Source organism: Xenopus laevis, chromosome 6L, assembly GCF_017654675.1.
Source record: "Xenopus laevis strain J_2021 chromosome 6L, Xenopus_laevis_v10.1, whole genome shotgun sequence".
In the NCBI taxonomy this organism is placed as follows: Eukaryota; Metazoa; Chordata; class Amphibia; order Anura; family Pipidae; genus Xenopus; species Xenopus laevis.
This window is the reverse complement of record NC_054381.1, coordinates 135,390,708-135,679,065: the sequence shown is the minus strand read 5'-3', so window position 1 is coordinate 135,679,065 and position 288,358 is coordinate 135,390,708. Positions and strand designations below refer to the sequence as shown.

The following is a 288,358-nucleotide window of genomic DNA, read 5'->3' as shown; positions in this document are numbered from 1 at the left end:
ATTCACGGTGCACACAAACAAACCATCAAGTTAGGTCGCATGAGCCAATTACAAAATGGTGGTTCAAGGCAAGATAGGTAAAAGGTCAATATTTACTTACTATATATTCCAGTTGTTTCCAGATTCTTTAATATGCCACTTAATTTGATATAAACTATCTGTTGCTTAAGTGTTCATTTTGGGGGTATAGTTTTCCTTTAAGAGAGTTATTTATATACAGGTATGGGATCTGTTATCTGGAAAAGTGTTATGCAGAAAGCTCCAAATTACAGAATGGCCATCTCCCCTAGACTCCATTTGATCAAAATAATCCAATTTTTTTTTAAAAAAACGAATTTTTCTCTGTAATAATAAAACAATATCTTGTACTTGATCCAAACTAAGATATAATTAATCCTTATTTAAAGCAAAACCAGCCTATTGGGTTTATTTAATGTTTAAAGGATTTTATAGTAGACTTAAGGTATGAAGATCCAAATTATGGAAAGATCCATTATCCGAAAGAACCCGGGGCCCAAGCATTCTGGATAACAGGTCCCATACCTGTACAGAGTTATAGCAACAAACTATAGACTGGATTGAATAGAAACATGTAATTGTAGACAATGGTGCAAGATGCCAAAATAAATTATATACGTACTGCCAAAGTATAGTAATGCAGTAAACACAAAAAGGATTCATAAGGAGAAGAACTCATAATTCACCCCAGTCCAGATGCACATAAATATACTACACAAATCAGATGTGAGGATCCTCAAAAATTACATGTTGAATTAGTAAAAATAAAACAACATTTATTAGGACAAAAAGGACAAGGCATAATGCGTTTCATGCCTACTGGGACATTGCTCATATGAGTAAGTGCCCCAGTAGGCACAAAACTCGTTAATAAATGTTCTTTTATTTTTACTTATTCAACATGTGTAATTCTTATTTCTGGATCTGGATTCTGGATATCCAATATGCCCAAAATAACCTCAAATCAGTTCATGGTTTACCAAAGTGGTAAAATTGAATATACTGTAGCTTAGCAGTTGCAAAACCATATTGAACAACGATCAGCACGAAGAGTGAATGACATTTGAAGAAAAACTGCAAGACATTTGGATGAATTTTATTCTGAAGCCAATGCACATATATCTGCTAACAGCCTGAGATCTGATTGCATCTGGCATCAGTCTTGGATGTGTTATTCATCTAAAGCTTTTCCACTTCACAATCAATTATATCACAAAGCTGCTTCCAGCTTGGTGGCCCGACCTTCAGTTCAGCCAATCCGATAATACCGACCTTCATTGTTAATTTTCTTTTCCTTTAAATGATACAAGGGACATACATAGAAAACAAAACGCTTTTGTTTCTCTGTCTTTAAGTAAGTTAATTTTACGCTTTATACAGATTGTCATTTCATTTCCAAGAGTTCTTTCATGCCTTAGAGATAAATATTTTCTACTTGATCAGATTCCTTTGGATGAGGCTGCACGGTAGTGATGTGCGGTTCAGGGTTTCCCTGACCCGCACCCGACCCTAACCCGCCCTGCTACCGCCCACCCGCACCTGTGCTTACGGGGTCCTTTTATAGACCCGCGCCGCCGATGATGTCACAATGACGTCACAAAAGGGGTGGGGCGAGCAGATGCAAGACTATAAAACCGGAACCCGGAAGTCGGATGCCGGAATTTGAAGGTGCGAGGAGCAGTGCGAGGTCGACCCGAACCCACCCGACCCGCGGCGGGTCGGCCCGCACACCACTACTGCACGGGCTATTTTGATATTTTATTATGAATAGTATGAGCATCGCTCCAGTGTATGGCCAGAAATGAATGTTAATGGAAATGAAGTATGTAAAATGTATTTTCTGTGGGAGGAAGAACACAATATAATGGCGCGGGTGATGATGTATACAGATAAGTACATGGTTGGGTGGCCTTCAGTGCCAGGAACTAACAGTATATAGTGAATAAAGTACCCCCTCTTGTAAAATATAAGGATATTATAAGTTACCGAGGAGTTTCATGACCATATAAAAACACGAGGCCGAAGGCCGAGTGTTTTTATACAGGTCATGGAACTCCGAGGTAACTTATAATATCCTCATATTTTACAACTGGGGGTACTTTATTAATTATAATACACAAATTTTAATGAGTCATGTGACAGAAATTACATCACTACTCACCGTTTATAACTGATGACATCACTACTCACCGTTTATAAGGATATAATTTACAAGATATTCATGGCTTTTGTGTATTATAAGACTATACCATACTCAGAAAATACAGTATAGCATAACAAAAGCTAATCTAAAGGTGAATTTACCCTTAAAGGGTAAATATTCTTACACTGTTTCTTGTATAGCTATAAGTTCTGTTATCTGGAATACTGGGGACCTGAGGTTTTCCTGTTAAGGAATCTTTCTGTAATTTGGATTACCATAACTTAAATCTGCTAAAATTCATTTAATCATGAAATAAATCTAATCGGATTGTAATACCACCAATATGCGAACATGTATTCATGCAGCTTAGTTACGATCAAGTTTTTAAAAAGTAGAATTATTTGTTTAAAATGGACTCTATGGGAGACAGTCTTCCCGTAATTTGGAAATTTCTGGAGAACAGGTTTCCACATAACGGAAATGAATTTGTAGCAAATTTTGCACCTTTTATTACATAGGTCTCATTTGTGATCCAACATTTTTTTCACCCCACTCAGAGTAACAGTTTTATTAACCTGCCTAACTGCCAGTTGATCCAGAGGAAGGCAAAAAAAACCCTGAAGCCTCTCCAATTTGCCTCAGAGGGGGAAAAATTCCTTTCTGACTCCAAAATGGCAATCGGACCAGTCCCTGGATCAACTTGTACTATGAGCTATCTCCCATAACCCTGTATTCTCTCACTTGCTAAACACCATCCAACCCCTTCTTAAAGCTATCTACATCACTCCCATACTTTATTAATTCATAATACAGTATGGGAGTGCTGTAGGCCTGAACAGGTATTTAGAAAAGAAAACAATCATTGAACCTCATTACTACTATTACTAATGGAGGAGGCTTCACAATTGTAAGTTATAATTTATTATGGGTGACTTCAATTATCGAGGCATTGAATAGGGTTTCCAAGTCATAAAAAGCTAGTAGGTTTGAAAATATGCTAAATGACAACGTTTTATTTCAGGTAGTTCAAGAACCTACTAGGAATGATTCTCTTTTGGACCTGGTAATAACTAATACACGTATGGGATCCGTTATCCAGAAACCCGTTATCCAGAAAGCTCCGAATTATGGATAGGCTGTCTCCCATAGACTCTGTTTTATCCAAATACAAATTTGTAAAAAGGATTTCCTTTTTCTCTGTAAAAATAAAACAGTAGCTTGTACTTGATCCCAACTAAGATATAATTAATCCTTATTGGAAGCAAAACCAGCCTATTGGGGTTATTTAATGTTTATATGATTTTCTAGTAGACTTAAAGGGGAACTCCAGCTTCCAAACCAAAATTTGATAAAGAGGCCCACATAACACAGAAACCCCTAATATATCAATCACAGTTTCCCGTTTCTTCAAAAAGTATGAATAAATGCCATTTTCTATGCTGAAATCCAGCTGTCAGTTTTCTCTTTCTGCATCATTTGAAATCCTGGCAGGGAAGGAGGGACTAAAACACTGATGTTACAAAAAACAAAACTACTCCACATCTTACAGACAGCATGCAGGAACTACATAGCCCACAATGCATTGCACTGTGATGTTCTGTTCCTTATTGAAATCACGTGTGCATGGAATTGTGGGGTTTGGAGGATTCAGGCTAAGGATATATGGCTCTTGATACAAAGTAACAGTAGTCAGCCAGCTCAGCAAAGTAGTCAGACAAATCAGCAGGACATAAGGGGCTAGGCTTAGGGAACTGTTCCAAACCATTAAAAATAATGAAAAGTCTGCATATTTTTTAATTGATGTATATTGCAAAGTTGCTTGAAATTATGTTTACGTTTCAAAAAGCTTATGTTATGTTGGTGTGGAGTTCTCCTTTAAAGTATGAATATCTAAATTATGGAAAGATCCCTTATCCGGGAAAACCCCAGGTCCCGAGCATTCTGGATAACAGGTCCCATACCTTTAATACCAAATTTCTCTCTAGCATTTGCATGGATGAGCTTCCTTGATAACGGGTTTCTGAATACGGGATATCATACTTATATGACTGAGAGGGACCTTCAGCTATGTGTTGATGTTTATTAGTGTATATTGGACATAAATTTAGTGATGGGCGAATAAATTTGGCAGACACAAATTCGCAGCAAATTTCCACGTTTCCACGTGACAACTGCGGTGACAATCCGCCAACGAAAAATCTGCTGCATCAAAAAAAAAAATTGTCGTGCGTATAACAATTGTCACGCGTCAAAATTATTTGAACCCCCATTTGTATACAAATAATCGTGCGTATAAAAATTGTCACGTGCGTCAAAATTATTTTGACAGCCATTGACTTCAAGGTGTTTCACAATTTTTCGCAGCACAGATTCACCGATCACTACATACACGTGTGAATTTTTATTTTTTTCTACAACATACAATATTGGCATTTTATATTTTGATATCAAAGCTTTCTGTTCCTTGAAATTCATTCCATGTATCCACGTAGTTGTAGGATGAGATTGAAATGTGATTATATGCATTAATATCAGAGTGTGACTGGATGTGCTTGTGGTTTATAATAGTTTCTCTGCCTTCTGCCAGCTTGTTTCATAATGCATGGTCTCTATACAGGTTAAACATCACATCCATATCCATTAGTGATGTGCGGGCCGACCCGATACCCGCGGGTCGGGCTGGTTCGGGTCGACCTTGCAGTGCTCCTTGCGGGCGGCGGGCAGGCGTCACCTTCAAATCCCGGCATCCGACTTCCGGGTTCCGGTTTTATAGTCTCGCGTCTGATCACCCCGCCCCTTTTGTGATGTCATTGTGACGTCATCGGAGGGGCGGGTATAGAAAAGGATACCGGGAAGCGGGTGTGGGTGGTCGTGGGTCATAGTAGGGCGGGTTAGGGTCGGGTGTGGGTCAGGGAAACCCTGACCCGCACATCACTAATATCCATCTCTCTGTCAGTGTTTAATTAGCATGCTCATTTCTAGACTGACAGAACCCGAGTGAATTCTCATACAAACTGTACCAGATACACTGATGAAATCTCCAGTGCCTTCTTTGCAGAATTTATTTTCGGTTATGTAATATTCATTTGAAAGTGATAATGTACAAAATGGGGCTTGAGAAAATGTGGAAATTGTGAAAATGTGGATGTTTCATAAACTAAACTATTTTGTCCATTTGAGATTTACTTTATTTCATACTCCATGGGCTTGTGTATTGTCCCTCCCTGTTGAAAAGTGGGACAGATCTACAGTATATATTGTAAGTTCATGGAAAGGTGCTAAGTATAAAAAAAGTGTGAAATTCACCAATTTTTGTCATTTTTGCACTTTGTGCCCTGTAACTTGTAAAATGTAGCAAAGCAACCTGCATCCCTCCATGAATACAGTGCTGCCTGGGTGCGGCCCCCGACCTGTCCCCTATTATCATTTGTCCAGGAGTCATTTTCAGTGATAGGCGAATAAATTCGCCTGGCGCGAATTTGCTACGAATTTCTGCAGTTCGCACTAATAGAAGAGGGCTGCTCTTTCTTTTTCCTGACAACTTCCTTGACTACTCCGTGGTCAGACTGGTCAGAAAATGACCAGCAGGTGGAGATGTTGTAACAAAATTAATTTATGTTAACAGCACCCTTTATCCTTTAATAATTTGGAATTGAAAAAAAATAAATAACGAATATGCATTGCAAAATTGCTTAGAATAGCACCCTCATTCATTTTACATTCACTTATTTTTAAGGTTTACTTTAAGCCAAGGCAACCTATAATGTGATAATATTAAAAGGTGGTTCACCTTTCAGTTAACTTTTAGTATGTTATAGAATGGCTAATTCTAAACAACGTTTTAATTTTTTAATTTTTATAGTTTTTTTATTATTCAAAATGGGGGTCACTGACCCCATCTAAAAAACAAATGCTCTTTAAGACTTCAAATGTATTGTTTTTGTTACTTTTTGTTACTCTTCTTTCTAGTCAGACCCTCTCCTGTTCATATTCCAATATCTTATTCAAACCAGTGCATGGTTGCTAGGGTTATTTGGACCTTAGCAACCGGAGTGCGAAAATTGTAAACTGAAGAGCTGCTGAATAAAAAGCTAAATATCTCAAAAACCACAAATAATAAAAAATGAATACCAATTGCAAATTGTCTAAGAATAGCACCCTCTACATCATACCCAAAGTGCATTTAAATGGGAACAACCCCTTTAAAATAAAAGTTTGGTTCACAATTAACTCTTTCAACGCTCTTGTCCATTGCTTTGACCCCAACAAACATAAGAACATCTGACCATATGGTGATGATGGTTTAATACCTGTTTGCCATAAAAAGGACCAGAATATATCAGTGTTATTGCTTTCATTCTGTTCTTGTACACTGGCACTTTCTATTTTCTCCTTGTGAGTCCAAAATAAAGATTATTTGCAGGCTATCTCCCGAGCTAAGTGATGTATGAGCTCAAGCATATCATTAATTGCAGAAGAGACAATAAAAACAAAATAAATCAGCAAAGTTAAAGAATCCTGACTAATCAACGTAAATGATCTGAAAACAAATTGCTCTTCAAGGGGCAATAACCGGCAGATGGCCAGTCTAAAAAAAAAAAAACTTATATAGATCTAAAAATATTAAAACTAACAAAGCAAGGACGATTTCTGAAAGTGCAGCCATGCACTGCATTCATTTTCCTGGCGTTATTGAACCTTAAATAATCTTGTAACGGTTTACTGGATTTATATTGTGACTTAGCAGCACATTACTCATAATCAGGAGGAGGTTGTCAGCTTTTGCTCCGGGTAAGACTGCCCACCTGCCATGGTGACTATAGTCGAATTCAAATTCGACTATTCGCCATCTAAAACCTGCCAAATTGGTGTTTTAGCCTATGTGGGACCGCCTACAATCAATTTAGACTTTTGAAAAAAAAAATTGGGGGGTGAAAAGGCTCAAATCGAATTTGATTACAATATGATTCGAATTTGACTCGAATTTGCAGCTTGATCCTATTCACCCGTTTTTAAAAAATTTGATTTCGATTAGAATTTAAATCATTTTTTTTTTCTAATTTCAAGTTTATGGGAGTTAATGGGAGTTTTTAGAAACTCCCATATACTTGAAATTCGACCCTTGATAAATCTGCGCCTTAATGTTCAGATGCTTTTCTAGTAGACAAGGTATGAAGAGCCAAATTATGGAAAGATCCGTTATCTGGAAAACCCCAGGTCCCGAGCATTCTGTATAACAGGTCCCATTCCTGGAGTTGTCTGGATGTGAGTAGCACTGGCCTTATTAAACTATAGTTATTTATTGAAAGTATTCAATACTCATCATGTTTTGATCAGCAGTGTGCAGATTATTATTGGCTGTCTAGAGACTTGATAATGAACTGTATAACTTATAACTGGCTGTACAATGAGCACCCTCGAGCAACTTCAATCTACCGCCATAACTTTTTCAGTTCAGTTTCAGTGAATGTTAACTGTTCACCTGTCATATTGGTGGTTTTTGTGGTCCTTTTGTGTAGAGTGATGATGAACGTTTGCATAGAATGACTGTAGCCTGTTAGTAAGATGTTTTTTCTAAGGCAGGACTAGTGTGACATGCATGCTAGGGTTTGAATCAAGACAGATCCTGACAGTGTCTTATTCATAGTGGGGTTTTCCACTATGATAATTATTAAAAAAATAATGGAAAATTATGAGTTCCCAGAGTGAAGGAAACAAGATTCAAATAATTTATATAGTGTAATTAAAGTTCATTTTGCTTGACTTATGTGATAAAATAGGATTTTGAATAATTTTTTTGGGTGACGGGTCCCCTTTAAATCTCTTATTTATGCAATTTCAATGAAAACATGTATCATCCATATCTCAATCTTATAGTAATAGTTTCTGAGTTTAAGATGACCACTTGCGTAACAACATTAACAGCAGTGAGACAAAGTCAGATTTGGGGAGATTAGTCGTCCGGCGACAAATTTCCGCTTCGGCGGGATAGCATTTGGGGCGATATGTCGTCCGAAGTTTCCTCGTGAGGCAACTTCGGGCGACTTCGGAAAATGAAGTGCTCCGGGTGCCATTCCGCCTGCGATTTTCATTGTAGCCTGTGGGAAGGCAGTTCGGGGAGATTAGTTGCGCCAAAGAAGAGGAGATTTGTCACTGGGCAACTAATCTCCCCGAATCTGACAGTGTGTCTCTGCCCTATAAATTGGGGGAAGGGGAACATTAGTATAGGGGGAACAATGTAAAGAAGAAACACTACCGGTACATATTTCTTATTTTATGGAGCCTTCAACATTTATGATTTGGATTTGCAATAACTGTGCCATGCGGACCATAGTTACATATGTTTATCCATTTGTTCCGTAAATAAAGCATTTAAATACAATAGGTTTTGTGTTGTGTTTATTTACTCTTCTAGCTTGTGGGTCAAAATGCTGTTTTGCAACCATTGTTTTGCTGAATTGATCCTAGCTGCTGCCAAGATTTGAGACAGAAGTTTATTCTGTGATTTATTTAGATAATTCTGTTGTTTTTTTTAAACCAGAACAGACTGGTCCATTCATAAACTTTCTATATAGTAAACCTGCTCTTGGACACAGCCAATATTAAACGAGCTGCTCACTTTTTAATTAACTTTTAGTGTGATGTAGAGAGTGATAATCTGAGACAATTTGCAATTAGTTTTCATTTTTTATTATTTGTGGTTTTTGAGTTATTTAGCTTTTTTTAAGCAGCTCTCCAGTTTGCAATGTCAGCTATCTGGTTGCTAGGATCCAAATTACCAACCATGAATTGATTTGAATAAGAGAATGTAATATGACTAGGAGAGGACCTGCATAGAAAGATGAGTAATAATAACAATACAGGTTTAGCCATACAGAGCATTTGTATTTTAAAAGGGGTCACGGACAGTAATTCACATTCTTTTATCTTTTGTCCTCAGTTCTCTGCTGCACACCCTCAATTCCTGGTTCCTGCCACCTGGACAGAGAATTAACACACAGCCCCTCCATTTTCCCACAGGCGATGATTCATCTATCCCAAGACCTGGCTTTTCAATAGGGATGTAGCGAACGTCGGAAAAAATGTTCGCGAACATATTCGCGAACTTGCGTCAAAAATGCGAACGGTTCGCGAACGTCGCGAACCCCATAGACTTCAATGGGAAGGCGAATTTTAAAAGCTAGAAAAGACATTTCTGGCCAGAAAAATGATTTTAAAGTTGTTTAAAGGGTGCAACGACCTGGACAGTGCCATGCCAGAGGGGGATCAAGGGCAAAAATGTATCTGAAAAATACATTGTTGACACAGCGCTGCGTTTTGTGCTGTAAAGGGCAGAAATCACACTACATTTCTAAACTTGTGTAATAAACTGCTTTAAAACGTCCGGCGTCTACATGCCAATCAAGTCGTGTAAAGGTTACAGCCTGTTCACACGCAAAGACAAAACGCGGCGCTTACTGCAACGCAAAAAAACGCAAAGAGCTTTCATGAATGATACCGTCAAGTGAGCAAATAATAGTTTTTAATTACTAGTTGCTTGTCACCTCCAGGATGTTCGTCCTGTTGGTGGCAATATTTCTGTAGTGGTGTGTTTAGCAGTCACCGTGCTTGTGCGCACGTGCACGGTCAGGCAGAGGTAATTCAATGTACAGTGAAGTGAACCAAAAAACACTGATTCTGCAGTTTTGGTCTACTTTATTGATCACCTGCGGTGACCATAAAAGATGCGATTTTGCCACTGTTGCAGAACCCTGAAAAATTAGGCATGTGTACTTTCCTGAAAAATTATGTTTTTTTTGTCGCAGCCACTGAAGCACAGAGGCCAGAAAAAATATGACATATGAATGCTAAAAATATTAAAAAAATTTGTCGCAGCCACTGAAGCACAGAGGCCAGAAAAAATATGCCATATAAATGCTGAAAATATGAATTTTTTTTGTCGCAGCCACTGAAGCACAGAGGCCAGAAAAAATATGCCATATAAATGCTGAAAATATGAATTTTTTTGGTTGCAGCCACTGAAGCACAGAGGCCAGAAAAACTCAGGATTTACCTGTCCAAAAAGTTTTGATTAAAATGAAACCAGTAGGGTTTGCACCCTAGTTTGTAACGGTGGCGGAGGGAGGAGGACGCTAAAGGACAGCTGTGTGTGGAGTCATGCGGCGTGCAGAGAAGGACAGCTGCATGGGGAGTCAGAACAAGTCTTCCGGCGTGCAGTAACCCTCCGAGATCCATGCCTCGTTCATTTTAATAAAGGTCAGGTAATCCACACTTTTGTGACCTAGGCGAGTTCTCTTCTCAGTTACAATCCCTCCTGCTGCACTGAAGGTCCTTTCTGAGAGGACACTTGAGGCGGGGCAAAACAAGAGGTTCATGGCAAATTGTGGCTCTGGCCACAGATCAAGCCTGCGCACCCAGTAGTCCAGGGGTTCATCGCTCCTCAGAGTGTCGATATCTGCAGTTTATGCCAGGCAGTCCGCTACCTGCCGGTCGAGGCGTTCTTTGAGGGTGGATCCCGAAGGGTTCTGGCGCTGCCTTGGACTGAAAAACCTTTGCATGTCTGACGTTACAGAGTGGCCAAAGTGCATTGTCCTTGCAAGTGTGCTCATGGCAGGATTACTGGCACCTCTGCCCCTGGAATGTTGATGAGTTCCTGAAGTGACATCACCCTTAAAAGCATTGTACAACATGTTTTGCAGGCTGGTTTGTAAATGCAGCATCCTTTCGGACTTGTGGTACGTTGGTAACATTTCTGCCACTTTATGCTTGTACCGAGGGTCTAGTAGCGTTGCGACCCAGTACAGGTCCTTCTCCTTAAGCCTCTTGATACGGGGGTCCTTCAACAGGCATGACAGCATGAAAGACCCCATTCTCACAAGGTTGGATGCAGAGGTATCCATCTCTGCTTCCTCGTTATCAAGGACTATATCATCCACGGTCTCCTCCCCCCAGCCACGTACAAGACCAGGGGTCCCCAAAAGGTCACCACAAGCCCCCTGGGAAGCCTGCTCCTGTTGGTCCTCCTCCTCCACAAAGCCACCTTCCTCCTCTGACTCCACTTCTGACACCTCTCCCTGCGTTGCAGCAGGTGCCTGGGCTCGTTCTGGTGATTCCGACCAGAAATCGTGCGCTTCCTGCTCCTCGTCACGCTGGTCTACAGCCTCATCTGTCACTCGTCGCATGGCACGCTCCAGGAAGAAAGCAAAGGGTATTAGGTCGCTGATGGTGCCTTCGGTGCGACTGACCATGTTTGTAACCTCTTCAAAAGGGCGCATGAGCCTGCAGGCATCGCGCATAAGCACCCAGTAACGGGGGAAAAAAATCCCCAGCTCTGCAGATCCAGTCCTACCACCCAGTTCAAACAGGTATTCATTGACGGCTCTTTGTTGTTGCAGCAGACGTTCCAACATGAGGAGCGTTGAATTCCAGCGAGTCTGGCTGTCGCAAATTAAACGCCTGACTGGCATGTTGTACCGCTGCTGAATGTCAGCAAGGCGTGCCATGGCTGTGTAGGAACGTCTGAAATGGGCCGACACCTTCCTGGACTGCCTGAGAATGTCCTGGAATCCTGGGTACTTCGAGACAAAACGTTGGACTATTAAATTCAGAACGTGCCATGCAGGAACATGTGTTAAATTGCCCAGTCTCAGTGCTGCCAACAGATTGCTTCCGTTGTCACACACCACTTTTCCGATCTTCAGTTGGTGTGGGTTCAGCCACCGATCGGCCTGTGACTGCAGAGATTACAGGAGTACAGATCCGGTATGGTTTCTGCTTTCCAGGCACGTCATCCCCAAGACAGCATGACAATGGCGTACCTGGCACGTCGAATAGCCTAGGGGGAGCTGGGGGTGCACAGGTGTGGAGGAGGAGGACCCAGCAGCAGAGGAGGAGGAAGCAGAGGAAGAAGACGAGGTAGAGAGCGAAGGAGGAGTAGAGGTGGTGGCAGAACCGCGTGCAATCCGTGGCGGTGACACCAACTCCACTGTTGTTGTTGAGCCACGCATTCCCTGCTTCCCAGCCATAAGCAAGTTCACCCAGTGGGCAGTGTAGGTGACATACCTGCCCTGACCATGCTTGGAGGACCATGCGTCAGTAGTCATATGGACCTTTGCCCCAACACTAAGTGACAGAGATGCGGTGACTTGGCTATGCACATGGTGGTACAGGTGTGGTATTCCCTTCTTGGAGAAAAAATTGCGGCTGGGTACCTTCCACTGCGGTGTCCCAATTGCTACAAATTTGCGGAAGGCCTCAGAGTCCACCAGCTGCTATGGTAAAAGCTGGCGGGCTAAGAGTGCAGACAAGCCAGCTGTCAGACGCCGGGCAAGGGGGTGACTCGCAGACATTAGCTTCTTACGCTCAAACATGGCCCTCACAGAAACTTGGCTGGGGCAGATGACTGGGAACTGGTGGTCAAGGTGGAAGGCGGAGTGGAGGGTGGTTCAGACGGGTCAAGGACAGCAGAGGTAGAGCAGTAAGATGCTGGACCAGAAGGAGGGTGGCTTTTAGTTTGTCTGCTGCCTTTGAGGTGTTGCTCCCATAGTGCTTTGTGCTTGCCGTTCATGTGCCTTCGCATAGAAGTTGTACCTATGTGGGTGTTGGGCTTCCCAAGACTCAGTTTCTGACTGCACTCATTGCAAATTACAACGCTTTTGTCAGAGGCACACACATTAAAAAAATCCCACACTGCTGAGCTTTTTGAAGCTGGCAATCTGGCGGTAACAGTAGAAGTTGGCGGCAATGGCGGGTGCGTTGGCCGGCTGACCACAGGTGCCGATACATGTTGTTGCCCTACTGTTCCCTGCGAGCTGTCCTCCCTGCTTCTTCTAAGTCTTATTCTCCTCCTGCCTCTCTGACTCTCCGACTCTCCATCTGAACTATCCTCCTCTTGCTCTCTTCTACTGGGCACCCACAAAACATCAATCTCCTCATCATCATTCTCCTCAGATGCATCAATTTCTTCTAACAGCTCACAGAAGGAAGCAGCAGCGGGGACCTCCTCATCACTCATTATGTCCATGTCTGTTGTGTTGTCTGCCAGAATTATATCTGGTGTAACGTCCTCATCTCCTTCATCTTCTTCTGCCAATAATGGTTGCGCATCACTCAGTTCAAGAAACTCATGTGTAAATAACTCCTCTGACTCCAGTGAAGAAGGGGCGCCAGTGGTGGAGGAAGTGTTACGTGGGGTGCCCATAGCAGAGGAGGATGAGGATGTTGTGGCAAAGTTAGAAACGGTAGAGGATGGGGTGTGCTGTGTAAGCCAGTCAACTACCTCTTCAGCATTTTGGGAGTTCAGGGTAATTGCCTTTGTAAAACTGGGCAATTTCCTAGGGCCACAGGATAGCATAGCAGCACGGTCCCTAGTGCCTCTGCGTGGCGGCCTGCCTTTGCCTGGCATTTTTTTTAAAACAACAACAACAACAACTCAGGTGGTGTTTCTGGAGACGGTATTATTATTGATATTTAGACAGAATGTGAACAAGCTCACACAGCTAGGTGGCAGTTGTTTGAAGAACACACTGGGCAAACAATGTCTGCAAGGTCAACGTATACACTACAGCAGTGGATACGGAATATATTATTGCTGCTTGGAAAACGTCACTCAGGTGGTGTTTCTGGAGACGGTATTATTATTGATATTTAGACAGAATGTGAACAAGCTCACACAGCTAGGTGGCAGTTGTTTGAAGAACACCCTGGGCAAACAATGTCTGCAAGGTCAACGTATACACTACAGCAGTGGATACGGAATATATTATTGCTGCTTGGAAAACGTCACTCAGGTGGTGTTTCTGGAGACGGTATTATTATTGATATTTCGACAGAATGTGAAAAAGCTCACACAGCTAGGTGGCAGTTGTTTGAAGAACACACTGGGCAAACAATGTCTGCAAGGTCAACGTATACACTACAGCAGTGGATACGGAATATATTATTGCTGCTTGGAAAACGTCACTCAGGTGGTGTTTCTGGAGACGGTATTATTATTGATATTTAGACAGAATGTGAACAAGCTCACACAGCTAGGTGGAAGTTGTTTGAAGAACACACTGGGCAAACAATGCCTGCAAGTGCACTACTATTGGTGCACTACTATGAAGAACAGCAAACAGCACTGGACACGTTAAAGAACAGTAAGATAAGTAAAATAAAAAAATATATATATGTATATTAAAAAAAAAAAAAAATTACTCTGGTTGGTGCTGAACTACTAGGAGCAGCACACCAGTCCCACTCCCCAACACAGCTAGACTAATAGCACTGGGCTCTTATAGTAGCAAAGTAAAAAAACAAAAAGAAAATAAAAGCAGTCCTTACAAGGACTATTGGGTTATTACAGCAGTCAGCAGATGAGATCAGAAGCAGTGCCCACAGCAGCTACATACAGAGCACTGCAGTAGAAGGTAGATTACTAGCCAGCAAAGCTACCTAACCTAAAATGTCCCTCAAATCCCTGCAGAGTACTGTCCCTACAATACAGAGCAGTATCAAGTAGATTACTAGCCAGCAAAGTTACTATCAACTGTCCCTCAAATCACTCAACAGCTCTCTCCCTACACTAGCTCTTCCAAGCACACACAGGCAGAATGAAAAAACGCTGCAGGGCTTCAGTTTATGTATGGAAGGGGAGTGGTCCAGGGGGTGTGGGGGTGGTCCAGGAGGGAGAGCTTCCTGATTGGCTGCCATGTATCTGCTGGTCTGGGGTGAGAGGTCAAAAATAAGCGCCAGCTATGGCGAACCCAAATTGGCGAACGTCGCGCGACGTTCGCGAACATTCGGCGGACGCGAACAGTCGATGTTTGCGCGAATTAGTTCGCGGGCGAACAGTCGGCGACATCCCTACTTTTGAAGCCTCAGTGAACCCAGCCCTCTCAACATTTGTGTTGTTGTATGAATAGTGATGGGCAAATTTATTCGCCAGGCGCGAATTCGCAGTGAATTCCCGTGATTCGCCGCCAGTGAATAAATTGGCGAAACCGGCATCAAAAAAATGGACACTGGCGTAAAAGAAACGGATGCCGGTGTCAAAAAACGGACGCCGGTATCAAAAACGGATGCCAGCGTCAAAAACAAGGCTTTTTCGACATTTTGTCGGCAATTCATGAATTTTTCAGCAAAGCGAAACGCCCCAAATGCCACTTCTGCCTACCCCTAGTTCTAGCCCTGATTGTATATTTTTGCTATTATATAACACTAGAGTAAATGATGGATGCTAATTATAGTAAAAGTAAATGCTTCCCATAATTGTGGTTCATTTACCAATTATCATCACCTAATGCTTAGAGTTATGTGTACATGAGAATTATAGATGGAAAAATCCCTATAATTGTCTTGTATAATGGACTTTCTGGACTCTGTGTGGCAAGGGAACTAAATAGGGATGGGCGAATTTGACCCGTTTTGGTTCGCAAAAAATTCGCCGCCGGCGAAATGTCGCCGACGCCCATTAAAGTCTATGGGCGTCAAAAAAATGTTGTTGCGCGGCGAAATTTTTTTGACGCGCGTCTTTTTATTTTGACGCACGACACCATAAAAGTCTATGGGCTACATTTTTTCGGCAAAACAAGGCGAAAATTTCGCCCATCCCTAGAACTAAACCCTAAATATGAATATGGCTAAAAATGCCATGTTTTATATACTGAACTTATAGCACCAGCCTAAAGTTTCAGCTTGTCAATAGCAGCAATGATCCAGGACTTCAAACTTGTCACAGGGGGTCACCATCTTGGAAAGTGTCTGTGACACTCACATGCTCACTGGGCTCTGAGCAGCTGTTGAGAAGCTAAGGGGTTATTGCAAATTATCAAAAAAGAAAATGAGGTTCGCCTTTAATACAAGCTGATGCGACAGGGCTGATTATTAAATTCTGATGCTAGTTGCACTGGTTTCTGTGCTGCCATGTAGTAATTATCTGTATTAATTACTAATCAGCCTTTTATTGTGACATTATATTCTATGGGTACTGTATATTGTGAGTGGGTCCCTAAGCTCAGTAAGTGACAGCAGCACAGAGCATGTGCAGTGAATCAACAGAAAAGAAGATTGGGAGCTACTGGGGCATCTTTGGAGACACAGATCTGTACTGCTAAAGGGTTGTGGTTGCCTTGGGCTGGTACAGAAGTACAAAACATAAAACATTTCTAGCTACTTCTTTTTTAGGCTTTAGTTCTCCTTTAAGCAGGGTGCATAGAGTCAGTTTAGGCAAGGGATCATTCAGTACACCTATCTTTGCAGTTCATTAGGGTTAATGCTTAATTTAATCCTCAAAAGGACAATGGTGATCAGCCCTTACCAACAGCCAAACCTATTTTGTACCCCATTACACGCAACTGCATTTTCCTTTCTTATTCCTTCTCATAGAACCAGAACTTCTATTTTGCAGCCAGAGAATGTATATATTATTCATCTATCTAATGCAGAATTACACTGTGTGCCTATGGGGAATTCTAGATGTTCAGTTTGAAACTGCTGAAATTAGATCCCATTTACATTACATTATAATATAAAGTGGCAATTCACTTTACTGCAGAAACTCTTAGGGGGGTATCAAAGGTCGAATTGTTTTTTCCACCAAAAAAAATGGAGTTTTCTCAGGTATTTTTCAGTCTAAATTAGATTTTTCGGGTTAAAAAATAAAAGGAAAAATTTGAGTATAATATTTATTATACCCCGTAGCGGGAAATAAGTTGTATCCGAAAATACACATCTAAAACCTGTCAAGGTCATGTAGAAGTCAATGGCAGAGGTCCCTTGAACCATTTGAAGATGTTAATAGCCTTTATGATGTTCGAGTTGTCGAGCAAAACCCACTGAAAAAAACTCAATCAATTCAAACAATTCAAGGTTTTTTTCACCGAAAACTCAATCAATTTGAGTTTTCAAGTTTTTCACCCTGACTACACCGATTCGAGTTTTTTACATTCAAGTTTTTTCTTAAATTAGGAACCAGTAGAGTTGTGAGTTCATTCAAAGTCTAAAAAAAGTTCACAAAGCTATAAAATCCAACCTTTGATAAATAGCCCCATTAGTATCTGTGGTGGTTGTGCTTCTTCATCTTCAAGTGATGTAAAGTTACAGTGGGCAATGCGAAGGGATAAATTATCACATTAAAATGTAGACGGTATGACAAGGACCCACTGAGCTTCACAAATACAGTAAAATCCAAGACATTCATGGTTCATTAACAGGGAAAGCCAGAATGAAAGCTAGTATCCTGGCAAGGCCATACATTTCAAACTCTTGTAATTGCCACCATGAGGAAGACCACATACCCTAGGGCGAGGCATCTGGTAGTAGTTATAAAATATCCAGTAGTTTGCACTCTGCCTGAAGCATATGGTGAAAACATGTCTGTAGTCTGGAAAACAGCAGATAGCTGAAGGTATTTATATTATACGCAAACAGTTAACATAAAACTCTGCTTACATTCTTATAAGCTTGTATACATGTATCAGCAAACTGGATTATTGATTAATAGCTACACATGTGTTGCTTTTGTGCTCAAAGTAACAGACATTACTAAACGTGATGGAGTTATGTCATTCTTTCAACCACTTGGGGTTGTTTTCTCTGGAAAAAAAGACGCTTGTGAGGAGACATGATTACACTTTACAAGTACATTAGAGGACATTATAGACAAATAGCAGGGGACATTTTTACCCATAAAGTGGATCACCGTACCAGAGGCCACCCCTTTAGACTAGAAGAAAAGAACTTTTATTTGAAGTAACGTAGGGGGTTCTTCACAGTCAGGACAGTGAGGTTGTGGAATGCACTGCCGGGTGATGTTGTGATGGCTGATTTAATGCCTTTAAGAATGACTTGGATGATTTATTGGACAGACATAATATCAAAGGCTATTGTGATACTAAACTCTATAGTTAGTATAGGTTTGGATATATAGAATTTAATTAAAAGTAGGGAGGGGTGTGTGTATGGATGCTGGGTTTTCATTTGGAGGGGTTGACCTTGATGGACTTTGTCTTTTTTTCAACCCAATTTAACTATGTAACTATGTAACTTAAACCAAGTACAGGAATGGAACTTGTTATCCAGAATGCTCAGGACCTGGGGTTTTATGAATAAGGGATCATTTCATAATCTGGATCTCTATACTTTAAGCCTACTTAAGTATAATGAAAACAGGGACGAGGATTGGTTCAAAAGAGGAGTCAAAGAAGCCATATACGTGAAAATGGAAAGACAAAGGGGAATATTCATCAAAGAGGGAAGTTAGAGATCGTCACATTCCGCCACTCTCCATTCATTTCTGTGGGATTTTTAAAGAGTATTTCTCAATGGGTGAAAGTGAAAGCTCAACCTTTGATAAATACGCCTTTCAAAATCCCATAGAAGTGTCGATCTCTAACTTCACTCTTTGATAAAAAATACCCCTAATTTTGAACAGAGGTGGGGGGGGGGGGTGAGGTGCAACACCTAGGGGCACATTCACTAAGCTCAAGTGAAGGATTAGAATGAAAAATACTTCTAATTTCGAAGTGTTTTTTTGGCTACTTCGACCATTGAATTGGCTACTTCGACCTTCGGCTACGACTTTGATTCAAACGATTCGAACTAAAAATCATTCGACTATTCGACCATTCGATAGTCGAAGTACTGTCTCGTTAAAAAAAACTTTGACTACCTACTTTGCCACCTAAAACCTTCTGAGCACCAATGTTAGCCTATGGGGACCTTCCCCATACGCTTTCTAAGCTTTTTTTGATCGATGGAAAATCGTTCGAATGATGGATTAAAATCCTTCGACTTCGATATTCGAAGTCGGAGGATTTTACTTCGACCAATAGTAAATGTGCCCCCTATTGTTTGCCACATACAATGCTGTTTTAGCGCCTCTACCTGGACGGTTTAATAACCTCATAGCTCTAATCATTGACAGAAACCAGTGCAATTAGCATCAGAATTTAATCAGCCCTGTAGCATCAGCTTATATTACAGACCAACCTCATTTTCTGCTTGATAATTAGTGACGACCCCTAAGCTTAGCTTCTCAACAGCTGCTCAGAGCCCACTGAGCATGTGAGTGTCACAGACACTTTCCAAGATGGTGACTCCCTGTGACAAGTTTGAATTCCTGGATCATTGCTGCTATTGACAAGCTGAAACTTTAGGCTTGTGAAATACGTGCAGTATATAAAATATATCATTTTTAGCCATATTAATTTTTAGGGTTTAATTCTCCTTTAAAACCCAATAGGATTTTTGTTACAATACCTGGTGGTCCAGCAGTGCAGCAGGGACCCCAACCCAATGTAGGTTATGTTTTCCAAGTTCCTGTGTGTGATTTCTGTGTTGATTCCTGTGTCTGACCTCTGCTTGATCTTGGCCGCTGCTTGTCCTGACCCTGTCGTCTGTTATTGACTACATTTTTGGATTCCAATTTGGTACTTCGCTGCTTTCCTGTTTATTGACCTTGGCTCGTCCTCTGACAATTCTCTGCTTCTTCCCCGTTTCTTCTGTATAAGCTCTGGTTTCCTTGCCTGCCCAAAACCTGTGCCCTGGTTCTCTCACTTTAAGACCTGGTCGGCATCCGAGTAGCAGACAGCTCCTCCTGAAGCGAAAGGCGACTGTTATAGGCTGAAGCGTGAGCTGTGACCAGAACCTTGGCCCTTGTTCTGGGTTTTGGGAGACTGTGCGTGATAATTGCCTTTAAAGGGATCCTGTCATCGTAAAACATGTTTTTTCAAAACGCATCAGTTAATAGTGCTACTCCAGCAGAATTCTGCACTGAAATCCATTTCTCAAAAGAGCAAACAGATTTTTTATATTAAATTTTGAAATCTTACATGGGGCTAGACATTTTGTCAATTTCCCAGCTGCCCCTGGTCATGTGACTTGTGCCTGCAATTTAGGAGAGAAATGCTTTCTGGCAGGCTGCTGTTTTTCCTTCTCAATGTAACTGAATGTGTCTCAGTGGGACATGGGTTTTTACTATTGAGTGTTGTTCTTAGATCTACCAGGCAGCTGTTATCTTGTGTTAGGGAACTGCTATCTGGTTACCTTCCCATTGTTCTTTTGTTTGGCTGCTGGGGGGGAAAAGGGAGGGGGTGATATCACTCCAACTTGCAGTACAGCAGTAAAGAGTGATTGAAGTTTATCAGAGCACAAGTCACATGACTTGGGGCAGCTGGGAAATTGACAATATGTCTAGCCCCATATCAGATTTCAAAATTCAATATAAAAAAATCTGTTTGCTCTTTTGAGAAATGGATTTCAGTGCAGAATTCTGCTGGAGCAGCACTATTAACTGATTCATTTTGAAAAATGTATTTTCCCATGACAGTATCCCTTTAATAATGACTAATTATATCTGAGTTGGGGTCAAGTATAAGGTACTGTTTTATTATTGTAGCGCACCCGTAGGTGTAGCTGTGTTAGATGGGTCCTGCTCTCGTCCACCTCTGGTGACACCCACAACCCCCAGTGATACACATAAACCAGCAGTGTAATAACAAGCACTTTTATCAGATCCGAAGACCCAGTAATAAGGATAAATTGAACAATCTCTCTCTTAGCAATATGTTTCAACAAATAAGTCAAAGCATCTGAACACACAGTTATAGCACTAATGCAATATCAAACGTTAGAAAATGACAATGAATAATAAACAGACTGATCTAGTCAACTCAGATAATGTTTAAGTCAAATTCCCTGAACACTGGCCAGTGTTAATAATAGCAGTAAGGCCGGCAGTTGGAGCTCATATATAAACCAGTATTTGTAATCCACAAGGCAAATAAACGGTAGTTGTGATCCACCAGGCTGTAGTGGGAGGCTTCACTCAGGAGAGCACACGCAGAAAATGACACAAGCTGAATTATTGGTGATATATGAATAATCCTCTCCAAATAGGCCTTTGCCCTTCAGAATGGATTGCAGGCAGGCAGATATAAAAGTCCTGTCTCTAGTCCTAACTGTTATTGGGTTGTATAAAGCTCTGCAATGCCTGATTAAGTGAGAGTCAAAATCAACATGTAGCACTGACTGAAAACTGCTTACAGTTTCTCCAGATATTGAGCAGACTAAGCAGTCACCATGTGGTGTGATCTGTAACACTCCTCTTCAGATAGCAGACAGTCACTGGTCTCTGTGAAGAGAGGATTCCTTCTCACATGCAGCACAGCTCTGGGTATAACTCTATCTCCCCCAGATCTCTCTGCCTTCCTGGAAGTTCTCCCTCTTCCTTTTCCTTCTTTCAGAAGTCAGTCTTTCTCTCATTGGCTGCAACTCCTCAGTCTGAAAGCTGCTCTCCTATTGGTGGCAGGAATCTTTCTTCTTCCTGTGGGAGGTAAACTGCAAGCCCAGCAAGGACTTCAGCAATTAACTGTTTCAGTGCTGAAGATTAATAGAACTACAAGTCCAGCAATATGATTTTACACAGAATATACTTTGCACAATTTAAATAATAGCCATGTTAGCAGGATGGCTACACTCTCCCCCCACTGAAAATACTTGGGTCCTCCCAAGTCAAAAAGTAATTTAACATCAAATACAATTATAACATTAATGTACCATTAACTCAACCGCTGTTTTATAATATGGTATCACAACTGTAGAAATCAGCTGAGGTGTAGTGTCACCAACTGAGTAGAAAGTGGAGGGAACATGGGCGTAGATTCTACGATGAGCAGTGACCACAGGCTCTTGAGTATTATTCCCCAAAGTATCATATGTGAGTCTCTGTGGGGGTTTCACCAATCTCTGAGGCCTTGGTTCAAAGATATTGACAGGAGAACTTAGTTCTGGGGGTTGATCCATGTCTAAGCTTTCAGCTGTTATGTTGTCTTCTTCTAAAATTTCTTCTTGAACATCCTCACTCTGTTTCTCCAACACTGTACAGTTGCCATCAGGATTACTGTCAAGACTTCCAGTGACATTGAGTCCTGCCTGAGGCATGGAAACATTTGTCAGTCTATTGCTAGAAACTGGTTGTTCAGTTTGACATGGGATGAATTCTGATGCATCTGCATTGAGATTACTGTTAATGGAATCTTGAATGTTACCATCAAAAAGTCCATCCAAGCCCCATTCATCCTCACTGTCTTCTTCCTCTTCTGGGGAAGTACCTGAGTGTTGAATAGCAGGAAGAGTATCTTGTCTCCGTCTTAATCTTCTAGATCGTCTCAAGATAGGTTTGCACTGAGGCATTGTAGGTTCAGAATTTATAAATCTCACTGACTCTGCCAAAGGCATTAAATTATTGCGGTGCCAGGTTTTTATAGGCCCTTCTTTACCTTCGGGGCGGACTTGATAGACTGGAATGTTAGGTAGCTGAGAGCAAATAATGTAGATCTCAGAGCCCCATCGATTAGCTAGTTTGTGCTTACCAGGCAAGCCCAAATTTCTCAACAGAACTCTATCACCAGGCTGCAAATCATGACATTTCACCTTCTTGTCATAGTGAGCTTTGTTCCGCTGATGTCTCTGTCCACTTGCATGTTCAGCTAGATCATAAGCTTCTTTAAGGTTCTTCTTGAGTCTTTCTACATAACTGGCATGAGATCGTAAAGGAGTATCATCAGCTGTAACTCCAAAAGTCAAATCAACAGGAAGACGAGCTTCCCTTCCAAACATTAGGAAGTAGGGTGAAAATCCCGTAGCATCATTCTTAGTGCTATTATAAGCATGCACTACTGTAGCCACATGTCTACTCCATTGGCTCTTCTTCTCAGCAGACAATGTTCCTAACATATCTAGCAAAGTTCTATTGAAACGCTCTGGCTGAGGATCACCTTGAGGGTGATAAGGAGATGTACGACTCTTTTGAACTCCCAGAAGCGTAAGTAGTTCGTAAATGAGTTTGCTTTCAAAGTCACGCCCTTGATCAGAGTGTATTCTTTTTGGCAGGCCATAATGTACAAAGAACTTTTCAACCAGTAGCTTGGCCACTGTAACAGCTTTTTGGTCACGAGCTGGGAATGCCTGAGCATATCTGGTGTAGTGATCCGTCACTACCAGCACATTGCTGATTCCACCTTCATCGGGTTCAATGCACAGAAAGTCTATACAGACAAGTTCCATAGGTCCACTACTCTCCATTTTACCTAATGGGGCAGCTCTAGTGGGCAGAGTCTTTCTCTGGATGCAGCGAAGACATGAACGACAATAATCCTCAACATCCTGTTTCATACATGGCCAGTAGAATCTGTCTCTTACAAGTCCAGAGTTTTGTCATAGCCAAGATGGCCATGTTCATCATGTAATGACTGAAGTACCACTTCTTGATACTTTCGAGGAAGCCAGCAATTGCCACTTTTCATTGTCAAGAACACTAGGGGACCTTCTATACACTAGTCCATTTCGTATCTGTAGTCTGTGCCATTCTTTTGCTAGGAGTCTTGCTAGTGGATGAGAATCTGTATGAAGTATCTCAACCCTTTTATTCTCCAAAGCAGCAACAACTAACTGTCCGAGGGGGTCTTCTCTCTGGTCTCTCCTGAGATTATTGTTGCTCAAAGCTGGTAAAGAGTAACATTGCAATGTAACAAGATTACAGTAGGCTTGGGGTATGCTTGGACCTGGCAAACCCAGCTTCTGGGCCCAACATTCAGTTTGCTGACAGTAAGCTACCATCTGGCACATAGCTCTCACTCCTGGTGCTGGAATTTCCACCCATTCATCCTCAGGGTGTGAGTCTGCATGTGGCCTTCTTGACAAACCATCAGCATCCCCATTCTGATGTCCTGGACGATATTTTAAACTGAAGTTGTAGTTGGATAAAGCAGCCATCCATCTATGTCCAGTAGCATCTAACTTTGCAGTGGTCTGGATATATGTTAAAGGGTTGTTATCAGTCTGAACTTCGAAATCAGCTCCATAAAGGTAGTCATGTAGCTTGTCAACCACAGCCCACTTCAGAGCTAGGAATTCCAATTTGTGTGCAGGGTAGTTTCTCTCTGTTGGAGATAAACTTCGGCTGATAAAGGCTACAGGTCTCAGTTTCTTGTCATGCTCCTGGTAAAGGACTCCTCCCAAACCTTCTCTGCTAGCATCAACATGTAAAGTATATGGCTTTCTTGAATCAGCATAAGCCAGTACTGGGGCATGTGTGAGACAATACTTAAGCTGTTCAAATGCCTCTTCACACTCAGGAGTCCAACGGTTCTCTATGAACTCTTTAGAATTCCTTGGTCCCTTTGGCTTCTTCAACAGAAAGTCTTCATCAGTTTCATCAACTATATCATTTTGCAGCAGTTGGTTGAGTGGTCTAGCTGCTTTTGAGAACCCTTCCACAAACCTCCTATAATAACCACAAAACCCAAGAAAAGACCGCAGTTCTGTGATGGTTCTGGGTCTGGGCCAAGATGTCACAGCTTCAATTTTGCTGGGATCAGTTGATATTCCCTCTGCAGATACCACATGTCCCACATAGGTCACTGAAGATTGGAAAAACTTACATTTATCCAGGGACAACTTCAGCCCTTCCTTCTCAAGTCTGTCTAGTACTTTCATCAGCCTCTGTTCATGCTCCTCTAGTGTCTTCCCAAAGACAATAAGGTCATCGAGGTAGACTAGGACTTCCAGGAGGTGCATATCTATAACACACTCAAATCCATGTAGTAGGTACCTTTGTGCTTTTTTGTTGTTGTGGCAAAACCGGAGGAAATGGCGCCTGTATTTCTTGATCTGGTCTCTGATTTTGTCATCAAAAAGAACTTCAGATAAAACCAAAGTTCCCATTGCTTTAACATCAAGCCTTTCAGCTTCAGCCAAAATGTCCTTGTCACAGAAGTCAATTACACCCTCTTCCTTTTTTTTCTTAACAAAGTCAAATAATAGGTTTACTCTGTATTCAACAGGTTTTTCCAAGTCTTCACTAAGAGTAAGATTTTTTGCATGATCGCTTATTTCTTCCATTCTGCGTCTCTGAGCCTCTGCTGTGGTGTCTTCCCCCCAATCTTCATCATCATCTTCCTTACCTGCATTCACATGTGGAGGATTAAGCTCTGTTAGAACTGGGGACTCATTTGCTGCAGAACCATTTTCTTTCTCTTTGCCCTTTCGGTTTTTCTTGTCCTTTTCCTTTTTTCCTGCATCGCACTTGCCAATAGCAGTTCATTTACTTTTCGCAAGTTTTCAGCATTAGGACATTGTCGCTTTATATGCCCTGTTTCTCCACAGCGGAAACAAAATCCAGAAATAGCTATGGATCTGGGCTTTGCAGATTCTCCCTTAGGTCTCATTGTAAGTGCTTTTGCAGGGGTATCCTTCCCTTCCGCTAAAACTACCACAATCTTCTGCAACTCTGCAACGGATCTGGTAACTTGGGTTATTGCTTCTGTTAGTGTAGACACTTGTGCTTGGAGCTGTGACACCTCGGTACTCACAACACTTGGGACCATGCCTCCTGTTTGGGTGGTATGTACTGTTGCAAGCTCCGGCTTACTTCTGCTTGCGGCTTGAGTTGAAGTCTGAGATTTGGCTTCCAGCAGTGCTTCCTCTTCCCTCACTTCTTTGACCAACTGTGAATAGGTGAGAGTTTCTCTTCTGTCTTTCATCCTCAGTTTCCACATGATGGGATCCAGAGCTTGAGCTCCTTGCAAAATCTGACCAATCCGCACCTGATCTGCTACTTTTGGGTCCACTCCCTTCTTTAGGATGATCTGGTGGAGTATTTTGTCTAAGCGATTAATATAATCAGATAGCTTTTCACCAACCTCTTGGTATGTATGCTCAAACTGGTACAGAAGGTCAGAAGCCTTCTCTGTTCTCCCAAACACATCATGCAGCACTTCTAAATAGTCTTTAGCTGTACAATCATACTTGCTCATCTTTAAGTTTCGTATGGTGTCAGCAGCTAATCCTTTTAAACTTTCAGCAATTCTTTGTTTTTTTTGAGGTTCTGGAATGTCCCATTCTTCTATGGCCTGTGAAGCCTGATCCATCCAGGATTCAAAATCTTCCTCTCCCTGAGGGGTGGGTTGCTTGCCGGAAAAGAAACGTAATTTGCGGTACCCAAATCCAGTAAATGGCTGTGTGGGCTTCAGGCATTTTTCTACAAGACTCCCCAAAGCATTCAGAACTTCTGGTCCTATGGCATTACTGGGTAGTAAAAATTCAACCTCTGTTGTAGAAGGCGGTACTGTTTCCACTGGTATTCCTTCTACTAGTGAAGTAGTGCCCCTTTTAGGGAATATCACATGGACTACATTCTCTCCTGGACCTGACACACTCGGAGGTATTTGTTCATGCACCAAGGGATTTCTCCATTCTAATAAAGCTAGAGTCTTGTGTTCAGCAGTATCCATGATGCTGTCTAATATGAATCCACGGCCAACCACTGGTAAGGACTCAGCTACTTGACGTATTTGTATTTCAGTCCATTCAGTGTCTGGCAACATGAAAACTAAGCAGTGTTCTGGCTGAGCATTGTGCTGTTTACACCACTTTGCAGCGGTTTCTGGGTTCATTTTGCCTTCCATATCACTTTAACACTTGGTCTAGGGAAATAGGGGCGGAGTTCTGGGCGGAGCAAGGATCCCGGACGAGCCCCCAAATGTAGCGCACCCGTAGGTGTAGCTGTGTTAGATGGGTCCTGCTCTCGTCCACCTCTGGTGACACCCACAACCCCCAGTGATACACATAAACCAGCAGTGTAATAACAAGCACTTTTATCAGATCCGAAGACCCAGTAATAAGGATAAATTGAACAATCTCTCTCTTAGCAATATGTTTCAACAAATAAGTCAAAGCATCTGAACACACAGTTATAGCACTAATGCAATATCAAACGTTAGAAAATGACAATGAATAATAAACAGACTGATCTAGTCAACTCAGATAATGTTTAAGTCAAATTCCCTGAACACTGGCCAGTGTTAATAATAGCAGTAAGGCCGGCAGTTGGAGCTCATATATAAACCAGTATTTGTAATCCACAAGGCAAATAAACGGTAGTTGTGATCCACCAGGCTGTAGTGGGAGGCTTCACTCAGGAGAGCACACGCAGAAAATGACACAAGCTGAATTATTGGTGATATATGAATAATCCTCTCCAAATAGGCCTTTGCCCTTCAGAATGGATTGCAGGCAGGCAGATATAAAAGTCCTGTCTCTAGTCCTAACTGTTATTGGGTTGTATAAAGCTCTGCAATGCCTGATTAAGTGAGAGTCAAAATCAACATGTAGCACTGACTGAAAACTGCTTACAGTTTCTCCAGATATTGAGCAGACTAAGCAGTCACCATGTGGTGTGATCTGTAACACTCCTCTTCAGATAGCAGATAGTCACTGGTCTCTGTGAAGAGAGGATTCCTTCTCACATGCAGCACAGCTCTGGGTATAACTCTATCTCCCCCAGATCTCTCTGCCTTCCTGGAAGTTCTCCCTCTTCCTTTTCCTTCTTTCAGAAGTCAGTCTTTCTCTCATTGGCTGCAACTCCTCAGTCTGAAAGCTGCTCTCCTATTGGTGGCAGGAATCTTTCTTCTTCCTGTGGGAGGTAAACTGCAAGCCCAGCAAGGACTTCAGCAATTAACTGTTTCAGTGCTGAAGATTAATAGAACTACAAGTCCAGCAATATGATTTTACACAGAATATACTTTGCACAATTTAAATAATAGCCATGTTAGCAGGATGGCTACACTATTACAGAGAAATAATGACTATACCAACCAATGTTCTACAATGGTAAATATTATAACAGGAAAATACTGTAGCTATGCCAGAATGCTGATAATGCAAAGCATGAACACCTTTGAAACTTCTTACTTTGTAGATTAAATACATTCTTGTAGGGCATCTCTGCAGTTTGAGCTTTAAGTATGAGAGTGAAGGGCAGACCTTGAAGTGATGAGCAATGTGCGTCCCAAGTACATCTGCTTTCAGGTGAAAAGACGATTTTAAGCTGCTTAAAAAACGGTTTCAGTCACCGAGGCAATTAGTGAGAATATCACTTCCCTAGATAATTTCCTAAATGATGAATCCCAAAGGAAATATATTTTCCTGTGAAAGTTAAGAAAATAGCCGGACCTTAAGTATGATTTCACACATCACAAGATTATATACATCTAATGAGAAATGTACATTTACATGAAACGCTTGCTCTTTATTCCAAGAAAAAATGGTATGCTATAATGCAGCTGGCAAGAAAAATAAAAATAGTTGTCTAAAGAACTACAAGTTTAAAGGGGAACTATCGCGAAAATGAAAATTTTATATAAGCTTCATCATACTGAAATAGGAAACTTTCTAAATACAATCAATTAAAAATTCTGTGATGTTTCTGAAACAATCAAGTTTATGTTCACTATCCCTCTCTCAGCGTCTGTTTGTCTTCATTCTCTCTTCTTGCACTAGTTGGGTGTCAGATATTCATTGACAGTTAGATACAATAGATCTTATAGGGGGGAGGGGTTCCCTTTCCTAACAGACGAATTAGAGCTCACTCAAATAACTGATTCCAGTATAAACAAAATATAACAAATTCTAGAGAGACAGGATAACTGGAGATTTTAATAGAATGAGCTCTAATACATCTTCTAGGAAATGTATGCTTCATCATAAAGGGTTTATATATTTTTGCAATGAGAAAATTTCTGGAATGATGTAATATTATGAATACACACTTGGCTATGCAGATCTATGGACTGGTCGGACTGATACAGTAGAAATTAGAGGGTTATTTTAAACCTTCTGAGTCAAACTGAAGAACTTTGGGCAGGTTTTTCCCCTGTTTTTAAGTAAATGCTTAAAAGTTCAAAGTGTTGCTTGCACTTGTAGTTATTTTCATCCTCAATTGCTATCTTGCTATGGTTTATGTCTGTGCATTTTTCTTTTTTGCTATGTTATTTTATAGGCTGTAATTAAAGAACCAAATCCTAAAATGTATATTCTAAAGCAGAACGTTACTTCTGGTAATAAAGCAGAATGTTTTAGCTACGTTTCAATGTAGGCTGCCAGTTCTGTATTCCCGAAAGAATTTTATTGAATTTTCAGTACAATATTACGATATGACAGTAAAGATGGATGCTGGTTTGAAGTCATGACTCAAAAGCAGTACGTCTGTCCTCAACAAACCAAGAGGACAGCGAAAGGCAACTAAAGAATTAAACCACACCCAGTGAAATAATTAAAAAAAGAATAAAAATGATCCAAAAGAATACCATGTTAATATTAGAACAAGAATGATTCTAGAATGAGATCCTTTTATCACAAATAGATAGACCATGCCTCTTTAAATAAAAGCCTGAATTTGGCATCTTTTGTTTTGACTCTGATGGCTTTCATGCTAGCTCGGTTATTTAGGGTAAGATAAAGGGGGTTATTTCTTAAGGTTTGAGTTGCGCTTTCCATGAAAATTTTAGTTTTCGAGGTTTTTTTGGTCAAAACTTGGGTTAAAAAAAAGAAACTTGACCCTGAAAATAGCTCAAATCCGAAAACCTGTCAAGGTCATGTAGATGTCAATGGCAGAGGTCCCTTGAACCATTTGAAGATGTTAATAGCCTGTATGATGTTCGAGTTTTTTTGTGGAGGGTTTTGCCTGAAAACTCGATCAATTTGAGAGATTCAAGTTCTTTTTTCACTGAAAACTTGATTCATTCACAGAATCAATTTTTTTCCATTTGAGTTTTTTCCTAAATAAGATACCATTCACGTTGTGAGTTCATTTGAGTTCATTTGAGGTATATAAAAACATTCGACCTTTGATAAATAACCCCCACAATTTCCATTAAATATAGAGAAAACTTTTTTGGTGGCAACCATAAATAAAATTTCTTCCATAATTTGGATCCCCATACCACAAGTCTACTAAAAAGTAACTAAAATATTAAAGGGGTTGGTTCACTTTTAAGTTAACTTTTAAGTATGTTCTAGAATGGCCAATTCTAGGCACCTTTTCAATTGACACTCATTTGTTCTTTTTTTATGGTTTTGAATTATTTACCTTCTTCTTCTTCTGTTTCCAACTTTCGAATGGGGGTCACTGACCCCATGATCTCTAAGCTACAAATGGATTGTAATTTCTACTTTTTATTACTCATCTTGCTATTCATGGCCACTCCTATTTACTGTATATTCCAGACCTTTATTGATATCAATTCATGGTTGTCAGGATAATGTGGACCCTAATAACCAGATTGCTGAAATTGCAGACTGGAAAGTTGCTTAATAAGAAGTTAAATAACATAAAAAACACACAAAATAAAAAAACCAACTGCAAATTGTCTCAGAATATTACTCTCTACATCAGTGATCCCCAACCAGTAGCACGTGAGCAACATGTTGCTCTCCAACCCCTTGGATGTTGCTCCCAGTGGCCTCAAAGCAGGTGCTTATTTTTGAATTCCAGGCTTGGAGGCAAGTTTTGGTTGTATAAAAACCATGTACACTGCCAAATAGAGCCTCAATGTAGGTTGACAATCCACATAGGGGCTACCAAATGGCCAATCACAGCACTTATTTGGCACCCCAAGAAAAATTTTCATGCTTGTGTTGCTCCCAAACTCTTTTTTCTTCTGAATTTTGTTCTGGGGTTCAGAAGGTTGGGGATCCCTGCTCTACATAATCCTAAGAGATAATTTAAAGTGAACAACCCCTTTAAATTTAACCAAATAGATTCTTCTGCCTCCAGTAGGATTCATTATATCTTAGTTGGGATCAAGTAAAAGGTATTGTGTTATTATTACAGAGAAAAGGGAAATCATTTTAAAACATTTGAATTACTTGATTATAATGGAGTCTATGGGAGACGGTCTTCCCTTAATTCAGACCTGGATAACAGGTTTCTGGATCCCATATTACCTTATTTTTATTACAATGTAAAAAAGGCAAAACTAGGGGAAAGATTAACCAACATCTCAGCTTGTGATACAAAAATCTCCCCACTTTATACCAAACATTTCTTGGCCATAAATCCTAGATTATCCAGATTACTATATAGGATGGGATTTATAGTATACTACTAGCACTCACTGGCTAAATGGGCCCTTTATATCACAGTGTTACACTGCCGAAACAGCTGCTCCCTATGCTGACTTGCCCCTGTTACTTAATGCCTTATGACTTGGTAACAGGTATGTCATTTGTATGGTGTTTGTTTTATGTATAATTTATTTGTATTATATGCAGGCCAAACAGTCTTATATCTGAACAGTTTGTTCCCGCACACAATTGAGTGTTGGCCTTTGCAGTTCTGGGGAGCATGATGTTCTTGTACATTTTGATTCAAGTTACAGTATTTGTCAGGCCAGCTTTACATTTGGTACTTTTGTGCATATTCTAAATAGTCAATCTTTATATAAATGAGTGTGTATAAGGAAAGCACAGAATATTTACTGGCAAAAAGAAAGAACATGGAAATGTGACTCGGTTAATGATAAAAACTGCCAATCTGTTTCATCATGGGTCATTTCTAGTCTGTTACATCAGTTCTTCATTACCAGATTTCAGTGAGCTTTAACATGGTTTTATTTATTTTTAATAGCATCTTGCATTAGTTCTGCATCAAACAACAAATGCCCCATTATGAGGAGATGTGGGAAATTATCCAAACACACGCTATGACTTGTTGGAACCAGGCTCATGCCATGACTCAGTGTGTGCATGTAGGAAGGGAAACAGATCATCAGAGCCGGAAGCATCTCAGGCAGCTCGCTCTTCCCTCAGCATTTTATCTCATTCAGTGGAATTATTCCAGCTTGTCTATCAAAAATGGAAATAATGTCAGCATTGTTTCCGGAAAGATGTGACTCTTCCAACCCAATCAACTTTTCTGCTGTTTCCTACATTCAACTAGGAGACATATTGCACTCTTTAAAGGCACGTCTATCTAAATCCGATCCTGCACATCCATATAGTTGTGCCCAATGGTGCTTATTTCATCCTGAAATCTTTGCAAATTGTGCGCAGTAGGCTGCCTCATAGTGGTTATAATTATAGTGGCTAATGCTTAGTGCCTGCACACTTTGGGCCCTGCAGAGCAACAGTTAAATGTAGAAAAAATGGGTGATATTGGGTATAGTAGGGAAAGCTGGGTACAGTATAGAATATAGCACCAGTAACAGTCCTGGGGAATCACTGCTGTCCAACTAGTTAATTACAAATTCTATCAGCTAAGCCAAAGGCTGTCAGTGGATGCTGGGAGTTGTATCTGAGGCTACAGTTGAGGTATGCTTCCATTAGTGACCAAGGGTGTTCCCTGAAAATTAAGCGGGGGTTGCCTGCTAAGGTTCAAATTAACTGGGTGGGGAACAAAGGATGAAGTTAATCTGGTTTTAAAATTGGAGAAAAGTGGGAGTCAAACACTAAGAAGGGGAAACAAGGTCCATTAAAAAGTTAGATGAACTGGACAAGGGTTTATGAAATGATCTTTTCAGTAACTGGTATAAATTTGAGTAAGATACCAGACTAAGCCTTACTAGGTAACATAGTTCTGAATATAAAAAAATACGTGAGAATCCTTCTTACCCAAATATTCATTGCAGCTAAGTTGACTATCACCAAGGCTTGGAAATCACCACTATTGACGATACAGCAACTCGAAGAAAAAATTAGACTGGATCCTAGTAAACAAAAAACAGACTAGCATCTTAAACAATAGACAAGCACGATTTCAAAAGGATTGGGCCCCATGGGTACACTGCATCATCCCATCTGGTATGAGCCATGCTCTCCTCCCCAATTGAATAATTGAGCAAGGACGGATCCTATCCGTATACAGGGACAAAAGGAACTCAACGAAAAAACTATTTCCAGTCCTAAATCAAAACATTTAGTCTATATGTATTTTATCTTAATGATACTGTAGGTGATTTAATGGGTGTAAGTACAACAATGATAATGTAACTGAAACTGTATTTGCTATGATCCCTGAGACCTGGAGAGGAGCTTAAGGAGGCAACACCCTGACCTTTCCGTTAGTGTCGATCACTTAGATCGATTTTATCTGTAAATGTTACGTTGAATTATTTTGGACTTCTACTACATTACAATTACTTGACTCTGTTGTATTGAATGTTATTAAATACCATGTTTAAAAGGGAAAAAAAGTTGAATGAACCAATGAGGAGGGACAACAAATAGCTGAAGGTTTTAGAGGAGAAAAATTACATGGGATAAATAAGAAAATAGAAAATACAACATAAGGGAGATAGAAGAAAAGGAAGTGGGTCAGAATAAGAATTTTGAGGAGACAAATGGGTGATACGGCCCCCAAAAACTAAGACTAGGCAGGCAATGCTGAGGGTAATGCAAGGTTACCCTATAGGGATAGTGAGCATAATTTATGGCAAATCAATTAAATAAATAGGAGATGGGTTAGTTAAAGTGGGGGTGGGTGCCAAAATTGAACAGTACTTCACCAGTCCAGTCCTTTTTTCATTATAAAATCCAGCTGTTGCCTTTAACGTTCCAGCTAAAACCATGGCTGGATAAGTATCAGGGAGTTATTAACTAGGAAGGCACAGCACATTTATGTTTTAGCCTTGAATTAATGTATTGTTATTTATCATCTTAATGATTTGGCACCAACACATTATAAAGCACATTGAAGAGATTGTTATTATTCATATTACACCCTGCCTCAGTGGAACAGTCCTCATATTCTGTCACATACACACAACATACTAGGGTCAATTTTCATCAGGAACCAATTAACTTGAATGTTCTTGTTCTATAGCAGAAGACTATACCAATAGTAAACCTACACCGACAAAGGGCAGAATTGAACTAGAACCCAGGGTAGAATCAAACTTTATTGTAAATGAAGATCAGTGATGGCCGAATCTGTCCCATTTCGCTTTGCCAAAAAATTCGCTAAACTAATTTTGACGCACAACAATTTTTATGTGCTCGACAATTTTTACACGAGCGTAATTTTTTGTCCAAATGCATTAAAGTCAATGGGCTTCAAAATTATTTTGACTCGCGACAATTTTTACATGTTTTTTCGCCAGCGAATTTTCGCAGCAGTTTCACAAAACAATTCGCAGGTGGTGAAATGTGGAAATTCGCCGCAAATCCAGGCCTGGCGAATAAATTTGCCCATCATTAATGATGATATAATTGTAAGGCAAACTGTTTTAAATATGAAACGATAGAAATAGTACATATTGTAGTCAACTGGATTCCACCCTCTACCATTCATTTTATTCAAATACATCTTAATTTAACAAAGAGAGAATGTGTTATAAAGACAGTTGTGCACATCTAACTCAGCTGAGATTTCTCTCCATTAAGTTATAGTTCAAGGAGACATCAGCTTTAGCTTTTCTCCTCTGTTTCATTTCTTACTGATTGTACATTCCCATCAATGTATACAGATCTTTCTCTTACTCAAATTGACTCTCTCTTTTCTTATCTCATTTGGCAGAATTCCTCAGCTCTTTCTGTACAAGATGTTTGTTTCTGCAAAAGAACATAGCATCATTTATTACATTTTCTTTGCTTGCTGAACAAGGACATTTATATCCAGTGGCAAATGGCTTTGGCACTTTAGACCAATTAGTTGCAAGGTTTTCATGCAAGAATATATGTATTCAGTGTATTTGGTACAGCTAATCCAGCAAAGGACACATATAGGCGATCATTTATAAGCGCAAGTGCATTTTTGGATACAAATCATCATGTTTTTACCCATAATGGGTGCATATTTTTGTGGATTTGTGTCACACCCAGAGTCTACATTAAAAACAATGTTTGCATCCAATTCAATAGGCACAGGTCTGGTGAATCAACTCACCGTGGGAACACTGGAGCTACCCCTGGGTCTAGGGTGGAGGTAGCTCCAAGGTTCCCCAACATCAGTAGGAACAGTTGTGCACTATTCATCCATCAGTATGCACTCTCCTTTGTATCAATTTCAGAAATAAAATATTGAGGGTGCAGTCGTAAACTAACCCTTTTGGACTTTATGGGGCCGATTCATCAAGGGTCGAATATCGAGGGTTAATTAACCCTCGATATTCGACTAGGAATTGAAATCCTTCGACTTCGAATATCGAAGTCGAAGGATTTAGCGCAAATTCTGCGATCGTACGATCGAAGGATTATTCCTTCGATCGAACGATTAAATCCTACGATCGAAGGAATATCCTTCGATCAAAAAAACTTAGGCAAGCCTATCGGGACCTTCCCCATAGGCTAACATTGACTTCGGTAGCTTTTATCTGCCGAACTAGGGGGTCGAAGTTTTTTTTAAAAAGACAGTACTTCGAATGGTCGAATAGTCGAGCGATTTTTTAATCGAATAGTTCGATTCGAAGTCGTAGTCGAAGGTCGAAGTAGCCCATTCGATGGTCGAAGTAGCCCAAAAAATACTTCGAAATTCGAAGTTTTTTTACTCAAAAAATTGTGCCCCCAAAAAACTTTGGAAACTATCAATTTTGCATTGCAGGATGCCAGCGAAACCCCATCTGGTCAGTAGGTAGTCAGGACCTGATAGTAAACCGCAGTGAATATTTTTCAGAGTGAAAAATAGTTGTGATTGTCAACACACAGGTATGGGATCCATTATCTGGAAACCCATTATCCAGAAAGCTCTAATAAGGGGTTTCCTTTTTCTCTGTAATAATAAAACATCCCAACTAGGATATAATTAATCCTTATTGGAGCCAAAATAAGTCTATTGTTTTTTTTTTAATATTTACATGATTTTCTAGTAAACTTAAGGTATGAAGATCCAAATTATGGAAAGATCCGCTACCCAGAAAACCCCAGGTCCCGAGCAATATGGATAACAGGTCCCATACCTGTTATCCATATTGATAAATACTACAACTTCTTGGTATGCACTACTATTGACCTGTGTATTCAACCTTTGAAAGGTGAAAATGGCCTTTACAGGCGTTGCCAAGACAGGAGTATAAGGACTACCCAGACTGCACTCTGCAGTTACATCTAGTAAACCCTGCACTCAGTATTTCATAATAAGCAACTACAGGTAAAGTATCCTATAAAGTTCTTGTGAAACTAATACATATAGTAATATAGTGCCACCCTAACCTTTGTGTTTGGGGTGGATGAGCGTATCATGGTTGGTCTTTTTTTTTTGGAAACTAAAATACACTAAGAGGCACAGTTATGAAGGGTCAATTTTCGAATTCATTCTCCAAAAAAAACTTGAATGTCAGGGAGGCTGAAAACATCTTCAAATTGATCCCTGGACGTCTCCCATTGACTTAAACAGTAATTCGGCAGGTTTTAGGTGGTGGTGGTGGTAGTATGAAATCTCAAAAATCTAATTCAAATTTTTTTAAAAAAAAAACTCGGATCAAGTTTGGATAATTTCCTAGTTTATTTCGAGAGTTTTCACCATTAGAAGATATTATAAAATTCTCATTTTCAATTCAACCCTTAATAGTAGATCAATTTATGGACCCTGAGACTAGGGCATAGTAAGGTCTCCGTACCTCTTAAGCTATTAGAAGCCACATGGGCTCTATAGAAAAGTGTAACTAGAACAATTAAAATACAATATTTGATCTTATACTCCCAATTCTTGCTAATCATCTTGAGTCATATGCCTTTTTATTTCAGTAGGCTAGAAAGATGCCATTTATGTAAAGAAGTCCTCAGTAGCCTCATAGCTATGGGGTTATGTGATAGAAGCAGTTTGCCCCAGGTTGTGTAACCTAAATCAGAAAAACAGTTGGCTACCTGCTAAATGGTTGCTTTGGCTTATTAGAGGTGGAGTTAACTTTCCATATATTACTACACATACTCATTAATCATGTAAAGTGCAACTGATGTGTTCCTTGTCAGTATCACTCGTAGAGAAGGCATTCAATTTTCCTTCTTTAACCACCTCCAGCTGTACTTACAGGTCAATAAATGGCTTTTCTTGCATGGAGAGTCGGTTCTGTACTGTAAGTCATTCTGGTTGGCATATGCTTCTAAAGGCTGGAGAAATGTTTATTTTTGGACTTTTGGTCTATAGTCTATAGGATCAACAGTAATTCTCTGTTTTCAATGCCTCGGGCTGTGTTATACTGTTATTATTCAACCAATACTTCAAGTTATTCATTAAAGTTCCATTCCTCCAATTTCAAGCAGCTATCTGTCTCAGTAGACTTGGAAGTTGACTGTTGTAATTTATTCTTACAATGGGACCACAATCTCGTTATTTTCTCTTGCAATGGGAGCCCCAAATGGTATCAGATGTCCTTGCACCATACATACATTTTCTTAACTGGATTTGTTGTTCCTTTCTTTAAAATCTTCTTCATTTTTAGTTGTATATACACAGTATTTACTGAGCTCAGTGTTATGTTTCAGCTATTTTTTTTTATGATTTGTTTAAAGAGCTTTGTACTTTATTCTTTGAGGATAATATACCTTATACCTTATATGTATACCATATTTTACTAATGCAAGTACTAGTGCAAAGGATGAAATTAAATCTAAATTGCACTTACAAAAATACAATTCATCAAGGTACTTGCATCTAGTACTATACGGCTTGTTAGCCTGGTTAAATTGCATGCAAAGTACAGTGGGCACCAATAAAAGGGAGTCCTGTAACTAATAAATGAATTGTTGCTTCCAGTGTCCCCGTTGTGTGTGTCAAATGCTAAAGGTATTTTTGCCAACATGAATATCAGCATTGTCATTTGCACATGCTTTTCCTTAGAAAAAATTACTTGTGCGGGATATTTCAAAAAAGACACTGTGGAGCAAAAAAAAAGAGTAAAACTGGGCAATGTTACTGGGCAAATCAATTTAGGGCACCAAAATATTGATGTCTGCCTATTCTACAAAGATATTTTAAAATTGCTTATTAATTAGGGCCTCATTGAGACCCCAACACTTCTGTACCCCCCTGCAACCACAGTTTCTGCTTCATCTGTAGTTACACCCTTGATTATACTTTTTTATTCATTTTGATGGGATTTTTAAAGATGTATTTATCAAGGGTCAACCTATCACTTTCCCCATAGATACATATGCTCCCAAAAGGGAGCAGTGAAAGTTCACTTATGAACTAAGGGAAGCTCTAGTTTCATTCATGGATAATTATATCCTTTTGTGCCTAAGGCCTGCAAAAGTGGTATTTTGTGGTGTTCCTTGTGGCTTTTATTGTACATGACTTAACCAGCATGAATGGCATAGTTTCAGGTTTCAGATAATGTCATTGTCACATTTGTCATGCAGAATTTCATTGTCATGTGCCAACATTTTTAGTTGACACATAACAATGAAGCCAAAGCAGAATGGAATAATGGGTGTGTCATATAATTCATATAAAACATGGGGATCTTAACAATTCCAATTAGACAAAAGGACATGGTGGGATCACTGAAATGGGCTGCTAAACTGTGAGGTAGATTTATCAAGTTTCAAATGGGGGAGATTTAAGTTAACTAATTTAGACAATCTATAGCCACACTAAAGGTCGGCATTGCTGAATACACAACAAAGTGGTAACAATCTATAATTAGACAGAGAAACTTCAAGGTGGGTCCCTGTAGGATTCCCAAAAAAACGGTGCAATATATACATGTAGCATACATGGCTGAATGTTCAACCTCTGTCCTTACCAACATTCAAGAGAACTTTATATCTGTGTTTAATTAAAATTATATAAAACAACATGTAAAGTCTATTCTAATGTGGGGTGCCAAACGTTAGGTACCCCCTAGTAAAATAGATTGCTATGTTTTTTCCAGGCTGGTGCTCCTGCTAGGAGAGAACCCCACAGACCTGTGGAAAAAACTGACAAAGAGTTGCGTTGGCATTTTACTTACCTTTAGGGATGTCGCGGACTGTTCGCCCGCGAACTAATTCGCGCGAACATCGACCGTTCGCGTCCGCCGAATGTTCGCGAACGTTGAGCAACGTTCGCCAATTTGGGTTCGCCTTAGCTGGCGCTTTTTTTTGCCATTTCTCCCCCAGACCAGCAGATACATGGCAGCCAATCAGGAAGCTCTCCCTCCTGGACCACCCCCACACCCCCTGGACCACTCCCCTTCCATATATAAACTGAAGCCCTGCAGAGTTTTTTCATTCTGCCTGTGTGTGCTTGGAAGAGCTAGTGTAGGGAGAGAGCTGTTAGTGATTTGAGGGACAGTTGATAGTAACTTTGCTGGCTAGTAATCTACTTGATACTGCTCTGTATTGTAGGGACAGAAGTCTGCAGGGATTTGAGGGACATTTTAGGTTAGGTAGCTTTGCTGGCTAGTAATGCCACCTAGCTGTGTGAGCTTGTTCACATTCTGTCTAAATAATAACAATAATAATTCCGTGTCCGTAAACACCACCTGAGTGACGTTTTTCAAGCAGCAATAATATATTCCGTATCCACTACTGTATACGTTGACCTTGCAGGCATTGTTTGCCCAGTCTTTAACCAAGTGCCACCTAGCTGTGTGAGCTTTTTCACATTCCATGTCCAGAAACACCACCTGAGTGACGTAGTGTGATTTCTGCCCTTTACAGCACAAAACGCAGCGCTGTGTCAACAATGGATTTTTCAGATACATTTTTGCCCTTGATCCCCCTCTGGCATGCCACTGTCCAGGTCGTTGCACCCTTTAAACAACTTTAAAATCATTTTTCTGGCCAGAAATGTCTTTTCTAGCTTTTAAAATTCGCCTTCCCATTGAAGTCTATGGGGTTCGCGACGTTCGCGAACCGTTCGCATTTTTGTCCGGACGTTCGCGAACATGTTCGCGAACATTTTTTCCGACGTTCGCTACATCCCTACTTACCTTTATACTGGTGTCCCAGGCATCCATTGCACCATTAAATACCATGCAGTTAAAAGGCATGTAAATTCATCTTTATATCACACCCACATGATGCCGCTTATATCAGAGCCACAAGTAGCACCTTTTAGTGCACAATTTACTACAATTCAAATAGGTAGGTGGCATTAAGGGAAGGAGCTGGTCTAAAGCTATTAGAAATCTTCTGATCTGAATCACAAGATAGAGACCCTGCACCAAATGCCTGTAGCAACTATCTGTGACCTTGGCTAAACCACGCAAAAATTATCCAAAGGCACACAGGCTGCTGCAAGCCAGGAACACCTTGCACGTTTATTGCAGAAGTGAGCAACGTTTCGGGGTCATGTTCAATACCTGTCCCTGTCATATATTGAGGAATATTATAAAAGAGATAAAAGGTTTCTTCTCTTTTTTTCTCCTTTATCTCACCTTCCCTCTTAAAGGAGAAAAAAGAGAAGCAAGAAATGCTTTTAAGAAGACACTTCTTTGCCCACGGCCACCGGGTGGCACAATTGCGCTGGCAGATACTAGAGAGGGTGGTTACCAGACAGGGGCAAGACATTAAAAAGCTATTGCACCACAGAGAATGTAATTTGATTTGGCTCTTGCAGTCCAGGCAGCCTAAGGGTTTGAATGAGGAGTACAACTTGGTTTGTTTCTTATAATTAAACCTTTTATCTCTTTTTTACAGATAATATTCCTCAATATATGACAGGGACAGGTATTGAATACCCTTTTCCCATCATCTTGTAGGGTAAGATTTGCTAACCGCAGAATTTTTTCTTTTTTTTCTTTTACACTCTTTGTATTTTTTGGTTTATTATGTATTATTTTGGTGAATATATGGACTTTGGTTAGTATGGTATCACTTTAACAAAGGACTTAGATTTTTTTGGACTGAACAATGAACATTGTTAAATTGCACCAATCATTGTAAATGTATGACTTTATATTTGCACCAATCATTGCAAGTGTATGGCTTTATATGCTTGTTCTCACTAATTACCGTAGGCTTGACAAAGAGCGTGACCCCGAAACGTTGCTCCCTTCCACAATAAACGTGCAAGTTGTTCCTGGCTTGCAGCAGTCTGTGTGCCTTTGGATAATTTTTGTGTGATTTAGCCAAGGTCACAGATAGTTGCTACAGGCATTTGGTGCAGGGTCTCTATCTTGTGATTCAGATCAGAAGATTTTTATTGATGTGAGGTGGCCCAGCCTCTACCATAGAGCACCAGACATCGCTTATGATATTTAGGGTGTGCGAGAGCCAGCTGTATTATCTTGGCTAAATCACCTAATCTCCTGGTGTCCCAGCACATTTCGGGCTCCTATCGTAACTGTGTTAATTGTTGTAAACCATGTACTGGAATCTTATAGAAGAAAACCACTGTAAAAATGATTTTCTGGGTCTTTAGTTTATAGATTAGGATTATATAATTTCATTATTTTAATATTAAAATAGCAGATGTGACTTGAAAGCTGGTCCAGTCTCAGTAGAAACTTCTACATTAACCTTGTGCATTATATAAAAAAAAACAAGCTGAATGAATGTCTTTTGATGTGTTGCCAGCATCTTTTCTACATTACCTTGGGGTACCCTTGCTTTATGAAGAACGCTCCGGAAATTGATTGTCTGAAGGACACTGGTCCATTCATATCAAATCTTTCATTAATATAACAAGGCAATATTTCAAGACAAATATAAGGATAAAGACTTATAAAAATGGCACATAGGGGTAGATTCACTAACATGCAAATTTTCGCCAGCGTCAGCTTCACACAGCTCGCACCAGTTCGCCATTCACTAATGCGCTACAATTATGCAAATTCAAGGAGTTTTGTCCTGGACTGCGAACACTGGCGACTTTTCGTTTTCATTTGTGCCAAGCGAAAAATCACTAGTGATCTTGCACTTAGGTCAATTTGCATACGGCGAGTAATTTAAAGTTGTATGGACGTCTTTATTATACATGTTGGTGCAAATGCTTGAAGTTACCACTTTTTATCACACATGTCCAGGGAACCTTAATAAAGACAAGAGAGTTAATATAATGCCCTGCACATGAGCCCACTGTAAAATGAATGTTCCATATGTTATTAAATGTCTGGAGAAAACCAAAAAAAGTTCAAGTTAGGACTTTTGCAATCAATTCCGCTTCAAAAAAGGAACAGTCGCCAGCACGCAGGATATGATGTAAGTAAGGAAGATCTTGCTTCTTTTTAAGACTTCACCTGGTCTGAGGAGGCAAAGTCAACTCTGGCGAAAGAGGTAATGCTCAGTAAAATCCGCACTTTATTGAATTTGCGGAGTAACGACCTTTCACCAGAGCAAAAAGTTGCCTGGCGATATCGACGATCTCTTTCGCTAGCGAATTGGCGCCTGCGCCTGTTAGTGAATTGGTGATATCCCTCCAGGTGGCAACGCTGGCGAATTATCGCTAGCGTTAGCCTCATTGTCCTTTACTGAATCTACCCCATAGACTTTTTTTTATATGCCAGACCTCTGTAATCAGCAACAAAGAGAAGGGTCTACCAAAATCCCATAGGAATTCTGATGGTGGAGACAGTAGGAAGATTATGATCATGGTGTCATCTAGATATATCCTTTCTAAAATATTCCCCAAAGGGCAGATTTAATATTTACTAGCTATTGAATTAAAAGGAACAGAACACATTTATCAAGCAGATCATCGTGTCAGTATGTCAAATTTGAATTGAGTGATTTAACAGTCACATTTATTTATTTCCAGAAGCACTGAACTCTAACACCCTTCATAATTTTCTGGATCAATTTATTATCATCAATAAGGATTACTTTCAGAAATCTGACGGAATATGAATCTAGTCCCTTGTTTACTTTCAAACATATATTTTGCACCTGAGAAAGGGAAACCCAACTCTCCGGATGCTTCCCAGTAACATAAGTAGAACAAATAATCTTTGCATTCAGAACACGTCTTTGAGTGGTCCCATGTGTGGGGTCATTTAACAGAACGGGAAGATTAAAGAAGAAAATATCAGAAACATGACCTGATAACTTTCTACACCATATACTTTTTTTTCCAGCAGAAGTTTTAAGTTCCATTCCAAGGACTCATCTAGCTTTTAAAAATTATAATTAGTTTTAAATTATACATTGAGTGTGCCTACTTTCAACATATTTGACAAGGCTAAATAAGCATTTTTTGTCTTTCTCTGTGTTCGCAGGCTATAATTTTGGTTGCAAGCTGATTTAAGGAACAACAGGATGTCAGATCAGTGTATTGTAGAGTTATATTTCAGCTGCAGTGCAGAGTACAATGCGGAGCTAAATGGTCTCTAGATATTTCCAGTGGGTAAAGTAAGGAACTATCACCGCCTAGAACTTCTTACAGTTGTTATTCTTAGAATAGAATAATCAAAATGTATATATGTGAATATAACTATTTATATAGAGAGATTAGTTTATGGTTTGGGATGTGCTCTAGATTTATTAAGAAGTACAGACAGATTTATACCTCCAACTCCCTACTTTTTTCCACCCTCATTGTGCTCCTATTTAAAGGGCCAAATTACCACACTGGCAATAGAGCTGCTGCATTGGGCCTCTGGCTTAAATAAAAACCATAAACATGCAACAATAAATGTAATTTATTAAGTTGGCACCAGACCTTGAAGCCTATAGCAAACAATCAGATATTATGATATTACTCCATTAGTGAGCATGATTAAAATGGTCAGCCCAGAGCGTGAGATCACATTCCATCCTAACATGGCTACTTACTCACATCCGGAGAAGTAGAGTCACTCTTTAACTGGCAGATGTGGAGATTGCCAGAGAAGAAAGAGATCCATTTAACTCAGATGTTATGAGCTTGTGCCATTGGCAGTCATAAAGAACTCAATGCAGCAGACATCATTGTTCAGTGGAGGCAGACATAAGCAATCAACTAGCTCCTGATTCCAACAGAAGAGAGGACATGCACAATGATCTGCTCACAAAGGCAAAAGGAAAGATGATGTTGGTGGTGAGGCACATTGTGACGCTAAAGAGGAGAACATGCTTCTTTATCAACAATGCATGATGAGTCAATCAGCCATTCCTTACATCTTGCAAATTCCATACCTGTTCCCTTGGTTGCATATAATTTATGTACAATGACTTGTTTGTGCATGCATGTTATTCTATATCCGCCCTATCATTTACAGTGATATGTTTTTACCATTGTTGTCCTGGAGAATAGGTCCAAAGTGTTTCAGCTCCTGTCCCAAAACAATCTTAATCCAACCCTGCTTGTTTCATCCAATTAAAAAATAAATGAAACCTATAGTAAATAATGCACAAGGAAAACAGTTTTAAAAGGTGACAAATCCCCACCCTGATTACTCTGGTAATTTTTAAGCTTATTTTGGAAATAGTAACTCATAATAAGCTGCATGTTTGCAAATCTCCAAATGAATCACAAAAGTGAAACCTTATCGCTAATCTGAAATCTCTGTATCTTACATTAGTTAGCTCTGCATTTACACTGAATATGGACCAAAATGAATATGAATGGTAAAATGCCTACTCTGTGCAGCTCTTAAAATGCAAACTTTCTTATACTCATTGTTTATTAATCTTGTAAACAAACAGAAACCGATACAAACTTTACCATAATATTTCTATGATTGATAAACTCCCCAATACAGTATGTATAAAATCAACTCTATATCCCTTTTCAGATACATATGGCCAAAAGTTGACAATGTCATTCTTGACAATTCTATGCTTCCTACTTGGTGGCAACAGGTTCAGGAATGACCATTCTTGTTTTGGCAGGAAAATATTCCTGTGCACAAAGTAAGGTCCATACAAACTTGACTGGTCTGTACAGAGCCCCAACATTGAGCCAACTGAACACCTATAAGCTTAATTGGAACAAATTAGGCCTACATTCAACACCCTATGCCCAACATTGATGCTCAACATGAATGGAAGTAAATCCCATTAACAATATTCCAACATCCAGAAGAAATAATTCCCAGAAGAGCATAGGGTAAAAGTAAAGGCAAAGAGAGGAACTTTGATACCCTTTGTTTTGGAATGAGATGTTGGACAGGCAGGTGTCCACATACTGTTTAAGGGAGAAACAAACCCTTGCTACTGAAATCCCCTACCCCCCTACCCTACATAGACCAACCTCCCTGCCCCCAGCCTAAGTGGTACCTTTGCTAAATGCCTCTAACTCTTTGCTTACCCCTCGGTGCAGATTCTGTCCAGAGTTCACGGGCGCCATCTTCAGCCGATTCGGTAATCTTCGGGTCTTCTTCCAACACTTCAGCTATTTCTGTGACTTTTGGTGCATGCACAGTTGTCGCGAGACAAAAAATTGCTCCAACTGCGCATGCGCCAATACGCCACTTACATTACAAAGATTACCGAAGAGAAGAAGATGGATGCTGTGAACTCCGATGCCCTGAATCTGCACCGAGGGGTAAGTAAAGAGTTAGGGGCATTTAGCAAAGGTAGCACCTAGGCTGGGGAGGGAGCAGGGAGGGGGTCTATGTAGGGTAGGGGATTTTAGTAGCAAGGGTTTACTTCTCCTCTAACTGTAACACATCTTTGACAGCTTTATTCAGCTTATTTGCCTGAAGAAAATCTAGAAAAATTACAACTGAAAATACTCAAATGTTACCTGTGCAGAGAACCAATGTGTGCACAGGTATGGGCCCTGTTATCCAGAATGCTTGGGACCTTGGGTTTTCCAGATAATGGATCTTTCCATAATTTGGCTCTTCATAACTTAATCATTAATTAACCCCTATAGGCTGGCTTTGCTCCAATAAGGATTCATTTCATCTTAGTTTGGATCACGCATTAGGTTTTGTTTTATTATTACAGAGAAAAGGAACTCATTTTTAAAAATTTGGATTATTTGGATAAAATGGAGTCTATGGGTGATGGCCTGTCCATAAATCCAAACTTTCTGAATAACAGATTTCCAGAAAATGGATCCCATACCTGCACTATGAAATAAAGCTTTCTCGACATATATCTGACAAAATAAGGAGACTAAAATCCCTCTAAAGGGCTACTGAAATTCAATGCATGCTAGAAAGTTTGAACACTCCTAATGTTTTCTATTTTAGCATCACAGAATATATTGTATACAATTAAATCTTAGGGCTACAAGACATTATACAGGTAGGTACAGTTACTCCATTCTATCAAATGATACATCTACTTAATCTAATGATCTATTTAATCGTTAACAAACAAGGTTGAAATGTATTTCTAAATTCATTAACCATAATTCAGTATTTAAGAATCCAAAACTAACCTAAAGTAATGCTGTAAATCCTAATTGTAGTGTATACACAACGCTCTGCCATCAAGCATCCATATTACCTTTTTTATAAGCCATCGTACTGTTGTTTAGTAAGGTGTAGATCTTAGAGGCACAAAGAGATGACCTTCACAGTGCACACTTTGTATTTTTTTTACCTACATCCATAAAGTTATCTACTCTCTTAACCCTAAAACATCCCATATTTTTTCTGTTCTTTTATGTCAAAACAATCTGACAGTTTTCTAAATTCTAGGAATTATTTATGTATTCATCTTATCGTGACTGTCCAGCAGAAGAATGCCTTACTCAAACATTCCCAAAAATGAACATATTTGCAAGTGACATCACATAAACAGTTGATGATTTAAAGCTTCCATGCGAGGAAGTGTCTGTGCTGCTTGTTAAATGCCGGCCTTGGCAGATAGAACAAAGAAGGTGTTTTGATTCAACTATTGGTGAAAAAAAATTGTTTGATGATGACTTTTCGGTATGAAAAAAAAAAACATGTAGTTAAAAGTAGGTACAGGTATGGGATCCATTATCTGGAAACCTATTATCCAGAAAGCTTAAAAATTATTTCCTTTTTCTCTGTAATAATAAAACAGTACCTTGTTATTGATCCCAACTAAGATATAATTAATCCTTATTGGACACAAAACCAGCCTATTGGGTTTATTCAATGTTCACTTGATAGAGCACACAACTCCTTGGGCCCCAAACTGCCAGTCTCTAAACTCCCATATGGTATTATAGTGTGGTTTCACTACTATAAAGGCAAAGAGGCTAGAACATCTGCTATACGCAAATCCACTACGGTGGAATTCCACAACCAGAAAATACAAATCTTCACAGATCTCTCCCCTGTAACTTTAGCAAAATTACATGACCTCAGGCCCATTACACAACAACTGCAGGAACATAATATCCAGTATCACTGGGGATTTCCTTTCAACAAACACATATCCTACAAAATACAGACAGCAGCGGTAAATTTTTGCCTGCCCTAGGTATAAAACCAAAAGGAGTGACATTGCCATCACAGTTATCTCAGCCCAGACCGGCACATAGCCCAAACTTGACCAAAGTTCCCAGCCCATCCAAAGGAACCTGGCTATTTTTGATTCCATCACCGGCAAGGACCTCCTGAGAACTATTACACATGATCTCTGTCCTATAGGCATATTACTTTCTCCTGTCCATTGGCAATAAGATGAAGGCTGATCTCTCAAATGAAGTGGACCCTCCATCGCCTTCCCCCACCTCAAGAGTCTGTTTACTCCATAAGGCTCCCACGCTGAGCCTACAATAGCCTTATATAGTTTTTTTCTCAGTTTTAACTTTCCATTCTACAGCACCCCCCACTTTATTATATCCAGTTAAGGACCCAAACTCTACCATAGACTTTTTTATGGGTCCTGTCATCTCAGTTTTTATGGCAAGCCACATCAAAAATATTCTGCACATACCTTACTGTAGGATGTAGTCCTGTGAAACTAGCCAAATTAAGGCAGAAGCCAACAAACTCCACAACCGTACATCAGCATTTCTCTCTTAAACCAACCAAATGTAAGTGTAACCAAGTGTAACCAAATGCTATCTAGCTCTAAAAGTGATCGAAACCCCCCAAGGGGAAATCACCTCCGTACAGGAAATGCACTTTGAACAAACATACTACCTCAAAACTCTGCCTCAAAACTCTCCACTCTGTACCTGATAGGTTACTACGCCTCCTACACTAAAAAGAAAGCTGGAGTCGCAACAATAATACATAAGGATTGCCCTCTCATGGTAGAAGTAGTCCACTGAGATCCATCAGACCACTATTTGGTATTATAAGGAAAATATTTGGACATCCCTAAATATAATCAATATTTATGCTACTAACAACATGAATCAAGTTAAATTCCTATCAAAGGTTGTGGATAAATTCCATTTACAACCCATTGTCTATACTATCGTTGGAGGAGATTTCAACCTCACTTTTTCTTAACGGATGGACAAATCACAGTCAGCAGACCAAAATTCCAACTCTCTCTTTCCCGAGAATTTCCGACTACTCAGGAACTCATTACTGTTTGGTTCATGGTGAATTAATTATCCTAATGCACATCAATATACCTTTGAGTACACACTTGCATTGACTACATCCCTGCTTAAATGTGGACTTCTCAACAATCTATTGCATCTCTTGGTCAGACCATTCTCCAATAAGCCTCTAATTAACACTGAGCACACCTCCTCCACGAGAAATTCAATGGAAGCTGAAATGTTATTACATGATAGAGAAGCATGAAAACATATGGAATTTTAAGAAATATTTTCAATAATGATGGGTGAATTTGTGGTGTTTAGTTTCGCCGAAAAATTGTCTGAATTTCCAGCGAAATTCGCGAAACATCGAAAAATTCACAAAACGGCACTGGCGACTCGTTTTTGACACTGGCGTCCATTTTTTTCACGCCGTCTAATTTTTGCTGCGGTTTCGCAAATTTTTCCGCCACCGGCGATTCGCGGGAATTCAACGCAAATTCTCACCTGCCGAATAAATTCGGCCATCACTAATTTTCAACTCAATGAACCTTCAACTACCTCCCCTCTCTGTGGGAAGCTCACAAAGCTACTTTTAGTGATCACATTATCTCCTTAACCTCATTCCCCAAAAAACAATACAACCTAGCCCAGCATAAGATCCAAACTCAACTAAAGGTGGCCATACACGGGCCGATAAAAGCTGCAGACAGACCGAGTCGGCAGCTTATTGGCCCGTGTATGGGGCCCCCCAACGGGCTTCCCAGATGGAGATCTGGCCGAAAGTCGGCCAGATCTTGATCGGAAGGGACTAAAAATCCAGTCGGATCGCGGCCCTAGGGCCCACGATCGGATCAGCCTGATATTGCCCACCTCAAGATGGGCATATCGGGGGGAGATCCGCTAGTTTGGCGACATCGTAACAATAACAATACATTTGTAGCCTTACAGAGCATTTGTTTTAGAAGGGAGTCAGCGACGCCCATTTGAAAGCTGCAAAGAGTAAGAAAAAAAAGCCAAATAGCTATAAAACTATAAAAAAATAAATAATGAAAACCAATTGAAAAGCTGCTTAGAATTGGATGTTCTATAACAAAATAAAAGTTACCTTAAAGGTGAACCACCCCTTTAAATATCACCCACATATACTCGAAATGCTCCAAACCAAATTCAAGTATAAAAGGAAAACAAACTCTGTGACCTATCTCAGCATCCCTCTCACTCCTCTGTACAAGTCCCTGTATTCCACTAACGTCTCCCCCCTGGTCCCCTATTTTCTTTTACCCTCTTTCTTCTCTGTCCTTCCCCGCTGTTGCCCCTCCTGTCTTCCCACCTTGTTCCTCTCTTCTTATGCTTCCTTTTCATTTCCTCCCTATCCTTTTTCTGGATTATCTTCCTCTCACGATACATCATAACCTTGCAGTCAAAGTGTAAACATTGTATTATTGTGATTTTATGTCATCCTTAACATTTTGGATACTTTGAATACTTTAAAGGGCATGAAAAGGCAAAAAAATCTCATTTTTACTTTCTTTAATGAAAAAGAAACCTATCTCCAATATACTTTAATTAAAAAATGTGTACCGTTTTTATAAGAAACCTGACTGTATGCAGTGAAATTCTCACTTCATTTATTGCTGTGGATAGGAATTGTCAGACGGTCCCTAACTGCTGAGCAGGGAAACAATCATACTTATGAACAGCAGGGGGAGCCCCCGCCTTACTTCCCAGCCATGCAGAACTCAAGCAGCATTGCTTATGACAATCCCTAAGCAGCCCAGACCACACTGAGCATGTGCACAGTCTTGGTCTTGCAAAGATGTTTAACAAAGTTACAAGATGGTGACTCCCTGTAGCCAACTTTGAAAGCATAAATAATTTGTTTGATTAGGCTTGTGGTGCAGAAAGTTCATGTTTATATTTAGTATACAAAATACAGCATTTCTAGCCTTATTCTATTTTAGACTTTACATGCCCTTTAATATCATATTCTTTTTGTCAATTCTATAATAAAATATAAGCTACAACAAAAAAAAATCTACAATTCAATTTGGCAGTGCCTGCACAAATCTTATTTTCTAATTGTGTTTCCACTCAGGATTCAGCCCGTGCATACTAGTCTTGAGAGCCATTGCTTTTAATGTCAGTCTGTGCCTCGGGCAGCATCGGCTTCTTCTTGCACGGCTGCATTGGCACGGGACAGCGTAAATGGATTTCGTAGAAACAAATCATGCCCCTAGTATTTTACCATAGTTGTAAATTTAAAAGTGAAAAGGTAAAGAAAAAAAAAATCCTTCCAGCAAATTAGGATCTGATAAATTAGTAATTATAAGACACAGAGATAAGGCTTGCATGTGAATTTGCCCACATATCAAATATTGGGTTGTTCTATTGAATTACTAGTGATATACAAGTCAGCAATCCAATCTAATCCAGTAGTTCAATAATTGTATTAATTTTGTAATGAATCATGCCAGACAAGCAAGAGTTCACATGACCTGCACTACACTTTATATGCATGAAATAGTTCATGTTACACTTTACCTTAACAATTGTAAATTAGTGATGTGCGGGTCGACAGGGAGTCAACCTTCTCCCAACTCTAACTTGTCTGCTCCTGACCCGCTTCCAACCTGAGCCGGCAATCCTCCTCTATTTATAGATGGGTCGACCCGCACATCACTATTATAAGCATTGCAGTGGAAAAGCTTCTGCACATGGAGATGAACTAGCCTGCAAGAAATAAAGAGGAGATCAAAACGGTACAGGACCTGTTATCCAGAAACCTGTTATCCAGAAAGCTCTTAATTACAGGAAGGCCATCTCTCATTTTAATCAAAAAGTAAACATTTTTAAAAGTGATTTGCTTTTTCTCTGTAATAATACAATTTTTTAATTCAAGGAATGAAAACGTTTGCCTTTTTATAGGTCCCTGGTAAGGTCATACCTGGAGTATGCAGTGCAGGGGCTTTGGTACTTAAAAAGGATATTACTGAGCTGGAGAGAGTGCAGAGACATGCAAATAAACTGGTTAACTGGGTGAAAGATTTAAACTGTGAGGGTAGATTGTCAAGGTTGGGGTTGTTTTCTCTGGAGTAAAGACGCTTGAGAGGGGACATGATTACTCTTTATAAGTACATTAGAGGGCCACATAGACTGCTAGCTGGAGATCTATTTTTCCACCCCTGTAGACTATAGGAAAATAACTTTTGAAGCAGTGTAGGTGGTTCTTTACAGTGGGGACAGTGAGGTTGTGGAATGCACTGCTGGGTGATGTTGTGATGCTGATTCTGCTAATGCCTTTAAAGGGGTGGTTCATCTTTAAGGTAACTTTTTTATTATAACAAAGGGAAAGTTGTACTCACCACTAATTTTTAAAACCATTAGGTGGGGCCGCAATGAGGCTGTGACCACAAAATTCACATAGACAAATACAAGAGGTCCTCTGCACTCAACCCATTATCAATATATTAAAAATGCCTTACCCTTTAAACAAAACAGGGATTGTTTGTCCATATATTGCAATATATTTAAGCTGGCCAACTACGTCAAAGTCATCCCATATCTGGCCAGTCCTGCGCTCAGTTTTCATCTGATTCATTAAGAATTCTATTACTTCATTATACATTTTACAAAGGGACTAAGTTTTACTCACTGCTTTCAAAGTAAAACTCCCAAAATCGGTTGCCCTTTTATTAGCCACCTGTGGGATCAGAACGGCCAATTCTAAGCAACTTTTCAATTGGTTTTCATTATTTATTTTTTATAGTTTTATAGTTATTTGCCTTATTCTTCAGCTTTCAAATGGGCGTCGCTGACTCTCTAAAAAACAAATGCTCTGTAAGGCTATTGTTATTGTTACTTTTTATTATTTTTGAATTGCTGTTTTAGCCTAAGGGGGACATATTTGGAGTAATTTGGTGGACTTAAAAAGTTTTTTGGGGCAAATCCTTTGATTCGAATTCAATTGAATACGATAAAACTTTGATTTGAACGATTCGAATAGAGCCTATTCATTAATAAATTTAGATTTTTTTATTAGAATTTCGAAGTTATGGGAGTTCAAAAAAACTCAAAATACTTTGAAATTCGACCCTTGATAAATCTGCCCCTAAATAAACCCAATAGGCTGGTTTTGCTTCCAATAAGGATTAATTATATTTTAGTTTGGATCAAGTACATGGTACTGTTTTATTATTATGGACAATTTAAATTTTTGGATTATTTGGATAAAATGGAGTCTATGGCAGACTGAATTTCTGTAATTTTCTGGATAACGGGTTTCCGGATAACGGATCCCATACCGGTACTAAAAGCTACAATTACTAGATATTGGCATATATATAGTTTCAGTGGGTCTGTGAAGGTATGTGCACGGGGATTCATTTGGAGGGGTTGAACTTGATGGACAAATACGTTAACAAACAAAATACATTCAGTAATGCCACCTTGTACAGCGCCTTGTGTAATTCTGAGATATTTCATTGCACTTGAATCACCTTTTTCTAATTTTTTTCTTTGTATTTGTTTCACCTTTTATTTCCCTTTGTTTTTCCCTTTTGTTATGATTATTATTTGTGACAAAACCAACGAAATAAAGAGTTTAAAAAAAAAAAAGAAAGAAGGATAATAAATAAATAGCAACAATAACCATAAAATTGTAGCCTCGCAGCAACCGTTTTTTGGCTGCTGGGGTCAGCGACCCACATTTGAAAGCTGTAAAGTATAAGAAGAAGAAGAAGGGGAATCATTCAAAAACTGAAGATGAAGAGCAATGGAAATGTTGTTAAGAAATGGCCATTCTACAACATACTAGAAGTTAACTTAAAGGTGAACCTTTAAAAGGAGAAGAGGGCAACTTGTCTGCTATGTTTTACTTATTTTATATTATCATATTTTGCAAATTTTTCATAAACCATTATCCAAATCTGTTTATTTTTGAAGTAAGAAATAGCTAGTATTATTTGCCTGTGTATTTAAAGCATTTAGTCCTTTTCTTTGACCTCGCCTGTTGCATATAGGCTCTCCCTCTAAATACATATACTGTATTTTTAGCTGTGTTACCCATCAATACTGGAAAGTCCTTTAGCAAAGAAAACATTCCTTGCAGGTGCATAAAAACTTGCATTTACGATGAAGTGCTCAAAAGGTTCCTTAGTCAGAAATCCCCATTAAAACATAAGCTGCACTCCGCAATTTGTTTTACTAATGTCTGGTTGGAAAGGCTCATTTTGTTTACACTCTCAGCTGTTTCCTATTAACTGCCCCTCCCTTTCTATAAGAGCAGAAACAATGTTTTTTCCTTGACTCTATGGCTAATACAACAGCCATTTATTGCCTCTTACATTTTGCGCTACTATTTCTGCCAAAATGAACAGTGGCTGTTTGTTCATGAGATCACAGTTGGAAAACGAAAGCACATAAAACCCAGTCAGAAACTGCCCTTTAAATTTAAATGTTCCATTTTCTAATGAACTTTCTTTTTTTGAGTTTAGGTAAAAAAAATGGCATATTTAAATTATTAATTCGTAAAACTTTTACTATAGCTTGGCAGTATGAATGGGCACTTTGATATGTTATGGAACACACCATTAACGGTACTTATATTGAAAGGGCCACTGGTACAATTAAGGCACAAACTTTACTGATGTAACCGGTGTATGTATTTTATCTAATATCTACACTTGGGGGCAGATTTATCAAGAGTCAAAGTGAAAATTAGAATTTTCTAACCCAAACTTCGAATTTTTGAGTTTTTTCAAGTGGAATTCGACTAGGGAATAGTTAAAATTCGATTCAAGTTTTTAAAAAAACTTTTGAAATGTACTGTAATGTACTGGCCCTTTAAGAATTCAAATTCAACTATTTGCCACTTTAAACCTGCTAATTGCTGTTTTAGCCAATGGCGGACATCCTGGGATCAATTTGGAGTTGTTTGCAGCCTTCCTGAAAATCTAGTTTTTTTCAGAGAAAAAGCTTGAATCTAATTCGAATTCAAATTTGATTCGAGTTTGTGGGTTGATCCCATTCACCAGAGTTTGAAAAATTTGAATTTTTTGATACATTTTGATTGGTTGTTTTTACAAACTCCCATGAATTCTAAATTCAATTCTTGAGAAATCTGCCTCTTGATCTTTAAAAATTAGACTCGGAAGGGCCTATTTATCCAAATTTAAATGTGTGCAATGTTAGATGCTTTTTCCAATAATAAGCTCTATTTTTTTTAAAGAAAATTCAAATATTTGCTTATTTACGAAAAAAAATCAGAATATAAAAAATTTGATTGAATAAAATCATGAAAAATTACTCAAATACCTTAAATGTGTACTTGCATTGGGGAAAAAAGACTTTAAGTGGGTTATTTACTAAAACGCTAATTTATGTCATATTTTTATTAAACCCAGCTCGACCCAAATCCCATCCCATGTCCGAAAACCCCGGATTTCACAGGTTATCGGACAAAAGACAGCGCAGATCACGAAATCTTCAAATAGTAAAAGTGACACCTGCTATTGACTTCTACATGACCTCAGCAGGTTTGAGATGGCAGATTTTAGAATTTTTAGCAGCTTTGGGGTATGATAAATCTATAAAATTTTACGTTTTTTTTCCACGAAAATTTAAGTTTTCCCCTAAAAACCTTGACCAGAAAAAAATAAGGTTTAATAAATAACCCCGTAAATTTGCCATAGACCGTTCCCATAGACTTTTACATAAACTCAGCAGCTTTAGATGCCAAAGTTTTACATTAAAATGTTTTAATTTTTTGCCCTTAAAAAATAATGTACATTCAACTTTTTGAAAGTATAATTTGAATCATTTTGCAAAAATGACCACTGCTACATTTCAAAGGCACATTAACAGTATTTTTTTTCTTATTTGGGGTGCAGTGACATAACAAGAGTGCCCCCCGGCCCCCCTGCAAAAAAACCTTCAGAGGGGCCCTGCGCACTCCGATTCCCATCCTCCCACACACTTCCTGCCTCGTCCACACCCCGCCTCCACCCTGACCACGTCCCGTCCTGACTTGAGTTCCCCCTCGGTAAGAGAGCGGCTGGGGAGGAGGTGGTTTTCATATTAGCTATTCAGGAAGCAGAACCCACATTTCTAATCATATTCCTTTATAGTTTGCCAGGGACGACTCCTGAAGACACATTGCAGAACAAATGCAGGACCAGTTCAATAAATAATGCCCTCAGGACACATGGGACAATTTAATTAATAACAACCCCAGAACACATATTGGATAAATGTTAAGCTAAAGCTCTGCACAATGATCAGAAACGTTTTTCTATCAACAAAAGGCGAAACAATATTGGTTCTTTAAAATTTTAATATGGCATTTAGGCTGATGTTCAGTATTCAGCAGTTTGCTATTTCGATGAATAAAAAATAATGGATTTGTCCCTAGTACTTGCACAGATACAGTGTACACAGTGATCCACGATGAACTGTACTGCTCACACAGAACTACTGTTCCCATTCTGCCATGCAATTCGTTCTTTCACTATTAATATCATTACAGCTTTAAGACTGTGCCTGAGCAGTCTGCTTACATGTTCAAAAGGGTTAGTTGTATGACTTTGCTTCCTGGTAGCTTAAACCCATTTTGTATGATTTATGGGTTTTCCATGTGCACATTTACAGTTGCAGACTGCCAGTGATTTGCAGAAAGTCAGCAGGCAGCGTGGTGTTAACAACTTGACCTCTTTAACCATGGTATATATAAATATGCTATTAAATCTGTGGATAACAGGGGGGGAAATATGTCACATGTTTCAATAAGACAATCAGCAATACATTGTAATAAGTTAGTATTTTATGGCTGTATTATATATGATGTTAATATTTGTCAGTCACCTGTGCCATATTATGTGAAAATCCCTAGTAAATGTGCTCAGGACCTTTATAAGACGATTCAACCCAATTGCTTTATTGTACTTTATGAGGATTGAATGGATCCACTGTGCCACAATGTGCTAATCTGGCATTCTTTGTTAAAGTACTTTCACAAATATTCCAAATGAAATTGTATTTCTGTCTAGGTGCTGTGAGACAGGAGTGCAGAGAATGTTGCCGCTGCTGCACTTGATGAGAATAGGATATGAATTGCCTGGTACACATCATACACATCACACCTTTTCCTATTTCTGCCTATGGATGTATTGATTCTCCAGCAGACACTTCCTCATTAGATTGGCGGAAATGTTTTTGCTTAAAATTTGGCTTTAGGTAACACATTTTTATGACTATGAATATTTATTTGGCAATGAACATTTGTAAAATAAGACAACACGTTTAGGGCCCCTGACGAAACATAGTATACTAGCTTTGGAGGCTTACTTGTACTTGGGAGTATATTTGTCCTAAAAGGACAAAGAAGACTAGCCTTGAATCGACAGAAGAGACCAACCCTGGAGGACTGATTCAGACTCCCCCCCCCCCCCCCCGGTGAAGCACAATACCCTAGTTTAGAGGGACAATTTACACTTGTCTTAAAAGGACAAAGAAGACTAGCCATGGACAACAGAAGAAACTAATCCTGAAGCAATGGTGCACACTACCTCTTTGTGGAACACAGTAAACCATCTTTGGAGGGATTAAGTCTACTCGTCTTAAAAGGGCAAAGAAGACTAGCCTTGGAGAGAAGAAACTAACCCTAAAGGAATGGTGCACACTACCCCTTTGTGGAACACAGTAAACCAGCTTTGGAGGGAATAAGTCTTCTCCTCTTAAAAGGGCAAAGAAGGCTAGCCTTGGATGGACAGAAGAAACTAATCGTAAAAGGAATGGTGCACACAACCCTTTGTAGAACACAGTAAACCAGTTTTAGAGAGAATAAGTCTACTCGTCTTAAAAGGGCAAAGAAGACTAGCCTTGGATGGAGAGAAGAAACTAATCCTAAAGGTATGGTGTAAACTACCCCTTTGTGGAACATAGTAAACCAGGTTTGGAGGGAATAAGTCTACTTGTCTTAAAAGGACAAAGAAGACTGGCCATGGATAGCCAGAAGAAACTAATCCTAAAGCAATGGTGCACACAACCCCTTGTAGAAAACAGTAAACCAGTTATGGAGGGAAAAAGTCTACTCGTCTTAAAAGGGCAAAGAAGACTATACTTCTATGGACAGAAGAAACTAACCCTAAAGGAATGGTGCACACAACACCTTGTGGAACACAGAACAAAGAAGGCTGGCCTTGGATGGACAGAAGAGACCAACCTTGGAGGACTGATTCAGTCCACCCCCCAGTGAAGCACACTACCCTAGTTTGAAGGGACAAAATACACTTGCCAAGGAAGAACGAGAAAGACTAATCGTGCAGGATAGAAGAAACAAATCCTGCAGGAATGATGCACACAACCCCTTGGTGGAACACAGTAAACCAGCTTTGGAGGGAATAAGTCTACTCATCTTAAAAGGGCAAAGAAGACTATCCTTCTTACGGACAGAAGAAACTAACCCTAAAGAAATGGTGCACACAACCCTTGTGGAACATAGGACAAAGAAGACTGGTTTTGGATGGACAGAAGAGACCAACCCTGGAGGACTGATTCAGATTTCCCCCCCCCCCCAGTGAAGCACAATACCCTAGTTTGGAGGGACGAAATACAATTGACAAGGAAGACTAATCTTGGAGGACAGAATAAACAAATCCTGCAGGAATGGTGCACACAACCCCTTGGTGGAACACAGTAAGCCAGCTTTGGAGGGATAAAGTTTACTTGTCTTTGTAAAAAAGACTAGCCTTGGATGGACAGAGGAGACTAACTCTAGAGGAAAGATGCTCAACACCCCTGCTAGAGCACATTATACTAGCACTAGATGGATGGTATAGACTAGGCCTAAAGTAAAAGAAGAGACTGACTTTGGATGAGTAGAAGGGACTTACCCTTGACGAGCATAAAGACAAGTGTCCAGTCCCTAAGGTATACAGAAGACTTACTGTTCAGTAATAGAGGATACTGGTAGTGGTCTCACACATATAACTGTCCGCCAAGACATTTGTCGAAGTATTTGTTCGTTCCTATTTCTCAGGGTAATATACGTACATGTTTATCTCCCCATTTCACACAATTTTGTGTAATAAATGTATTTAAACTATAGCTTCGATCCATCTGGTCTTACTTCTCTCAGCATGTGTAAGTACATTTACATTATTTCCATTTACCATGCAATAGTTTATGTATCTAGCTATTCGTTTCCATCTAACAGTATATTTTGTGTCTAGATTAAACCATGTCTCCATGCTTGTACCCAGCGTGTCTAGAGTGCACGACTTTTGCTTTCCATATTTCTGTGACCATTATGTCCTTCACATTCCTCTGAATGCTCAGTGCATAAAATATATTACTCAGTTGGTTGCACCATTATCCTAATGCATTATGCAGTTTCACTTTATGATATATGAGCGACAGAGGTTATTTCTTACTCATCCCTGACCCAAATACTTATGCAGTTTAATCAGTACTTTATAATTCAGACCTAACTGTAAAATATTGTTTTCAGATTAGGAAAATTATAGTTAGTATATATATACTTATGTATATATATATGCAGTATATTGTGAATGGGTCCCTACGCTCAGTAAGTGACAGCAGCACAGAGCATGTGCAGTGAATAAGCAGAAAAGAAGATGGGGAGCTACTGGGGCTTCTTTGGAGACACAGATCTTTACTGCTTAAGGGCAATGGTTGCCTTGGGTTGTACAGAATCCCAAAACAACAACATGTACAACATTTCTAGCCCACTTCTTAGGTTTTAGGGCTAGTCCACACGGGGAGATAGCGACGCGTTTGCGGTCGCTGCGACAAAGCGCCGCGACAGTCGTCGCGACCGGCGCAGGCGACAGTTTTGTATGGGCGCCTATGTAAAAACGCCTGTGCTAACCACACGAGGCGATGCGCTTTTCAACAGTCGCCTGAAAATGCCTCGCCAGGCTTTTTCAGGCGACTGTTGAAAAGCGCATCGCCTCGTGTGGTTAGCACAGGCATTTTTACATAGGCGCCCATACAAAACTGTCGCCTGCGCCGGTCGCGGCGACTGTCGCGGCGCTTTGTCGCCGCGACCACAAACGCGTCGCTATCTCCCCGTGTGGACTAGCCCTTAGCTCTCCTTTAAATGTGTTTATTGCCAGAGATAAGTATTGTCTGATAAGAGAAAGGAATGTTATTTCCATCATACAGCATTAGATTGTGGGGCCGGGGCCCAACTGGGCTGCAATCTCAGGCCCCCAGCACACACCAGCCAGGTTCCCTGCTAGTGATATGCAGGTTGGCCCGATACCTGTGGGACCCAACCTCGCTCCTTTCCAGGTTGGCGCAGGTCTATATGAAACCCGGAAGTGACGCGGGTGGTGGGATGGTGGGTGTCGGCGGTTGCGGTCGGTAAAAGCCTGACTCGCACATCAGTACACCCTGCCCCACTCAGATACTCATCACGCCAACACCCAAACCTCCCTGCCCTCCTTTACTTTTCCTTTGCTTTCATGATTGAGGGAGGCAAGGGGAGTGCCTTTATTCTCAGGCTGGTGAGGTTTGGGTCTGGGCCTGCGGGGTCCATGAGGGCCAGGGCCCACTGAGTTTTTTTCTGGTATCCAGCTGGCCCAATACGACCCTGTACTTTGTATATTTAACATTTAATACTGTCAAAGTGCCATTTGCTTTAGTGTGACTGCAATGGCAATTTTAGACTACAGCTGCATGCATGTTTAGATTACTTCCTAAAAGAGCACTGTCTGCATTATTATTATTTTTTTTTTATATTTCGATTTCCTCCAAAGAATGCACACTGCTAATTTCAGCATCCCTTTATAGCAGCTGGAGCCTTATCAGAAAGGAAAAGGAACAGTACAAGAGCAGGGTAATGGGAACAATCATTTAAGATTGTACTTGTGATTCGTGATTGATTTTATCTTTTGCAGTATTGTTCTTGTTTGTTTGGCTCAGAGCTGCTCTCCGGGCTATGACCAAGCTTCCAACCACCATTAAGCGCCTCGCTTATTCTCAGAACATACCCTGCGCATTTTGATGAACTGTGCTGATGGTACAATTCAAAAACAAATAGATCTAAGAGCAGAATATTTGTATTAGGGCACAGTCATTAGTCCCAACAAAAAATACTGTCCATTAAGTTAAACTATTGACTGCCAATTCATTTTATGCTGATCTAGAATAAAAGGGGAAACAATCCTCATTAAAGACATTTGAATATGACAGTGCTGATGAGAAAATATTCTTCCAGACTCAACTCGGGGGAAACTTTCTTTCAAAACATCTAATTAGGAAATGACTTTTAACTTTGTCCAGCATTCTAAAGAATGATATGAATTCATCTGGATAATATGATTACATTTATTCACGTTTAGATGCATATGATTATTTATTACTTGACTGGTTAATCCATTATTATAACCATTATAATACACAAGAGCCATGAATATCCTGTAAATTATATCCTTATAAACTGTGCTTAGTGATGTAATCGGTTATAAGCGGAGCTTAGTGATGTCATTTCTGTTACATGACTCACTGAAACATGTGTATTATAATAAAGTACCCCCTGTTGCAAAATATGAGGATATTAGAAGTCATCTTGGAGTTCCATGACCTATATAAAAACACTCGGCCTTCGGCCTCATGCTTTTATATGGTCATGGGACTCCTCGGTGACTTATAATATCCTTATATTTTACAACAGGGGGTACTTTACTCATTATACTGTATAGACAAGGCTTAGTGATGTCATCAGTTATAATTGGTGCTTAGTAAATTAATTTCTTTCATGTGACTTACTTACTTGTGTATTATAAAAAATAAAGTACCCACTGTTGTAAAATGAGGGTATTAGATGCTACCCCTGAGTTCCATGACTTCCGTCTTGTGCTTTTATATGGTTGTAGAACTCCTCAGTGACTTATATTTTACAATATGGGTACTTTATTCACTACATTGTTGCCATATCAGCTCTTTAAACTTTCTAAACATTCGCTGCAACCTCCTTTAGAGATGATTCTATGATATGCAAGTGCAGTTGCGGTTGGGCACCCATCACAATAAATAGATAATCAATAAAAGTACATAAAAACAATTGTCACGTTATTTCAGGTGGGTGATCACTCATTTAAATCTAAATAATACAATATAAGCTCCTTGGTTGTGATAGGTGCTTGCCACAATTATGAAAGAGCAAGGAAGACTGTGAGTTAAAGTTCTTCAACTTAGAAAAGTTATTTTGTGTGAGTTATAGTTCTCCAATATGGTAAATCGGTATGGGGTACAAGGTACTTCTCTCAGTGGATTATCAAGCTAATTTGTATAAGGCTGTAGATGAAAAAATGGTTTCCAAAAGGGATTTGTTGGGGCGTCCCCCACTGCCTCTTTTTTCAGCTGTGAATGCCCCCCAAAATAATTGGATTGATCTCACCAGATCCTGTGTGCTGGTCTTTCCTCGAAGGTACAGCCAGGCATAGACTTTTAGTGATAACCAGCCTGTTCATGATTTCTCCACTTTGCAGGTACAGTACCTTTTTCCCGAAGATCCAAGATGGCACCTGGTTCACTTCAGCGCATGCGTTCCACTGCGGAGCGCAATTCTCAGAATCTCTTCACGATTTCCACTGTTTTACGAAGTGCCGTCAAACTGCCGATTTTCACGATTTTTTTGGGATATTGGGGTAAAAACACACAAATTGTTAGTCCAACCTAGGGAGTGACCCCACCTGGGTATTGCAACGTGTTTCGCCTCTATAGGGCTTTATCAAGCACTTAGAAACCGGAAGTGGTGTCTTACCTCACTTTAAATACCCTAATCCTAAAGGGACCACATCCATAATAAACTTCAAAAGTATATTACATCAAAAAAATGTCCCATTCAGCTTAGAACAAACACATTATCCTACAGAAAGGTGCTAACTCAAACCTACTATTCAACCCCTTTGAATGAAGAGTATTAAAGTTAAATATCCATTTCTGTTCTTTACATCTCAAAGCTTTATCCCTATCTCCTCCTCTTTTCAAAGTGGGGACTCCATCTATAGCCATAAACTTAAGATCTTTTAGGTTCCCCCCATGGACAGAAATACAATGTTCATAAAAGTAGGCGGACTCTCCTTTTTCCCCAACCCAACCTTCGGGGAGATTAGGTGCCTGAAGAAGAGGAGATTTGTCACTAGGCGACTAATCTCCCCAAAATGCTACGTGTGCCACTACCCTAAAGCTAGGCATACACATACTGATAAAAAAACATAATTTTGTCAGGTACTTTGGGTATTGTTTGCAGGGGCAAGTATCCCAATCAATATCTCTGTTCCATGGATAGGCTTTGGGCTGTAGACACATGGCTGTATCTGCGAGCACCCACTTGTAGTATAGATAGCAAATTGTATTACAAGGGCATGGTCAGTAACTCTGGGAGAGACAAAGAAAATGATTTTCCAGCAGCTCTATTTTGCAAAATAAAAAATCTCCAGCTGAGCAAGAAAGAGCATTTTAAAAGGAGTAGAAAACTACCCAAAAAGAATATCAATATAAAGCATATCCATTGTTTAATATTTCACTTACACAAATCTAAAGCTTAGTGGCCCTTAAAAGCAGGCAGGCCATTACTATTACGGTCCTTTCTAAAGTACCCAATCATTGTTCCGTTGCTACAATTCCCTTAAGCAGGTGAAAGAACTTAATGCATTTCCTATTAGGAGTGCCTTTATCCCTCTAAACATATTGTGCTGTATTAAAGCAATTGGTAAGGACAGGTTGGTGTGTTACCTTCACTTACCATATTACTTTTACTTGGAAAAGATCCAGTGCTGGAATCTATGGAAGAGCTTTCTGAAATGTAATTACGGAAACAAAAAAAAAGCTGTGATTTGAGAATGATGATACAAAAGGTAGAGGTTTAAGTGTATCAGGTTCACAGAGCAAGTGATATCTATGTTTTGTCTCTACACTTTCTATTAGTCTTCAACCCCCATTGGTGCCAAAAAGCTTTTCTTGTACCTGTACATGTATGCTCAATATGATAGTTATTAGTAAAATCCTTATCCAGAAGGCTCTGAATTATGGAAAGATCATCTCCCATATACTGTGTAACATACTCGTCAACCTTTCAGAAGACGGTGGGTACACCCAGACGCACTAGGGTTTCTGGTGTTCACCGACGCTCTTTTGGGGCCCCAGGCTTTCTGCTGCGGAACCACAGAGGAAACATACGTTTTATGCAACACAAGTCCGAAGTGAGGTACGGGCAAGGATACAGCAAAAAACATAGTCGAAGTTCAGACAAAGGGATCAAGGCAGGTGGCAGGAATCAAAGTCAAAAAGTCAGGCAGGATCAAAAACCAGGAATTCAAACAGACTAATAATGCTTTGGCAGGATCAGTAAACTGAAGCCAGCTTGGGCACAGTTAAAATTGCATTTTGCCTTTTACAAGGAATCTTTGGCACCAAAAATGCAACTTGTGCCGAATAATGATGTCATGATGCTCAGCGTCATAAGGCATGCATCCCAATACTGGCGAAGTGACGCCAGCGTCACTTCAAGGACTCAGCGCCGGATCCGCTCCCTCAGACAGGAAGAGACGCGCCAAGAGGTAAGAACTTTATAAAATCTCCCAGCACATCTTACAGATTCCATTTTAATCAAATGCCATTTGTGGACCTTGGGGGATTCCCTCACGGATGAAAGCCTGCTAGCAGTATAAAACTGTTTAAATTGCTCATATCACAGAAACCACTAAAAATATAAAATAAATGTAAATTTCAGTTTGGATCTCCTTTAAGCGAAAAGCCTGCCTTCTAATATCTCAAAAACCACAAAAAATAGCAACAATTGTAAACGTGATCAGAGGAACACTGAGTAGGTTTACACCAATTCATTTTTAAAGGTTAGATCCCCTGTAAGACTATAAGTTGTAGCCAACTGTAACCAGGGCCATTTTTAAATATAGGCACCTGAGGGCCTGTGCCTAGGGCAGCAGCTTTAAATGAGAACTAAACCTTCCAAAGTATAAAAGTCCCTGTCAACTTCCCTCCATCGGACCCCTCATCAGATCTCATCAGTGTCATGGACCCTGATGTGGATTCCTGACTAGCTCCAATTGCACCTGCACCTGCACCTTAGTGAGACACTAAGGGGTTATTTACTGAACCTCAATTTTTTCTGGTCGAGGTTTTTTTGGGCAAAAACTTGAATTTTTAGAGCTAAAAAATCCTAAAACTTTTGTGGGAAAAAAATGAAATTTTTAGAGATTTATTATACTTTTTTGCTAAAAGTCCGAATCCAAAAATCTGCCGTCTCAAACCTGCAGTGGTCTTGTAGAAGTCAATGGCAGATATCCCTTTTACAATTTGAAGATATCATCATCTGCGCTGGGTTTCATTCAAAACATCCAAATCCATCAAATCTGAAAAAATATGTACGATTCAAGTTTCTGCTCGATTTTATGCTTGGGTCTTATCCCGACCCAAATTTTTCAAGTTATTTTATTGATAAATAAGCTTGGAGGCAGGTTTTGGTTTAATAAAATCCAGATGTACTGTCAAACAGAGCCTCCTGTAGGCTGCCAGTCCACATAGGGGCTAACAATAGCCAATCACAGGCCTTATTTGGCACCACCCAGGAACATTTTCCATGTTTGTATTTCTCCCCAACTCTTTTTATTTTTACATCTGAATGTGGCTCACAGGTGAAAAAGGTTGGGGACCTCTGTAATAGACTGTGCGGGAAGGGAGAGATGAGGGGGGCCGATGGAGGGCAGTTGAGGGGGCTATTGTACCTAAGGGGGTTTAGGCTTGGGTGCCTGGATAAAAAAAATAAAAAACTTTAATGATAAAATAAAATATGTAAAAAAACCTTGCTATCTAAATCCGATGGACGAGCTGGGGGTGGTGAGGGATACCTGGATTTTCGGGAGGCATCCCATGGCCAAAGTTACGTCATGCCCAAATCACAGCCTTGAATATAACCTTTTCTTACCAGAATGATGTGTTTTCAGCAATACGTAAATCCCTAATGTGTATAGAAATGTTATCTGTGCAGCTCATGTTAAATGTACATAGTTAATGAGCGAAAGTGACTATATGCAGAGTAGGAGAGAGGGGGTTGAAGGTCACTGGTTATACTCATTCAGCAGCCCAGCTGCATCTGTACATAAACTTATATGAATGTTCCTATGGCTCCACATTCCTACCTGTGTAAGCAGAAACAGATTAAATGCCTATTTTGCTTAGAAATGTATCGATATTAAATTATCAACATCATACGGAAAACAAATATAAGCAATGAAATGACGTCCGATAAAAATGTCGCTTTCTCATGAAATGGTAGCATTAGCGAGCGTGCATTGCTTTCCGACAACTATTACCCAAATGTCGCAGGTTTATAGTTCGAATTAAGCATCTCCCAATCTGTCATTCATCTGAGCATTCATTTGCACACTTACAACCCTAATGCTTGCCTGAAAGGCTGAGCAGCTGCCAATCGGGTCTGCTTATCTTTGCCTCCAAATGCAGACGATAAATCAAAGACGGATGCAGGAAATTGTATTTGCTTCAGGAATTCTGTATGAATTATCCTTCAATCCTACTTGGGGTTTTAAAAGAGAGGTGTGAGTGTCAGTTCTGTGCATATGTGTAAGTGTGATCTGTAATATGCGACCTGTTATCCAAAATACTTGGGACCTGGGGTTTTCCAGATAATGGATCTTTCTGTAATTTGGATCTTACCTTAAGTCTACTAGAAAATCATTTAAACATTAAATAAACCCGATAGGCTGGTTTTGCTTCCAATAAGCATTAATTATATCTTAGTTTGGATCAAGTACAAGCTACTGTTTTATTATTACAGAGAAAAAAGAAACAATATTAAAAAATTTGGATTATTTGAATAAAATGGAGTCTATGGAGATGGCCTTTCTGTAATTTGGAACTTTCTGGATAACAGATTCCAGATAATGGATCTCATACCTGTACAGTCATTCTTTTCTCCAAAATGTATTTCTTCCACCCATCATCAGGCAAACAGACTGTCATCAGTTACTGCTAATTATCTATGTCATTAAACCTTTCTATTTTGATTCCTGGATTCCGAGAGCTCTTTTTATGCACCAATAATAGTAAGACATTATTCTCTCATTTATCGCTCCTGTCATTCTCTTTAGATGCCATATGAGGCTTCACTCCTTACATGTTGTTTTCCAATCAATACAGAGGCTTAGAGATCTCATAGATAATGCATTGTGTGTCAGGAGAAAAAAGAGATTTTTCCCCTTAGTAACCAAACAATTCAGTTTTGCACGTAAAACAGACAATGATAGAGTAGAATTTCCCTGCAATTTACTTAATAAAAATACAGGTATGGGACCTGTTATTTAAAATGCGCAGGACCTGAGGTCTTTCAGATAACGGATCTTTCCATAATTTGGATCTTCATACCTTAAGTCTGCTAGAAAGTCATGGAAATATTAATAAACCCAAAAAAACTGGTTTTGCTTCCAATAAGGATTTATTATATCCTAGTTTGGATCAAGTACAAACTACTGTTTTAAGTACTGTTTCATTATCACAGAGAAAAAGAAAATAATTTTTAAAAATTAGGATTATTTGAATAAAATGGAGTCTATGGGAGACGGCCTTTCCATTCGGGGCTTTCTGGATAATAGGTTTCTGGATAATGGATTCTAAAATAATTAGAATGATGACATAATTGGAAATATTACTGCTCTCAAAACATAGGAGCAAATTCACTAAATGCCAAAGCGCTTAACGCTAGCGTGAATGCACCAGCATAGCGCATTTTCGTTAATTCGCCGATTCACTAATGGACGCTGGCGTAAATTGGCTAGTGTTACTTCACACCCTTACGCCTGCCGAATTTGCGCAACGGACTTAATTACGCAAATTCACTGAGGCGCCAATTATTCTGAACGCTACCTTTTACACCAGACTTCCTTCGCCACCTCAGACCAGTCAAAGTGCAATAGAGTAGATAGGGATTGCTTCAAAAAAAGTTAAAAAAATTTCTAAGTCCCAAAAAATGCTGGCGTTTTTTCATTTTTTATGGGTGATAGGCTGAAAAAGATCAAAAAATTTTTTGGGGCTCCCCTCCTTCCTCCCTACATTTCCTAACTCATGGCACCTTAACTATACAGTGGGCACATGTGTAGGGCAAAATAAAAATTTTATTTGCTGTTTTGAAGGTTTCCCAGGCTTGTGTAGTGCTGCTACATATACCTCCATTGTAACTTGAATTTGGTGCTGTGTGCAAATTAACCGTAGCGCAACTTCGCGACCTTACGCTTCCCCTGAGCGCAACTTCAGATTTTAGTGAATTTGTGTAGAGCTGGCAAAAATACGCCTGGCGAAGCACGGAGAAGCACGGCGAAGCGCAGAGAGACGTACGCTGGCGCAACAACGATTCTTAGTAAATGTCCTACATAGTGTCCAGAAATGTATTGTGTAAATGGGAATGCACTTTAATTGCAAAATGTTTTTTGTGTAGTTGGACTGACATCTTTTTTTCATTACTGAAAAGAATACGCAGATTGGATTAAAGGGTAGGTATTTGTCTTTGGCACAGGTGGAACTGACACAAGGGTTCGGTGCTGCAGTAAATCTCTGTGGCAAATAGAAGCTTTACAAGACCCTTGAGAATCAGTGGAAGACTTTCATGGAGAACCAGGCTTTAAATACAGTTCCTGCTGAGTCGCTTAATAGGGGAAACATCCATCACCCTGAATCTCAGAAGGCAAGAACTGCTGGAAGTCAGGCTTTATCTTGGAACATCATATCACATAAATCCAAAACTATTCCTTAAATCTGTGATAAATGTATTGGTCAAACAACAGGCTTGTTTAATGTTAAAATTAATAAAAATAATTTTAAAAAGAAAATAATAAATCCAAAGCTATCCTGGAATCCTCCCTCCCTTTCCTTACCATCCATAATTATTAGTTTATTTTGGGTTGATGTTATTTCTTCTTCTATAATAATATCATACCCAGTGCCAAAATTTTAGCCTGTGCTTTTTAGTACTTCCAAGTGATCAGATTTGCAGTTTGAGTCGTTTTACCAAGTATTATTGAATCGCCCACAAAGGTGGAGTGTTTGGATATTATGGGAAGCAGCACTGGCAATGCCAATGAATCCATCATCCGGAAACCTGTTATCCGGAAAGTTTAGAATTACAGAAAGGAACCCATTAGTGCATATATGTAATGGGGAGAAAACTAATCTCACAATGGTATTCACTTCTCAATGAAAAAAACTTCACCATTGCCCCCCCACACATATATGAACAAGTGGGAAGAAGCTCTGGGCCATCCTATAGATTTAGAAGTATGGTACAACATTTGGGAAAATACAACTAAAAAACAATTTGCATTACTCTAAAAGAGAACATATACAAGATTCTGGTGGGATGGTACCATACCCCCTTCTTGCTACATAAGGGGGCACATTTACCTAGGGTCGAATATCGAGGGTTAATTAACCCTCGATATTCGACCGTCGAAGTAAAATCCTTCGACTTTGAATACCGCTTCGACTTTCGACTTCGAATACCGCTATTCCTACGAATCGAACGATTCAAAGGATTTTAATCCATCGATCGAATAATATTCCTTCGATCAGGAAATTGTTAGGAAGCCTATGGTTACCTTTCCCCATAGGCTAACATTGGCCTGGGTAGGTTTTAGGTGGCGAAGTATGGGGTCGAATACATTTTTAAAGAGACAGTACTTCAACTATCTAATGGTCGAATAGTCGAACGATTTTTAGTTTGAATCATTCGATTCGAAGGTCGAAGTAGCCCATTCGATGGTCGAAGTAGCCATATTCGACCATTCGAAATTCAAACTTTTTTTCCTCTATTCCTTCACTCGAACTAATAAATGGGCCCCAAGGTGTGCACACAGACAACCTCCTCAAATTGTTGGAGGGGACATTGATACACGTGTTTTGGACTTGTCCAGGCATCCAAATATATTGGACAATGGTGAGACACTGGTTACAAAGGGTTTTGTTCCTTGAAGTGCAGCCTGATCCTATGATTTTTATACAATGCAAAATAATCCCCAATCTTAAAAACCCAATACAAAAACTGGTGAAGACTTTATTTACTGCAGCCAGATGTGCAATAGCGAGGAAATGGAAAAGCATCCACCCTCCATCAGAAACAGACTTTTTGGAAAGAGTCCACTTCATAAGGAGAATGGAATATTTAACAGCACTCAGAAATGTAACCGTGGACAGAGTATGGACCAATTGGGACTCTATTCAGGAACTTTAAGGGCTTCACTGGAACGATCTTGATCTAGATCAACCTCTTTGGCATCCTGAAATACAAATCAAACGGAGCAAGACTTAAGCCTGAAAGGGATAACTAAGGGTGGAGCCACAGCCACCAATACTTAAATCCCCATACCAAAGCAATGCAGCAGTGCTTGGAACTTGCCCAAAGAAAAACCTTTGTCTTCTTTTCCTTGTTTTATCTATTGGTTTCTTTTATGTATTTTTTATAATTAGTTATCTTCTTTTATTTGGTTATGGAAGGTTCACGCACAGTTTCCCTTTTCCTTCATAAGTGGTTGTTTTGGTTGTGACATAAACTCCATGAACATGTAACCCATGTGAATATATAAGCTCACTGGAAGTAAAAAATAAATAAAAAACAATAAAGAATTACAGAAAGGCTATCTCCCATATACTCCATTTTATCCAAATAATCCAAATTTTTTAAAATGATTTCCTTTTTCTCTGTAATTATAAAACAGTACTTGTACTTGATCCCAACTAAGATATCATTAATCCTTATTGGAAGCAAAACCAGCCTATTGGGTGGTTTACATGATTTTTTAGTAGACTTAAGGTATGAAGAGCCAAATTACAGAAAGATCCATTATCCGGAAAACACCAGGTCCCGAGAATTTTGGATCCCATACCTGTAGCATCACATGGGCAGGACGCATATGGTTCCTGGCATACCCTTTCCTTGTCTGTCATCCATGATATACAAAGAAGAAGCACCAAGGGATGCAAGGTTCTCCCAAACCTATCCCTGAGCTCTGCACCTTGCATCAGATAAGTCAATAAAGGTGTAGGTGAACAAGGACGCAGAATGCACTAACTATGTGGTAATGGGTGCATTTTGTAACATTTATAACCAAAGTGCTGAAATCCTGAAGGAAAGCTGCTGTTTATAGTCAACATTTGGGCTAAACAAACTTACATTTTGTTTGAGACCTATTAAAAAGTAAAAACAAAACAAAACAAAAAACTTTATAAAATGATGAATAATTCATTTAAAATATTAAAAAAGAAATTTTATTGCAGGAAAAGTATTGGCATATGCATCTATCTATCCAAGGTCTATCCAAGTATTTTGAAACAATTAGGTGATACTGTATGGTTAGTACATTATAGAAGGGTCATTGACAGTACATATTGGAATAAAGTCAATTTGTGTTAAAGTCTATGTAATATGTGATATATAAATACGTACTGTACATATTAAAATGCAAAATAATAGTGGAATATACGTAAAAAAATGTTTTCCTCTGATGAAGCACTCATTGCACTCATATGCATTCCCATGGCACATGGCTACCTATATGGTTTTTACACCTTAGCAGTAGAGATAATGGATTTTCTAATTCCATCCTGAAGCCTGAAGAGAGGGCAGTTATCACGCTGACAATGAATGACTCATTGGTAACAGGTTCCACTAACAAGGTATATCCTCCTCTTACTTAAGCAGCGGAACTATTAAGACTAGTGCTGAAGAAACTAATTAAGCAGTGAGTTTTGACAAAACTCGATTAATTTGAGTTTTTGTGTTTTTGACCCCAAAGTCACCGTTCAAGTTGTGAGTTTATTCAAGGTATAAAAAAAAGCACACAAACCTCTAAAACTCAACCCTAGATAAATAACCCCCTAAGTGTAAGCTATCATATCAATAATTTCTTCAGAATTTTGAGCAGTCTCTAGACAACATCATGGATTCTAGCCCTTTGCCGAATGCTGTGATAAGTCGGCACAACACATATTTTCTTTCAGTTATATCAACGGCTGTTCTACCATCATCCCTCATTATGATGACTAATACGGGGAACCATGCAACACCCGCCAACTGAATTTGGCTGAACACTCTATAAAGGCACAGTTACTTTAAAGTCATACATGTCTCAGAATTGTTCTTTTATGGGGTCCATAATGGGCCCCCTGATGCTAATTAGTATATAAAATTGCTTTCAGGTAAACACAAATATCATAAAGTATTTAATCAATTTACACTAACGTACTGTAAACCAAAATGCGCCCAAAATAAATGCATATATACGCAATACAATTCTTTTTCTGTGCCAGTAATTTTCCCATTGATTATACAGGTATGGAACCTGTTAAAGGAGAATTGAACCCTAAAGCTAAAATATGAATAGGAGGTTGGCGGAATAGAAAGGAATACATAGTAATAGTAACAATAGAATTTGAACCTCACAAAGCAATAGTTTTTTGGCTGCTGGGGTCAGTGACCCCCATTTAAAAGCTAGAAAGATGTAGAAGAGGAAGGCAAATATTTAAAAAAAAAACTATAAAAAGGATCAGGACATTATATTGCATACTAAAAGTAAATTTAAAAGTGAACCACCCCTTTAAACCTTGCAATGAAATAAACGGTTTGATTAATTATTTTGGAGTGCAAATTTTTATTTTTAAGTATTGTATTAAATCCCACTCTTACTAAACTTATGCAACCGCAGGTGAAAATCCTTCTTTTACATAATTCTATTTCTGTAATTCATAGCTTTGTACTAATTTGAGAGCTACATGATTAGCTGGACTTCCAGGTGACAAGAATCAAGGCAATGCTATAAATGAAGGGGAATTTGCTAATAGATAGGCAGCGTATGGTTGGCTCAAGTGTTAGAAAATGCACTTAAGCTGTTTTTTTTACTGCTGCAATGAATTATGAGCAGTGATTTTTCCAGGTTTTACATTAATTTGGAGAGATAAAAGCTTAAAGCTGATTGCTGAACATTTGAGTAGATTGGAAAATTTTTAGTCTCCATAGTAACAAAACACCGAAGTGAGGACGCAAAGCCCTATGCAAAAGGAAAAATGAAACTGGAAACAGACTTTTAGGATTAGGTTACATATAACATCCTATCCCTTGTAAGCAGAGCCATTTCAAAATATGAAACACAGATGCGGGAACGATTCTGCAGTTGAATTAAATATGAATTTCGAAAACATGCATAATAGAAAAGAAGAAGAAGACGAGCTATTTGGAAATAATTACTTGCAATCACTGGTAACAACCAGATTTAAAATAGCAGCAATGGAAAAGGGTTGGATAATTCATTTTAAGCACAAGTTCACTTTCCATTAGCTCTGCTTTACAATCCCATGCCAGTCGCTTTTTCATATTAGAGATAAGATTGTTCTGTTAGAATCCACTTACAATGGTTAGCAGCAATATCTCACAACACTGAAGTCTTGAGTTTGATTCTGACAAGTGCACATTAAAGGAGAAGGAAATCTCCAATCCAAGGGGGGTGCCAAATGTAAGGGCACCCCAAGGATTGTAATGACCTGATAACTGCACTGGCGCGGAGCACTTGCAAGTTAACGATCCTCTTTCTTTAAAAACCAGCGGCCAACACATGTGCAGTTAAAGTCTGGCTTTTAACTGGTAAGGTTACCTGGTGGTCTAGCAGTGATTAGGTCATGGAGGGGAAGCCCGCAGCCCTAGTCCTTCTCTCTCCATCTCTGGGTACTCCTATGGCGTGCGCAGCGTGCACTTCCTGGTTTTACATCAGGTGCATGTGACCTTATCACGTTTCAGCGAGAAAATTCAAATATTTAAAGTGGCCTTGGGCCAAAACTCATTGCCTGTTGTTAGGTCTATTTAATTAGTTCCTGGGTGCGATTTGTCTGTGTATTCTCTGGTTTTTGATCCTTGCCTGTCTGACTCTGCTGAACTCTGCCAATCCCAACCTTTGCCTGTCTATCTTTCTTTGACCTTTCTTTGAACCAAACCTTTAATTAAAAAAAAACCTACCCCTCAACCATACATAGACCCCCACCCTGTTCCCCCCCCAGCCAGGCCCGGACTGGCAATCTGTGGGTTCTGGCAAATGCCAGAGGGGCTGCTGTAAGTTGCCATAGACACTCACTATTAATTGGGCTGGTGGATGACTATTTGGGCCTCTGAGTACTTGGAATGACAGGGCCTATTGTGAATGCCAGTCCGGACCTGCCCCCAGCCTAGGTGTTACCCTGGGTAAATGCCCCTAACTCTTTACTTACCCCTCGGTGCAGATTCAGCGAATCAGAGTTTACAGGCGCCATATTCTTCTCTTCTGTAATCTTCGGAATGAGATCAGTGTATCAGCACATGCTCAGTCGGAGCAATTTTCTGTGTTGCGACAACTGCACATGCGCCGAAAGTCACGTAAAGTGAAGGAAGAAGACCTAAACATTACCAAAGTGACGGAAGATGGTGCCCGTGAACTCTGATGCCCTCAATCTGCGCAAAGGGGTAAGTAAAGAGTTAGCGCAATTTACTAGGGGTAGCAGCTAGGCTGGGGGGAACAGGGAGGGGGTTCTATGTAGGGTGGGGGTAGGGTTTTTTTCATTAAGGGTTAAGTTCTCCTTTAAGAAGCTAGTGTTGCCTTGCATCCTAAAATTGGTAACGAACGTGCCCCTTTGCTTGTTCAGAATGCTTGCTTGGCTCCTCTCAAGTTTAAGACCTGGCGGCATCTGAGTAGCTGAGGGCTCCTCCCGAAACCAAAGGAGGCTGCTACAGGCAGAAGATTGAGTCGTGACCAGGGAGCCTAGCACATGTTCTGAATTTAGGGAGCCGTACGTGACATAACTCTACTGCACATGTGCCGCAGCACACTTTCATAACTACCATACAGCAGACCCTGAGGCCACAGGGGACCTGGAAAAAAAGGGGTGCCTGGTCCTCAGGGTCTAATGTATGTAGTTTCCTACTTCTGGCTAGTTCTGGCTCCTAATTTTGACTGCAGCCGCCGCAAACAAGCAAGTGGTGCAAGTGGAGGCAGCCAACAGCAGGGGTGGGAGGGTGGTGCTGACACAAAATCGCCAGGCTGGGGCCCTCCGAAGCTTTTTTGTCATGGAGGCACCTGGTCCCGGGTAGTTATGTCACTGCCCCGGCTTAAAGAAGAAGAAAGAAAGAGAAGCTCTTGCCCAAAATGCCCCCAGTCAGTGATGTTTTCTGCTAACAGAAGCACCCGTCCGGGTATCCGGTAAGTCAGTACAATCCTTGGGGGGGGGGGGGTTGCTCTATCATTTGACAACCCCTTGGATTGGAGCTTCCCTACTCCTTTAAGTTTGTATGTTATCCCATTGTCTCCTACACTCCAAAAACACTGGTAGGCACTGAAGAATATAAAAGGTAAACATTTACAATAAATACATATTCTTTAAAGTGATCCTGACACTAAAAAAAGTATTATTCAAAATATTAATGGAAATCAAAAGTTACCTATAGGTCATGTTGATAATTTTTCACTGATAGTTCTGCTTTTGTAAGTAATTGTTACTTGAAGTTCCTAAACCTGACTTGACTGTCCCTTCTCAACATGTCAGTTAGCGTATCTGCTGACTGCTGACGCTCAGCACCTTCACAGAGGGACATGGGGGATCAGATGGGTAATGTAAAATTGTCTGTAAATACTTTTATGACAAAATTATAAATAGCATGCAAAGACAATACTACGATAGCTGTAAAAAAAAATGTTAAATTCCTGGTGTGAGTATCTCTCTAAGTTAATATATAAGTATGAAACAGGTGGTCTCATTTACTGATGCAATGTGCAAAATCTGACACAAATGCCCATGTTTTTGGTACTGCTCCAGGGAGTGCAAAGACTTGTACTTCCCCAATGAATACAGGCTGTGGGAATGCTGGGGTTGTTATGTGGACACCCCATAGCTTATTCATTAATGAAGCATGTAGGTGCCCCTAGACTTGTGGTCATGGCATTATTAAATGATGCCTAGGGTGCCCTAACCTTCAGCATATTTATAAAACTGTTTAAATGTACAAATTGCTTTACTGCCAGTGGTGTAACTAAAGGGGCAGCAGACCCCGTGGCTGGGGGAGGACCCAGCGGGAACCTGTGCCATTCCCCTGCAATAGAATTCCTATTTGGCTGAGTATTGAAGTGGCCTAGATATGTGAAATTATGCCCCGGTGCAGCCATAAGAACCTGTAAGTGAAGCATTGGCAATATTGCTATTTTTTCAAAACTTTGTCTATTTTTTGGCTGCAAATTGCCATGCGTTGCTGCTGCATTTATGTACAGTGTGTCAAAATGAACACAATTGTGCATGTGTGTGAGATTTGAGGTTTCATAATTTCAACCCCTCAGTGTCAAAGCTCTGTTAGCTTGTGATTCCGTTTCCGCAATTCTGGGGTGTCTATTGACCCAGACATCTTTGAGTACGCTGAAATTACCAGCATATTTGGGGTGGCGAGAGGTGCACTGCCATGATTCATCAGAGCTGCTGAATAGACAGGGAGCTTGTTTTGACACAAGCAGTGGCGTAACTACCTCTAGTTATGTCACTGGACACAAGTACCTTTAATGGAACAGGTATGGGATCCCTTATCCAGAAAGCTCCAAATTACGGAATGGCCGTCTCCCATAGACTCCATTTTATCTAAATAATCCAAATTTTAAAAAATGATTTCCTTTCTCTCTGTAATAATAAAACAGTAGCTTGTACCCGATCCAGACTAAGATTTATTTAAACCTCATTGGAAGCAAAACCAGCTTATTGAGTTTAATGTTTCAATGATTTTCTAGTAGACTTAAGGTATAAAGATCTGTTATCTGGAAAACCCCAGGTCCTGAACATTCTGGATAAAGGGTCCCATACCTGTACTTTAACTGTAAAGTAATGCAGAATATGTTGGTGCTTTATAAATATGTGTTAATAATAATGCATGGTGTCAATATGCATGACATTTGCTTCCATTTAGGATGACCACAGTCATAATTGACCCTGCTGGGTGTCCTGGCTACTTTTGACACTTGCAGGTGATTTTTAATACCAGCCGCCTTCATTTCAATAAACTTTACCAAGTGTAGGGTAAAATAATGGTGTAAAAAAAAGTGCTTGAAGTTTTGAACCTTTACAAACAGTAAAGAGGCTACTAGTCACAACCTTGAGTTATTTCCACACGTCTGCTCCAGCAATAGGGCAACTTATTTTATTATTCTGTTTTTTTAGGTGTTAACTATTTGTACAATTTTGTATATGGGCACCATTGTATATATGGGAAATGAGACCGGTAATCAGATCAGTGAGAGCAAGAGCAGTCAGGTTATGGAATTCCAAATAAACGGGATGGCTCATTAGCAAGAGTTTATACGCACATACACTCATTTTAACTCATTTAGCGCTCAATCCACAGATTCGCTTTGCTAATTTAAGGATGAGAATGGGAACTATTTTGCCCATGTTGAAGCTGAACTCACAGCTGGATTTTGGAGGAGTTTTTTTTTGCCTTCATTTGTACAACTTGATGGACATGTATTTTTTCAACCTCTTTTATGTGACCTCCTTAGTCTCAGTGGTGACAGTTTAAAGGTATTTATTCTACTGAGTCCAGTGAGAAGTCCCTAAAACATTGTGTTTCCCCACAGATATACTGCCAATAAGCAACAGTGCATGCCTCCCTAAATCTATAAATCTGGCACATAATTTACTATCCAGAAGCTCAAAATCCATTTTGGTGGCAAAACAAATCCTTTTGGTTGTTTTAGTCTTTAAAGGAGAAGTAAAGTAAGCTTTATCAGAAATGTCTATATAAATATACCAGTAAACCCTCAAAGTAAAGCTGCTCTGAGTCCTCTGTCAAAAGAAACACTGCATTTCTTTCCTTCTATTGTGTACACATGGGCTTCTGTATCAGACTTCCTGTTTTCAGCATAAACCTCCAGGGCAGGGCTTGAGCATGCTCAGTTTGCTCCTCCCCCCCGTCCCTCCTCCCCCCCTGCTGTAATCTGAGCTCAGAGCTGTATGTGAGCAGGGAGAAACTCAGGCAGGAAGTGATGTCACACCAAGCTTAAATGGCAGCTTCTATCCTAAACAAACAGAGACAGTGTCTAGAGCTGTTTACTCGGGTATGGTAAAGCATTCTGCAGAATAAAAATAGTGTTCTAACTTGCACTATTGTAGCTAATGTTGGCAATAAACTGGCTTGGACCTTTCCTTCTCCTTTAAATGTTTTTAGCACAGTGCTCCATATTAAAGAAAGATCATTATTCTGGAAATTCCCAGGCATTACAGATAACAAATCCAATTCCTCTACAATATATTATTGTCATCCATTATCCAAAATTCCATAATTTTCATCTATGTATCTTAATTCTACTAAAAACACATTTAAACCCAATAGGATTGTTTTGCCACCAGTATGGATCTTTTGCAGATTATTTACCATCATATACTATTACAGAGAAAAGGGAATGTTTGAATATTTTTACAACATAGTGCTACGCAATATGTTGGCGCTATATAAATACATGTTAATAATAATAATAATTTTTAATTATTTGCTTAAAATGGCCCTCCCCTAATTCAGAGCTATCTGGGTAACAGGTTTGCTGATAAGGGCTCCCATAAAATGTTCCCTCTAATTTCTTCTTGTATATGTTCACAATAAAATGTATTTTTGTACATTTTCACACAAAATTATTTGAACGCAGGAGAGCTATTGAATAAAGAGCTAAATAACAGAAAAACCACAAATAATAAAAAATAAAAACCAATTGCAAATTGGTACTAAATGTTAAATTTGCATAAAGAAACAGTTGTTTTTTTGGGGTTGCAAATGTTTTTCCTGTTACTCACTTTTATTGCATTCCCCAACTATTCTACAATCACCCTTCACCTGTTGCTGATGTGTGTGCAATTCAAGGTTCAATTTCCAGACTTTATTTCAATGTTGCTTACTGGAGGAAAGTCCATCCAATAAGATTGTCAGTGTCAGTATTACACTGGCCTCCCTTACTAATAGGCAAAAGGGGCATATGCCCAGGCACACGTAGAAACAGTAATGTTTTCCAATCAATGCCCGTGGGCATAGAGGAAGCCTTAGAGCACATTGCTAACTGTGGGTACACTATGGTAAGGGGTTAAAGGAAAATAATTTTAGGATAAGACAAATAAGGCATAATTACAGCTACCTAGACTTTCATGCTTTCATATATGAGTGCAGCCAAGATGTGATCTTTCTATGCAAAGCCACTATAAGTTCAGATGAACTAAACTGCAATCATTAGGCATAAACTGGCTTCAAAGTGAGAGAAAGAGATCTGAGTGTTTTCTAATTATCCACTCGTTATGGGAAACAAAGACTAAGGGTGGGATCCAGCTACTTAGCGGTGATACTCCGGCAGCCAGGATAAAACCTGTAAGCACATCCAGCATTGCACTGCTAAGCTCTTCTGATTCAGATAAAGTCCTACATTTTCAACATTTTGATTCTGATTTATGAAGCTCTGCTTTCCAGGGACTTACACAGATTACAGTAAGAAAAGGCAATATTATATTCTATTGCAGGCAATGCGATTTCATGTGTAACGGCAGTAAAGCAGGTTTCTAAAGCTCTCGGCAATTACACCGTCAGTATCAGGGGCGACTTATTGAAAGTCAGTTGGCAACAGATATCAGAGGAACCCTTTACTGTAACAATCACCCTGCTAAAGCCCCTGGAGCATCCCAGAGCATCATCTAAGCATTCACCTTTAAATCACACCCTAAATGCCCTATACTCTGCTCCCTGCTTACAACTGTATTGGGCGCATATAAGGAGGCAGACCCACTTTTAGAACCACAGATAATACACAACCTATGATTCATTTTCTCTGATTCCTTGATACCAATTTCATCTCCATAGTACAGAGTACTATAAAAAAAAAAATTAGAGGAAGCCTTCTCCACTGGGCCTTTTGTAGTCTTCCCACTAGTCTGGACCTGGCCTTGTGAACCTGTAAATTCTATGAGTTGATGATCTTTACCCTGGTTTAAATGTGACCGTGTCAGAGGTCTAAGGAATTTTGTGTGGTGAGGTGTATTCCCTTTCTACAGCTCATGTAAAGGGAGACACACCTGTATAATTCCACCTCCCTCTGCAATGTCAGTAGATGGGTCGGCCAGGTTACATAACATTTAGAAGTACAACATCAAGCTAATTTATAGGACATCATTTGGAGTGGGGTTTCTTTAGAGCCCTTTTCCTTTATACTTTATAATATTTCTTTTAATTTTACTGGTACCTTTTGTTCTTCTTCAATGAAAAATAAAATCCCAAACCATTCCACTTTCCTGCACTGCCAGCCTGTACTTCGTATTGTATGATGACAGCCAATGTCCATCTTGTGGGAGGGCAGCTGGCAGACCTGACAGGGAACTGCAGTATAGTCTTCCCTGTGATTGGTTATTTACATGCCACTTTGTCTCTGGGGAGCACCATTAGAACATGCCCACAGCTCATTTCTAACACATATGGGGACAGGGGGGTGTATAGGAAGCTCCAGTAGAGGTGGTATTTGTAAAGATAATGCTTGGTTTTCATTGCCAATATCATGAGGGCTTGATAGGGGTGATATAGGATTGCTGTTTTCACCAAGGAGCTAGTGGGTTTCATGAATAGGCAGCTACCTTTTAGCCATACGAAACGAAAAACTCACCAATATCACCGAAACAATCCTGCAAAAAAAAATTAAAATTATTCAATTTTGCAACAATGCAAAAGCAAATTTTCTACAGAAAAACCCAGAAACCCTTCATCCAGAAACCTCCAATTACAGGAAGGCCATCTGCCATAGACTCCATTTTAAAGGAAAACTTTACCCCCAAAATTAATATTTAAGCAACAGATAGTTTATATCATATTAAATGGCATATTAAAGAATCTTATCAAACTGCAATATATATTTAAGTAAATCTTGCCCTTTTACATCTCTTGCCTTGAACCACCATTTCGTGATGGTCTCTGTGCTGCCTCAGAGATCAGCTGACCAGAAATACTACAACTCTAACTGTAACAGGAAGAAGTGAGGAAGCAAAAGACAGAATTCTGTCTGTTAATTGGCTCATGTGACCTAACAAGTATGGTATGTTTGTGTGCACCGTGAGTCATAAGATCCCAGGGGGCGGCCCTTGTTTTTTAAAATGGCAATTATATATTTAGGATTAACCAATGGCACATACTACTAAAAAATTATATTATTATGAAAATAGTTTATTTACATGAAGCAGGGTTTTACATATGAGCTGTTTTGTGCAATAACTTTTTATAGAGACCTACATTGTTAGGGGGTATAGTTTTCCTTTAATCAAATAATTAGAAACATTTAAAATGATTTACTTTTTCTCTGTAATGAGAAAACAAAACCTTGTACTGGGTCCCAACTAAGATATGATTAAAGGGGTTATTCACCATTAAATTAACTTTTAGTATGATGTAGAGAGTGATATTCAGAGATAATTTGCAATTGTTTTTCATTTTTTATTGTTTGTAGCTTTTCATTTATTTAGCTTTTTATTCAGCAGCTCTCCAGTTTGCAATTTCAGCTATCTGGTTGCTAGGTTCCAAATAATCCTAGCAACCATGCACTGATTTAAATGAGAGACTGACATATGAATAGGAGAGGCCTGAATAGAAAGATGAGTAATAAAAAGTAGCAGTAACAATACATGTGTAGCATTTGTTGTTTAAATTGGGTCAGTGACCCCATTTGAAAGCTAGAGAGTGTTAGAAGAAAAAGGCAATTCATTCAGAAACTATAAAAAACAAATAATGAAGGCCAAATGAAAAGATGCTTAGAATTACTCATACTAACATACTACAATTTAACTTATAGGTTTTCCACCCCTTCAATTTTTTATTGGAGGAAAAAAAAATATGGAGATCCAAATTCCGGAAAAACACAACTTTTCTTGCACTTCAAAGAGTTTGCGGAGTTTCTTTGTTTGCCCTTTGTTCAATTCCTTGCCCTCTGTATCATTCTGGATAACATGTCCATTCCTATACTGTAAATGAGAAAAAGTGTCCAAAGTTTAGCATGCACAGCTTCTAACCAGAAACGAACTAACTAACTTCTGCCACATGTTTATAGCTGTGCAAGAGTCAGACACATCAGTGCACAGGGGAAAGTGGATATACAGCAGCATGAGCAAAGGCATTTGTGCAGACAGTATATGGTCACTAGCAGCCCGTAAGCTCTGGCAGAGCAGAGAGCAGTGAGTTACACTATTCCTGTCACACACATCTGTGAAACCAAAGCAAGGAGAAGTGAAACCTGAGCGAGCAGCTAAATAAAAGACACAAGGCACGTCAGGACAGCACACAATGGGAATCCTACAGAGCTATTTTCCTCCAACCATTTATTAAGGCTCTGGCAAGTAGATGATATTTTAGCGCTGTGTGGGAGTGATGTATATCCCCTCCATAGTCTAGACTCTGACTGAATCAGTTCAGCTCCTCTCATGTGGGAAAGAGCTAATATGGCTGGCTCATTCTATTCTCATGATCTTTTAAGGTAGCCATACATAGGATACACAGGCAGATTTAAAGGAAAACTATACCTCCAAAATGAACACTTAAGCAACAGATAGTTTATATTATATTAAGTGGCATTTTAAAGAATCTTACCAAACTGGAATATATATTTAAGTAAATATTGCCTTTTACATCTCTTGCCTTGAGCCACCATTTTGTGATGGTCTGTGTGCCGCCTCAGAGATCACCTGACCAGAAATACTACAACTCTAACTGTAACAGGAAGTGTGGAAGCAAAAGACAGAACTTTGTCTGTTAATTGGCTCATGTGACCTAAGATGTATGGTTTGTTTGGTTTGTGTGCACAGTGAATTGTACAATCCCAGGGGGCGGCCCTTATTTTTTAAAATGGCAATTTTCTATTTATGATTACCCAATGGCACATACTACTAGAAAAGTACGGTATTATGAAAATGGTTTGTTTACATGAAGCAAGATTTTACATATGTTTTATGCAATATCTTGCATTGTTTACATTGTTTGGGGGTATAGTTTTCCTTTAAGCTGCTGATTTGAGTCCTTTAAACAGAGTTGGCAGTTTATCTGTATGGGACCCTCTGATGGGGCTGCAAGAACAATATTTGGCCAAAAATCTGGTTTAATTTTCACATCAGATGGAGGACTGCATCAGCTCATTGATACGGTGCTCACTCTCACAGCCCCTATTCCAGTTGTTAGTAATAAGCCCGATATCCCCAACTTTGTGGGCATATGGGGAGGAAAGATGCGCTCATTTGGCAATGCCACCAAATGAGCACATCTGTATAATGTATGGTCTTATCTTATAATGTATGGCTGATCTTATAATTTATGGCCACCTTTACTTACACAAAGCAAACATGGTTCTCCCAAAGAATGGCACCCTAAAAGCACTGATGGGTGATATGGGTGCAAGCAAGATACTAGTGCACTTCATGTGTTTGTGAGTATGTTGGTGTGATCATCGGCATTTGTCTGTGTGCGGCTGCATAGTCATAGTGTAAAGGCAATACTGGAGCCTAAAGATATTCTAACACTGTGCAATACATTTGCAATTTTAGAGGCTCTCACAGGGTCGATTTGAGGGTAGGGTAGAAAGAGCATTTGCTTTGGGATCGTTTGGTTTAAAAGAGACTTATTAAATCTTTCGAGCTTGGTTTGCCCTCCCCTCTCCCAATCTTTCAAAGTAACTGGCGGGATTTACAAACCAGGCACCCTTAGACCCGCTGCCATTTACTGCACCCGCGTGCCAGCCACGCCACCACATCCAATAGTCATCCTGTCACCACAGCACTGTGGCAGAAAAATTTAAATATACAGGTGTGGGACCTTTTAACCAGAATGCTCAGGAGAATAACGGATGTTCATACCTTAAGTCTACTAGAAAATCATGTGAACGTTAAATAAACCCAATAAGGATATATTATATCTTAGTTTGGATCAAGTATAAGGTACTGTTTTATTATTATAGACAAAAAGGGAAATAATTCTGAAAAAATGGGATTTGGATAAAATGGAGTCTATTGTAGATGGCCTTTCCGTAATTCAGAGCTTTCTGGATAACAGGTTTCTGGATAATGGATGCCATACCTGTACACATGTCAAGGTCCTGGGTTCAATGCCTAATTCTAGGTCTTACTTTTTTCCTGTGTGCACTTTTATATTGCTATTCTGCATCCTGTCTTTATTTTCACATACTGTAAATACCAATTTATATTGCTTTTGGGTCAGATTTAATGTCACCCAAACATGAGGGAAAATAGTGTTTTTCAGCCGGCAGGATAGCATACTTGCCACCTCTGATCAACTTCATTGGAAACTGACTTACATTGCTAATACTTACCTGCTAATGTCAACCTTAAAAAAACTCTCCAGCGACTGCAATATGCTCTGTGCTACTCTGAGACAATTTGAAACTGCTTTTAATTTTTTTATTTGTGGTTTTTATTTAGCTTTTTATTCAGCAGCTCTGCAGATTGCAATTTCAGCAATGGGTCCAAATTATCATAGATATCATCAGGGTCAGACTGGGCCGGTTGGATACCGGTAGAAAACCCGGTGGGCCCGGCCCTCGGGCCCCGGCTGACCCAGACTTGCTTCCTAATCAGCTGGCCTGTCTATGTCTGACCCTGGATATCATAGATCCCACACATATTCAATATGACTAAACCGCATTTCCCTTCCATATAATGAAAGTGTCTGTATGAACAAAAAAGATAATGGTTGGGTGAGTTAGTAAAAAGGGGGTGCCTATAAATTCAGGAAGTCTGTCTCCCCAGTTGGGGGATGAATCACTTTTGCCTATGGGGGGAGGGTGCTCGCTGGGAAGTGTAGTCAGCAGCAACAGCTTTAGAAACACCCCTGAAATATATAGTGAGAATATCTAGCACAGTATAGTTCCTTATAGTTCTGCCCTAGTCTACAAGTGCCTGGGGTTAAAGTGGCAGTGAGATTGCTGATCAGAAGGGAAGGGCCACACGTTATCCCGGGCTCTCAGCAGCAATTGAATTCCTCCCTAGGCTGCTGCTGCTGCTGCTCCACCTCCCGCACTGAGCTTTCTAGGGTGAGAGCTGTGCTGATGAAGGCAAGAGTGGGCGGAGTTATCCAAGCAGAAGAAGGATGGACATTCCCTTAGAGAAGGCAGGGGAGGGAGGCAGACTGGGCACACACGGCCTGTGTAAGGGCAGGGAACAAGGCACAGAGACCTGGGGAACGTGTTTCACTTGGCCGCTGGTTATGAATGAGATCTCCCCCGTGTGTGTGCCACCGGAGCTCTCCATCGCTCACCTTGTATCGCAGCAGCGCAGCATCTCCTATGCTCAGATAATCCCGCACGGCTGCTCTCCTCCAGCACCGGGGACTTTGTGAAGGAAGCAGCCGCCAGTCTCCCGGAGCAGATAGATCAGCTCACCATGGTCTGGCTCCCCTCAGGCACTGGCAGCCCGTTACATTTGTGCCGCTCCGTGGGGCTTGTTGTGCTCACCTTGCTGGGGATCATTGTATGTTGCGTGTGCGCAGGGGAGCAGCGATTCAGCGCAGAGGTAAGATGAGCACATCTCCCGTTATCCTACTGCGAGCGGCCCCCCATCATCTCTGGGGCCCCATTGTGTCATGCTTGTAACATTATATGTGCCCTATATAAATACCCTGCAGCCTTCCAACTATTGCTGCACTGCAACTTCCACAAGCGGCTGTCACAGGGTGCTGGGAGTTGTAGTGTAACAACTGGAAGTTCTGCAGGTTGGACAGCCTTGCTCACTCCTGTGCGGGGGCTCCTGCCTCTTGCATTGTTAGGGGCTTCTCAAACTCTTGGTCCTTTTACATTGTTATGGGGCCCCTCAAACTCTGGGTCCTTATGCATTGTTAGGGGCCCCTCAAACTCTGGGTCCTTATGCATTGTTAGGGGCCCCTCAAACTCTGGGTAATTTTGCATTGGCAGGCCCCCCTCAAACTCTGGGGCATTTTGCATTGTTAGGGGCCCCTCAAACTCTGGGTCATTTTTCATTGTTAGGGACCCCTCAAACTCTGGGTCCTTTTGCATTGATTGTTAGGGACCCCTCAAACTCTGGCTCCTTTTTATTAAAGGGCTGTTTAGTGATACACAGATTTACTGCCCCTACATTCTGTCTACTGTACCCATTCATTGTGCCTATTCCGCCTGCCATACACGTGAGTGGGGGTGTCGCAGCCCATGTGTACTGTACCCAGAAAAATGAAATGCTCAGTTCTTGTCGTGTATCTAAATGCACACCTGGGCACAGATAGGCAATGCACATTAATGAGGGTAAAAACATAGGATTTATCCTTGAGATATGTGTATCGTATCCTACAGCAAGTGAGTAAATGAGCCCAATTTTTGCCAATGTCATGTCAGTATCATATACACGCCAAAAGTAACTTCATTTAGACAACGGCTGCATCTATATAATAATTTTCAATATGCAAGTACGGATATGGGATCTGTTATCCAGAAGCCCGTTATCCAGGAAGCTCTGAATTTCGAGAAGGCCGTCTCCCATAGACTCCATTATAAACAAATACTTGAAATGTTTAAAAATGATTTCCTTTTTTCTTTGTAATTCTAAAACAGTCATTTGTGTACCCAACTAAAATATAATTAATCCTTATTGGTTGCACAACAATCATATTTCATGTTTAAATTATTTTTTAGTAGAGTTAAGGTATGGAGATGCAAATTACAGAACAATCCCTTAGCCGGAAAACCCCAGCTCCCGAGAATTTTGGATAACAGGTCCCATACCTGTATATTGTATTGTTTTTACTCTGCTATAAACAGCCTACGGAAATGGCCTATTGAATATAGCAGGTGAATATAACAGCGCTGTCTGCTGGTTCAGCGTGGTATTACAACATGCAATGTTTTTTCTATGCGTGCACAGCCCGAACTTTGTTTCTGTATTTTCTGGATAGGAGAGTTTCCATGAATGTGTGGGCATGGAGAGGCAGCCGGTGTTATTGGGGTGCTGGAGAGAAGGCATAGTGCCCAGCATGGCAGTGAACCCAGTTACCTGTTCCCAGTGACTTGTTCTGGGAGGATGGGATGGACTGGAGCAGTGGAACAGACAAGGTTAATCAAGATATTTAAAGGGGCTGTTCACCTTTAAATTAACTTTAAGTATAATGTAGAGAGTGATATTCTGAGACAATTTGCAATTGGTTTTCATTTTTTATTATTTGGGGTTTTTGAGTTATTTAGCCTTTTATTCAGCAGCTCTCCAGTTTTCAGTTTCATGGGCCCCGGCTGACCCAGACTTGCTTCCTTATCAGCTGGCCTCTCTATGTCCGACCCTGGATTTCATCGATTCCACACCTGTAATTCAATATGACTAAACCGCATTTCCCTTCCATATAATGAAAGTGTCTGTAGGAATTAAAGAGGATAATGGTTGGGTGAGTTAGAAAAAAGGGGGTTCCTGGCAATTCAGGAAGTCAGAGTCCCCAGTTGGGGGATGGACCACTTTCGCCTATGGAGGGGGGTGCTCGCTGGGAAGTGTACTCAGCAGCAGCAGCTGGAGAAACTCCCCTGAAATATATAGTGAGAATATCTAGAACAGTATAATTCCTTATAGTTCTGCCCTACCCTACAAGTGCCTGACAATATGCAACTGGTTTTTGTTTTTTTTGTTATTTGTGGTTTTTATTTAGCTTTTTATTCAGCAGCTCTCCAGATTGCAATTTCAGCAATGGAGTTGCTAGGGAACAAATTACCCTAGCAACCGTATCATAAATCCCATATCTGTGATACAATATGACTAAACCGCATTTTCCTTCCATATAATGAAAGTGTCTGTGTAAATGAAAGAGGATAATGGTTGGGTGAGTTAGTAAAAAGGGGGTGCCTATAAATTCAGGAAGTCAGAGTCCCCAGTTGGGGATGGAGCACTTTTGCGCATGAGGGGGATGCTCGCTGGGAAGTGTAGTCATTAGCAACAGCTGGAGAAACACCCCTGAAATATATAGTGAGAATATCTAGCACAGTATAGTTCCTTATAGTTCTGCCCTAGTCAGGGGCGTAACTATAGAGGAAGCAGACCCTGCGGTTGCAGGGGGGCCCAGGAGTGTAGGGGGCCCAGTGAGACCCTAATTAATTAGCAATTTTAATATATCTTGGTAAAATAGGCCAACTTATAAATATTTTGGGGCCCTAAATTGAATTTGCTATGGGGCCCAGTAACAACTAGTTACACACTGGCCCTAGTCTACAGGTGCCTGAGGTTGAAGTGGCAGTGATATTGCTGATCAGAAGGGAAGGGCCACACGTTATCCCGGGCTCTCAGCAGCAATTGAATTCCTCCCTAGGCTGCTGCTGCTGCTGCTCCACCTCCCGCACTGAGCTTTCTAGGGTGAGAGCTGTGCTGATGAAGGCAAGAGTGGGCGGAGTTATCCAAGCTGAAGAAGGATGGACATTCCCTTAGAGAAGGCAGGGGAGGGAGGAAGACTGGGCACACACGGCCTGTGTAAGGGCAGGGAACAAGGCACAGAGACCTGGGGAACGTGTTTTCACTTGGCCGCTGGTTATGAATGAGATCTCCCCCGTGTGCGTGCCACCGGAGCTCTCCATCGCTCACCTCGTATCGCAGCAGCGCAGCATCTCCTATGCTCAGATAATCCCGCACGGCTGCTCTCCTCCAGCACCGGGGACTTTGTGAAGGAAGCAGCCGCCAGTCTCCCGGAGCAGATAGATCAGCTCACCATGGTCTGGCTCCCCTCAGGCACTGGCAGCCCGTTACATTTGTGCCGCTCTGTGGGGCTTGTTGTGCTCACCTTGCTGGGGATCATTGTATGTTGCGTGTGCGCAGGGGAGCAGCAATTCAGCGCAGAGGTAAGACAAGCGCATCTCCCGTTATCCTACTGCGAGCGGCCCCCCATCATCTCTGGGGCCCCATTGTGTCATGCTTGTAACATTATATGTGCCCTATATAAATACCCTGCAGCCTTCCAACTATTGCTGCACTGCAACTTCCACAAGCGGCTGTCAGAGGGTGCTGGGAGTTGTAGTGTAAGAACTGGAAGTGCTGCAGTTTGGACAGCCTTGCTCACTCCTGGGGGGGGGGGGGCTCAGCCTCCTGCATTGTTAGGGGCCCCTCAAACTCTGGCTCCTTTTATTAAAGGGCATTTTGGTGATACACAGATTTACTGCCCCTACATTTCTGTCTACTTTACCCATTCAATGTGACTATTCCGCCTGCCATACACGTGAGTGGGGGTGTTGCAATCCATGTGTACTGTACCCAGAAAAATGAAATGCTCAGTTCTTGTCATGTATCTGAATGCACACCTGGGCACAGATAGACAACTTTGGCAAAATGCACATTAATGAGGGTAAAAACATAGGATTTATCCTTGAGATATTTGTTTTGTTATGCTACAGCCCATAAGTAAATGAGCCCTTCTTTGCCAATGTCATTTCAGTATCATATACGCGCCAAAAGTAACTTGATTTAGACAACGGCTGCATCTATATAATCATTTTCAATATGCAATTACTGGTATGGGATCCATTATCTAGAAATCCGTTATCCAGAAAGCTCTGAATTACGGGGAGGCTATCTCCCATAGACTCCATTATAAGCTAATACTTGAAATGTTTAAACATTTACATTTTACATTGTTTTCCCTGTAATAATAAAACAGTACCTTGTACTTGATCCCAGCTCAGATATAATTAATCAGTATGGGTGGCACAACAATCCTATTTCATGTTTAAATGATTTTTTAGTAGATATAAGGTATGGAGATCTAAATTATGGAAAGATCCCTTAGCCGGAAAACCACAGCTCCAGAGAATTTTGGATATCAGGTTCCATACCTGTATATTGTGTTGTTCTGCCATAAAGAGCCTACAGAAATGGCCTATTGAATATACCATATGGTTTTGCATGTCTGGGCTTTGAGAGGCAGCCGGTGTTATTGGGGTGCTGGAGAGAAGGTATAGTGCCCAGCATGGCAGTGAACCCAGTTACCTGAACCCAGTGACTTGTTCTGGGAGGATGGGATGGTTAATCAAGTATTTAAAGGGGTTGTTCATATTTAAATTAATCTTTAGTATTATGAAGAGAGTGATATTCTGCAATTGGTTTTCATTTTGAATTATTTGTGGTTTTTGAGGTTTTTAGCTTTTTAATCAGCAGCTCTCCAGTTTTCAGTTTCAGAAATCTGGTTGCTAGGGGCCAAATTACCCTAGCAACTATGCACTGATTTGAATGAGAATATGGGATATTAATAGGGCAGGGTCTGAATAGAAAGATAAGTAATAAAAAGTAGCAATAACAATTAATGTGTAGCCTTACAGAGCTTTTGTTTTTAGATGGGGTCAGTGACCCCCATTTGAAAGCTGAAAAGAGTCTGTAGAAGAAGTCAAATAATGAAAAAATAGAAAAAAGAAAAAATGAAGACCAATGCAAAAGTTGCTTAGAATTAGCATCTCTAGAACATACTAAACGTGAAGGTGAACCACCAGTTTAAGCGGTTTTGGTGCCTGCTGGTCTTCCCCGAGTCTCTCCAAGATGTAGTGCCCAGACTGTGCCATGCTTCACCCGTGTGTCTCCCTTGAAGTTCTGGTTAGAGGCTTAAGGCACACGGGCAGTGCGAAGCAAGGGATCTGAAATCGGGTTCTGTCAACCTCTTATGACCTTAGGCAGCTTTGTTAACCTTTTGTGACCCGGACATTAGATAGGGCAGATGCCCAGTGTGGCTACTGAGATCTCTTTGATACTGACTTAAAAAAAAAGTAAACTACAAGATTAAATATAATATAAACACTGCATTTATAAAAGGGGACTATGATGTCTCCTGTGCTCCAGCCATTTCCCAGTGCCACATAAACAGCGACTTGAATGTTGGAATGATTAATGTGAAGGCACACGGCTGTGTGTGCGGTGCCATGCAGAATCACATTCTCAAAGAGGAGCTGGGTGGGCTAGCAGTTTCAAAATCCAAATGCTACAATCTGTGCATCATCGAGTCCACTGATTTGTGTTTGCCACAGAGCCAAATAAAATCATCGTATTGGTTTAAATGTTTATTTATGGAATATGCTTTTTTAAATGTTGTTATTGATCTAACCGGTTGGCCTTTTATCTTTGCCGGCAATCACATTGGTACTGTTTCATTCATGTTCTTTGTAGTAGTCAAAACAGCTGTTCCACTCTTTAGATTCCGACAGGAGGCGTATGTATTAATACACAGTCCTTAAATTCTGACAGGGCAAATATGCAATGTATATCCTGAGAGGAGGTGTATGTACTGATCCAGGTTCTGTATATTCCCCAGGGCAAGTATGTATTGATACTGGGTCTATATATATATTCCCATAGGAGACATACGTATTGATACAGGGTTTGTATATTCTGATAGGAGACATACATATTGATACAGGTTCTGTATATTTGCACAGGAGGTATACATATTGATGCTGGGTCTGTATATTCTGATAGGAGACATATATGTTGATGCAGGGTCTGTATATTCCACCAGGACAAGTATGTATTGATACTTTGTCTGTATATTCCACAGGAGATATATGTATTGATACTGGGTCTGTATATTCTGATAGGATATATAAATCTTGATACTGGGTCTGTATATTCCACCAGGAGAAATATGTATTGATACAGGGTCTGTTTATTCTGAAAGGAGACATACATATTAAAACAATGTCTATATATTCTGATAAGAGACATGTATGCATTGATAATGGGTCTGTATATTCCACCAGGAGATATATGTATTGATACAGGGTCTGTATATTCTGATAGGAGACATATAAATTGATGCACAATCTGTATATTCTACCAGGATAAGTATGTATTGATACTGGGTCTGTATATTCCACCAAGAGATATGTGTATTGATACTGGGTCTGTTTATTCTGATAGGATTCATACACATTGATACAGAGTCTGTATATTTGCACAGGAGGTATATGTATTGATACTGGGTGTGTATATTCTGATAGGAGACATACGTATTGATGCAGGGTCTGTATATACGGGTTCAGACTGGGCCCCTGGGACACCGGGAAAAAACCCAGTGGGTCACCCTCCGACCCAAGCCCACTCCCTGCCCAGATTTTGAGAACCCCACTCCTACTGCAAGTACATTTGGATGCAGCTCAACACAATGTCATGTGATGTAACGCAACATAATGGGGGATACACACCTCAAATGTAGGCTAGCAGACTTATTAGCAGACTTGATGATTGGGGTGCAGGCCCGGACTGGCAATCTGGGGGTTCTGGCAAATGCCAGAGGGGCTGCTATAAGGTGCCATAGAAAGTCAGTATTTAGTGGGCTGGTGGGAGCTGATTGGGCCTCTGTGTATCTGAAATGCCTGGGCCTATTTTATTCTCAGTCTGGACCTGTTGAGGTGTGGGGGGGCTAATGTGGCAGCCCTAGTGGGCCCTGTACACCCCAGTCTGACACTATGTATATTGCAATAGGAGAGGTATATATTCATATAGGAACTGTAATTAATACAAGGTCTGTATATGCTGCCATAAGGCATATGTGGGTGTGTATAAGACATGAGGAGGTGTAAGTACTCTTAGTGGATCTGTAGATACACTGTCTATATATTTCAGCAGGAACCGTATTTATATTGAGTCTATGTACTCCTAATAGAGGCTTATCTATTCATTGATATTGTGTTCGTCCTTGCGGTATATGGGTAAGCTGCACATACCTTTTGTACCAATACGGATGCCTCCCTTTAATACGCAATTTTTAGGGAACAAATGAGCCATATTCATGTTTAACAGTGATTTCATGCTCTGGTTCAACACTTAAGGGTCCGTTTACTAAAGTGCGGTAAATCTGACTTTAAGTTTCCGCATGTTATCGCTGAGAATATTTTTACGCCAGAATATTCGCAGCGACTAAGTTTACTAAACAGCGATGCGCTCAGAAGTCATTGCGATCACTTGCGGTAACTACGTTAAGGAACCAGCTTACGTTAGCGGTAATTTTAGCGAGTTGCGAATTTTCTGGCGAAAAATTACGTTTTTGCGAATATTTATGCTATAAAATAGTCTTGTTTTATGGCGGTTATTATGGCAATTTTTACTGTGACATTTATGGCCAGAAATGCATCTTCAAAACTTATAAACTTTATTGACTGATGATTATACCATCCAACAACATTACCAGAGTGACACCAATCAAACATTTATGCATCATATAAACCCTTCTGCCAATAGAATCATAGGAAATGATACCAGTCAATCTCTTTGCTTCATAGAAATGCACAGTTTAATGTAGCCAATCCCAATGAAACCAAAAAGTGTAGAGGCTGACGAATCCTTGGACTGTGATGCCACTGCCAATAATACGCCTCTGAGCTGAAACTGCTGCTGTTGCACCAGATAGAAGCAGAAGCCAAAACATCCTGTCAGCAATAGCTACAGATCTCTCTCCTGTCAGCAAAGAATGATGGGTAAAAAAAAAACATTATTATGGGATATTTCCTGCCCCTTGAGAATTTTCTGGCGGAAAAAATACTTTTACGCCACTTCATATGTGGCGGTAAAAGTTTGCGAATATTCTGGCGTTAATTTTGTCTTTAGCACATTTCGCTGTTTAGTAAACCATGCGTTAATGTGTACGTAGCGTTATTTTCAGCAAATGCGATAACTGGCGAACAATTATTCTTGCGCAAGAAAATTCGCAAATTTATATTTACCGCAGGTTAGTAAACTGGCGATAACATATTTGGCGAAAATTCTGTCTATATATTGTGCGAATATTTTTAACGCACTTTAGTAAACGGACCCCAGAGGTTGATATGGAATTGCTATGTATGGATGTGCACTGATTTCACACTACAAATACAGTAGATGCATACAATGAAGAATGGAGGTTCCCCTGGGGGTTTTGGCATGTTTGTCTCTGTTGTGAGTAAAATATGGAGTTACCAAATGTAGTGACTAGAGTCTTTAACACACATTAGACTATTGTGTTTTTTCATCTGGCAGAGGTACAGATGCAGTAATGGAAGATGGAGAGAGATCCTAAATACAGGTATGGCACTTGCTTTACAGAATGTTCAGGACTTGGGGTTTTCCGCATGAGTAACCTTTGTGTTCCGATTGTTCCATAATTTAGATCTTCATGCATTAAGTTTACTAAAAAAATAATTTAAACATTAATTAAACCCAGTATTGTATTGCCTCAATATGGATTCATTATATCTTAGGTGGGATCAAGTACAAGGTACTGTTTTATTATTATTACAGGGAAAAAAGGGAAAAAAATTAATTATTTGATTAAAACGGTGTCTATGGGAGATGGCCTTTCTGTAATTCAGAACTGTCTGGATAATGGGTTTCTGGATAACAGATCCCATACCTGTAATTGCATACAGCCTTTGTTTTGGTCCTCTCTTTTTCACCAACTTCTCTGTTGCATTGATACAACTATTACCAGGCCACTTTGGTAGAAAACTGTATTTGTTGCCCCATGCTAGAGAGAAATGGACTTGTAGTCCATAGGACAAGTAGTGTCTGGCTACAGAGGTAGAGCATTGTACAAGTAGTGTTAGGCCACTGATTTAGAGCATTGTACAAGTAGTGTTAGGCCACTGAGGTAGAGCATTGTACAAGTAGTGTTAGGCCACTGATTTAGAGCATTGTACAAGTAGTGTTAGGCCACTGAGGTAGAGCATTGTTCAAGCAGTGTCAGGACACCGGGCTAGAGACGTGTACAAATAGTCTCAGGCCACAGAGAGGTAGAGAAATGCACAAGTAGTGTCAGGTCACAGAGGTAGAGAAGTGTACAAGTTGTGTCAGACCACTTGGGTAGTAGAAGTGTACAAATAGTGTCAGGCCATAGAGAGGTAGAGAATTGTACAAGTAGTGTCAGGCCTAGGGGGTAGTAGAAGTAGAGAAGTGTACACCTAGTGCAGTAGAGAGATAGAGAATTGTACAAATAGTGTCAGGCCACTCAGGTAGAAAATAATTGGGTTCAGGCCTCACTAGAGAGTAAAGGTCCCCATAGATTTTTCTTTGCCGAACGACCGATTTTAACGTAATCCAACCAATCCGTCAAATTATCGTGAAGTTAGTGGGATTCGAACGATCGTACATCTTACGATTTTTCGTCCAACATCTGTCAGAAAATTGATTGCCCAGGTTAAAAAATCTTTATCCGTCCCAGTGCAATCTATCTATGTTTGTAGGGCCAACCAGGCAGCTCCCCTTCAGTTTTGCTGCAATATCGCCTGAAATGGTCTTTTTAGTTGATGGACACATCGTACATTTAAACAATTGTTTCGAGATAATTGTGGTCTCTTGATAAAGAAAATATCTTTTAAAGATCTTTACATCTATGGCCAAAGAGTGATCTTCAGGTGAATGTCATGCACTTTAGTATGTGTAGTATGGTGGATACAGGGCGGTAGTAAGGTAGGTTGCTGATGGCACAAGAGCGAAGTGGAAAGAGGAAAGTGATTATGATGCTTTGACGCACAACGCTACAGAACTTCCTGGGACTGAAACTGTTCTGCTTCTGTAAAACTAAAAATAGCTTCCTTTTGTGTAATCTCAGCAGAAGACAGGAAAACCATGGGAAAGAAGAATGTGCTTAAGCAGGAATATATTTAGGATATTGTGTCTGTTTCCTTTTTCCCCTTAAGGCAAATACCATTCTGCAGTTACATTGATCATTTGGCTAACTGTCACTGTAAGCTTACCAACAAAAATACTTTCAAGGAGTAGTTCACCTAAAAATGAACTTTAAGTATGGTGTTAGCAGCAGAATTCCAAGACAATTAGCTCTTTTTATTTTGGTGGTTTTTCCATTATATACAGGTTTTTTTTTTTGGTTCCGCAGTGCACAGGCAGTTTAATGGCTGCCAGGCAGTAATTATCATAGCAAACAGGCAGCAGGTTTGAAATTGAAATCCAAGATCAAAAGGGCCTGAAAATAAAAATAAGCAATAACAAAATATTAAAAAATTCTAAAATTGAAGAGAAACAGGCAGTTTTTCTTTAGGTTGGAAAGAACCAGAAAAGGTCAAAATACAGTAAGTAAGGAAGGCTTACTGAAATATTGCTAAGAATAAGTCCATCAATAAATAATAAAAAATAATGTAGTGAGTTCCCCTTTCATGTTTCCAAACTTCCACTCTACAAGCTGAGTAAGTAGTAGCAGGACTAGCATACTGCCCTAGAGCTGTGTTGGTGCCCAGAATGTTGATGACATGAAACAGAAGACTATTATTTAGCTACCTAAAACAGAATTTCCTCTGTGTTTTGTCATGGATTCCAGTGTTCCGGAGGGGGGTTAGACTGTATTTTCACATGAGGTTGCAGTTGTCTGTTGCGTATATTTTTACATTGACTTTTTTAAGTATAATTTATAACCAGAGAAAAAATGCTGTGTTCTGGCTCTTATGTAGATGTATTGCCAGCTATTGCCATGTTTGTGGAGTAAGGAGGCCAATTGAGTGTTGCACCCCTGGATCAGCATTAAGGCTAGGCTTACACACTTAGAGGGCTCCTGGTTCTATCTCGCGTTCCTTTTCCAGTTTATTGAGAATGTGTGAATTTGTAAGAAATAAGCAAATGACTGTCCAGCAAATTGGAGAGGCAGAGGCATTGATGGACACAGAATGATGGCCAGATATGGATCTGTTTCTCAATTTTTTTTAAAAATAATAATACATTCATATAATAAAACAGTGCCTTGTATTTCATGCCAATTAGGATATAATTAATACTTCTAGGAGGCAAAACAATCCTGTTGGGTTTATATAATGTTTGTGATGTTTTAGTAGACTTAAGGTATGGAGATCCAAATTACAGAAAGATCCCTCATCCAGAAAACCCCAGGTCCCAAGCATTCTGGATAACAGGTCCCATACCTGTACACTAAATACCCTTAGGATATCAATTACATCTGATAACTCAGTATTTTAATGCGTATGTGCCCCTTCAAAAGGCAGTGCTCTAAATAAATAGTAAGCCTTTAGTATGCCTGTATATAAAAAGGCATACACACATATATTTAGTACTGACTGGGATGTAACAGTAGAAACAGAAGAACAAGCAGTTGCTGAGAGGTTCATGAGTGAAGAGCCCATCAGAAAGCCAATAAACTGCCAGCTCAGTCTGAAATGGCAAATTGGGCAGCCTATATTGGCAGGTGCATGGCCACCTTGGGTGAAGATTTTAGGAGATGATACAGTACATTCATGCTTTTTTTCAAGATTCCTTATTCTAGGAAAGCTTTTCTGTGTCAGCAGGAGCCGTTGTAGTGCTGAGTCCACTTCTCTCCCCTCTGGCATCTAAATATTAACCCTCTCTTTAAGAGAGACCTAATTAAGTATCGCACATTTTCATCCACAATTCAAAACCAATAAGGTGTGAAAATTGAGACATTAAAATCAAGAGAAGAGCACGTGGGTAAATGCTTTTACACATTCCCATTTGCAGCAGAGACAGCTTCTGGAGCTGAAAGACTCACTGACTCTTCAGCCTTCTGTCTGTTGTTCACACCTTAGTCTCTTGGGTAGCAACAAATTATTTTGGATGTGCTGCTTCTGTTTATGAAGCCGGCCTGCTGGGTGGATCTGCACTTAATTGCTAGCACTATTTCTGCTGGGTTTGCTGCAGCACATTAAACTAGAAAAATGTCCATCATAGCACCATGTGACTGTTTGTGAACTAAAACTCCCTTTACCCTTGGCTAAGCTCGGAATTGATGGGAATTATAATGTAGAGATAAAATATCTAATTCCTACTGCAAACAGACAAATACAATTACGATCTTAAATATAAATATGTTATTTTTTGATAGAAAGGGAAAAGAAGAGGACTTTGGCTGATTTCCCTGCCAGCAGTATCTTAGATATCTTTGAAATGCCTGAATTCTGTGCAGGGCACTACTGTCCCTCAGCCAGTGAAGGGGTTAAACGTTTTTTTCTACGAGACTCAACACCAACTATTAAATGGCTAACTTCTATTTCATATATTTTTTTTATTGCATTGGTTGCTTCTTATTTGCTTTTCAGAATATCTGCTCTTCAGGGCCTAAACTAGGGGTCAATAGAAGAGGCACATGCCTATGGCGCTATGTTGGGGGCACGTACCTCTTCATTTCCCCTACCACTAGTCCAGGCCCTTGTCCCCACACTACCTGTATGTCCTTTAACTCCCTTCCCGGTCTTCAGCAGTCTTTCTGATAAGCGTACACACATATGCTGGGCGCATGGAGGCCAGCCATGTTGCCTAAGGAGCCTGCCCATTTTTAATTTGGATTAGAATTGGATGGATCAGGGAGAAAATATTTTAGAAAAGGTTTGGAAAGGATGATTTAACACTGCACAATTCAAGACTATATTATGCAAGGCATTGGGCTTGGGCAGGGGCATTGCTGGCAAAGACAAGACATCCTCTGGTCTCTCCCATTATCAGTTTTTTAGGCATATAAGATATTTTTTCCATTAAGCTACTAAAAAATGCCCTTTAAACTAAATTGCCTCTTAAAGTGGACAACTCAATATTGTTTTACTAGCACAACGGTCACAATTATGTCCTCTGCACTATAATACCAATGGTGTGTGATGGGATATTGTAGATCAAAATGGTACCAACCACCTTAGTCCATCCATGGAGCCTGCTTACTGATACCTGTGCTATTAACTGGCTCTTATTTGCCACTTTAACAGTTATGCTGGCCACACAAGGGCTTATTTTCAGAAAATTCAACTGATTACTTCTGTTACCAATATGGATTAGTTGGTCAAATTTATCTGAATTACCCTTGGAAACCAAAAAAGAGAAAGATGTGCTCGCATAGACTCACCCCCTGCATTGCTCAAGTGTATGTCAGGGAAAGAACCAAAAAGAGCAGGTTACACACCAATCCAGAGCTTCAACACTGCAAAGTCAATCAAAAAGATATAAAGGGGTAAACAGGCTGCACTCCTTCCCTTGAGTTAAAAGCAGTTATTTATTTGTTCATTAAAAACTTAAGTGGCTGCTGTAAATCAAACCCCTGACGCTTTTTGGTTGTGTGAACCCTGGTCAATCAAGTGGATATTTTTTGCATGTAGCCTTTTTAAGAATTAGCAGTAATACAGATTTTACTTTGAAAGAGACAAGCAGGCGTAAGGGTTAACAATGCTGTTGTGGCCAAATTGAGGAATTAGCCATTGCTTGTGACGGAAAGACATCATTAGTGATGCTTAAGTACAGCTGAGCAAAGATAGAAATCATTATGCACGCTCAGTTCATCCTCATTTATAATGCACTTCCTCCCCTAAAACACCGCAAGGATTTGCACTGCTGCTCTTGGGTTTATACCAGGGATGTACCGAACTGAAAATACTCACTTTCCAATGCACTGCATTATTAGTATTGGCAGCATTCCACGCTTTGGCCGGAGCATAGATATAGAATGAGGCACAAGCTGGAACTGCCAATGTCGCTGGTCGGCAGCTGTTGGACATGAGTTCTGAGCATTTTAGATCACCACAAACTGAATGTTTCATAGCTTAGGTACAGAAATATAAATCAGGAATTAGGGATGCACCCAATTCACTATTTTGTATTTGGCTGAACCCCCGAATCCTTCGCAATCAGCCGAATACCAAACCAAATCCGAATCCTAATTTGCAAATGCAAATGAGGCTGTGAAGGGGAAATATTTTTTTACTTCCTTGTTTTGTGATAAAAAGTCATGAGATTTCCCTCCCCGCCCCTAATTCACATGAAAAAGGCTGAATCCCGAACCGAATCCTGGATTCGGTGCATCCCTATCAGGAATATGGGATATGGGCTCATTAATCTAGCAAGACATAATAACATATTTTCCAGCAATGTAAGTAATAAAGTAGACAATACAAGTCTGGAAGGGCAAAATGGGGCCCCACATCTGTTATGAAAAAACTCATATCCCAGCTTCATTGGTGTAGCTTTAGGAAAAGCAAACCCTGAACAGGGGCCTGGACTGAGGTATAGATTCAGTTTATGTTTGTGCTGTAGGGGTCCAGTTACTTCTAGGAACCTCATCATCTGGACTGGCAGGGAGTTGCCGGAGGGATCATGCAATTTCCAGCACATAACAGTGGTGTTTGCAACCCCTTTGGAGAACAGAAGAATTCATGACACAAAGGTATTGGGGTACATTGCTATTGATGTGGCCCTGAGAGTCTATAGGGACTCCTGTTATTCGCTCAGGTAGAATAGAGGGGAACAGGGGTGTCGCCCCCCAGCTTGAAGCCTTCAAATGCCAGAGGAGAATTATAGTAGCCTCTTTCATTGGAGCTACTGAATTAAAAGAGGCAGTTCTGTCTGGCTGCACATGCTTCCAATCAATCAGAAAAAGGATTTGGCTTTTCCAGGAAAAGCCTTTACGAAATTGTACATTTTTTATTATTCTTTCTTTTTTTACAGCGCTGATATTTCAAGGTGATGACAAGTGTTTTGATGCTTCCACGTGGGATATTTTAACAGTTTTATTAAACACTGTACTCAGACCAGTAAATGGCAAGTGATCGGCAGAGGCACTAAAATAAATGAATATAATATGTAATGCACATTTCTTTATTCGGTGTTTGGAATATTTAAAAGGCGTCTTCTAACCAAAAACTGTTTTTGCTATGCAACTCTCCAGTATAGATTAGTAAATAAACCAGTTGGAGCGCATGTTCAACAGATGCCATATTCCACAAATTTAAAAGTGGCACCTATAGCAAGATCCTTACCTAATAACAGAAACACACTTGTGTACATTTAGTTTTCCATCCACAGAGGGGAGAATTGCCTCTGGTCAACAGAAACTCACCCCTGGTGCCTCTGGAAATTTTGTGTTTTTAGAATTCTCAATCAGCAGTAGCACTTGTGTCACCTTAGTGGTGATCATGGCCACCATGTTGGATTTGTTCAAGAGCCAAGAATCTCCCTAGAAAATGAAATGCTTTCCATTGTTGGTACAGTGTCACCGGGTGGGGGATAGGTCAGTGAGGCAAGTGGGCTTCTCGAATAAATTTTTTTTTATCATTTGTGGTTATTGAGTTATTTAGTTTTTTAGTAGCTCTCCAGTTTGCGTCTGTTTGCTAGGGTCCAGATTACCCTAGCAACCATACATTGATTTGAATAAGAGACTGGAATATGAACAGGAGAGGCCTGAATAGAAGGTAGAGTAATAAAAAGTAGCAATAATAATACATTTGTGGCCTTGCAGATGGGGTCAGTGACCCCTATTTGAAAGCTGAAAAGTTTTAAAAATAATTCAAAAACTGTTAAAAATAAACAATGAAGAACAGTTGAAAGTTGCTTAGAGTTAGCCATCCTAAAAGTTAACTTAAAGGTGAATCATCCCTTTACTCCATCTAGGGCTGGATCATTATCACCCTAATGAAAATGGGTTAGCTGTCCTCTCTGAGTCAGTAATATTCTAAGGCATATCCAGCACTTGCCTTCAGACAGGAGGTAATTACTGAGGTTTATGGGTGCTCAGCAGTACCCTCCCTTCTACTGTACAACATGTGCCATATTGCCCCAGAAGATTATAGCTTATCCAGCTGGGGTGCACGGTTAAAATATATGTATTTACATTTTCAGAAGAACCAGCACTCCCATATAGGGATGTAGCGAACGTCGGAAAAAAAGTTCGCGAACATATTCGCGAACTTGCGCAAAAACGCGAGCGGTTCGCGAACGGTTCGCGAACCCCATAGACTTCAATGGGAAGGCGAACTTTAACATCTAGAAAAGACATTTCTGGCCAGAAAAATGATTTTAAAGTTGTTTAAAGGGTGCAACGACCTGGACAGTGGCATGCCAGAGGGGGATCAAGGGCAAAAATGTATCTGAAAAATCTGCCTGTGTGTGCTTGGAAGAGATAGTGTAGGGGGAGAGCTGTTAGTGATTTCAGGGACAGATGATAGTAAGTTTGCTGGCTAGTAATCTGCTTGATACTGCTCTGTATTGGAGGGACAGAAGTCTGCAGGGGATTTGAGGGACATTTTAGCTTAGGTAGCTTTGCTGGCTAGTAATCTACTGTTCTCTTTAAACAACTGCCATAACGTTGACCTTGTAGGCATTGTTTGCCCAGTTTTTTTGGACGCAGCCACTGAAGCACAGTTGCCAGAAAAAATATGCCATATAAATGCTGAAAATAGTCATTTTTCGCCATACGTTGACCTTGTAGACATTGTTTGCCCAGTTTTTTTGGACGCAGCCACTGAAGCACAGTTGCCAGAAAAATTATGCCATATAAATGCTGAAAATATAAATTTTTTTGGTTGCAGCCACTGAAGCACAGAGGCCAGAAAAATTACGCCATATAAATGCAGAAAATATGCATTTTTTTGGTCGCAGCCACTGAAGCACAGTTGACAGAAAAATTATGCCATATAAATGCTGAAAATATAAACTTTTTTGGTTGCAGCCACTGAAGCACAGAGGCCAGAAAAATTATGCCATATAAATGCAGAAAACATGCATTTTTTTGGTCGCAGCCACTGAAGCACAGTTGCCAGAAAAATTATGCCATATAAATGCTGAAAATATAAATTTTTTTGGTTGCAGCCACTGAAGCACAGAGGCCAGAAAAATTATGCCATATAAATGCAGAAAATATGCATTTTTTTGGTTGCAGCCACTGAAGCACAGAGGCCAGAAAAATTATGCCATATAAATGCAGAAAATATGCATTTTTTTGGATGCAGCCACTGAAGCACAGTTGCCAGAAAAAATATGCCATATAAATGCTGAAAATAGTCATTTTTTGCCATACGTTGACCTTGTAGACATTGTTTGCCCAGTTTTTTTGGTTGCAGCCACTGAAGCACAGAGGCCAGAAAAAATTAAACCAGTAGGGTTTGCACCCTAGTTTGTAACGGTGGCGGAGGGAGGAGGAGGACGCTAAAGGACAGCTGTGTGTGGAGTCATGAGGCTTGAAGAGAAGGACAGCTGCATAGAAGTCAGAACAAGTCTTCCGGCGTGCAGTAACCCTCCGAGATCCACCCCTCATTCATTTTAATAAAGGTTTTTTTTTGTGACCTAGGCGAGTTCTCTTCTCAGTTACAATCCCTCCTGCTGCACTGAAGGTCCTTTCTGAGAGCACACTTGAGGCTGGGCAAGACAAGAGGTTCATGGCAAATTGTGACAGCTCTGGCCACAGATCAAGCCTGCGCACCCAGTAGTCCAGGGGTTCATCGCTCCTCAGAGTGTCGATATCTGCAGTTAATGCCAGGTAGTCCGCTACCTGCCGGTCGAGGCGTTCTTTGAGGGTGGATCCAGAAGGGTTGTGGCGCTGCCTTGGACAGAAAACATTTGCATGTCTGACGTTACAGACTGGCCAAAGGGCTTTGTCCTTGCAGGTGTGCTCGTGGCAGGATTACTGGCACCTCTGCCCCTGGAATGTTGATGAGTTCCTGAAGTGACATCACCCTTAAAAGCATTGTACAACATGTTTTGCAGGCTGGTTTGTAAATGCCGCATCTTTTCGGACTTGTGGTATGTTGGTAACATTTCTGACACTTTATGCTTGTACCGAGGGTCTAGTAGCGTTGCGACCCAGTACAGGTCCTTCTCCTTAAGCCTCTTGATACGGGGGTCCTTCAACAGGCATGACAGCATGAAAGACCCCATTCTCACAAGGTTGGATGCAGAGCTATCCATCTCCGCTTCCTCATTATCAAGGACTGCATCATCCACGGTCTCCTCCCCCCAGCCACGTACAAGACCAGGGGTCCCCAAAAGGTCACCACTAGCCCCCTGGGAAGCCTGCTCCTGTTGGTCCTCCTCCTCCTCCTCCACAAAGCCACCTTCCTCCTCTGACTCCACTTCTGGCACCTCTCCCTGCGTTGCAGCAGGTGCCTGGGTTCGTTCTGGTGATTCCGACCAGAAATCGTGCGCTTCCAGCTCCTCGTCACGCTGGTCTACAGCCTCATCTGTCACTCGTCGCACGGCACGCTCCAGGAAGAAAGCGAAGGGTATTAGGTCGCTGATGGTGCCTTCGGTGCGACTGACCATATTTGTCACCTCTTCAAAAGGTCGCATGAGCCTGCAGGCATCGCGCATAAGCACCCAGTAACGGGGGAAAAAAATCCCCAGCTGTGCAGATCCAGTCCTACCACCCAGTTCAAAAAGGTACTCGTTGACGGCCCTTTGTTGTTGCAGCAGACGTTCCAACATAAGGAGCGTTGAATTCCAGCGAGTCTGGCTGTCAGAAATCAAACGCCTGACTGGCATGTTGTAGCGCTGCTGAATGTCAGCAAGGCGTGCCATGGCTGTGTAGGAACGTCTGAAATGGGCCGACACCTTTCTGGACTGGGTGAGAACGTCCTGGAATCCTGGGTACTTGGAGACAAAACGTTGGACTATTAAATTTAACACATGTGCCATGCAGGGCACATGTGTTAAATTGCCTAGTCTCAACGCTGCCAACAGATTGCTTCCATTGTCACACACCACTTTTCCGATCTGCAGTTGGTGTGGGGTCAGCCACCGATCGGCCTGTGACTGCAGAGATGACAGGAGTACAGATCCGGTATGGTTTTGCTTTCCAGGCACGTCATCCCCAAGACAGCGTGACAACGGCGTACCTGGCACGTCGAATAGCCTAGGGGGAGCTGGGGGTGCACAGGTGTGGAGGAGGAGAAGGAGGACCCAGCAGCAGAGTAAGAAGAAGAAGAAGACGAGGTAGAGAGCGATGGAGGAGTAGAGGTGGTGGCAGAACCGCGTGCAATCCGTGGCGGTGACACCAACTCCACTGTTGTTGTTGAGCTACCCATTCCCTGCTTCCCAGCCATTACCAAGTTCACCCAGTGGGCAGTGTAGGTGACATACCTGCCCTGACCATGCTTGGAGGACCATGCGTCAGTAGTCATATGGACCTTTGGCCCAACACTAAGTGACAGAGATGCGGTAACTTGGCTCTGCACATGTTGGTACAGGTGTGGTATTCCCTTTTTAGAAAAAAAATTGCGGCTGGGTACCTTCCACTGCGGTGTCCCAATTGCTACAAATTTGCGGAAGGCCTCAGAGTCCACCAGCTGGTATGGTAAAAGCTGGCGGGCTAAGAGTGCAGACAAGCCAGCTGTCAGACGCCGGGCAAGGGGGTGACAGTCAGACATTGGCTTCTTACGCTCAAACATGGCCTTCACAGAAACTTGGCTGGTGGCAGATGACTGGGAATGGGAACAGGTGGTCAAGGTGGAAGGCGGAGTGGAGGGTGGTTCAGACGGGTCAAGGAGAGCAGAGGTAGAGCAGTAAGATGCTGGACCAGAAGGAGTGTGGCTTTTAGTTTGCCTGTTGCCTTTGAGGTGTTGCTCCCAAAGTGCTTTGTGCTTGCCGCTCATGTGCCTTCGCATAGAAGTTGTACCTATGTGGCTGTTGGGCTTACCAAGGCTCAGTTTCTGACTGCACTCATTGCAAATTACAATGCTTTTGTCAGAGGCACACACATTAAAAAATCCCACACTGCTGACTTTTTGGAAGTGTGCGATCTGGCGGTAACAGTAGAAGTTGGCGGAGTTGGCGGTATTGGCGGCAATGGCGGGTGCGTTGGCCGGCTGAACACAGGTGCCGATACATGTTGTTGCCCTGCTGATCCCTGCGGGCTGTCCTCCCTGCTTCTTCTAAGTCTTATTCTCCTACTGCCTCTCTGACTCTCCGTCTCTCCATCTGAACTACCCTCTCTTGCTCTCTTCTACTAGGCACCCACAAAACATCAATCTCCTCATCATCATTCTCCTCAGATGCATCAATTTCTTCTGACACATCACAGAAGGAAGCAGCAGCGGGGACCTCCTCCTCATCACTCATTATGTCCATCTCTATCGTGTTCTCTGCCAGAATTAAATCTGGTGTAAGGTCCTCATCTCCTTCATCTTCTTCTGGCAATAATGGTTGCGCATTACTCAGTTCAAGAAACTCATTGGAAAATAACTCCTCTGACCCCAGTGAAGAAGGGGCACCGGTGGTGGAGGAAGTGTTACGTGGGGTGGCCATAGCAGTGGAGGATGAGGAGGATGTTGTGGTAAAGTTAGAAACGGTAGAGGATGGGGTGTGCTGTGTAAGCCAGTCAACTACCTCTTCAGCATTTTGGGAGTTCAGGGTCATTGGCTTTTTAAAACTGGGCAATTTGCTAGGGCCACAGGATTGCATAGCAGCACGGCCCCTAGCACGGCCTCTGCGTGGCGGCCTGCCTTTGCCTGGCATTATTTTTAAAAAAACAACAACAACAACAAAAACTCAGTTGGTTTTTCTGGAAACGATAATACACACAGCTAGATGGCGGGTTGAAGAAAACACTGTGCAAATAATGCCTACAAAGTCAACGTATACACTACTACAGCGGTGGATACGGATTACGTAAAATATATGAATGCTGCTTGAAAAAAAGTAACTCAAGTGGTTTTTCTAGAGACGATAATATTATCAATATTTAGACAAAATGTGAACAAGGTCACACAGCTCGATGGCGGGTTGAAGAAAACAGTGTGCAAATAATGCCTACAAGGTCAACGTATACACTACTACAGCGGTGGATACGGATTACGTAAAATATATGAATGCTGCTTGAAAAAAAGTAACTCAAGTGGTTTTTCTAGAGACGATAATATTATCAATATTTAGACAAAATGTGAACAAGCTCACACAGCTCGATGGCGGGTTGAAGAAAACACTGTGCAAATAATGCCTACAAGGCCAACGTATACACTACTACAGCGGTGGATACGGATTACGTAAAATATATGAATGCTGCTTGAAAAAAGTGACTCCGGTGTTTTTTCTGGAGACGGTAATATTATGGATATTTAGACAGAATGGGAACAAGGTCACACAGCTCGATGGCGGGTTGAAGAAAACAGTGTGCAAATAATGCCTACAAGGCCAACGTATTCACTACTACAGCGGTGGATACGGATTACGTAAAATATATGAATGCTGCTTGAAAAAAGTGACTCCGGTGTTTTTTCTGGAGACGGTAATATTATGGATATTTAGACAGAATGGGAACAAGGTCACACAGCTCGATGGCGGGTTGAAGAAAACAGTGTGCAAATAATGCCTACAAGGCCAACGTATACACTACTACAGCGGTGGATACGGATTACGTAAAATATATGAATGCTGCTTGAAAAAAAGTAACTCAAGTGGTTTTTCTAGAGACGATAATATTATCAATATTTAGACAAAATGTGAACAAGGTCACACAGCTCGATGGCGGGTTGAAGAAAACAGTGTGCAAATAATGCCTACAAGGCCAACGTATACACTACTACAGCGGTGGATACGGATTACGTAAAATATATGAATGCTGCTTGAAAAAAGTGACTCCGGTGTTTTTTCTGGAGACGGTAATATTATGGATATTTAGACAGAATGTGAACAAGGTCACACAGCTCGATGGCGGGTTGAAGAAAACAGTGTGCAAATAATGCCTACAAGGCCAACGTATACACTACTACAGCGGTGGATACGGATTACGTAAAATATATGAATGCTGCTTGAAAAAAGTGACTCCGGTGTTTTTTCTGGAGACGGTAATATTATGGATATTTAGACAGAATGGGAACAAGGTCACACAGCTCGATGGCGGGTTGAAGAAAACAGTGTGCAAATAATGCCTACAAGGCCAACGTATACACTACTACAGCGGTGGATACGGATTACGTAAAATATATTATGGCTGCTTGAAAAAAGTGACTCCGGTGTTTTTTCTGGAGACGGTAATATTATGGATATTTAGACAGAATGTGAACAAGGTCACACAGCTCGATGGCGGGTTGAAGAAAACAGTGTGCAAATAATGCCTACAGGGCAAATAATGCCTAAAAGGTCAACTTATACACTACTACAGCGGTAGTAAAATAAAAAAAAGTAAAATAAAAAAAAATGAATATTAAAAAAAAAAATTAAAGTTGGTGCTGCTGAACTACTAGGAGCAGCAGATTAGCACACCAGTCCCACTCCCCAACACTGCTAGACTAATAGCACTGGGCTCTTATAGTAGTAGTAGTAGTAGTAGTAGTAGTAGTAGTAGTAAAACAACAAAAAAATAAATAAAAGCAGTCCTTACAAGGACTACTGTTATTGCAGCAGTCAGCAGATGAGATCAGAAGCAGGACAGCTGCCCACTGCAGCTACATACAGAGCACTGCAGTAGAAGGTAGATTACTAGCCAGCAAAGCTACCTAAGCTTAAATGTCCCTCAAACCCCTGCAGACTTCTGTCCCTCCAATAACAGAGCAGTATCAAAACGATTACTAGCCAGCAAACTTTCAACTGTCCCTGAAATCACTAACAGGCAGCAGCTCTCTCCCTACACTATCTCTTCAGCACACACAGGCAGAGTGAAAAAACGCTGCAGGGCTTCGGTTTTTATAGGGAAGGGGAGTGGTCCAGGGGAGAGCTTCCTGATTGGCTGCCATGTACCTGCTGGTCTGGGGTGAGAGGGCAAAAAAAAGCGCCAACAATGGCGAACCCAAAATGGCGAACGTCGCGCGACGTTCGCGAACTTCCGGCGAGCGCGAACACCCGATGTTCGCGCGAACAAGTTCGCCGGCGAACAGTTCGCGACATCTCTACTCCCATATATAAAAAAAAATATCTGTTTTTATTTCTGTTGCATTCCAACGTTTCGGTCCCTGTTGAGAAAGGTCCCAACAGGGACCGAAACGTTGGAATGCAACAGGAATAAAAACAGATATTTTTATATATGGGAGTGCTGGTTCTTCTGAAAATTTTAAAATATATATATATATATATATATATATATATATATATATATATATATATATATATATATATATATATATATATATATATATATATATATATATATATATAAAGATATCTCTTTACCCCATGAAACTTTACAATAGTTTCTGTACTGAGTCGTAAGGAGGCGAGCTTCTGGGGCAAGATTTTATATGCCCTGAAAAGCTTCTCCAAAGGATCCTGGGACATTTTGACAAGGGATAAAAACATTTGCCCTATAAAACGCTGCCAATTACAACATGCCCTTTCAGAAACTGCCACATGCTTCTTTATGTATTATTGCCAGTAAGAAGTCAATCCATGACAGGCGTTATGATACTTTGCAGCTTAAGGTTGCATATTTAATTCAGTCTGGAGTGTTCTTGCAGGCAGACAATCTGGCCATTTAATGGAGCTATAAATGCTCTTTTGTAAGAGATTACTGGCTGTTGGTGCCTTCACTCTGACTTCTGAATGAGCCTGACTCTCGCTCACTCCTGTGTCTGTTCCCAGGGGTCTCCAGGAGTACATTGCACTGGAGATGCTGAACTTTCAAATTTGTAAGACTAGATGTATATTTTAATTGGATGTTTATTTAATCCCGAACGCGTGCACTTTGCAAGGAATGCTGGATGGACGTGAGCCAGTAGTTTGTGGCAAAATTACTGGTTGTAAAACTCAGAATATATGTATGGCTGAAAGGACATGTAATTAAGCCTTTAAAGGGGATGCAAGCCCAAAAATAAAATGTCGCCTAATGATAGAAAATATAAATTTAATAAAAACCAACAATTGGTGGGGCAAATAATAAGCGTATGAAAAATGAAATGCCCAAAGTATTCCTGAAAAGGTCAGAGTCCGTTTAAAAGAGGAAAAAAGGTTCTCCCACCACAAAGTAAAATGCAGCAATTAAAATAGGGCAGATATCAAGAGCCCTTGGAGGGGGTCACCCTAGAAATACATAACATTTCAATAGTAAATTCATTTTTTCACTGTCGTCCGTTTGTGGGTGGTTGGTCAAAAAATTGTGTATGTTGCTTCAAAATGGACCGGCACACCAAAGTATTGTATCACCAAATTTTATTGAGCCGGCCATCACTTGTGCATCTGTTTCACATCTCTTGTTCATTCAGTGAAATGAATTCAGAAAAACACGCATCATGTAACAAATTTCAACAGAACTGTAAATGATCTTTCTGTAACTGTACTTATTAAATAATTAAATGTGGTGAATGCAAGGAGTATAGAAATAATTTATCCCCAGGGAACCCAATCCATCATCTCAGCACAATGGCCTCTCTAAAAGCAGGGATGACTTACAGCTGCATATGGCATTACTGGGGGGTGACACAGGTAGACAGGGAATCCTGCATGCTCAGCTGGAGATTGGGATGGCCTCTACTTGAAACACACACTGGAAACACAGACATCTGTTATGATCAGCCTAGAATTCAGGGATATGTACTGTTATGAACAGAGTATCACTTAACAGGAAAGTTATTATATACAGTAGTAACAACATATATATAATTAATGGCAAATACATCATGTAAATACATTGGGTTTAGCTTCCGATGACAAGGATACTGGCAAGCAATAGAAGACTGAACAAAGCAAAAACATAGTTTCTCTTGTTCATTAATCTATCAGTGGGGCAGAGATGCATCAAAATCCATAAGTAGGACCTGACATGCAGGAACCCCATTCACCTCTCAGGCAGCGTCAGGGGCGATGCTCTGCAGCTATACAAACCATATTTCACTTGTCATGGAAACACAGCCATAATTCAACCAAAACACACGTTATGGTGTTATATACGGTGGCACAGTATTAGCCCTAAGTAAAGGGATTCTGTGACTGATCATATGGTACATAGTCCATGTCCATCAAAAAAGTCCAAATGAACCCCAGTGCACATACTGTATATACACACATACTTATATAGAGCAATCTATACACTCACATATATGGGATACGTTTGAAAAAAGGCTGGTGTTCCAGCCGAAACGTCAGTTTTTCATCTTCAATAAAATTATTTTCATGCTATAAGTCCTGTGAGTGCGACTACTTCTAACAATATATATATATATATATATATATACAGGTATAGGATCCCTTATCCGGAAACCCGATATCCAGAAATCTCTGAATAACGGAATGGCTGTCTCCCATAGGCTCCATTTTATCCAAATATTTCAAATTTTTTAAAATGATTTCCTTTTTCTCTGTAATAATAAAACAGTAGCTTGTATTTGATCCCAACTAAGATATAATTAATCCTTATTGGAAGAAAAAACAGCCTATTGGGTTTATTTAAGGTCTAAATTAATTTCTTGTAGACTTAAGGCATGGAGACTCAAATTACGGAAAGATCCGTTATCCGGAAAACCCCAGGTCCCGAGAATTCTGGATAACAGGTCCCATACCTGTATGTATATATATATACTGGTTATAAGAACTTGTAATCAACCTGGAAAAACTCCATGAGGAAGGCTCGAGTTTAGGAGCCGAAACGTCAGAATAAAAACCACTTTTTTTGTTTGCACAATTTACAATGCCTATATATATATATTATACACAAGAGCCATGAATATCCTGTAAATGTATCCTTATAAATGGTGCTTAGTGATATCATCAGTTATAATCGGAGCTTAGTGATGTCATTTCTGTCACATGACTCACTGTAACTTGTGTATTATAATAAATAAAGTTCCCCCTGTTGTAAAATATGAGGATATTAGAAGTCACCTCGGAGTTCCATGACCTGTATATTGTCTTGAACTCCTCGGTAACTTATATTATCCTTGTATTTTACAAGAGGGGGGTACTTTATTCATTATATAATAATTAGAATATTGATTACACATTGGCAATTCTGAAAACGATTAAAAGATAGTATTGCTCGATAAAAAAAAACATAACTTCTATACTTACCAAGGAAAAGTTATATTATATCAAGTTCCTATCACACACACAAGCATTTTAAAGCAGTTCTAAAATAAACCATGATTGTGTATTGAGCTTGCTTGTGCACAAGGCTTCTTCCTAGGTTCCTCCTGGGGCCCCATTAGTGCTTGGAGGCTTCACCGATGCTAGGAGACTCAGTTATAACAGCAGAAGAAAATATGTGGATCATATTTATTTGTCATGCAGCTAGAGATGTAAGGCAAAAGCATCAGTTACTCTGAAGGAGACTGCATCTGGAATGGAAGGATTGGGGTCCTACAGCCCATCTCTGAAGAACCTTGGTTGTACAGGTATAGGATCCCTTATTCGGAAACCCGATATCCAGAAAGCTCCAAATTAGACTCCATTTTATCCAAATAATCCACATTTTTAAAAATAATTACCTTTTTCTCTGTAATAATAAAACAGTAGCTTGTACAGGTATGGGATCCGTTTTCCGGAAACCCGTTATCCAGAAAGTTCCGAATTACGGGAAGGCCGACTCCCATAGACTCCATTATAATCAAATAATCCAAGTTTTTAAAAATGATTTCCTTTTTCTCTGTTGTAATAAAACAGTACATTGTACTTGATCCAAACTAAGATATAATTAATCCTTATTGGAAGCAGAACCAGCCTTTTGGGTTTATTTAATGTTTACAAGATTTTCTAGTAGTCTTAAAGTGTGAAGATCCAAATTACAGAAAGACCCATTATCCGGAAAGCCCCAGGTCCCAAGCATTCTGGATAATAGGTCCCATACCTGTACTTGATATAATTAATCCTTATTGGAAGCAAAACCAGCCTATTGGGTTTATTTAATGTTTAAATGAATTTCTAGTAGACATAAGGCATGAAGACCCAAATTACGGAAAGATCCGTTATACGGAAAATCCCAGGTCCCAAGCATTCTGGATAACAGGTCCCATACCGGTACAGATATGGCACCTGTTATCCAGAATTCTTGGGACCTGGATTTTACCAATAAAGGATCTTCATACCTTGAGTCTACTAGAAAATCATATCTTAGTTTGGATCAATTACAGAAATGGGCTCCATTATACAGAAACCCATTATCCAGAAAGCTCCATATTATGGAAAGGCTGTCTCCCAAATACTCCAAATTTATAAAAACGATTTCCTTTTTCTCTGTAATAATAAACCAGTACCTTGTATTTGATTCAAGCTAAGATATAATGAATACTTATTGGAAGTATAAGCAGCCTATTGGGTTTATTTAATGTTTATATGATTTTATAGTAGACTTAAGGTATACAGATCCAATTTACGAAAAGATCCTTTATCCGGAAAACCAAAGGTCCTAAAGCATTCAGAATAATGGGTCTCAGTCATGTGCCAGGTACTGTTTTATTATTACAGAGAAAAAGGAAATCATTTTTGAAAATGGATTATGGATTATTTACTATACTGTATTACAGGTATAGGATCTGTTATCCAGAAACCCATTATCCAGAGTGCTCTGAATTACGGGAAGGTCATCTCCCATAGACTCTTGTTTATTAATACTGTAATAAAACAGTACCTTGCACTTGATCCCAACTAAGATATAATTAATCGGTGTGAAAACCATCCTACTGGGTTTATTTTATATTTAAATGATTTTTTAGTATGCTGATCCAAATTGATGAAAGATCCTTTATCCGGAATACCCCAGGTCCCGTTTATTCTGGATAACAGTCCCACAGTCATTATTATAATTGTTTTGTTGTATAGCAATTGCAATGCCTTTATAATGCATGGATTGCTTTTTGTAGGACTCCCTTTATATAAAAATGATATATTGAGGTTTCATGCCATATTTAATCCCTTTCTACAGCAATGGCAATGAATTGCTAGCATACTGTATGTATAACAATGGTGATGCCTAGGCTTCATACCATATTTATTCCCTTTCAATTAGCAATGACGGTGCTTTGATTTCATACCATATTTAATACCTTTCTATAATGGTTATAGATTGGTTGCTTATTGTATTTAATCACTTTATGCAGCAATGGTGATACCTTGGTTGCTTATGATATTCAATCCGTAGCAAAGCTACAATATGCCAGGTACACTAACCTCTACTGACTTGTCACTGAGTCTGACTTGTCCCAGGGTATAACATGATTGATTCACATAATTTGACAGTAAATACCTTTGTCTCTGTGAGGCCCCGCAGCCAACTCGTGCATTTTAAGTACAAATCCAAGCACGGAAATAAAGATGCTTTCCCAAGCCTCAAGGCTGAAGTAATAAAGTTACAGAGCAGGAGAAGTTATTAAATAAAGCACCAGATGCTGCTCCAAATATGGTTACACTGATTACTGAAGGGACCTTTTTTTATTACTATATTTATTATGGGCAGAGGGTACAGTGCCTTCAGTATAGCTTCAATAAATGTTTAATGAAATACAGGCGTGGGATCCGTTATTTAAATAACCCGTTATCCAGAAAGCTCTGAATTATGGGAAGGCTGTCTCTCCAAAAGACTCCATATGAATATTTTTTTTAAATGATTTTCTTTTTCTCTTTAATAATTAAAGAGTACTTTGTACTGGATCCCAGCTAAAATGTAATTAATCCTTATCAGAGACAGAACAATTCTATTGGGTTTAAATCATCTTTAAATGATTTTTTTAGTAGACCTTAGGTATGGAGATCCAAATTACGAAAAGATCCCTTATCTGGAAAATCTCAGGTCGGGGCATTCTGGATAATAGGTCCCATACCTGTATCCTATAGAAATGATAGACCCCATCTGCCACAAGGCTTCTTAGCTGGAGGCCCACTGGCCAGATGTGGCCGTCCAAGATATATTTGTATTACATGCCCAAGACTTCCATTGTATGTATTTTTTTTATAATTCTCCAGCACCCATCTGAAAGAATTAGTAATTTGTCCACAAAATGGAAAATCTTGGACAGCAGTTATCAAATTATGCACAGGTATAATATCTGTTATCAAGAAACTCGTTATCCAGAATGATTTCCTTTTTGTCTGTAATAATAAAACAGTACCTTGTACTTGATCCCAACTAAGATATAATTTATCCTTATTGGAGGCAAAACAATTCTAATGGGGTTATTTATTGTTTACATGATTTTTTAGTAGACTTAAGGTACGGAGATCCAAATCATGGTCCCATACCGGTACAACACACTAAAGTCAATGGCAAAATAGCAAAAACTTCCATGCTAATAGGAATTAATTCAATGGGAGTGAGTTTGGTGAAGAGTTTTGTACAGGTATGGGATCTGTTATCCAGAAACCTGTTATCCAGAAAGCTCAGAATTATGGGAAAGCCGTTTCCCATAGACTCCATTATAATTGATTAATTACAATTTCTATAATGTATTTCCTTTTTTCTCTGTAATAATAAAACAGTACATTGTATTTTATCCAAACTAAGATAGAATTAATCCTTATTGGAGGCAACACAATCTTATTGGTTGTATATTTTACGTAACGAAAAAGATCCCTTAAAATTCCAGGAGCATTGGTAGGCACAAAATCAGAGGCAATACCACTAAAGCATGTGTGCCCAAAAGTCAATAAAAGAGTTTATAATATAGAAACCTCATGCTATTCATAGAGATCTTGCAACTTACTACTCCATAAGCCCTTCTATTGCATTTAGGTACACTCTTTTGTGGATGGTTGATATGGATATTATTAAGAGTACCTAAGTCATTTTGAAGTTTTGCGTTCCTACAATAAAGCAAGACATCAGTCATTCCAATCAATCCCAGCCCCCGTGAAGCTAACAATCTAATCTCATGCCCACTAGGGTTAATCTGGAGCTAGTTAGAACCCTCCCGATTTCTGAAGTCCAAATTACTTTTCCCCTTTGGCATACACAATATTGTCAATTAATTTTTGTTCTATTAATCCAGAACATATTTGTATATAGTTAACACATTGTGAGAATAAACCACGTTTTTAATGGCTTTTCTTTCTAATTAAAATGTTTTCAGTGTATTAATTTAGGATCACATGGCTGAATCTTTCCTAGCTCCATAATATGCTTTTTAATGAACAGTGCCCAAAACTAATCTGCATACTCAATATAAAATATTTTTTTGCAGACCATACTGAATGAAGTACCAGCCTTGCCTGCCATGGATATAAAGAAACATAGGCTCCTTACTTACATTTTCTTTTTAAACTGTCTGCTGTCTTCCGGAATTAAGTAGGATGCTAAAAGTAATAGAATGAATTGAGGATCTTTTCTAAGCAGAGATGATTCTCCCTGATTAATGGTCTATCACACTAGTGACTGTGCTGGCCTGACTCAGCAGGAGCTGCAAATCAGATAAAGTTCTGCCTGCATAAGAGAGGTCAGGAGACATTACAGCAGTCACATCTTATGGCATTGATTCTAGTAGTTTGAGTGTGTGTAGATAGAGAGAGAAAGATATATAGATAGACAGACGATAGATAGATAGATAGATAGATAGATAGATAGATAGATAGATAGATAGATAGATGGATAGATAGATGGACTGAGAGACAGATAGATAGCTAGCGATAGACAGATAGACAGATGATGACATACAGATATATGGATGATAGACAGTCAGATCTATAGATAGAAAGACATGTAGATAGATGGATGAGGGACAGATAGATAGATAATAGACAGGCAGATACAGTAGATAGATAGATAGAGAGAGAGATAGATAGATAGATAGATAGATAGATAGATAGATAGATAGATAGATAGATAGATAGACATATAGATGGATGATAGACAGATAGATAGATGGATGATAGATAGATATAGTGAATAAAGTACCCCCTCTTGTAAAATATAAGGATATTATAAGTTACCGAGGAGTTACATAGTAACATAGTAAGTAAGGTTGAAAAAAGACACATGTCCATCGAGTTCAACCTTTTTTTTTTTTTTTATTAACTACCTATCTGCCAGTTGATCCAGAGGAAGGCAAAAAACCCATCTGAAGCCTCTCCAATTTGCCTTAGAGGGGGAAAAATTCCTTCCTGGCAATCGGACTAGTCCCTGGATCAACTTGGACTATGAACTATTTCCCATAACCCTGTATTCCCTTACTTGCTAAAAAGCCATCCAACCCCTTCTTAAAGCTATCTAATGTATCAGCCTGTACAACTGATTCAGGGAGAGAATTCCACATCTTCACGGCTCTCACTGTAAAAAACCCCTTCCGAATATTTAGGTGGAACCTCTTTTCTTCTAATCGGAATGGGTGACCTCGTGTCAGCTGGAAGGACCTACTGGTAAATAAAGCATTAGAGAGATTATTATATGATCCCCTTATATATTTATACATAGTTATCATATCACCCCTTAAGCGCCTCTTCTCCAGCGTGAACATCCCCAATTTGGCCAGTCTTTCCTCATAGCTAAGATTTTCAATACCTTTTACCAGCTTAGTTGCCCTTCTCTGTACCCTCTCTAATACAATAATGTCCTGTTTGAGTGATGGAGACCAAAACTGTACGGCATATTCTAGATGGGGCCTTCCTTACAAGTGCTCTATACAGTGGAAGAATGACCCCCTCCTCCCATGACTCTCTGCCCCTTTTAATACAGCTCAATACCTTATTTGCCCTTGATGCTGCTGACTGGCATTGCTTGCTACAGCCAAGTTTATCATCTACAAGGACTCCAAGGTCCTTTTCCATAATGGATTTGCCTAGTGCAGTCCCATTAAGGGTATAAGTGGCTTGGATATTTTTACATCCCAGGTGCATGACTTTACATTTATCAACATTGAATCTCATTTGCCACTTAGCTGCCCAGATTGCCAGTTTTTCAAGATCATGTTGCAAGGATGCCACATCCTGGATGGAATTAATTGGGCTGGATAGTTTTGTGTCATCTGCAAACACTGATACATTACTTACAACACCCTCCCCTAAGTCATTAATGAACAAGTTAAATAAAAGTGGACCCAATACTGAGCCCTGGGGGACCCCACTAAGAACCTTACTCCAAGTAGAGAATGTCCCATTAACAACCACCCTCTGTACCCGATCCTGTAGCCAGTTTCCTATCCACGTGCAAACGACTTCATTAAGCCCAACAGACCTTAGTTTAGAAAGCAGTCGTTTGTGGGGCACAGTATCAAACGCTTTGGCAAAATCCAAATAGTTCACATCTACTGCCCCCCCACTATCCAGAATCTTACTTACCTCATCATAAAATGCAATCAAATTCGTCTGACATGACCTATCCTTCATAAAGCCATGCTGATTGTTGCTCATAATTCCATTCATTAGGACAAAATTTTGAATGTGATCCCTTAACAAGCCTTCAAATAATTTGCCCACCACAGATGTCAAGCTTACTGGCCTATAATTGCCAGGCTGAGATCGTAATCCCTTTTTAAATATTGGAATAACATCAGCTTTTCTCCAATCCATAGGCACCATACCAGATGACAGTGAATCTGAGAAAATCAGAAATAAGGGCTGGTCTAAAACTGAACTAAGCTCTCTTAGAACCCGGGGGTGTATGCCATCAGGCCCTGGAGCCTTGTTTACATTAATTTGTATTAAAGCTTTTTGAATCATATCCTGAGTCAGCCACTGACTAGATTGAGCTGAACCATTTGTGCAGTTATTAAGTGAGCCTGTGACCCAGACTCCTCTTTTGTATACACTGAAGAAAAGAACTGATTTAACACATTTGCCTTATCTGTATCTGTTACAACCATACTGGTACCATTATTTAATGGAGCAACACTCTCAACCTGCATCTTTTTACTATTAATATATTTAAAAAACTTTTTAGGGTTAGTTTTCACCTCCACCGCAATTAACTCTTCATTTATTTTCTTAGCCTTCCGGATTGCTGATTTACAACATTTATTACAGTGTTTATATTCATTAAATGCAGCTTCTGTCCCTACAGATTTGTAGTTTTTAAATGCCTTTCTCTTCTTTCCCATTAACTTCTTTACTTCTGTATTAAGCCACACAGGATGATTCTTAGAGCTTCTACGTTTAGTCCTTAAGGGAATAAATTGAGAACAGTAATGATTTAATATCATTTTAAAGGACAACTATTTCTGTTCTGTGTTTTTAGCTGAAAACCTAATGCCCCAATTAATGCTCTGTAGGGCAGCCCTCAAGGCACTAAAATTAGCTTTTGCAAAATTCATGGTTTTTGTTGCCCCAGTATATTTTTGTTTTTTGCACCAGACATTAAAAGATATAACATTATGGTCACTATTACCCAGGGGTTCAATGACTTGCACATTTGCTATAAGTTCTGGGTCATTTGAGATCACTAAATCGAGAATAGCATTTTTTCTGGTAGGCTCCTCAACAACCTGTGCTAAAAAACTGTCGTGCAATAAGTTTATAAACTTGTTCCCATTAACTGATCTAGCAGTACCGTTGCTCCAGTCAATATCTGGGTAATTAAAATCCCCCATTATCATTACTTTACCTAAACTAGCAGCCTTTTCTATTTGCATTAGGAGCTTTGTCTCTTCCTCCTCACTTACATTAGGGGGTCTATAGCAGACGCCTACAATTAATTTGCTGGATTCTTTACAATTGGTGAAGAACTCCACCCATATGACTTCTGCCACCTCATTTTCTAACATAACCTCCTCCTTTATATGAGCTTTTAAATCCTGCCTAACATACAGACATACCCCTCCTCCTTTTCTATTGCCTCTGTCCCTCCGAAACAAAGTATAGCCACTGATATTTACTGCCCAGTCATGTGACTCATTCAGCCATGTTTCGGCCACACCAATCACATCATATTTTCCTTCCATCACCAGCAGCTCCAGCTCTCCCATTTTACCAGTCAGACTTCTTGCATTTGTAAACATACATTTAATACTGGCACTATATTGAACATATGACATGTGGTCCTCCCTATCCTTAACAGTATCCCCAGCCAAATCTCCTCCCCCATTTTCCCTTTCTTTGCCCACTATCTCATCTAACCTGTCTACCACTGAATCTTTTACTGAACCCTCCCCCCCCACACCTAGTTTAAAATCTCCTCCAACCCTCTAGCCATCTTCTCTCCCAAAACAGCTGCCCCATCATCATTGAGGTGCAGCCCATCCCTAGCAAAGAGCCTGTAGCCGACTGAAAAATCAGCCCAGTTCTCCAAAAACCCAAAACCCTCCTCCCTACACCAATCTTTCAGCCACGCATTAATCTCCCTACGCTCCCGCTGTCTCCTTAGCGTTGCTCGTGGCTCAGGTAATATCTCTGAGAAAATTACCTTGGAAGTCCTTGCCCTCAGCTTTGAACCTAGTTTTTTAAAATCATGATCATATAATGCAGGTCATGGAACTCCGAGGTAACTTCTAATATCCTCATATTATGCAACTGGGGGTACTTTATTTATTATAATACACAAGTTTCAGTGAGTCATGGGACAGAAATGACATCAGAACTCACCGTTTATAACTGATGACATCAGAACTCACTGTTTATAAGGATATATATATTTACAAGATATTCATGGCTTTTGTGTATTATATACATATATGCATCATTCTTGGTTTGTCCACTCATTTTATTCATTTCAATTTCCAACATTTTAGTATAAATATATATGGACTAAGTACGACTGTGACTTCACTTGCACTCTTTATTATTCGCAAATGGTTGCCTTGTTTATTGGACAGAGATATCTCCAGACAGAAGGCGGAAAAGTCCACAGGAAACTGGCCACTGGCCCTGTAAAATCTAGCTGTAAACTAATACACAGAGCTCCTCCAAAATTGTGATCTTTATTTCAAATGTTCTCATCTATGTCCACCTGGCAGCAGCTCTGCTTAAAATGAAAGCCCCCTATTATTCACAGGGTACTGGGCCAACTGCTTATTAGTTCAACAACTAAGGCAACCAGCAAAGTTGAGGCTATGCCTATGTCACAAAGAAAGATGTATTTGCCCATCCTACAATCAGGGGTCAGACCCCCGTATCCACACCCCAACACCATTGGACATAGAAAGACTTTTGATAAAGATTGCAGCATACCTTTACTTACATCAGTTCCTAAATTGTAGAGCTGGCCTCCAAGGAAGGCTTTGAGCAAAGTTTGGGAGGGGTCCAAGCCCACGGTCTGTTAGGTTGAGATTTAAAGATGATGCCTATTTGCATTGTAGATACACCTGAAAGCCAAGTTTCAATGCCAGTTGGGCGTGCTTTGGGATGAATATGTTTTTTGTCCTAGCTATGCTTGAATGATTCATACACCATTGTTTTCCTTCATCCTTTGCCTTGATATGGCCCTAACCAATGGCTGACCTCTTAAGGTGATCATACACAGGCCGATAAAAGCTGCCAACAGCTTATTGGGCCGTGTATGGGGCCCTCCGATGGGCTTCCCCGATCGATATGTGGCCGAAAGTCGGCCAGCTGTAGATCGGACGGGCCTAAAAATCCCGTCGGATTGCGGCCGCATCTGTCCCGCGATCCGACCGGTCCCGCGATCCGAACGCCCGTTAGCTATCGTTAGAATCCTATCGTTGGGTCCTAGGGCCAACAACCGGATCAGTCTGATATTGCCCACTTCAAGGTGGGCATATCAGGGAGAGATCCGCTTGTATGGCCACCTTAGTGTTTATGCTTGAACCAAAAAAGTCAGATAATTACTTCCCAAGCAAATTATCACCAAAACCAAATGGGAGTCAAGACCATATGACAATATAAAACACCTGACTCAAACAGGCTATCCTCTGCTTATTATCAATACAGGTATGGGACCTGTAATCCAGAATGCTCAGGGTTTTCTGGATAAAGGATCTTTCCGTAATTTGGATCTTCATACCTTAAAGGGGTTGTTCACCTTCCAAACACTTTTTCCAGTTCAGTTGTTTTCAGATAGTTCCCAGGAAATAAAGACTTTTTTCAATTAGTTTCCATTATTTATTTTTTTACTGTTTTTCCAAAATCTAAGTTGAAAGTTGAATGTTGCAACATTTAGTTGATACATTTTTCAGCAGCATCTCTGGAGTATTAGCAACTATTGTATCAATTCTAACAGCTGCCTGTAATGAAACCCAGAGATTCTGCTCAGCAGGGACAAAGATAAGAAATGTATCAACTAAATGTATCCATTTAGAACAGTTTACAGGGTCGGCGACTCCCCCTCCAAGAGCTGCTTTAGAAGGCGAAAAAAAGACACTTTACACTTCAATATTAGAAAAACGGTGACACATAGAAAATAAAAAGTAATTGGAAAAAGTCATTATTTCTGGTGATCTATTGAAAAACATCTAGTTGTTTGATGGTGACCAACCCCTTGAAGTCTTCTAGAAAATCATTTAAACATTAAACAAATCCAATAGGCTGGTTTTGCTTTCAATAAGGATTAACCATATCTTAGGTTGAATCAAGTAAAAGGTACTGTTTTAATATTACAGATAAAATTGAATCATTTAAAAAAAAATGGATTATTTGGATAAAATGGAGTCTATGGGAGACCACCTTTCTGTAATTCTGAGCCTTCAAAATAACAGTTTTCGGGATCCCATAACTGTATATTAAACTCCTGGAAGCATCCAAAATGTATTTATCTACAGTCTCTCAGCAGTTTCCCACTAGAAATGCTGCAGGCCAGGTAGAGGAGGGTCAGGCGGAGGTCCGCTGCCAAGGACAGAAACTGACCTAAGTACAGCCCTGTCCAGAAGAACATCAGACAATCACAGATCTGAATCAGTGAAAATTAAAACCAGTCCGCCCTGCTGATATCATAGGCTGAGAATGCTTTTGATAATGTTGGCCAGCAAATTCTACCGGCAGCCCTTCAAAAATGTGCTTTTCATCCAGAATTTGTCCAGGTGATAATGACCTTATTCCTCACCAGCTGCCAAACAGTGACTAACACAGGCTTTCTATCACAAGCTTTAAAGGCAACTAATAACCTCTAAATCGACCTCTTACACACAATCAAATAATGAAATCTTTATTCCAGAAGACAAGATCTTTCCCCCAAAATTCATGAAATTTGTCATCAGTTTTGTACCAGTTAGTATCTGTTCTGTGGAGCTATAATACAAACTTTTGGAATCCATAATACAAGGCTGTGCTCTCAACTTTTTCTAGGTTATTTGATATACACCATGTTCATAGGCCAGCTTATATTTAAATTATGATGTCATACAAAGTCTGTGCAAAAATGCTGTGGAAGTTGGAAGTGGGATGGATCTGGTGTTGGATGGTATTTAGGTTCCCACCTTTCTGTGGCTCACGATCTGGGGAGGGGGTGGGTCAGTGACATCACGGGACGTGGCGAGATACATGATGATTGGCTGATCGACATGTCAATCAAGGGGGATCCTGCTCGGTTTTCCTTATATGGAAAACCGGCAGACTGTCTTAACCCGGGCAGCCCTTCGGAAAACCAGGCTGTCCGGGTCAAGACCAGACAGACGGCAATCCTAATGGTATTGGATCCATTATCGGGAAACCTGTTATCCAGAAAGCTTAGAATTACAGGAAGGCCATCTCCCATAGACTCCATTTTAATCAGATAATTCAAAAGTTTAAACATGATTTTATTTTCCTCTCTAATAATAAAACAGTAGCTTGTACTTGATCCCAATTAAGGTATAATTAATCCTTATTGGGGAAAAAAACAGCCTATTGGGTGTATTTAATGTTTAAATGATTTTTTAGTAGACAAAATATGGAGATCCAAATTAAGTAAAGATCCCTTATCTGGAAAACCCCAGGTCCTGAGAATTCTGGATAATACATCCCATTCCTGTATCAAGTCAGTGCTTCAAATGAACATGATTTCTGCTCAGAGCAACGTATATTCCTCTAGCTAACCCACTCTTCTCTATAAATTTATAATAATATAGGTATGGAACCTGTTATCGAGAATGCTTGGGACATGAGGTTTTATGGATAACGGATCTTTCCATAGTTTGGATCTTCATACCTTATGTAAACATTATACCTTAAGTCTACTAGAAAATCATGTAAATTAAAATTTTGCTTCCAATAAGGATTCATTATATCTTAGTTGGGATCAAGTACAAGCTACTGTTTTATTATTACGGAGAAAAAGGAAATCGTTTTTAAAATTTTGGATTACTTGAAGAAAATGGAGTCTATGGGAGACGGCCTTTCCATAATTCGGAGGTCTTTCTGGATAACGGATCTCATACCTGTAATAATAAAATAATATTAATTTGTAACTTTTAAAATAGTCAGAGCAGTTGGAATATGTTCCATTAATGCTGTTTAGGAATTACATCCCCAACAGGAACTACATCCAACTGTTCTTTAGAATATTATGCCTTCTGTTTTGAGCCAAACTGTTCTTTCCTCTTGTTATTCTGGATCCAGTTTAACTAGGGCAAAATATTTGAGCAGGTTGAGCTTATACCGTAATATGTTTACAGGCTATTTTTGATCCTGCCAGTGTTTATATTTTTTTAGACTGGAGTATGATGTTTATACATATTTGGGGACAATTATGTTTGTTAGGAAAGGACACACGATGTTCTATCTATTTATTTATTTCCTTTCATATTCAATTAACGAGGAGAGGAAGAAATGGCATTCAGGTTGATGTTCCTTTTAAACGTAAGAGGCAGAGCAAGGGTTCAACAAACTCCGGCTTAATTGGTTTGTGCAGGCACCGCAGGAACAAATATGCTAAGTGCTATTTTCCCCGCAATCAATTTAACCAAACAAGTTGCTCTGTAAAGTCTGCAGGGTTCATAAATATGTGTAAAAGGCCCCATACCTTTATAGAATCCTACTTCAAATTGCAATTACATTTGCTCAGTCAAGAAGATCGGGGAGAAGCGGAATGATCTTGCGCTGCTCCATTCCTGGCCAGGAGACTGCAGTCTGCAATGGGAAGAAACTGCAGGTAGTGAGCGATTCAGGGCAAATTAGTTGTAAATATGATGGCAGACATTGCTGTATACAGGTATTGGATCCATTATCCGGAAACCCGTTATCCAGAAAGCGAATTATGGAAAGGCTGTCTCCCATAGAATAAATTGTATCCAATAATCCAAATTTTTAAAAATGATTTCCTTTTTCTCTGTAATAATAAAACAATGCCTTGTACTTGATCCCAACTAAGATATAATTAACCCTTATTGGAAGCAAAACCAGCCTATTGGGTTTATTTAATGTGTAAACTGCACACCTCTGTTCACGTACCGGCGCACTCAAGGGTCACAAGAATTGCTCCATTCAAAGATTTTTCTTTAGGCAATGTTTACATGCTTTTCTAGTAGACTTAAAGTATGAATTACGGAAAGATCTGTTATCCAGAAAACACCAGGTCCCAAGCATTCTGGATGAAAGAACCCATACCTGTATTTTCATTTCTAGCAATCTATGGAAATGTCACAGGGCATTGAAAAAATGCGATGCCATTCTATGCATGCCAACACATGTTAGATGAACTGTTATATATCCAGCAGTCATTTATTTGTGTAACACCAGAAATACACTCGGCATGATCCAAATAAAATAAATAATGCTCTCTATCAACCAAATGAGTCAGTGACTTGGTAGCCCTGTTGTCTTTCAGTCACTGACTCATGCTGTTTCCTAGGGATAAACAGCATGAGTCATTTGGTGGCATCTTGGAAGTGCTTGTTGCTAGGGATGCACCGAATCCACTATTTTGGATTCGGCCAAACCCCCGAATCCTTCCCGAAAGATTCGGCCGAACCCCCGAATCCTTCCTGAAAGATTCAGCCGAATACCGAATTTAATAAATTATTTATTTTCATAATTGCAATCTATTAATTCTCTAATGTGAATGGTTCCTGGGTTATTAGCAGTTTTAGGCTACATGGGGCCCATTTATTGAAGGGTACCTGTTGGGTAAAAATGTCTATAGATCTCTTTTAACATCTGCTTCAAACCATTCAGTTTCCTCAGAACCTCAGTGCAATTGCTGATGTTTATTGTAAAAACTATTCTGAATTATTACAGTCCTGCATATTTTGTATTGTACAAAGCAAGTCATATTCATTTTAAATTTGTCTTAAAAATTTCTGTTTAGTAGAATAGGGGGAAAAAATTCTGCATTTTACAGTAGCCCTTTTAATTTTTTAAATGCCCCTTTGTGGCTGGGAGTAGAAAACAGATCAAAAGTGAGTTAAAGACGATACGTTTATTAGTCAGCTGAAAAATAGATGATGGATGTTTTCGGGTTTGTATAGGCCCTGTCTATAGGCAGGTGTTTAATAATTTATTCGGTATAGAGTGTCATGTATGCCCCGAGTATCCCTAACAGATATTATCCAAGATGTAAAGTGGGGAAGGAAGATCAGCAGCGATATAGATGAGGATTTTTAATGATTTACGATAAGTTTATTTAATTGGGAAATAAATAATTTAGGTGGATCTGCTGTTAGCATCGTCCTCTTTCCTTCTCTGATGATCTTGTCACTCAATGGGTAGAGGGCAGATGTACTGTACTTCAAGAATTTAATAATCCATATTATTATTTTGGGCCAAGGCTGGTTAAAAAGACAGGGACAGAGCTCCATTGCTTCCTGTTAAGTTTTGGATTTTTTTAAAGGGGTTTATTCACCTTTGAGTTACTTTTAGTATGATGCAGAGACAATCTGCAATAATTTAGCATTTTTTATTATTTGTGTTATATTTTTATTCAGCAGCTCTCCAGTTTGCAATTTCAGGTCCAAATTACCCTATCAACCATGCATTGATTTTAATAAGGAAAATTTTTGGAAATTGAATAGCGGGTAGGGCTGCCACCCAGACAGCCCGGTTTTTGGAAGGGTGAAAAGTGCCTGTCCGGATTTCCAATTTAGGAAATCAGGACAGGACATTGAAGTTAATGACATGGCAATCAGCCAATTGCTTATCACCATGTCATCAGTCCCGCCCCTGATGTCATCACCCCTCCCCGAAGTAATCAGCCCCGTCCCTGACATCACTGGCCCGCCCCCAAACTCACTTGTCCACCCCCGAAGTCACTGGCCTCCCCCGAAGTCACTGGCCTGCCCCCATTGCACATTTTCCCTGAGTATAAAATGTGGCAACCCTAATGGAGGGCCAGACTAGAAAAGATGAGTAATAAAAAAGTAGCAATAACAATACATTTGTAGGCTCACAGAGCATTTGGTTATTAGATGGAGTCAGAAGAAAAAGGCAAATAATTAAAAAAATAATTAATGAAGACCAGTTGAAAAGTTGCTTAGAATTGGCCACTCTATAACACACTAAGGGGTAGATTTACTAAGCTCGAGTGAATGGTTCGAATTTCAAAAAGTTCGAATTTCGAAGTAAATTTTTGGGTACTTCGACCATCGAATAGGCTATATTCGAGCATTCGACTTTGATACGAACGATTCAAAGTAAAAATCGTTTCACTATTCGACCATTCGATAATCAAAATACTGTCTCTTTAAAAAAAACTTTGCCAAATTAAAGCTATCGAAGTGCAATGTTAGCTTATGGGGACCTTCCAGAGCAATTTTCTACTTTTTTTTGGGTCGAATAGAAATCCTTTGATCGATTGCTAAAAATCGTTCGAATCGTTCGATTCGTTCGATTTAATTGTTCAATCGAACGTTTTTTATTCGACCACAGGTTTGCCAAATTTGTTGAAAAAACCTCCAATTCGATATTCGAATTAGAAGTTTTTTAATTCGATGGTCGAATTTCGAAGTTTTTTGTACCTCGAAATTCGACCCTTGATAAATCTGCCCCTAAAAGTTAACTTAAAGGTGGACCACCAATTTAATAGAAATATTGCTTCCCACTTATGTTATGTGAAATTGCAGTTGTGATCCTGAGTAAGATGCTTTGTAGCGCTTGGATCTTAGGTTCAACTTCAAGGTGTTTCTATGTTCTCTCCATGGATTTTCTCCCACACTTCAGCGATGCATGCTAATTGGAATGTAGCAGGGGCCTTAGATTGTAAGCTCCACTGGACAAGTACTGATGTGAATGATTTATAATTTAAGTGCTGCAGAATATGTCCTTCTTATATACATAATTACCAAAATAGTTTGTCTATGCCCAGTCTGAAACAGCTTAAGATGTAACTATTCATTGTTATTAGTAGAAAAAAACCCTCAGCTCCTTGCTGTATTGATATTCTTGTATATTAACCAATATTAACCCTAGTTTAATAAGAAAATGTAATTGAAATCTTCACCTGGTAACAAAATTCAGATTGTCAAATCTGCGACTATCGCCTCTTCAAAAAGAATTCAGTTTTTATTTAGAAATAACGTTAGAACAGTATAGAATTTTTTTTTTGAATGAATAAAATAAATACAAATAAGCGAAACCTGTGGCTTTTATAGGTATGTTGGAAAGCTGAGCTTTAGCTGTTGATATTGGTAAAATCCTACCGTACCCGTTCAGTATTCCCTTCAAGTATCTCTGGACAATAAAGTGTATTGTGAAATAGACCAGGTTGTCACCAAGGCATAATAAAATTGACATATCTACCCTTTCTCCACTCCAGTGAATCAACACAATGATATAAATATCGGCTTCACTGAATGAAAATTAAATATACCCTTCAAAGTGGAAGAGGTCATTGGAGAACGTTTTCTGTGCCACAGTGGAAAAGGTTTTATTGGGTTTAATATACGGTTAAGCATTTTGTTTAATAAATTGAGCATTTCCTTGTGAGCCATGCACTTTTAAATTGTATATACGCTTGTCCTGAAAGTTAGTATGATTACATTTTACAGTCCGTTGTAATTTAAGGTTTTATGATGGTAATATAAGGTAAGATTTAGTACAGGAGAGAATGGTTGTATTATCTTTATGGGCACATATTCATGTATAGTATTCTTACGCATACAGGTATGGGATACGTTATTTGGAAACTCGTTATCCATAACACTCTGAATTATAGAAAGGCCGTCTCCCATAGACTCCATTTTATTCAAATAATTAAAAATTTTCAAACTGATTTCCTTTTTCTGTGTAATAATAAAACAGTAGCTTATACTTGATCCAAACTCAGATATAATTAATCCTTATTGGACATAAAACCAGCCTGTTGGGTTTATTTAATGTTTACATGATTTTCTAGTAGACCTGGGTTATTTACTAAACTCGAATTTATCTGGTTGGGCTTTTTGGGGCAAAAACTTTTTGTGGAAAATTTTTTGTCAAAATTTTTCAAGATTTATACCCATATTATGTCACAAAAATCCAGAATATGAAAATGCGCCATATCAGACCTGTCAAGGTCATTTATAAGTCAATTGTAGAGGTCCCTATCCCAATTAGAAGTTCTCGTGCTCTGTGCTGGGTCCAAAAAAGAGTTTTTTCCTAATCTGATTAATTTGAGCTATTTTAATGATAATTGAGGCAAAATCGGAGATGGGAGTTTGGTCAAGCTTTTTTTATTAAAATAATGAAATAAATTTGAATTATAGTAAATTACCCCCTTAAGTTATAAAGATCCACATTACAGAAAGATATATTATCCAGAAAACCCCAGGTCCTGAGCAGGTCCCATACCAGTATATGAGCTTCCTTTTTTATTATTTTTTTTTTTTTATAACTCTTTATATAAGTTGTTTTATGAGTTTTACACAAATAATAAGTAAGACATAAGAAAAGACATAAGAAAACAGAAAAAAACAAAAAAAAAAAACAAAGGAAAAAATAAAAAAATTACACAGTTGAGAAACTGAAGTATGCATAGTTGTGGATATGAATGACTAAATACAATGCAATGTCATAGCTTTATAAGGTTTCACAAGGTGCAGACCCACCCTACAGCAGAGCCTTTTTTATTATTTTTAATAATAATTATTATTTTTTTCTTAAATTTCCTTAATAAAATATTGTAATAATAAAAATTAAAATAAAACTAAAATAACTTGTCAAGACAGAATAACAAAATGCTCATCATAGATAAGTGCAAAGTTGTCCAATAATATTTATATAGCCTTTATGCGACATTTCTACCAACTTGGTAGATGATGAATATTGTGTAAAGCTTATTAACTACAGATGTGCGATAGTCTCCACCTCCTCTCTAATAGTTTTTCTTTTTTCCTGGGAAAATGTGGTAGAACTTAAGCTGGCCATAGACATGCATATTTTATTCTTTGTACGATGAAAGATTGTTCGTTTCAATATATCGATCTACAACTAACCATTCAGATTAAAATAAGTATGATAAATAACAAATCAGACAGCAATCATACAAAAGTAATAGTAGTGACAGTGGATTTCGTCAACAATGCAAAGATATTATCGTTAACAAATATAATTTTTTTTTTACCTGTCCAATCGACTAAACGAGCAATCGCCATGGTATGAAAAATGTTGGGTTGATTATTAATTATGCAATTATTTCATGATTACTAAAGTAATCACTGGCTATGAATTGCTACTTTTTTCAACTTTCTGTGGGTATTTTTAGTTATTTGTGTAGAATAACATGATCTATGTACATATCAAATTACAAGGCTGTTAAATAGAGGAAGAGAGAAAATAAACAAAGCTCTGAATATTGAAACAGGAAAAACCAAGCATGAAGTCATAATGGGAAGCATTACCTTGAAGATGCTATTGGTTTGTACGGACAAGTTCATGAGTGTCTGAGTAAGAATAAGAGGAAGTGTTCATGTCTTACTGAAAGTGCATGATCTATAGAGATCTTATTACTGGGGAAGCAACAGGAACAGAATAATGTGGTCTAGTTCCTGGACTGGTGTCCAGTAGACCAGTGTTTTAGTTTTTTTTATAAAATGGCTTAAGGGATGGAAGTTTTTGATAAAGGTCCCATAATGACCACCTGTCAAATAAAACTGTGTTCATTGCCTTCTCTCTGCCCAATAACCACTACAAATGCGATCTCTGTGTCCCCTTTTTCCAACCCACCCCTACATTCTCATAGAGCTCACTCACCTTCCATATCCCTCCATTTCTACACAATCAAATAAGAGCTAAAAAAATGCAAGACCCTTCTCAGCCATGAACTGTCCATACACAGACAGATATGAGGTTTTGTGTGCTTTTCAGGGATGTGTATATCCAAGGAATGATTGAAGCAGACCTTCACATTTCATGAATATAAGGCATATTCTGATTAGACCAGCTTATAAATTGTTTGGCTTGTTTCAAGCAAGCCATATGTTTATGTTCGTGGCTTGATAAAGGGTCCTGCGAGGCCCGAAACGTTGCCATTTTTATTGTCTGCTCTAAATTATGAGCCAATAAATTCACCTTTCTAAGCAATGGTTCATTCTACAGTATAGCAGTGTATTGGACTACTATATGTTCATGAGCAGTCAGTAGTCAGAAGGTGATGAAGATAAAGCAGTAGTGGCAAAGGGTGATATTCCTGACTGGCATCTTGACATGTATCAGTGGTCAGAAGACCTTCTTATGAGTGACTTCATCTCCAAGGTGTTGCTTTTTATGTCAATGCTTTATTCATTCTCACTATGGGTAGCTAATGATCAGTCTTATGACGTTCATGATTAAGTGAGCTCTACGTGTTTCACACCTTTCTATTGCAAATAGCAGGTTTCCTTTGCAGAGGCCTTGGATTATGGTTTGTCAAACAGAAAGCACCTCAGAGTTCCATGACCTGTATAAAATTACTCATCCTGTGGCTTTATTGTCTATACAATGAATCTATGTATAAGATAACCACGTTGTATTCAACGATTTGTGAAAGCTGTATTGAGAATCATACGTATACAATACAAATAAGTAATGACATGCGGTAAGGCTCCAAAATACCCAAGGGCGTCATATTTGAAATCGGATAGGATCTATGGAAACACCAGCCTGTGTATCTTACAGTAACCTTACGATATGAGACCAAGAGGTTTTCCCTGTGGTATTTTTTACAAAAATAATTTGCTTCCCTAAAACTCCTGTCTCAGCAAATGCAATTTAAAATATATTATTTTGTTGTGTGTGTGTTCTGGTTGAACTTCTAATAAGGACCTGCAGTTTCAAACAATCATTTTATATGACATATTATATATTATGACACTGTGCCTTTTTTCATAAACATCATGTGGTACTGGCCATCTGAGAGCTTAAATGTGACCTTTGCTAGAGGTTAGTCTTTTCCTACTGGTGATATAGTACAGCCATCATAGAAATTCAATATGACACATTCACATGTGTTTCTTAAGGGGGGTTAAAGTTGATGGTTTATGGAGTTTCTGTCATTGACTTGTATGAATAGTTCTATACTCATCGTCAGTTCGAGATGTACATATTTTCATTCTATTTATTTGTTAGGTAATGATCAACGGGCAAGATATAGCAGTTCTTTAAATCAGTCCCCCATAAGTTTGCTTCCAGTGAAGGCTCTTACATCCATTTCTGGACAAAAATGATGGCTCACAAAGACAGGAAATTGTTTTGATGCCTCTTGTATATAAGACAATTTAGATTTAATTTATAGCAACCCAGTCAATGGTTGAACATTTGATACGATTCACACAGTTCGTCGTGAAAAATTTCAAACCCCTTCTAGTCATTTTTGCATTGTGAATACATTTTTGGAAATGGTTCGCAAATGAGACGGGTGTTTGCTTGAGTGCGCTAATGATGTGCGGGTCAGGGTTCCTTTTATAGATACGCACCAACCTGCCCTGCTGATGACATCACAAAAGGGGCAGGGCGAGCAGGCGCACATCTATAAAAGTTCAACACGGAAGGCGGAAGTCGGCATAAGAGGTCAGAAGAGAGGTCAGAGAGCAGTCAGACGAGCTCAACCGGAATCCGCCTGACCCACGGTTATCGGACCATCCCACACATCACTAGAGTGCGCCCACTGTGCGAGGTTGTTGTGTGCGAAAATATCATTGAGAGTAACTTGAATTCGCAAAATCTGCAATATTTTCTCCACCACCAAAGTTGTGGCGTAATTCAAATGCAAAGTGTGCACATAAATATTCGCAATTTGCGATTTTTGACATATTTAAAAAGCTGTTATAGACATTCGCATTCAGCTTTATAAATGTAACCATGTGCATGGCAAATATATTCACTGTGCGAACCAATCTGCCCTGCGCAAAGTTTATAAATGAACGACCTTGTGTCCTATTCCCTTCGCTTTTGATTGTAAACTCTTTTGCACAGGGCACAATGCCACTGTGTACTATATCCACATGCATTTCATCAGGTGCTTGTCTCATCTTTGGAGATTAGGCTTGGAACTTAAAATATCCTCAGTGTTTGAGAGACAGTTATTCTGATATTTGCTGTTGTGAATGCCCCATTCTTTCTTTTCTTTCTTCCCATTTACCTTTACTGACAGTCACCTCCAGACATTGCCCTTTTAACTAGCCTGTGACTTAGTTACGTTACTATAGCTTCTTCTAGATGATCATGTTTACATCTTTCTTTATTCCTTTCTATTTATGTCAACTATATAAATAACCCATTTAATTTCTTTATAGAATCATGTTTTCCCTCTTATAAATCAGCTATTTATAAGCCTTTTCCCATTTTACCTATTCACCTTTACTTTCTAAACTAGAGTGGATAGACTTAGGTGGTTCTTAACTGACTTTTATTTTTCAAACCTTCTAGAAACTGGAACATTTCAGCATTGCTATTTTTATGCCAGTAGGAACACAGCTTCTTTGTTTTGTTGATCCAAGCCAAGAGGGTGAAATCTCAAGGTGCAACTAAGTCTCCATAGTGACCTTGGTTTTGGCCTAATGCCTGCTACTTGGACTGCTCACAGAACACCTTATCCTCATGAATTATTTAGTTGCCTTTAAAAGAAATATAGCAACAAGCCTCAAGACAGAAACTGAGCAGGGCCATGCAGTAATGTTGTTGACCTGTAGCAGATGTCTTCCAGAATTCTGTCAAAGGCTTGTTTCTTTTCATTTTTCTGATGGGCTTTCAGATTTCATTAGTAAATGTTTTTGATATTTATACAGTATACCCTATGATTGGGTGTTAATAGTTAAAATGCAGTCTTGTTGTGGTCTATTTAACAATGTGTTATTTTATGACTTCATATTTTAATGGGATACTGTAATGCCAAAAAATATTTTTTTTTCAAATCACATCATTTAATAGTGCTGCTCCAGCCGAATTCTGCACTGAAATCTATTTCTCAAAAGAGCAAACAGATTTTTTTTTATACATTTAATTTTGAAATCTGACATGGGGCTAGACATATTGTCAGTTTTCCAGCTGCCCCCAGTCATGTGACTTGTGCTCTGATAAACTTCAGTCACTCTTTACTGCTGTACTGCAAGTTGGAGTGATATACCCCCCTTCCTTTCCCCCCAGCAGCCTAACAACAGAGCAGTGGGAAGGTAACCAGATAACAGCTCCCTAACACAAGATAACAGCTGCCTGGTAGATCTAAGAACAGAGCTCAATAGTAAAATCCTGGTCCCTCTGCGACACATTCAGTTACATTGAGTAGGAGAAAGCAGTTCCATCCTAAAGTACTGGCTCTTCTGAAATCACATGACCAGGCAAAATGACCTGAGATGGAGCCTACACACCAAAATTACAACTTAAAAAAATACACTTGCTGGTTCAGGAATTAAATTTTATATTGTAGAGTGAATTATTTGCAGTGTAAACAGTGTAATTTAGAAATAAAAAATACTTCATAAAAATCATGACAGAATCCCTTTAAACAGGAGGTATTATACAATAATAATTGAAAACTTAAAAACTTAAGTCTTGAACCTAAGAATCCCTCTGGCAGAAATTAGCTAAGCAGAAATATTTCCAGTTAGTAAGTAGAAATTATCAACAGTTTATTTTCCCTACACAAGTATGAAAACACAGTCCATTAATTTTCAGCATATTTGTATTTATAGGACTTTTTCAGATAGAAGCACAAGAAGTTCCATTTATTGCTGTTGGCTAAGGCCAACAAAAAAACAGAAGAACTGCAGCGCGTAAAGTTGTTAATTATTTCTAAGTCTGTAAAGAATACCTTAGCAATCAATATGACATCTTTAATGAATACAGGTATGGGACTATTATTGGGAATACCCGGTTCCTGGGTTTGTTTTTAATAATATTTTTACAGTAATTTCAATCACCATATCTATATCTTCAAAAACATTTGTTTTGCCATCATTTGATTCATGCAGTTTAGTTACCGTAAGGTACAAGGTACTGTTTTACTATTTCATATACAAAGGAAATTATTTGCATAAAATTGACTATATGGAGATGGCCTTCCTGGAATTTAAAGCTTTCTGGAAATCTGGTTTCAGGTATAATGGATGCCATACTTGTTAATGTTAATACATTTAAATGCCCAGTTGAATCTCACTGTATCTGCCCCGTTTCTAGTAAAAATACAGTTATGCGACCTGTTACCCAAAATACTCGGGACCGTGGGTTTTCCAGATAAGGGGTCTTTCCATCATTTGGATCTTCAATCTACTAAAAATTAATTTTAACATTAAATAAACACAATAGGATTGCTTTACTTCCATTAAAGTTGAACTAAAGTCTAAAATAGAAAAATGCTAGAAATGCTGTATTTTATATACTAAACATAAACATGAACTTACTGCACCAGAAGCCTAATAAAACAAATCATTTGTGCTTTCAAAGTTGGCCACAGGGGTCATCATCTTGTAACTGTTAAACATCTTTCCAAGACCAAGACCATGCACATATTCAGTGTGGTCTGGGCTTCAGTTGGGAGGTTAAGCTTAGGGATTGTCATAACTTATCAAAATAGCACAAGTCAAATATCTGCCAGAAGCCGATATAGCAAGACTGATAAATAATCAGAATATGCAGACTACACTGGGTACACTGGCTGCTCTACAGGGAAACAAACAAAGCTGCTTGAGTTCTGGGCAGGCAGAGTATGTCACACACAGGGTTCATAGGGCAGGCAGAGTATGGCACACACAGGGAGCACAGGGAAGGCAGAATAGAGCCGGAGACAGGGAAACCTATCAGGACCATGCTTAGATGATCAGTTCATACTGTGCTACATTTGGTGACACAATGCTGGTTCCCCTTCAGTCTTTTGTATACGATGTGACAAGGTGAACATTGTGGGCACTTTCAGTCTGGGTCTGAGGTTTGAACAGTAAAGGCATTTACAGGTGTGAACAATGCAGGAGTTTAAAGTCTGAATTTGAGGTGTAAACTATGCAGGGGCCAATTAATCTCAGTATTGATACCTTTTAAAGCTTACATAAGGTAAAAAGTCCCATTAGGCAGGCTTTCATGTTGGGGGTCACACAAGGGGGTGCCATTTGGACAGCACTGCCCTATATGGTAAAGGGAAAATATACCTTTCAGAAAGAAAGCTCATAACTTTATTCTTCATAGACAGTTTTGCACAGTTACATTATTTGAGTTATTTACCTGCAGCGATTAACAGTGACACACCATTGTCAAGGTGTTAAAACACCCCATGTCTCATTGCCCCAAAGCACAAAGTTTATCCAATACTGTAGAACTAGACCATTTACTGCGACATTTCTTAGCCTATGTAGGAATTTTAAAGATTAAAATATCTGCTCTAAACTTCACCCTTTTCTCACTTGCGTTGAACACAATTTTATTTGTAACCAAAAAGTTAAACATGAATTTCACTGCAGTTTGAAATTGTTTTACACCTCATTTCCAGTAAATGATTTGTTTTAGTTTTGGGCCTAATCTCTTAAAATATTACAAACTAGAATGTTCTATTATTGTGGTATTAGGAGCTAGTCACAAATATCAGCAAAAGAAATTGTTTCTCTCATTTATTTCTTAAATTATTATTCCATGTAGGTGCAGTATTTGTCTTTTGTTAACCAAAAGCCTTGTTGGTGTCAGGAGAAAATAGTTTTACTGAAATATGTTCAACATTAAGACTGGAAGGCAAAAACATTTATTATTTTTAGGCACAAGCAGGGAATACGAAAACATTTCTCTGACGTTAGTTGGAAATTAATACATTTGCTTATTATTAATCCAATGGGTAGGGCTGTTCTTGAAATGTGTTCTGCCTATGGTTTTAATTAAAAAGCAAACAAACCACAAACTCCAACCTTTTTTTTAACATGGAACAATTCCACTACCAATATTAATCCACTGATCCCTTGTCTAGTGAAATCTTCATTATTTATTATGGCTGACACATGAGAAGGACCGGATGTTCTCATTATACATATTTTATCTTTTTGGTTTTATTACAAGTATATATATATAGTATGCCATTTAACAGATTACATGGGAATATAATGAAATTCAACACATAGTGTGGCATAGTGCAGGTCATCATGAGCTGTAAGGGCAGAGACACACACTCAGATTTGGGGAGATTAGTTGCCCAGCGACAAATCTCCTCTTCTTCTGGATGACTAGTCTCCCAGAACTGCCTTCCCGCCGGATAAAGTGTAGATCACCTGCAAGATGGCACTCAGAACGCTTCGTTTTCCGAGGAAACTTCAGGGATTTTTGGAAAACAAAGCGCTCCAAGTGCCATCCCGCCGGCGATTTACATTCTAGCCAGCTGGAAGGCAGGGGAAGGCAGTTCGGGGAGATTAGTCGCCCCGAAGAAGAGGAGATTTGACGCCGGAGCACAAGAGCTAGATCAAGGGAGACCAGTAATTAATATATATTGTGTACTATAGACAAAGAGGAGCATTCCTCTGCACCCAGTCAATATATTATGGACATTTTGTGCATAAGGCTATTTAAAAACTCCCCCGCCCGTTTAAATAAAACTGGGATCTCCATAAATCCATGTGGTGTCCAGGGCAACAGTATGGAAGCATTAGCCTTGCAAAAGCAAGTTGCAGATAAAACCTCATCCGTATTGAAATGCTTAAAATGTACTGGAATTGTTACAGCATTAGATAAAAGTGAGTGTAGGTTTGGCCAGACCAGGGAAGATTTTGACATAGTTGGCCACCTTGAATGTATTGCAGTATATGTATAGACACTGGAATGCCAAGGGACCACCAGAAAACCTTACACCATAGGCCCACTCTCCAAACATTTTTCCACCTCTCCCCACTCAACCACTTTATTCTCCAAATAGTAATTAAAGGCACTAAGCTTGCCCAGGAGCAGTAACCTATAGCAACCAACCAACAGGTAGCATTTCCTGGTCACCTGTAGGGATGGACGAATTTTTTTCACCTTGTTTCGTCACGGAGATGATGCCCATAGACTTGTACGGCATTGTGCATAGAAAAAAATAATATTTTTGATGCCCACAGACTTTAATGGGCGGCGGCGACATTTCGCCGGCGGCAAATTTTTGGCGAAACAAAATGGGTCAAATTCGCCCATCCCTAGTCACCTGTTTAAAAGCAAACATCTTATTGTTATGGGTTATTGCTCTTGGGCAAATGTTGTGCATTTTATTACATACGGTAGTTAAGGTGGGCATACACAATAAGATCCACTCCCCGATATGCCTACCAACAGCAGTGCGATATCGGGTTAATCTGAATGTTTGGCCCTAGGGCCGAACAATTGGATTATACAAAGGAAATGGGCACCGATGGGTTGTAGGATCAACTATCCGATGCAGTCCTCGATCACAGGAAAAATCAAACCTGCTTGATCGATATCAGGCCGATTTTTGGACAGATATCCAAAAGGGATGCTGCCGAAACGGTTCCCCCTGTATGGCCGCCTATACGGGGAATGTAATAAAAGTCGGTTGACTAAAAACTATTCGCAATGTGAAAAGTTATGCCTTTGCGCAAACAAATTTTGCTTTGTGCAAAATTAATATAGCTTTTGCGAACCCGACAGTGGAAGAACGTTTGCGAATTTTATAGTTTGCCCAATGCTCAGTAAATGTAATAAAACTTCTTACTGAAAAAGTAGTTTTGTTTGCTCCAAAAGATTACGACACCTTCAAACACGTTTTAAGAGTGCGCAATGAAAATTCGCAATGTGCAATTAAAATTCTCAAAGCAATAACAATATTACATGAGATGTGGATTTTTATTCTTATTGGTGCAAATTGTTTTTCTCTTTGTGACATATGCCACATGGTCAGAAGCAAAAGGGGCAGATGGCACTAGGGCCCACTGGGAGTTTTCCTGGTATCCCGGTGGGCCAGGCTGACACTTTAAAGACAATCCCTGTTTTGTGGTAGGACAGTTATAGAAGCTTTAGTCACAGAATATCTTTATGTCCTTAATATATTGATATTAATGGGCAAGTGCAGGGGAACTCGTTATTCTGTTTGTATAAATTTTGTTGTCACAACCGAATTGCATCCCGCAAGTGTTCCCTCTAATCAGGGCCGGGCCAGGCTGGATGGGAGCCCCACCTGCACGTGCGCATGCGTGCATGCTCGACGGGTGACGAAGAGAGAGGAAACAGGGGAGGGAGGGGACAGCAACAGAGGGGAGAGCAACAAATGGGAGAGTGACAATGGTAAGGGAGGGTGAGTGATGGAGGGGAGAGGAGGGAGGGGAAGGCAACGGAGGGGAGGGGACTAGGGGTAGGCAGAAGACAATTTTATTTTTAGGTAGCTGCTCAGCGCCCCCCTATGATTGCATCCTATGCAGCTGCCTCTTATGCCTACCCCTAGTTTGGTTATGTGCACAAAAAAGTTACTTTGTGCCCATATTTTAAACTTGTCTGTGCATTTTTAAAAACTGTTTGCTCAGGTCAAAATAAAAAATTAAAAAATGCTAACATATATCAGGACTGTATTTAGGTCCGATGCTGCCCTAGGCACCGGACGTAAACGGTGCGTGTGATGCCCTCTACGCGGTGCATATGACATCATCGCGTTGCACGCACGGACATTGCGGAAATGACGTCACACGATGTGCGCATGTGACGTCATTTCCGGAAACCAGCCCAGCCCCCTACCCCCGCACCCCCCTGCGGGAAATGGAAATCTGTGGAAGAGGCTGGGCGATGTTTTTTATTTTTTTACGTTTAAAAAGTAATAGCATTTTGTTTACTGTAACAAATATTACCGCCAACGTACATTTTCTTTCTGCAGCAGTGTGGAAAAAGTAATAAAAAGCATATTAGTGGCTGTAAGGAACACATCAAATTCTCATATGTTATTACTTTACTCTCGTATGTTATTACTTTATAAAGCCATGTCAAACATTTCTCCATTTCTCCCCTGCTACGGTTGCTACAGAATGCATACGGTTTCTAAACAGTACATTATCTAATTACTTCTCCACAGATAAACTATTGCCGTGTGCATAATTTAGCTGGAGCAAATGAAAAAAAAAATGAAAATAACCTGTTACAAACTGCAGATTCCCAGAAACACAGACCCCGTAATATAAACAGATATCAGACCTTGTTAGTGATGTGTTTTCCTCAATTTTCCTATTATGCCGTGCAGTTATTTTCTTATCACAGGTACCTTCTATAGCATTATCAGGTTAAATCCAGAGCCTCTTAGCCAATTCGTGTAAATTGGCATCTAATGCGGGGTGACTGTTTTCAGTATCCCAAAATGAGGAAACAGATGGTGACATAATTCTGATTATATAGCACATATGTTGAGGTATAATTATGCATTATGGGTTAGTGGTTTGTTTCGACCCTTTTTTATTCCAGGTATCTGCAAAGCTGCTGCTGCAAAATCAGGGAATGCTCCAGGCTTATTTACTAACAATGGTTATACTGGTAGATGTGGCGTAACCAATATCCAAAATTAATTTTTGTTTATCTGAACAGTAGTTTTCCCAAACAATGCCTCGCTCAGAGAAGGTGATACCTTTGTACAAGGTCCTGCATCGGGTTGAGTACCGCGGAATACCCAGAAGGTGGTCGGGTTTTGGGCAGAAATTTCTGATTGCCTGATTGCGCGGCAGGTAACCCGTCTGGGTACCTGGCTAAGTTGCATGACTGGTACCTCCTGTCCTCCCCTGAGTTTACGGTAAAATTCCTTACCCTACTTGGCAGAATAGTTAATAGTGAAGTCACTTCCGGTTTCACGGGTGTTGTTTCAGGTTGTAAGTCAGCTATTTGCAGGTGGGGCCAGGTAGCGGTTCTGGGTAGCGGAGCATAGTGGGTGTGGGTCGGCTTGCAGGTCAGCGGGACTGGGTCAGACACAGGTCTGCCCGATCGGACCCGTACATGACTCTAGTACAAAGTTTATGTCACATGGCAATAACTAGACGCTCTTGGAAATTTTAACTTTCAGCCTTAAAGGGCACCTGTCACCCAGACATAAAACAAACTGTATAATAAAAGTCCTTTTCAAATGAAACGTGAAATCCAATTTTTTTTTAATTAAAGCATTCATAGTTGTTGAAAACGCATTTAAAAATCTCAGCTGTCAATCAGATATTGCCTGCCCTTCCTCTATGCCTTAGGGCTTAGGCATAGAGGCGGGGCAGGCAATTACTTTCACTTTCCATCCAGCACCTACTAGATGTCACTGCCCTCACACATTCTCCCCTAGCTTTAATGTCATTTAATTGTGTAACCAGGGCATGGGGATGGAAATCAGGTCCCCCATTCTGGTGCACAAACAAGATTCTGAGATGATTCAACTCTTGTCTTAATAACAGTATCCACAAAATGACTCCTGCCTGCTCGCTATAATTATGAGTTCCCATACCAAAGAAAACAAGATTCAAATAATTTATGTAGTGTAATTGAAGTTCATTTTGCTTGATTAACGCCATAACATAGGATTTGAAATAATTTTATTGGGTGTCAGGTCCCCTTTAAAATACTCAGGTGATCTACCTACTTGCATCCATACCTACTAGTGATGTGCAGATGTTTGAGCTGAGCTCCTCCTTCCCCTCTACCTTCCACGTCCACTGCGTGCCTTTAATAACCTTGCGGCTGCTTGGCCCCATCCCTTCTGTGACATCATAGCGGGTGGGGCTGGCGTGGGTCTAGAAATTCAGAGATGCACCGGGTTAGGTTCGGGTGCAGGTGGTGGAGCAGCAGGTTAGGAACTTTTTGTTGATCTGCATGTCATAGTATATAGCTATATATTAGAGCAGTGATCCCCAACCAGTAGCTTGTGAGCAACATGTTGCTCCCCAACCCCTTGGATGTTGCTCCCAGTGGCCTCAAAGCAGGAGCTTATTTTTGAATTCCTGGCTTGGAGGCAAGTTTTGGTTGCATAAAAAACAGGTGTACTGCCAAACAGAGTCTCCTGTAGGCTGCCAGTCCACACAGGGGCTACCAATAGCCAATCACAGCCCTTATTTGGCACCACCCAGGAACTTGTTTCATGCTTGTGTTGCTCCCCAACTCTTTTTACATCTGAATGTTGCTCATGTGTGAAAAAGGTTGGGGATCCCTGTTTTAGAGGGTTATCCAAACAGTGGTCAAATAAAAACAATAAAATTGCCTGCTGTCCCCAAATAAGATAAGATGCTTCCTATGTTCTCCATCTCTTTGGCCTTCGCTCTACAAAATTCTCAAAATACCTTGAAAGTTTTAATCCTTTCCTCCTTTCAGAGAACCCTTCCTGACCTCATCAGACTATTCCTTAGGCAGTGCTGGAAATAACAAACTCGCATCACTAAAAATCCTTCTTTTCACCTGTTTTCAAGCTTCGATATATTGCGATCGTTCATGAGCAGCACCCCTGACACCTCTTATTTCGCTTTGTTCTCATTCTATGTCCATTTGTTTGCAGTTCCCCTTCGCAGTGCTACATAACTTCTTGGCACTTGAGAAATAAACAACAGTAACATGAAGGGAGATGTCAGGGTGCCAGAAAGCAAGCATGCCTTCCAAAACTAAATGAAGTAATAGTGGGACATGAAATAAACATTTTACTGGTCACTCATATTTTACTTTTAACATTGTTATACGTGTTATACATAATTCTAGCGAAAGCCAAATCACTGCTGTACATGAAAGTCAGTTTATACACAGGAAATACACATCTATAATCAAGGCATGTATTGGAATTATACAGTAATGTTTGGACCATGTACAGAAGTCTTGATGTTATTTGTATATTGCAATTTACTGTTGGATTTAGCCTTTTGTGTAGGTGTATCTGGAACTTACGACATATTTGAGAACTAATGCACATGTTCAGTTTTGGATAAACCTGGATAAAGAAAAAATATAGTACAGGTATGGGATCCATTATCCTGAAACCTGTTATCCAGAAAGCTACGAATTACGGGAAGGCTGTCTCCCATAGACCTAATAATTTGAATTTTTAAAAATGATTTCTTTTTTCTCTGAAATAATAAAACAGGTAATTTTTATGTTATCCCCAACTGAGATATAATTAATCCTTATTGAAGGTAAAACCTATGAAGCCTGTAGTGTTTAATTAATGTTTAAATTATTTTATAGAGGCCCATTTATCAAAATCTATTAAAAAAAATACATTTTTCAAACTCGTATGAATCAATCGACCCGAAAGCTTGAATTGAATTTGATTCGAATTTAAAAACCTAGTTTCAAGTTTTTTCGAAAAAAAGTCGAATGTCAGGAAGGCTGCAAACATCTCCAAAATTGATCCCTGGACGTCTCCCATTGACTTAAACAGCAATTCGAGACAATTCATCCTTAATTTGAATATAATGGAGTCCATGGGAGACAGCCTTTCCATAATTTGGATAACGCGGTTCTCATACCTGTTTTCTCTGTACTAAAAAGACAGTGCCTTGTACTTGATCCAAACTAAAATTAAGCCTCATTGGAGGCAAAACAATACTATTGGGGTTATTTAATGTTTAAATGATTTTTTAGTAGACTGGGAGGCACATTTATCAATGGTCGAACTTCGCATTCATGTGAGTTTTTAAAAACTCCCATAAACTACCATGAACTCGAAATTCGGGATTCGAATTTGTTAAACTCGGGTGAATAGGAACAGCCCGAAAACTCAAATCAAATTAGATTTGAATTCGATTCGAGTTTTAAAAACTCGATTTGTTTTTTCGCCGAAAAAATCTTGATTGTCAGGAAGGCTGCAAAATTGATCCCAGGAGGTCTCAATTGACTTAACAGCAATTCAGCAGGTTTTAGGTGGCAAATTTGAGTTCTTAAAGGGCCTGAGTATGATAAATCACGAAAATTGAATTCAAATTTTTTAAAAAACTAGGATCTCATTTGAACAATAACCTAGTTAAATTTGAATTTTCAATTTAGCCCTTGATAAATCTGCCCTTTTAAAGTATGGAGATCCCAATTATGGAAAACTACAGGTCCTGAGCATTCTGGATAACAGGTCCCATACCTGTTATTGGTTTTACAGCATCTAGGAATACAACAACAGACTGAGCTGACCTTATACCATTGCTAATGGAAAAATATACCCCTCTTTTTTTACATGAATTTATTTAACTGGGCTTATGTAAAAAATAAGCCCAGTATCTAAACTTTAAAAATAAACATATAGGGGCAGATTTACTAAGCTCGAGTGAATAGTTCGAATGCAAAAATATTTGAATTTCGAAGTAATTTTTTGGGTACTTCGACCATCGAATTGGTCAAATTCGATCTAATTCGATCGAATTGAATGATTCGAACGATTCGAAGTAAAAATCGTTCGACCATTCGATAATCGAAGTACTGTCTCTTTAAAAAAATCCTTTGACTCAATACTTTGCCAAATAAAAGCTACTGAATTAAATGTTAGCCTATCTGGACATTGTTTTGGGCACTATTTATGATCGAATAAAAATCATTCGATCAATCGCTTAAAATCATTCTAATCGTTCAATCGAAACTTTTGCGTTAAAATCCTTCGAATTTGATATTCGAATTCGAAGGATTTTACTTGGAGGGTGGAATCCATAGTGTGTTATTTATTAAGGTACAAATGCTATAAAATGCACATTTTTAGTGGAAAAAAACCTCAAATTTTTCGAGTTTTATTATATCCCGAGGATGCAAAAAGTCAGAATCCGAAAATCTGCCGTCTCAGACCTGCCGAGGTTGTATATTAGTCAATGGGAGACGTCCCTATCCTATTTGGAAGTTTCTGTGGTCTGAGCTGGAATTAGCCCGAAAATTTGATTATTTCCGTCAAAAATCTGAAAAATTTGGACTATTCAGGGGGAAAGTCAGAAAAAAACCTACGATTCAGGAAAGAACTCAGATTTTATCGAGTTTTTCCATGATCCGGTTAAATTGAGATTTTTTTTTTATAATAAATAAGGTTACATTGTGGATTCTAGTTTGGTCTGACTTTTTTAAATAAAATATCAGAACAATTCGGATTTTAAAAAATAACCCCCTTAATGATACAGAGAGACAGATATAACTGTATTTTGTAAAGCCACTTGTGACAATCTTTAGAAGGGGCTTTTGTGACATTCTCCAGCAAGAATGCCCAGAATTATCCAGTGCAGGGTCAGAATCATGGACATGGGCAGATCTTCTGGCTATCATCTCAGGATCTACTGGTTGGCCATGATCTATATTTTGAATCCTCTTGCTCCGCAGTTCTCTGTAAAAACAAGCTCTGTCCATTGGCAATAGATTTTTAATTTTTCAACCATACATAAGTGATCTCTATAAATGGTTGGATTCTATCACACTTGTAAGAGCAATAATATAAAGAGCTTCATCTCTTTAAGATTCCTGTAATGTGTTCTCTTTATTATTATGCTCTTATTGTACAGAGCTGCTCCTTGTCTAAAGTGCCTGAAGCAGCCAATTCAATGAAGGCTCATTTAGTGGAGTAAGAGATCCTACTGCACATATTGTACTGTTTTAAAATGTGCCTTTTAGCCAAAACCAAATGCCAGTTTAAATATTGAAAATTACCGTGTTTCACAAGTATTCCCTTTTTCTTGCCGCACAGCATAAATTGCTGTATATCCTACATACAAAATAATATTTCAGTTTGTGTGCCAAATACAGGAAATTGGCTTCTGTAGAAATCTCTATTTGCAGCCCTTGAATCTATTAACTGAAAAAGAAACATTCACTCTAATGCCTTTTCAATGTGAATTATTTGTGGACTGATATTTTGCGTTTCCCATGATTTGATGTGGAGAAGGCTTTACGTTATTGCCCTGGTGCAATACATACCAGAATAATACATATCCCGCAATAAATAGGGTTTTTTATATTAGCCTTTTATAATAAAGATACAAAATCGTGTACATTAACAGAATAGGGAGAACAAGATAGCCCCTTGGCACTGCTCTGATGTGGGCACTGGATTTTCAAGCGTAAATACTAGTATTGGCTCTTCTTTTGTATTGACCAATCCATTGATCCCAATTCATGGTCATATGTTTCAGTAAATGTGCGGTGCTCTTTGGTAACAAATTTGATCCTTCTCTGCTCAGCTCCATATTGTTTCTGGGAATGTGGCCTTATTTATTACCACTAGTCAAGGACTAACAATCCTTAAGTAAGACTGATTGCTGGAAGTATGACATAGACATATGTAATGACAAAGCACATCCTAAATGGGACACATATTGATTTTACATTTTAAAGGTGATCCCTTTCAAACATGCTTGACAGCTTTGATAATGCAACGCTATACCAGCAGCACTTTCCTCAACGGAATAGACTTCTGATTTCCATTTGGTTTGAAAAATACATTTTAGTACAATTGTTCTTCAGTGGCATTTTTGAGGCTTCATGGAAAGTTTCTTGTGCGAGAAATGAGAAGAACGATGAGCAAATCTAAACAGAACACAGAATAGCGACCAATCAATTGCAATCAGTGCATGTGGCTATGGGATACCATTTATGGGACACCATTAACTGTTCCTGCTGTCATCAAGGTGAAACAATATGATTCTTTCTCCGTGTACCTTAAAAGAGAGATAATACGTTAAAAAACAAAAATGTACCAGTGCATTTTAGATATAGAAGGAATGTGCTTTAAAAAGTTGTGTTTCTGGTTATTTTATTGTAAATCTCTGCATTAACCCTACTAGTCCCACCCATCTGTTCCACATCTCGCTGCCTCCTTTCCCAGGCTGTGCAGGGGAGACAACAGCACTCAGCATATTGTACTGTAGCATAGAGTCCTGCAGCAGGTCAAGTACCTGCAGGTTACACGCAAAAACCTACGGTACCCTGCGGGACAAGTTTCGGGAGCGCGTATAGACACATCAGCAGCTATTCTGACCTGATAGGGAACTGAAGCCTGTCTTTGCTTGTGTGACTGCAGGGCTGTGATTGGCTGTTCCCCTCTTATTGGGCTTCTGGTGGGGAACCATTAGGACACACCCAAATCTCATTTGAAACACGGGCAGGAACCAGTGGACATCTACAGGTAGCTCAAATAAAGGGGTTATTTTTAAAGATAATATTAATTTTAGCACATTGTGAAACCATCACCATATATTATTCATAAACCATATCACCATACATACCATATCACCATATATTATTCATAATTGCCTACAAAATTAGTTTTTTTTTGTTTATCCTATATGGCTTCTTTAATTTGAAGCCTTTGGTGTTAATGTACATTTTAGGCTAAAATGCGGAACCGATTGCAGGATATATATAGATAACCCAAATGATGCCAGCGCAACGTCATACTAGAAATAAGTGTGAATTTAAGGAGATGATCAACGATTAGGAATCAGCAATATTTTTTAGAAACCAGACAATAATTCTAAAATCAGCTCCTTCACCTTGTGCTAAGAACCAGGAGGATATTTGTTGAGCTTTCACTACTCGCTACAGGCATTCTCATGTTTTAATAAGTTAATAAACTATAGGGTTCTTCTACGACTGCATTCACAGTGTGCAAAGTGCAATTTGCAGTGTTTTATGCAGCTTGCATTTGCATGGATTTATGTTTATTACAATTGAGAGTAATGCAAATCAGAAGCAGTTGCAATGAAAATTGTAGGGGTGGCATGTTATTTACCTTCACCTTTGAGTTGGTGGAAGTTCCAGGCTTCCCCTGTGTTAATAGGTGCACTTTTGATTCATCAAAACCAGCAGTCCCCAACCTTTTTTAACAGTGAGCCACAGTCACATGTAAAAAAAATTGGGGAGAAACACAAACATGAAAAAAGTTCCTGGAGTGCCAAATGAGGGCTATGAATAACTATTTGGCACACTTATGTGGACTGCCAGCCTACAGATGGCTCTGTTTGGCAGTAAACCTGTTTTTTATGCAACTTAAACTTGCCTCCAAGCCAGGAATTGAAAACTAAGCACCTGCTTTTAGGCCCCTGGGAGCAACATCCAATGGCTTGGTGAGCAGCATGTTGCTTACGAGCCACTGGTTGGGGACCACTAATCTAAGTAGACATGGCAGGTACATTGGCCCATGGTGCAAATATGTTCAAGTCTATTCAAGGGAGCATGTTTAGGTGCAAATACATTTAAAGGAGAAGGAAAGTCATTTAGCACTAGGGGATACCAAATGTTAGGCATCTCCATATGAATGTATTTACTTACCTGAAACCCTGGGCTGGTGCTCCTATCAGGAGAAAACTGCACTGGCCCTGGGTTATACCAGTGAGAACCACGGAGCGATCCTTTTCCGTCTTCCTCTTTCTTCTTTAACTAAAAAGTCGGCTTTTTCATTCTACTGCGCATGCATCTGCCTGGGAAATTTGAAGAAAGAAGAAGCTCTGTGGTGCTCGTTGGAATAACCCCGGGCCGGTGCAGTTTTCTGCTGATAGGAGCCTGGCTGACGGTTTCAGGTAAGTATTTACACTCACTTGGGGGTGCCTAACTTTTGGCACCCCCAAAGTGTGAAACAACTTTCCTTCTTCTTTAATGAACACCATCAATCCACGTAATGACTGCATCCATTTTTACACAACCCTTATTCCTTATCTAGTGCGAGGCAGGGTCCCTAACTATAGCTGGAAACACTTCCCTGAAACATAATTAGAATTTTCGTCTTAATCCTTTCATAAGGCAGGTACAGAAGACTATAGAATTGGTTACAGCGACTTTAAATAAGGCTTTTATAAGTTATGTTGGATAAAGAAAAGCGTGAGTAAGCAAAAAGTCAGCTCCCTGAAAGGCCGCAGTGTTGCTGAGTGCCAGTGGGCAAATCTTATAAAACTGTGCCGTTCTCAAAGGCAACCTTGAGATAAAGAATATAAAGGAATTATTTATATTAAAGCCATCCTGGGTTGCAGTTCCCAGTCGAGCCAAAAAGCAGACTTGTTTTTTCTTCTCTGTAGTGAAACTGTTCATTGTGATGTATTTTCTTTCTGCAGCCTAATACATTAGCCGAAGGTGCAGTCCTCAGACAGCTGTTTCCCATCAAATACAATTAAGACTTTTCTATAGACTCCAGCCATTTGAAAAATTATGTGTGGTTTTATGAAGTGTCAAATCTCCGTGATGACCCGATTCAAATGTATCGGTCACCTGATCGTCTTATATTCGCATGGTAACCTACGAGGTTCCTAGACTAGCAGACTGCACAATTTGCAGTATAAATGGAATTTGACTGGTCATATAACATGTTCTAAAGGAGTGGGAGTGATTCAAGACATTTTATTGATACATTAAGAAACAAAAAAGGAATTCTTTATTTAATGAAAGGCTGCTACTTCTATATTGGAAGGGAAAGTACAGCCCAACTAAAGGAAAGTCATCCTTATGGGAATTTAACCATTTAAAGACTTTTTTTAATATTAATAACTGGCAACTCCTCATTTAACCAGTGAGTCAGTCACAGTCTGGACTTATGATAGGGAACAACTTAATCAAAGTACAGGTATGGTATCCGTTATATGGAAACCTGTTATCCAGAAAGCTCTGAATAAGGCCATCTCCCATGGACTCCATTTTATCCAAATAATCCAAAATATTAAAAATGGTTTCCTTTTTCTCTGTAATAATAACACAGTACCTTTTACTCAATCCAAACTAAGATTTAATTAATACTTTTTGGAAGCAAAACCAGCCGATTGGGTTTATTTAATATCTAAATAATTTTTTTGTAGACCTTAGGTAGGCAGACCCAAATTATGGAAAATTATCCGGAAAACCCCAGGTCCCAAGCATTCTGGATAACAGGTCTCATACCTTTACTAATCAAATATAATTGTAAAGAAACACTTTTTACATTAATGATAAGATTAATTAAACACCATAAATTGAGTTTTGCTGGAAAAATCAGTCCCTTGGCCTAGAGTCCTGCAGCAGATTGGGTACCCGCAGGTTACCAGCAAAACCTGCGGAACCATGCGGGATGCAGATAGAATTTTCCGGAGCAGGTATAGACGCAGGTCTGCAGTTCTCCATGTTTGAGGGTCGCGGGTCTTCTCAATAGCGAGTTTTATTCCTTTTTTTCTGATCACGCCTACTCCCAACGATGTCACTTCAGGTTTACAATGACAGCACTTCCTGTTTTACTCCTTTTTTACTGATCATGCCAACTTCTAGTGATGTCACTTCCGGTTTACAATGACAGCACTTCCTGTTTCTTGACGGGCAGCGGGTCGCGGATCAGGTTGCGGATAAGGTACTTGCAGGTCGGGTAGTGGGTCCAAGCGGGTAAGTATGTGGGTTGCAGATCCAGGTGTGGGTCGCGGGTCGGATTTAACAAATTGGTTCTGCGCAGGACTCTACCTTGGCCTGTAGGGGATAAATGGACCATGTACACTAGTTTTCAACATGAGCTCACTAAATGGAGTTTGATTTGAACATACTGTTTGCCTATTGTTTTAATCAGAACATAGATTCCAATGTCATGTGCAGATCCTTGGTTCTACTCATTCTATTAGGCGTAGGAGAAGCTATTAAAGGAAAACTATACCCCAAAATGAATATTTAAGCAACAGGTAGTTTATATCAAATTAAGTGACATATTAAAGTATCTTACTAAACTGGAATATATATTTAAGTAAATATTGCACTTTTACATCTCTTGCTTTGAACCACCATTTTGTGATGGTCTGTGTGCTGCCTCAGAGATCACCTGACCAGAAATACTACAACTCTAACTGTAACAGGAAGAAGTGTGGAAGCAAAAGACTTTTGTCTGTTAATTGGCTCATGTGATCTAACATGTATGGTTTGTTTGGTTTGTTTGTGTGCACCGGGAATCTTAGGATCCCAGGGGGTTGCCCTTATTTTTTAAAATGACAATCAATTCTATTCATGATTACCCAGTGGCACATACTACTAAAAAGGAATATTATTATGAAAGTGGTTTATTTACATGAAGCAGGGTTTTACATATGAGCTGTTTTATACAATATCTTAGAGACCTACATTGTTTGGGGGGTATAGTTTTTCAGTACACAGTACACATTACCAGTCCACAGATAAATCCACTATATAATAAGCTGCTCCTTATCTCAATGCCTGGCACTTTAGGGAATGGGGGTTTGTTTATACAGAGCTTGTCGTCATTAAAACTATTTATCCTGTTTACAGGAGGACAGAAGGTGAGGAGTTCAGGGAAAATTAAAAAAAAATCCATTAGTGATATAGATATGCAGTGCAGGAAGTGACATCCTACTCATCTGTGCTCGTGATGTCACATATATACTTTAGGGAGGGGGGCAGTAAGGTCAGGTACCTAGGATGGCACCAGACCTAAATACAGCCCTGCCTATGGTGGGTTGCATATATAGGTAATAGGTAAACCAGACCTGTGCGTTATGCACTCTGCAGGATCTAGACATGACTTACTTTGGGGAAAAGCACTGAATTATGGTCGATTTACATAGTAAATTTGCATGAAGCACTTGCGAAATGACCCCTGAAATTTTATCTTTTTTACTCTTTTGGGTATATTTATCAAAAAGTGAAGTTAGAGATGAAATTCCCCCACTCTCCATTCATGCTATGGGATTTTGAAAGGCGTATTTCTCAAAGGATGAACTTCCACTTTCACCCATTGATAAATACTCTTTTAAAAATCCCATAGAAATGAATGGAGAGTGGTGGAATATCACTCTAGAGGACTGTGGCGATCTCTGATTTCACTCTTTGATACATATACCCCAATGTGTACTTGCCAAATGAATGGGGTAAGGAAAGATTGAAATCAATGGCTGGCATTTCAGTAATAAAAATATTTCCAAGCTTTACAAGCAGCTATACTTAGTGCTAATTCTGGCATCTGTAGAAGCAGGTATAGCAGTGCAGCTGGCCTGTAGCAGAGTGGAGCCAACGAGCAATGCAGATCTGCTGTTTGTATCTCCCAAGTAGTTGCGGAAGCAGCAGAAGGGTAGAATAACTCAGTGATCCCTATGTTACTGAAAGGCTTTACTTGTGGCTGAGCCACGTGCCGTAGTCTTTATGAGTGGTAGCCAGAGCCTGTCAGCTGAAGTCTGTTATAGGTGCATGAATGATACAGCCACTGGTAAAGCAGGCACGTAGTTGTTTTTATGGGCATGATTTTTCTTCTTTAATGAACACATTTTTAATTGGCACTTATACATCAAAACCAGCTGCTCTATTTTGAAAGGACTTGCTGAGACATATATTCCCATTACTTGGCAAAACATGAAGATACACATACAAGTAGGTGATCTAATATGTGCAAATCCTGTATCCTGAAATAAAGGAATGCCGTCCAAGTCTCCTATTTAAACAAGTAGCTCATTTACTGATTTGTGTTTTTTCTGATGATGAATATCCTTGTTATTCATTGAAGAAATTAGTGGTCATTTATGATTCAGCCGTTGTGTGCAAGGTGCAATTTACCCACAATGCTACACTTCCCCCCAAAATTCTGGCATAATTGGCGTCTAAAGCTGCACAACCGCAACTACTTCAGGTTGTAAATGACCTCTACTGTCTGTTGTGGATTTTGGATGCTTCCTCATTACAATACATAACATTACATTTATGGTTTCTCATAGACTCTGTGGTTTCCAACCAAAACAATATGGAGGTAGTAGTGCTCATTTTGTATTCATGAGGGGCAGGCTAAGGGAGGCACATAGACTCCTACTGCCCCTTTATTTGCATAGCTGTAGAGTCGGGTGCCGCCATGGCCAAGTGTTCAGTGATTGACCACTGATGACCATGATTTGTGGCCCATTGTGCTCTTTCACTTGACTTGAGATTAGGAGTTATTTTTTATCATTTGTGTTAGTATGTACAGTATGCTGAGATAGGTACCCTGGTATTCAGAAAACTGCACTGTTCATCAGCTGATAAGTGTATTTGTCCCAGTGCCAATATAATTGAGTTTTATTCTATTATCCCATGTCTTTTGAGTACTGAGTCACAAGTGCCGTACCTATATAAGTGGGGTTGGTTGATTATTAACAGTAAAGTGATAGGTTCCACTTAATAGGAACATGTTACTATGTCTACCCTGCTGTCTTTCCTAATAGATGTACCCTCCCTTCCTTCCCCAGCTCAACGTTTACTAACTTTTTCGCTATTTAATGGGGCATGAAGATAAGCTGCTTCCTGGTTACATCTCACCGTGTGGGTAGGGGAACATTTTGCCATTGGCTGGAGCACTGTTTACATCAGAACTTTGTCCCGCCAGAAAGAAGACAAGCCTCTGCCAGTACAAAAAAAAATAACAGTCAAAAGCTGCAATGTGTTACTATCCCTTTAAAAGTTTTTTATCATAAGTTATATGGGGGAATGTAATAAAAGTCGGTAACGGATAAAATATTCACAATGCGAAAAGTTCTACATTTTTCCTTTGCACGAATTTAGTATAGCTTTTGTGAACCGGAAACTGTTTAGCGACACTTCCGACAGTGGAAGAAGGATTTCGAATTTTATCGTTGGCGCCAGTGCGCCGTGAATGTAATAAAACTTCTTACTGAAAAGGATTTTACATTTGCTTACGACACCTTTCAAGCTCTTCTTAAAAGTGGGCAATGAAAATTAGCAATGCGCAAATAAAGAGTTTAAGGAAGAATATTACACAGCGAAATGTGAATTTTTATTTTTACTTGTGCAAATTGTTTTGCTTTATGCAACTTTTATTACACTCCGGCTATCAAAACCAAAATTTGACAAAGAGGCCCACATAACACAGAAACCCCTAATATACCCATCACAGTTACCGGTTTCTTCAAAAAGTATGAATAAATGCCATTTTCTATGCTGAAATCCAAATGTTTAACAGTTCTTCTCTTTCTGCATCATTTGAAATCCTGGCAGGGAAGGAGGGACTAAACACTGATGTTACAAATTGTAACAACTTCTCCACAGCTTACAGACAGCATGCAGGAACTTGTTGATACAAAGTAACAGTAGTCAGCCAGCTCAGCAGAGTAGTCAGACAGATCAGCAGGAGAGCAGGGGGCTAGGTTTAGGGAACTGTCAGAATCCATTCAAATCAAGAAAAGTCTGCATATTTTTTAATTGATGTTCATTGCAAAGTTGCTTCAAATTATGTTTACTTTTCAAAAAGCTTAAGTTATGTTTTTGTTAGGGATGCACCGAATCTACTATTTGGGATTTGGCCAAATCCCTGAATCCTTGGTGAAAGATTCGCCTGAATACAGAACCGAATCCGAATCCTAATTTGCATTTGCAAATTAGGGGCAGGAAAGGAAAAAGTGGAAAAAATTCTTCTTTTGTGACGAAAAGTCACGTGATTTCCCTACCCGCCCCTAATTTATATATGCAAATTAGAATTCGTATTCGTTCAGCCAGGCACAAGGATTCGGCCGAATCCTGCTGAAAAAGGCCGAATCCTGGATTCGGTGCATTCCTAGTTTTTGTGAAGTTCCCCTATAAGCATTGCTGGCTATATGGTATAAAGTATTTTTCAAGAAATACTATTAGAATTACTGGAATGCACTTAAAATAGTCTATTGATTTCCTCCATTGACCCTAGTCTCTACAAATGAATGCTCTAGCTTTAATTACTCTCCAGTCATGTAAAACAACATCACATTCGGATTGTGTCAAAATAGACTATGCCTCTGTTTCTTAACATTTTTTATAAGGTGATATCAGCTTTGCTACTAAAAATGGTTCAGAAAACAGCCATATGTCAATTTATTCATTATTATCTCCATTACAGAGAAACCTTTCCTTAGGATTCGGGGGTCTCAATTAATAGTTTAAGAATTCCTGGCTTACGCAGATACAGGTAAAAGCGTATAAAAACACTGCAAAAAAACAATGCAAAACCCATTTACCTACACTTTGCCTTGTTGGTACATGTATGGGACCTTTTATCCAGAATTCTCGGGCCCAGGGTTTTCCGGATAAGGGATCTTTCCCTAATTTGGATCTCCATACCTCCATACTAAAAATGATTTAAATGTTAATTAAACCCTATAGAATTGTTTTGCCTCCAATAAGGATTAATTGTACCTTAGTTTGGATCAAGTGCATGGTACACTTGAAAGGAAAACAATATAAAAAATTTGAATAATTTGAATAAATTTTAATAAAATGGAATATAATGGGTTTTCAGATAACGGAGTCTATACCTGTATAATACACAAAAGCCATGAATATCCTGTAAATTATATCCTTATAAACGGTGAGTTCTGATGTCATTTCTGTCACATGACTCACCGAAACTTGTGTATTATAATAAATAAAGTACCCCCAGTTGCAAAATATGAGGATATTAGAAGTTACCTCGGAGTTTCCTGACCTGTATAAAAACACTCGGCCTTCGGCCTCGTGTTTTTATATGGTCATGAAACTCCTTGGTAACTTATAATATCCTTATATTTTACAAAAGGGGGTACTTTATTCACTATATATTGCAAGCAAATGTTTTCCTACTCCAGTTCTAAGGTAGGGCAGAAGGGCACATTAGCTGGACTGGTAGTATCAGAGAGGACCATTGGGTTGAAAACTTATACTATACAGTGTATATAATTATAAAAAATTATATTGCATATTGACTTAGCTATTTTCTGTATATAAATTAGTGGTGTCAGGAGAATTGTTTTTAAACAGCAGCTCCCCTACAGAGATGGAACAGGCCTAATGGTGCATGTGGAACACGGCATAGTTTCTTTTTGCCACCCTGAAATGAATGTGCAGAAATATGCATCAACAAGACCTGCTCTGCATATGTATAGCAATCAAGATTTGAATGGAAGTTAAGATACTTGTCACTGCATCTGCCTCTTCATGACTGTACAGTACATAACTGTAACATTTTTACACAATACGTGCATTTTTGTTATGCCATTTCTGATTGCGGCTTCCTGAGAAGGCAATAAAGTGCAGAGGAAATGTAAATCTCCGGTCTCTAGGAAAAACCCACAAGTATAGATAGAGAACAGGGAATCGAAATGTCAGTGATACATTGAGGCACGCAATGCCTTAAATTGGAAGTTAAATGTCAACTTCACAGACCACCATGTTTTATTGCACACTCTATTGCACACTCTATTGCACACTCTGCCAGCCAGCGCTGTGCACCTAGAACCCAAATGCCAATGGGGCACTAATTGCAAAGACAAAAATCCAGACCCTGAACCCAAGATTTTTACTAAGGACTAAGGCCTACTGTAGCTCTATCACTTTCTTCTAGGGTCATAGTAAATGTTTCTTAAGGTGTTAAAAGATATGGGATATCCAGAATGCTCAGGATCTGGGGTTTTCCGGAGAAGGAGTCTTTCGGTAATTAGCATCTTCATACCTTATATCTACTAAAATATAAGTAAAACATAATTATTATTGTTTTGCTTCTAAAAAGGCTAAATGATGTCTTAGTTTGGATCAAGTGCAAGGTACAGTTTTATTATTACAGAGAAAAAGGAAAATATTTTTTAAAATGTGAATTTAGGGCAGAATTATTAAGGATTGATTTGTGTTTCCCACAAAAATGAGAGTTTTCCAGATTTTGTTCTGGTAAAAAAGCAGATTTTCAGGTTGAATAAAAACTCGAATTTTTCAAGTTCTTTTTTTTTTAAATAGCTTGAATACAAAAATAAAACCTGTTGAGGTCATGTATGAGTCAATGGAGAGGTGCCTTGAACCAATTGAAGATGTTAATAGCCTTCATGATGTTTGAGTTTTTTTCAGAGGGTTTTGCCCGGAAAACTCGATTAATTCGAGTGATTCGAGTATTTTTTTGTTATTTTTAACCCTGAACTCACTGAATCAAGTTTTTCCAGCTCGAGTCTTTCTTAAATAAGAAACCATTCGAGTTCATTCGAGGTTAAAAACTCGACCTTTGATAAATAACTCCCTTAATCTCTCTGGAGTTCTCTAGATAATGGATTCCCAGATAACAGGTTCCTGTACAGACAAGGGTTGAGCAGAAGTGCAGTGACCCCTAGCAACCAATCAAATATTTGCTTTGATTTTCTCACTTTTAGTAGACTGATGAAAGAAAAGTGCTATTGTTGACTGCAGCTGTGTAGTTTTGTGCATAGGTTAGTAAATCAGCTCTGTGTTTTTATTACCAGACCATAAAGTTAAACAACCATTTCATGCAGTAATATACCTTGTCCTGAGTTATTTGCCCCTTGGGAAGGTCAGTCAGTGTGGGATTAGCCTTATTTAACTGGCTTCCCTAAGCAAGGGGCTTACATTTTCTTTTTAAAAAAAACCTAGATTCATTGTTTGTCTTTTGACACCGGAAAATGTGCGCAAGTGTTTCCTAAACTGCAGGCAGCGACGTTGCAATCAGTTCTCTGTGTCCTTATTATGAATGCCAATCAAAATGTTCCCAATTAAATTCAATAAAATGAGTCTCATTAGAACAAGGTGCCGCAGTTGTGTCCCTCCACTTAAATCGGTAATTATTAGCAATTATAAACCATATTACCTGCTCTGCATTCATTATGCGCCATTATGAGTGATTCTGATAAACCGATATAGTAGCAGGAAGCAAATTAAAATGATTCTATTTCAGCTAATGAAATAACTGGAAACAAGTCCTAATCCATCCGGATAAATACAGTGTTGCTAGGATGTAGCCAAATTATGGTTATGTTAATAGAATATCTTTCTTTGAATTTAATGTTTGAATATTGAATTCTAAATCCTGGTTTGATGGGGAAGTTGGTATGGCAGTAATTTAATCTACCCCCCCCCCCCCACAATTACTTCAAGGAACTGGTGATTTTCCTTATATGTAGGGATTCACCGAATCCAGGATTCCGTTCGGGATTCGGCCTTTTTCAGCAGGTTTCGGATTCAGACAAACCAAATTAATAATTTGCTTATGCAAATTAGGGGCGGGAGGGAAATCACGTTAGTTTTTGTCACAAAAGTAAAAAAAATTTTCCCCTTCTCACCCCTAATCTGCATATGCAAATTAGAATTCGGATTCGGTTCGGTATTCATCCGAATCTTTCGCAAAGGATTCGGAGGTTCGGCCAAATCCAAAATAGTGGATTCGGTGCATCCCTACTTATATGTCATATTGAGGGTAAATCTGCCATGGTATTTAGAGTAACACCCCAGTGTGACCTTTACTCACTTGCATTCCCTTATTTGCACCCCTGAATAGAGTCGGAGGGGACATGCCTGTGTACCTCTCCCTGCCTACCCCATGAATATAGTTCTGCTGAACAGTTCCAGGTTTTGGGTTACTTATTGATCACAATTCTGGTTGAGTTTTAATATATATTCGCGGAAGAGGTCCTCTTCATAAAAGTTTGGGAAGCCTTAAAGAGATCTTGCTGCATGGGGCAATACTCACAACGAGAAGTTGGCCGAACCTCGAATCCTTTGCAAAAGATTTGGCCGAATACCGAACCGAATCTGAATCCTAATTTGCATATGCAAATTAGGGATGGGAAGGGGAAGACATTTTTTACTTCCTTGTTTTGTGACAAAAAGTCACGAGATTTCCTTCCCCTGATTTGCATATGCAAATTAGGATTCGGTTCGGCCTGGATTTGGCCGAATCCTGCTAAAAAAGGCCAAATCCTGTCTGAATCCCGAACCGAATCCTGGATTCGGTGCATCCCTAATCCCTATATGTAATAAAAGGTAAAGTGCAGGAATCCACAGCAACCAATAAGATGTTTTGCTTTTCAACAGATGGCCTTTAAAGACTACATGCTGATTAGTTGCCGTAGAGTAAATATATAGCACATTTGGCACCTTATATTACTTTTAAGTCTAAGCCCCATTTGTGATCCAACCTTTTTTCACCCCACCTATAATACAGTACAGAAAACTTAGACCTTTTAGAAGTGAATATGTATCCAGAAAAGGAAACAAGTGTTAAACCTCAGATTTGTCTCCAAGTGGACCTCCTCACTTACTGTTTTAATGATGTAGAGCTGGTATTCAGCTTTCTCTTTCAGCCGACACACAGAGATGCAGGAATTGTTTTTTAAGTTCTAATATCATATAAAGTTGACTTTTTAGCTTTTGAGTTGAAATAGAGAAGTAACTGGGTTGGGAAAAAAAAATGTTCTATTCCTGCTAGGCAATTATTCTGACAGCTAATTAACACTTTTTCTACCTATTGCCATGATATTAGGTTTAATAAGCAGCAGACTAATTATTTCTTACCAGTATTACACACATGAGTACGTGCAAAGTGGTTATAAGCTCTCCAGACTAACAGGTACACGTCTTTCTCTGTACTGAGATGCAATCAGGTTCATATCTTGCTCACTATAATTTTAATTCTTATTCGCTTTCATGTTCCCATGTGTTCTGTCTATCACCTCTACTCACAGGATGGACATTCCTGATCTATACAGTACAATTATGTAATAACTGTAACAGATATTTTGTCCTCTAAGGGACCTCTCTGGTGTAGCAGCCCAGGAGAAATGGTTCTTCTTCTTCTTTGCTTCGCTTATGATTATTCTTATTATAACTTCTTACCAATTACCATTACTTCTACTACTGTTTATATAATGTCTCTCGTTTTGTTCTCCTATTTGTACACTGTTTAATGTCCCTGCCCATCTGTTCTTCAATCCTTTTTACCTTCCAGAGACTGCTACTATTTTATATGCTTCAACTGGGTCCCAAAACCACAATCTAAACACCAAAAAAATATATTATTGTCAGTTACGTGAGCTTCAGTGGAATTGCATGGGCTCATAAGCTACTTAGTCAACAGTGATTGTCAGCCAAACACCACTTTTAGGGGCATATCTATAATGTGGTGTAAAAAAAAAGCAGAATAATTAGCAGAACATCACCACACATCATTGGGTAAAAAACAGTGTAAAAATGGAGTAATGTTTTTGTGCACTTTTTCTTTTAGCAACTTCTGCCTGAACTTACTTACAAAGGTTTGAAGCAGTGTAAAATAATTAGGGATTCGGTTCAGGATTGGGCCAGGATTTTTCAGCAGGATTCGGCCAAATCCTTCTGCCCGGCCGAACCGAATCCGAATCCTAATTTGCATATGCAAATTAGAGCGGGGAGGGAAATCGTGTGACTTTTTGACACAAAACAAGGAAGTAAAAAATGGTTACTCCTTCCCACCCCTAATTTGCATATGCAAATTCGGATTTGGTTCAGCATTCAGCTGAATCTTTTGCAAAGGATTCGGGGGTTCGGCCGAATCCAAAATAGTGGATTTGGTGCATCCCTAAAAATAATATAAATTCGCCATTTATTTTACACCATTTTTTTTTTTTTTGGCGGATTTCGTTTTACACTGATTTCCTAAAAAATGCATATGGTATATTTGAAATGTACTTGTTTTAGGCATTCTAACATAATCCCTTAAATTAATGGCTTGACGTCCACTTTAAAGAAAAAAAGCTGTAAAATATTCATGCCATTTAAAGGAAAACTATACCCCCAAAATGAATACTTCAGCAACAGTTTATATCAAATTAATTGGCATATTAAAGAATCCTACCAAACTATAATATATATTTAAGTAAATATTGCTCTTTTACATCTCTTGCCTTGAACCACCATTTAATGATGGTCTCTGTGCTGCCTCAGAGATCCCCTGACCTTAAATACTACAACTCTAACTGTAACAGGAAGAAGTGTGGAAGCAAAAGACACAACTCTGTCTGTTGATTGGCTCATGTGACCTAACAAGTATAGTTTGTTTGTGTGCACCTTGAATCATACGATCCCAGGGGGCTGGCCTTATTTTTTAAAGTGGCAGTTTTCTATTTATGATTACCCATTGGCAAATACTGCTAAAAAAGTATATTATTATGAAAATGGTTTATTTACATGAAGCAGGGTTTTACATATGAGCTGTTTTATGCAATTTATTTTTATAGAGACCTACATTGTTTGAGGGGTATAGTTCTCCTTTAATGACTTTTTATTATTTTACCTTTTTTATGATCCATTACCTACACATCGTTGACCCCTGAAAGTAACTGGGCCCTTACTTCTTCCCCAGAGGGAGTTTGATCCAAACACAGAGTGAGCCAATGTTAATGTGGAGTATCCTGTATCAATAAAACAGGGACATACAAATATTCAAGCCATTGAATTATTATTTTAAGGTTCTCAATAAACATTGTCTTTTCAATTTTAAGCATATCACTTAACCATCACTAACTGGAATTCAAGAAATGCATCCCTCTGGCTAGGGGTTGTTCACTGTCATGAATATTGCTTTTAACGTACAAGCTGTTTTCACTGCAAATGTTGATTCTTCATAGTAAAAATATATTTCATTGGGGTCCACAGCAGCTAAATATTATTCCACTTCGCATAACTCAAGACAAAAAAAACAGCACCTGGAATTCCATCTTCAAAAGTGATAGAAAACTAAATAAAGAATAAGAAATGTTGAATATAAATAAAAATCTTTGATGCAAACAACTGGATAGCAAATTACATAATGTGTATTTTTCCAGTTTACAAAAAAAATCTTTGTGTGGGTATTTGCCCTAGTAATAGTACATAACTTTACCAGCAAGTACACTTAGAAGGGCCGATTCACTAACTTCGAGTGAAGGATTCGAAGTAAAAAAACTTCGAATTTCGAAGTGTTTTTTGTGCTACTTCGACCATTGAATGGGCTACTACGACCTTCGACTACGACTTCGAATTGAACTATTCGAACTAAAAATCGTTTGACCATACGGCCATTCGATAGTCGAAGTACTGTCTCTTTAAGAAAAAACTTCGACCCCCTAGTTCGCCATCTAAAAGCTACCGAACTCAATGTTAGCCTATGGGGAAGGTCCCCATAGGCTTTCCTAAGTTTTTTTGATCGAAGGATAAAATCCTTCGAATCGTTCGATTCAAAGGATTTTATCGTTCGATCGAAGGAATAATCCTTCGATATTCGAAGTCGAAGGATTTTAATTCCCAGTCGAATATCGAGGGTTAATTAACCCTCGATATTCGACCCTTATTGATGTAGACGGACATGTTTATTGAAGCTACCAACATTTTTTGCCATTGTTTTAATTACTGTACCAAGGAATTCAATAAGTGATTGTGCGGTTATTAGGAACTGTCTGGCTATAGATCCTTAAAGGATTTTTTTAGTATAAAAATAAAAACTGGGTAAATAGATAGGCAAAGCAAAATAATTTTTTTCCACTATATTTAGTTAAGCAAAAATGTAATGTATAAAGGCTGGAGTGACTGGATGTATAACATAAAAGCCAGAACACTACTTCCTGCTTTTCAGCTTTTGGTTTCCACTGATTGGTTACCAGGTCATAACTGTTTGCTTTTGAATCTGAGCTGAATGCTAAGGATCAATTCTAAACTCACAGTTATGTCCCTTATGGCCTCCCTTACAGTCACTGACTAACTCAGAGTTAGAGAGCTGAAAAGCTCTCTGTTACACATCCAGTAACTCCAGCCTTTATACATTACATTACTAACTATATTAGAAACATTTTTCATGTTGCACAGCCTATCTATTTACCCAGTTTTTATTTTTCTGTTCCTTTAAATAGGTTGATAGGGACTGTTGGACCTGAGCACCCCTGAGTGGGCAGTTTACTGGCTGGTGTACAGGACCAATACAATTGGCCCTGCCAGATATAAATTGTAAAATATGGAGAATTCCGATGGGTGAGGACTATGGATATAAACATTTACCATCAGGTATGAAAGGTTCCAAAATGGCATTCAACTGTTATGCCAGGAAACAATTAGCTATGTCTGATCTAGTCCACCACTGGTGTTGTATAATCTGATGACATTGGTGATAGTACCTGTCAAACTGACTATCCCATATATGTATATTAAGGCCTTCCTTTTCCTATGAATAGGAAGTCGGTCAAAGAGCTCTCAATAGACAATAGACGTCTTTTACTGACTTCCTATTCAAGGAAGAAGAAAAGCTTAATATGCTAAAGGGGGAGCTTCTTGCCAGATAAGGAAGCTACAAATTTCAGCTGCAGGTTTCATCTCCTTAGAAAAGACATCAGACAATCTAGGGAGAGAGGTATGTCATTTGGGGGCTGAGTCTTTTTTGGAATTCTAAAATAAAATAATACTTTTACTTTAAAAAAGAGTTGTGCACTAAAGAAGAGGAGATTTACCGGTTTAGTCAAGTGAGTTGTGTGTGAAGCACTGAATTAAAAATATTAAAAATATTTTGGATGTTTTCATATTTATGATAAAAATTTAACGCAGGGTTATCACATTCTATACTTTTCAGTGTCAAATTTCAAATTAATCTCAAATTGAAAAATAGGTTGACATTTGAAAATACAGCTCTTATTGACTTCTACTTGAACTTGCCAACTTTTAGAGGCTAGAGGCCACATTTTTCCAATACAAGTGTTCAGATTTTTTTGTGTTAAAGAATTCTTGAAAATTCAGGTTTCAGAAACTAAAATTTGCTATTTTTGCTGAAAAAATCCCAACAGATTGATTAGACTGTGGTTGCCTTTTAGTGAACCTCATAGTTTAGTTTTGTTTAAAGGGGTTGTTCACATTTGAGTTAAATTTTAGTATGATGTAGAGAGTGATATTCTGAGACAATTTGTAATTGGGTTTCGTATTTTATTATTGTTGGTTTTTGAGTAGGGATGCACCAAATCCAGGATTCAGTTTGTGATTCAGCCAGGATTATGAATATGAATGGGGAGGGTCTGAAAAGAAAGTTGAGAAATAAAAAGTAGCAATAACCCTATATTCGTAGCCTTACAGAGCATTTGTTTTAAGATGGGGTCAGTGATCCCTGTTTGAAAGCTGGGACATGTCAGAAGAAGAAGGCAAATAATTAAAAAAACTATAAAAAATAATAATAATTAAAACCAATTTAATTGTTGCTTAGAATTGGCAACATACTAAAAGTTAACTTAAAGGTGAACCACCTCTTTAAAGGCCTACGTTCAGTAACTACTTTCTGATTTAGATAGATATCTTTTGGATCATTGAAACCAGGATGCGTTGAAGGGGACCGTAAAGTTCTTTGGGTCAGAAATTGGTATGAAGTTTAAGGCCGGAGAATGTGGTTAGTTATATGTAATTGTAAGGCCCAAAGGCTTCAGGAGTAGTGAGGACCAGAGGAGGAGGTAGCAATGTCCAAGTTCGCAGTACAGATAAGGATGAGACGAGAGAATGGTCAAACAGGCAACAAGATCAGTCCAGGCAGAAGAGGTTCAAGGTCGAGGAATTCAGGCAAAGGTCGGTACACAATAGCAAAGTTTCACAAGATCACACCCAGGAGTAGCAAGCTAAAACCTATAATTGGGCACTGATGAATTTCCAGAGCTCCTTAATATAGGCCTAGATTTGGCGCCAATTTTGGACGCATCGGCGTCATGACGTGTGCGCGGACGCGCTGGCGTCAGCGACCGACGCGCTGGCGTCAGCGACCGACGCCGGCGCACATTATTGACGCCGACGTCCTTTCCGTCGCCGGCGACCAATCAGAGTGCGGGAAGAGGCAGGCATCATCCGGCTGCGTCCGTGAGGAACCAGGGAGCCACCATCTTGGACGCCATCTTGGCCACCATTTTGGGAACTGATCTCGGATTCCATTACAGTACCCCTCTCCCTAGGGGGGGCCTCAGGACCACCTGGGTTAGAAGGAAACTGCCGATGAAATTTTCGGACCAGGAGAGGAGCATGGACATCTGAACTTCTTACCCAGGAGCACTCCTCCGGACCGAACCCCTTCCACTCAATGAGGTATTGTAGAGTGCCCCTCGAAATCCGGGAATCCAGGATTCTTTTCACCTCAGACTCCTGATGACCGTCCACCACGACAGGAGCTGAGGAAGAAGAAGAAGAAGTACCTGCAGGTTTGAGCAAGGAGACATGGAAGGCGTTTGGAATCCGCATCTCCGAGGGAAGTTGCAAACGGACAGCCACCGGGTTGATGATCTCAGAGATGGAGAAGGGACCAATAAACTTGGGACCAAGTTTAGGAGAGGGGACTTTGAGACGAATGTTCCGTGTAGATAGCCAAACCTTGTCACCGGGTGCATACGGAGGGGAAGGAATTCTTCTTTGATCAGCGAATTTTTTCTGGACCAAGGAACTTTTCTCCAGATTGACAACAGTGGCGTGCCATATAGCCGACATGTGGGCAGCTTGGTCATTGGCGGCAGGAACATTAGTGAGTAATAAGTCCTGAGGAAAAGCCAAAGGGTTAAGACCATACATACAGAAAAAAGGAGATTTCTCAGAAGAAACATGTAAGGCATTATTATGTGCGAATTCAGCCCACGGAAGCAAATCAGCCCAATCGTCTTGGCACAAAGATACATGGCATCGGAGAAATTGTTCAAGGGCCTGGTTAACCCTCTCTGCTGCTCCATTAGACTGTGGATGGTAAGAAGAAGAAAACTGAAGAGAGACACCAAGGGCTTTACACAGGGATCTCCAAAACTTGGAAACAAATTGAGATCCACGGTCAGAGACAATTTCGGCAGGGAAACCGTGGAGGCGAAAAATGTGTTTAATAAACAATGAGGAAAGTTCAGGAGCAGAGGGAAGTTTCCGAAGAGGAGTAAAATGTGCCACCTTGCTGAATCTATCAATTACCACCCAAATAACTGTATAACCGGAGGAATTAGGGAGATCCACAATGAAGTCCATAGATAAATGAGTCCATGGGCGAGAAGGAATAGGTAGTGGTAGGAGTAACCCCTTAGGAGGGGAGCGTCCAGACTTGGATACAGCACATACAGAGCAAGAGGAAACAAAGTCTTTGACATCTTTTCTTAGGGAAGGCCACCATACAAGACGAGACAGAAGTTCAGTAGTCTTTTTGACTCCAGGATGACCGGCCTGCTTGGAGCTGTGGGACTGAACCAGAATGGAATGACGAAATTCAGGAGGGACAAAGGCAACACCAACAGGAGTTCCTACAGGAGCAGAAGATTGAACAGACAATAATTGAGAGGCCAGGGAGGGAAACAGAGCAGCGATGATCTTTGTAGGAGGCACAATGGATTCCGGTTCTGCAGAAGTGAGATCTTCGAGAAGAAAGCTTCTAGAAAGAGCGTCCGCCTTCTTGTTCCTAGCACCAGGCCGAAAGGTAAGAATGAAATTAAAACGAGAGAAGAATAGTGCCCACCTAGCCTGACGAGGATTGAGGCGTTTGAGTGTCTGGACATATTCTAGATTTTTATGGTCGGTATAGATGGTCACAGGGACGGAAGAACCTTCCAGCAAATGTCTCCATTCCTCTAGAGCCAGTTTGACGGCCAGTAACTCACGATTTCCCACATCATAATTTTGTTCAGGAGAGGTAAATTTTTTCGAAAAGAAGGCACAGGGATGTAGTTTTCCATCAGTAGACGCTCTTTGGGACAAAATTGCTCCAGCACCGACATCAGAGGCATCGACTTCAATGAAGAATGGTTGGGAAGGTTCAGGGTGTCTGAGGATGGGAGCGGAAGAAAAAGAAGTTTTAAGATTCTTGAATGCTTCCAAAGCTAAAGGTGGCCAATGCTGAGGCTTACCCCCTTTACGGATAAGAGAAAGAATGGGAGCAATCTTGGATGAAAACCCCTTGATGAATTGTCTATAATAGTTAGCGAAGCCAATGAATCTTTGGATAGCTTTAACACTGGTGGGGAGAGGCCAGTCCTGGATAGCGGAGATTTTGGCAGGATCCATTCTGAAGCCCTGTTGAGAAATGATGTAACCAAGGAAGGAGATGGACGAAACTTCAAAGGAGCACTTCTCCAACTTGGCGAATAAGTTATTTCTCCGCAGACGGGAAAGGACTTCTTGGACTTGAAGACGGTGCTCAGCAAGGTTCTTGGAAAAGACAAGAATATCGTCCAAGTACACCACCACGTATTGACCCAACAAATCTCTGAAAATGTCATTTACAAATTCTTGGAAAACCGCGGGGGCGTTACAGAGGCCGAATGGCATCACTAGATACTCATAATGCCCGTCACGAGTGTTGAATGCGGTTTTCCATTCATCTCCCTCTCTGACCCGAATTAAATTGTAGGCCCCACGAAGATCTAACTTGGTAAAAAGACAAGCCCCCTTGAGTTGGTCGAACAGTTCAGAGATGAGGGGAAGGGGATAACGTTTTTTAATTGTAATTTTATTTAAACCCCTATAGTCAATGCAGGGCCGCAAACCACCATCTTTCTTTTCTACAAAGAAGAAGCCGGCCCCGGCCCGGGAAGAAGAAGGACGAATAAAGCCTCTTTGTAGATTCTCTTGGATGTATTCCTTCATGGCACAGGTTTCAGAAGGAGAAAGCGGATAGGTGCGACCCCTGGGAGGCATGGACCCAGGAAGAAGTTCGATGGGGCAATCATAGGGGCGATGGGGAGGCAGGACTTCGGCAGACTTTTTATTGAAGACATCAGAAAAGGCTTGATAAACAGAGTGCAGAGAAGAATTTGGAGACACAGATGAAACTTTAATGATGGATTTGGTAGGTAAACAATTTTGTTGGCAAAAAGAACTCCATCGGGAAATCTGAGACGAAGCCCAGTCTATTACTGGGTTGTGGATATTCAGCCAGGGCAAACCAAGCACAATGGGAGTAGAGGGACATTCAATTAAAAGGAAAGACAACCTTTCAAGATGCATGGTTCCCACAATAACAGAAAGTTCATCGTGGAGTGGGAAATAATAGCAGAAGACAATGGACGATCATCAATCGCCAATGCACGAAGGGGAACAGCCAGGGACCGCAGGGGAATGGAGTGACTTTCAGCGAAGACTTTATCCATGAAATTCCCAGCTGCGCCAGAGTCAAGGAAAGCTTCAGAAGAAATCGTCTGGGTTCCAAAACGAATCTGCACAGGAAGGAGGAAGCGTTGAGCAGAAGAATGGGGAGAAGGACCAATTCCACCCAGGTAAGTCTCCCCAGTCTTACCTAGGTGCTGGCGTTTCCCGGCTTCACTGGGCACTCATAGGCGAAATGGGATTTTCCACCACAGTAGAGGCAAAGTCCAGCAGCCCTCCTCCGAAGCTTTTCCTGTTCGGTCAGACGGGCCCGTCCGATCTGCATAGGTTCTTCCGTAGGAAGCAGAAGCCGCAGGAGTTGGAGAAGGCAAGGTGGAAGCAGGATTGGGAAGGAAGGGTCTTTGAAAATGAGGAGCCAGGGTAGGTTGGAACTTGTGGAATCTCTTGGTTGGGGAGCGCTCTCTGTCGAGCTCAGCTTGAAACTCCCTCTGCCGAGTATCAACCTTTATGGCCAAGGCGACTAGATCTTCCCAGCGGGATGGAATTTCCCTGGACACCAGATCATTCTTGATGCGCATCGCCAGGCCGTTGTAAAAGGCAGCATGATACCCGTCATTATTCCACGAAGTCTCAGCAACTAGAGTGCGGAACTCGATGGCGTACTCCGGGACAGAGCGAGTTCCCTGTTGAAGTTGGAACAGGCGTGCAGAAGATGCAGAGGCACGACCCGGAGCATCAAACACAGTACGGAGTTCGCGAACGAAGGACCTGGCATTGTCAATGATAGGATCTTCCTTCTCCCATAGAGGTTAAGCCCACTCCAATGCCTTCCCTTGCAGGCGGGAGAATATGAAGCCCACCTTGGCACGTTCGGAGACCAATTGGCCGGGTAATAGTGCAAACTGGACCTCGCACTGGTTGATAAACCCGCGGCAAGCTTCGGGGTCACCACTGTAGAGTGGGGGAGCCGGAATGCGAGGCTCGGAGACCTGGAGTGGAGACACAGGTACAGGTACGGGAACAGGGTCAGCGGGTGTTAGGGCCGACAACTTTGCCAGTACTGTTTCCAGGGCCTGACAAAAATGAGACTGCTGTACCTCATAGGACTGCATCCGAGAAGCCAACCCACGAAGCGCTCCACCGACATCAGGCGGCGCTGGGGTTTCCTCCGAAGGGTCCATGGCCCAATTATAATGTAAGGCCCAAAGGCTTCAGGAGTAGTGAGGACCAGAGGAGGAGGTAGCAATGTCCAAGTTCGCAGTACAGATAAGGATGAGACGAGAGAATGGTCAAACAGGCAACAAGATCAGTCCAGGCAGAAGAGGTTCAAGGTCGAGGAATTCAGGCAAAGGTCGGTACACAATAGCAAAGTTTCACAAGATCACACCCAGGAGTAGCAAGCTAAAACCTATAATTGGGCACTGATGAATTTCCAGAGCTCCTTAATATAGGCCTAGATTTGGCGCCAATTTTGGACGCATCGGCGTCATGACGTATGCGCGGACGCGCTGGCGTCAGCGACCGACGCGCTGGCGTCAGCGACCGACGCGCTGGCGTCAGCGACCGACGCGCTGGCGTCAGCGACCGACGCGCTGGCGTCAGCGACCGACTCCGGCGCACATTATTGACGCCGACGTCCGTTCCGTCGCCGGCGACCAATCAGAGTGCGGGAAGAGGCAGGCATCATCCGGCTGCGTCCGTGAGGAACCAGGGAGCCACCATCTTGGACGCCATCTTGGCCACCATTTTGGGAACTGATCTCGGATTCCATTACAGTAATGCTCTCTAGATTTTTGGCTGAGATGTCTCATAACGTTGTTCCATTTGAACAGATCATTATTACATCTTTTCCACCAAAACACAACACTTACCAGACAAGCTTTTCACCAAAACCCCTATTTATTAAGTCTATGCTGAAGAGAGGCTTACATACACTTTTGAATATCTTGTACAAAAACGTTTTTTGGGGAAAGATTTACATAAAAATGAGAATGGCGTAGGCTACTGATGCAGGAATCATTCACTATATTTAGTCTGCTATAAGTTAGAAATTAGATGTGCAGAACCAAACTCCCCCCCCGGAACATTTTCCATTAAATATCACCAACGCACTCCTTGCTGACATTTTCCTGACAGGGCTGAAAACTGATTTTTTTTTTAAATACAATCCGTATATTTTATAAAACAGATAGATTGCTTATGGTTCAGGACATTTATTTTTAACTGTATTTACATTGAGCTGACATTTATTTCTTTTTGCCTATAAACGTGTTTGGTTTTAGCATTCTTGCTTTCATTAAATTATTTGCATGTGTATTTGTACGTTGAGAAATCACTAGTAAGACTGATCTTTATCCCATTATCCTCTTATCCAGAATGCTCAGGACCTGGGGTTTTATGGATAACTGATCTTTCCTTAATTTGGATCTTCATAACTTAAGTCTACTAGAAAATCATGTAAACATTAAATAAACCCAATAAGCTGTTTTTTCCTCCAATAAGAATTAATTATATCTTAGTTTGGATCAAGTACAAGCTGGACCGGTGATCATATTTCGACATGTAGTGCAACCACAACATTTATAACAACCGTTTTTTTGAGGGGCAAAAAGAGGGGGCTTCTTTTCGTAGCAGCGTTGGGGGTCAGAGGGCATCAAAATTTCTCGTAGGTTTCTTCCTCTACTGTATCCCCATAGGAGTTTTTGACTAAGTGTTTTCAGTAAAGTTATATCACTACCCAGAATTTGCCAATTTTGGTCCACTATATTCCGTATGGGTTTTGATATCGTTGTATATTGTATATTGTAATCACAAATCTTTCCAATTTCGTATTTTTTTCAAATGGGTCTGTTTATGTTGTTTTTAGCATGTGATAGGGCCTGATCTAATAATCCATATTTGTACCCACGTTCATGGAACCTCCCACATTTCTCACTTAATTGTGTCGCAGAGATGTCTGTGTCAGAGTTGTTGCGTAAGGTCCGTAAAAATTGTGAGTATGGTACACTATTCTTGGAACTTACAGGGTGAAAGCTATTGTAGTGTAGAATCTTGTTTCGATCCGTGGGTTTACGGTATAGCTTGTAACCTAATGAGGAGCCACACTGAAAGACTTCCACATCCAAAAATTGGACTTGGTTGCCTCCTTTGTTGTGTTGGCAATAAATTCCGTGTATGTACCATATCCTCCAATGAAGCTTCGTCACCACGCCATATTATAAACATATCGTCTATATAGCGATAGTATGCAAAAAGATTGTCCATATATTGTATAGGTTCTCATAAACAGACATACCGGTAAAACAGTTGGCATTGGCATCTGTGGGAAGATTTTCCTATGGCATCAGATGAAAATGTTCCTGCCAGTAACATAGTAATTATAAAGGATCCTGGATCCTATTATAAAGAGCTAAACAAGCATATATATATATATATATATATATATATATATATATATATATATATATAAAATATAAATATATATATATATATATATACACAGGTATGACCTTTTATCCAGAATGCTCGGGACCTGGGGTATAATGGATAACGGAACGTCCTGTAATTTGGATCTTCATACCTTAAGTCTCCCCTCTACAGTCTGTATTAAACGCTGCTGCCAGAATTATTCTCTTCTCATCCAAAAGGGTACAGGCCCCTCCGCTGCTGAAGTCCTTATCATGGCTTTCGATAAAACAAGGAATAACTTATAAACTTCTCCTCATAACCTTCAGAGCCCTTCATTCCTCTCCCCCAACTACATCTCATCTCATGTTTCTCTATATATTCCTGGCTGAAACCTCCGCTCCTCTCAGAGCAACCTCTTGTTTGTACCCCCACTACTACTGCTGTTTCCCGTATCAAACCCTTCTCTTTTGCGACTCTTTATATTTCGAATGCCATTCCTGAATCTCTCAGGAGAATCCTCCTTCAGCGTTTTTAAAACGAAACTCAAAGACTACCTCTGAGAGCACCTGGATAACACCTGAACTGGGAACTGACACTTATATAACATACCTACATACTATAAAATCATATAAACATTAAATAAACCCAATAGGCTGGTTCTGCTTCCAATAAGGATTGATTACATCTTAGTTGGGATCAAGTACAAGGTAATGTTTTATTATTACAGAGAAAAAGGAAATCATTTTTAAAATTTTGGATTATTTCATTATAATGGAGTCTATGGGAGATGTCCTTTCTGTAATTCGGAGCTTTCTAGATAACGGGTTTCTGGATTTTTATAAATATAAATCTGTAACAAGCTGTTCTTCTTCTTGTACATGCATAATGGCCTAGACTGTTCTGCTGTCTTCATAGAAAGCAGCAATTTGCTCCCGGGCACTCACATTGTTTACACAATATGTTCCGACATTGATTCTGGTTCAGTGCAATGATGTTTTCTAGTCAAAGCTCTTGAAAACAGTAATGTTTCCCATTTGATATATTGTAATCATGGCATTTCACATGAATGGCCCTTGACCCCAAGTTGTCATTGTTTTGGACAAAAATAAGCACACGAGACATTTTCTATGCAATGTTAGTAACCCGAGTGGCACTGAGCAAAATTACGTGGAAATTCAAGGAGCAGCTTTGACATTTTAACCTGACAGCAACTGCGGCCGTGGATCGTAAATAAGATCTTCTATGCCTGCAAATTATTATTTATTTTTTAAAGGTTAATTTTTATTGAATTTTAACAACAGAAAATTAGAAGGAAGAAAAGGAAGTTAGAAGAAAAGAAAAGAAGGGGAAAGTGGGGAGAAGAGGTATGGCTGAAAAAGTAACTATCAATGGTTGGTCGAGGTGGCTGGCGACTCGAGCCAAGGGTTCCAAATATTCTCAAACTTCTTTGGGCATCCTCGTGCCAAGTACGTAAGCTTGTACAGTTCCAGTTGCGAATTAACCAGTCCAATCCATCTACTCAGAGACGGTGGCGATGGGCCCATCCAGTGCAGGGCAACGACTTTCTTAGCGTAAAAGAAAAGCAACCTCATCAGGCATCTAGTGTTTACTCTGGGTATCACGGAGTCAAGGAGACCCAGAAGACATGTAGCAGGGTTAAGTATCTGGGGAAGTTCCAGTTCAGTAGCCATGAAGTTCAAAATTGCCCTCCAATATCTGAGTATCACTGGGCAGTCCCACATTAGATGTATGAAATTAGCTACAGGAGCACCACATCTCGGACAGCTGGGTGAAGCTACCTTTCCCATAGTAAATAGTTTCTGAGGGGTGAGGTACGTTTGATGTACTATCTTAAACTGTATAAGCTTGTCTCTTACACTCACTAAAGGAATTTATAGATTGGAAAATTATTTTTAAAGTTGGCAACTATATGGGGCAGATTTACTAAGGTTCGAGTGAAACTTCGAAGTACAAAAAGTTCAAATTTCAAATACGTTTTTTGGATACTTCGACCATCGAATAGGATACTACGACTTCGAATTTACTTCAAATTCGATTCAAAGTAAAAATCGTTCAAATATTTGACCATTTGATAATCAAAGTACTGTCTCTTTAAAAAAACTTAGACTTCAATACTTCGCCAAATTAAACCTGCCGAAGTGCTATGTTAGCCTATGGGGACCTTCCACAATCTACAATCAAAGTCTTTACACATCGAATCGTTCGATCGAACGATTTTTATTCGATCGTAGGATTGCCAAAAGTCAAAAGGATTTGCCTAAAAAGTCAATGGCCCCTTGAACCAATTGAAAATCTTTTAACCTTCATGATTTTTTCAGGGGTTTTCGCTCGAAAACTCAGTCAATTCGAGCTATTCGAGTTTTTTTTCACTGATAAATTTTCATAAATACAGTAAGCAAACATTCGAGGTTGGGAGTTTATTCGAAGGTAGAAAAAAACCTCACAAACTCGACCTTTGATAAATAACCCCCTAAAGCTGGCCATAGATGCAAAGGACTTATCGGACTTCCCCATCTCCCGACCTGCCACTAACATTTCAGATCAAATAAATCAGTAAAAGAACAGATCAGCCGATGATCAGACGATCGGCAATACATGCAGAGATATTACCCGCAGCCGACAGAAATTTTCTAACCTTTCTGATCGACTGAACGACCGATCTCCATGGCACGACAGATATGGGGACATTACACGTAATCCGAAAATTGTACTTATTGAGGATTTGTACGATCGGATCTTTGCGTCTATGACCAGCTTTGGTGTTTTATAGAATGGCCAGTTTTTAGCAACTTCTCAATAGGTCTTTATTATTTCTTTTTTGATAGATTTTCTTAATTATTTACTGACCCCATCTAAAAACACAAATGTTCTGTGAGGCTACAAACAGGCCCGGATTTGTGACGAGGCCACAAAGGCCCGGGCCTAAGGTGGCAATATATTAGAGGTGGCATGCTGCCCCAGCCGATTTCTGGGGAGCACAGCTTTCGAGTTGTCGCACAATAACTACGACTACATATTGTTGCACAAAAGCCAGCATCAAAAACACCCAAAAACCTCTGTCATTGACTTCTACACGATTTAGACAGGTTTTAGCTGAAGTGTTTTTCGGATTCAGAATTGATGTAGTTTTGCTGCATAATAAGTCCCGGAAAAGTCATGGTTTTTTTTGGCGTCAAAAAGCCCAACCCGAAAAAGTTGCAGTTTAGTAAATCGGCCCCTTAAAGGAATTGTTCAGTGTAAAAATAAAAACTGGAGAAAAAATAAAAACTGAGAAAATAGGTTAGGGATAGGTTGTGCAAAATAAAAAATGTTTCTAGTATAGTTAGTTAGCCAAAAATTATAATGTATAAAGGATGGAGTGACTGGATGTAGTGTTCTGGCTATTATGTTAGACATCCAGTCACTCCAGCCTTTATACATGACATTTTTGGCTAACTAACTATATTAGAAACATTTTTTATTTTGCACAACCTATTTACACAGTTTTTATTTTTACACTGAACTGTTCAGTCAAATAGTAGTTTATTTGTGTCAGTATCACTTGAAGATAACCTAACAACTGAGACTTTATACACAGTGAACATTCCCAAAAAAAAGTTTGTATATTTAACATTTCGGAATTATAAGGTCAGTGTGGGGGTGCTGAATTTTACGATGATGGTGTTAATTAGTTTTCAAGGATATCATGCCCTTGGGCGCTGAGAGAATTGTAATCTCCCTCTTTCTCATCAAGCAGCTTCCCAAGTTGCTCATATGCCCACGAATAAGAGAAAAGTGGCAAGAACTGTATATTAAATGTTAAAATTAACAGCATAATGTGCCTTTCTTGCTGTGGTTATCTTCTCTGGATTTGTACTGAGCTCTTGCCTGGACTGAAAGTGTAGTAAATATTGGGGATCTCATCTTTGACAGGGTATGTCATCTTGGAGGCTTAAGGTGGACATAGACGCACCAATATAATAAAATTTTCGGACGATATTTGGTGCGTGTATGGTGGAAGACAAACCAACAGATATTGGCAGAAGAATTGATCGTCGATCGTGCTGGATGGAAGATTTTGATTGGGTGCCTTTGAAGGCACCTGAACATCGGCCATTTTTAGTGTTGAATCATCAGATACCGGTAAAATTCTATTGTTTCTATCTGGATATCTGATGATTCAGCTCTAGACATGTGTATTGGAACAAACGTAATTGTAACATCTATGGCCACCTTTATATACTCCATCACAATAAAGATCGAGCTTTTTCCCACAAGTCTTTTTAAAATCGAATTTAGTGGCCTGTTCTTATTCTGCCACTCCTCCGATTGTTCATTTCCATAGTCTGGCAATCTGAAAATAATTTCAAGAGAGCAGTTGCTGGCTTTTTTTGGAGCCTTTTAAGTAATTTGTAATGAAGCCGATTACTTTAAATATAACAGATGGAAAGGCTGAGAGTTTGCGACAGCTCCATTTAATATGAGTGTTAGGTACCATTGGTCTAGGATTTTTGTATTGTTTTTCCTGCTGATATATATATATATTTATATATTATATATATATATATATATATATATATATATATATATATATATATATATATATATATATATATATATATATATATATATATATATATATATATATAAATAAAAATATTGGTGGTCCAAAAGGTATTTATACTTGCATTAGGCAAAAAATAAATAAATATATATTTATTTTTTGCCTAATGCAAGTATAAATACCTTTTGGACCACTGGGCTGTACTGAAATAAAATGTTTATATGGAGTAAGTGGTCTGATCTTGTCTTTATAAGGCATGTTAGTTAAACAATGTGTAATTTTGATACATACATGATATTCTGTTTTCTTTAGCACCTTTGACATAGACAGAGAATACGCTAGAAAGTCATTTTTGACCCGTACCAACTATTTAGTTTAAATAATAGATTCTAATTTTGGAAATCTGCGGAACACAGGAGATTTGAAATATTTTCAAGATTTCTGAACTCCCTAGCAGTTTTAAGGGTAGTGGGATGTGTACATTTCCTTGGGTAATGTATGGACCAGTATAAGAGCAGATGAAGTTGACTTTGTATACATTTCCTATAATTTTTTAGTAAAAACGTTTGGTAACTTAGTTGTGTTTGTAAAGACGTAGAACTTCTAGGCCTCCAGTTTGTTTCCCTCTGTAAAATTTCCATTTGTCCTTATATCCCCATTGCACTAAATTGAAAAAGATAGGGCACCTTTTGAAAAGATATCTTTGGATATTTAGGGAAAGGGTTATATAATTATTGGGCCTATTTACTAACATTCAGATTTCTATTTTTTTTCTCTAAAAATGTGTGTCTTTCTATAAAACTCGAGATTTATGAAGTGTAAAAACCATAAAAAACTCTAATACAAAACGTCGGCAAGTAAAAGCAGTTGAGGTCCTACAGAAGCCAATGGGAGCTACACTGATCCTATTTGACCTTTTCTTAGGCATTCAGAGTTTTAGACATTTTTCCATTAGTAATTGTCCAAAAAACTAGAATTTTTTAGCACTTTCATTCAAGCTTTTTATATTCAGATCTTTTAATAAATTACAATGCATTCATGAGTTTAGAGAAATAGAGTTTCTAAAATGAGAATGCTGATAAATGGGCCTTCCCATTTAAGCCTCTTTTGCAAACAATGAATGATAAAATGATTTTCATAGTCCCTCTTAAGCTGGCCATAGAAGCAAAGATCCGATCGTATGAATCATTGTACGATCGGACTTTCCCATCTCCCGACCTGCCACTAACCAGGCAGATCAAATAAAGTACAAAAGAACAGATCAGCCAATGTTCTGTCTCTGACACCAATCGTACGAAAGTTATGTCCAACCAAAGCTAGTGACAGTCTCTCTCTGAAAATCGTATCGATCGGCAATACACGCAGAGATATTACCCACAACTGACAGAAATCTTTTAACCTGTCCGATCGACCAAACGACCGTTCTCCGCCGTACGAAAAATGTTGGGACTCTCCACACGGTCCGAAAATCGTACGAATCGAGGATTCGTCTATGGCCAGCTTTATGGAGTTACCAACTTGGAGAGGGGGTAATTGATTTGGTAGAGTTTAATATAAATGGTAAAGTATATGCTCTTCATACCAATCAAATTTGAAATGTTTCTGAAAATATTTTGCAGTAGCAAGCAGCCTTAGCTTAATTTATTTTGTGGTAGAGTTAGCTTGAGTTTTGGATTCATTTATTTTATAGTACAAAATGTTGCAAAATCTGTTTAGAATATTTATAGTTTCCGGAAGGAATTTCCTAGGGTTCAAGAGAGCTATTTTTTATTGTCAGTTGTTAATGGAGAAGGAAAGTTATCCTGCACTTGGGGATGCCAAATGTTAGGCACCCCCAAGTGATTGTATTAACTTACCTGAAACCCCGGGTCGGTGCTCCTATCAACAGAAAACTGCACCACAGATCAATCCTCTTCCGGGATCGCTCTGTGGTGCTCACTGGGCTGGTGCAGTTTTCTGCTGATAGGAGCACCGGCCTGGGGTTTCAGATAAGTTAATACAATCACTTGGGGGTGCCTAACATTTGGCACCCCCAAGTGCATGAAGACTTTCCATCTCCTTTAAAAGGCATATTCAATGTTCTGATGAGCCAATTAGATATCTTTTGTATTTTGTAATTGATTAAGCCAGTACTTCTATAACTTGATTAAAGATTAGTGGGGAAAGAGGACATTCTGGCCTCATTCCATCAGTGAGTAGGAAGGGTATTTAATAAAGCTATTTATCAGTTACTTTAGCTATCACAGGGTGTATGAAGAACTCACTACAGATTAATTTATGGAATACTTTGTGAGTGTGGTTATGGTGTCTTTAATCAAATGCTTTATCTGCATCTCGAGAGAGCATTAAAGCTGAAGATTTTTTTTATAAATAATGTCTGCAATGTCTATAAATTGTCTAGTGTTGTCAGAAGGTTGTGTCTCTGTTGTGGAACTGACTTGATCAGGAGCAGTAATGTCAGGTAGTATGGATTTGTGTCTTGGTGCATAGATTTTTATCACAGTTAAGGAGGGAGTGTTATAATGGCTCTGTAGTTTATTGCATTGGTTTGGTTTTTATTTTAGGGTAACCAATATACTAGTCCCCAGAATTGTCTTGTGGGGAAATATAACATGATCATATATGGGGGAAAAAAAACGTATTTTTAAATAGGTACTAAGGTATGACTGAATCCGTGAGTCAGCTTTTGTAAGTTGATGGCGTGAAAAAATTAGTCTATATCATTGGACGTGGATTAATTTTGTAATGGGACAATGTTATAGAATAAAATTTGGCAAAGAAATGTACTATTGAAGTGGATATTTTTGTAAAGGTATGGGATACTTTATATGGAAACCCATTATCCCGAAAGACCTTGGAAAGGCCATCTCCCATAGACTCCATTTTATCCAAATAATTTTTTTAAAGATGATTTTAAATAATAATTATAATAATAATAGTAATAATAAAACAGAACCTTGTACTTGATCCAATTTAAGATATAATGAATACTCTTTGGAAGCAAAACCAGCCTATTGTGTTTATTTAGGGGCCGATTCACTAAGGGTCGAATATCGAGGGTTAATTAACCCTCGATATTCGACTAGGAACTAAAATCCTTCGACTTCGAATATCGAAGTCGAAGGATTTAGGGCAGATAGTACGATCGAACGATCGAAGGATTATTCCTTCGATCGAACGATAAAATCCTTTGAATCGATCGATTCGAAGGATTTTAATCCAACGATCGAAGGAATATCCTTCGATCAAAAAAAGTTAGCCAAGCCTACGGGGACCTTCCCCATAGGCTAACATTGACTTCGGTAGCTTTTAGATGGCGAACTAGGGGGTTGAAGTTTTTTTTTTAAAGAGACAGTACTTCGACTATCGAATGGTCGAATAGTCGAACGATTTTTACTTCGAATCCTTCGATTCGAAGTCGAAGTCGAAGGTCGAAGTAGCCCTTTCGATGGTCGATGTAGCCCAAAAAAAACTTCGAAATTCGAAGTTTTTTTACTTCGAAATTCGAAGTTTTTTTACTTCGAATCCTTCACTCGAAGTTAGTGAATCGGCCCCTTAATGTTTACATGCTTTTCTAGTAGATTGAAGGCACAAAGATCCAAATTATCGAAAAGGTCCATTATCCGGAAAACCCCAGTTGTAAGCATTCTGGATAACAGGTTCTATACCTGTACTGGGATGGATGTAAAGTTTTGATGGGCTGGAGTATGAATGTACACATATCAGAGACTTGAATGGATAACAATCCTGTCTTTAAAAATGTCCTCAAACGTTAATTTCAATCTGCACATGATTTGTATTATCGTAATTTGTCTTTAGTTTGATTTTTTAATGCGATGTTATGCATTTGATTTGTACAAAATGTTAAGTCTTACAGAAGTAACATATTTAACTTTATATTGTTTTACCTACCTCTGCAGATGTGGCTTCAAAAATATGGCTACCTTCCACCAACTGACCCCAGAATGTCAGTCCTGCGATCTTCAGAAACCATGCAATCCGCTATAGCTGCCATGCAGCAATTTTATGGGATCAATGTTACGGGAAAGATCGACAAAAACACAATTGAGTAAGTTGATGGAATTGTTTTTTTTACTTTAAAATTAACAGTTACATAGTGCTCTGGCATGCAATCTTTTTTTTTGATTTATAAGAACCTCTGCTGCTTAAGGGTCTGGCCACACGGGCAGATTCGGGGAGATTAGTCACCAGGCAACAAATCTCCTCTTCTTTGCGGCGACTAATCTCCCCAATCTGCCTTCCCCTGCCTTCCGCTAAAATGTAAATCGCCTGTGGGCAAGCAATCGAATCGATTCGTGTTCCAAGTCGCCCGAAGTTTCCTCGTGAGGCAATTATGGGCGACTTCGGAAAATGTTCCCGTGTGCCTGCCCCCAGGTGATTTACATTTTAGTAGGCGGAAGGCAGATCGGGGAGATTAGTCGATGCGAATAAGAGGAGATTTGTCGCCTGGCGAATAATCTCCCCGAATCTGTCACCTTTAATGTGACCTAAACCAGACCCACGAATACAGTGTGATTTGGCCAGACACTTAGATGTACAATCAGCATTGTTCTGGTATTTACAAATTAGTGGATCTTAAATTGGAGCCACTGAAAATGTAATTTGCCAACTCCCCTTCCCAGCACATTTATGGGCAGATTAAATTTTTTGTTTGCGATCTGGTTGGTTCATAGCTTTCCAAAGTGCTCCTCTTTTAAGAGGTGATATACATGCTCAGATTACACACAAGTCATTGTGTATTCTTCAATTGTCCATACTTCATATATTTCCTAATGGGAGGCAGACACTGGCTCCAGGTACCCTCATGGCTGGGACTTTGTCTATATGGATCTACTCAGTGCCACCTTTGTACACATAAGAATATCACCACTTTATTTTCATGTTATGTATCTTTACTCTCTGTCATTACTAACACAATAAACTGGAACTTGACTTCACTTGAAACAAAACATATAACAGGTCATTTACCATGGCCCAAACAGAATTAAAAGAGTGCTAAAGGGCATAAAATCTCATTCAAAGACCAGGTTTGTATTTATATATAATCATTGAGGGTCTGTGCCTAGGGACCCAGCTTTTGGGGGGTGTCAATGTAATTGAAAAAACATTTTTTAAAATAAAAAAAAACATCAGCCGCCATGGGAGTCTAACCGCTTAAATCGAGAGGCGGAGCTGGGGGGTGAGGGTACATGGCCAATTGTTGTGAAATCTAGAAGTGACGATTTCTTACATTGGGGAGGGGGGGGGGTGCAGTAAAGCCTGGTCCCTAGGGTGGCACCAAACCTTAACACAGCCCTGTCAAAGACTGCTGCAGAACACAGACAGAACTTTTCAGGGGGTGAACACAGGCTAATACACTATTTTGAGTGCAGAGACCTGTGGCAATATTGCAAAAAAAAAATGGAATGCAAAAAAAAAAACATGGCATATTACTCCTGTTTTTTTGCACATTGCACCTTGTCCTGCGCATAGTAAGTAAGCCCTTTAGTGCAAGAGTATCATCAAAGGAACCAAAAAATACTTCTATCAGACCTTAGTTTGTCATCTGCTTGAAACAACGAAATACCCCAGGACTCCCTGCCAGTATCTACCTGTCTATTAAAATTGTAGTTTAACAAAAGCTGGAGTTGTTTTAAGCTAAATACCTTAAAGGATGAGTAAACCATAGTAAAATAAGTGAATGTAAAATTGATGTGGGTGCTATTTTAAGCACTTTTGTAATTTACACTCATTATTTATTTTCTTTTGATTCCAAGATATTAAGGGATACATGTACTGTTAATATGAATGAATTTTGTTACAACAGCGCCACCTGCTGGTCATTTTCCGACTACAAAGTAGTCAAGGAAGTTGTCAGGAGAAAGAAAGAAGCTTCTCTGATGTTCTTCTGCTTAGGAAGCTGTGAGAAATGTTTTTACTTTTTTTTCCTAAGAACATCAGAGCAGTGTCTTTTTTTCTCCTGACAGCTTCCTTGACTACTTGGTGGTCAGACTGGTGGGAAACTGACCAGCAGGTGGCGCTGTTTTAACAAAATTCATTCATATTAACAGTACATGTATCAATTAATATCTTGGAATAAAAAGGAAATAAATAATGAATGTAAATTACAAAAGTGCTTTGAATAACACCCTCATCAAATTTACATTCTTTTATTTTAAAGGTTTACTTATCCTTTAAGATAAATACGTCTGGAAATGAATTACTTACTCAGCTTATTTGGGGCCAGTGTTTCATCACTCCCTGTATTTTAGTGTTTTAGTGCCTGCAAATAGAGGGAATTTTACTTTTCATAGAAATAAAATCCACTCTCTTACCCGGATAAGTCAACTGCTGTTTTCTCTCTCTTCTCAGAGACTTTGACAAATGGTCCCCATCTTGCTTACCAAAAGCAATGTTGTGTTCCTAATATAGACAAATAAATCAGGTTCATGACGCCTCATTTATCAAAGCCAGCAAACTATTCAAAGAGGAGGAAGAAAACGTTGAAAAATATACTCATTGAAAAATAGTTTATACTAGAAAATCTTTTAATTCTGTCCAATCCAAAATGGTTCAGCACTGCATTAACAGGCAGCTAATCATTTATTAAAGTGAGGAGGAAAAGATTGCGGGGATAAAGGGATTACAGCAGGAGCAATCTAGAGAGGCTTTTAATATAATCCTCTGTGAAGAAGTCCAACCTGGCAAACAAAAAATAGGAATGATTAAAGCAATAAAGAAACACTGAAAACTAAAGGATTAATATTGGGTGTATGCATGTAAAGCAAAATAGACACATTTGTCACTTTTCTCAAATTGCAAAATTAACCTTTCTCATTAAATCTTTGCACGTTAATAAGCACTTGCTGTGACTGTATAGACAAACTGGCTTTTTTAAGGGGAAAAATAACCAGACTACAAGCAGATTAACAACCACTATAACTTTAATTTTGTTATTTTACCCTAAGTTAAATGTACATATTAATAGCTGAATGTGTGTTGACTTTCCTCCTGTTTTGTTGCTCCCTAGCTTCCATTTTACTGACTCTGCATGTGACTTTAACCTTGCCTTAGCTGCCATTGTCTCAGCCTCTCTGACCAAAGTTTTCCTTATCACTCCCTATAGTCCTTCTGTTGGATTCTTATAATGGAAGCCAAGAGGGTGGCCTACAGATCAGTGGTTTGCTGTATGAAGTCACTGCATATAACCACTGCCTGAAATAATCAAAAATGGAAAAAGTAGGCATGTTGATCATTGTATAACACTATGCCAGTACAGGTATGGGATCTGTTATCTGGAAACCCGAAAGCTCCAAATTATGGAAAGGCTGTCTCCTGTAGACTCCATGTTATCCATTTTTAAAAATGATTTCTCTGTAATAATGAAACAGTACCTTGTACTAGATCTGAACTAATATACAGTAGAACCCCCATTTTACGTTTTTCAGGGGACAAGAAAAAAGTGGTGCAAAATCCAGGAAAATTTAAAATTAAGTAAAAAATGTATTATGCATAATATATAGGTGGGACCACAAAACAACGATGCAAAATGAGGGGAAACTTAAAATCAGGGGATGTAAAATTGAGTTTCCATTGTATAAATAATCCTTATTGGAAGCAAAATCAGTCTATTGGGTTTGTTTAATGATTTTCTAGTAGACTTAAGGTATGAAGATCCATATTACATAAAGATCTGTTATCCGGGTCCCGGGCATTCTGGATAGCAGACCCCATACTTGTACAAGTATATCTCCTTACCGGCATCATCAGGAAATGGAAGGCCACAGGCACAGTTGCTGTAAAACCCAGGTCTGGCAGGCCAAGAAAAATACAGGAGCGGCATATGCGGAGGATTGTGAGAATGGTTACAGACAACCCAAAGATCACCTCCAAAGACCTGCAAGAACATCTTGCTGCAGATAGTGCATCTGTACATCGTTCTACAATTCAGAGCAATTTGCACAAAGAACATGTGTATGACAGGGTGATGAGAAAGAAGCCCTTTCTACACTCACGCCACAAACAGAGTCACTTGTTGTATGCAAAAGCTCATTTAGACAAGCCACTGTCATTTTGGAACAAAGTGTTTGGACTGATGAGACTTTAAAAATTTAGTTATTTGGTTACAACAAAAAGCGATTTGCATGTCGGAAGAAGAACATCACATTCCAAGAAAAACACCTGCTACCTACTGTCAAATTTGGTGGAGGTTCCATCATGCTGTGGGGCTGTGGGGCTAGTTCAGGGACTGGGGCCCTTGTTAAAGTCGAGGGTCAGATGAATTCAACCCAATATCAACAAATTCTTCAGGATAATGTTCAAGCATCAGTCAGAAAGTTGATGTCACGCAGGGGTTGGATATTCCAACAAGACAATGACCCTAAACACACTTGGAAATCTACAAAGGCATTTATGCAGAGGGAAAAGTACAATATTCTGGAATGGCCGTCACAGTCTCCTGACTTCATATCATTGAAAATCTATGGGATGATTTGAAGCAGACTGTCCATGCACGGCAGCCATCAAATTTAACTGAACTGGAGAGATTTTGTATGGACGAATGGTCAAAAAATGGTCCACAATCCAGACTCTCGTCAAAGGCTATAGGAGGCGCCTAGAGGCTGTTACATTTGCAAAAGGAGGCTCAACTAAATATTGATGTAATACGTCTGTTGGGGTGCCCAAATTTATGCACCTGTTATGATTTTGTTATGATGCATATTGTATATTTTCTGTTAATCCAATAAACTTTGTCACCGATGAAATACTACTGTTTCCATAAGGCATGTTATATATTAAAAGTAAGTTGCAACTTTGAAAGCTCACCCAATTATAAACAAAACTTCAAAGAATTAAGAGGGGTTCCCAAACCTTTTCATATGACTGTATCTATCTATTATCTATGTTTCTATTGATCATCTCTCTATCATCTGTCTATGTATCTATCATCTGTCTTAATATCTATCAATCATCTATCTATCTATCTATCTATCTATCTATCTATCTATCTATCTATCTATCTATCCATCCATCCATCCATCCATCCATCCATCCATCCATCCATCCATCCATCCATCCATCCATCCATCCATCCATCCATCTATCTATCTATCTATCTATCTATCTATCTATCTATCTATCTATCTATCTATTGATTGTCTATCTCTATCTATATATCTTCTATCTATCATTTATCTATCTATCTATCTATCTATCTATCTATCTATCTATCTATCTATCTATCTATCTATCTATCTATCTATCTATTATCCCTTCATCTAATAATATAGCATGACTGTTCAGTAGCAGGACTAATAAATACCATAAAGAATGTCTTCACTCTTGAGCAAAGTGTGTGTGTGAATGTGTGTGCAAGGTTTCATTAGCACACTAGTGAATGTCAGTGCATGCACACTACAGTAATTCTATCAGAGCGAGTTTTGTGTAACACTTAAAGGAGTGCTAATGATGAAACAAAACTTGTGATTGCTTGAAAGAGCAGGGTGTAACATTCTCCGATATAAATGCAAATCTTTCTATCCTCCCGATGGAACTTAAGATAGATTACATTTCCAAGTGCTATTTTTCAGTTGCCCAGGGAAGCAATTTTCTTTTGCATGCTTCACTTCCCACTTAAGCTCCCTGCCACCTGTCTGGTTTTGAAAAGTCAATTTTTGAGAAGCCTTGTCAGATTTTTAGATGACTGTTTGGCATTCAGTTGCTCAGGAAAGCAGAAGTCCGTGGCAAAGCCGTGAGCGGTGGTGTCCTTAATTGCCCCCCATTGTCTCAGTGCAGTCTTGTATGTGTTCTTTACTGCATTATCATTATAAACTGTGACTAAACAAATGTAATGTGTTTTTACTTAAAGGCATTCACAGAGGTATGGGACCTGTTATCCAGAATGCTTGGGACCTGGAGTTTTCCAAATAAGGGATCTTTCCATAATTTAGATCTTCATACCTTAAAGGGGAAATGTAATAAAGTAATGGAAAAACTATTTTCAATGTGAAAAGTTATGCCTTTGAGCGAACAAATTTCGCTTTGCACGAATTTGATATAGCTTTTGCAAAACTGTTTGGCGACCACTTCCAACAGTGGAAGACCATTTGCGAATTTTATAGTTTGCACCAATGTGCAGTCAATGTAATAAAACTTCTTACTGAAAAAGTTACAGTATGTTTGCTCCAAAACATTACGACACCTTCAAGCACTTCTTAAGAGTGCGCAATTAAAATTCACAATGTAATATCAGTTTAAGGAACAATATTACATTGCGAGATGTGGATTTTTATTCTTATTGGTGCGAATTGTTTTGCTATTTGCGACTTTTATTACATTCCCCCGGAAGTCTGCTAAAAAATCATTTAAAAAACATTATTTAAATCCAATAGTATTGTATAATTATATCTTAGTTGGGATCAAGTACAAGCTACTGTTTTATTATTAGAGAAAAAGGGAATCATTTTTTAAAATTTGAATTACTTCATTAAAATAGACTCCATGGAAGATGGCCTTTCTGAAATTTGGAGTTTTCTGGATGTCTGGTTTCCGCGTGGCGGATCCGATACCTGTTCTTTCATTTTGCAAAATTATCTGTATAAATATTATGATCTTTTTTTTATCAATTTGACATTGGGTACTAAGTAGGTTGTAAAGATGTGATGGATATGTAGATCCCATTTTGAACAGTGCCCCCATTATGGTCTCTAAGTGGCAGTTCTAATGATAAAAATATGCCTCTTATCCCAGACATGTTGACTTACACTAATTTTTCACCCTGATGTGCCCCTTCCCAACCCTTTCACTAGTGATGAGCAAATCTGTCCCTTTTAGTTTCACTGAAAAATTAGCAAAACCCTGAAAATTCACTTAACGTATTAAGGTCAAGGGAGGAGGGTTGTGGCAACGTATCCAAGCTGTACAAATTTTTTTTTAAAAAAAAATTGGAGTTTATGGGTGTTTTTTTCACAACGAAACCTGCAGAAATGTTTTTTTATTTTTTGCCAATCACTACCTGTCACCTAACAGCCTAGTCACTTTCTGTTGGAATTTTCACCTGAATTTTACTTGCCTGCTGCCATTAAAAAGCATTGAAATGCACCAGGAGTCCCTTGAAACTTAATTCAATTACTAATTTAAAGACCTGAAATATTTTTGACCCTGACTCATAACCTCTCACTAACTACTTACCAATGAGGTTAGGGGCCCCTATTAAATGTCGGTATCACTTTCAATGTCTAAAGCTACAAGAGGGCAAGATGTTCAGTTTTACAAGAATATTTGGCTACCTCTGTTCAGTTTGTTCATTATTTTGAAAAACATTGATATTTCCAGGTGATTGAATTTGAAAAATTAACACTTAAAGAAGGGCATTGGCATATGTGGGGTGATTATTTTGCCCTGGAAAGGATACATTGACCCAAAAGTAATACATGTTGTTTTCTGTTTTCTGAGCTGTTCTAATGAAAAGTAATAGTGCTGTGTCTTTGTTTTATTCCTATGCCTCTTCCCTGTGATGTAGTGAAATCACATTGAGGTGAGACCTTTCTTACTAAACTTTATGTGCATGCTGAAATAAAATGACAACTGCATTGCTGTAACCGGGTATTCTTAACCTGTGTGTCAGGCATGGACTCCCGAGCTCTATAGGCTGGGTCTCCACAATCCTCATAAATAATATGATTTTTTTTCTCTAATTTAACATAATGATTAAAATATGGTGAAATGGGTTGTTCAGCTTCCAGCGGTTTTTTTTCAGTTGTTTTCAGATAGTTCATCAGAGATAAAGACTTTTCACCAGAATAAAAGACTTTTTATCAATTACTTTCCATTTTTTATTCGTGACAGTTTTTCTAATATTGAAGTTTAAGGCCAGGGCCAAACAGGGTTGAAATCCGCAGGCCGGTTTCAGCCCCTACAGCGAGCAGTATCCTCAGGCCCAGATTTCTGATGAGGTGGCGCCCAGAGGCCGGATCCTCCAGTGCCCCCTCCCTCCCACAAGATTGCGTGCATGCGCAGTGGAGCACTAAGGGTCTATCGCGCTTAGTGCTCCGGGATCGCGGCAATTACACCTGCAGCTGGGCGGCCTCTCCGCAAGTCCGGGCCTGAGTATTCTCCTTCGTTCGCATCTGGAACCCTTGAGCCGGCTCCATCGCGAACACACTCGGCGGATTTGCGAAATTCAGTGCCTTGCACTTTTTTGCTGAGTTTGCTCCAGACACAATGGTTCCAGGAGGAAGATTCTGCTTTCTGATCAGCAGGTTGATTTTGGCCCTGTCTGGCCCTAGCCTAAAGTATCATATTTCCACTTCTTATGTCTTTTTGAAGCAACTCTGTAATTGTTGATACATTTCTTATCTTTGTACCTGCTGAGCTGAATCCCTGAGTTTCATTTAAGCAGCTGTTAGAATTGATAGAGTAGTTGCAAATATTCCCCAGATGCTGCTGAGATATATATCAACTAATGGAGCAAATTGTAACAGTTCAGAATCTGCACCTGAATTACTGAGCTGCCAGACTGAAACACCATATACAGGAATATTAAACGTTGAACTTCAATTCTGGGAAAACAGTAAAATATGAAATATGGAAAGCATTTGAAAAAAAGTATTTTTCTGGTGAACAATCTGAAAATAACTGAACTGAAAAAAGTGTTTGGAAGATGAACAATCCCTTGAATAAGTGGTTTCAAACCAATATTTGGGTCATGAGGTTTATTTTACAACTTAATTTGGGTTCCCTGGCTTGAAAATATTAAAACCACTATTATTAAGGCTTCAAGCTGATTTATGTTTTCTAACGGTGAAAGACAAGCCAGCATTAATGATGTCACCATATTCATCAGCAGTAAAACGGAACAGACATCTCAAATTGATGGACATCATGTATGTGGAGGTTACAGTGCAATCAGTGCCAAAATAAAAATTCTCCATCATAAGCTCTTAAAACTCATTGCTAGAATTTTTCAGTGAACAGCAGGGACAGCCCTAATGTTGGCACTGATACCATGATACAGTATAAGTTCCATCAGTCGCAAGATTGAACCATGCATTTTATGATAGCTTCGCCTTACCATTAATTAACTTACAATGATTAGTTATTACCAAAAATTTAAACAGCAGGGAATTCATCTATAGCAGGGATGTTTTATCTATGACTCAGCCCAAAAATGATTTGACATCAGCATTTGACTTGATCTCCATGATATCTCAATGATGTTTCCCACAATTTTTGAGTGACAAAGCTGATGCTACAACAGTTATGTCCCCTAAGAAAAAAGTTGAGAACCACTGAACTTTAGGAACCACGGAGGACACATTGGCGTAACTATAGACAAAGTAGACCCCTCAGTTGCGGAGGATCAGCTTCCTCTATAGCATTAGTCCTCTATCCTTGATGCTTACTGTAGTTCTGTTTTATCAGTCTGGTTAGATTTAGTCCTCTCCCATATGATGCTTACCAAATAAGTAACTCTTAGGGGCACATTTACAAAGCTCGAGTGAAGGATTCGAATTAAAAAAACTTCGAATTTCAAAGTGTTTTTTTGGCTACTTCGACCATCGAATGGGCTACTTCGACCTTCGACCTTCGACTATGAATCGAACGATTCGAACTAAAAATCGTTCGACTATTCGACCATTCGATAATCGAAGTACTGTCTCTTTAAGAAAAACTTCGACCCCCTACTTCGGCAGCTAAAAGCTACCGAAGTCAATGTTAGCCTATGGGGAAGGTCCCCATAGGCTTGCCAGCGTTTTTTTGATCGAAGGATATTCCTTCGATCGTTGTATTAAAATCCTTCGAATCGTTAGATTCAAAGGATTTAATCGTTCGATCGAACGAATAATCCTTTGATCGTTCGATCGTAGGATTAGCGCTAAATCGTTCGACTTCGATATTCGAAGTCGAACGATTTTAGTTCCTAGACGAATATCGAGGGTTAATTAACCCTCGATATTCGACCCTTAGTAAATCTGCCCCTTAGCGTGTATGGCCAGGTTGATTCTTAGTTCATAATATATTTTACAATTTGGCTGCTAGAGATACAGCCTATCACCCATAACTAATGACCATGAGGTTAACACTCATAGCCTAGAGCTCTGTTATACATGTTTATATATTATGATACTGCATTGTTATATTCAACTATATCACTTTTATTACTTGTAGTGATTTTGCTTATAAAACTCATTGTGACAGTGACTTTAATTATATAAATCAAGCATTTGTGGTTCTAGAAGGAATAGGGCCAGGAAACACGTTTGATGGAATGTTGCTTGATTTATTAACCGAGTATTTCTTTTTTCAAGACTGCAGTTTAGTAGCTTACTGGGCAAATTTTGGATTCAAGAATCCAGCGAAACACAATAAATGTTCAATAAAGAAATAAATCAAGCTCATTTATAGTTGTCAAGCGGGACATTTGTCTACAATAGATTAATAAAACATTCTAACTGTGTGATTTTATGCTTTAGTTGGATGAAAAAACCACGGTGTGGAGTTCGTGATCAAGCAGGACCTATTTCCAGATTTAATGTCCGACGAAAACGATATGCCTTAACGGGACAGAAGTGGCATCACAAACATATCACCTACAGGTAAAGAAAATATACTGTGGCGCTGCTTGGGAGGGGGATTATGAAGCAGTTCTTATACAAGCAGTAAACCAAAGTTATATTGATGATTTTTTCTAAATAAATCCATCATCTCCCCTAGCTAAGTGTTTTTGTCTTGCAACAATTTTTGTTTTTGTCTTCTTTAGTTAGATGAGAGGTAGTGGATGGATTAACCAGGGAAAACTGTATTAATGTGCAAGGAAATTAAGATAAAGGAAAACTTAGAATGGCATTTGTTGAAAGTTCAACCAAGATCTGTAGAGGTTGAGAGAGAAAGTTGTCAAGCTAAACCAGTTTTGAGGGTTTTTGGCTTGGCAAAAGGTCACAAACTAGGGGTTATAAAGCTGTAGATATTTATAGCTCAGTTTGCCTGCCAACAGTTTCTGTTTTCACATGGAACTGCTTTGATTTCTTATAATTTCATCACATTTAAAATAACTTTGGCTGTTTCATGCCACAAATATCTAAGCCCCATGTGTTCTGTGATGGTGGTTTTGGGACTAGAGGTTGGCAAAGTGTTTTAGTTGTAAACTGTTTCACATTTTGTGTATTAAAATTTCATTCATTATTTAAATAATAATGTAATCATCTCTAGCCCTGATCCATGTATTTATGGAGAGACTGTGTCCTCTGCATAGTATTAAGCATTAACAGAACTACAGTCAGGACTGTACGGGGAGAAGGAAAGCCAGGTATAAAGCCTTAAGATCCTAATGGGAAAATTATTTTCATTTATATCAGCATGCACCATGTTGATATGAAAGGTTGACAGGGAAAAATAATGTTTCCACTTGGATGTTGCTTCCAGTGTCCGCAAAGCAGGTGCTTATATTTAAATTCCAGGCTTGGGGGCAAGTTTTGGTTGTATAAAAATCATGTGTACTGCCAAAAAGTGCCTCCTGTAGGCTGACAGTACACATAAGGCAATAAAATACCCACTTAGAACACTCATTTGGCATTCCCAAGAACATTTTTCATGCTTACGTTGCTCCCCAACAATTTGTGGCTCACAGGTTAAAAAGGTTGGGGACCCCTGCTTTAACTGATAAGGCAATTGGGTCCTATATATATATATATATATATATATATATATATATATATATATACAGCTACATGCCGGTGCACTCAAAAATCCTCATGTTGTCACTGCCTTGGTGCTGGTTAAATAAATAATGCAGAAATTCAAAAAAGAACCGCACTCTCAGGACTTGATCCAAATGTAGAAAATAATATAAGTTTATTTCAACGTTTTGGCTCGAAACTTAAGCCGTCATCAGGAAGTGAAAAATGCCAACAAACTACCCCTTTTAAGTGCTCAACTTTGGTGCCAGATTGAGCACTTAAAAGGGGTAGTTTGTTGGCATTTTTCACTTCCTGATGACGGCTTAAGTTTCGAGCCGAAACGTTGAAATAAACTTATATTATTTTCTACATTTGGATCAAGTCCTGAGAGTGTGGTTCTTTTTTGAATTTCTATATATATATATATATATATATATATATATATATATATATATAGTTACAGTATATATAGAATACAGTGTATACAGTATACAGTTTCAGCTCCCTGGTGGCAGAATATGAAATGTATTCTCTCTTTTTAATGAGCAGTTTGGGTGAATTTCAAAAGTTAAAAAAAAATCTTTGCTGGATGTTCCAATTATATTCATAAGAAGATGTAATGAAGAGATAGTGAAGAAAAGGTGAAATTTGTATTACCCTAAAAACACAAAAACAGTATACACCACTTTCAGTAGTGAAAGTTCTCTACTGGAAATGGTGGAAATTTGGGGCATTTTGTCAAAAAATGTGGTGTCTCCTGATGTTTCTGTATACTTTCATGGTTTATAATATAATGGTTCTGTATACTTCCCTTATAGAATACGGTAGGTCTCTGTTTCATGGTGGGAACAGGGCATATTTAGAGGAAAAGGGAAAGGAAAGCCTGCCAACCACAGCTGTCGATAAATTACATTTGCATCAATTATTTAGATATAATTAGTCAAAAAAATGCTACATGAATTACTCAATCCATCATGTGCTGTCATGGATTCTAAAACCTGCACTTGTCAGTTATGAGGAAAGAAAGAGGATAATAAAAAATGTTATGTTCTTTAGAATTAGTCATTTTTATGAAACCCGGGATGCGCTGCGATTGTTTCCTTCTGCTTTTTGACACTTTTATCACTTTGCCAGTGCGTGAAGGCTAAATGTGGCAATAAATTATATTTTTCTTGTTAATTTGTGTTTCAAACGTTATTATGCATGCCTCATATACACTGTGCATCAGATGTGCGTTCTGCTGGAGTTTTGTTCTCCTTCATTTAATAATATCGCCTGCTTGATTCCTTTTACCCCCTCCCCCCATATGTGTCTGTGCCAGATATGATATAGATCGATTCATAGATAGTATTAGTAGTAGATAGATGTTGGTATAAACACGTTTTAATGGAAATTTAATCTCCAGCAAAATAAAATAGCCTTATGGGATCTGTTATTCGGAAATATCTGAAGTATGGTGATGACATTCCCCTATTGAAACAACTATTTCTTCATTTTTGACTGATTTCACTTATGCTCTGTAACTTAATTGTACTTAATGACTGTAATTAACGTTTTGTATTTGCAACGTCACCTTAAAGTTATTATTTAATGCAAGTTAGACAATGTGATCTTTATTTTTTATGCTTTCTTATTCTTTTTAGTCCAGTTTTTTAATGATTGCACCTTTGTCCTCCAGCTATGTAGTTTGGATATTACAAAGGTATCTGTGTTTTAGGGTCCCACCACCTTTCTTTTTAAAGCATACATAAAATGCCTCTATTTTGATACTTAAGGCATTTAGATGGGATAAAAATCCCTGGAAATTAGGTAGATGGCAGTTTTGATTTAAACAGATTAAAGTCCATAGATCGATGCTAAATCCTGTACAACATGCGAGCGCAATGTAATATTACTAATTTATATATTGCATTTATGTTGCAATACACTGTCACACAAAGGAGATGATTTATAGTTAACCTTTTATAATACAAGCAAGATAATTATCTGCTACTTAATTTAGCAACAATGATGCATTGCATCCCTACTTGATACAATGGTGTATGGTGGCAATCAATACATATTTATGGCCTGCTAGGTAATGTTCCAGTATATATGTTAATAGTAAAGATATACTGATTCTGTTAGCGCCCTGACACACATGCCGTTTGCATGCAAGTCGATATATGAATAAAAATGTAGCATGTTGTTAAACTCAGATCTGAACACTGGTAGGTGCAACGAGGCAGAATCAAATGAAAATAATGAGTTATTTTGTGCATTAAGGTGCACTGAAACTGGCAACTCAAGCATGCGTTAAACACGTGAAATGTGAACAAAAACGCTCATGGGTATTAGCACAGATTTACTAATCAGAATCCAGTCAAGTTTGCATAATATATAAATATTTACCTGCCACAATAAATAAAACACCAGCAGAAAGGATCAGCTTTAATTTAATGATAACATCTTTTCATCAAGAGCAAACTGTGCTGTAGGGAAATGTGGGAATGAATGGTATACATGGTCTTCATCATTTAATACAGTCTTGTCCGTGAACATGAATATTGGTAATTAGTTCACTTGCTCATTAAAGGAGAGGGAAAGTTGTTTACCACTTGGGGGTGCCAAATGTTAAAAGTGAATGTATTTACTTACCTGAAACCCCTGGCTGGTTCTCCTATCAGCAGAAAACTGCACTGGCCCAGGGTTATACCAGTGAGCACCATGGAGCGAATCTCTTCTGGCTTCTTCTTTCTTCAAATTTCCTGGGGCAGACGCATGCACAGTAAAAGGAAAAAGCCAGGCGCAAGAAGAAGCCGGAAGAGGAGCGTTCCGTGGTACTCGCTGGAATAACCCTGGGCCAGAGCAGTTTTCTGCTGATAGGAGCACCGGCCCGGGGTTTCAGGTAAGTAAATACATTCACTTGGGGGTGCCTAACATTTGGCACCCCCAAGTGGTAAAAGACTTTCCTTCTCCGTTAAACCATTTAGTGCCCATTTGTGTCCTGCAGAAGAGTGCACTGCCATTCTGGAGCTTTCCATTCCCATCTGGAAAGAGATGTCTCACCAGTGGAGGAAGGCAATCACTGAGAATAATTGTTATTTCGTGATATTTTCTCTGCCTTCACAGGGCAACCATGCCAGTTAACTGAATATTCTACCAGTATTGTGCCAACAGAACCCTTCACAGTGAGAAACAAGCACTTTATACCCATCTATTTGTGAAGATAGGATGGATGGCTCATATGATCATCTCAATGTTCTGCAAGTATAGTATGGTTTTACTCATAGTCTTGCTAGATATTTTCAAATAGATGATTCAGCTTTGCACATCTGCCCCAACTGTAGCTGATGATGATGTCTTTCCATCAGGATTGTGTGACAGTAGTATCTTAGCCACTGTTCTTCAAGAGACATCAGCCACTGAAAATGATTCATTGCTGTAGCTCCCAGACAATGTATCATTAAAGCCATCTATCCCTCAGTCACTCAATTTTCTTCTTGTAGCCACTGGGTCATTTTATAGATATACATTCGTAATGATGATATGATAATGTTGACTAATACTGACGGTCCAGCTGTAAAATAGAGAAGGAGTGGCCATAACTTAATTGGCAATGAATAAGCTCAGGACCCATCCGTCCTTTGGAGCACTTGTTGTACATTTAATTTGCATACATTATTATGTTCCTATTATCCATGCCGAAATAATATGTAAACACTGTATACATGACCATCTGTTCCCTGTGTAGCTCCTCTTGTGCCTGCCAATGTCTCAGTAACCTCCTACATATAGTTGTGAATGCTTCCGGCTGTATCAGATGTGGAACAGCTGCCATGTCGATGGGCATTCAAACAACCATGGCATACTAAAAGGTATACGGTTTGATTTAATCAAGTGGCCAATCACAATGAACCTGCTAAAATAGAAGTAATAACATCCCATTGAGCCTGCCTAAAATGGCCTTCAAAGATTAAAGGTTGTTGTGCTCACCTTAACTGTTCCTCAGATGATCCAGTTGGTAGCATTCACAACCAAGGGCATTACAGACACATTGGCAGGCTCAAGAGGAGCTCCACAAATAGCAGTTGCCTGTGCATACAGTCTTTACTTGTTTGGCTCCTTAAACAAGGGTATTCTCACTCCAGTGACCAACCTTAACTTGGGACAAAGGAGCACAACCCTATGCTAGTAGTAAAAGCCACTAACATCTCAGCAAGCTATTATGATAAACTGAGACCTACAAGACAAGACTACCACTGTTGATCTGAACAAGTGGTAAAAATGGCTATGTATAAGAAAACCAAATATAAACAAACTTTTTATGACCATATAGCATTGACGGGTTGCGTTTAGAAGTTGCAGGTGCGGGTATACCCGCGGGTCGGCGGTTCTGCGGGTCGGGCCACGGGTCTTCTCAATATCGATATTCACTCCTTTCTTCTGGTCACGGCTACTTCCGATGACATCACTTCCGGTTTACAATGACAGCACTTCCTGTTTTACTCCTTTTCCCCCCTGATCACGTCTACTTCCGATTTACAATGACAGCACTTCCTGATTCTTGATGGTCAGCAAATCGCGGGTTCGGGTTGCGGATAAGGTACTTTCAGGTAGGATCGGGTTGCGGGTCCGGGTTTCCGGATTGCAGGTTGCGGGTACGGGTCGGGTTCGGGTCCCAAAAAATGGACCCGCGCAGGACTCTAGTATACTGGTAATATAAAGTGTTATGCCTTTAAAAGCTTGAACACATCATAGAAATATACTGTACATAAATAAATAGGTTTTCTATATTTTATGTGTCATTGTAGAAATAACATTTTGCACAAGATGCAAGGTCCATCTCAGTATTCGGCTCATTGGGTTGTAAAGGACATAATTTAAAAATCCAATAGATCTCATGCTGTTGCAACCTTCAAAAGCAATCACCTCCCCTAATAATTGTTCTAGATCGAGAAACAGTGTCCCAATATGATACTCTTAGTAATGCTCTGCAGAATGTGTAGGTACAGAAGGCTTTTTAATGTTATGCTCCATTGCTATCAAACTATTTTTGTAGTGTGCACTGGCCGACGCAAGCGAGAATTTGCCAGGGAATCGCAGGGACATCACCAATTTACTAACAGGCGTAGAGGACAATTCGCTAGCGCAACAGACCGTTGCTAGCGTTCGTTCACTCCCTATCGCCAGGCCACTTTTCGTACTCCGCAAATTCACTAAGATGCGAATTTTACTGAACATTACCTCTTTCTCCAGAGTTTACTTCATCACCTCAGACTAGGCGAACTGAGAAAACGAAGCAACATCTTCCTCAATCTTATATCAGTGACATCATATCCTGTATGCATTTTAAAGTGGGATTGCCTTCAGTCCGAACAATTAAAGAAGTTTGTGTTAACATTTTTTCCCCAGACATTTGAGGGGTATGGCGCATTTATTTTAGGGTGGGCTCATGTCTAGGGCATTAGAGGATCTCTTCTGTCTTTATTATGGTTCCTTGGACATTTGTATTAAAAAGTGACCACTTAAAGCATTTTCACCAACATTACCAATAAAGACGTCCATACGGCTTTTAAGTACCCGCCCTATTCAAATTAACCTAAGCGTAAGAGTGCTAGGGAAGTTTCGCTAGGCAGAAATTAACGCTACCAAAAATTCGCTATGGAATGCTCACACAGGCAAAGTAATGCTAGCGAAAATTCCCCAGCGTTCGACAGCTGAGACGGAAATTTGCATTTTAGTAGTTGTAACTAATTTGCGCCTGTCAAAGTGGAGCACAGTGACGTAAGTACCGGGGAACAGGGGGTGCAACTGGGCCAGGGCCCGCACCCCCGCAGGGCCCCCCTGGCAGATTGCGCGCGCTGCAGCCGGCTGGAGTCAGCTGCAGCCGCAAAGTAAATGCACACGGACGAGGGGCGGGCCCGGCTGCACGGCCCGCACCAGGGCCCGCCCCCACAGTTCCGTTACTGGTGGTGCAAAGTGTGGTGAAGCTGTCTCTGGCGAAAATTTGCCCTTTAGTGAAAGCCAAGTGTTTTGAAAACATTCAAAAGCTAAAATGGCATTTGTTTTAAAAACACTAATCAAATTTGCAGAACATTAGACATTGCTTTAAGGAGTATATTCTGTTTTTTAGAGGGTAGTGCTTCTATAAAAAGTATAAGCCTGATGGATCCTACTTGGAAAGCTAATAGTGGGGAGTGGGATCAGTGGTGTAACTATAGAGGAGTCAAATCTGTGGGTGGCCAGGCCTATTATTTTGTGTGCGTCACAGGTTACCCTTCTACTGGAATTAGATTCAAATGGAACAGGTTGCACTATGCCCGGGTGCAATGCATACCTCCCAACTGTCCCTTTTTCGGAGGGACAGTCCCTATTTTGACAGCTCAACCCGCAGTCCCTCATTTGTACTGGAAAGTCCCTCTTTTCTCTGCACTGAACAGCCAGAAAAAGAAACAAAGTTTCTCACTTAATTGGCTTTTAGCAGAGAGCCCAGAACAGCTAACAGGTGCAAATAATATACTTTGTAACAATTTTGAGACACAAAAACACAGTTTAGATAAGGAGAAATATTTCCAAACTTTCATAACCTGCCAAATTTTGTAAAACAAACATGGTAATTAGGGGGTGTGGCCACGGAAAGGGGTGTGGTCAAAAAATTGCTGCGCTACGTGCGGAAAAAAAGTTTTTGTCCCTCTTTTTACTTCCAAAATGTTGGGAGGTATGTGCAATGGACAATGCCACTTAATGTTGCACATATAGATATGCTGTTTTTTTATATTGCTATTGGCCTTTTAAACAAAGTTCAAAAGATAATTTTTAGTTCAGACCCATGGGAATTTCCAGTAATGTTGAAAAGTAATTTAAAAAGTTTAGTTATGGGATTCAGCTCCTTGCAATAAGCTTGGAGTTTTGTGCTTTTGACACTGACTGTAAGTTTTCACATGCTCCCAGCAATATAATACAGTTCTCTCACTATGGGCTATAAGCCCCGAGAGACTTTGATAAAATCCTTTACATGATCAAATGGAATAAGCAGGTAAGAAGACAGATAAAGCATTCTACTAAAGCTTCAAATTCCGAAACAATTGGCATCAAGAAAAACAATCCCAAGATGGTATTGGATCTCTGTCAAAGCAGCGTAGCTGTAAAGCATTCTCACAATATTTCCAATTAATATGAGCTTGGCTTTATTGATTAACTTAAGCACATAAAATGAGCTCCGGCCTTATTCTTTGTAGTGGAGCAATGTTCAACTTGGAACATGCAATTTTTAAGTCCGTTGTTATTTATTATATAATAGACATTGTATTAAAAGATAAGAAAGTGGTCAGAATTAAAATGGACATTGAAAAAGGGAGAAAATATGAAAAAGGGGACAATTATTCCCAGTCAAAAAAGGCCTTATAATTGGGTGTGTCTATGGGCAGCAAAAGGTGAGGCTTGGGTCGATCATAGTGTGGTTAATGCTGGCCACCATAGTGGACAAAATGAATGTTCTTTTGCAATCTGGAACACCATTACCCAGAAAGCTCTGAATTACAGGAAGACCATCTTCCACAGACTCTCATTTTAGTCAAATAATAAAAAAGATTTTAAATGATTTCCTTTTTTCTCTGTCATAATACAACAGTACCTTGTACTTCATCCCAATTAAAATATAATCAATCCTTACAGGTTTTAATACATTTTTAAATGATTTTTAGTAGACTGGAGGTATGGAGATCCAAATTACAGAAAGATCCATTATCTGGAAGACCACATGTCCAAGCATTCTGGATAACAGGTCCTATACCTGTACTGGCAGGTGTGCAAACCTCCAGGACCAGATTTGTGGAAAGGGTATTGAGGGTATATTGGCATATTCCCTTTTCCCCAAGCATTAGGGAGGGTTGTTTCATTAGCGTTTTCTAGTTTTGATTTATTTGCAGTTTTTTCTCTAGTATTCCCATTTAAAGGAGAACAAAACCATGAAAATGAATACGGGTAAAAATGTCATATTTTATATACTGAACTTATTGCACCAGCCTAAAGTTTCAGCTTGTCAATAGCAGCAATGATCCAGGACTTCAAACTTGTCACAGGAAAGTGTCTGTGACACTCACATGCTCAGTGGGTTCTGAGCAGCTGTTGAGAAGCTGAGCTTAGGGGTCGTCGCAAATTATCTTGTCTGTAATATAAACTGATGGTACAAGGCTGATTATTAAATTCTGATGCTAGTTGCACTGGTTTCTGTGCTGCCATGTAGTAATTATCTGTATTAATTACTAATCAGCCTTATATTGTGACATTTATGTTCTATGTGTACTGTATATTGTGAGTGGGTCCCTAAGCTCAGTAAGTGACAGCAGCACAGAGCATGGGCAGTGAATCAGCAGAAAAGAAGATGGGGAGCTACTGGGGCATCTTTGGAGACAGATCTTTACTGCTAAATGATTGTGGGTGCCTTGGGCTGGTACAGAAGTCCAAAACATAATGTACAAAACTTCTAGCTTACTTATTTAGTTAAGCTTTACTTCTCCTTTAAACAGCACTGCAATCATTTTATAGCTTGAACTTTAATCCATGTACTATATATATATATATATATATATATATATATATATATATATACATATATATTCTTTAATTTGTATCAAGCAATTTGTTTTCTTAATTCACATTACCAGAAGAAACATTCCTGTTTGAATATTGAGTAGCTCCAACTTTAGATCAGCCAGCTTTGGTGGTGATGAGCTGTTGAGTTCAGCAATAGGGGTTGTCTCTGTCTAATGTACTACTCCTGCGATCACTCAATATAATTATCTGTTGCTTAGAACTCCCATTACCTGTAATGAAATTTCAAGGACACGGCAGGTTCCAATACAGTCAGTATGGTGTGAATGAGTCTGGAGGAAGGGAATTGCTTCACTGCTAAGGTGGAGTTATTACATTTTTCCACTAGAATTAGCATTACCTTTGTCATTTTCACCTTATGACATAAAGGTCCTTTGATCTTAAGAATCGGTTCAGAAAAAAAAATAGTTTTATTCTGCATCATAACACACAATTGCATTGCTTAGATTAAAAATAAGAAAAAATAAGTTGTTAAATTCTCCCTGCCTTCATTTATCATTTTCCAGCCCAGTGAATGAAATAGCAATAACTGTATATGCATTCTCTGCTCTGCTGCCCTAAACCTAAAGTTTGTCAGCTCTCGAAACGCAAATGTCAGGTGTAACTCATAGGAGAACACTGGGCTATGATGGGGATTTCTGCGGCATCTCTAAAACGCAGAGGCAAAGGCAACCTGTAGTTTCTGTTGTTTGTATGATATGGTCATCGGTCAGGGCAGATGTAACATATTTCTACTAATGGAGCATTTCTGACACTGTTTGGGGTCCCTATACAATTGTCCCTAAAGAGAAATATCTATGGGACCTATTAAATTAAGTGTCATCCATAAATGACACCTAAAATGCATTTGAATACAATTATGTTTTTTAATAAGTAATTTGAGCTCTGCAGCACCCTTGCTTGGTGTTGTGTGTTTCTTACACTACACAGGGCCCCTTTGCATTATTACAAAGTGCTCCCACCCTATGGAATGGTACAGCCTCATTGAACACATGGGCAGGCCTGTTATTTTGGAATTTACAAAAGGCAGATGGGTGGATGATAAAAGGTGGTGGAATGGTATGCACCACGAAAACCGCCCCCAGACCTACTGTAAAGCAAGGCCTCACCCATACATCCCAACTGTCCAGTTTTTCACTGGACAGTCCCTATTTTGACAGCTCAGCCCGCAGTCCTGGATTTGTTACTGAAATGTCCCGGCTTTCTCTTTGATCTCCTGCAGTTAACAGCCAGAAAAAGTTGCAAAGTTTTTTAACTTAATTGGCTTTTGGCAGAGAGCCCCGAATAGATACTTTTGTAAGCAGGTCTCTTGGGAGAACTTAAAGTGGACCTGTCACCCAGACACAAAAATCTGTATAATAAAAGTCCTTTATAAATTAAACATGAATTTTTCATGTTTGTCTGTAAGTATCCTGGTCAATTTTTCATTAGCCAGGACCCCGATCATTTTATCTTTAAAATAAGAAATGGGAAAAGCTTTATGAGGGTCTTTCCTAAGATTTATTTGTATAACTGAGAATATAATATTGTCAATTCAAGTCCAGAATCTTTGGACATTTGAGCATTCCCGACAAGTATGGATTACAGAGCCATGTCTGCACGCATACAAAACAAACAAAGGCACAACAGGACACGCTTTAATCTTCTTATATAAAATAATAGTATTAGGAACCCCTATAGTGTTAAGCGGTCATATACAATTGAAATGCAAAGGGCAAAGGCAGCCTCATACATGGCCTTTTAGTATTCTTTAAAGTAATGAATGAAAGCAAGGCCAAACAGCAAAGAGATTAATGGAGTGGCCTAATGTGAAGAAAAAAAAGTAGAAGAAAATGAAATCTGTGTTTGACTAGAAGCAATTCATTTCTTTCAATAAACCATACTGGGAGATAAAAAAAAAATATGAAAAGAGCGTTTTTCAGCTTAGTGTTGATTGATGCCAGCTGGAATGAAAAGAATCAGGTGTAACAAATCATACAGAATTGGAAGCTTTATGTTTTCTACAAGACCCTGACAAATTATGCACTGTTCCCTAATTAACGGATTGGGAGGGTTTGTTTTTTAGGCTGCGTCGGGAGCCAAGTGGATTTCACCAGCCTTTATGAGAGTGGCGTTTCCACTTCTTAACACTGCGCATAAATCACAGGCGCTTTTCATCTTTCAGCCTCTGTAAATGAGTGACGCGCAGATGTCACGGCAAGCGTCTAGCAGCGGAGGCTGGGATATGTTTTTTATTAGATTTAGAATAAAAGCCCCAACCAATATCATCTGGGAGGAAAGAAGCCGAAAAAATGTCAGTGTTAGTAAAATGTCTGGCGAGTGGATTAAGCAATTGAAAGGCTCAAATAAAGAAACTGCAGAGTGGATTAACATCCCAGTAGTTTAGAGGCTGTTGCATTTGGAAGTCCCCAAACAAAGGCTTTATTGAAAAACATAAATAGGCTGCAGTATGGAGATTCTAACCGGAGACTTGTTCCCTAAACCCTATGCCAAACAATGCAAATACAAGTATGGGAACCTGTTATCCAGAAAGCTCTGAATTACAGGAAGGTCATCTCCCACAGACTGCTTTTAAATCATATAATTCAAATTTTTAAAAGTGATTTGATTTTTCTCTGTAATAATAAAACAGTAGCTTGTAGTGATGCATGGGTTGGGATTTCCCCGACCTGCACCCGGCACTAACCTGCCCTCCCTTAGCCTGCGCCTGCCCGCATCTGAGCTTCCGGGTTGCTTTTATAGACCTGCGCCGCCCCGCCGATGATGTCACAAAAGGGGCGGAGTGAGCTGGTGCAGCGTCTATGAAAGACGAACCCAGGCGGGGAGAGCAGGAGAAGAGATCAACCCGCACCGCCTTCCACGCGCGAAGAAGCGTGCTAGGTCGGCCCGAACCCGCGGGTAACTGTGAGGGTCACTAGTAGCTTGTACTTGATCCCAGCTAAGATGTAATTAATCTTTATTTGAGGCAAAGTAATCCTATTATGTTTATTTAATGTTTAAATATGCTTTTAGTAGGGATGCACTGAATCCAGGATTCGGTTCGGGATTTGGCCAGGATTCGGCCTTTTTCAGCAGAATTCATATGCATATGCAAATTAGGGGCAGGGAGGGAAATCGCGTAACTTTTTGTCAGAAAACCAGGAAGTAAAACATTTTTTCCCCTTCCCATCCTTAATTTGCATATGCAAATTAGGGTTCGGATTCGGTTCGGTATTCTGCTGAATCTTTCGCAAAGGATTCGGGGGTTCGGCCGAATCCAAAATAGTGGATTCGGTGCATCCCTAGCTTTTAGTAGATTTAAGAAAGATCTCTTATCCGGAAAACAACAGGTCTCAAGCATTCTGGATAACAGGTCCCATACCTGTACTTTGTTTGCCGTTCAGCTTCTTACCAACATCCAGGGTGCAAGAGAAACCCCCTGTTCTTGAGATTCCTAGGGAATTCTCTATAAACATGCCAAAACCTTTAAATAAGTTGGAAGCAGAGGTGCGTCATGGAAGGTAACAGGTGTGTAAGGAGCCCTTTAAAGGGGGTAGGTGGAAAAATTTAGAGCAGGGTCCACACTAGGGCAAAGTTTTAATGGTCTGTTGGCAGAAGTACAAGCAGATAATAAATAAAATAAATAATTTACCCTCCCAGATATCTGGTCCAGGCAATAATGGGCTGTAACAGTGGTTACTTAGGATCTTTACTTGTACAGCCAGGGGCGTAACTACAGAGGAAGCAGACAATTTCAATAAATATTGGTAATACAGGTCAACCTTTAGACATTTTTGGGGCCTGAAACATAATTTGCTGTGGGGCCCAGTAATATCTATTTACGCCACTGTGTACAGCATTGTACTGATTTCTCATTCGGAACTTGATCCATTTTAAACAGTGTCTAAAGACAATGCACTGTGATTACTGGTGATTTGCATTTAAAAGAACAGTAACACCAAAAAATGAAAGTGATTTAAAGTTATGAAAATATAATATACTGCTGCCCTGCACTGGTAAAACTGATGTTTTTGCTCCAGAAACACTACTATAGTTCATATAAACAAGCTGCTGTGTAGCAATGGCGGAAATTGAAAAACGTCTATATGGCACAGGTTAAATAGTGGATAACAGATAACACCATTATGTTCTACAGAGCTTATCTGCTGTGTAACCTGAGCCTTTTCTCCTTTGAATGGCTGCCCCCGTTGCTACACAGCAGCTTATTTATATAAACTATAGTAGTGTTTCTGAAGCAAACACAGCAGTTATACCAGTGCAGGGCAACACTGCATTATATTTTTATTACTTTAAAATACTTTTAATTTTTACTGTTCCTTTAATAGCTCCATGCTGGCAGTTTCAATGGCCTGTGAGTGCACCAGAGGTTTAAGAGATTGCCATTAAAAGGGAACAGTTATAGGCAATCACCCTGAATTGCCAAATCTTTTTCAGGGCCCACTGACTTCTAAAAATGTATTCATTTACCTGTAATTTTCTGTGTAACTATTCATGCATTCAGACTCTCCATGGCCTTGTTCTGCCCTTGATGAAAATGTGCTGGTGACTAGTACCTACAGGCTATAAGGGAACAGTATCTTAAGCCTTGACTGTCAGGAGTTGCTGGGAACAGCTGGAGGTTGTTCTTTGCTGGTGGCTGTATTTGTACGTTGCAAAAGATGGAATATTTCAGCTGCTAAATATTTCAATAGAAAATGCTGGATAAATTCTGAAGTCGGACTTGGTTCTCTACGCTATAAATATAATCCAAAGAAGTGGTTAAGAAAGAACATGCTCTGTGTTTTTGTCTCTTAGAGGTGACATTAGTAAGTCATTATTTCTGACATTTCTTTTGTTTGTTTTTTTTCTTCTCTCTTTTAGTATAAAGAACGTTACTCCAAAAGTGGGAGATTTGGAAACCCGTAAAGCCATTCGACGTGCCTTTGATGTCTGGCAGAATGTAACTCCGCTGACATTTGAAGAAGTTCCATACTGTGAATTAGAAAATGGCAAACGGGACGTAGACATCACTATTATTTTTGCATCAGGTTTTCACGGAGACAGTTCTCCTTTTGATGGAGAGGGGGGATTTCTGGCACATGCTTACTTTCCAGGACCTGGCATTGGGGGAGACACACATTTTGACTCTGATGAACCGTGGACTTTAGGGAATCCTAATCACGATGGTAAGAGATCTATATTTTGTCCAACGTGTTTTGTATTCATTTTGGGTTATTTTATGAAAAAGTTCAATAGTGCAGGGGAACAATTACATTTACAAAGCTGAGAACTTAAAGGGATACTGTCATGGGGAAAAAACTTTTTTTTCAAAACACACCAGTTAATAGTGCTGCTCCAGCAGAAATCTGTACTGAAATCTGTTTCTCAAAAGAGCAAACAGATTTTTTTATATTTAAGTTTGAAATCTGACATGGGGCTAGACATATTGTAATTTCCCAGGAACCCCCAGTCATGTGACTTGTGCTCTGATAAACTTCAGTCACTCTGTACTGCAAGTTGAAATGATATCACCCCTCCCTTTCCCCCCTCCAGTAGCCTAACAACAGAACAATGGGAAGGTAACCAGATAACAGCTGCCTAACACAAGGTAACAAATATAAAAATAATGGATAGCACACCTGATTTGAAAAGCAAATAAATTTATTACAAAAAGAAGAAAAAAATATGCTAAAATAATATACGAAAATCAAATAAAAATAATAAGGTGAGCCCAACGCGTTTCGACCTTAAGGGTCTTCCTCTTATTTTGTGCCCCTGAGGAAGACCCTTAAGGTCGAAACGCGTTGGGCTCACCTTATTATTTTTATTTGATTTTTGTATATTATTTTTGAATATTTTTTTCTTCTTTTTGTAATAAATTTATTTGCTTTTCAAGTGTGCTATCCATTATTTTTATATTTGCAATTCGATATGGAGAACCTTATGGAGAGTCACCTATGGATCAGCACCCTGTAGTTTAACTTAAGGGTGTGCGCCTTCTATCCTTATTCTAACACAAGATAACAGCTGCCTGGTAGATCTAAGAATAGCACTCAATAGTAAAATCCAGGTCCCACTGAGACACATTCAGTTACATTGTGTAGGAGAAACAACAGCCTTCCAGAAATTAGTTCCATCCTAAAGTGCTGACTCTTTCTGAAAGCACATGACCAGGCAAAATAACCTGAGATGGAGCCTACACACCAATATTACAAAAAAATACACTTGCTGGTTCAGGAATTAAATTTTATATTGTAGAGCAGGGGTGTCCAAAGGGTAGATCGGGATCTACTAGTAGACCTTTAGCTGGTAATCAGTAAATCTCAAGACACTGTCAACAAACATCTTGTCTAAATTACCCTCCTGTTTTATGCTTTTCATTCAGATATTTATTATGTTAAGGTTACAGAAGAAATAGTTGTTTGTTAAATATAACTACATTTTCTCATAAATCAATATTTAAGTAAAGCTAAAGCTGGTGCAGGTATGTGGGGGATATGATTGCGCTGCAATTGCCTAAAAAACTGCTCATAAAAAATAATTCATTGCTATAGGAAAAACACTTATATGAACTCCCCAAAGCCAAAGGGGGATTTTAATTTTTGACCATAGATCCCCTTTAAATCGTCCTGCCCGGCATTACCCTAAAAGCAATGTTTATCTTAGTTCATCTGGGTCTGTCCCAAAATATAAAATGGGGTCTGAGGCTTTAAATCAGGGATGGACAAAGTCTGTTGCCCTCCCTCTACTGCAGACCTGCAACTCCCAGCACCTTCTGGCCAGCTCTGATGGGTTACTTATCTCTGTAAGGGAAGGCTATATGAATTTGATCGACAACAGGGTTTCCTATTCCTAATATCCTCATCAAATAGAGTTATTCAGCTGTTTCAATTGATCAGTATAGTAATGCATAATTTCAGCATAACAAGCAGAATGCATTTTTATTAGCAAATCAAGCTCGATGCGCCAGTGCGGTTTATGTGATTGACAAACAGCTTCGCTTGGCAGATTCCGTTGTGACATCGTTTATAAGTAACAAACATCCCGCTCGAGCCTGTCACACAAACCTGCCACTTAATTGCATACATTCTGGTAGGGAAAAAAGGTACCACCAAATGATATTGTTTGCAATGTTCCTTGGGCATCTGTCAAGGCAGTATGTTGATATGAAATGACATATGTTTGATTCAAACCTTCCTGTTCAATAAATCATTCCGACAGAATTCAATTAAAAAGAGCAAAGAAAAAAAGGCCTTTTCCTCCGTTTTTATAATTCTTACTACCTTGGTCTTATTTTTCTGAAGAAATATTTATCGTCTGTGTCCTTTTGGTGCCTGGTTATTCATATAATTAACCTTTTTTTAACATTTCCCTTTTCTACTTTGGTAAATTGTTGTTGTGGCCCAGAATATTCCATTTTTTAACAGGAGTAATTGATATTTATTGATATGTAAGTCATAAAGGGTCATTTACAACTTGGAAGGCAGTGTGAAAAGTGCAAAAATGGCCACAGTCTTCTTTTTTATTGCTTCTTTGCACACTGTCTTTCTTGTTTAAGGAGCTGCCACAGGTCTCTATGCTCCAGAAACCCAGGACAGAAGTACTTCCTGAATGAGCAATAAAACCCCTAGTCCTCATAAGTTAACCTTTCATTTCAAGAAGATCTGGGGCAGCAAATACATATTCACCCTAAATCTCACCCTAATTAACCTTCAAGATAGGCTTTCATGTGTATCTAGCTGAGCAAATAGCCATTCTTCCCCATTTTTGTCCTAGATGGCCATCAGTTGAGCACCCCTGCCACTCCAAGCGCCCCCCATGACACCATCCCAAAGTTAGGTCTTATAAGGTGGCCATACGATAATATTGTACAAAACTAATTTTCGTACAATATTCAGTGCGTGTATGGTGGGAGACAAGCCAACTGATTTCAGCAGAAGACATGGATATGGTCGGCTCATCGATTGGGCTGGCTGGAAATTGTGATCAGGCACCTTTGAAGGCACCCAAACATCTAACTATTGTTAGTGCTGGATTGTCAGATACAAATAGAATTCTATTGTTTCTATCTGTATACAGTATTTGATGATCCAGCTCTACATGTGTGTGTTGAAACGAACAATGTTTTCTGGAAAGATCTCTTCCAAGAAATATCGTCTATGGCCACCTTTAGATAAACCAGTGCCTGGATCTTGTAGTATCACAATTGAAGCTGTCTGTGATCTCAACACCCAACTTGTTCTGCCTTTGCTGTACACATATTTAGCCATATCATCATAACAATATACAGTATATATATATATATTGAGGAGCAAGGATGTGAGGTCGTAGTGTTTGTGCATATTTTGGGAAGACTGCTTTATGTTCCCTGATGGAACAGGTTGTTCCCTATTCCTAAAATACATATCTATCTGCTAGAAAAGAGAAGTGCAATATGCTGCTCTTGAGGTTGTGTATGTATAAAATATGCCTGGGCATTAGTGATGTGCGGGTCGGGATTTCCCCAAACCGCACCCAACCCTAACCCGCCCCCCCTTGACCCGCCCCCGACTGCATCCAACTTCCGCGTTGCTTTTATAGACCTGCACGACCAATGATGTCACAAAAGGGGCGGGGTGAGAAGGCGCATCGTCTATAAAAGACGAACCCGAAAGTCAGAAGCCGGCATTTGATGGTGGCGGGCAGTGAGAGCAGGAGAAGAGCTCAACCTGCACCTGCCTGTCACCCGCAAGGAAGAGCGCAAGGTCGGCCCGAACTCGCTCGACCCGTGGGTATCGGGCCATTCCGCACATCGCTACTGGCCAGATATTTTTGAGTTACTTTCTATTCTCTATTTGTGACAATTTTTCTAATACCAATGTCTTTCTGAAGCAGCTTCTTTCACCGACTCTGTAACTGTTCTAAATTGATACATTTCTTATATTTGCCCCGCTGAGCTGAATCCCTGAGTTTCATTAAAGGCAGCTGTTAGCATTGATACAATAGTTGCTAATATTTCAGATGCTGCTGAGAAATGTATCAACTAATGGAGCGAATTGTAACAGTTCAGAATCTGCTCCTGGATCACTGAGCTGCCAGACTGAAACACAAATATTAAACTTTAAACTTCAATTCTAGAAAAACTGTCAAAAATAAAAGATAGAACGCCATTGAAGAAAGTCTTTATTTCTGGTGAACAATCTGAAAACAATTGTAGCCAGTGCATGCACACTACCCACTCAGATAATTATGGATTTTGATAATATATGTGTGATTTATGAACCAGTGCAGTTAACCATAGCAACCAATCCATTATTTTTTCATTTTCTATTTTTCAGGTAATTTTTTTTTTTAAGGTAATTGCAGTTTAGTTACTATTGGCAACTGCACTTGTGCAATTTAGCCACTATGTTTGTAATTCAGACCTTTGCATATAGCTCTGTTGTTGTGGTATATTATATCTGATTGATCTGTTTTTGCATTCAAACCAGTTCCAAATCTTGAAAATCTTGGGGGGAAAAAGAAACAGCAATCACTTCTATGTGTAAATGCTGTTCTCTGTATACTATTATACTATACTATCATCATCATCATCATTTATTTATATAGCGCTGTCAAGATACGCAGTGCTTTACTGCAGTTATAGCAAACAGGGAATAAATGGTGGATAACAAACAAGGATTACAGAATACAATAGGGTTAGAAGGACCTAGAGATTAGAGTTTACAAACTAAAAGGTTAGGGTACAATTGAGACATTAGGATTATATAAACATTTTGTCATTTTTGATAAAATGTTTATATAATCCTAATGTCTCAATTGTAGCTACTATGCTTATAGCTACTATGCTATACTATATTAATCTATAGGAAAATACAATTGTTGGAATGTTTGAAATACTATAGCCAATTTCTTTTTCATACTAAAGAAGCATCTTATGTCTCAGGTAAATATTAGGGAAGCTTCTTGTGTCATTTTAAATGGATACAAATCCAGACACTAATTGGTTTTTATGTTCCGTACAGATATGCTCCATAGACTCCATAGATATGCCACCCATAGACTCCATTATAAACAAATAATGCAAATCTTTGAAAACTATTTTTTCTCTGTAATAATAAAACAGTAGCTTGTACGTGGTCCAAACTAAGCTATAACTAATCCTTATGGAAGCAGAACCAGCCTATTGTTTACAAGATTTTCTAGTAGACTTAGGGGCAGATTTATCAAGGGTCAAATTTCAAGTTCATGGAAATTATTTAAAACTCCCATGAACTCGGAATTCGACTAATTGCAATTTATTAAAACATCACATTTTTGGAAATCGGGTGAATCGAAAAAAAAACCTGAATTTCAGGAAAGCTGCAAACAACTCCAAATTGATCCCAGGATGTCTTCCATAGGCTTCTAAAACAGCAATTCAGCAGGTTTAATGTGGGGAATAGGGATGTCGCGGACTGTTCGCCGGCGAACTTGTTTGCGCGAACATCGGCTGTTCGCGCTCGCCGAATGTTCGCGAACGTCGCGCGACGTTCGCCATTTTGGGTTCGCCTTACCTGGCGCTTTTTTTTGACCTCTCACCCCAGACCAGCAGATACATGGCAGCCAATCAGGAAGCTCTCCCTCCTGGACCACCCCCACACCCCCTGGACCACTCCCCTTCCATATATAAACTGAAGCCCTGCAGCGTTTTTTCATTCTGCCTGTGTGTGCTTGCAAGAGCTAGTGTAGGGAGAGAGCTGTTACTGATTTCACTGATTTCTTTGAGGGACAGTTGATAGTAAGTTTGCTGGTTAGTAATCTACTTGATGCTGCTCTGTATTGGAGGGACAGAAGTCTGCAGGGATTTGAGGGACATTTTAGGGTAGCTTTGCTGGCTAGTAATCTACCTTCTACTGCAGTGCTCTGTATGTAGCTGCCTGCTGTGGGCACTGATCTCTTCTGATCTCATCTGCTGACTGCTGTAATAACCCAATAGTCCTTGTAAGGACTGCTTTTATTTTCTTTTTTGTTGTTTTACTTTGCTACTTTAACAGCCAAGTGCTATTAGTCTAGCAGTGTTGGGGAGTGGGACTGGTGTGCTACTGTGCTGCTCCTAGTAGTTCAGCAGCACCAACCCGAGAAAATTTTTTTAATATACATATAATTTTTATTTTATTTTACTTATCTTACTGTTCTTTAAGGTGTCCAGTGCTGTTTGCTGTTCTTCATAGTAGTGCACCAATAGTAGTGCACTTGCAGGCATTATTTGCCCAGTGGCCATCTAGCTGTGTGAGCTTGTTCACATTCTGTCTAAATATCAATAATAATACCGTCTCCAGAAACACCACCTGAGTGACGTTTTTCAAGCAGCAATAATATATTCCGTATCCACCACTGCTGTAGTGTATACGTTGACCTTGCAGGCATTATTTGCCCAGTGTGTTCTTCATTTTCAAACCACTGCCACTTAGCTGTGTGAGCTTTTTCACATTCTGTCTAAATATCAATAATAATACCGTCTCCAGAAACACCACCTGAGTGACGTTTTTCAAGCAGCAATAATATATTCCGTATCCACCACTGCTGTAGTGTATACGTTGACCTTGCAGGCATTATTTGCCCAGTGTGTTCTTCATTTTCAAACCACTGCCACTTAGCTGTGTGAGCTTTTTCACATTCTGTCTAAATATCAATAATAATACCGTCTCCAGAAACACCACCTGAGTGACGTTTTTCAAGCAGCAATAATATATTCCGTATCCACCACTGCTGTAGTGTATACGTTGACCTTGCAGGCATTATTTGCCCAGTGTGTTCTTCATTTTCAAACCACTGCCACTTAGCTGTGTGAGCTTTTTCACATTCTGTCTAAATATCAATAATAATACCGTCTCCAGAAACACCACCTGAGTGACGTTTTTCAAGCAGCAATAATATATTCCGTATCCACCACTGCTGTAGTGTATACGTTGACCTTGCAGGCATTATTTGCCCAGTGTGTTCTTCATTTTCAAACCACTGCCACTTAGCTGTGTGAGCTTTTTCACATTCTGTCTAAATATCAATAATAATACCGTCTCCAGAAACACCACCTGAGTGACGTTTTTCAAGCAGCAATAATATATTCCGTATCCACCACTGCTGTAGTGTATACGTTGACCTTGTAGGCATTATTTGCCCAGTGTGTTCTTCATTTTCAAACCACTGCCATCTAGCTGTGTGAGCTTGTTCACATTCTGTCTAAATATCAATAATAATACCATCTCCAGAAACACCACCTGAGTGACGTTTTTCAAGCAGCAATAATATATTCCGTATCCACCACTGCTGTAGTGTATACGTTGACCTTGCAGGCATTATTTGCCCAGTGTGTTCTTCATTTTCAAACCACTGCCACTTAGCTGTGTGAGCTTTTTCACATTCTGTCTAAATATCAATAATAATACCGTCTCCAGAAACACCACCTGAGTGACGTTTTTCAAGCAGCAATAATATATTCCGTATCCACCACTGCTGTAGTGTATACGTTGACCTTGTAGGCATTATTTGCCCAGTGTGTTCTTCATTTTCAAACCACTGCCACTTAGCTGTGTGAGCTTGTTCACATTCTGTCTAAATATCAATAATAATACCGTCTCCAGAAACACCACCTGAGTTGTTGTTGTTTTTGTTTTAAAAATAATGCCAGGCAAAGGCAGGCCGCCACGCAGAGGCACTAGGGGCCGTGCTGCTATGCTATCCTGTGGCCCTAGGAAATTGCCCAGTTTTAAAAAGGCAATGACCCTGAACTCCCAAAATGCTGAAGAGGTAGTTGACTGGCTTACACAGCACACCCCATCCTCTACCGTTTCTAACTTTACCACAACATCCTCATCCTCCACTGCTATGGCCACCCCACGTAACACTTCCTCCACCACCGGCGCCCCTTCTTCACTGGAGTCAGAGGAGTTATTTTCACATGAGTTTCTTGAACTGAGTGATGCGCAACCATTATTGGCAGAAGAAGATGAAGGAGATGAGGACGTTACACCAGATTTAATTCTGGCAGAGAACACAACAGAGATGGACATAATGAGTGATGACGAGGAGGTCCCCGCTGCTGCTTCCTTCTGTGAGCTGTTAGAAGAAATTGATGCATCTGAGGAGAATGATGATGAGGAGATTGATGTTTTGTGGGTGCCCAGTAGAAGAGAGCAAGAGGAGGATAGTTCAGATGGAGAGACGGAGTGTCAGAGAGGCAGGAGGAGAATAAGACTTAGAAGAAGCAGGGAGGACAGCTCGCAGGGAACAGTAGGGCAACAACATGTATCGGCACCTGTGGTCAGCCGGCCAACGCACCCGCCATTGCCGCCAACGCCGCCAACTTCTACTGTTACCGCCAGATTGCCAGCTTCAAAAAGGTCAGCAGTGTGGGATTTTTTTAATGTGTGTGCCTCTGACAAAAGCGTTGTAATTTGCAATGAGTGCAGTCAGAAACTGAGTCTTGGGAAGCCCAACAGCCACATAGGTACAACTTCTATGCGAAGGCACATGAACGGCAAGCACAAAGCACTTTGGGAGCAACACCTCAAAGGCAACAGGCAAACTAAAAGCCACCCTCCTTCTGGTCCAGCATCTTACTGCTCTACCTCTGCTGTCCTTGACCCGTCTGAACCACCCTCCACTCCGCCTTCCACCTTGACCACCAGTTCCCATTCCCAGTCATCTGCCCCCAGCCAAGTTTCTGTGAGGGCCATGTTTGAGCGTAAGAAGCCAATGTCTGCGAGTCACCCCCTTGCCCGGCGTCTGACAGCTGGCTTGTCTGCACTCTTAGCCCGCCAGCTTTTACCATACCAGCTGGTGGAATCTGAGGCCTTCCGCAAATTTGTAGCAATTGGGACACCGCAGTGGAAGGTACCCAGCCGCAATTTTTTTTCAAAAAAGGGAATACCACACCTGTACCACCATGTGCAGAGCCAAGTCACCGCATCTCTGTCACTTAGTGTTGGGCCAAAGGTCCATATGACTACTGACGCATGGTCCTCCAAGCATGGTCAGGGCAGGTATGTCACCTACACTGCCCACTGGGTGAACTTGGTCATGGCTGGGAAGCAGGAAATGTGTGGCTCAACAACGACAGTGGAGTTGGTGTCACCGCCACGGATTGCACGCGGTTCTGCCACCACCTCTACTCCTCCTTCGCTCTCTACCTCGTCTTCTTCCTCTTCTTCGTCCTCTGCTGCTGGGTCCTCCTCCTCCACACCTGTGCACCCCCAGCTCCCCCTAGGCTATTCGACGTGCCAGGTACGCCGTTGTCATGCTGTCTTGGGGATGACGTGCCTGGAAAGCAAAAACCATACTGGATCTGTACTCCTGTCATCTCTGCAGTCACAGGCCGATCGGTGGCTGACCCCACACCAACTGAAGATCGGAAAAGTGGTGTGTGACAATGGAAGCAATCTGTTGGCAGCACTGAGACTGGGCAATTTAACACATGTGCCCTGCATGGCACATGTTCTGAATTTAATAGTACAACGTTTTGTCTCAAAGTACCCAGGATTCCAGGACGTTCTCAGGCAGTCCAGGAAGGTGTCGGCCCATTTCAGACGTTCCTATACAGCCATGGCACGCCTTGCTGACATTCAGCAGCGGTACAACATGCCAGTCAGGCGTTTGATTTGCGACAGCCAGACTCGCTGGAATTCAACGCTCCTCATGTTGGAACGTCTGCTGCAACAACAAAGAGCCGTCAACGAATACCTGTTTGAACTGGGTGGTAGGACTGGATCTGCAGAGCTGGGGATTTTTTCCCCCGTTACTGGGTGCTTATGCGCGATGCCTGCAGGCTCATGCGCCCTTTTGAAGAGGTTACAAATATGGTCAGTCGCACCGAAGGCACCATCAGCGACCTAATACCCTTTGCTTTCTTCCTGGAGCGTGCCGTGCGACGAGTGACAGATGAGGCTGTAGACCAGCGTGACGAGGAGCTGGAAGCGCGCGATTTCTGGTCGGAATCACCAGAACGAACCCAGGCACCTGCTGCAACGCAGGGAGAGGTGCCAGAAGTGGAGTCAGAGGAGGAAGGTGGCTTTGTGGAGGAGGAGGAGGAGGACCAACAGGAGCAGGCTTCCCAGGGGGCTAGTGGTGACCTTTTGGGGACCCCTGGTCTTGTACGTGGCTGGGGGGAGGAGACCGTGGATGATGCAGTCCTTGATAATGAGGAAGCGGAGATGGATAGCTCTGCATCCAACCTTGTGAGAATGGGGTCTTTCATGCTGTCATGCCTGTTGAAGGACCCCCGTATCAAGAGGCTTAAGGAGAAGGACCTGTACTGGGTCGCGACTCTACTAGACCCTCGGTACAAGCATAAAGTGGCAGAAATGTTACCAACATACCACAAGTCTGAAAGGATGCTGCATTTACAAACCAGCCTGCAAAACATGTTGTACAATGCTTTTAAGGGTGATGTCACTTCAGGAACTCATCAACATTCCAGGGGCAGAGGTGCCAGTAATCCTGCCACGAGTGCACCTGCAAGGACAAAGCACTTTGGCCACTCTGTAACGTCAGACATGCAAATGTTTTTTTGTCCAAGGCAGCGGCAGAACCCTTCTGGATCCACCCTCAAAGAACGCCTCGACCGGCAGGTAGCGGACTACCTGGCATTAACTGCAGATATCGACACTCTGAGGAGCGATGAACCCCTGGACTACTGGGTGCGCAGGCTTGATCTGTGGCCAGAGCTGTCACAATTTGCCATGAACCTCTTGTCTTGCCCCGCCTCAAGTGTCCTCTCAGAAAGGACCTTCAGTGCAGCAGGAGGGATTGTAACTGAGAAGAGAACTCGCCTAGGTCACAAAAGTGTGGATTACCTGACCTTTATTAAAATGAATGAGGGGTGGATCTCGGAGGGTTACTGCACGCCGGAAGACTTGTTCTGAGTTTCTGATTCTGACTCCCCATGCAGCTGTCCTTCTCTGCACGCCTCATGACTCCACATACAGCTGTCCTTTAGCGTCCTCCTCCCTCCACCACCGTTACAAACTAGGGTGCAAACCCTACTGGTTTAATTTGAATCCAGGTAAATCCTGAGTTTTTCTGGCCTCTGTGCTTCAGTGGCTGCGACCAAAAAAAACTGAATATTTTCAGCATTTATATGGCATATTTTTTCTGGCCTCTGTGCTTCAGTGGCTGTGACAAAAAAATGAATATTTTCAGCATTTATATGGCATATTTTTTCTGGCCTCTGTGCTTCAGTGGCTGTGACAAAAAAATGAATATTTTCAGCATTTATATGGCATATTGTTTCGGCCTCTGTGCTTCAGTGGCTGCGACAAAAATAAATGAATATTTTCAGCATTTATATGGCATATTTTTTCTGGCCTCTGTGCTTCAGTGGCTGCGACCAAAAAAAACAGAATATTTTCAGCATTTATATGGCATATTTTTTCTGGCCTCTGTGCTTCAGTGGCTGTGACAAAAAAATGAATATTTTCAGCATTCATATGGCATATTGTTTCGGCCTCTGTGCTTCAGTGGCTGCGACAAAAATAAATGAATATTTTCAGCATTTATATGGCATATTTTTTCTGGCCTCTGTGCTTCAGTGGCTGCGACCAAAAAAAACAGAATATTTTCAGCATTTATATGGCATATTTTTTCTGGCCTCTGTGCTTCAGTGGCTGTGACAAAAAAATGAATATTTTCAGCATTTATATGGCATATTTTTTCTGGCCTCTGTGCTTCAGTGGCTGCGACCAAAAAAAACAGAATATTTTCAGCATTTATATGGCATATTTTTTCTGGCCTCTGTGCTTCAGTGGCTGCGACCAAAAAAAACAGAATATTTTCAGCATTTATATGGCATATTTTTTCTGGCCTCTGTGCTTCAGTGGCTGCGACCAAAAAAATTGAATATTTTCAGCATTTATATGGCATATTTTTTCTGGCCTCTGTGCTTCAGTGTCTGCGACAAAAAATTTTTATATTGTTAGCATTTATATGGCATATTTTTCCTGGCCTCTGTGCTGCAGTGGCTGCGACAAAAAAAAATTAATATTGTTTGCATTTATATGGCATATTTTTTCTGGCCTCTGTGCTGCAGTGGCTGCGACAAAAAAAAATTAATATTGTTTGCATTTATATGGCATATTTTTTCTGGCCTCTGTGCTGCAGTGGCTGCGACAAAAAAAAATTAATATTGTTTGCATTTATATGGCATATTTTTTCTGGCCTCTGTGCTGCAGTGGCTGCGACAAAAAAAATTAATATTGTTTGCATTTACATGGCATATTTTTTCTGGCCTCTGTGCTGCAGTGGCTGCCACAAAAAAAATTAATATTTTCAGCATTTATATGGCATATTGTTTCTGGACTTCTGGTTCAGTGGCTGCGACAAAAAAAACATAATTTTTCAGGAAAGTACACATGCCTAATTTTTCAGGGTTCTGCAACAGTGGCAAAATCGCATCTTTTATGGTCACCGCAGGTGATCAATAAAGTAGACCAAAACTGGGCCCACACTGCAGAATCAGTGTTTTTTGGTTCACTTCACTGTACATTGAATTACCTCTGCCTGACCGTGCACGTGCGCACAAGCACGGTGACTGCTAAACACACCACTACAGAAATATTGCCACCAACAGGACGAACATCCTGGAGGTGAGAAGCAACTAGTAATTAAAAACTATTATTTGCTCACTTGACGGTATCATTCATTAAAGCTCTTTGCGTCTTTTTGCGTTGCAGTAAGCACCGCGTTTCGTCTTTGCGTGTGAACAGGCTGTAACCTTTACACGACTTGATTGGCATGTAGACGCCGGACGTTTTAAAGCATTTTATTACACAGGTTTAGAAATGTAGTGTGATTTCTGCCCTTTACAGCACAAAACGCAGCGCTGTGTCAACAATGGATTTTTTAGAAACATTTTTGCCCTTGATCCCCCTCTGGCATGGCACTGTCCAGGTCGTTGCACCCTTAAAACAACTTTAAAATCATTTTTCTGGCCAGAAATGTCTTTTCTAGCTTTTAAAATTCGCCTTCCCATTGAAGTCTATGGGGTTCGCGACGTTCGCGAACCGTTCGCATTTTTGACGCAAGTTCGCGAATATGTTCGCGAACTTTTTTTCCGACGTTCGCTACATCCCTAGTGGCGAATAGTTGAATCTTGAAAGGGCCAGTGTATGATAAATTTTGAAAATCAAATTCGAATTTTAACAATTCCATGATAACCCTTGATAAATATGCCCCTTAAGGTATGAAGATCCAAATTATGGAAAGATCCATTATCCAGAAACCCCCAGGTCCCAAGCATTTTGGATAACAGGTTCCATACCTGTATTGCCATCAGAAATATGGAGACATACACCAACATATCATGCACATCTGCCAACTGCTTGGTTTAAAAAAATCAGCCATACACAGTAGTGATGTGCGGGTCGGGTTTTTCCTGACCCCCACCAGATCTGTCCCAGCCCTCACTCCACCCGCTCCCGTCCGAGCCCAATTTCTGGCTTCCCTTTATAGACTCACGCTGATCCGCCCTGCCGATTACATCACAAAAGGGGCAGGGCTAGCAGGTGTGCGGCTATAAACCCGGAAGTTGGAAGCCAGCAGTTGAAGATGGCGGACAGGGGCAGCAGGAGGAAGAGCTTGACCCGGACCCGCCCGCCACCTGCAAAGGGGGGTTGGCCCGAACCCGACTGACACGCGGGTAAACCCACGGGTCCCGTGGGTATCGGGGCGGCCCGCACATCACTAATAGACAGGTCAACCAGGCATGTTATCTACCAGTAGGCTAATCAGTGACCGGCACCTTTCTATTATTCTACTTGTTTGGCCCAACAGACTGAATGGTCAGAAGAACAGAAAGTGAGGAGGAGCTGCAGTTGAATTTGCTCCTATATCTGCTTTACACTGGAAGATATGATGCATCAATAAGTATAGGATATCGGGATCATCAGGGAACCATAAACACACACCAAAAATCCTTTATGTTCAGATTTATGTTCAGATTTAACCATCTTCTTAGAGTGGACATTAAAGGAGTGGTTCACCTTAAATAAAACTTTTAGTATGTTATACAGTAGAATGGCTGATTCTAAGCAACTTTTCAATTGTTCTTTATTTGTTTATTTTTTGTAGTTTTTTTTATAGTCGTCCTCTGACTCTTTCCAGCTTTCAAATGTGGGTCACTGACCCCCCATCTAAAAACAAATGCTCTGTAAGGCTACACATTTATTGCTATTACTCGTCTTCTAGTCTCTCCTAGTCATAGTCCAGTCTGTCATTCAAGTCAATGCATGGTTGCTAGGGTAATTTGGACCCCCTAGCAGATTGAATAAAAAGCTAAGTAACTGAAAAACCACAAATAATAAAAAATGAAAAACAATTGCAAATTGTCTCACTTTCTCTCTGTGTCATTCTAAGGGGCAAATTCACTAACCGGCAAAAATTTGCCAGCGATGGCTTTGTGCACATCGCAACATTTCGCCAGCGTTAGCCTCTTCGCTCTTTAGTAAATTCCCCCCCAAAAGTTGACTCAAAGGTGAATAGCCCATTTAATAAACGAGTGTTATAAAAGACAGAGGGTCTCATTTATAAACACTGGGCAAATTTGCACGTGGGCAATAACCCATGGCAACCAATCAGTGATTAGCTTTTTCAGCCAGCTGCAGGTTGAGCATTGAAAACAATCATCAGATTGGTTGCCATGGGTTACTGCCCAGGTGCAAATTTGCCCAGTGTTTATAAACGACCCCCATAGTTTCCAGAAAACCTGACCCTGTGTCTATAAGACAAACCAATAGAGAAAGTGGAAGAAAGAGTCTGGAACAACAGTGTTTAACGAATAAACAGACAAATAATTAGCCAAGAAAGGTTCCGACATTAGAAGGAAACAGTAAGAAACAGAGATTTCCCCAGGGTGAGCGAGGGATATTATTTGCACTCTGATGACTATAACAGTTTACATTTCATATGAGTTCATTATGGCAAAGTCCGTGTCGGTATAGAAAGCCTATTGAAATATTATGTCTGTGGCTGACAGATGATAATCCTGGCACTTGCTGCAGTTATATCAGTTACATTAAACAAGGGATAATCGCTGACGTTTCAGCTACAAACTAAAACATAAGCACCACTTTAACAGCTTTCTATTGATCCTGGGAGCGGAGGCTGGTTAACATGTTATGGAGACTATAAATTCAGTGCACTATATTGAAGTCTTATTTTTCAAGCATTTGATCAGATGAGATCTGATTGATTGTTGTGGATAACAGCGTTGCAATTGTATCTTCTACGTGGTAAACCAGTCCCCACTGTGTGTTACTGAGACTTCTGGAAGGTTTATATGTAGCAGTGCAGCTAAATGTCTCCTCACATTGCTCTTAAACATGTTTTACTTGTCTGACGGAGATAGGAAAGGACAGGGAAAGTTAAACTAAAGAAGTAGCAAGAAATGTTGTACATTATGTTTTGGGCTTCTGTACCAGCCCAAGGCAACCACAGCCCTTTAGCAGTAAAGATCTGTGTCTCCAAAGATGCCCCAGTAGCTCCCCATCTTCTTTTCTGCTGATTCACTGCCCATGCTCTGTGCTGCTGTCACTTACTGAGCTTAGGGACCCACTCACAATATAAAGTACACATAGAATAGAAATGTCACAATATAAGGCTGGTAAGTAATTAATACAGATAATTACTACATGGCAGTAGGGATGTAGCGAACCGCCGAGTATGTGTTCGCGAACGCCGTTCGCGAACACCGGCAAAAAATGCGAACAGTTCGCGAACAGTTCGCGAACTTCGAACATCCGAAAATCGTTCGATTCGAACGATCGAAGGACTTTTAATCGTTCGATCGAACGATTTTCGTTCGAATCGAACAAAAATCGTTCGATTTTAGCGACCGAATGGTCGAATGGTCGAACGATTTTGACGCGAACGTCGCGCGACGTTCGCGAACTTGCGGCGGACGCGAACAGCCGATGTTCGCGCGAACAAGTTCGCCGCAGAACAGTTCGCTACATCCCTACATGGCAGCACAGAAACCAGTGCAATTAGCATCAGAATTTAATAATCATCCCTGTAGCATCAGCTTATATTACAGGCCAACCTCATTTTCTGCTGGATAATTAGTGACGATCCCTAAGCTTAGCTTCTCAACAGCTGCTCAGAGCCCACTGAGCATGTGAGTGTCGCAGACACTTTCCAAGATGGTGACCCCCTGTGACAAGTTTGAAGTCCTGGATCATTGCTGCTATTGACAAGCTGAAACTTTAGGCTGGTGCAATATGTTCAGTATATAAAACATGGCATTTTTAGCCACATTCATTTTTAGGGTTTAGTTCTCCTTTAATAGGGAGATTGTACATTATTTTCTCTTTGCTATGACTACTCTATCTTGTATAAAGGAGTTACTGGCTCATCTTGTAGTTTTTCTCTCAGCCAAGCTTCAATGTATTTCAGGCTGGCAACATCATTCCTTATCACCAGGAGGGGCCTGCAAAGAGAAGGGGGTCTGCTCCATATTACCCCACTATTGCATGTGTTCTGCAACTGCCCAATTAGCTCCCTGATCACATTTACATGGTTAGGGGTCTTATCAGTGGTGGTGTGGGGGCTCTGGGATTCCAAAGTACTAATTGTCTCAAATGTCCCAAATTGTACCAAATGTTAGGCACCCCCAAGTGAATGTATTTAGCCGGTGCTCCTATCAGCAGAAAACTGCCCGGCCCGGGGGTATACCAGTGAGCACCACGGAGCGATCTTCTTCCATTTTCCTCCTTCTTCTTGCGGCTGCGCATGAGCAGTAGAACGAAAAGCCAAACTTTAACTATTTCGTTCAGCTGCGCATGTATGCCCCAGGAAATTTGAAGAAAGAAGAAGACGGAAGAGGATCGCTCCGCGGTGCTCACTGGAATAACCCCGGGCCGGTGAAGTTTTCTGCTGATAGGAGCACCGGCCCGGGGTTTCAGGTAAGTCAATACAATCACTTGGGGTGCCTAACACATGGCACCCCCAAGTGCTGCAAGCCTTTCCTTCTCCTTTAAAGGAGAAGGAAACCCCCAGGGCGCTAAACCCCTCCCCCCCTCCCCTGTGCTGCCCCCCCTCCCTCCTCCCCCCTGGCCTACCTGTCCCCCTGGGCAAATGCCCCTAACTTTTTACTCACCCCTCTGCGCAGGTCCTGTCCACGGAGTACGCAGTCGCCATCTTCTCCCACGCGCGTCTTCTTCCTGCTCTGATCGGCGTTTTCTGGCGCATGCGCAGTAGGAACAGGTACCGGTACGGCTCTACTGCGCATGCGCCGAATGTCACGAAGTGAAATCGGAAAACTTCGTGACATTCGGCGCATGCGCAGTAGAGCCGTACCGGTACCTGTTCCTACTGCGCATGCGCCAGAAAACGCCGATCAGAGCAGGAAGAAGACGCGCGTGGGAGAAGATGGCGACTGCGTACTCCGTGGACAGGACCTGCGCAGAGGGGTGAGTAAAAAGTTAGGGGCATTTGCCCAGGGGGACAGGTAGGCCAGGGGGAGGAGGGAGGGGGGGGCAGCACAGGGGAGGGGGGGAGGGGTTTAGCGCCCTGGGGGTTTCCTTCTCCTTTAAATAAAAGCTACATTTGTTGCTATTTCATGAGACAAACCGTGCAACAGAAATTAAGCTTCTCGGTGTTGCATGTTCCTATGTGGCCAGTGCGGTATTTAGGTCCAGTGTTACCCTGGGCACTGGATCTAAGAGGGCTCTCCAGTTTGCGAAAGTGATGCCATGCGAACAGCAGCGCATGATGTCACGTAATGTAACGGCCTACAGGGAATCATTACAGTTCCCCATAGATCTGTCATAGCAAGTGTATTGGTGCAATATTTTTTTCAATTGCCCCCCCCAAGTTGCATCCTAGGCAGGTGCCTCTTATGCCTACTCCTACTTCTGGCCCTGATTGTCAAAGTTGTCAATAAGTAGGTTCTAGTGAGGTCCAAGTGAATGCTTTTCTACAATGGCTCTTGACCTAAATGTTACAGTTGGGAATCTAAAAGGCATTGTTTTGTGTTACATTAGATGTCCTTTATGAATGCAAGTAGAATGTGCAAAGTGTTTACCCACATTGCAGCTCTTTCTAGTTATCCAATGTAATAGTGGCCACATTAAGGGGCAGATTTATCAAAGGTCAAATTTAGAAGTTACAGTATGTGAATTTTTTTTAACTCAATTTCAATGTGCTCACAACTCAAATGGGAGGAAAATTCGAATGTCTAATATTCGATCAAATAGGAACAACCTGAAAATGTAAATCGAATTGAATTCAAATCAAGTTCTCCTCCGAAAAAAACAACTCTTTCGCATAAGATTTTTTTTTTGATGATGGTTTTTTCTCCCATTGGAGTCTATGGGCCGTCATTTTCGCAGGTGAAAATTTGGCTCATCACTCTTGTTAACAAATTCAAATAATTCAAGGGTCCTCTGCCATTGACTTCTACATGAACTTGGCAGGTTTTTAGATGGCGATTATTCGAATCAGAACTGTTTCCAGGGTAGAGGCGTGATAAATTTCACATTCAAGTTCAAATTCAAGTTGGTGCTTTTAAATTTGAATTTGTGAGTTTCGACCGCAAAAAATTTGAAAATTAGAATTCGAATTCACCATTCAAACCTTAATAAATCTGCCCGTAAAAGTTGTGCCTTCTTCAAATATGCTTACGTTTTGACGCAAATCTTGTGCACATTATTGTGTCTACCTTTTCAGGGTGGTTCACTTCTCCGGTAGCATTCAAAATGGGATACGTATCTGATTCACTGGGCATATGTCTGGTTTAATATATATATATATATATATATATATATATATATATATATATATATATATATATATATATATATATATATATATATATATATATATTAGTTAATAAAGACACATTTATTCCAGACAAACAGCCTGTAGTAGTGTGGCTAATAAGAGAGGCCTGGGAGTTAATTATTATTGTAAATTATCCTTGAGCTAGTTAAGAACCCCTACCCTAGTGTAACATAGGATAAAAGATAAACGAGTAGCATGCATACATTATCCAGGTGGAGAAAAAAGAAATGCCCTCCCTGTGCCACGGGTGAGTAAAACTGAACAGGATCAAATATCTGCTTTCAATCCGTTTTTAATGAGTATTTAGCGAGAGACCCATTCGCTCTCACAAAGAACCACTATTATAAACGGCATTTCTATTGTTCGCAGATGGGATTCTTTTCTGTAAAATATTGAATCTTATAACAACCCTTTTCATTAAACACTATCTTGTATAATATATGATATAAACTTTTTATGTTTTTAATATAGTCTACTGCATATCTGGAATGAGAATAGTCTGCAGTGGGCTTGTTACTCTGGTGACTATAAAATCAAATCCATGTGGTTATTTAAGTACATGAATTTTATTATTTTATTCTTTATTAAAGCTTTCATTACACATGGCCCAACTTTTTCAGTTTCTCTGTATCTTTTTCCCAGTGCATCTTAATCTCGGTCCCACTGCAATAAAGCAGAGAGATTGGAGTGTGAGTTCAGGGCTCAGGTTGAAATGATGGTGAGATGTTGGGAATTCAGTGGAGAGTTAATAAACATAGACAGTGCAGCTGTGGTCACACAATTAGGCTGACAGTTGCATTTTCAGAATTAGTATTCAGTATTAAAGAAAGACACGTTTTTCTAGTGCAGGCATCTTTAAAATTAAAGCATTAATAGCATTTTTCAGTGCTCCACACCAAAAAAAAATTGTGGCTCAGGTGCATTGGGTTGAGGCATGAAAGTATGGCTGTGTGGATTGAGGCATTGCTAAATGTACCCTGTATGAATGCTGCCAAATATGTTGCGGTTTTAAAGGAACAGTAACACCAAAAACTGAAAGTGTATCAAATATTATGTACTGTTGCTATGCACTGGCAAAACTGCCCCCGAGGCTACACAGCAGTTTATTTATATAAACTATACTAGTCTTTCTAACAGTATATTAGATGTTAGCAGTAAATTAGATGTTAATTACTTTAAAACTCTTTAATTTTTTGGTGTTACTGATCCTTTAATATACTAATGTATTTCTGTGTTGATTGAAAGAAGTTAAAGGGGAACTATCATGAACATGAAATTCTAATATAAACTTCAGCGTACTGAAATACAGGTATAGGACCTATTATCCAGAATGCTCAGGACCTGGGGCTTTTCAGATAACGGGTCTTTCCGTAATTTGGATCTACACACCTTAAGTCTACTAGAAAATCATGTAAACATTAAATAAACCAAAAGACTGGTTTTGCTTCCAATAAGGATTTATTATATCTTAGTTTAGATCAAGTTATTATTACAGAGAAAAAGGAAATCATTTTTAAACATGTGGATTATTTAATTATAATGGAGTCTATGGGAGACGGCCTTTCCGTTATTCCGTAATTAGAGCTCGCTCTATTCAAATCACCAGACATCACGTCTCTCTACATGCAGAATTTGAGTAAAAGGCAGTTCTTTTGTTAGATTGTGTTTGTACTGGAATCAGTTATTTGAGTGAACTCTAATTCATCTGCTAGGAAACCCTATAAGATCTGACACCCAACTGCTGCATTAAGACAGAATGAATAGAGAGGAATAGTGAGAGGAATAGTGAACATAAACTTGATTATTTCAGAAACGATGCAGAATGTTTAATTGATTGTATTTATAAAGTTTCTTATTTCAGTATTGTGAAGCTTATATTAAATTTTTATTTTTGTTAAAGTTCCCCTTTAAGTACATTCAAGGCATATATACACCACACCCTTTGGTAATTCTAAAATGTAGTTAAACTACATAAACCAAAAACAACTGGAAATCCAACTTATATATTAATTTAACCTGGAAAATAACTGTACAATAGCTGTTAAATACAATTCAAAATTAACTAAAGTATTGTTCTTAGAGACAGAATTGCTTCTGCTATATCCTCCTTTATAGAAGCTCTGATTATTTTCAGTGCTTTTATTTAAAGTTATTAGGTACATGTTTGGCAATTTAGACTCCAGGTTCCCAAAATTGCTCACAACTCCTCCTCCACAGCTCTGTTGAAATTAGAGCTCACCCACTTTCTATTCATTCCTGTGGGATTTGTAGAGGAGTATTTATAAATGGGTGAAAGTCCACAATTTGATAAATACACCATAACATAAAAACCCCAAAGGAATGAATAGAAAATGGGTGAGCCCCTCAGCCTGCCCAAATACTTGCTGTGAAATCTGGCGGCGGAGCTGAGTGCAAGGGAGTTAGGCATCGCCAATCCAGTTAACACATAAGACGTAGTCTTTGCACACATTCCAATTAAATCAAGGAGGGGCTAGAGAGGGTAGAAATGCTAATGGCAGCACCAAATATAAATCTGGCACTGCCTAAAGCCACACCAATAGGCAACTGACTCAGTAGGCAGTCAATATGGAACTCTGCATGGCCAGTGTTAGGAAGAGAGGTCATAATCAAAAATATTCCTGCAATCAGCCATTTCTCTGGGTTATTCCGTTTCCTCCCTCTCTACTTAACCATAAAGGCCATTAACTTTGCATTAAATAACCATATGTTTTTTTAGTCTATGATAAAACTAACCCTATTGTGTGAATGAATCTTTAGATTGTAAGCTCTTTTGTGACAAGGTTCATGTGAATTATATTTTCTACAAAGTGCTGCGTAAACATGTTGGTACTAGAGCAGCAGTTACATCTGTCCGTGTGTTTCTGTGCTGTTGCCGTTTAGCTCTATGGTATTGATATCCCCAGCTGTCATATAGTCCGTCTGGCTCTTTGCTTGCTGTCAGCAGGGAAACTCACTGTATCATGTTGACTGCTGCTTACAAAGAATAATCTTAATCCCTCCAAATGTGTCTGCCAATGCCAACCCATATGCCTGCTGCACGTTGGTAGGGAAGCAAACATGAATAGAGCCCATGTATTCCCACCGCCTGCGCTCCCTGATTAGATTCATGTTGTAAAAAAAAAGCTCAAAGCGAGTCAGATGGTCTCTGGATATTGATCTTATTATGTCTTGTTTGTTTCAACCCAAAATAAACCTGACTTGCATTGTTTGCATACATGCGCGTGTCAGTGTGTGTTTAGGATGAGGAAGGAGCTTGCTCATTAGAATTCCTTTGAATAGTGATTCCATTGAAATGATCTGTGCTAGTTCCCAGCATTGTTCCAGTGAATGTACAGTATGGAGTTTCATAGCCAGTTCCTGATGTTAGAAACATAATGCTCACATGGTCATGTTTAAAGAAATTATTAAAGGAGACCTATAGGATAAATGAAAAAAAAAATTAAGTTATATATGGTGTTGCTTTTACATGGCTCTAAAAATGTATATTATCTTTAAAAATAGCCCCTTTATTGGAGCTCCCTATATATGTTCTCTGATCCCTGTCTGTGTTTCAAATGAGGTTTGGGTGTGTCCTAACGGTCCCTGCCAGAAGCAGAGTAGGAGGGGACAGCCAATCACAGCTCTGCAGTCACACAAGCACAGACATGCTTCAGTTCCCTATCAGGTCCTGCTAGCTGCTGATTGGTTCCTGTCCTACAGTACACTACAGCCGCTGGCTCCCCTGCACAACCTGGGAATTCAGGGAGCAGGAAGTGGAAGGGAGGGATTATTAGGTTTTTTGCAGAAATATTCAATAAATCAGCCTGAAACACTACTTTTTTTAAGCACAATCCTTCTATATCTAAATGAGTATAATCCACTGGTACATTATTATTTTTTTACGCAAAATGTCTCCTTTAAACAAATTATTATTAAAATAAAATATGAAACAAAGATCTATCATTTACAATAGGCATCTAGTTAATATTTTAGTGGTTAAACTGTATGTGGGGGGTAATTTTATTTCTGTGGGAATGGTTTCTACACATCGTAATGTTGGGTTGGCTCAGATATGGTCGGCTTCCACCACATTTTCATGCAAAATCTACTCTGCAGGGCGAGCTTCTGTAAGAGATTCTATAGACGATGAGTCAGACGAGAACTGATATTGTACACATAGGAGACAAGAAGGGTTGATGAAGGAACAGGATCAGTGTGATGAGGGAATAGAGTCAGGGTCTGGCAGAGTAAGGACGGAGTGGGTGAAGAGAACAGGACTGGAACAGAGCAGGTGGAGAAGATGGACAACCAGTGACTGGACAGAATGGGCAAAGTACCCTACAGGTTTGGCCATTAGCAAAGCAACTGCAGGTAGGGTAGAATGTTTGACTACTGTAATTGTCTCTGAATGTGCCATTTATCCACAGTCCTTAGTTATTCTACCTTTATGGATAAGAGAGCTTGTCTCCCTACATTGTTACTTTATAGAAAGAAGCACAAAATGTATTAACACACAATATGTATTCAAAGACACGGGTAGAGAGAAAGAGCACACAAACACATGTACATACAGAAAAAAAAATATACATAAAACCATACCGCCCAAAATTTTGGAAGTAAAAAGAGAGACAAAAATTTTTTTCCGCACGTAGCGCAGCATTTTTTGACCACACCCCTTTCTGTGGCCACACCCCCTAATTACCATGTCTGTTTTACTAAATTTGGCAGGTTATGAAAGTTTGAAAATATTTCTCCTTATCTAAACTGTGTTTTTGTGTCTCAAAATTGTTACAAAGTATCTTATTTGCACCTGTGGCTGTTCTGGGCTCTCTGCTAAAAGCCAATTAAGTGAGAAACTTTGTTTCTTTTTCTGGCTGTTCAGTGCATAGAAAAGAGGGACTTTCCAGTACAAATGAGGGACTGCCGGTTGAGCTGTCAAAAGAGGGACTGTCCCTCCGAAAAAGGGACAGTTGGGAGGTATGACAAAACCATTACATGCACTTGCAATTTCAATAGATATTTATGTGAGTGATTGCACATTTTGATCAGGACATCATTTTAGTTGCAAGAGACGGCACCCTTGGTAAGTGGATCGTTAAATCATAAAAACCATAGTTTGTTAGATGCAATTCTTCAATATGGATAGACTGGGCGTTTTGTCACCATTAATTATCTACCATTAATAGTGTTCCAATAAAACACCAGTCCTCACAGCCAGGTCCATCAGAACATGATTTTAAAAGCAGGCAGAAAGAAATACTCATACAATAATAGTAAAAAACTGACTGGGTAAGGGCCTTGGGTTACGAAAACACTGCTAGAAATGCTTATTATCCTTCTCTTTTATGGTTGTTATCTACCAATGCTGCTACTCACTAATTGTTATCCAACGCACATTTTATCTAGACACTTATTTAAGCTCACTGTTGTATTTGTTTGGCATGGTTGTCTCATTGACTACCGCAGTGATTTCTCTTCTCTGTCAGCAGTAGCTTTACTTGTAGTTGAGTGGAAAAACAATGCTAATGGCAAACACTTGGGCCAGTAGGGGCTTATGGATTCAGAACACAGAAGGGCAGTGTGTATGGGCCCTTATTAGAACGTTTGAATGAACCTTTTTTGACTTAGTATCCTTTATTATTTTGTATCTTTCTCAATGTTAGAAACGGTTTAAGTGGCGCCATGGAGATGAGGGTCATGACTCAAAAAATGACTGTGCACCATTGGGTCGAGAGAATTTGTCACCAGGGAGGGCTTCCTGGAACATCCTGTTCTCCCACCCGGTTGCCTATTTAGATTATGATAGTAGGGTAACTTTTGCCCTTTGATTAACCTGACTCGTTTCCTTCTCTTGAAATTGCTTCCTTTTTAATCTTTTGATACAATTCCTGGTTTCCATGTTGTCACAGTTTCTTTTCCTACAAGCTGGTCATACTGATGTTATATTAGGTTTTTATTGGCTCATTTCTAAAGTGGACTTCACAATAAAAAAAACTTTTAGTGTTTATGTATTTATTATACACTGACTTGCTAAGCACCTTGGCCTCTTTGTGTTGGATGATGGACAGACTGATGGATCAAGACCAACTTCTGGTTGCACTGGCAAGTTCAGTGATGGGCTGGGATTGGACTGGCAGGTATCACCTTATAGAAGATGGTTTCTACATCATGTAAACATGGTGGAGTTGCCTCCTAGCTTCCTGTTGCAATTATAATATTTAGTTACTACATTTATAACACTTGGTCATTTGCAGGTTCACATTTATCTTTATTTGGCCCTTTAAATTGTACACTATGAATCTTTGGACCTTCTAAGGAATGTTTTTTATTTAAAGACTTACGTGTTTCGTGCCTTTAGGCATAGCCTATGACTAAGTGGGACATTCACTAAGAATCTTAGTTTTTTTTTTTCGCCAGCACTCCGCAAATTCACTAAAATCCAAAGTTGCGCTCATGGGTATCGTAAGGTTGCGAAGTTGCGCTAGCATTAATTCGCCAAGCAAAGTGAAGTTACGCTAGCGATGGTTAATTTGCATACGGCGCCAAATTCAAGTTACAATGGAGGTATATGTAGCATCACTACACAAGCCTGAGAAACCTTCAAAACAGCAAATAACATTTTTATTTTGCCCTACACATGTGCCCACTGTATAGTTAAGTTGCCATGAGTTAGGAAATGTAGGGGGGAAGGAGGGGAGCCCCAAAAAAATGATCGATCTTTTTCAGCCTATCACCCATAATAAAGAAAAAACGCCAGCGTTTTTTGGGGCTTAGAAAAAATTTTAACTTTTTTTGAAGCAATCCCTATCTACTCTATTGCGCTTCGCCTGGTCTGAGGTGGTGAAGGAAGTCTAGCGTAAAAGGTAGCGTTCAGAACACTGCGCGCGTTAGTGAATTTGCGTAGTTACGTCCGTTGCGCAAATTCTCCAGGCGTAAGGGTGCAAAGTAACACTAGTGAAGTTACGTCGAATACCCGCTAGCGTTAGGCGCTTCGGCGCTTAGTGAATTTGCCCCTAAGTGCCTAAAGTCCATTTTCTGTTTTGGATGTTTCATCTGACCATTTGTCACATTTACAGTCAGATACAGTCCCTCTGGGCATTATACCAGCTTTTTAACTTCTTGGCTTTATTAGAAATTGTAAATTGTAAGTACTAAAAGGGGAGTAAAGTCCCAAAAGTGCAGAACAGCATAATGTGTATAAATATGTGTCAATAATAATAATTTAGCAATAGGGGCCTACCCGCTTAGATCTGCATTGCATTCACCACCCTGAAGCCATAATGTTATTATATTTGCTAATAAACTTCCAAATCCTTTAACTTAACCAAACTAAAAAAGTCTTCCTTTTACTATTTCTTCTTTACAATTTCACATTAAAATTCTAAATCGAGCAGATTACTAAATTCAAGTTTCGTAATTTTCAACTTAATTAGTATGCTCAGTATTCTCAGTGGCTTTCTTGTTGTTTCTATATATACATTTGCTAGCATCTGCCCATACTTAGCTGCAGAATCTGCATTTAGCACTAGTCTTTCCGCTGCCTGCTCTTGTACTGTACCATAGTACAGAGCACCAACGTGGGGCTGCTCACACTAAAGGCACTAATGGGGTTTTGTAATAAAAGGCACTAAGTTTGCCCAGAGGCAGTAATCCATAGCAACAAATCAGCAGGTAGAATTTACTGGTCACCTGTTTAAATGCAAGCATCTTATTGGTTGCCATGGGTTACAATTCCTGGGCAAACTTAGTGCCTTATATTACACAAGAGGGTTAATGGTGAGATTTGGTAAGAATGTCTATTGGGGGTTATTTACTAAAATCCAAATTTATCTCATATTTTATTTTAAAAAAAACACAACCAAACTCCCATGCACGATTTTAGCTTATTTATGAATAATAAAAAAAAACCCTTAATTTAATCGGATCACGGAAAAACTTACATTAACAAAACATCAAGCAAAAACCCATATTGGTCTAATTTTTCAGTCATTTTCACAAATCGCTCAAATGTTTCGGGCTTTTTCTTGAATTGTTCTAATTTTCTGGTCTTTTTTCCCTGATTGCCTCGAATTTTTCAAGTTTTTGTCCAAAAACCCCCAAAAGTCAGATTTTTAGGCTAAACCCAGCACAGACCATAAAAACGTCAGTGTAACGTTCACAGCGGGAAACCGCTGCAACAGGAGTTAAATTCACACTTGGTAGTGCGTGTTGTGGAAGCCCAGGGAAAAAGCCACAAATACTTGAAGCAGGCATGGTGAAATATACAGGATTTAATGGAACTGAAGCAAAACAGGAACAGGTCAAAAATAAAGTCTTTACCAGGCAGGCAATGAAAATCTGGAACAAAAACACAGGAACAAGATTCAGGAACTTGGAATATCCAGGCACCGATTCAGGAACAAAACCAAACAGATTCAGATTCAAATTCAAACAGATTCAGATTCAAACAGATTCAGGTTGGCAGGTCAGGAACAAACAGAATACATTCAATGACTCAGCCCTGAGCAAGGCTCAGGGTGTGGTTTATAAAGGGCAACTGATTAGAAAACACAAAACACATGAGAGTAACAAGAAGGGAGGAGACCAGGGAGTAGACAAACTGGAAACATAACAAGATACAGGATCACTGTAACAGGATCAGGACCAACCCCAAGAGCCTCCAGTGGCTCACTTGGTAAGTGCACCGACTGTGCACCTAAAGTCCAGCAACCCCAGTCCCAAGTGTTCAAATCCCAGATGGTCCTTACAGTCAGATTGAGATAGGTGCCTCTCCTATTGACCTTCACAGGTCTGAGATGGCTGATTTTTAGATTCTGGCTATTTGCTCAAAAAAATCTAGGGTTTTTTTTCATCTAAAAATTCTAGTTTTCTAGTGAAAAAAAAATAGAATTTTTTGAGATTTTAACATTTGGATTTCAATAAATAACCCCCAAGATTTATTCCAGAATACGCCTCAAAGCCCACCTTGAAGTTTGGATGTGGGGATTTCCAGGTGAAGTCTTAAATGTTCTCGGAGCTGTGTTTGATGCTGCAGCCGTGATTATTCAATCTTTAATGTGAACTTTAACTGGAAAAATCACTATAGGGTAGACCAAATAATGGAAACCCCAAACATATTTCAAATCATAATGATCAAAGATACAATGCTCATAATTAACGTGTACTAAATGGAAAACGGCAAGTCATCCTATTAGAAGCAGTTATTCACCTCATTCAAATTTCTGTTTTCTAAATGGGGGCACAAGATCATGGAAACAAACTCTACAGCAGAGGAACACGCAGCCATGACAACTAAAAATTAGTTTTGAAACTGCTGCAACCAGTCCATGTTGTATTTTGAAACCACATTTTACCATCTTGCTTTCTGTCCCTGCAGACTGGGTACCTGAAATTGTTCTGTTCTTGGCATATTTTTAGTTGGTCATCACTGAATCTGAATGCTCATTTTTAAATTCAAAATTGAAAATAAAATTGGCAAAACAAAATCTCCCCTTCAATATATCATGAAAGATTTCCTGTGTAGGAACTGACGTAGCCTACAAATTCAGTAAAAACCATCCATAAAGTTTTGCCGATACTGAACCTGCAAATAAAACCAAACCGCTATCATCACCAGGAAGTCTAAGGGCAAGTGAAGCCTCATCAAGTCACAGCTTGGTGCCTGGTTACAGTCTGATGCATTTTAATTGCTCCGATTTCTTGATGTGCTGACAAGTCTTCAACTCTTGTTCCCCCCAGGAATGAGCCCTCACAGTCATTCTTTCCTTTAACAGCTCACACATTTTATGTTGATGAAACATACCAAGTACAGTTTAATTACTTGATTGCCAATCATCTTAAGACTAGTAATTACCAAGAGGTTTTTCGAGACAGTATCTTGTATTACAAGTATGGCGGGTCATCCTTCTGGACACGAGTGCATATCTGGCTCCTGCAGCTGCTAATTTCATCTTCATTTATTTTCTCCCCGTGCAAAACCCGTTAATTTCTTAATGGCAGACATACCAAGATCCAGTATTTTTTAATTACATCAACATGTTATTATATATAATTTGTTACAACGTGTCATCTCTTACTCAGATTGAAATATTAGTACTGGTGCGTTTTATAAAGGAGAAGGAAAGCTAAAGAGCAAGCTAGAATGCTATATTTATTCTGTAGAATGTTTTACCATACCTTAGTAAAAATCTATAGAAGCTCTCTGTTTATTTAGGATAGCAGCTGCAGTATTAGCTTGGTGTGACATCACTTCCTGCCTGAGTCTCTCCCTGCTCATTTATAGCTCTGGGCTCAGATTACAGCAGAGAAGGGAGGGAGGGGGAGAGGAGCAAACTGAGCATGCTCACGCCTGGGGCAAGGATGTTTAAGATGAAGGCAGGAAGTCTGATACAGAAGCCCATGTGTACACAATAGAAGGAAAGAAATGCGTTTTTTTTTTTTTGACAGAGGACTCAGAGCAGCATTACTTTGAGGGTTTACTGGTATATTTATATAGTCCTTTCTGATAAGGCTTACTTAATTTTAACCTTTCCTTCTCCTTTAAAGGGGAACGGTCACTGTTATAAATGTGTCCAGATTACAGTGAATGTTGTAAGGTACTGTCCCACCAGCAGGTTTCTTCACAAGAGGAAAAAACCCCAAAACTCTGTGGTCTGCTTGTTATTATTAGTACGCATATGGGATCCATTATCCAGATACTCATTATCCAGAACGCTCTGAAATACAAAAAGGCCATCTCCCATAGACTCCATTTTATTTAAACAGTCCAAAATTTTAAAAAACGATTCCCTTTTTCTATAATAGTAAAACAGTACCTTGTACACGATCCAAACCAAGATATAATGAAGCAAAACCAGCCTATTAAGTTTATTTGATGTATAAATGATTTTCTTACTTAAGTTATGAAAATTCAAATTACGGAAACATCGTTATCTGGAAACCCCAGGTCCCAAGCATTCAAGACTGGTACAGCTGGTTTGCAACCAAACATACCCAACTGTGCATTTTTTGACAAAAAACTGCTGGCACCAGCACTGACAAGACCTTGCCATTAAACTTAATGACAGTTGGCACCAATGGTTTTTGACCCTTTATCTGCAAGCCAGGTGTATCATTTGCCTTAGTCACAAATAGGTTGAACTGTTTTTTTTAGATATAACAGTTTATTGCTTATTGCTTCCTCAACCTAACATTTTCCTAAAAAACAACCCAACCATGCTGCGGTACAGTAGTGTATTGCCAATTGTTGGCTCATACTGGAATCAGCCAGTGAGAGCAAGTGAAATCTGTCAATAGCATGAGTGAGTTGTTTGCAACCAGACACGAATATTTGGTTGATGAAAACTATTAGTGAAAAAGACATCTTAAACATATTCTACAGTTTCGTTTTTAAACTGAATTTAAAAACAAACCACAGATCCCATCAATATTGCCTGTTTATATACAGGGTATATCCTCTATTTTTGCCTTAATTGGGATATAGCTTATTTTGAATATTTTTTACATATATGGGCAGACTTAAGCTGCCAATTCGGGCTCTTCAGAACAATTCTACAGCTTATCTGCCTGTGTATGGAGCCCTAGGACAGGCCAACCAATCAAACCAAGTTTGACATTCTCATAGGATTGAGGTCTGCATCTGCACATTGATGTGGCCCTCGATTCGACTGCTTTCATTACAGCTATTATGATCTGATTGTTGGCCAAAGCCAAACAATCGAATCAGTCCAGTATTTCCCATCTCAAGGTGGGCATATTGGTGAAAGATCTGTTTATTATCCATCTTATAATACCATGATCCCCATCCAGTGGCTCTTGAGCAACATGTTGTTTCCCAACCACTTAGATGTTGCTCCCAGTGGCCTCAAAGCAGGTGCTTATTTTTGATTTGATTTTTGATTTTTGCCTGGAGGCAAGTTTTGGATGCATAAAAACCAGCTGTACTGTCAAACAGAGCCTCCTATAGGCTGCCAGTCCACATAGGAGCTACCAAATGGCCAATCACAGCACTTATTTTGAATCAACCAGAAACATTTTTCATGCTTGTGATGCTCCCCAACTCTTTTTACTTAAATTTTGCTCACAGGGAAAAAAAGGTTGGGGATTCCTGTTATAATATAATAGCATGTCCTCATATCTTACTCTAAATTGGACAACAAATACACTTTTACAAATAACTTAATTTGCTTGGCTTACATTTTCTTTCATTATGGAAAATATTTTTTTATTCTTGTAGTTATCCCCTGTTTAGTGTTGATGTTGCTATCCTGTTATTTTGTAAATGTGTAAATGCAGTTAGAACTTTTTTGGGCTGCCTCCTGTTCCGCGACTGTGCACATAATGAAAGGAAGTACAAGGCATTTGATGCAATTATAATATAGATTTTTTTAAACAGCACCCGGCCTCCACCAAAACCAATTAAGTCATATTTAAGTAGTTTCCAACTGTGCAATTACGTTATTGATCAAACCCAATGACTGAATCTCTTTTCTCTTTTTTTCCCCCTAGGAAATGACCTATTTCTAGTTGCAGTACATGAATTGGGTCACGCATTAGGCCTAGAACATTCCAATGACCCCACTGCGATAATGGCTCCCTTTTATCAGTACATGGAAACAGACAACTTCAAGCTACCTACTGATGACTTACAAGGAATTCAGAAAATTTATGGTAAACGTCAAGTTTTGTGTGTTTTTTTAAAACAACGTTTCAAGGTGTTGTATTGTATGAAATAAATCATAAAAGAATTATGGGTCAGGGATCTGTCCTTCTATCTTGAACATGTAAAGCTTTATTTGGTCCCGATTTCTTTATTAGAATGCTTCTATCGACCCAAATGCCCTATCCTCAACTCTCAGGCTGAAATTGTACTGCAACTGACAATCCAAAAAACTATTGGCAAATTAAAAATGTATAAGGGTCATTTACTTACTGCAAGTGTGCAAAGTTACATCGTTTTTCCCCATATTTCAAGCGTCATTGCTGCCACAAAGGGAAAATGTGCCTGGATCCATGCACTTGTCTGTGTGCTTAAAGGGCATGTAAAGTCTAAAATAGAATAAGGCTAGAAATGCTGTATCTTGTATACTAAATATAAACATGAACTTACTGCACCACAAGCCTAATCAAACAAATAATTTATGCTTTCAAAGTTGGCTACAGGGGGTCACTTTGTTAAACATCTTTGCTAGACTAAGACTGTGCACATGCTCAGTGTGGTCTGGGCTGCTTAGGGATCGTCATAAACAAAGCTGCTTGAGTTGGGAAGTAAGGCGGGGGCTCCCCCTGCTGTTCATAAGTATGATTGTTTCCCTGCTTAGCAGTTAGGGACCGTCTGACAATTCCTATCCACAGCAGTAAATGAAGGGAGAATTTCACTGCATACAGTCAGGTTTCTTATAAAAACAGTACACATTTTTTAATTTAAGTATATTGGAGATAGGTTTCTTTTTCATTAAAGAAAGTAAAAATGGCATTTTATTTTTTTGCCTTTAAACGTGAATCAGAAACAGATGGCCATTTCCAGATGCTGTCACCGTTAGGCGCAACAATTGACTCTAGTGGGCTGCTGCCACCTCCAAAGTTGGTGGTAGGTCCTGGGTTTCCTGCTTCAGAAGGTGCTCTGTGCTCATTTAAGAATAGGTGAAGGAATGGATGAAGGTGCATGAAGCACAACTATAGGGAATAGCAAGAATGGCTTTTAGGGTCGTACTGGGCTGGCGGGAGACCTGGAAAAACACGATGGGTCCTCCTCCAACTGCCGGTGCTGATCACAGTGTTCACCCCCAAAATTGATTGAGGTACCTGTTCTGTTGCGCTGTGGGGGGTAGGGCCCCCCACCCAGCCTACGACTGGTGTCGTGGGCTCCATTGGGCCCTGGACAGCCCAGTCTGCAATGCTTTAGACACAAGTACCTTTAATGAATTGGACGTTTGCATGCAAGGATTAAGGGTAAATTTGCCGTATCACAAATATGGTTTTATTAATAAATTATTTTTTACATTTTCTTTTGATCAAGGTTAATTTCTAAGCATTGGTCATCTTGGCATATTGTAGCTCCATAGTTGAAAGGACAAAACACTTAGAAATGCTTAGGTAACAGATTGTCTGAAATCATACCAGCTGCCATTGTAAGTAGTATATAGGGGCCACTTGACTAGGCAGTTAGAATCCAGTGACTGGAAGGCAGAACAGTTCCGTATATTTTTTTATGCAACGTGATAGATTGTGTATTTGCTTCAGCTGATTTTGTTCCCTCAAGGCTGGCACAACCCCTTAAGGACACAAAGAAATACTGTATGTCAGATATTTAAATTCTCACATTTTTTTCTTCTTCAGTCCACAACATTAAATCATGTGCTTGACTGAAATCTTTCTCGTTTTATCGTTATTAGGTATAAATTTCATTTCCCAACACAGAAAACTGGTGATCCAAATATATTTCCATATATGATTTTCATCACTCCCCGGTGTCATATTTATAGGTATTTTTGTATAATCTGCTCAGCCTTGTTCTTCTTCGTGGTTTTTGTCATTCCGCAGGGAACACATTGCTATTGATATTCATCAGTCCTTTATGAATTTTTAGCAAAAGGCGGAACAAACAGCATCCATTGATATGATAATCTAAACAGAGCCACATGAACCTGAAGGAACCTTTCCTGCTAAGCAGTTGATTTTTTGAAGTATAGTTAGTGATAAGTTGCGTTCAGACCTCTCAGTATTTGCAAAGCTGTTACTTCTCCACTTCTTGGTGGGATTTCTCTGTAGCCTATGATGAAGGTTTGCCAAATAGTCTACCCAGCATAAGGCAACTTGTTCACATCAGATATGCTCCTAGCAGTCCCATCTGCTGTGTTAACCTGATAAAGTCAATGGATCTTTGGCCATTGTGGCCTTACTCCTGGAGAACAGACTCAGTAATATTTTGAACATACAAATACAGGTATATGTAGTACCAGTTTTTTCAGAGTTGTCCATCATCATCACTATTTAGGAATAAAAAGTTCTAGTTCTTCAGCCACTCGTGAAAGGAGCAAACACGTTTCTTTACTACTTTCCAAAAACATTTTCTGAAGTATTTTTAACTGCCTAAAGCAGAAAGTGGAGGAGGGCTTCCGAATTCAATTAACACTGGTGGAGGTTATAGAGATAGGATAATAATGCAAAAGTAAGGGCAGAGACACACGGCCAGATTTAGGGAGATTAGTCGCCCAGCGACAAATCTCCTCTTCTTCGGGGCGACTAATCTCCCCGAACTGCCTCCCCTGCCTTCCCACCAGCAAGAATGAATATCGCCGCCGGCGGGGAGGCAATTGGAGCGCTCAGAGCACCGGGCGACTAATCTCACTGAATCTGACCATGTGTCTCTGCCCCAAACGGTGAACACAAGAAAAATAGACAAAATGAACGCTAGAAGGGTTACCCTCTTAAAATGGTGTATTGTTCCAGCAAATGCGTATTTAGCCAGTTGTAGATATGCAGAGAGGACAGCACCCAAGATGTAATAACAACTGTACAAAATATTTGTGCTCATGAAAATGCATTAGAAATTACAAAATAAAATGCATTTGCCACAACCAAAAAGGTTTTTTTTTCCCATGTTTATGCATGTTTAAATGAGTCTACCCTTCATCCTGTGGCTGTTCTAAGATGGTATTTTGTACAGGTATGGGATCCATTTTTAGCAAACCCGTTATCCAGAAAGGTCATCTCTATTGATGGGCAAATCTGAACCGTTTCATAGTGCCAAAGATTTTTGAAATGTAGACAATTCACTGAAATGCAATGAAATCTATGGACGAAAACAATTTTTGGACACGCAACATCCCATTGGAGTCTATGGGCATCATTTTCTCTGCAAAATTGGCGAAACATTTCACTCATTACTAGTCATCTCCCATAGACTGCATTATAATTAGATACTTTTACATTTTAAAAATTATTTTCTTTTTGTCTGTATTTTATATATATATATATATATATATATATATATATATATATAATGTACTTGTACTTGATTCCAAGTAAGATACTGTATAATTAATATTTATTGGGTTTATTCAATGTTTAAATATTTTTTTTTTGTAGATTTAGGGGCCCATTTATTAAGCCTCTATTTTTTCTGGTCAAGGTTTTTAGGGGAAAACTCAAATTTTCTGTGGAAAAAAAGAAAGCCTCGAATTTTTAGAGATTCATCATACCCCAAAGCCAATGGCAATTGTCCTTGAAGTTGTTTCTTGACATTGTGATCTGCCCTGGATAATCTAAAAATTTCGGGGTTTTCGTCCGATCAAAAAAGTTGTATTTTAGCACCGAAAACGTAATATAATCAAGTTTTCCTAGAGTCAATCGTACGATACAAAATTACGCTCAGTTTTGTTGTGATGTTTTGTTGCTCTGATTTTTTTCAAGAAAAATTAGTGATAAATGGGAGTTTGGTCGGATTTGTTTTCATAAAAAAGTTTGATTAATTCGAGTTTTAGTAAATAAGCCCCTAAAAGTATAGCGATCCAATTTATGGAAAGCCCCCTTGTCCGGAAAAACCCAGGTCCTGAGCATACTGGATACTAGGTCCCATACCTTTGTGAAATATTTGGCTTAATACCGAATCCGAACCCTAATTTGCATATGTAAATGCATCGTTTGATGAATTTTTTGGATTCAGATTCAGTTCAGCCAGGCACTTAGATTTGGCCGAATCTAAATTCTGCTGATAAAGGCAGAAACTTGGCCGAATCCTGAACCGAATCCTGGATTTGGTGCATGTTACACATAATCCTTCTATGTTCTGAACCATGGAGTGTTGCATTTTTTGGCCATAGCTGCAGAGTTCACATCTTTCTAGACATTTGTCAGTAGCCTATAAGAAGAGATATTGTAAAACTGTGTCAGCATAAGTGTTCCCCTGTTAAAGCACAATTCAACAGGAAATTTAGTTCATTGTGGACCTCTAGGTGAAGGATAGGGGTAAACCCTAAATGGCTCCAAATATTTCATTGAAATTCTTTTCCAATAGGATCATCTAATTTTTATTTCACCGTTTCTTAATTTAGGTCCACCAGAAAAGGCCCCAGCACCAACTAAACCCCTTCCTACCGTGCCACCACACCGTTCTGTTCCTCCAGTAGACCCTCGCAAGAATGACAGACAACCTAAACCACCCCGGCCGCCTACTGGAGACAAGCCATCTTACCCTGGAGCCAAACCCAACATCTGCGATGGGAATTTTAATACGCTTGCAATCCTACGCCGAGAGATGTTTGTTTTTAAGGTGAGATTTGATTATACTGTAAGTATTGTCTGTTTTAATACTGCGCTGCACAAATCTTACCAGTTGGCTCCCTACAGAATAATGCCGGCTCTACACAATGGATGTTAAAAGAGCTCAGACAGAGGTGGAATTTTTCACTAAGCGTTTTTGAGACCATATTCATAACACAAGCATCTGGAATTCTTAGAACTGTTAGGATTACAAGCCTATATTGCATGTTGCTTTCAGATAAAAATAAATATCATTCAGCCTGTGAATGAGAACTATTAAGGTTTAATTCTGGAGCTGATGTCACACTGAGGCTTTTATGCCTCAAATGCTCATGTGTAAGATCCCCAGTGGCGGTTTGAATTACATCTTTCAGGTTTTAATTTTTAGGCTGCCCTATTTTTTTTTTCTTACTGATATTGTGTTCTGATGGAATTCAAATGAACTTAGAGCACTGAATAAAGAGGATTTGTTAAATTTATTAAACTGTGGTGTAATGCCTGTAGGACTTTCAGTTCAAGCCCTCTTAAAAGTCAAACCTTTGACCCCCTTAGTTTATTAAAATTTTACGGATGTGGGGAAACATTGGTGTATCAGCTATTCATCCATAGTTCGTTCATCCTTCAGGTTTGTCTTTTAGACGTATTTAGGGGAGCCAATAGCCTTTACCTTAAAGAGTTACTATGGGGCATTTACAACTTGCATGGCAGAGTGTAAGGTGCAAAAATGGATGAAATCTGCCAAGTTCATTTTACTTTGTGCCCTGGCTGGTAGATGCTCGTAGGGTTGATACCTCCATCTTTAGCTGTGGGACTGGGGCATATACACGGGACTCCACTTGTAAACTGGTGAGATCCTTTACTATACACCAATATATTCTCTATTATTTTGAGGCACATAGATGCCAACCCTCCCCACACTTCCTCTTCCCTAATTTGCACATCATTCAGATGCAGTGTGAGCAGGGGAGGCCAAAACAGGCCTTTTACTTAACCTTTCCTATGTTAGTTGGTAAGGAAAGTGCTGCTTTGCACCTGCCAGAACTGGACTCTGCACCTAAAATCTGGCACAATGTCGAGAGTGCAGCCAGAGCCTGGACGGAAGATCTTTTACCCACAGAATGATTGGTAGCTATGTAATATACTCATACCTAAAAAATATACTCAAACAGTATTATATCTTAGTTATCAGCACTAACTATGGCTGATGTTCTGTTGCCTTCAAAGGGCCAATCAAAATTTCCCAGCCAGCCTGATTGATGAGCCGACTAATATCCAAGTCTTCTGGTGGGCTCATCTCCACCATACACACACCGAATATCGGATGGAAATTTGTTTTGTACAATATTATCGATGCGTCTATGGCCACCTTTAGTGTTAGAGCTCAGTGCTGCGCTCTAATTCCCCAGTTCAATGTTGCCCAGAAGTAAGACAACGGAAAGCAGACATTTCGGAAAGATTTGTTATAAATGTCAGCAAAACTAGAACTTTTTACCCATCAAAACAAATGTGGCAGTGAAATAACTCATGAGGGGTTTGCTCATGTCTTGTGCTTAGACCTAACAAGTTGGTTCCCTGCTGTCTTTATTGTCACTGACAAACTGCAACAGCAGGACAGGGAAGAGACTGTAAGGTTTAGCTTCACCCAGACTGATTTCCTCACCTTGTGAATGGCTTTAATATTACTGAACAGTGTCTTTCTGTACCATCTCGTGCAGGGTATTGATTTACCAGCCTCAGTAATGTCTTTTTAGTGGAATCAGAACGACAGTTTGAATTTAAACATATACTGAACCAGTGTTTTTAAGTATATAGTTTTATTGGTTTAAGCTTTTTCATTGCTAAAAAGAAAACAAAAGGCAGAATAGGGAAATCAAAAATGTGCTTGTCCAGCTTTTACCTTTGTTGATTTGTTGCAAGATGAGTGTTAATTCATAGAGAAATTAAACATTAAACATTTTTTGTAGAAAACATTGAAAGAAGAAGGAAAGGAACAATGACTGGGGTTTCTAAATGTTTGTCACGCCGTATTGATTTTAATTGTTTACTTGACACCCCAGAAAAGTGCTCATGTTTACTTAAAACTGCACCTGCCTAGGATACTTCTATAGGAGCTCCACACAGTAATCCTCTTCATCTCTCTCTCTCTCTCTCTCTCTCTCTCTCTCTCTCTCTCTCTCTCTCTCTCTCTCTCTCTCTCTCTCTCTCTCTCTCTCTCTCTCTCTCTCTCTCTCTATATATTAAAAAATTCTGATATGTAAGCACCCGAGGGCCACCTCCCAAAAGCTGCCTCCCTAGGAACAGGTCCTCTGGTTGGTGTGTGTGTGTGTGTGTATATATACACACACACACACACCAACCAGAGGACCTGTTCCTAGGGAGGCAGCTTTTGGGAGGTGGCCCTCGGGTGCTTACATATCAGAATTTTTTAAAAAAATAAATAAAAGTATGCTGCCCCAGTCACCATGGAATATGCTGGGGGGGGTGAAGGCAGAAGTGACATCACATGTGCGTGTGACATCACATTGTAATATGTGTAATATCTAGGGCAGTGATCCCCAACCATTAGCTCGTGAGCAACATGTTACTCTCCAACCCCTTGGATGTTGCTCCCAGTGGCCTCAAAACAGGTGCTTATTTTTGAATTCCAGGCTTGGAGGCAAGTTTTGGTTGTATAAAACCAGGTGTACTGCCAAACAGAGCCTCAATGTAGGTTGACTATCCACATAGGGCCTACTAAATGGCCAATCACAGCACTTATTTGGCACTCCAAGAACATTTTTCATGCTTGTGTTGCTCCCCAACTCCTTTTACTTCTGAATGTTGATCAGGGGTTCAAAAGGTTGGGGATCCCTGATCTAGTGTGACACCAGACTTATTGACAGCCCTGCCCAGGCCAGTGCACCTTTCAGCATCACCACAGGGTCTCAGGTTAATAAATATACCCACTAGGGGGTGCCTAACATTTTTGGCACCCCTTGCGGTTATCTCTTTCTTTCTCTTTTAAAGGCCATGTAAAATATCGAACTGATGCAGAGATTCCCTTTCATAAGATATCTGCCCACACACCTACAGTAGGTACAAACACACATTGACACTAAAGATATACATCTTCTTCCCACTTTATTGGATCTACATTTCTATGCACTGAAATCCTATCCAGCATCAGTTTCACCAGTAGGTTCACCAGTTGGTATAATAAGGGTAAATGCCTATTAAAACACTCAGACTATTGAAATAATTCACAAAACCACAGATGTGACTTTAATTCACCCTGACCCTTACAAGATTAACCAGCACATCATTATCTTATAGCTAACTGCCCATTTGGATATGTTCCTGACAGTCACATTATTCTTGTAATATTCTGGCCCTGTCTTTGCGAAGGCCTCACAGTAGAGTTATCAGTAGTGTTATGGGGCCCCAGCTTGCTAAAGATGGGAAATCTATCATGGGACACATTATTTGTAAACAATGGGCAAATTTGCACCTGGGCAGTAACCCATGGTAACCAATAAGATCATTGCTTTCAGTGTTCAATTTGCAGCTGGCTGAAAAAAGCTAATCACTGATTGGTTGCTATGGGTTACTGCCCAGGTGCAAATTTGCCCATTGTTTATAAATGAGCCCCAGGTATTTTGAATGACAGGCAATTAGTACAAGAATCCTCCTCCCCCCCCCCCAAAAAAAATAATACATCAAAACTTTCATGCTCTGTCCCTTGTATAGAGAAAGTCAAGCCCCAGGGATATGATAGTAATATGTTATCCACTGTTTGCCTTTGAGAGCAACACAATACCTGTTTTATTATATGATCAATAAACAATAGAATGAGTTGCGCGCAGACGATTCCATGTCTAGCCGCCTTGCTCTTTTACAAAACAGACATGCCCCATCTAAACGAGATACTTTTTTTTATTCCTACTGTACTGAAAAACAAAACATCTGTCCTTGAAGGGTAAATAGGATTGCAGCTATTTTACTGGAGGAAGACTGAAATCGTTTTGCAGTTTGATGTTCTCAGCAATGAGCTTCTCCCCCGTTTGGCTTATTTTACAAGCGTATAAGTGAGATTCCAGATTTGGCACATCCCTTTAGGAAGTAAATTAAAGCTATGAAACGTTCACAGCTCTGAAATGAAAATACTTACAATGTGCTCAGCGGAACTGTGCAGAACATAAACTGAAAGTGCTGGCAAACCGAGGAAATTCACTTTGATTTACTCGTTACTTCTGTGCCCAGTGTACGTTTAATTGAAGCTAGCATTTGTGAGCCTTTAGATCTTTGGAAAAAATCAAAGCTGAGCTGTAAATATGAGATGCAATGTTGGCTTTTGGTAGGATAGAGAGGGAATTTGTCCTTAGCCTCTAGCACCAGTGGGGCCCCTGGGCAAAGGGCATATTGTTCTTTATATATTGTGCAAGTGCAATTCTTGGCACAGGCATAACTCCCAACTGTCTTGTTTTTCACGGGACAGTCCTGATTTTGACAGCTCAACTGGCAGTCCTAGATTGGTACTGAAATGTCCCAGCTTTCTCTTTGATCTCACGCACTGAGCAGCCAGAAAAATATATAACGTTTCTGACTTAATTGGCTTTTGGCAGAGAGCCCAGAATATGAGGCAGGTGCACTTCGATACTTTTGTAACAATTTAAGATAAACAAAGAAACAATTGTAACAATTTAAGATAAGCAGGTCTCTTGGGGAAACTGTGACTTGCAGCTTAAAGAACAATTCACATTAGCAAAACTGTAATGACACATAAAAACCACAGAAAAGTGATCAAACTTTCATAACCTTCCAAATTTTGTAAAATGAACATCGTAATTACGGGGTGTGGCCACAAAAAACAGACGAGGTCTAACAAATTTCGATGCACGGAGCGTGGCAAATCTTTCTGTCCCTCTTTCTATTTCCAAAATGTGAGGTATGGCAGAGGTATGGGACTTGTTATCTAGAATGCTCAGGACCTGGGGGTTTATTTTTGTAATTTGGATCTTCATACCTTTAAGTTTTCTAAAAAAAAATATTTAAATATTAAATAAACCCAGTATGATTGCTTAGCTTCCAATTAAGTACAAGGTACTGTTTTATTATTATAGAGAAAAGGGAAATCACTTTTAAAAATTTTAATTATTTGATTAAACCTGAGTCTCTGGGAGTACAAGCAAGTTTGCACTCATAAATAAACTATATAGGTTGAAGAAGCAAGGTACCCTAGAGTTTTATGCCTGCTACTGACCAGGCATTCTGTCCAGGATTCCCTTTGCAACCTGCTACCCAGACACATACGAAATTGCATGTAAATAGAAGATTTTCTGCCCGTGTTCTGCTTATTTTAAAACATAACTTGCGCCGAGCAGCAGGTAGAACATTTTGCATTTGGTGCAATAGTGCTGGAATTCTCGGAGAAAAGCTGTACTGTTGGAAAAAACTAGATAATGCAGATATATATATATATATATATATATATATATATATATATATATATATATATATATATATATATATAAGGGATGCACAGAATCCATTATTTTAGGATTCGAACAATCCCGAATCCTTTTTGAAAGATTCAACCAAATGGCAAACCAAATCCCAACCCTAATTTGCATATGTATATTAGGGAAACAAGGGGGAAAGAGTTTGTGTGACGAAAAGTCACTCTATTTTTCAGACTCGGTTCGACCAAGCACTTGGATTCGGCTAAATCCGAATTGTGCTCAAAAAGGCATCCAGGAATCTTGGCATCTCTTACAGTCCCTCTTTTGACAGCTCAAACTGCAGTCCTGTGTTTGTACTGGAAAGTGCCAATTTCTATGCACTGGACAGCCAAAAAGATGTTTCTAACTTAATTGGCTCTTGGCAGAGAGCCCAGAATAGATACTTAAGATACAGTTTTGTCCCTTGGGAGAAGTTAGACTCAGCTTAAAGGGCAGTTCACCTTCATTAGTAAAACTGTAATAAAACATAAGAACTACAGAAATGTGTTCAAACTTTAATAATCTGGCAAATTTTGTAAAATGGGCATGGTAATAAGGGGGTGCTGTACAAAAAGGGGCGTGGTCAAAATTTGAGCTCCCTTTTTCCGTTTCCAGAATGTTGGGAGGTATGTTTATTGGACTAAACAGGGCAAAATCTGAAAATGAACATAAAGTCACATTCTACTGTTCTTTCAAACACATATAAGCAGCCCACTGAGAAGTCCTCTGTATAAGCAAAACCCTTCCCACAGCTACTGCCTGTTAGGCTTTGAGATAAGGAGCAGCTTGTTACACAAAAGTTTTCCAGTGGATTGGTGATTTATTCCTAATTAAGACAACAGGCAAAAAGTATGTTCAGCGCAAGTCCTATTCATCAAACTAATGTTGGAAAAGGGAGAGTACAGCTCATTTAACAGCTGCCCGATACTTTCATCATATACACATCAGGGATGTCCAGCCTGTAGTTCTTCAGCTGGTAGTTGACAAACAGAGCTGCATGTTTCAGATCCCTAATTCGTGTACACCCCCACCCCCCCAGTGTCTTAATTTAGGGACACCACATTTCCAGCATTGCAAGGGAACCCCTGTTTTTTAATCTGCACCTGCTATGATAAGAAGAGAGATGCTGCCTTTCTACAGCTGTGAAAAATATGACTTGAATGCCTCATCTTTTAGAAGGCCTGTCTCTCGGCTAAAGTGGGAAGGGAGAAGGAGCAGTAAAACACATGAGTGAGCAGTATACTGGAAATGATTATTTCTATCAATGGTATATCAGTTTTTTCAGCTGACAAACAATAGGACCATATTGCAGAGGGTAATTGAATAAAGTCTCCTCTGACTTAAAGCCTTGATTTACTGGATCGTTGTGAATGTGTCTTTGCTTCTGGGACCGGCTGTTGGCAAACAGGGATCTATCAATCGTGCAGTTTTTCCACCTCCATATGTGCAAACATTCCTCAATATATTCTTCCTCTTTATTCCACTTCACTGATATCCGACTGCTGCACTAGCTTTTCTGAGAATACTCCAGTCAGACACTCTGATGCATGTCTGGTAGAGAAGTTCTCCTTATGCCCTCGTGCTTGTCTCTCCCTTGCTGTCCTTTAAATAAAATACTGCCCAACTCATCAGTCTTCATAGTCTTCAGTTATGTAGACCACGGCCTATTCCAGGGCATTATTGTACTCAACTGTAATTATTATTATAATTATTATTTCTCTTCCATTCTGTAGCAAAGGGAATTTCTTTGCCAGGTATAGAACCTTTCAGCTCTCAAGAGCCTTAATGCTTTTAGTCAAGTAAATAAGAGGTATAAAGGTATAATAAGAGGATAGATGTAAATAAGACGCAAATACAGGTATGGGACCTGTTATCCAGAATGCTTAGGGGCTTTCCAAGTAACGGATCTTTCCATCATTTGGATCTTTATACTTTAAGTCTACTAGAAAATCGTGTAAACGTTAAATAAAGGTTGGCTTCTAATAAGGATTAATTATATCTTAGTTGGGATCAAGTACAGGGTACTGTTTTATTATTACAGAGAAAAAGGAAATCATTTTGAAAAATGTGGTTTATTTGGATAAAATGGAGTCTATGGGAGACAACCTTTCCATAATTAGCAGCTCTCTGGATAATGTGTTTCCTGATAACGGATCCTATACCTGTATAATGAATATTTATAAAGTGCAACAGAGGTTTCTATACAAAGACTCAATGCTCAGTCTGGAGGGTCAGTGCCCTCCCCAATCATATATGTAAAGAAAAGCTGGCACAACAGGGTATCTGAAAGCGGGGACAACCCCCTTTGTGTTTAATGGGGTTGCTCACATTTACATTCATTTTTAGTACGATGTTGACAATGATATGCTGAGAAAAATTACAATAAGTCTTTATTTTTAACGGTTTTCCAGTTATTTATTTATTTTTTTGTTTAGCAGCTTTCTAGTTTGGTATTTCAGCAGCTATCTGGTTGCTATGGTCTTATTTTCCCTAGCACCCAGGTAGTGGTATGAAAGAGACTGGAATACATATAAGAAGAGGACTGAAAATAAGTAATACAAAGTAACAATAAAAATAAAATTGTAGCCTCACAGAACAATCTTTTTATGCTTGTTAGGGTCAGTGACCCCTAGTTGAAAGCTGGAAGGAGGTAGAATAGGAAGGCACATACCTCCCTAGCAACCAGGCAGTGGTTTGAAAGAGACTGGAAGACATATAAGAGGGGGACTGATGGGGGAAGATGAGTAATACAAAGTAACAATAAAATTGTAGCCTCACAGACCAATCGTTTTATGCTTGCTAGGGTCGGTGACCCCTAGTTGAAAGCTGGAAAGAGGAAGGCAAATAACTCAGTTACTGTAAAGTGCAAATAATGAAGACTGATTGCAGAGTTGCTAGGATTAGGATATTCTGTAATATACTAAAAGGTGAACTGCCCGTTAATAAACGTGATGCAATGTTTCAGGGGCATTATATTAATTTTATATTTTATATACTTTCCCTTCCCCAGTATTATACCATGCTCAGTACAGTTGCATTATATATATTATGCCCTAGTCAGAACTAGGCTCCCCTGTTTGCCACCACTGAGCTTTATGCCTAGCACCAACTTTGGACAGGGGTGCCAGTGCTAAACTCATAGGATTTTTATCTGGCCCTTTGCCCATAATAAATCATGGTAAACCTTTGCTTTTTTAATGGGATCTGGTTGTTGAATGGCTTCTATTAAAGGTATCTATTATCTCAGCCATAAAGTATGACAGAACTGCTGCTTTGTGTTCTTCGAACTGCCGGCACAAACTGCAGTTTCATTAGCGAATTACTTTTTCCCAAAACATCTCTAATATTATGCACTGTTCCTGCCCAAATATAAGCTTTAGCTTTGACAAAATAGATTTATAGAGGGGAGGAAAGAGTCAATCCTTGGTGACTGGGGTATAGAAAAAGAAGATGCCCCCAACAAACTGTTGCCCTGAGGCCGTGGCTGGAAAATTAGAACTTTCCCACAACTTCATGGGCAGATCCTGTCATTCATAGCTGTGTTACAGGCGCTGGGTTTTTAAGCGGCTTGCTAGGAATCAATATTTAATTACTTATGTTTGCAATATTTGACATTAATTAAAATTATTGATGTGTTACTCTTGCTCTCTGCATTTCGTTGCTCTGGGTTCTGCGCGTTTCATTTATTTTACCACATTTGTAATGTAATACGTCTTCACTTGGGATAACATCTGAGCGTGACCCCGGAGGATTTTCGTATGCCTCAGTGCTGCCATGTTTGCTTGAGGCCAAAACAGACATTTCTGATTTCATCAGTAATCTTTATAAGGGCTCTTACTGACGATCGGTTGAAGCTGCGCTCCCCTGCATTCCGTTTTCTGCGTTCAGCCGCAGGGGAGCGCAGGAATAGACGCATTCAATTTTTTTTCAATGGGGCTGTACTCTCACAGGCGCGTGTAGGCGCCGAACGCAAGTTGAGACGCAACATGCTGCATTTTTCCTGCTTTCAGCGCCTGTGTGAGTACAGCGCCAATGAAAAAAACCTAATGCGTCTATTCCTGCGCTACCCTGCGGCTGAACGCAGAAAAACGGAAAGCAGGGGAGCGCACCTTCAAACGTTCGTCAGTAAGAGCCCTAAGGCAGGGACATCTGTGTTTCATAAGCAAATCACTCACTGGCCTTTTCTATAACTAGTGCCATGATAAGAGTTTGGTGGGGAACTATACATAAATACATGCAATATTACAGCAAGGCTTTAAATGCTAAATTATTTAATAAACAGTTCCTATGCTGACCCACACCCCAATCTAGTGCCCAGGAACAGTGTCATTAAATCATTTAGATTACACTCAACGAGATGGGAGAAAAAACTATTTATTTTGTATAAATACACAGTTTTAAAGGTCCCTAAGGGGATCATACAATTAGCGGATGCACAGGGGTTGTAGACCATACGATTAAATACAGAATATCGTCATGATTTATATATTTGGGGTGCTAGTCTTTTGCTTTTTTCAGTTTCAGGATCCATTGTCCAGAAACCCATTGTACAGAATGCTCCAAATTAACGGGAGGTCATAGCCTATAGACTCAATTTTAATCACATAATTCTAAATTTTAAAACATATTTAATTTCCCTCTGTAATAATAAAACAGTAATTGGTCCCAATTAAGTATAATAATTCCTTATTGGGTGCAAAACAATCCTACTGGGTTTGTTGAATGTTTAAATATTAAAGTATAATATATCCGTTATCCGGAAAACACCAGATCCCATTCCTGTAATTCAAATTTTTTTTAAATTTTCCTTTTTCCTTGTAGTAATGAAACAGTACCTTGTACATGATCCCAACTAAGCTATAATTAATCCTTACTGGATGGGTTTAATTAATTTTAAAATGATTTTATAGTCAACTTAAGGTTTAGAGATTCAAATCTTGGAAAGATCTGTTATCCAGAAAACCCCAGGTCCCAAGCATTCTGGATAACAGGTCCCATGCCTGTATAAACATACAGGATCGATAGATATATGATAGATAGACCGTATATACTCGAGTATAAGCTGAGTTTTTCAGTCCCCAAAATATGCTGAAAAACTCTACCTCGGCTTATACTCGGGTCAAGTGCAAAAACGGTCGCCGGCATCTAAGAATAGTCGCCGGCGCCTAAGAATAGTCACTGGCGTCCAAGAATAGTCACCGGTGTCCAAGAATAGTCTCCAAGAATATTCGCCGGCGTCCAAGAATGGTCGCCGGCATCCAAAAACGAGACGCCGGCACCTCCAATGGGAGCAGAAACCCTCAATTTTTTGATTGAAACTTACCAGAAGCTGCTGCATTTCTCACCCTCGGCTTATACTCGAGTCAATAAGCTTTCCCATTTTTTTGGAGGTAAAATTAGGTACCTCGGCTTATACTCGGGACGGCTTATACTCGAGTATATACGGTAGATTGATAAATAGAGTGATAAATAAATTGTAGCGCTTTATGAATAAAACTATACCTCTGTTAGACATATGTAGGGAAAATACAAATATAGAAGGTCCGTTCATCTTGTTCAAAAAAACATTAAAGTTGGTTTAAAAATTGTATAAATCAAACTTTCTCACAACTAAAAACATTTCACGACTACATGAGATTTTACACAGCTTTATACTGGAATGAAGTAGGAAATCATAGGACATTATAGGGGGTTATTTATCAAAGGTTGAGTTTTAGAGGTTTGTGAGGTTTATTATACCTCGAATGAATGTTTTTTAATTTAAGGAAAAACTTAAATGTAAGAAACTCGAATCAGCGAATTTGGTTTAAAACCCAAAAACTCTAATTAATTGAGTTTTCCGCAGGAATTAATCGAGTTTTCAAACGTCATGAAGGCTACAAACATCTTTAAATAGTCCAAGGGACATCTGCCATTGACTTCTACATGACCTTGATAGGTTTTAGCTGGAGTATTTTCAGATTCGTGCTATGTCCAGCTTCGGGGGTTTTTTTTACAAAAACCTAAAAATTCAAGTTTTCTTTTATAAAACCCAGAAAAATTTGAGTTGTGTTTTTTTTTAACCTGAAATGTTTTTGTTTGAAAACTACCTTTAAAAGATTTGAATTTTCTGGGAAAACACAACCTTTGATAAATAACCCCTTAAATGCGATACTGATATTATTGTGTTATCTGATAAAGTGTCCTTTCAAGTTATTGTATGTCACTGGGACAACCCAACCCATATGGGACTGGAATTAGATTTTGAAATGGTAGCAGCCCCAGAAAAAACAATATTCAGCACTTTGTTGTGATTTTTGTTAATTGAATTCCTTCCTCCCCATTGACGTCTGCTTCTGTCAGTTTCAATTTTGGTTTGTTTAAGGAATGGAAACCCACGAATGCTGCTTGCAAAGTCGTTTGCTTGTATTTCTAACTAAATTGCTGCATTAATTGCAGTAGGCCTGACTAGTAGAATTTCTAGTAGAGTAGAATTTCTCCTCTGTTCATGGTTTATAAAGAGGACCCTGCATGACAAAGATGGCTGCCTTTATAACTGTACATTAGTGATGGGCGAATTTGGGCCATGAAATTTATGCAGCTGGCGCGAATTTGCGTATTTTGCAAATATATTTGCAAAATTGCAGCGAAAATTCGCCTGCATCAAAGTTCTTTAAACGCCGGGCGTCAATTCCGATGGCAGCGTCAATTGTGACGCCAGCGACAATTAGAAAGACACGCATTGACTTTAATGTGCGGCAAAAGTCGCCGGCGTTGGAATTGTTGACGGCGTAAATTTTGACGCCCAAGAGTTTTCCACCCATTATGTGGGAAATTCACTAATTTTGTGGCGAAACGGTCAAAATTTACACCGGCGACTTTTGACGCACATTAAAGTAAATGAGCATCCGTCTAATTGTCGCCGGCGTCAAAAGAACTTTGACACAGGTGAATTTTCGCAGCAATTTTGCACGTTTATTCGCCAGCGGTGAAACGTGCGAATTCGTGCCTGGCGAATAAATTCGTCCATCACTACTGTACATGATTTCTAGCCACATTGGATACATGTGTAATATCAATAGCACACACAAATGATACACGTCAGTGTTGTATAGTGTTCATTTGTAATCTCACAAATAGTTACACAACCTACAATCAGAATCTCATGCTTTTCATGTCACTATCCATTAAACATGTGTTTGCCCCATTTAATAGATAGGAAAGAATATTCTCTTGGTCTCAGTAGTGCCGTCAGCTAATCCTTGCGCACTTTCCTTGATATTACACTTACAGGCATTTATTTCGGGCACGACATAATAATGTTTTGTGACACTTACAGGCCTGAGTGAACTGTTTCAGCACAGAAAAGCTTAATACTCTAATGCCTTTTGGCATTTCTTTTGTTGTTTAAGGTCAAGTCTTATGGATAATATACAAGACCCTTGAGGCTCTGGTGCCCAACATGCAGTTATCTGTAAATAAATTATGTCTTTATAAAAAATGATTACTTTTTTTAGAATCAAAGAGCAATATGCTGTTTCCACATCAGAATTGTTGGCGTGGATGCTAAAGATTGCATTATACAGTAGATCCTTGCTCAGCGGCAGCCAAACCATTGATGGGGGTTAAAAGTGACTTATTTTAGCATTAAGAATAAATGTAAAGGTATAGGAAACCCGTTATCCAGAAAGCTCCAAATTACAGAAAGGCGGTTTCCTCTATTTTAACTGAATACAGGTAGGAGATCTGTTATCCGTAAACCCATTATCCAGATACCTCCTAATTATGGAAAGGCCATCACCCCATTTTAAACAAATAATTCAAATTTTTCAAAATGAATTTCTTTTTCTCTGTAATAATAAAACAGTAGCTTGTACTTGATCCAAACTAAGAAAATAGTGTGTTATTGGAAGCAAAACAATCCTACTGCGTTTATATAAATGTTTAAAATATTTTTTAGCAGCTTTAAGGTAGGAAGATCCGAATTACGGAAAGATCCCTTATCTGGAAACCCCCAGGTCCCAAGCATTCTGGATAACAGATCCCATTCCTGAAATGCAAATTCCTTTTAACTTGTACAGGTATGGGAACTATTATCCAGATTGCTCGGGATCTGGGGCTTTCCGGATAACAGATCTTTCTGTAATTTGGATCTTCATACCTTAAATCATTTAATAACCCCAATAGGCTGGTTTTGCTTCCAATAAGGATTAATTATATCTTAGTTTGGATCAAGTACAAGGTACTGCTTTATTATTACAGAGAAAAAGCAAATAATTATTTATTATTTGGATAAAATGGAGTCTATGGAAGATGCCCATTCCATAATTCCGAATTTTCTGGATAATGGGTTTCCAGATAGCGGATCCCATACCTGTAGTCATGAAACAGCACCTTGTACTTGATCCCAGCTAAGATATAATTAATCCTATTGGGTTTAATTAATTTAAATGATTTTTTAGTTGACTTAAGATATGGAGATCAAAATTACAGAAAGATCCCTCATCCGGAGAACTCCAGGTCACAAGCATTCTGGATAACAGGTCACATACCTGTATAATTAGAAAAAGCTTTCATTCAATATCTCTGTAGCATGACTGTAAGGGGAAATTTTTGGGAAATATGTTCCCTTTCCAGTAGAATAATGGCTAAAATGTTGTTTATAACCTCTGTGTGTCCTTGTCATGTCAGATGTAACTGATCTGTGAAGGGGCAGCACATAAAGAAGCAAAGTTTTGTTTTTTTAATTTAATTAGATTAGATTTTTCTAGTCTAGTTAGAATAAAGAAAACATCTGTCTCCTTGGCTGCTATAGGCTATAGGTTACCGCACTAAACTATGTTTTTCTTACAAAAGTGTAGTTTTCAATGCAGCATGGATCTTTAGAACCTTAAGGGGAAAAGCGTGAGATAAATAACAAGTTGTTTGTTTGTTGTCTTTTCCAATATGGAGCTTGCTATTATTTTATTCTGAAAAATGCATGTTCTTGTATTATTAAAGGGGACACTGTTGCTATCATAAAACATTCATTAAACATTTGTAGTCAATTTTTAATACGCCTGTTTCATAGAACCTGCATTATTTTATTCTTACATTTGTTTTTATATATAAAGATTTGTTGGCGAATCCCTCTGCCTAACCTTTTCTTTCCAACCAATAAAGTGTTGCTGTGAATCACTTAGAGGCAGATTTATCAAGCGTCGAATTTCGAACTTGAAATTACTTCGAAATTCGACCATCGAATTTAAATACTTCGATATTCGAATTCGAAGTTTTTTCAGCAAATTTGGCAATCGATCATTCGAATTAAAATTGTTCCATCGAACGATTAAATCCTTCGAATCGAACGATTCGAAGGATTTCAGCGTTCGATCGAAGGATTGTAATTCGATGTGTAAAGGCTTGGAAAAAGTTTGTAGAAGGTCCCCATAGGCTAACATAGCAATTCAGCAGGTTTAATTTGGCAAAGTTATGAAGTCGAAGTTTTTTTAAAGAGACAATACTTTTATCGAATATTCAAATATTCAAACTACCATATATACTCGAGTATAAGCCGACCCGAGTATAAGCCAAGGTACCTAATTTTACCCACGAAAACTGGGAAAACTTATTGACTCTAGAATAAGCCTAGACACAACTACAGCCCTATCTCCCAGCAGCGCACATTCTGCCAAAGCGACCCCCCCAGCGATCAACCGGACTTCTTTGCAAAGTTGATGGTGACAGAGAATTGCCAAACGGATTACTGTGTGCATTGTCCCACTGTCCCACTACCATGTGCAGAGGGTGCTGTGTGATATTGCCATCACTGTTAATCTTTCGTATAACCAACAGATGGCGCTGTGTGATATTGCCATCACTGTTAATCATTCATATAACCAACAGAGGGTGCCGTGTGATATTGCAGTCACTGTTATTCTTTCATATAACCAACAGAGGGCGCTGTGTGATATTGCCATCACTGTTAATCCTTCATATAACCAACAGAGGGGGCTGTGTGATATTGCAGTCACTGTTAATCTTTCATATAACCAACAGAGGGCGCACTGTTATTCTTTCATAGAACCAACAGATGGCACTGTGTGACATTGCAGTCACTGTTATTCTTTCAAAGAACCAACAGATGGCACTGTGTGATATTGCAGTCACTGTTATTCTTTCATAGAACCAACAGATGGCACTGTGTGATATTGCAGTCACTGTTATTCTTTCATAGAACCAACAGATGGCACTGTGTGATATTACAGTCACTGTTATTCTTTCATATAACCAACAGAGGGCGCACTGTTATTCTTTCAAATAACCAACAGAGGGCGCTGTGTGATATTGCAGTCTCTCCCCAAGCGAACTGTTGGTATAGGAATGATTAAAAGTGACTGCAATCTCAGCTACTGCCCCTGACTCGAGTATAAGCCGAGGTAGACTTTTTCAGCACATTTTGGATGCTGGAAAACTCGGCTTATACGGTATTTTACTTTAAATGGAATTCAAAGTAAATTTGAAGTCGTAGTATCCTATTCGATGGTCGAAGTATCCAAAAAATTACTTCGAATTTCGAATTTTTTTACTTCGAAAATTCCCTCAAATTCACTTCGACTCTTGATAAATCTGCCCCTTAGAGATTTCCTCTGCTCTGACTGTCTGTTTCCAACACAAGTAGGCAATTTGCAAAGCACTGCTGAAACACAGGGACAGCATGGTTTGGTTATTTGCACAAGAAACAGGGTTAGGCTGAGGAAGCACACTAGGAAACCATTTATATAACATGGAAAAAATAACCAATATGAGAAAATGGCTTATTAAGCATCTGTATGGGTGCATGTTTATATGCATGAATATATCACTGACCCTGTTCTCTCTAAGAACCTATAGACCAGTATAATCCTATGTGATCAACAACTGTATGTACCTATGGGAACCAACAGCATACCTCCCAACATTTTGGGGAAAAAAGAGGGAATTTTTTTTTGATCACGCCCATTTTGTGGCCACACCCCCTAATTACCATTTTCATTTTACAAAATTTGGCAGGTTATCAAAGATTGAACATATTTCTGTGTTGTTTTTTTTCCAGTTATTACAGTTTTGCTAATGAAGGTGAATTGCCTTTAAGCTGTGAGTCTAAGTTCTCCCAAGAGACCTGTTTATCTAAATTGTTACAATTTGCTTATCTCAAATTGTTACAAAATTTCTTAAGAATCGATAATGAAGGGCTGGCACATACCAGACCACACTCCATGAATTGATGTAGTAAAAGTATTTATTTAAGCAAAACATCACAGCAAAGCCTAATACGTTTCATGCCTTAGGGGCACTTAGTCATAGGCTGAATAAACATTAGACCATGTAGTCATATTCAAATGAAAAGGGACCAATCAACAACATGTATTCAACCACCAATCCAAACAGGCAGTAACAGGGTCGAACTGGGGGTCCCGGCGCCCACCAGGACTACTGTCCAGGGCCCCCTCCGACCCCCCTGCCTCCCTTCTATGACGCGCCGAGCACACATGCGCGAAGGCGCTGCTCGGCGCATAGAAAAAAAACCTTTTTTCTGTCAAGTACGATCAGGACGGGGGACTGGGTCGGGACCACCGGGTTTTTTCCCGGTATCCCGCCGGGCCAGTCCGACACTGAGCAGTAATTGGAAATAGACCAATCAGAGACATTTTTTGAAAGGCCAATCCAAAACATTGTTGCAAATTAGGTACAACCATTAGTTAAACTATATATAGGATATTAAAGTACAAAAGTTAAAAAATAGAGATATTTTTGCAGAAAAATAGAAGGTCTGTGGCTTGAGCACCTGAACTCCCTGTGCTTTTGGGTAAGTTCACATTTTTCCACTGCATACAAAACTGAACTCCCCCTTTTATAAGCTTCTTAACAAAAGTATCTTAGCTGCACCTGGTAGTTGTTCTAGGCTCTCTGCCAAAAGCCAATTAAGTTAGAAACGTTGTATCTTTTTCTGGCTGTTCAGTGCAGAGAAAGTCGGAACGTTTTAGTACAAATGCTGGACTGTGGGTTGAGCTGTCAAAAGCGGGACTGTCCCGCTGAAAACGGGACAGTTGGGAGGTATTCAATAGTGTGGTAACCAATAGCAGCCACAGCTTACCTATCTGTCAGCAGCTCTTTTTAAACCGAGAAGATCTTTTGGATTCTTTCTACAGTCTGGAACAAATTTATAATGCACAAGGTTACATTTTTTTTTACAGACTTTTCATGGTCAAAGCAGATGCGGACTGATTATTTTTGTAAAGATCTTATTTAATAGGCTTTATATCATAGAAAACATTTGTTGGTTTGTCATTGTCACGTAGCAAAGTGCAACCATTCCCCTTGTAACTGTATAGTTGCACTATCGGCCGTTGCGGCTGTCCTGCCTCTTCTGCTAAATCACATGCAAGTGTGTCTGTTGGTGCAATGGAGCCTGGAGCTACCACCACCCTGAATGTGAAGATAATTCCGGGGTTCCCACAGCAGGCTGCCATTGGCACAACAGAATTGCAGCCCAAGAATCACATACAAACATCATTTTAATGCTGAGTGTCACAACCCCAACGCTGAATATGTTACACACAATGTGCATCCGAGTTGCTACCATTTTAATGCACGGGGAGCAATTGCAGCATCGCAACCCTCTGGGTGGCAGCAATGGCACTGGAATTACATAGTAACATAGTAAGTTAGGTTGAAAAAAAGACAAGCGCCAATCAAGTTCAACCTTTTAAGTCTATATATGCCTAACTGCCAGTTGATCCAGAGGAAGGCGAAAAAAACACATCTGAAGAGAATAAATTCCTTCCTTACTCCAAAATGGCAATTGGACTAGTCCCTGGATCAACTTGTACTATGAGCTATCTCCCATAACCCTGTGTTCCCTCACTTGCTAAACATCATCCAACCCCTTCTTAAAGCTATCTAATGTATCAGCCTGTACGACAGCTCTCACTGTAAAACCCCCTTCCAAATAGCCAGAACCACCAAAAAAATGCCAATTTGCCAATTTGTGACCAAACTTGCACTTGGCACATTGTACTTGCAGTTGTAAATGATGTAGAAGTCCAAGGAGGCTTCTGATGAAGTGATGTATTGGTCACGAAACTTGTTAAGCCACTCTCCCTGCCCGCTTGTATACATTGTTTTAATCTGGACTAATAAAGACAAATTTTTATTTTATATTTGGTTCCACCCTGGATGATTTTTTCTGGTCGCCACCCCATTGTTTGTACTGCCATGAGATGCATTGTCTAATGCCGTACCAGACCGGCACTTTTGTCTGGCAACCGGAAGTTACATCTACCTCCCTGTAACGGCGCTCCCCACTGCTGCTCAGAAGTGCAAGGAGTGCCTGATAATGAATAGTGTCAATTCACACAACAATTGTGTCCATTTTAAAGCAACATAGTTGCAGCTGCCATCATAATAAGTCCAATAGGGCATTTGTAAATCCATTTTCACATTAATTAGCAGAACACGTACCTTCATAAATGCACCTGATGAATTAGCATGGTATAAACAATAGAAATAATAGTGTAGAGCTGCTTGGTGCATTTTGTTCACAAACAAATTGTTAATTACAAATGGTATAAGGCTGATAACCAGGTAAGTAAGATACTTCAGTTTTCTTCAGATTCCCTCCCATTGCATTCTGCTTCTAGCAAACTTTTGGAACCAGAAAGTTGTTTACGTCTCTTCCACCGTTTTGCTTTCTTTTTGTTTTTGTTTAATTTTTTTTTTCCATTTATTTAGTTCCTTACTACTATAATAATATGTTTAGTTGATCTCAAGACTTAGGAAAAGATTCTGTTGGTCAGTAATAGTGTATTTTCCAACTTCTGCACTTTCGGCTGAAATGCTAAATTTTAAGTAATGAAATGTTATACAAAGAGCGCCATGAATCTTTTTTTCCTACTTAAAGGATGTCATTTAGTTTGTTTGTCTCTCCCTTCCACAGACTGCTTCCTTTTATTGTTGAATCAATGACCTTTTTATTCCTGTAGTTTATAAACCAGGAAACGTGACCTTATGCATTTCCCTTGAAGCGACACAATTTAGCCAAGGCAAGGTAAAAATCAGCGGAGTTCAAACGTTAACCAGTAGCATTGACCTGCGCTCTCTGAACATTTCAGTTGGTGACGGGACAGAATGGAAAAATTTAGTCAAAATCAGACAAATGAGGCTAAATACATAGCTATCAAGCCGTCAGCTTAGCAAACAATATATATATATATATATATATATATATATATATATATATATATATATATATATATATATATATATATATATATATATTACACAAAAGCCATGAATATCTTGTAAATGATATCCTTATAAACGATGAGTTCTGATGTCATCAGTTATAAACGGTGAGTTCTGATGTCATCAGTAGTGATGGGCGAATTTAATCGCCAGGCGCGAATTCGCGGCGAATTTGTGCGATTCGCCAAACGTTTTCCAAGTAGCATTAAGGCTAAACCCCATGTCACTGCTCCAAGTAACTCAACCCCATGAGGGCCAGTACCACAGTTTGTAGAGCTCACCCTAACTGACCTTCAAGCTGGACTTTTAAGAATATCTAGAATAGGAATTAGACACCCCCCAATTCCCACCCCAAATAGCATTAAGGTTAACCCCAAGTCACTGCTCCAAGCCCCCCAATCCCATGATGTCCAGCACCACAGTTTGAAGACCCCCCGAAGAGGTTTACTCCATTCACTGAAGTTGCAGACAGCGGTCCACAAACTGAGCTAATGAACTCCTTTTGTGGATATCCAAATGAGATGCATTGTTGGTCAGAACCTGGTAACAGGTTAAAGCATAAACCCATTGTAATTTTTTTTTTAGGATCAATGGTTCTGGCGTGTAAGAAACAACAAGGTTATGGATGGCTACCCCATGCAGATTACCTACTTCTGGAGGGGACTGCCTCCTGGCATTGATGCAGTTTATGAGAACGGCGAGGGAAATTTTGTCTTTTTTAAAGGTAAGATTTGATTTTATTCCCATTTGAGAAACAAGTGCAAGCCCTTTGCTATATTCTATCTTCGATCGCTAGCCATTCTTACTGCCCAGCTATTCACGGTTTGCAGCTCTGAGATTTTCCATTCCAGGCTGCCCTATCATTCATTTTAGATGGTAAAATGACAACATCTTCCCCAACCAACTTGCATTTATTCATGTGGCTGCCGTACAGCTTCCTAATCGACAGCTCAGGATTAGGGTTTCTCGCTTGCCAGTTGCTAATCATATGAGTAACATAAAACTCTAGTTTCCAGCGCATGTCCCAGGGCATGAATGCCTATCAAACAAGTACAGGTATGGGATCCGTTATCCTGAAAACCGTTAACCAAAAAGTTCCAAATTACGGAAAGCATGTCTTCCATAGATTCCACTATGATCAAATAAGTAAGTGATTTCCTTTTTCTTTGTAATAATAAAACAGTAGCTTGTACTTGATCCAAACTAAGATATAATTAATCCTTATTGGAAGCAGAATCAGCCTATCGGGTTATTTGAAGCAGACACCAAAATATGGAGTCTAACAGAGCAAATTCTAAAGAGAGGGGCATCAAAGTAATAAATGGATTAGGCTACCTACACATTCCACATAACTAATATAAATATATATTATAATATTAGGGATGCACCGAATCCACTATTTTGGATTCGGCCGAATCCTTCGCAAAGGATTCGGCCGAATACCGAACCGAATACGAACCCTAATTTGCATATGCAAATTATGGGTGGGAAGGGGAGAAAATTTACTTTGATGTTTTGTGACAAAAAGTCACGCGATTTCCCTCTCCACCCCTAATTTGCATATGCAAATTTGGATTCGGTTCAGCCGGGCAGGAGGATTCGGCCGAATCTGAATCCTGCTGAAAAAGGCCGAATCCTGGCCGAATCCCGAACCGAATCCTGGATTGGGTGCATCCCTATATAATATATATGTAATATATATTAAATTATTATAATATATTATATATGATGATATATATTATATTATGAAGCTTCCATACATGATTTTCTAGTAGACTTAAGGTATGAAGCTCCAAATTACGGAAAGATCCGTTATCCCCTGGTCCCGAGCATTCTGGATAACAGGTCCCATACCTGTACTTATATATCTGAGACTTTGACATTTAAATGCTTGTTTGCATCCAAAGTTTTTAAGAATGCTGATAATTTCAGTGAAGAAAAACAACCCAACCACCAGAAAGTAAGATGCTTAGGAACTATAAATGAATAAGGAAAATCATTCTGATTGTCTTCATCATTGTAACATCCAATGGCCACTATAAATCTATGATCCAATCATTACAACACTCCCTCTTTGTGGTTCCATTCAAGTCAATCAGACTTTTTTCAGCTGTGAAGCAAAAATCAATAACCTTTCCTGAATGTCAGTGCCTCGGAATGATCCGTCAACAACTTCAAAGCTAGACAGTGGCTTAAATGAAAGGATAGAAATAATGACGGTGTCCTTGTGGGGCCAGTCCCATCCGGCCCAGTCTATTGGCTACAGACTGAATGATAGCAGTATTCACCTGAATATTCTTTTTAATGCTGAGTCATGTAAAGAAAAGAATGCAACTGTTGACAAGAAGAGAAAATACAGAGCCTGGAATCAGACTAAAGTTTTTGGCAAGAAAACAAATTTATTGGGTTCAGTTAGACAAGGGTTGGGGGTTTACCTTGTGTAAAATATATTGTAATTCATAAATAATAAACACTTTCAACCAGCGCTACTTCCCCACCAACTGCTGTTTTTCTAATCAAGGTTAATCACAAAATTCCAAATTATGAAAAGGCCATCTCCCATGAATTCCACTTTAATCAAATAATTATATTTTTTAAAAATTATTTGCTTTTTCTCTGTAAAAATAAAACAGTACCTTGATCCCGACTAAGACATAATTTATTGGAGGCAAAACAATCCTATCGGGTTTAATTAATCTCTAAATCATTTTTTAGTAGATTTACGGTATGGAGATCCAGATTATGGAAATACCCCTTATCTGGAAAACCCAGATCCCAAGCATTCTGGATAACAGGTCCCATACCTGTGTTACAATTCCTTATTGCTTTGCTCAGAAATAACCCAGCTTTTTAGCACCAGCCCTGATTTTATGCTGCCAGAAAATAAAAAATAAAATAAAGCGACAATAAGACAATTAATGTTAAAAAGACTTGTCTGACTTACAGGATATCACAATAACATTCAATAACATCCCTATGGGTAGGCATTACTGTAGTTTTGCTTGCAGGAAATATAGCCTTTCTAATTTAAAATGGCATTATCTCTTTGTTCCCAATTAGAGGTGACATTTGTCGAATGAGTAACACTGCATGTTGTGCTCTGAACAACAATCCTCATTTACAAGCGGTATGAAATGACAGACTATAATAAAATGAAAGTAATGACACTGCCAGGCAACAATTTCCGATTTGTAAATGTTTTGTGTATGAAAGCTTGCCCTTTTTTCTACCAATTTAGCATTGGTTAACCCATAACACTGCTATAAATATGTTATTTTATTATTATTGAAGGCAGTGTATGTCCTTAAAGGGTTTGTTCACCTTTTGGTATGATGCAGGGAGTGATATTCTCAGACAATTTGCAATTGGTTTTCATTTTTTATTATTTGTGTTTTTTGGGTTAGTTAGCTTTTTTTTCAGATGCTTTCCAGTTTGCAATATTAGCAATTGGTTGCTAGGGTCCAAATTAACTTAGCAACCATGCATTGATTTAAATAAGAGACTGGAATATGAATAGGAGAGGCCTGAATAGAAAGATCAGTAATAGAAAGTATCAAAAACAATACATTTGTAGCTTCACAGAGCTTTTGTTTTTTAGATGGGGTCAGTGACCCCCATCTAAAAGCTGGCAAGAGCCAGAAGAAGAAGGCAAATAATTTAAAAACTAAAAAACAATAAATAAATAAATAAAACCAAATTAAAAGTTGTTTAGAATTGTCCATTTTATAACATACTAAGGGGTTTATTTACTAAACTTCAAATGCAAAAATCCCGAAAAATTTGATTTTTTTTTTATAAAATCTGACTTTTAAAAAAATCATGAATTTTTCAGAATTTATTAAACCCCGAGGATTAGTGATGGGCGAATCTATTCGGCAGGTGCTAATTTGCACGATTTGCGAAACGGGCTCAAAAATTTGCCGGCATCAAAAAAAACGAGACGCCGGCGCCTTTTTGCGAATTTCTCTAGAAATTTGCAAATTTCTCGGCGAAACTGCAAATTCGCCCATCACTACCGAGGATGGAAAAGTCCAAATCAGAAAATCCGACATCTCAGACCTGTCGAGGTTGCATATACTGTAAGTCAATGGGAGAAGTCCCAATGATTTTTTAATGTGCACTTGTTTTTGTGCAATACCTCAAAGTTTTCTGAGTTTTCGGGCAAAAAAGCATAAGAAATCTGAGTTTTCCTGTGAAAAATCTGAAAAAATCGTGAAAATAAGATTTTTTCCCCAAAGCAAATTTTCGGGAAAATTAAATAATAAATAAGCGTAAAAAACCCGAGCGGATTTGATCGGAGTTTGTAGCAGAAAATGTTGATCGGACTTTGATAAACAACCCCCCTAAAGTTAACTTTAGATGAAACCTGTGACGTCACAAACAAAAGTCTCAAATAATGACTTGGGTGGTCAGCTATATTCGCACCACAAATGTCAGCTTAACTAAGCATTGACAATTAAATATACACTGATGATGTATTACAATATTTGGAATCATATATAATAATCCTCATGCATTGTTATGAAGTGTGTGTATATATATATATATATATATATATATATATATATATATATATATTATGCAGTATATTTATGCTGAGTACTAGCAAGGTGTGCCATGTATTCTCAGCTTCACAAATCAATAGTATCAATATGGAAAACTGTGTCTGCCAAACTGTGATCCTTTTTATTTAGAAAATCTAAATAAAGGCATCACAGTTGGGCTGATACGGTTCTCCAGAGTGAGACTGTCGATTTGTGAGCGGTATTGAGGTATCGGGCTCTGTGTGATAATCTTATATACAAGGAATAACAAAGGAAACCTTCACCTACATTTTGTTTATTCCTCAGCTTCATACAAACCCATGATTGATGAGTTTGCAACACCCCCAGTACAAGTACAGGTATAGGATCCATTATCCGGAAACCTGTTATCCAGAAAGCTCTGAATTACAGAAAGGCTGTCTCCCATAGACTCCATTTTATCCAAATAATCCTAAATCCTGATTAAATTTTTCTCTGTAATAATAAAACAGTAGCTTGGTCCCAACTAAAATATAATTAATCCTTATTGAAAGCAAACCCAGCCTATTGGGTTTATTTAATATTTACATTAGACTTAAGGTCCCCATAGACGCAAAGATTTTTCTTTGCCGAACAACCGATTTTAGCGAAATCCGACCAATCCGTTAAATTATCGTGAAGTTAGTGGGAATCGAACGATCGTACATCTTACGATTTTTCGTCCGACATCTGTCAGAAAACATGAGAACATCAGACAGGTAATGTAAAAGCATTGGGCAAATACTTTATGGCAAAAGTTATAAGTAGTATGCAAAGCGAATATTGTGATAGATGTAAAAAAAAGGCATCATTTCTGGTGTCAGTTTAAGGTATGAAGATCCAAATTACTGAAAGATCCATTATCCGGAAAACCCCAAGTGGCTAGTTTTCTGTTTAACAGGTCCCATACTTGTATAACCCATGGCTTTTCCTGTGTGCCATGAAGTCTCTAAGTAAACCTAATGGAATAATCTTGTTGGTAAAGTTGACTTGGCCCTTGTCAAATGGTATTTCGATCTTACATATGTTCATGACAGTGGGTTGCTATATTGGAATTTACTAGATGTTGTCATATACTTAAAGGGATACTGTCTTGGGGAAAAAAGTTTTTTCAAAATGAATCAGTTCATAGTGCTGCTCCAGCAGAACTCTGCGCTGAAATCCATTTCTCAAAAGAGCAAACAGATTTTTTTATATTCAATTTTGAAATCTGACATGGGGCTAGACATTTTGTCAATTTCCCAGCTGCCCCTGGTCATGTGACTTGTGCCTGCACTTTAGGAGAGAAATGCTTTCTGGCAGGCTGCTGTTTTTCTTTCTCAATGTAACTGAATGTGTCTCAGTGGGACATGGGTTTTTACTATTGAGTGTTGTTCTTAGATCTACCAGGCAGCTGTTATCTTGTGTTAGGGAGCTGTGATCTGGTTACCTTCCCATTGTTCTTTTGTTTGGCTGCTGTGGGGGGGGAAAGGGAGGGGGGTGATATCACTCCAACTTGCAGTACAGCAGTAAAGAGTGATTGAAGTTTATCAGAGCACAAGTCACATGACTAGGGGCAGCTGGGAAACTGACAATATGTCTAGCCCCATGTCAGATTTCAAAATTGAATATAAAAAAATCTGTTTGCTCTTTTTAAAAATTGATTTCAGTGCAGAATTCTGCTGGAGCAGCACTATTAACTGATGCGTTTTGAAAAAAACATGTTTTACCATGACCGTATCCCTTTAATTATGATTAAATAAACTGTATTTACACAAGAGCCATGCTAGTAGTACTTTCAAATTTAAAATAAGAAGAGAAAATCAAAACATTTTGGGCAGTCAACTCTTCCATGTCGCGAGCATGCATATGATTTCTTCCTTTGTTAGATCTACAGACGCCGTTACAAGTAGTTTTGATCTTCTTATTTCAGGTAATAAATACTGGGTGTTTAAAGATACAACACTTCAGCCTGGCTACCCTTATGATTTGATGCAATTAGGACACGGCATTCCACCTCATGGTATTGATACGGCTGTTTGGTGGGAAGATGTTGGGAAAACCTACTTCTTCAAAGGTGACCGGTGAGTGGGGATTAAATGTCATCATTTCTTCTGTTGAATGTTATAATTTGATGTGTTTAGAAATGTGTGTTTGTGTATAAGTCGTACAGTCTGGGAGTGTGTCCGGGGCTTGGAACAGAGTGGGGTTTTTTAATGAGTGAAAGTATATTATGCCATCAGGCATTTTCTGTAGCTTCAGTCATTATATTTCTCAGTGAAGTTTCACAGATGGAAGCAAATTTTATCATGTACTGAGCTGCAGGTGAAACAGCCAATGTAGTTGAAAGCAGCTTATGTAATTATATTTAAACTGTGGAATTGCATTTGGAAGCATTTTGATGTGCATGGATGGTTTTCTTCATATGCTGGAGGTTTTTTTTTTCTTCTTTAAATTAATGACATCATTCCCGTCAAAAATAGTTTTTCCACTACACTGACGTTGGCTGATAAGCTGTAGGTTCTGAAAGTGAATCTGCAAATGCCTGATAAATTATAGTACATATATATATATATATATATATATATATATATATATATATATATATATATATATATATATATATATATATAAAAAAAATGAAATTTAAAATGAAATTCTGAGAGCATGCTTGCAGTATTTCAGAAGTCATTTGGGGCCCAGACCTTTCCTCTTGCTTTCCGTTATGTACCTCCTGTAGTAGCTGCAACTAAATAGAGGGATCCTGACTTCCCCCACCCTCTGGTCTCCAAGTTGGCTCAGACTTGTTGAAAAAGAAGCAGGGCTGTCCAGCACTCAAGCGGATCCACAGGTCCAAAATATGTTAGTTAAAAAATATATCTTTATTAGTCAAAGTTAAAAAGTATACTTGCATCTCCATCTGCCCTACGCGTTTTGTACTCACAAGGGCGCTTAGTCATGGGCTATTTTGTGGGCACGAAACGCGTAGGACGGAAGGAGATGCAAGTATACTTTTTTAACTTTGACTAATGGATATATTTTTTTAACTAAAATATTTTGGTCCTGTGGATCCGTTTGAGTGCCTGACAGCCCTGTTTTTTTTTTCAAATTTTCTGGTGTGCCGCACCCTGAAGCTGGGGGTCTGGGGCTGGTGCACCCGGACCACATCTGCTACTTGGTGAGGTTTCTACATTATATTCTGGGGCACCTTGTTTCTCTTACTATAAGAAAGATATTAAAAGATACTGAGTAAAACAGCTCATGTGTAAAACCCTGCTTCATGTAAATGAACCATTATCATAATAATATACTTTGTTAGTAGTATGTGCCATTGGGTAATCCTAAATAGAAAATTGCCATTTTAAAAAATAAGGGCCGCCCCCTGAGATCGTAAGATTCACTGTGTACACATACAAACCAGATGTAAGGTCACATGAGCCAATTAACAGACAGAGATCTGTCTTTTGCTTCCTCACTTCTTCCTGTTACAGTTAGTGTTGTAGTATTTCTGGTCAGGTGATCTCTGAGGCAGCACAGATAGAGTCACGAAATGGTGGTTCAAGGTAAGAGATTTAAAAGGGCAATATTTATGTAAATATATATTCCAGTTTGGTAAGATTCTTTAATATGTCATTCAATGTGATATAAACTATCTGTTGCTTAAGTATTCATTTTGGGGGTATAGTTTTCCTTTAAGGCAGTACTATATGGGCCGATTAACCAACATTTGGATTTCTATTTTTTTTCCTCTAAAAATGTGTTATTATTTTTCTAAAACTCTAAAAATTCAAGATGAATGAAGTGTAAAAACCATGAAAACTCTAATACAAAACTTTTGCAAGCAGTTGAGGTCCCATGAAAGTCAATGGGAGCTGCGCTGATCCTATTTGACCTTTTTTTTTAGCCATAATTCTTTAAGTAAAGGTTAAAGCCTTGCATATTTGGTTTTAAGGCAGTACTATATGGTCCGATTAACCAACATTTGGATTTCTATTTTTTTTCTCTAAAAATGTGTTGATTATTCTTCAAAAACTGCGAGCTGCGCTGATCCTATTTGACCTTTTTTTTAGCCATACAGACTTTTAGAGGTTTTCACATTTCATTTCACTAGTTTTTATCTGAAAAACTCACATTTTTAGAGGTTTTCATATTTTTTAGCACATCGTAGCAGCGTTTTTGTTCTATTCATACTTTGTATCTTTCAAAGCATATGTGGTTTTAGAGAAAATTTGTTTTAATTGTGGTTACAGAAGGATCTAATGCCACTAAAATCTGACCCTTAATAAATGGCCATCTATGTGTATTACGAAGGCTTTACACTGCATGTGATTAATTGTTAAGAGCTCTTTAGCTCCTTTTAGAGCTTCTCACCCTATTTGTGATGGGTTCTCTCTTTCACTGCTCTCCAAGTCCTACTCCTCAGAAGCCATGTTCCAATATCTTGCACTGATGAGATTTAAAGGAAAACTATACCCCCCAAACAATGTAGGTCTTTATAAAAAGATATTGCATAAAACAGCTCATATGTAAAATCCTGCTTCATGTAAATAAACCATTTTCATAATAATATACTTTTGTAGTAGTATGTGCCATTGGGTAATCATAAATAGAAAATTGCCATTTTAAAAAATAAGGGCTGCCCCCTGGGATCGTAGGATTCACTGTACTCACAAACACACCACATAAACCATACATGTTAGGTCACATGAGCCAATTAACAGACAGAGTTGTGTCTTTTGCTTCCACACTTCTTCCTGTTACAGTTAGAGTTGAAGTATTTCTGGTCAGGTGATCTCTGAGACAGCACAGAGACCATCACAAAATGGTGGCTCAAGGCAAGAGATGTAAAAGGGCAATATTTACTTAAATATATATTCCAGTTTGGTAACATTCTTTAATATGCCACTTAATATGATATGAACTATATGTTGCTTAAGTGTTCATTTTGGGGGTATAGTTTTCCTTTAAAGAGATTAGAATTGGCTGTCTGCAGGTTTGTATTATTAGGCTGCAAACCAGTGGTTGCATTGTTAGTTATACGGACATTAAGAAAAAACTTGCAGGTCACTGCCCATAATTCCTTAAAGGAGAAGGAAAGCTACGGAGGCATTTTACTGCCAATAGATTAGCTACAATAGTGCAATCTAGAATGTTATATTTATTCTGTAGAATGTTTTACCATACCTGAGTAAAAATCTCTAGAAACTCTCTGTTTGTTTAGGGTAGGAGCTGCAGTATTAATGTGGTGTGACATCACTTCCTGCCTGAGTTTCTCCCTGCTCTGGGCTCAGATTACAGTAGAGAAGGGGGGGGGGGGAGAGGAGCAAACTGAGCATGTTCTTGCCCAGGGCAATGAGGTTTAAGCTGAAGGCAGGAAGATTGATACAGAAGCCCATGTGTACACAATAGAAGGAAAGAAATGTGGTGTTTCTTTTGACAGGGGACTCAGAGCAGCACTACTTTGGGGGTTTACTGGTATATTTAGGTGAACCTTTCTGATAAGGCTTACTTAGTTTTCACCTTTCCTTCTCCTTTAAGTGCAAAGAATAAGTCTTAAAGTGATACTGACACTAAAAAACTACTTTTTCAAATATGAATGAACATTAAAAGTTACCTATAGGTCATGTTGATTGTTTTTTTTGCTGAGAGGTTTGTTTTTGAAAGTAACTGTTAGTTGAAGTTCTAATGCTAACGGACTCCTGCTGCACAAATATGGCAGCCCCCTCATAGGCGATCACAGGGAGTCAGATGGGTAATGTAAAAGCATCCGGCAAATACTTTATGGCAAAATTACAAGTAGCATGCAAAGCCAATATTATGATAGATGTAAAAAAGGTATAATTTGTGGTGTCAGTATCTCTTTAAAGCCTTTCAGCCTTTGGTGTCACTCCTGTTTTAAAAAGGCTTTCGCTGCACTGTGAAGGGCTTTTTGGCTCCTTTTAATCCTTCTCACCCTAGCCCTAACCACAATGGCTTCTCTGCTACATCTTATGTAGTCATATTGGTGCAGGAGTAGATGTATACTTAACCTTGTAGCTAGATCATTGGCTTCTCCTTCATTTGACTTCATCTCAGAGTAGAAAGAGCACTGAAGTTTTGTTATTTCACCCACTTAAAAGGCATGAAAAATCCAGCAAACTCCACAGACACAGTGGTGATATTGGATGGAGGTACTGAGGTCATCGTGATTTTGCCTGACTACTACAACACACTCTATAAGTATATGCTTACCCTGTCTACTCCTTGTTCCAGCCCTGTTGGAGCACAAAATGACTACTTTCAGGACTATAACTACATGCAAATGTGTATTTTATTTGATGTGATTCCTATGAAGTCTTATTTCAATGCTAGCCAATGTAATTCTGTTAATAAACAGACCCCCCCTAAGCTTTAAATGATAAAAGTCATATTGACTCGAACTTCCTTTATAGATAAGAAGGTTGAATTCACTTCTGCACTCGCAGAGTCACATTTTGCAGGTACCAGAGTGTTTCATGCAGCACTCCAAGATAGCCATATGGGAAAAGATAAATCTCTTCATTAAATCAAGTTGTTGCATGCATTGCACAGATGCCTGGATTTAATTTCTATCTAAAGTAATAAGGATTTACTGGCATATAAAGTAGCTATCTATGTGGCTGTTGATTCATTTCGAAAAGAGTCATTATGATGGAGATAATCATTCTTCAGTTATAATTATCATACTCAGCAATCATGCTCTTTCCAGAAATAGACTGTAGAGGAGCACATGAGGATTTAAAGAGCTCCCTCAGCTTAGCAGCCCTTCAGCCCAGGGATCTGTTTCAGCAAGAGCAGCATTTTGTACAATTCTACTTTATTTGCACATACATACAATTATCACTAATTGGTAAGTTAAAGGACTTCTTGGCCTGAAAATACATACTAAAGCGGCCTGAGACTCATCCAGAGCCAGTGCAGTCTGAATTTAAACCTGGTGCGCCCCTAAGCCACTCACACCCTCGCACACTAACCATCCCCACTAGCTCACACCCTAACCTGCTTACACATCCCGACCCTCTCACACACACGCCCCTCGTGCTCTCACTGCCCTCACCTATTCCTTGCTGCTACTGCACCCTTTAGCCAGAATCCACAATTAAAATGTGACCAGTGGGTGGCATGCTACCCCCATATCTTTGCCATCCTAGGCCCGGGCATTTGTGGCCTGCCCACAAATCCGGACCTGGATCCATCACCGGTAATGATGCTTTCAGGTCAGTATGAAGGGCAGGATCGGGCATTTCTAAATTGGATTAAATATTCCCCATCGGCCATAATCAAGGCTGTATTTAGCCTTTAAACACGCCCATATGTCGTGCGAGCTGAAGTCATACGCTGTACACCCTGACACCACGCGCTGTATGAGCTGACGTCACATGACTCATTCAGCGGAAGTGACGTCAGCGCACCGTGACGTGACATCACTTACTCGGACCCCCTACCCCTCAGCTTCGTCACTGGATTTCCTATTTATTTTTTTTTAAATGAAAAAAATAGGCACCCCTATGGGCTACCCCCAAAACCATGCTGCCCTAGGCACAGGCCCTCGGAGGCCTATACATATATATATATATATATTTAAATATATATATATATATATATATATATATATATATATATATAGATATAGAGATATATATATATATATATATATATATATATATATATACCTCATTCCTATTTTTCCTGCTCACACAGTGTAACATATTGTATCTACAAGGTCATTGGTGTATAATCTGCAAACAAATGGAGACTGGGAAACACATACTGGTGACTTTAGAAATTTATTATGCTGCCTTCAACAGTGTGCCTGCTCAATTATCTCAAAACAAACAGACGCATACTAAATTAACCGTTATTAGATTACAAAAAATACAAAATGAAATCTTCACGCTCACTTAAAGCGACATTTCCGTGCTGTATTTTCTTTTTGCAATTTTTTTTTACTGTTGTACCAAGTACCTAGGAATCGGTTGTCCCCGCGGAAGAGACAGCTGTGTTTGCTTTTGGATTTTCCACTTTGGGTCTCAGTTTCTTATGCTGTTGTTCCTGAATCTTATCAAATGCAACTTGTATCTCAGCCAAAATGTATTTAGCTTTCAAACATGTTGTGTTTTGTCTGGAGGAGATCAAAGTACAAATGCAACCCACCACCGGCAACATGTAACAATTGTTAAATTAAACATTCACATTCCTTTGGCACCAATTCCTTCTCCATTCATGCCTACTCATTACTTGCCAGATTGAGGAACTCAAGGTTTGAAATGCAAATGAAGACGGATTGTTATGTCATTTGAAAATGTCATCGAGCCTTCTACAGAAGATGATATTGATAGAATTCATTTAATTTTCTCTGCTCGGGCCCTGGAGTTTTTCAGATAATGGATCTTTCAGTAATTTGGATCTTCATACCTTAAGTCTACTAGAAAATCAATTAATCGTTAAATAAACTCAATAGGCTGGTTTTGCTTCCAATAAGAATTCATTATATATTAGTTTGAATCAAGTACAAGGTACTGTTTTATTATTACAGAGAAAAAGGAAAAGGAAAAATTTGGATAAAATGGTGTCTATGGGAGATGGACGTTCTGTAATTCTGAACTTTTTGGATAACAGGTTTCCAGATAACAGATCCCATACCTGTACATCATTTCATACCCCTAATATATGCAGGTTTTAAAACAATTACTTCATAAAGTCTTAAAAGTGAATACTTTTCTGCTTGTCAGTTCCATCTGGCATATAACATTCCCCTGCCCACATCTCTGGTGCACAATGCTTCCCTTCCCAAACCTCTCTGAAAAATATACCTGCCAGTAAAATATTATTCACAGTCACAGTACAGTGGGCAATTCTTTCCTTTAATAGCTTTTCACTGAACCATTTATATAAAGCTATTGGAACAGCAATATCCTGTATAAAAGTCTTCTATATATAAAGATAAAAGGAGAAAATAAAACACATTAGAAAAGAATTTATATTGTGCATTAAAGATCTGTCCCTGGCAAACTGTATGCACTTTCAATGGTTTGCCCTAAATGAAAAGGCAGAGAACCAGGCACAAAGCATTCAGGTGCAAGTTGGGGGCAATCCAGGCAGGTGCCAGGAGCTGTAGTTAAATAAATACCGAATCTGCAGCTTGGAAACAGGTAAGATGAATTACATCTTATAAAATAATTTGTGAAGTTTTACCTTTTCTGTAGACTGTAGGGTTGTAAAGTACATTTAAAGATAGCCAGTTATAGTGCCAACTTAGTCGAGCACTGACTAGATATACTAGATATCAGGCAGGTATGGAATTCCCATTGGGAGTGGATGTCATTGGTCCTCTCCAGATCTGTAATTACAATCCAATCAATGCCCAGGAACCAAAAAAATTGGATGAAGTCTGACCCACCACCCATGTTGTCGAATCGTAAAAGGATCGGCATATTTAGAGACCAATGCAAGTGAGCAGATCTTCTTGCTCCCAAACCAGGAATTTAAATTTAAGAAAATTAAGCACCTGCTTTGAGACCACCGGGAGCAACAGCAAAGGCGTTGAGCAACACTGTTTAAGGGATCACTGCCTTAGAGCATCCCATTACTTTAAAGGAGAAAGAAAGTCATCCTGCACTTGGGGGTGCCAAATGTTAGGCACCCCCAAGTGATTGTATTTACTTACCTGAAACCCCGGGCCCTTGCTCCTATCAGCAGAAAACTGCACCGGCCTGGGGTTATACCAGTGATCACCACAGAGCGATCCTCTTCCAGTGTCTTCTTTCTTCAAATTTACGTGGAAGAGAAGCGATCTGTGGTGCTCACTGGTATAACCCTGGGCTTGAAACATTAGAAGACTGCTTGAAATCAGCAGACCTAGTGCTTAACCTAAGACTTTATTGTGCAACCTACTGAACATCGGGGGACCCAGAGTGATCATCATTAGTGATGGGCAAATTTATACGCCAAGCATAAATTTGCGAGGAATCTCCACGTTTCGCCACCAGCAAATAAATTCGCGAAAATTCACCGGCGTCAATGCCGTCCACAATTTTGACACTGGCGACAATTTAAGGCACGCCCATTGACTTTAATGGAATTGGACAAAAAAGGAGCGTGTCAAATTGTCGCTGGCATCAAAGTTCACGTTTCCATTGAAGCGAAACAGGACAAATTTGCCCATCATTACTCCCCATGGCCGTCAAGTGACAGTGCAGAATGAGCTCAAGGTTTGAATTATTACCCTTCATTTGGAACTCCCAAGGAAGCAATAGTGATACACATAAAGTAGTTGGGTTTAACCAATAAACATTTGTTTTCCCTCGCACTGAGCACAACATTTTTTATTAGTTGTGAAAGCTTTTAGTAATTTAGAAAAAAACATGATGCAATTTCTCTGTTACGGTAAGACATCACTGGATGTTTAGATATTGGTAGACTAGAGATCCTTACAACTGAAAACCACCGAGTATATGTTCTAAAGTTGCCTCACGCCGCATTTCTTTGTGTCCATCACTTCAATTATATCACACTTTGGGATGAAAGATTTACACATTCCATGGACACTGTTATATAGCGCCAGTCCCAATTCCAAATGTATCACATTGCCCAAGTGCTTCAAAAGGCTGCCAATAAATCAGAATCTCTGAGTGTAAACTAGTGAAGCCCTGAAACCAATTCATTCCCCTTCTGGGAATTAAATACAGAAATTAATTTGATTTGAACTTGTTCACAAAACAGGCTTGCTATGGGCTACTACATACTCAGATAGGGATTGTATATCATACACTTGCTTGCTGCAGTTAATAACTTTTTATTAAGTAGGCCTTAACTAATTTTATATATTAACATAAACTCTAGGAACAGTAAAAATGGTTGACTGGGGAACTCAAGCTTTTCAGGGACTCATCCTTGTAATCAACTCATGAGACTCGGTTTCTTACAGCTGATTGGCAAATTGAATGAACTAAATATTTCCGACATCTGCATTTTTTTATTCTATTTTTCTAATAGCGTAGGAACTTGCTATTTTGTTCTCAAAGCTCAATCATTATGATGTTAATTAATATTATTAAAGGGCATGTAAAGTGTAAAATAGAATAAGGCTAGAAATGCTGTATTTTCTATACTAAACATAAACATGAACTTACTGCACCACAAGCCTAATCAAACAAATAATTTATGCTTTCAAAGTTGGCTACATGGGGCCACCATCTTGTAACTTTGTTAACCATCTTTGCAAGACCAAGACTGTGCACATGCTCAGTGTGGTCTGGGCTGCTTATCGATCGTCATAAATTATCAAAACAGCACAAGTAAAATAATATCTGCCAGAAGCCGATATAGCGAGACTGATTAATAATCAGAATATACAGACTGCACTGGGTCCTGTGTGGTTGTGTAATCTAATATGGATTTTATACTTTTTGTATTGTTTAATACAATCTTTCTCCAGCACTGCAGAACCAGGGCTGCAGCAAAATAATCCTCCAAATAGAATCCCAGTTCATCTGTTTAAATCTGGCTCCATGATCTTTGTCCCTGCAGCTGGAGTTGGAAACAGTAAAGGGGATGTAAATGCAAAAATAAAATCCAATACAAATCTCTACAGTCTACAGTCTCCGGCTGCTCTACAGGGAAAAAAACAAAGCTACTTGAGTTCTGCATGGCTGGGAAGTAAGGCGGGGGCTCCCCCTGCTGTTCATAAGTATGATTGTTTCCCTGCAGAGCAGTTAGGGACCGTCTGACAATTCCTATCCACAGCAGTAAATGAAGGGAGAATTTTACGGCATACAGTCAGGTTTCTTGTAAAAACGGTACACATTTTTTAATTAAAAAATATTGGAGATAGGTTTCTTTTTCATTAAAGAAAGTAAAAATGGGATTTTATTTTTTGTCTTTACACGCCCTTTAATATAAATGTATTATGTGTATTTAATCTTTTTAACCCAAGGGGCAATAAAATAAACATATGAAAAAATAAAAAGTAATAAGACAACAAAAAAGATACTAAGCACTGAGGGCAGTAGGTGTACCCCTTATGTATGCCAAATTTCACCCCTGAACCACATCCTTTTCTATAAAAAATGCATATGCAAATGTAATAGAAAATGTGGTTTTATTTATTAAAATGTGAAAAGCAAATTTTTTCCTAGTCATAAATAACTCATCCCATAAATTGTACAATATATGATATAATTGTGTTATATTCTGTAGGTATTGGCGATACAATGAGGAAATGAGAGCAATGGATCCTGGCTATCCAAAGTTAATCACAGTATGGAAAGGAATTCCAGAGTCACCACAAGGAGCCTTTGTTGACAAAGAAAATGGTAAATATGCAGAGGAGATGCAAGTACTAGGCTTCCCTTTTGGTGTAGTAGGTGCAGGGCGACAGATTAGACATTCGTGAGCTACAATATTTTATTGTATATGACTATGAAGATTTTCATTCATCCAGGTCATGGTATATCTAGTATAGGTAAATCTAAAAACAACTGGACTTGCTGAGTAATCAATGAAGACGTTTCACTACTCATCCAAGCACCTTCTTCAGTCCAGTTGTTTTTAGATTTACCTATACTAGAAATTTTATTGTATAAACACATTTTTATAGGGTTATGAGTATCTTTATTGTTATCTAATGTTCCTTTGGTATTACTGTGAAAAACACTTCAAGGGGGGATGTAATTATAGGTGGACATCAGCCAGTGAGGTGCTATAGATTAAGTAGACTCCACTGATGAACATCACCTAATTTTGGCATTGTTTATATACAGAATCCAACCATAATATGGTGTGTACAACATCCATTGTGTTTCCAAACATTTCAAGACACTTGCCTTTTCAATACCTCATTCCAAAGCATGTGATAATATTATAAAATTGGTGCTGCCTTTGCTACTATTGGAGGCTTTAGTGGTGGGAATAGTTTCCATTCACTTTCAAGAGAATTACTGAGGTTGGGGACTGATATTGGGGTGACCAGATATGGCAAGTAGCCAGCTGGGGTGAAATAAGTGCTCTATTACAATAGGTTATAAATATTACCATGTTGTGTCAAAAGCCAAAGAAATGGAGCAAATCTATACAGATATTTCTTCTTTGAAGTGAATGCTATGAATAGTGATGAGCAAATTTATTTGCGGCAAAATTCCGAATTTCCCCATGTGCAAAAATTTGTGAAAATTAGAAGCCCATAAGAAAAAACGCCTATTGACTTTAATGCATTTTATAAAAAGTGCCCATAAGAAAAAAACACCCATTGACTTTAATGCATTTGGACAAAAAAGTCTCCATAAGAAAAAACGGCCATTGGCTTTAATGCATTATCACAAAACTAGACCATAAGAAAAAATGCCCCTTGACTTTAATGCATTTGGAGCGAGAAAAATTGTTGCGTGCGTAAAAATTATTGCACGGAAAAACGCCCATTGACTTCAATGCATTTAGCGAAATTTTCACTGCTTTGCAAATTTTTATGCACTTTCCAAAATCTTTTCGCAGTTTCGCAAATTTCTAAACAGGACAGATTCGCTCATCTCTGGCTATGATATGTTGTATTGTGATATGCTTTGCTTCCAAAAGTTGCAAGTAGTACAAATAAATGGAAGCTTACCTGATAACTTTTTCCTCTTGTTCAATTTTTTTCAGGCTATACATATTTTTATAAAGGAAAAGAATACTGGAAATTCCAGAATCTCAATCTCCGGGTAGAGCCTGGGTACCCGAGATCGATCCTTAAGGATTTCATGGGATGTGATAGTTCCACTGATGGAGACAAAGAAAGAACCAGCCCGCAAGATGATGTAGACATTGTCATCAAGCTGGACAACACAGCCAGCACTGTGAAAGCCATAGCCATTGTAATCCCATGTATACTGGCCTTGTGCCTTCTTGTATTGGTTTACACTGTGTTTCAGTTCAAAAGAAAAGGAACACCCCGCCACATACTTTACTGTAAACGGTCTATGCAAGAGTGGGTGTGATGTAGGGTTTCTCTCATAGAAATTACTTGAGGTTCAACATGAGAGCTATTACGCTGTTCCCTAGCTAGAAGCAGGCATCTGTGATCCAGGCTCATAGTCGATCTTAAAAACCACAAGCGGTTTGGTGTCCTGCACTTGAGTGGGGATTCAATCATCTGGGAAGCTTCCATGAAATACGGTTTCTGCTGTTCCTCCAGTCCTTTGTATTTCTTTATCATTCACTTTTAGGCCTTTCCCTCTGCACATTGAATGCTCAGTTTACTCTCGGAAGTAAACGCGAAGAGGAGAACAGATCAAAAAACGATAATAAAGTTTTATTTTCGTTCCGGGAAAAAAAAAAATACAGATCCTCTTTGAAAAGATAAGTGCAAAAATCCTGAAGCAGATAAATCACCGAAAAAAAACAAAAACAAATCAGCCAGTATTCATATTCAGGAGAGTGTGAAGACCCAAAACAGCTTTGTTTCCAAAGAGGATTGAATTTTTGTCTGCTGTGGATAGATGCCCACGTAGGAATTTGTGGGAGAGCAATTTCACACAGGACCTTTAGACTGTTTGGACTTTTCCAACAAACAAGGGGCCAAAATATCTGCAATATAGTAAACAGCCTTAATGATACATCCATTTGTGTTTTATACAACTTTTTTGAGCTTTGTCCAAATGTTTTAACACATTTATAGTCATTGATATACTGACAAAAATATTGTTTTTCTGTTTTATTTTGTTTGCTTTCATCGTGCATCATTATATTTTATCATGCTGTATCCAATTGCCTGGGGCCCTTAGCCGGTCTGTCAGGAACACTCATTTGAAAGCCTAGCAGGAAGCAGTATGCGTCTGAAGTGGATTGCAATGAGCTGCAAAATGGCAGTCCCGTTGTGAAGAAAATTGCTACATGCATGCCATTGTTTTTGTTAACCCTTTGAGCACTATTGTGCCAGTTCTCGGATTCCAGTGGAATCTTTCCTCTTGCCGCTAAAATAAACAATCTGTTTATTTTAGTTGATGTTTTCTCTCTTAAAAAAAAACAAGTAAATGGCGCCTGAAACAAAAGCAACTGCTTCCAACTTGTTTGGAAGCGAGACAAGCAAAAACGTTTCGTGCAATTATTGATATAGAAGGCAAAAATGTTGGATGCCGGAAAACATTGTTTTTGAATGGACTGGCTGAAGGATGTGCTTTATGCTCGATGACTGCACGACTAGTTGAATTGCCTATTATGCCTACATCTCCAGTGGTACACCCAAAAATAGGTGCCAGGCTCATTATGCCTCCATCTTGCATGTATACAATAGTCCTCAAAGGGTGACATAGAGCTCTGGCTTCTAGTATTGCATCTGCAGTAGTCTAAGGAGCACCAAAGCATTTTATTGTCAAGCGTATTATGTACTGGACGTGCTGTTGACATTTTTCACGTGACCTGCAAAGCGAGGTCTATTTTTTTTTGTATTTGTTACCTAGAGAAAAGTCAGCAACTGACAGAACTCTGTATTATATTTTAAATAACTGCTTTTCGCGGTTCTATGCTTTTTACAGGCACTGTGCTTTAAATATAGAAAGAAGTCAAAGCATTGGCAGTCCCCTCCCAAGTGGTTTCCCTGATTTTTTTTTTAATGAACATCAGCATTAAAGTGAAAAAAAAAATCTCTCGCTTCTATATGTTTGCCTTTAACATAACATTTTACTACTGCGAGGCGCATTGCAGGACACAGCCCTCTGGAACCCTTAAAAAGTAAATATTGCTCTGTCAGCTGTCATTACTGGGGTTAACAGTGAATTTTATGACCAGCTTGCTTCGGTTAATAAGAGCCCTGTTCTACACGTCCCAACCCTTTGACCTTTAACTTGTAAAATGAGCTTAGAAGGGAAAACTGCTTTTAGGAAATAAAATGTATGGATTATTCATATTAAAGGGGAACTCCACAAAAACACAACTTAAAGGGCACCAATCATGACCAAAATCATTTCCTAAGTAAATACACTATGTGAAAGTTCAAGAAATCTGATTTTTAAAACAGTTGTTTGTATAATGTAAATGATCAGCTCACTATACCTTCTGCAAGATCTCCACTGCAGTTCTAGCTGAGGCAGGCATCTTGGATTTCACTGGCTCCTCCTACCTATATCTTCCCAGCCAACTGCAGCTCTGAAATCTCGCACATGCTCAGTTGAAATTCCTTGCTTGCTTCTCAACCCTTCTAAGCTATTTTCAAATCAGCCAAACCTCTGTGTTAGCTGCTGTTCAGTAGTGCTGCCACCTGCTGGAAGTTAGTGTGTGCCCTTCATTTGCATAATGACTTTACCAGCAGGGGACAAGAGAGGGAAATATCCTGATACTTCTAGTGGAGGAGTTTACTTAAACAAGGCATTCTGGGTAGAATACTCAAAGCAATCTGAGCATGCTCCTGAAATTTGCATATTATAGTCTCTGTTATACACACAGTATGGCCTCCCTCAGTGAAAGAACCCATTTGACAAAGTAAGGGATCTTTTTAAAACCTGCAGTTTTTTCAAAAAACTATATATGTAGTTTGATTAAACGTGTTTAGCTTGTACTGGTCAGATTGTTAATATGTGTTTGATTTTGGCTGTGATAGGTGCCCTTTAAGTATTTTGAAAAGTAAACATATTTTCAAGCAACTTTGCAATAAACATCAATTAAAAAATATACAGACTTTTCATGATTTTTAATGGTTTCTGACAGTTCCCCAAGCCTAGCCCCTGCTCTCCTGCTGATCTGTCTGACTACTTTGCTGAGCTGGCTGACTTCTGTTACTTTGTATCAACATCCAGCTGTCCTCAGCCTGCAGCCTCCAAACCCCACAATTCCCTGCACAAGCGATTTCAATAAGGAAAGGAACATCACAGTGCAATGCATTGTGGGTTATGTAGTTCCTGCATGCTGTCTGTAAGCTGTGGAGAAGTTGTTACAATTTGTAACATCAGTGTTTAGTCCCTCCTTCCCTGCCAGGATTTCAAATGATGCAGTAAGAGAAGAACTGTTAAACAACTGGATTTTTGCATAGAAAATGGCATTTATTTATACTTTTTAAAGAAAAAGGTAACTTTTCTGTGTTATGTGGGCCTCTTTATCAAATTTTGGTTTGGAAGCCGGAGTTCCCCTTTAACCTATTGATGTAGGTCAGCATTAAAATGTAATGGTATTTTCTGAAAGAAATACATTGCTTCAAAACAAAACCATATCTAGTGGTATGTGATTTCCAGATCCCATATTTGTTTTGCTTACTATAAAATGCCACCATCATCACTTGAATTTTCAAATAAAATTTACCAATTCTCATCACCAGACTGAATTTTCAAATCAAATATTTTTAAACAAAATGTGATTGTCGCCACCAGACAGAACCTGAATTTTCAAGTCAAATATTTTCAAATAAAATGTATTGATTGTAACCAACAGACAAAACTTGAATTTTCAAAGCAAATATTTTCACATAAAATGTATTGATTTTCGTCACCAGACAGAACTTGAATTTTCACATCAAATGTTTTCAAATAAAATGTATTAATTGTCGCCACCAGACGGATGGCAAATATATTGATTCTCATTGCCAGTGTAGCAGGGCTGGTTTATAAGTACATTATTGATGTTTAGGTGTTATTTATTTCAGTTTTGTCACAATTTCTTTATTGTTCTACCCGGCCGGCAAATCTAAAATTTCCCAAAATATTCTAGACAAATTTTAGAATGTACAGTATTGAAATAAACTGGGAGTGAAGATGGGCTGGAGGGTTTTTGCTAATAGCATTATAAACTCTTGACTTTGAGGGGGTTATTTATCAAAATCTAAATTTTTCTGATTATTTCATTAAAAAAAGTCCAACCAAACTAGCATCCACGATTTGACCTTATTTGTTATTAAATATTGTACTGGGGTTAAACTAGATATAATCCAGTGGAAACCCAAAACGTACAATTTTTTTGATTTTTTTTTCTAAATTGCTAAATTTTTGGGGACTTTTTCCCAAAAAGCCTGAATTTTTCAAATTTTTGCCCAAAAAGCCTGAAAGCGTTGGATTTTTGGGCTAATACCAGCGCAGACCACATAAACTTCCAAATCGAAAAAAAATTCCACTAAAAATTTGGATTTTATAGTAAAAAAATTGAATTTCGCTAGTTTTCAGCATTTGAATTTTAATAAATAACACCCTTAGGGGCAGATTTATCAAGGGTCGAATTTCGAGGGTTAATAAACCCTCGAATTCGACCCTCAAAGTAAAATCCTTCGATATCGAATCCGAAGGATTTTAGCGCAAATACTTAGATCGAACGATAAAATCCTTTGAATCAAACGATTCGAACGATTTTAAGTGATCGATCAAAGAATTTTTATTTGATCAAAAAAAGCTTAGAAAAGTGCTGGGGAAGGTCACCATAGGCTAAGATTGCAGCTCGGTAGGTTTAAAGTGGCGAAGTATGAAGTCTAAGTATTTTTTAAAGAGACAGTACTTCGATTATTAAATGGTCGAATAGTCGAACGATTTTTACTTCGAATTGTTCGAATCATTCGATTTGATTGAATTCGATCGATTTTCACCAATTCAATGGTCGAAGTACCCAAAAAAATACTTCGAAATTCGAATTTTTTTTCATTCGAATTCTTAACTCGAGCTTAGTAAATCTGCTGCTAAAAGTCCTGAACATATTGCCTAATAAATCATGGAGCAATGAAAGATGTCTACATTTGCAGTATAATAATTGTGGCTATTGTGCACATTACAAAACCTTACAAATAGAAACTATTTTAGGAACGGTTTAACGTTGAGGCAATGTGATAAATACTGATCTCTTACTGTGTTTAAGGGTTGTAGATCAATGTAACTGAAATTATCTTTTAGAAAGGTCTTCTGGGCTAGAGTATATACAATAAACATATATATCGGCTATTTTAGATATGTTATAACGTTGAAGTCTGGCTATAAATGTGCTATAAATGTAGACGAATAAGGAAATATGTATAAAAGAATTATTTTGCTGTTAAAAGATTTTGTTCCTGAGTAGAATTTTGGAGAGGGACATTTGAACTACAGTATTTCAGTTTTCATGTCAGTAGGCATGTTCGAACTCTCTTTTTGGAGATTTTTGGTCAAATTAAACAAATTCTCCTCCTAATAAAAGAATATTGAAACTGAATGGGCAAAGTTTGGACAATTCTGTCTGTATAAAGCACACGAGAAGTATATGGATTGAGTATTTTAAAAGAAAGAATATTATAAGACAGTGGAACGGTTAATTAGTTTTACTGTATCAGCTTGAATGTTCTTTTTAACCTTAACCAACTACCAGCCCGACGGTTCTATTACTCTTTCTTTTCCTGACAAACACAAAGCTCGTTTGTGTGCAAGGCTGAATAATTGGTGCTAAGGTCTATTCTGACTGTATAATGGGTATGGGCACATGTCTGCGGTGCTTGGAAGGACTCTATTTACATTGGTAGTTTTTTTTTATTAAGGCTTAAAAGAACAATAGTTTATTCACACATATTTTAATACCAAAATAATCATTGCACAGGGCAGTTAAATAACAGGGGAGGGGGTTAAAATAATAGTGAGACGCAGAGAAGGATGGCTGTTCCCATTTACTAGCATTAAAGGTCAGGGGGTTATAAATAATGTTACTCTGTTCATGCGCTACTTAGAAAATGTTAGCCTTTCGAATCTTACGTTTACAATGGGATTTCTAAAGGAATGGTGTCACGTTATAAAATGATACTGTGACACTTTTTACTGCAGAGGGGAAAGCTTTGCAGTGAGCGGTTTCTATTTATTAATTGCTATTTATTTTTTAAGGAGGGCTGTCTGGGGTGGGGCAATGTCCGCTATAAGTGTCTTAAATGGGCAATATCCAGCTCAGCTCAACATAAGTTGAATTAAGTTGTTCAGTAGTATATTTTTCAATTAGAAATATCAATGTGTCTGGTTTTTTTTTTTCATTTTGTAGTAGTGCAGTACAGTGAAGTTGAAAGTAGATTTGTTCTGCAGCTTCCTTGGCTCTTTAGAGCAATTGAAGGAGGGAAAAAAAGGCAATTTATGAGATAATCAGTGACGCTAAAACAACCGCTTACATCATGCGCATCTCCTTGTCTGTAAGCCTGAGATACAGGTAGGGGAAGGGAAGGAGTTTATACCAATTTAAGCCCTGATTACAGTAACGTAGGAAGGGTAAAAAGGAAACAATAATCGGTTAATCGTTGAAAATAATGATTTTTTTGAAAACAATATTTTGCTCATGTTGAATACAGGTGTATATTGCCCCATTTAAATTAGGGATGAGTCCAATGGCTTTTTTTTATACTATTGCATCTCATGTAATTGCATTGTTTTTTTGTGTTGTAATTAAAATGCAAATAAACCAATAAATACCAGGCAAGATACTTATAAATCTGTTGCTCATTTGACTTATTATCAGCCATTTCTAACTTCTGTTAAAAGAAAAAAACAGCAGATATCAAGCTGTCAACGGGACTACAGGGGTTATTTATCAAATTTGTCTCAATATTTTCTGAAAAAAACTCCCGACCAAATCTGCATGGGTTTTTTTTCCGGCTTATTTATGAAAAAAGAAATTATTCATGAATGTTTTAGATAACATTTTCCCGAAAATTTCGTTTGCGGAAAAAAAAAATCCGAAAGAAACGTGAAGAATACTAGTTTTACGAATTTTTCAGAATTTCCACCCAAATACTGGTTTTTTTTTCAGATTTTTTTGCCCAGAAAGCTTCAGATTATTGCACAAAACCCAGCACAGATTGAAAAATCTTTGGGACATCTCCCATTGACTTGACCATGAAACTTCGGCAGGTCTGAGATGCCGGATTTTTGGATTCAGATTTTTTCCATCCTCAGGATATAATAAATTCTGAAAAATGTGGGTTTTTTTCATTTATACTAAAAAAACAAAATTTTTTTTGGATTTTCGGCATTCAGAGTTTAGTAAATAACCCCCTAACAGTTGCAGATCTTAAAGGGGTTGGTATAGAATGACCAGTTCTTAGCAACTTTCATTTTTCACTGTTGTTTAATTTTATCCTCTTTTTTTATATCTTTCCAGCTTTCAAACATCTTTAAGTCTACAATGTTATTGTTACTTTTTATTACTTCTCTTTCTATTCAGGCTTCTGTTATTTATCTTCCAGGTTCTTATTCAAACAGCTGCCTGGCTGCTAGAGTAGCAACCAGCTGAACAAAAAGCTAAATAATTCAAAAACCACAAGAAATAAAAAATGCCAATTGCAAATAGTCTTAGAATATGACTGTCATTCTAAAAGTTAATTTAAAGGTGAACCACCCCTTTAAAGGAATGCTGACATCATAATCAAAAGTTTTGTTCTCTTGAAAACATTGTTTAATATTATGTTAAAGTTGAGTTTGGGTTAATGCAACGGCTGCCCTGTTTTACTTGATGCCAGAGATTCTAGCTGTACTCTCATTATAAAACCGTTATCTGAAGGGCTCATTAATATTTTCCATGTTTACATGCCTTTGGAATGGTCAAGTGACTCATGGATCTTTATTTTTTGTGGAGTCAAAATTGGTCCAGCTTATAATAGATCTGCTTCTTGCAGATTCAGCTCATTTGGAAGAACTACACATTGATGCTCAATGTTGGGTTTTAAAAACAGAGGTTTTAAAAAAAATAAAAAATAAAATGAATTCAATCCATTTAATTTAATGACCGAAGAAGCTTGTGTTTGGCTGCATTGCGTCAGTAACAAAGCATTCAGGCCATGAAATACACTATCTATTTGTGATATGTCTAAAGCAACTGGACTTGCTGAGTAATCTTGAAATAATTTCTCTACTCATCCATCAAACTGAAGAAGCTGCACGGATGAATGGTGAAATGGTTTCAAGATTATTCAGCAAAGTTGCTTGACAGTATCCGGAACAGCGAGACCATAGAGAGTCATGAATGGACATTAGGGTACAGAGTGCCTTCCCATAATGCAGCATTTTTTTTCCATAACTGAATACAGATTTGGACACAAGGCAATATTTTCAGTGTCGAAATGACATCTACACCCATATCTGCATCTATTGATATCTCAGAGGTGCCAGTAGCTCTAGGTTTCCCACTTATCACTTGTACACAATTTGGGGCAGGAGACAGGACGGACACACACCACCCTATTAAAAAAAGAGAATTTCCTTGTTACTTTCTAAAGACTCACTTTCACTTACTCACTTTCAGATTGTATAGAGGTATAATTACCAAACAGTATTCTTCTTAGATAGGATAGCAGTAAAACCGCACACTCTCCAACTATTTCCCAGAATTAATTTTAATGAAATAAACGAAGTGCAACAATTATTAATAAAGTGCTAAGTGACAATCCAATCATACATAGTGCTGTAATTTCCAAATGTAATATGTTTCGCTAGAGCAAAAAACCTACACATATACATTTGTTTGCGTCCTTTTCTGTCCGATCAAAGACCTCAACGACTTCACCTCAAAGTTTCGAAAACAAATAGTTTTTGCGAACATTCGCAGTAGATGTTGTAAAATTTTGCAATCACAAAAACTTTTTTGCAACAAAATATTCAACTAAACTCCAACAGGTGTTAATGCTAAACCTTTGCTTAGCGAAAAATGCCCAATGTAATATCCGCCAGCGCCATATTAAATAATGTATGCAACTTTTAATTACACTCCCCTTATAGACTCTAATGGATATTAAAAAAAAATGTCAAGCGGTTCAAAAAATGTTGTGCATTTTGAAAACATTTCCCTATCACTAGATGGAAATTTGGCAAATTTTAGGGGGTTATTTACTAAACCTCAAATTTGGTTTTTAAAGTTTTTAGAGGAAAAAAAACCTAAAATTTTTCAAGATGTATTATATCCCAATATTTCCAAATTGAAAATATACCATCTCAAACCTGCAAAGGTCATGTAGAAGTCAATGGCAAATGTCCCTTTTAGAATTTGAAGATGTTGTTATTTGCACTGGATTTTGTCCGATAATACAAAAAAAAATGTGGGGTTTTAGAGAGATAACCCCAAAAATCCGAAAAATTCATATTATTCCAGTTTTTGCTCAATTTTATTGACTTTTCCTTGACCTGACTTTTTGAGTTATTTTATTGATAAATAAGATAAAATCATGGATGGGAGTTTGGTCGAGCTTGGTTTAATAAAAAGATGAGATACTGTAAATTTGAGTTTTAGTAAATTACCCCCTTTGTGTCTTGCATTTGCAAAACAATGTAAAGATTATAACGGTATTCTCTTAGATTCAGAAGAGGAGGTGATGGGTTTGATATCTAACATCAAGTGCACAAAACAGTTTTTTAGTCTCGAATCCTGAATGGCTTGCTTATTAGTGATGGGCGAATTTGCGCCGTTTCGCTTCGCCGAAAAATTTGCGAAACGGCTAAAAATTCGCGAAACGGCGCTGGCGTCTTGTTTTTGACGCCGGCGCCCGTTTTATCGACGCCGGCGCCCGTTTTTTCGACGCCGGCGCCCGTTTTTGACGCCGGCGTCCGTTTTTGACGCCGGCGTCCGTTTTTTAGGGGAAAAAATTTTTTTGACGCCGGCGGGCGTTTTGCGAATTTATTCGCTGGCGGCGAATCACGCAAATTGCCCGCGAATTCGCGCCTGGCGAATAAATTCGCCCATCACTATTGCTTATATGTACAGTATGGCCTATATTTTACTGTGCATTGGAAGTGTGGGTATGGACTTTATAAATGGGGTCCTTGGGACCACCCTTCCATCACCCACTTTCATTTAATTGTCACCTGAAAGCATACCGTGTTTTTTAAATATTTGCTTGTTAACTGGTACTTAGTGATTTCATTTGACTTGACTGGTGCTTAGTGATGTCATTTGACTTAAAGGGCATGTAAAGTCTAAAATAGAATAAGGCTAGAAATGCTGTATTTTGTATACTAAATATAAACATGAACTTTCTGCACCACAAGCCTAATCAAACAAATTATTTATGCTTTCAAAGTTGGCTACAGGGAGTCACCATCTTGTAACTTTGTTAAACATCTTTGCAAGACTAAGACTGTGCACATGCTCAGTGTGGTCTGGGCTGCTTAGGGATCGTCATAAACAAAGCTGCTTGAGTTCTGCATGGCTGGGAAGTAAGGCGGGGGCTCCCCCTGCTGTTCATAAGTATGATTGTTTCCCT

The 288,358-nt window shown here is 39.4% G+C and overlaps 2 protein-coding genes across 5 annotated transcripts; one reads left to right on the top strand and one right to left on the bottom strand.

The window, feature by feature from the left end:
- Window positions 1-25,137: 25,137 nt before the first annotated feature.
- Window positions 25,138-26,598, bottom strand: LOC121394504 (paraneoplastic antigen Ma2-like). Its single transcript, XM_041565669.1, has one exon. The coding sequence runs from the start codon at window positions 26,596-26,598 to the stop codon at window positions 25,138-25,140; it is 1,461 nt and encodes a 486-aa protein (XP_041421603.1).
- A 57,621-nt stretch (window positions 26,599-84,219) lies between these two features.
- On the top strand, window positions 84,220-278,525 carry mmp16.L (matrix metallopeptidase 16 L homeolog). Of its 4 annotated transcripts, none has more exons than XM_041565421.1 (11): window positions 84,220-84,809; window positions 178,560-178,708; window positions 186,161-186,175; window positions 189,114-189,236; window positions 203,772-204,076; window positions 235,191-235,352; window positions 239,738-239,955; window positions 260,252-260,390; window positions 266,141-266,291; window positions 276,424-276,539; window positions 277,861-278,525. In XM_041565421.1, exons 1-11 carry the CDS (start codon window positions 84,681-84,683, stop codon window positions 278,193-278,195), a joined length of 1,842 nt encoding a protein of 613 aa, XP_041421355.1. In that variant the 5' UTR covers window positions 84,220-84,680; the 3' UTR covers window positions 278,196-278,525.
- Window positions 278,526-288,358: the final 9,833 nt, after the last annotated feature.

What these genes read in the sequence shown, in the direction of transcription:
- LOC121394504 (XM_041565669.1), bottom strand. Translation starts at nt 26,598, where the DNA reads ATGAACCCAGAAACCGCTGCAAAGTGGTGTAAACAGCACAATGCTCAG.
- mmp16.L (XM_041565421.1), top strand. Translation starts at nt 84,681, where the DNA reads ATGGTCTGGCTCCCCTCAGGCACTGGCAGCCCGTTACATTTGTGCCGC. An exon ending in AGGAATTCAGAAAATTTATG is followed by an intron (nt 235,353 to 239,737) that starts GTAAACGTCAAG and finishes TTCTTAATTTAG; the next exon opens with GTCCACCAGAAAAGGCCCCA. An exon ending in AAATTTTGTCTTTTTTAAAG is followed by an intron (nt 260,391 to 266,140) that starts GTAAGATTTGAT and finishes TTCTTATTTCAG; the next exon opens with GTAATAAATACTGGGTGTTT.